The sequence below is a fragment of the Callionymus lyra genome, chromosome 9 (genome assembly GCF_982586985.1).
Source record: "Callionymus lyra chromosome 9, fCalLyr1.hap1.1, whole genome shotgun sequence".
NCBI classification, from domain to species: Eukaryota; Metazoa; Chordata; class Actinopteri; order Syngnathiformes; family Callionymidae; genus Callionymus; species Callionymus lyra.
In genome coordinates, this window is record NC_141826.1 from 10,131,149 (window position 1) to 10,415,865 (window position 284,717).

Here is a 284,717-nt window from a genome sequence, read left to right on the forward strand (position 1 = left end):
GATGGAAGACCAGAGAGATCCCCTTGAGGGGAACTTCTTCATCTAAATTGTGCCATTTGAGGATCGAAAATGATATTTCTGGGGAAGCAGAGCTGCTCAAAAGTTACACCAAAACACAGATTCAGTGTCACATTACATTTCCTATCAAACCCATAACTGAGATCATAGAAGACAAATTGCCAAGTCTTCAAAGGTTCTTTTGGAGAAAAAAAAACAAACATTTGTTTTATGATAAGAAGCCACATTTTTGTAAAAAAAGGGAGATTTGGGTTTGTTGTTTCTGTAGCTACGGTCGTCCCACAAACACTCCGGAATTCTCCTCCACTCACCAGGACTGCCGGTGCCCTCTAAAGCCCGGCGCTCTGTCCCATTTCTCCCATTGCCTCGGGTTCTCTCTGACACCGCTGGCATGTTAATGGGCCAATCAGAGACGCCGTCCTTGAGAGTCTCACTTTGGGCTCATTTTCATACTCCCCCCTTTTTTACACTCAGATTTATAACCTCCACTGCTTACAGCTCCAGATGTTTTGTTCTGCTTTTTACTCTCTGTAATTGCTAATTCAATCTGGTAGTTAAAGGAGCAGATGCTCGCCAGGACTTACCTGTGCGGCGGATGTCTTCTACGAGGCGTGACGATTTACTGTAACACCCCCTACTCATAAAAATAAGCCTCCACAATTACACCGGGCTCATTTTCCTCATGTAGGGAAATGAGACAACAGCAGTTTTTTACTTGAGAATTGCACACAGGCATCACCTTTCATTATACCCGGAATTACTGTCGGCTCTAAATCACCGCTGCTGAGGTTGGCTGCTTTACTTGTAGTGACAGTTGGCTTTTGGTGGGATTACCCGTGATGGGAGTCTCTTTTTTTTTAGGCTCCCTTGCACTTTTTTTTTTTTTTATCATCTTTTTTTTTTCACGAGGGAAAGTGGCAACCCACTGTCCAGTTTAGAGAAAATAAACAGCCTGGTTATCCACAGGAATGTGAATGCTACTTTGTTCCCATTAGGAACATCTGCGTGTGTGGTTTTTCGAGATCTCAGCGGGTTGTGTGTGTGTGTGTCTTTGAAGATGTCACAAGTGGACTCTTTGTTTTCAAGCTTATTCGATTCAGACACACTGTGGCAGATAGTCTTTGTGCAGTATCGGGTACACACTTATTTACCACACATTTACATGAAAGCACATTTTCACACACACACACACACACACGAGAGGGACCTGCCATGTGTCATGGAGACAGGGGTCAGATACCGTGCGATGTGTGTGAGGGGTGTATCGCTTGGGAAAAAGGGACGAAAGATCTCACCGGGTCTGCGCCAGGGCCAACAATAACAAGACCGAAGCGCTGGAAGAGCGCTCAGCCAAAGCCAGTGACTCCACGGATCTTGTGTCGACTCGAGGACGGTCGGGTTCGTTAAACAATGGCTAATGTGCAAAACAAAGAACATTGTTCTCTAATGACATTGTGAGTCTCGGAGGAGAGAAAAAAGGCGCAGGGGTTCAAAAGATTGAAAGCACATGTTTCGCAGGGGAAAGAATAGCTGATTTGAAGACGTGGTGTCTGTTTTGGCAATATGTCGTTGGAGTTGGAGTGAGGGTTTGACCAAACTTGTCATGGGAACATGGACCGTGTAAACACACAGCTTTGACCTCACTCCAGCACTCACACTAAACACACTCCTGCGTTTGGCACATCAGAGAGAGGTGCGGCTGCCCCCTAGCGGTGGCTAAGATTAATTAAACTCACTTTGACGTGCTTTACCTTTCTCATGAATAATAAAAGCAGACATTCATTCTACAAATAGACTGTTTCTCAAAATATTTTCTTATTTTGTATTTATAAAACGTACACATTGTGTATCTTTACTCAATTATATATTTGTTATCAACTTATATTCCTTTAACTAGATTTTTTATTTGCTCTTGAGGCAAAATTGCAACACATTTTGCATTTATTTTATACAAATGTAGCGAAATTAGTTACCCACGCAACATAAATGGCTTTTTGTTTAAAACTTTTATTTTCCCCTAAGTGTTCTAAAAATCTAAACAACAATGAATAATGCTCTGTTCTTGTGTATTTATGTATTACATGGATACATGAAATGTATCACCCATAAATAAAAGTAACATTTTAATTACGTGCTCAGCATAAGAATTGTTACGTAAATTACAAAGAACTTTTCTTTTCTTTAATCATTTTAGAAAATGTATTCAATCAAATTTTGTTATGGATCCCGTGAAATAAAGGACATTTTCATTTAGTCAAAATATCCTGATTATTTAAATTACTTATTGGTTCTTCATTGCTACCTAACAACTGGTAAATGTCTTGAGGTTTTTTCAAACCCCTTGTTAAAAAAATGACATCATTATAACCTCAATGGTTGACATTCCTCATCCAACGCAGTCCCTAAATGAACTTGTAAACAGATGTCATAAGTCATTAGGAGGTTTAAATAAATAAATAATCCAACTTCTGCTGATTAAACACGGTACAATTTCACCTCAAAATAAATTCAAGTAAATAAATGATCCAAGCCAAACTGAGAAAGATTTGTTGGAACTGGATGAGCCAGCTGTTAGTCTAGTGCAAGAATCAGCTCATCCATCAAACTCCTGACGTCAGCAGATAATCACACTCTTTTCCAATATATTTCGGGTTTCAGTTGCCTCACCGACGAATGAAAGTTTAGGTAATTATTCTCAGGATTGTTTGGAATTGGCATTGGATTGATTTAAACCCACAGGATGTGGAATCGGAATTACGGGAAGTGGAAAATCAGTCGCATCTCTTTCTCACATGTAACTGAAAGTTTTGGCTTCAGCATAAAAAAATTCAGATGCCCTTCGGGAGTGATTTTTTTATATTTCATGTGGCTGCTTTTATAAAAGTTGGCCCTTTTTCCCGAAAAATAGTTAAAGGAGGCTTTCAAACTAATGGTCTGTAATTGCAACCATTTAGAATACTTAAATAAATCAATAATTTCACCACCATTTTGAATCATTTAAATATTCAAACATTGAATTAAATTCAGTTTATATTAATAAAAAATGTTTTTATTATTCTCAATTATCGGCTGTAATTTAGTTTAAGATCCCCATAGTTATCTCGTTTGTAAAGCATGTGAGGAATAAGTAAGGAAGTAAGTAATTTTTATTTATATAGCGCTTTTCCAGACCAGGGTCACAAAGCGCTTAAACAATCAAAACAATACTCAATAAAGTATATACTTTAAAGGTCAAGATAAAACTGATTACACAACAGGAGTTCCAGAAAATCAAGGAAAAGCCTGAACAAATGTACTGTAAAGTAAAACTTTCACACTAAGGGGGCAAAATATTTTAGCAATCAAGACAGCGATCCCAACAAAATGTGTATTTACTAAACAGAAAGTATGTAATACTGTCTTTTTATTTTAGATGCTTGATCTATCTCAATTATTGCTGTGTTTTTTTCTTTTTTTACCATCCATCTCCATCATATTCATTTTCTTCTAATCTTGACTCTTATTGGAAGTCTCTGTATAATTTGTACATAGATTAATTTATCTTATCGTAAACGCTGATTTCCTTATAGGTCACCATATCAATGTAAATATTCATCAATGTGGATTTTCAGCCAACCATGGTGGGCCACTTAGGGGGACTTGGGTTGCCAGATTTGGCCCCCTGGGCCTAAAGTTTAAAATGGGTAAAGTAACTCATAATTTTGGAATATAAAATTAATCAATACTTTTCAAATTTGATTCATCCATAAATGTGATTTCCACTTCCAAGGTCAATTAAAATAGATGAAAGTTGAGTTAAATTGGTTGATATTTTCAATCAAATTCAAAGTGTTTACATGTCAAAGCAGCAGGTGGTTCGAACCTCTATGATCCTGCAGTGTGAATGTTTTGAAAACAAGAAGAGAAACTATGATGAAATGAGAGCGATGGTTTCAGGTTCCAATGATCAAAACTCTCGACCAAAAACCCGGATAAAGAAAAAGTAGCTGGAGAAGTTAGAGATTCCACAAATCTTTTTCTCCCCTGAACTTCTCTGGAAGTAGGTTCATTGTTCGTCTGATAAACACACAAACGTCATAAAAAAAAAAGACGAAAACGTGTACATCATCGTTGAGAATTCTGATCTTTCCGGACACGGAGGCTCTTCAATCAAATCTTTGATTGAATACTTTGCTACCCTCAGCACTCACACACTCTGCAAACACACACACACATTGTTGACAGAGAGTGTCTCTCGCAACATCATTTACCACTTAGGCCCCTCCCCGAGGACCCCGCCATTCTTAATGCGTGGCAGATAAGGCTGATCGCTCCGGCTCCTGTCGAGAAGTGCATGTCAATCAACAGCTGGCGTCAACGTCACGGAGGCAAAGTGTTTGTGAAGGATCTTTTTACTGAGTGCCTTTTCTGCCTCGTCCTCGGCCAACTCACACAAGCGCCGGCCGCACACTCGCACATGCACACACACACACACGGGCCATTTCCATCTCACCGATCACTTCTCCTAGAGTTCTCCTCCTCGGACGTGTAACAGTAATTGAGGTTCCTCCCTTGGGTGCAGTGCATTCTGGGCCGTTAAGTGCTGTTTCTTGTTGTTTTTTTCTCAAATGGCTTGTATTTTGGCTATTGTGTTGTTTCCCCCCCCCCACACCCACGCTGCTCTCCAGCAGGAGTGTAAGCCATGGGCCATTTTACACCTATCGTAAGAGAATAGAGGTTGTGTGGGATGTAGGTCGTCCGCGGGCCTCTCTCTCTCCGGCCCCATCACAATAACAATCAATACAACAAAGAGTCTTCATACTTTCCCCCGGTCACATGAGACTCCACCAGCAACCATTTGATTCCTCAGAAATCAAGGGAGCCGCCGATGAGAAGTCGAGTCAGTCAAGGGTGTTCACTTGGCGGCAACTGACCTCCCCTCCCTCGCTCGCTCGTCCACATCAGGCCCTGGCTCCGAGTACACGGCGTGACCTTTTCTCCACGCGGATGACGCTGTCCGTCCAGAAGAGGGAGTGATTGATCTGGATTGACACAAACAGCCAGTGCCCTGGCTGGCCTGTCACACAGCATCACTGGGTCGTTGTAGCATGCCTGAATGCCAGATGAGGAAGGAACCAGGAAAACACTGGGGTTGGCGACCTGCTCGCTGAGATGTAGGTCCCAGGCAGGCAAAAGATATATAGTTTGGGATGTCAACATATAAAAAACAAGCGGAAGAAAACCCACAGATAAGACAAAAAAAAATCCCTTTGCAAACACACACTTGAGGCTATTGAAAAACACGATTTGTCCCATTGGCCTGAATTCAGGTATAAAACTGCTGCAGGCAGTTTGATACACAGTAATAATCCTCCAGAGCCTCTCAGGACAATTCCCTTCTAAAATAATCATTTACATTTTGTTTAATCCGGTCTAATCCCAAGGGTGCTTGATGGGATTCTGGAAAAAAAAAAACATCTTAATACCACCACTGATGTTACTCATTTCCTATGGATTTTAAGTCAGAAGTTTGCAACAGATTTTTCTATTTAGTGTTTTGAAAGATAACTTCTGTAAGTACAGTATATTAAAGCCCAAAATAATGTTTTTTTTCTTTCAATACACATGACCTGCAACAGAAGGTCTTTATTCATTCATATTTACCACCCTGTGAGAGAAAAGATCTACTTTTTTAAAAGTGAAGGACACATTTAAATAAACATGAATTTTTTTTATGACATAAAAATGCCATTAATATTAGTAATCACAGGTTTGGTATTTAAATGGAAACCAAAGATTTAGATTTGAATCTTAAACATATATATTTATATATATATATATATGATAAAAATAAACAGTGTTACAAGGTATTGAAAACGACTACAGCTACATATAATGGTGTGTGTGTATATATATATATATATATATATAATATATATATATATATAGGTTCTACCGATGGGTGCAGTGCATTCTGGGCCATTATGTGCTGATGCTTTTTTTTCTCAAATGGCTTGTAGTTTGGCTATATTTATATATATATAATTTATAGATGGAATATAAAGGTATTATATTGATATTGTAGTTACAACACATATTTTTATTTCTTTATTATTATTATTTCTTTAATTAATTAATAAAGGTATTCTCTTGATTATTGTGGTTATATTTTCAAATGATCTGGTTTCTACATAATTCCTAGACATGAAAAATACTCCATGTTTTTTGTAAAACATACTCAAAAGTGAAACATATTGAAACATATATTGGGAAAATTATATACTCTCCAGTTGATTAAATTAACAAGAGTTTTTTTTTTACTCTTTTTACATTTTTGTTTCACAGAATGACCCAGATATGTAAAATAATTACAAGTTATTGTTGGGTTGGAAACTTTCTGTGGAGAATATCACGTCAACGATGATTCTCCAAACCGGTGACCACAGATACTTTCTCGGACCACTGAAGGTTCACACTGTTCTCCTTTTCTAACCCAACATGCAACTGAAGCAGTGAGTATTTAGGCTGCAGCTGTTTTGTGGGAAGCTGAGTAAACCAATCATGTCACAACAATGAGTCGGACCATGTCACAGAGCTTCAATCATTGCGGTGAAAATATAGTTCACTTTTCCACTTCAAATTATTGCCACTACGGAGCTAGTAACACAAATCATAGGTTTATCTCAATTTGATGAACATTTGTGCTTGTAACTGAGTGTGAAGCGCTGTGGGTGCTGAAAAGCATAGGAAATGCTATATACGTAAGAGCCATTTAGAATTTAATTTAAAGAGAATATTGTAATACCTGAAACATAATAGAATAAGGCCAGCTTAAATTGGTATTCAAATACACTATTAGCTGAAATATCGGATGTAATTTTCGTACCTGTTGGAAAACCACACAATTACAGACAATTTAAATAAATAAAAAAATGTGTTTGAGGCATCCCTTGTGTTGTCTCTGGGTCAAAGTGAATGACCTCCACCACTGCCCTGATTGCTCCTGATGGCAGATTCGGCGCATGTGTGCAGCCTACTCCCATCAGTATGTGTGAATGGCTGTCAAAGCGCTTTGTGACCCTGGTCTAGAAAGGCGCTATATAAATAGAGATTATTATTATTATTATTATATGTCTTTCTGGAAGCCAGGGAGGTCGTTCCCCCTGACCCAGAGACAACACAAAGGATACCACAAACACATTTGTGTAAAAAAAAGGTTTTCTTAAAATCAACACATTTTTGTTACACACAGTTTGATAATATTTTAATATTCCAAAAAGTACTCCTTTAAATTCAATATTTTATAGCATTTTAAATTCAATATAAAATGTTGGCACTATCATACCAACATTTTGAAAAATCTAAAATAGTTCAAAAAGATATTCACCTTGCAAATATAGAATTATTAAACTTAATTATTCTATATACATTTTATGCATTATTCAATAAATCAATTAAATACTTTGATCATTTTGTTATCTCTGGGTAGAAGCAATACATTTATTGAAACTGTTTTTTCTACTCTTTTTTTTTTTATTTCAATGTTTTCGTTTCAGCCAATATTTTCCTATTTCAATTCAATTGAATGATTGATAAATGTATTCCCGATTTAAGCAGACACTTTTCTTTTAAGTTTAAGTTGAGATCTTTGGACACTTTCTTTAAATCTGTTTGCTCTAGGATTCAAGCACAAATAGCGTAAATAGTAAGTAAGTAAGTAAGTAATATTTATTTATATAGCGCTTTTCGAGACCAGGGTCACAAAGCGCTTAAACAATCAAAACAATACTCAAAAAAGTACATACTTTAAAGATAAAGATAATACTGAGAACAACACAGGAGTTCGAGAGATTCAAGGAAAAGCCTGAACAAATAGAAATAGAAATACGTCTTATATTCTACTTTATTTTACATTCAATCAGGGTTTTCTCAGACTATATACAAATTTATATAAATTAAACATTTTTTGACTTCTTGATATATTTTCAAAATTGATGTCTGAGACGAAATTAGACTCAATGAGTAAAAATGATTAAAGGAAATAACTTTCTATTTTACTGTCACAGGTGATCATTGACTTTTATCTTATACTTTCTTGTGTTTGCTGAGGGTATGTTCTTATTGACTCAGTGTTGTGTCAGAGCCGATGACGCCGCAAAGAAATTTCCGCAAAGTTTTTATATACGCGAGTGCGTGTGTTTGGTGTGTGTTTGCGTGTGTGTTTGCGTGTGTCTGGTGCGTGTGCGCCTCCTGTCTTTGAAACAGAGGTGAGCAACGCTTGACTCTGCGGCGTCGGTTCCAGGTTGGGTTTCGACTGAACTAAAAAAGCCTTCCACCGAAGCAGAAAAGCTTCCCCTCACATCGCTAAGATGCTGAACATGTGGAAGGTTAGGGAGCTCGTTGACAAAGCGTAAGTGTGTGTTTTTTAAACGTCTTTATCCTTCGTCTGTGTTGCCATTTGTCTGTGAAGTTGTACCTGTTTTGAGAGAGGGACACGTATCAAAAAACTTTGACGTCACTCTTACAAGTTAGCTAGCCTGTATGCTAACAGCTGTCGTTTCAAGTTGAGTCTTGTTAGAAAACGATGTATTTGAACTAAAAACCTGTATCTGGTGCTTTCGTCGTGTGTTCGATTGTGTTATAGAACCAAACGGTGTAAATATAGCCGTTTTGTTAGTTCCTTTTTCGCCGACAACGCAAGCTAACACTTAGCTAATAAGCTAATTACCCTAGCCTGTGGCTAACTGACAAGGCTAGCCAGCTAGGCTAGTTTGACAGCTCTAGGCTATCGCTGTTGAGTATCTGAAGTTTTAAACACGGCTAGTGTTTGTCTGACGTGTTACTTTTAAGCATTATTGAGATTATTTCGACGTCGGTACCTTTCTACTTCCTATGTGTACTATATGTGAGTCGTTAAACTTCATAAACGCATTGATACAGTGTGTATTTGTTTGTTTTGACCTTTGCTTTTACGTTTGACTGGTTTGTCAACGTTATTATTGATCTACACTTGTATAATGATACATTTAAATTCATTACCCCAAAGCAAAATGAAACGTGTACTCGATGGAGGGCGGTAGAGGATGTGCTTTGAGGAAACAAACCATCTTAAAATAAACATTTCATTTTAAAGAGGGAGTGTAATAAATTAAAAGTTCTTCCCACAAGCGTTTTTCAGTTGAATTTCGTTTTTTTTTTGTTGTGAGAACTCCTTCTCTGAATGACCAAATCAGTTGAAACTTTTCCAAGTTTCATTTCAACTTTAACTAACATTAACATGATATCCAGCTGTCCTTGTACTTTATTTGTTTTCAAGAGGTAACCTTCACATTGAAAACAAAACCCTCAATGAATCATTGTCGTTGTTAATCGGCCGTGTCAACATGCGTGTAATAGAAATGAAGCGTTGCTCAATTTCTTTTCTCTGTAAAACCTGTGTCCACTTACCCAGCTGTCTCAGACAATAAACATGTTCTCAGGTCTGTCCAGGAATGCAATCGTCTCCTTGGAGTGTGACCCCCTGAAAAAAAAGGGTGTATTTTAATTAAGGAGTGACAAAAATGAAAGAAAGCATTGAAGTTGTTGAGTTCAGGAATATTGACAACCTTAACCACATCTAAATTTAGTTAAAATGTTTTTTATTTGGCATCTGTTTCCAAGTGTTAATAGAAATAAACATATACTTACAGAACTATAGAAACTGTTTTTATCAACCAGAAACGGAACAGAATTACTCATCGTCTTACATTTTGCCAATGTTTCTTAACCGTTTTTAACGTTCAGTAATCTACAATGTACACATTAATACACCATTTTATCATTATATTTTAGAATTCATTATTAAAAACAATTTTATTAAATTGGTTATATGATAGGATATGCATAAATTACATTACTATTGAACAAAGTATTAACAGGCCAATCTGTGATGTACATCCATATCTTTTCTTCAGAGTTGTTGGAAGTTTTCTGTAAAAATGGGAAACTATATTTGACACAAATTAAAATGTCAAAAAGAAAAATCTGCTTGCAACAAGCAACTTAGTTGTAACATTTCACATTGCCCTAGTTCCAAATAGTACATTTGGTTTGTGGCCAACTTTGAAAATGATTATTCAGTAAGAACTGAAAATGAAAAGACATTAAAAAGCACAAAACTTAATTAAGGTTATAGGTAGCTATGTGTTCTCTTTTCAGTGCATATCATGGCTTTAGGAAGTTTGTGATATTTTTTACACTGAGAGAACACCACAACTTCTGTTATTTGAGCTGACTCTGCATCAGCAGTTGATGAGATACTGTCTTTCGTCATCATTTTATTCCTCATCAGTTTCCCGTGCATGCTGTGAAAATAAAAAGTAGTATTTACACAAGATAATTATCCTGTCTTGGCTTTGTTGCTGTCAGGTAAATTAGTAAATAATTCAAACATTTAGTCTTTTGTTTTAAATCTACTGTTTTGATAATTTGTACAAATTAAAAAATGTATATCTTTGGATCCTTTTGAATAGACATTAAGTTACTGATTGAAGTTTTTTAATCCATCATAAAATATCCCTATATGATTTGTGATATTTATTGTTACAAAGTTGACTATTGAAAACAAATATATTTTTTTTAAAGTTCTGATTTTGGTCAAAAGAACTTTCAACTTTCTTCTGTTACTATTAGCTGCCGTGACCACTCACTAACAAAATAAACAATCATTATTAAATGATAAAAATCCCACCTAAATATCCAAAGAACAAATCCTGTTAGGTCCTTTTTAATTTTTCATTAAATACAAACATGTCTAATACAGGAGTCTTACAAGTAATCTATTAAACTGAACTTTGATCACATGAATTCATTTATCAATAGCTACTTAACCCCGCAGGATAAAACACTGAAGCTCAAGCAGAGAATCTTAAAAGACAACACAGGAATTGAGGCGTGACTAGAACTGACGCTGAGAGGCGGGACTATACTGTAAGCCTTAATAAGTCCCACTTACCACCCATATTTGTGTTGACTCATAGTACTTTACCACTTTTAAATTATACATATTATTTTATGTTCAAGTGTTACATGCAGAATTCTCTTTATAGTCAGTACTTAAAGACAAAGTTGATTTTCAGCAGGAGTTTTGTTTCACAGTTGGAGCAGGACACAACTGACAATAATCTGTACCACGTGTGTACTTTGTTTATGGGTTTTTTCGTTTGCAGTGATAAAACACAGACTGCCTCTTTAAAAAGCACACAACAGGCAAGAGCAGCAGAACCACAGATGGGTGGATCTGTTAGACAACCATCTAGTCAATGCAGTTCTTTGAGGCTCTGAGCTTTTAAGTGCTGATGTGGCAATACGGGCTGCAGTTTTCAGACATTATCCCTCTCAATATTTTAACTGTAGCAGCGCTTTAATGTAATCGAATCATGGCCACTCTCATGCTTTACTATAGTATTTTTCCAGTCTTATAAAACTGTAAAATTAGATTAATTAAACACAAAAAGTCCAATACCACCAAAGTGGCTTTGTGTAATGCCACATCGAGTTTGGACAAAGGAAGTCAGAAATTAGCTCGAAAACTAATTTATCCATTCATTACTGGATAGTCATTCAATAACTCATAAATGTATTCCATGCCTTCTTAATCTGGATTATTCTAAATCTCCTCAAAGACTTTCTCATTGAGCCGCATGAAGAATTATGCTTTATTTTGCATAAGTCATTTTTGTTTCCTGGATTTCGTAACAAGTATTCTAGTCAAAGATGAATGTTGGATTGTGAAATATTAACTGATGTATGTTTTTTTAATCTTGATTTTCAAAATGATGGTCTGTGAACAGAAATTATTAAATTTGATAGATCTCTGTACACAGCTTTTAAAATGACTCGTTTAACAGGTTGTGATTATGCTTTGTGGAAAATCTTCATCATCTGACCAATACAATTTGTTTCTATTTAAGTCATAATAATGCTTCATGTTGTCAGTCACTATACTCAGACCAGCATCCACTATTGTCCGTAATCGACGACCAAAGTGTGTGGGTGTGTCTGTAATATGATTCCAGACATCTCTGGTTCAACATGACCTGATAATAGAATGTAGCTTTTAAAATGGAAACCACTATAAACACCTGATTTGTGTGTTTGTTTTCTGTCTTTTTACAGAACCAATGTGGTGATGAACTACACAGAGGTTGAGTCAAAAGTCAGAGAAGCAACAAACGATGACCCCTGGGGACCCTCTGGACAGCAGATGGCGGACATCTCAAGGTAAAATTGAAGAGATGCACACTTGATTCAACAATATAATTGGTTCTGCTGAACACAAGGCGAGTTATAGACGCATACAGGATACAAATGACTAAATAAGTGGTGGATTGTAATAGTAATTTTTGAAGAAAAAAATTCTAATTTCCTACTTTGCATCATTTGAAAAAAATGTAATTGGGAATAGGTACCAATGCAATTTGAATATTAAAAAAACTCAAATGATCCATGTACATATTAATGTTTTTCTCGGAAAAAATGAAATCGATATCCATTTAAATGTTTCAGTCATTTGTGAGGTTTAGATCAATTCACTTATATTATCTTTTCTATTGCAGCTTTCTGATTGCTGCTTTTATCACATTTCTGAAATAGTTTCATGAAACAATGCAGATTATTATAGTCGTACATGGTAGAAAAGATGGAAAATATTACCATGAGTTAATTTGTTCAGCATTTCCAAAACTAAAGTGCACTGGACTAGCCTTGGGAATCGTTCAAATTGTTACCACAATCTTTTAAATGAAACTGCTTTGTATAGCACATGAAAGGTTTTCTCCAAACAATGGCATGTTAAAAAATTAGTTAATTTTAAAATATAATGCTAAAAGTTATATAAAATAAAGTCACTTGTATACATGTACTTTTAGAAAATTATATTCCAAGTCGATTCAAACTAAGCCTTCAGGTGAGGTTTTAAGTTGGGTACATCTGAGGTCTGTGTTTAGTAGTGAACTCTTATTTGTTTTTGCAAATAAACTCAACTGCTGTAGTTTATTACTTGTACTGTTGCTTTTAATGTTTTTCAAGCAAACTGTAACTCAAAACTTCCTCTCTTCCCCACATGAACATTCCTGCACGCAGATCTACATTTATGTACGAACAGTTCCCAGAGGTGATGAATATGCTGTGGGCAAGGATGCTCAGGGACAACAAGAAAAACTGGAGAAGAGTTTACAAGGTCTGACGGCTCCCTTCACACACATGTGCAAAATTAAATGTAAATGGCTAATAAATTATGCAGTAGCTTTGATAAGAGCTCTCGATATATAAAACATTGAATGGTGTTAAATATGTTGCTCTAGCACTCTTATTTCAATAATTTATTTAAAAATATTGATAGTATTTTATTAATAATACACAAAACGTTTCACCTTTTATGAAGCTAGATTGGTTTGAACTTTTTCTATACTCTGTTGGAACTGATGAATTGGAAGCAATTCCTAGTTCATGTGAGTTAATCGCTTATTTACCTGAGAAAATCTGATGTTTTTAAACTAAGACTTGTTTATCTGTTCTGAAAGACACAGAGGATTGAATGCATTAGAGGCTTGTCACTTATTGGCTAACTTGTGTTCCACTAAACAAACTCAAACTTTAGCAAGCACAGCACCGGTGTTAAAGGTTTGATTGAATGTGACCAAAGTAAATAGTCAACTATTAGGTAGCACTTTCACACTAATGGCTGTCTCTCTCCTGTGTGCAGTCGCTGCTTCTGCTCGCTCATCTAATCAGGAACGGATCAGAGAGGGTGGTCACCAGTGCCAGAGAACATCTGTATGATCTGAGATCTTTAGAGAGCTACCACTTTGTAGGTAAGGTTCCCAACCCGGCCTTCTCTATTGACTTTCTACGCTTTTTTTTCCCTCCAAGTTCGCAACAGAAGCACAGACATGAAGAATCTCGCCATCTCTTTGATTTTTAAGTTATGCCTTGATTAGACGATGGTCTCTCTTGGCAGAATGTTAATTAACTGGCTTCTGTGTGAGCTCTAATGAAAGGATGAAGGCCCCGAGCACTGCTTAGTTCACAAATCCTTCAAATGCAAACACGCACACTAACTCCCTATCTAACAAACAGACACACACACACACACACACTCCCCCCAAAGCTGCCTTCTTTATTTTCCACACTGCAGAGCTCCTGCTCTAACAACTGGATTGTTGTTTAAAGATATTATTATTTTATTTTCATTCGCAGATGAAAATGGGAAGGACCAAGGGGTGAATGTCCGTCAGAAGGTGAAGGAGATGGTGGTTTTGGTCCAGGATGATGAGAGACTGAGGGAAGAAAGGAAAAAGGCAAAGAAAAACAAAGACAAATATGTCGGAGTTTCATCCGACGGTATGGGACACAGAGGTTATTGTAAGTTGGTCACTTATCAAACAACAAGATAGACTGTTATTGTTTCGAAACCAATCTAAAACTTTCGCCTCTTGCTTTGATTCCATCCTCTTTAGCCGGGGAAAGGTACGACTCCAGTGAGGGTCGAGGGAAGTGGGACGACGACTGGGAGAGGAATAAAGGCCAGTTTCCCTTCAGCGAAAAGTTGGGAGAAATCAGCGGCAAGATCGGCAGCACCATCGAAGACACCATCGGAAGATTCAGGAAAAACGAGAGAGATGATTCTCCAGACCGTTTTAGGTATGCCTCTTTCTGATATGTGAAAATGTAGGAGACATTTGTTTACTATTTAATCATTATTGTAGTGTACAAGTCATAGTTATACCTGTAATTGAAGTTCCTTTTGCAGGTCTACCTTCCAGTTTCCCACCAGTACACTACAATTGAAACCTAATTCTCTCTAAATCTAAAAAGAAATAGAAGAAATCTGTCATTGTGTACGTTTTGGACCTTAATATCATTTTAACATGCAGATTTATAAAACGAGTAGCAGTGAAACTTTAAAACACTAAGAGTTTTGATCCAACTATCGAAAGAAAAGTGACTCAACCAACTGGACCTTGAATACAGAAACTTGACCTTTAACACCCCATAAAACATGCAGGCTTCTCAGCCTCGTGCCAAAGTTTGTAAACCTTAATTACTGCTGCTTATTTCACGTGACCCGTGTCATGTGATGTGTGCTGAGCATTAACAGGGGATACCGGTTTCAGATATTCATTGACATGTTTGACGAAATGATTGTTCATAACAAATATTTGGTTTGCCATCTGACATTTCGGCATAGAGTAATCCTGAAGTCACATGATGAATGCACATATTCAGCAGGAGCAGCTTACTTAAGTTCAAAGTTCCTCGTCATATCATTGTACACCTTCTGTTGACTTCCTGTTTTGTTCTTTGTTTATTTCAGTCAGTAACGGCAAAGTTCCTTGTCATTGTACACCCTGTTACAAACAGGTTAAACAACGGCAACTCAACCACATAACTCATTGTTTTTTTAACTATGGTGCTAAAAAAACTGAACTCCCATGATGCATTCCTACACACTGCTATAATGATTGAAGGCTGATACTGCAATATGAATTTAAATTGATTGGTTGGCTGGGCAGAAGTTCAAATAAATGATGTTAAAAAAAAAAAAAATGATTTGAACAAGAGAAAAATGTAATGTTTGTTACTCTGCGGATTTCATTTGATGCAACCCCTGTATTTAGTTTATTACCTTGAGCTGGTAGTGTTGTTGTAATTATAAATAAAATATCCTTTAAAATTGACTTTTATTCTGCAGTGATAACGAGGAGGAACGAGGTCGCTCGTCACACAACGGAAAACAAGGTAAAGAGTTTAAAGACGACGAAGAAACTGTGACCACCAAGAGTGTTCAAATCGTGCAAGCGACCGAAACTACCGCAACACGGAAGAGGGGAGGCGCCCCATCCAAAAAGGTGGACTTGGGGGCAGCAGCCCAGTACACGGGAGGAGGAGACAAGAGTCCAACTCCCGCCAGTTCTTCTCAGGTAAAAGTGAATTTAAAAAACAAATCTTTGAAAAGTTGGCGGATTTTTAGCTTTTGCCTTTGTACTTCAGCCTCAGCCAGCCGCCAAGACACCTGCCAGTGCTGGACTGGTAGACCTAATGATGGCTGACATCACTTCGAGCCAGCCCGCTTCCACAGGTAAAGTGAGCTTTACTTCAAAAAACTTCTTTGTCTTGCCAGGTGTTTGCTGGGATGATTAATATCTCGGGGGGTCTCAGTGGAGAGTTCCTTCCAAAAAGTGCCTCTGCTTAAAAAGCTGTTAGAAATGGCTTCAAAGACAAATGAAAAATGTTTTTTCCTTATATTTGAGGAATTTGCCCACCAAGCATTTAGTTCTCTCTGTACTGTTGAGTTGCCCACAGCAGCACAACAATGAAACTTGGATAAGACTTTGTTTCGGAGTGGCAGTGCCCAGCTGCTGGTGCTGGCTTCACGATTTCCAGGACAGCTGGGAGAAGAAGTTGATGTATAGTAACTAAGTGCGCGCCAGATGTTTTGGGAGTAGTCCCCTGTGAGTGAGGAGGGCGGGAGGACAGAACAGATGTTTGCTCTGCGTTACCTATCTGCTCCCAACCCCCCCCCCCCCCCCCCCTCCCCCCTTCCCTGTCCCAGAAGAACCCTGACACTGAAGGAATGCTAACTAGTGCAGGATGACACCTGGAACTTATGAAGTCCATCTCTCATTGCAGATTTGATCAGTGGATTCGCTGACTTCTCCTCGCCAGCTGCGTCCGCCAGCCTCGCCTCTGGATCTGGTGGGTTTCAAGATATTTCTGTTGGCGTGTGCTGTTGTAGGCATACTGTTAGAATATTCAGAGGGATGCTGGGAGGGAGCCCTGGCCATATGGAGCCTGCTACCTGCTCTGCATAACAAGAACAGACACACATCAAGTCCTGTTATGGATGACAAGGAGACAGGGACAGAGGGAGAAGTTAGAGGGAGGTGGAGCAAGCTGAAGATTGAGGGAAAGAGACAACAAGCGATGTCGTCTCGATGAAAATTTTAAAGCGTGACTCCGGTGGTCACTGGTAATATTTCACATTTCAGAAAATCTGGCCTTTTAAAGGTCTCAGCTGCTTATTGTTGGCGACGTTGAATGCATCAAATATGTATGCGTATCTTTGTTTGAAGGCTGGAAGCCCTTAATTAGTCTTTCCCCTTGTCTTAGTAGCACCAGCCCCCAACAGCAACGGGGACTTTGGAGACTGGAACGCTTTCCCGGGAGGCCAGATGCCGACGTCTGCTCAGCCTGCAGACACCAGCGCAAGTGACCTCTTTGGGGGCATGACAGCAGGTCCTGTCGCTGCACCTGCTCCTGCCCCTGCCCCGGCGCCCGGACCTTCCTCGGCAGACCTGTTTGACTTGATGGGACCGACTCAGTCCTTCACTTCTTCCCAGAGCCTCAACTTTAGCATGAACAGCATGCAGAGCATGAGCGGCACGATGATGCCACAGTCCTTTTCACAGGTACACACACACACATTGAAATGTGGCCTGAGGCCAAAATGTTTATTTACCAACAGGAAGTGTGAGTCTGATTGTGATATTTTATTTTTATTCTTGAGAACTCAATGTATCCTTCTTTACATTGTTGGATGGGAGATAAATGATAAAGATAAATCTCTAGAACCTTTCCTCTATAGACGTGTGAGTCATGAATGATGGAAACTTTGATAGAATGCACTCGTTCAAGTTTTGACCAAGGATATGAGATGACAAAACCTTAGACGACAATTGTAAATTCAGCAGCTGCTGCCACACATTACAACGCAGGTTTCAGTACCTGTCAGTAATTGACTTCTGACCCTGCCTCTTAACTGATAAAATGTGAGGAGGGCCCGAAAACTTGCCGGGGGAAGGCTGACGTTTCTGCGAGTGAATTCTACTGATGCCACAGGAAATTGGCCCATTTTATGCAAACAATTTCACAGACTTTATGGTTGCAAGCACAAATGCTACAGACATCCTTCATTTATTCATGTGATGATGACCTTTATTTCTTTATCAATATTTTATAATATATTTAATTGTCAGTGACAGTGTTTTTTGTTCTCTTAAAATTGCAACACTTTTAGATTTATTTAATTTTAGAATTTGAAGATTAAAAAAGATAAATGAGTGTTATGTGCCTTATTGGAATTGGACGATTTATAATCAGGCTTTTAACTAAAATATTTTATCATAAATGTTAAAATACCCTGTATATTGATTCTGGATATGTAATCCAGCAACATTGAAATGCATGCTGTAAAGCTTTAGATAGGAATATTTCGTGAGTCAAAGTAAAATGTTTTTTACATTTTAACATTTAAGAAGCATTAGTTTAACTCGTTGGCACGAGAGAAGAAGTTCTTTGTTTTGTTTGTTAATGGGTTTTCCGTCTTTAAACGCATGACTAAATAAAGTATGAGCAATGAACACAAGATGATTATAAAAACAAGGTCAAAGAACAAGAAAATTGATTTCCTACATCGTCTGTATACGTGGGTGCGTGTGTGCTCCAGACTAGAATGGAAGGAACAGCTAGCTACAACTGTGTGAGAATCCACACGGGTGAGCGAGCGCCTCCGTGACGGCGAGCGCGCACCTAAAGCACAAGCCGTGTTGCTGCCCCAAAATAGGTATTGATTGACCCGTTACTGCTGACATAGCAAAGAGAAGAAGAAAAATCACAAGTGCTTATAAAAGTTGTTTCTGCCAGCGATTGGGGAGCTGGGAATTGCACGCTCGAGTAGCTTGACAATGTTTTTTAGGGCTACATGTTATAGTTTTTCCAGGTGGACTGGTCTCTGAGTGAAGGGGGGGGGGGGTTTGGGGTGGTTGTGAGTTTCTGCCTTTTAATGATTAATGTTTTGTATTCTGAAATCAATAAGCTCACGTCTCTAAGCTTTGACAGATAAATGACATCAGGAAACATGTGGCTCAAAAGGCCGCCATGTTGTCTTTTTCATTAGTTGCATTAGTTATTCCGGTGATGGTTTTTGTAGTCGTTTGGAGCTGCTTCTCACTCACATGTGTTCGGAGCAGATCATTTAACTTGTCTGTGTGATGAAGTCATAATTCATTTGATTGAAACCTGGACAACAAGCCATACGGTAGATTGTTAACCTGCAGCCTCAGCAGATGCTCGCACCCCCCCAGAGACCGCCCACTAACCACCCACTCCTCCTGTTGATGACACACAGACTTTAAATAATCCGGTTTGATGAAGAAAATCTATTTAAAACCCACAACAAACACCTGCATGTGCTGTAAATGACGATTTTGAGATGTTACTTCTCATCTTGTTTACTTCATTCTCCGTCTCGGTCGGTCTGGTTTAAAAACCCTCTCATGTGGACTTGTTTTTAACATTCTGGTTGCTCTCTCCAGCCCATCCAGAACATCGGGGGTCCACTTCAACCAATGCCATCTCAGCCCCCCCAGATGGCTCAGCAGGGTCTGGCAGCCAAATCCTCTCTTCCTTCGACCTGGTCAGACCCCTCGGTCAACATCAGTCTGGACTTCCTGGGCCCGGGGATGCATGCTCCCAAGACCAGCCAGCCCAGTCTAAATACCCTCCAGCAAGGTCAGAGAAAAAAAAACTACTTTTTTTTTTTCTAGGCCTGTAGTTTTATATTAAAATTCTACACTCTTACACTTTTTTTAGCCCAGGATTTGTGAGCTTCTCCAAGTTGTATGCTTTACTTTTGATACTTTATTATTTATTCTTGGGAATTGCGTTACATTTAAAAGGGTGTCAAATTAAAATGTATTTGAATTAATATTACACTATTGTCAGTTATTATTAAGTTAACTTATTAAGTTATTATTTGTGGGATTCATTTTGGATATAAAATGTTTTATTCTACAAATGCTGAGATCAGAAAAAATATTCTGAAAATTATAATAATTAGTTAATACAAACTAAGTAAGCAAATTTATATTACTGGTGAGGACATGATAACATTTTTAGAACTGGCCTCTGAACTACTCAGATTGTCCCTGAAACTGAAAATTAGAAATAAAGAAGAAAAATAAAACATAGGTTAACATTTGATGTGCTATGCTTGGGTGTTGTTGCTGTGAGTTGAGACGGAGCTAAGTAACTCAAGCAAAAAAAATTTGATTATGAGAAAAAATGTTTTAAATTAGACATGACTTAAGTAATCACTTGTGGGGGGTGAACAAGAATCAATACCAATATGCCAATACAATACGTATCATGATACCGGGGCAACATTGGGCTTTATTGATATATAAAGCGATACTGTAGATGTCACGATATCACCTTTCGTGATCTTACAGGATTTCCTTGTTCCTCTAGCTGCGTAATAACTCCGGCCATCTAGCAGTTGCAGATACCACTTTAGTTGCAACACAACTATGAAGAAACTCTGTTTGCATTCACACTGATGTAAAAACCATAGAGTAACTATTAAAAAAATTAAATGTATCTTATGATTTGAAAAACAAATATGTGTATATATATATCTTTAATTATTATCATTTAATGTTGAGTATTGATAGGGTATTGTAGAAAAAAGATACTGCGATATTTAATGTATCAAATTCATATATATTTTTTTCTTCCCTCAAACACTTACTATAAATATTATACATTTCTGTCTCAAATAATCAGAAACTTCTCAATAGCAACCTTTTTTTTTTTTAGCATATTTGGCTCTGAGTCTGTTTCTTTAATATGTCTACGTGATACTACTTTCTTCATCAAAGTACTGTACTGCTTTGGTTCAGCTGTGTACATTTTCTCTGCACTGTAACAGGTCTACTTTAGAACTTGTTGTAAATGAATGGTGCGTCTCTTCCAGGTCACATGACGTCTCCCACCATGCTGTCTCCCGGAATCGCCGGTATGAATCTGGGACCAGCCCCTGTCAGACCACCCGTCAGTCCCATGATGCACCCTGGTGCTGGAATGGGAATGGGTATGATGGGAATGGTTCCCAACCAGGCGATGATGGGCATGAGCATGAACATGGGGATGCCACAAGGCGGTATGTCCATGGGCATGCCCACCACTATGGGAATGGGGATGGCGATGAACCCTGGCATGGGCCAACAACCCAAAAACGACGCCTTTGCTGACTTTGCCAACTTCGGGAAGTGATGGACCCGCCGGCCTCGGATCTTTTGGAGCCTCTTTCTTTGTCCGCTGGTGAAGGATTGTAATGAGCTGCAAACAAAGAGTACTTGAATAATGTCAACTATCATAATAATACAGACGCCCTGCAATCTCCTCTTGCGACAGTGGTCTGCTGGAGAGGAGGGGTCACTCAGTTGCCTTGATGTCGGGGTGTTCCTTTTTATAACCTCAATCAACGATCGAAATATAGAATATCTAAATATCAGTAGCTGCATTCTTTTTATCGTATGTCTTCTTCGATAACCACGTTTTTGTAGCACAGAGGCCATTTTTAACACGTCCAGATTCTCATACCTGTTCCTCTCTCTGCCCATCCTTTGACTTTCCAATGAAGTACCTGCTGGTGAGTTCACGATTAAAGACCCGGAGCACAGAGGTCTGCACACTCCTGTAGAAAGAGGTGACTGAAATTATAAAAGATGACGAGTCTTCCTGCAATAGGCCATCAGAAGGTTGTTGTTGTATAAATATTTCTATTTTACAAAAAGAGTATAATCAGATGACATGATAATCAATAGGGCGAGTTGCTTTGAAAATGGTTGCGGGTTGTTTTTTCGTCTGTGTGTGTGTGCCTGGAAAACCTTTAACCTCCCAAGTTTAATCTCAGTGTTGAAGTTTCCATGTACAAATGCCTAAGCCAAGTGAAGCGTGTACAGAAGATTATTTAATATAAAGCGTTTTATTATCCTGGACCTCAGTTCAGCACCACAACAGACTGTCCTGGTTAATACTGCCTTCTCGTCAGTTTGACACAAGATCCGTTTCCTCCCTGAAAAAAAGGAGTTTCTCCACTTGGTTCTGTTTTGTAGGAAAAACCTCTTCCCTCATTTGTGCCTTCTAATCTCACGGATGTTTAAGATCCTCCATGGTTTAAGTGCCTGCTCACAGTCGCCTCCTGAACTTTATAATGAATGATATTCTTGCCTGCTTGACATTTTCAGGATGTCAACTGCGAGATAAATAATTCACTGACCAGAGAAGGCCGCGGAGCCTTCAGCCCCGGGAGACACTCACAGTAGCCTTGAATCGAAGCCTGGAGCATCATAATGACCAAAATCTGTCGCTTTCTTTTGTTTTCTATGACATACCAGTAGAGTTTTAAGCATTTTTTTTTTTCCGTTTTTTATTTTTTTCCAATGATTATTGATATCTTCAAGTTGGGGTTGTTACTGAGACACTAGTTTATGCAAATGTTAAAAAATATTTTTGAGAAAATTCTGTTGATTTCCAGAGATTCTTGATCTACAACATTAAAACTGTTGATTGGACTTTGGTAATGGTGTGTGTTATTTGCTATGTTGGTCTCATTCGTCACGTTGAAGCTTCAAGTTGCAAATGTTTTGGTTCATGTCAAAAGGTTTATTGTATAAACGGATATTTGTTCAATCACAGACACCGAAACTCTTGTTCGTGATAGTTGTAACATGTTCCTCCATCTCAAAATGGAAAAAAAAAACTGTTATCAACCCAACAGATCACCTTCCAACCTCAACTCTCAATGCAGAGAAGTGGCAAGACGAATATCTCTAGTTTATAGCGGTAAAATAATCATCCTAGATTCAGATTATAAAATTATAACCGATGTTGTGTTGTCCAATAACTATTATGTTTTTTAATAGTAATCTGAATAATCTGAAACATTTTATTTATTTAGTCATTGATTAAGTAGTAAGACTTTTTTTAACATGTTGTTTGTTAGCTCGTCTGCTAATTTTTTTTTTAAATATTTTTTGTAATCAATTCTATGACTGCAAAAATAATACACATATATTAATCAACTTATATTTTCTGTCTTTTATCAGAATTTTCTATTTGATAATATTCTGATTCACTTCTAAGTCGTTTTACTTTCCAATCGTCCGTAAATGCACCATCGAGAAGCAACCATTTGATAGATGCTAGCTAGCTAACAGCAGCTAGCTAGCTACATAGTTGCGATAATGAAAGCAAAACGTTAATTATTTCGTTGGCTGAAAACACTTATATCTTAATAATGGATGACTTTGTTCTAATTCAAGGGCAGATACACTGGGCTAAATTCCAGCTAAATATTCGCGAAAAAAAGAAGTCGAAAGTGTTCGGAACAGGCAACGTTGTGACGTCATCATTCAGGTAAGCTGCTCAGACACCTGCTTTTACACACGTGTAGATTTAACACATTTAAACATGGACTTCATGAAAGTGTGGCCATAGGGGAAAAAAAGTGAATTGTAATAAAGACTGAACGCTTCGCAATATTTTGATAAGCTAATGCTAAAAAAAATTATTAAAGTTGAATAAATACTATTTAATTCTTGAATATATTGTCATCGTGTTGTGGCGGGAGCGGTTCTGCTTCTGTTGCGTTCAATTACCCGCGTAAAGGCTAATTGTTCGGGCTGAGATCTATTTAAAAAGCTGACATTTCAGGAGTAAAAAAAATTGTTGAAGTCAAACAGTCGCTGGGGAAATTTGCTGCGGGCAGAAAATTGTTATAAATGTCAACAACTTCTATGTACAATCCCGACTATAAGCATGGATGCTATAAACAGCCCGTGGGGTAGAACATATAATTAGTTTTGACATCGTGTTTCCTTCGGCCACAGTGTGTACGTGAACGCATCACGACTCTGATGGCGTTGTGATGATAATAAACAATTAAAATGTCTCATTAAACAATTAACCCATTTCCAGGGTCTCTGGAGACCAAGACAAGTGGGCTAAACATAATAGTCTTTTAAGAAAATATATAGTTTGCTGCTGTTGATTGGGGTTGTTCTATTTATGACTAAAAATGGGGTCAATTAAACTTCTGGAAGAAGAAGAAAAAAAAAAAGTTTGGAATATTCTTCTGCTCTTCATCCAAAAGTAATCCCCGCCGTTTGAAAAACAAAAAAACGACATCTTTACAACTTCCATGAGATGCAGTAAACTGCGCTTTTATGGTTAATGTGCCCATTAAAGAGTAAAAACGCAATCCGGGACGTCAAGACAAATGACAGCTTTTGAGTGCCATCTGCAATCTGGAGCTTCACCGACTCAATTATTCATCGTGCATTTATGAAGCCCGCAGAGACGCCGCTGTCAGACCCGCTCACCGCAGCCGCACGACAGACGCGAGGGGACAGACAGGCTGGGCCCGGACAGTGGCGCTGAACCCGCGTCCGTTGCTGCTACCTGCTGGACTGGGACCAGAACAGCATCACAGAGTGATCTCTGGACACGCGAAGTCGGTTTCTACTTTTGTTCGATCTTTTCTAAGTCAGTGCTCTGGTGGGACAAACGTTTCATTTTTAATTCAGTATTTGACCAAGTAAGCACAATAATAGAATACAGTGAACCACTATACCTGTATGACACATGTACGGGAACTGTAGAAACTTCTTGGATGGGAGGTGAAAGTTCTGAATATATATATATATATATATACAGTATATATATATTTAATTGAACTATGAGTATCCTTATTTTATACTCAAATTGAATTAGTATACTTCAAGTTTACTTTTGAAATACTACACTACATAGTAGAACACTGATGTATACTTAACTATACTTTATGAAATGTGCTGCAAAGACAGTATAATAGATGTTTTGTTTTTTTGGCAACTGTATTATTTAGACTTTTGGTGTTATTGTTAGAAACACAAATTGTTTCGTGTTGTGAAGCAATGGACAGGCGACTGAATCAGAGATGGAAATCGGCACAATACTTTGAGTGAACTTAAACTACAAAGTTAACTATAGACTTGGAGTATATACCTATTGTAGTACAGAGAGTAGAGAAAATGTCCCAATGTAAGGTAAGGTAAGGTAAAACTTTATTGATCCCTCAGGTGTAGTCCAAAGACTTATTACATTTCGATACTATTTGTAGGATATAAGTACAAATGACTTTGTTGAATTAAAAATGACATTAACTTCAATTATATTAGATTTTTTTTTGCTAAGGCTTGACAATCCAACATGGATTTTTAGTAAGATTTTTAAGTAAAAATGTAACTTGTTACATGTGATATCATCTTCACGGCAAGGGACTGAGGTTGCCAAAGCAAAAACTAGGGCCATAAAGGATATTTGTTGTTCTTGTCATTAGGCCGTTGACTGTTGCAGTGCAGCATGGGACTTGTAGTACAAGTGGCAGAAGCACCAATTAATACAGGTTTTATGAACTTATTGTGGACCTTTATTATGTCATTATGGCCTTGTTTGTCCTGCAGGACGAGGGTTGGACATGCCTTCCATAGAAGACGTCATGTGTTTCTGCCGAGGGTTTAAAACGATGGTCAAATCGAAAGACTTAGGGATTAACAGTATTCTTATTTTTTTTAAGTTAAAGCTTTTCATAGGAATATAATAGATGTGGTGTCACTTCTGTTGGTTCCATCTTGTTTTTTTTTACGTGACATCTTAAACAGACGACTAACCTTCTAGGTGCTTCATTTAAGAAACTTGTAAGAAACTTTTCATCCCAACTACTGCCAACTCAATGTTCAGATATTAACTTGGAGCCACGTGTGTCCAAAGATGTTGAATTTTAAACAGATTTTTTTTTTTCCGTCAACCCAACCAGGGTCGGTCTCCAGAGGGCGCTGTCGAGTCTTCTGTATGCAGTATCCGTAAGAATACAAATAATTCATTTACATCCCAGATCCCTGCCATGTTTCATGACTTATTCAGAATCGTAAGTCCCTCAAACAGTCGACATGCATTAATAAATAAATAAACATCCAGTGGACTGCTAATAACTGCATTAGTGCTGATCCGTTACACTGATGGTAAAAAACAACAACTCTGTTTTTTTGACAACATTTATTCCTTGATATCAAGGCAAACATCTAGAGTTCAGTATCAATATGATATAAACTTGAATCTGAGGCTCGGATGAGCTAGAGTGGCTGAGGGTTGACCAGGATGACGTTCTCGCCACGGATGAAAATCTGGTTAATGTGCCGAGTGTGCACTTTTCCGTAGACCTTAGGAGGTTTTCTCTGACTCTTTTGAGAAGCTTCTTCTCTCTCCTCTTTCCCTTTTTGGCTTTTCTTTGCCACTTTTTTACCGTCTTCCTTGTGCGTGGAGGTTTGATCCGCAGCTGCGGAGCTTTCCTGCAGCTTCAGCTTTTCAAACAGCTGCACGGAAAATAAAAGACATATAAATAAAGGAAAAAATAAAAATCAGGGAATATTTAAAATAGAATTACTCGTGTAATCGTCAGTTCCTTCTCATGGTACAAAGCTTCTCCAAAAAGAGGCTCTCTGTACGTCTCATCCACGTCCACCATGGCCTGAAAGTCCCAAATGAGTCATTCTAGAAGTATTCGACCGTCCTCTTAAAACTACTGTGTGAAGGTACAAAGCTTACCAGGTTCCAGTATCGATCAAAGGCCACGACAAAACCAGAGCACACACCCCGCAGTCCCTTAAAGGTACGGATGTGTACTTTGACACGGATTTTCTCCTCCACACATCGATACAGCTCACCCAGAGGACTGCCTTTGCAAACTGCAGACACAACATGCGTTAGTGAACAAGAAAGTATTAAGTGGAAAGACAAACAGACTCCGGAGCAAACCGGGGCCAAGTGCAGCCCGAGGGCCACGTCGGCCCTTTGACTGTATTTATGTGGCCCTCAAAGATCATGTAAAAACCAACAATTGTGTTTTGTATTTATTTCTATTAGTCATTACTATCCCTAAAATCCTACTCTAGGGTTTTTGTTTTAGGACTTGGGTGTCATTTAATGACCCTCTAAAATATTGCAGTGAATATAAAAAAAAATACTTTGAAAAGGGGATTTTATATCAGATAAAAGTTATATTGCACACCACTACTGTAGAGGGTCGCAACAATCTTAAGATGAATTTAAAATATTACATCTTGTTTTTATTTTATTAGAAAAAATCTGACATGAGAAAAATGTGGCTTTTTAAAAAAAATCTTCTTTTCCACTTCCACCTTTGTAATCGGTTGGTTAGTAAACAGCTTAGGTATTAACTAGTTTCATATGGATTTAGGATAGTTTTTAACGTTTCATTTATCATATTTGTGACAGTCATTGTCATGTTTTTTCCCATGAGACAAAACACTTCTTGAATTATGATATGTTTTTTGTTTTTTTTCATTTAATTGTATGTAGTGTTATTTCAAGGGTGGGTAGATTTCTTTTCCCCTTATTTTTTGTCTCGAGAGTCTAAAGACTTTCTTATTCGTGCAAGCTTTTCCCTGATTTTCTTGGACTCGTGTGTTTTTGTCGGTGTAATCTTGATCTTTTTAGTACATCTTTTTTTTTTTATTGTTTAAGAAAGGCGCTCTACAAATATAAATTACTTACTTACTTAAATATAAAATGCCGATATTCCTTTACTCTTTATTGTGGTGATTATTTTCTGTATAATACTGTATATGTTGTAGCTCTGAGTGAGTCTTAAGATGTCATTGGGAATTAATGAAGTATATATTATTCTGCTCTGACCCCGGGTCTAATGCAAGTATACTGTAACCATCCATTAATATTACTCAATACTAGGCGATGACATGGCTCTTGGACAATTAAAAAATGGTTTAAAGACATTACCAGTCTCTTAAAAAGTCATGTAAAAACGGGGCCCTTGGCAGAGATGTGTACTCTGTGCCTTTTTTATCTTATGGTGAGTGATGTTGTAATGTATTATGGATCGGGTGACAACATCAGATGTGTATTACGGTACAAGTACATAGATTGATGAACACTTCCACAAGTGAGTGGAACCTACGCGGCATCCTGGTCAGGACGTTCTTCTGGGGCTTCTGCGGTCTCCGGGATCTCGGTACTGTGCCGCGGCTGCTCTCCCCCTTTTCCTCCCCCTCCACGTGCACCATCAGCTCCTTCAGCCGCTCGATCCGCCCCGTGTCCACGACTCCTTTCATCGCCTTCTGCCGCTTCTTCTCCACGTTCTCCGGCTTGGCTCGGCCTCGTCCTCCCCGCAGGAAGCCCTCGTACTCGGCCACGTTGTTGAAGCACTTGATGTCGGGGAAGGGGAGCGGGACGGCCGGGGCGTAGAGCGCCACCAGCGGGTCGAAGTTCTCCGAGCACACATCGATCTTGGCGGACTCGTCATCCGAGTCTTTGCTGGAAGTTGGCGCTGAAAGTGTTTCTTCGGCAAAGGTGTTGTTGTCATCGACTCTTTCACTTTCCTCCATGTTTGAATCAGCCGCAAAGGAGGGACGCAACTTAAAACGGAGTGATCTCTCGGATTATTTTTAAATGTCTAAACTACAAAACGACGACAAAATCATGGAAATATTAAAGGAAAAACATCAATACATTTTACAAACATTTTCATCACGTTACATATTTGAATTGGCTTATATTTGAAACGAAAGGACACTATAATTCTATAGTCAATCTGAAGCAGAGTGTGTCACTTGTATGTATACACGATCTTGGACTTTTGTTTCTCCCCAATTTCCACACGGTGGCGCCAACAAATCACACATGACCGCGAATAGTTCCGCTTTGACACAGTAACAACTTGTATTTATTTTAGAACTTAAAATGTATATAAAATATTTAAAATAATTACCAAAGGAAATGCTTTTTTGTTTATTGGTATATACTATATTTGGAATATCTTTAATCTTTATTTTAATGGCGGAACTTTGTTTATAATGGATGTTGCTGGTACGACAGAATTGTGTGACGGACTATATACAACTCATCGTGTGTATGATGACACTTGAATTCTAGAATAATGTCTGTTGTAACTTTGCAATTTTGATCTACAACGTTGATAATTTCCGTGTCTGTGGTTTACAAACCTTATGTTCACAAGTATACATTTTGCTCATCATCATTCATCCGATCTATGAATTAAAGTGTAAGTGAAATAATTTCTATTCTCTCTAATGAACGAGGAAAACTGTTATGCTTAATTTAAAAATGTTTCTTTTTATGAATAACGTATTGTCCAATCGGTTTTTAATTGGCTGAAAGAGTGTAGTACTAATGTATATTATTTCTGAGCAATAACGTTGTTGTTTTTCTCCACAGAAGGATCCTCATGTTGATAGCACATGTTTGCAGATTGTGTCAAATCAACAGACCTCGTCTTGTCAAACCCTTGGCTCGGTTTTTCTCTTGCTCCAAAAACATGGCCAAAAGCAAGTTTGAGTACGTAAGAAACTTTGAAACTGACGATTCTTGTTTAAAGAACTGCTACATCGTTGTCCGACTGGATGGCCGCAACTTCCACAAGTGAGTCTCTGGACTGTATTTCAGCGGTTCATGTTATGATCCACACTTTTGTTCTGTCATGTTGCAGATTTTCAGAGCAACACAAATTTGCCAAACCCAACGATGACCGGGCTTTGGGTTTAATGACTCGAAGCGCGAGGTCGGTCATGGATGATCTTGAAGATATCATCATAGCGTACGGTCAAAGTGACGAGTTTAGTTTCGTGTTCAAAAGGAGCACTACTTTGTTTAAGAGGCGAGCAAGGTAAGGACGTGTTTGCGCTTCCAACCTATGACATGTTGACGTTTGTTTCCTCTCATCCCTTGGCAGTAAATTGATGACCCATGTGGCCTCGCAGTTCTCCTCCTCATATGTGTTTTACTGGAAGGAGTATTTTGGAGATCAGCCTCTTTTGTACCCGCCTGGCTTTGATGGGCGGGTAGTGTTGTATCCTAGCAACCGTAACATTAAGGATTACCTGAGCTGGAGGCAGGCAGACTGTAAGAATAATGAATTAATGTCATGTCTTGTCAAATATATTGTATGTTTTATTAATATATATAACACTTTATCATTTTCTTAGGTCATATTAACAATCTATATAACACTTCATTTTGGACTTTGGTTCAAAAAGGAGGCTTGACGACAATACAGGCAGAAGATCGTTTAAAGGTAAGTACTAATACTACTAATACTAACTACATGTACAAATAACAATGTGGCCCACGAATGTATATACACAACATATAATTGTTTATCTCAAATATATTCTTCTTGTTTTATTATGGGGTTCTTTTGACAATATTCACAATTTTTAAATAAAAAAAAGGTTTGGTAAGTATTTGTTATTCCCATTTCATTTTTAATATGATATACTTTTGAATTTATTAATGTTTACGTTATGATCATTTATATTTTAATCAGTGAAAATATTGTCAATGGCGCCAATTAATGTATCTTTTTTTCCTATTCATATTTATCATTTTCTAATTTTATCAAATAATTGTAAACAAAAAACAACTTTAATTAACTAGAGAAATAATAATTGTATTTATTTACAGCCTCTTACCAGGAATAAATGGCTGCCAAACCTAGTTTTGAAATATTAAACAGTGGCAGTAACCGTAAAGTAATGATTTTTACACAGTGATTTTTTTGTAGTTTAGAGATCTGGGTGTGGTTTCCTGGCTAACAAAATGCTGATATACACACAGTCTTATTGAATTTAAGCGGCTCCATATCTGGCGGTATCTTGCTTGGACGACGCGAGTTGATGATGAGTCAAAATCGGATCCGATATTGCACTTTTAAAAATGTGCCCACTGACACAAGCTGAACCTACAACCGCCTGAATTACAGTTCTGACTCACTTCCAGGGAACGTTGGCGGCCGACAAAAACGAGATCTTGTTCTCGGAGTTTGACATTAACTACAACAACGAGCCTGCGGTCCACAAAAAGGGAACCACACTCATCTGGGAAAAGGTGAATCTTACAAACTTCAAGTCTGTTCCTTTCTCCCAAATGATATGACACAAATGATTTCCACGACAGCACGAGGAAACCGTAAAGAAACTGACAAAACTGCCGGGTGAAAGTGAGAAGGAAGTGGTTGTGACTCGCTGCAGGAGGAGAGTGCAGCCGCATCACTGTGACATCATCGGAGAGCAGTTTTGGGAGAAATATCCAAACATTCTGGAGAAGGACGACTGCTGACACCATTTGAATATGGAACTGTAGTAATCACGCTTTTTCTTTCCCTGTTCAGCAGTCTTGTCAATGAATATTCAATCCTTTTTATTAATGATTCAAGTAAAAGGTTTGAACATCCTTTCAGTGCTATGTCTGCAGATTTCTTTATGTGTATATATACTGTGTTTATGTGTGTATATGTATATAATGGCAACAAGCAAGTGATTGAACGTTGACTTCTGCCTATTGAGTTGTTACAGGTAAAATGTGTATATGATATTTCACATTCGATCAATTGGTATCGGCTCCAGTAGCTCAGGTATGTGGTCTCATCGCACGGTTTCCATAAACAACAAAGGTATGTTTATATACAAAAAAACAACAGGACAGTCACGAGGTCTCTTTTATTTGCTATATTTAACAAGGTTGTTGTTAATGTATCAGGACGGTAGGTACCTTAACACTTTGGCAAGCCTTTTATCCATCAACTATAAATATAATATATCAAAATAATATATATCAGTGTATATACGTGTATATATATATATATATACACACACAAAGTACAGCAATTTAAAACCAAAATGAAACACAAATGAAAACTTTATATTATAAAATGATACACACTACATACAATAAACCCATGAAAAACTGCATTTATAAACATTTGATTATCTATTTTAAATGCGTCTTACACATGACAAACTACAACAATGAACCAGCTATAGAGCACTTGACCTACACTAAAAATGATATTGTTCCACAAGGCTTTAAAAGGCCATAATATAGAGAGCATTTTACCTGATCTATTTGTACTACAAATAGAACCAAATCATACTTTTTTATCTGTATTAACTTTGATACACTGGTATATAGATGTTAGTTATTAATATTAAATGTATTCGAGGGCCAGAAATGGCCTCAAGGACATACTTTGGACATGCTCGCCCTGATAGAAACTTTTATATTGGCTGCAGTCCTTGTAGTAAACAGGCTTCTAGACAGTAAAGACAGTGGTGGTGTTGGTTCCTGTGGTCAAGATGGCATGCTGAGATGTGAATGGACTCCACGTCCAGCACTGTCATCGATGCTAAGAATACCTCTCACACCCACGCCCACTCTATCCCTGCGACATGTGCTCGGAAGCAAATTTATCATCACGCTTATAAATGACCAGCTCAGTATGAATGGCTGCCGGAGCCAACTGTATTCCATTACTGTAGTAGCTCCGGTTACGACGGCTCTGTATTTTTGGTTTGGTGACCTGGTTAAGCATGCAGCTACTATCTTTCCACTCGGCACTGTACTTATTCACAGAGAGAGAGATTTGAAACCCTCAACCAGTGTGTTCACGTTCAATTGAGTCACACTAGAGTTTGTATTGTTTTCAAATGCTCCGGAGCAGCTGTTCAGAACAATCCCCTCTGGGTCACAACCGAACTCAACACCGTCTCTGACCCGAGACACGGCAGGTTTTTAGAAAGCACAACATGTGGAGGCAAGTGATTTATTTACAGAGTGCGTGTTTACATTCAGGCCTCCTGTTCGAAACTTGTCAGAAATATCCTCGACTCGCTCGCAGTTTCCAGTTGATCCCCCTCTCAAGGATTGTTTTTGTGCCACGACGACGAAAATAACTTGTGATTAAAGGCTGCAAACTAATCAACAGCGGAGGTTCAGATTAACTCGGCGTGAGATGAAGCTGTGTATCCGCAGGAAGCGGAAAGGTGTCGAGGAACTGATTCTTAACTAAACATTTGAATATCAGTAAGATCAGTATTTCCAACAACTGCAACTGGAAATATATTTAATGGAGATTTGGAATTTGTATTCAAATTAATGTAAGTATTATTGGTGCTTATTAAATCCAACAATATTTTAGTTACATTCCATTTCAAGGCAAAATAACCTGTGTATGAGTAATTTTTGTGTCTCTTCAGTTTATGTCAGGGATTTTCTCCCGGACAATTGGAATGAGAACAGAGACAAGTGTTAGAATAACAAACAGAGTCAGAATCCAGATTTTACCACCAGCAAGGAGTGGAGGCGCTTCTCACGGCTCGTCCCAAACCACTGATGTTCCTCTGTCCTTGCTGGCTGTTTATTCAATAGCTCAGAGGATGACACACTTGAATACAAACAGTTTGTTCATTTGTTGCTGGACGTGGCCCGCAAAGACCGGTTTTCTGTATGAGTCAGTGAGCGCGGCATAACAACCTGCACGGTCAGACCAACTCGCTTATCTTGGTGAGGTCACTGTATCTTAATGCACAAACTGTCATTTCTCCAGAAACAAAACTCTAACTGGGCACATTCCTTCCAGCTAATTTGAGCCGCAGCAAACATGACTACATGTTTATTGTGATAAGACTATAAAAGCAAAATCAATTATTTTTTACAGTTTTCCCAAATAAAAAAACAAACTTGCCGAAGTTATTCTTCATCTTCTACTTAATGCATTTCTAAATGTTAGAAATAAATCATTTTCTTTCACTGTTTCTGTTTACATTTTCACCTCCATCGTATGTTAAATCCCTATGTCATCAGCAAACATCATTGTCCGCTGACACTTATTACTCATTATAACTGACAAAAGTTGTGTGGATATTTGTGCTAGATTTCAAGGGGAAAAATATTCTACATAAAACCGCACTACAGGAAGAAGAGACTTCACAGCTCCTTCCTTTACAATGCTGTCAGGTTATTTAACTTCCTTTTTAATTTCCTTTCCATTTTATGTGTCGCTTTTACTACTGTTTATTGTCATGGTTATATTGATTATTATTGTTTTTTATTAATTCAATTCAATTCAATTTCAACTTTGATTTTCAATTTTATTTAAAGTGTCTTATCATAACAAAGTTATCTCAAGACACTTTACAGTTGAAGTAAGACTATAGTTGATTAAGGAAAAACAGATCCCAGCAAATTTAACAAAGTTTAATCGTGTATAAGTACTAATGTGGTGATTAAATACTGAATCTTTCTGCAGGGACAACTCAAATTTATCCACTGTGGGAAAAATAATAGAATATCTTATCTCTTGTTCATTTGTGTTGCATTTGTCAGTAAATTAGTAAGTAAGTAATATTTGTAGATTTCATATTTTTCAATCATATACATATATATAAGTCTTCAAAATATCTATGTTTAGAATGAAGTAAAAGTAAGATGTTTGAACGCTTCATTACTGTGCGAGGTCTTGTCTGCGCATGCGCCTCGGGTGATGGAGGGGAGGGAGGGGGGAGGACAGAGCGATGGACGCTCTCCCTCAGCAGCGGCTGCTTATCGCGATGTCACAGCGGTTCTGTTCCCACCGAGTCTAAAGGTTGGACATGTCGGCGCTGCGAGTCCTGCTGGAGCGTCCTGACGTTAGGATGCGTCCCGGGGCGCGACAGGGAGCGACAGCCGCGTCTCTGGGTCTCCTGGTCCTGCTGCACTGTGTTGCTGCTCACGATGGTGAGTCACTTTTTAATGCTATTAACATGGAATTAAACATGGATCATCTTCACCTGTCATACTTAATACTGTCCACTTCAATGAAACAAAACAATAATTTACCAATTAATTAAATTATAAATAGTATGTTTTGTGCTGCTGGACTGTCGACCTTTCCTGGATGTCCCCTGTCTCTCTCCCTAACCAGCTGGGATAGACTTCAGCTCTAACTTAGTCAACACGTGTTCTCGTCTTTAAGAATTCAATTATATACTTTTTTTGTGCTAAAGAAAGTATTGATAATTACCTCTGCCAAGGAGGTTATGTTATAGACTGCATTGTCTCTGTTGGCGGAGTAGCTTAACACTGGCTGGACTGTTTTCGATGAATTGTTGAGGGAATGTTGAAAACAAGATAATAAAAATAGATGATTACGTTTGTCGAGGTGATCTGAATTAACGCCTGAATTCGGGAATCATTTCATCCTTTTCCAAAGTGATGGCGGTGGCTTTGTGTAGAACTTAATGATTGTGGTATGAAATTTAAATTTGCAAACTTGTGTCATGATGGTGCATAAATCAAAAGTTTCAAAGCCCATCAGACACTGGGGCAAAAATCCATTGTAAATTGGGGACTGAAACTAAAAGTTATTAACCTGATAGGTATTTCGATATTGCCTTTTTAAGGCTCAATTTACCTTAATAATCCCTTTACCAACACTCCTTTAAAACTAAAAACTTCAACATCTTGTAATCATTTTGGAAGTCTGTGTATGGTAATTGACATCCATTATTAACATGAACATTAATCTAATTTCACATTAATCCAACCATCCAACGGGCCACACAAAATAAGTTGAAATACTTGGTGTGAAAATGTACTTATTGTCCTACTAAGGATTCCATCCTGCTCTGATATCTTCAGATGTCAAGGATTTCCACTTGATGCATCAGAATTAAGGTGAATGACACTCAAATCAAACAGTGATTTCTTTTATCACATTTAAATGGGTTCAAACTCTTGAAAATCAGCCAAAATGATTATGGATGTAAGAAAATATAGATGCGCTTCAATATTGCGCTTTTGTTTCCATGATACTGTATAGATAACTAACTACTGTATTTTTTTCACTATATTTTTTCATTTAGGTTGTTTATATTTCAATAAATGTGTATGAAATAAAACAACAACAATACAATCCCAGCGATGACTGAGGATGAGAGGATACTCCAGCAGCTTTTAGAGCTGATTTTTGGACAAGTTTTAGTTTCAAAACAACAAAAAACAGACTTTGTCCAGAGTCATGTAAATTAAAGTGCTCGGACAATACTACCAATACAAACTTTTTCCTACAGTATCACAATATATCGTGTCATTGCCCCCAGTATCATGATGCGTATCGCCAGATTCTGGTCAATACTCACCCCTATACATGATATTTAATTTAATCATTTTTAGTTGTCTTGTGGTGTTGTGGCTCCTTGTTGATGAAACATGTGGTGTACCAGGAGGAGACTCTCAGAGGAGCGTCCTCAAGGATGTCCAGAGTTATGAAGTCACCTATCCTGTATGGCTGCATCCTCACAGACTCACCAGGTCTGCCAGCCGAGAGGTGAGTTTCTGACCCAAATAATGTATACGTCGAGTGGCGCTCTATGCTTATCCTGCCTTATTTTTTTTAACTTTAAATCTCCAGCACCCTGCAGAGACCCAGGTCCTCATCTCCGTGGAGGGTCAGGAGCTGAAGCTGCTGCTGGAGAGAAACGAGTGAGTAGATAAGAACCACGTTGATAAGAGTCGTAGCTAAAGGTGGAACAATAGGAACACGAGGCTCCCGTGTTAGCATGAGCAGATGTGAGGTGTGAACAGGCGCGTGGATGATTTCGGGGTGATGGTTTTCTTTGGTTGACACCCGATCTCTTGTGTCCCGAGCTGACAGGAAGCCCGTCTGCTCCGATGTGATTCAGCAGACACAATAGAACGCTGATGGACGAGGGAGGTGGGTTCAGTGGTGGGTGATGATAGCTGCAGGGTCTTCCTCTTCTGATGGGTTCAGATCACACCTGGATTCCACATTAGATATTAGCTCGACTGACTCTGTGCATCCATTCCTAAACACACACACACACACTCACACACACACACGTCTCCAGAGCGTCTGAATAACCGTCCCCTGAGGGATTTCCCCCCCTAAACCCCTCTCACCCTGCCCAGCAGGTGGTCCCTTCTCCTAAATTTACTCCAGATTTTTCATTAATTCAACATTTTTTCTCAACAGAGGAAGTCGAGAAGAGAACATTTTGTAAGTAGATTTGGTCATTTATAAAGCCATGTAATATCCTGGAACCACAAGGGTGTGAACCAACTGTTCAAGTGGAGAGTTGGGTAACTTGTAGACAAAACAAGTAGGTTAACATAACATTTAGTTAAGCATAATGTTTGACATTTTCACCAGACAACAAAATACAGAATTTGTTTTTAATGCATAACATTTGCAAATCAACAACTTCATGTTTCACTTAAGCTTACTGTAGTTCACAAGACACTTGTTTCACTTTATTTAATTCATCTCATTTTATCGGATTTAATTTAATTTAATTTTCAATGATAAATATTGTCAAATGAGCATCTTCCCTTTTTACTTAAGCTTACTCATCGTGTCATTTTATTGTATTAAATATCATTAATTTAGCTTCATATTGTATTTCTACAACAACACAAAAATCATGTTTGTCTTTACTGGCAATAAGTGTTTTCTGATTGTGAAAAATGAAGCCTGACCTGACTTTTTAAGAGACTTTGTTGATCCAGACATTCTTAACAGATGCATTTTTCATCGCGGCGCCTCTCGCTCAAGAGAAGATGGTTTCAATAACAATGTAAAAGTCTTCTTTGTGAGTTCTAATGATAAATTATTACAGGCGTACATGCGTTGCATCTTTGTTTACATGCTAATATGTGTAAATCAAATGCATGTATTTGTTAGTTTGATGGATTGTATTTGAGAGTCATATAAAAATGATGGTGACAGAAGCTGTAAATATAGTCAGACATGCCATTTTAAAGCAGTTAATGACATCTATTGTGTAAAAAAGGAGAAAACTAGTGTTACTTAGTTCTGTTTATGGATGGTTTTGGGATAAAACGGATGAAAAAAAAAGAAGTTAATCTGAAACGATCATGCGTTTAATTATCTTAACACCAATATAAATGTCTTTTTATTGGATAAAAAATGTGTTCAACAGGAAAATATTCTCCTCTAATTTGAAACTAGCTGCAGCGTCATGTGATGATGACGACATTTCAAAACAGTTACTTCTTCACAGAAATATCATTTAGTTTCAATTATATGGTTTAATCTAATTTGTGCACTTTTTAGCCTCTAAAATATTTTCTGTTGGTCCTTTATAAGGCATTATTGGACCATGAACCAACTGTTAAAAGTTAGCGTAGTATTCTAGTTTTTCAGTTATTGTAACAACTTACTTTATTCAATGCATGGTCAATGCAAGGCCTTAATGGCATTGAAATGCTTAAATCAAAGTTTAAATCTTGGACCTCTATTGTACTCACCAATATGTGTCTGCTTGCACAAAACTCTCTTCATTTTAAGCCCCGCCCACTGAAAATGCTTGTTTTTTCTGAAGATGAAATCTTGTTTACCTTAACCACACCCACTCTGCTGTGATTGGACAAGCATCTAGGTTTGTCACTGCGCGTCATTATTCCCAGAAGTAGTGAAGCCATTATTACGTCATAATGAACTTCGCTCTTGTAACTTCTCGTTCGCCGAGATTTCAGACGTGGGGGGGGAACTTTATAAAGTAATAAGTTCAAAACATGGTCATGATGAGGGACTTACTGCATCTTGGAGAGTAAGACTTCAACATTTGAAACATGTGAGTGAGTCAGGAAAGTTGTTAGTTGCACTACACAGTTCAAGTGATATTTTAAGTTTTTTTAAAATTTTAAATGATTTTATAACATGTATTTATTTAGTTAAAACAATCGTCCCGCAATCTCAGCAACTACTTTAAGGGCCGTACAAAATGAACTTAAACTAAACAACAATGTAGGGTTCATGTAGCGACTTAAAAAAGAGATATTTAGTTTGTGCAACATTGGAAATGTTCATCTATTGAGAATTGGCTGTCCAACCAACATTTTTCTTCATGGCTAATGTGGTACCAGGCAACATGTACGAGTCATGGTGTACTGAGTGCAGGACATTTTTACAAAAAAGTCGATTGCCGAATTAGTCTTAAATTTTATTCGAATCCCCCAGCGACAGCTGAGGACGAGAGGATACAGTCAATTTTTTTTTTATTAAGTGTTGAATTTAAATTGCCTTAAGCTGTTGGAACTTTAAAATAACTTTATTTTTAAAATATATTAACAGAGAGCAAATTCCAAACTGTGGTTGCTGAGCCGTCAATCTTTGACTCTTAGACTGGAGACCGAGTCGGACCAGAGAGAAGTTCTACTAAATCAGGATCAATGTCAGGTTATAGAAAGAGAAGTTTGTTAAAGTGCTGCCCACATTCCTGCTGGCACGACTCCCAGGTGTCCTCAGTGGCCGCTGCAGACAGTCTCTCTGACATTCATCAGATCCAAACAAGTGTAGAATAAAAACCACATTTTCATTTCACACACTTCTCCCCCACATATTCTCAAACTTTATTTTAACTTGTCAATTATCCCCAACTGAGCTGTAAAACGTCTGAGGGGGGTGGGGGGGGGGGAATCACTCTTGAAATGGCTCCGGTCCAAATACAATCCATTTATGTCCTCCCTGCTTATCAATGAGTGTGTGCTGCCATCTTTTTCTTTTTTTTCCTTCTGGTCAGTGTTTACCTCTGTGTGCCCGAGCTTTTATCTTAATGAAAGGCTGCGGTGCGTTCAAGGAGTTTTAAATCTGGTTACGAGCCAGGCTGGGAATGGACCTGCTGACTCAGAGAGCAGGGAAAAAGGGATGTAAACGTCAGACGGAAGGAAATGATGCGCGAAAGTGAACGATGGATCTGCGGGGTTGAGGTGAAAGAAGTCGTCGGGGAAAAAAGGGAGGGAAAGAAAAACGGTGTGAAGTTGTGTTTGATCGATTCACAAATGAGTCTGTTTCCTCTCATGTGTCGCTTTCCTATGTTTAAAGTCCATCCCGTCGGTCTCTCCCACCTCTTTTTTCTTTCCCGTCTCTTCTCCTCTGAAGCACAAATATACATCTCCCGGGGGTTGCCGCTCATCAAGGTGGCCACACACAGACTCACAACACACACACACACACACAAACACACCCAGAAAAAACACAAACAAGAAGGACGATAGACCTGATGGATCATGAAGGAGTTGAACGTTGTCCTTGTTTTCCCTTTTGTCTGTGTTTAGTCTCACAGTGGCAGCAGCCTGTCTTAATCTATCTAAGAAATACACACACACACACACACAGACACACACCCACGGATACACACAGCAGAGCGACGACCTCCCTGAGCAATAAAAGCCTCTTCATCATCCTCTCCTGAGTGTTCCTCTGACTTTGAGTCTCTCCTGTCTTACGATATGTGCGGTGATGTCATCCGATACCATGAGAGAATGCACCCCGCTGACCCTAATGTGGTTCCCCACATCCCTCCGCCTCCCCCACCCTTTCGTTATCTCCCACTTACATTAGCATCACACTTTTTTTTTCTTTGCCTGAACCACGTCTTTGTCTCGGCGGAGCTGCCGGGCAGAGCCTGATTCAGCCTCGACTCCTCAATCACAGCATCTGTCTAGAATCTGGATCAAATCCAAACTATCCTCAGGCCATCACTCATGGGTTTTTTTTGTTCAGATTCTTAATGAGTTTAGTGATGTTCGAGATGATGTGGAAAAAAAGGCGTTAGTGAATTTTTTAAGCTCATTTCACAAAGCGGAACGTTTGGTCATCTTGTGTTGAAACGCAGAATTTGTTTTACGCAATAATAGTTGTGACATGTTTCGTGTCTTTGACATAATTTAGTTCCGGTCTAGTCCGGTGTTGCTATTATAGTTTACGGTTAAATCGATAGATGGAAATATACCACCTGCGGTTAGTATACCAGCTGCTGAGGCAGATTTATTTATACAGCATATCTGTCACACTCAGCTTGGGGGCCATTTTTTTTTCCGCTCAAACTACTTCCAATGAACGTGAGTTAAGAAAACTACAAAAAATGAAATCGGCAAAGAACCTTTTTCTTAGTTGACAACTAAAAGAATAAAGGGTAATGTGTAATTAATTCATATAATTATTAAGATTTTGATTGTATTTCCTTTATTAGTCCCACAAGTGCATATTTTAGTTTACAGCAGCGTCATGGGGAAAAATATATACAATAAGCAAGAATTCACACACAAAAAAAGAAATAAAAAACTTAAAAAGGAAACAACACAAGACTTGTTAATTCACAAGTATACAGTATTTGCAAAAAAAAGGGTTATTTTCTGATGTTATTTTAACTCTTAACAATATTTTTGCTAAATAAGTTTGATGACTTCACTTCAATTGCAAATGCTGAAAACATTACTTTTATACTCCTACTGCCACCAAAACACCGCAACATTTCTGGCATTACGAATTCAGCCTCTTAACAATCATAATCTTTGAGTCCTGCAATGCATGCTGGGATTCTCATTTAGTTTTAGAATGAGGTGCAGTGTTGTAGCAAAAAAATATATAAATCTTTTTGCAAATAAAAATGCTTAACCAAACCAATTAATACAAGTTGAAACGATATATTCTTTTCAGTTCAGGCAGGTCAGGAGAAATACAATGATGTCAGTAGTGATATATTTTCACACCTAAGTGCTTTATACCAGAGGTCACCAACCGTTTTTGCACCGCTGACCGATTTAATGTCAGCATTATATTCACGGACCGGCTGATAAGTAACAGTAAACGTAAAATATCATGACCAGCAAAGAAACAAAGGTTAAGTGCATGAAGTATACATGTCACCATAGCTGAATCGGCAAAAGCTCAAAAAACAGCCTTGAGGTTTTGCTGATTCCACATTCACAAGATATTGTTGCGTCTATTCTTTCAGAATAAAACACCTTTAGTCAGTAATAATCAATAGAACAGAAAATTATATTAAATATTCCTTTCTTTCCGGGCGGTCTGGTAACAAATGCCTCTTAGACAGGTACTGGTCCCCACACCGGGGGTTGGGTACCCCTGCTACATACTACAATTATTAATTCAAATTTGTATCATAAACAAGTTTCACTCTTCAGTTAAATGAGTGCAATTATGCTTTATATTATTCAACAAATATACATTTTATTTGTCCTCTGGCTTGAACTGTGTCCATTGCTTTACTCCATTTTATAATTAACAAAGATATTATCAGGGTAACTTTATTATTATTATTTTAAACTTAATTTAAACCTCTTGAAAACATCAGTCTTAAAATAAGGCCATAAATCTCCTGTAAAGATGCACTTAATCAGCATATATTCATATTTTTGCTCGAGTTCTGGACAAAACTTTATGGGTTTTTTTTTTCGCTTAAATAAGTGTGTCAAGTCTTAATGATTGTGGCTCATCTTAAATAACAGATGAAGATATTTCTCATTCATCTTTCCTTTAGGGAGACTCCATAGAAGATCTAGATGGGAATCTTGAAAAGCAGAGGAAGGATCTTTTAAATGAGGTCAGGAGGTCGAACCACTAGACGGAGAGTGATACATTAGCCAGAGTGACATCAGCTGCATTCATTAGCACAGAGTGATCATTTTATGTCCTCTGCTCATGTGTATGTGTTGTTACTATCTCCCCCCTCAACACACCCAGATGTGTAATCTGTTAAAAGATGAAGAGACGTTGGAGCTTCGTTGGCGATTCCATCAACAGGCTGCCATTGTTTCAAGTGGCTCGTCTCCTCGAGGGCATCAGGGGGAGGAAGAGGGAAAAATCCCCGTCTTGCCTTCATTCGTCTTCATTGTTCCTGTAATGAAGAGCGTGTCATCTCCGGGTGCGTTTGCTAGCAAGAAGGAGAATCGATTTCTGCTGCAGAAAAAAGCTGAAGTGTAGCCGCCGGCTTCACCTTAAACGCTGTTGCCATGTGGATCCTCTGAGGTCGTCGTAGTCGGCAGGAAGCGTGACGTCATATTCTTGTCTGGAGGGTTTGACTTTTCATGTGAGGAGACGTTTTATCGGAAAATTGGTGTGTTTGCGTGTGTTTCATGGAGGTCACTGTTGCAAATTGTGGCCGACTTTATCTTTAAAACAATGACAAAATCATTTTGTTGTTATATCTATGACGTTTTCCAGTTTTTTTCTTTCCTGTTTAATTACGGAGCCCCGGACATGACGTTATTAATTTAAATCTTTTGGCTGCACTAGACTTTTTACATGATTGTTATTGTGATGTAGAGAATTAAATATTTAGGTCGTAGTCCCAATAAGATACATTGTTTTGAGGAATAACTAAACATTGAAGAACACACTAACTCTCTATTTATATTATATTGGTTGTGGTTTCCAGTGACGGTGCGCTCCGTTTGTTGAATTTTTTTTACCATGTCATGTTAAAATAAACATTGCATACATTTTATAAAAAGTATCTTTAACTTATATTTTCATTCAGTTTATTTATATTTACATCAAGGGTCACAAACATAGGGCCCCAAGTTGGACCATGAAAGTTGCTCACAGGCTTTTTCCATTTATACATTGTTTCGAATAAACCTGATTTTATTGTGTGATTTGATTTCATGATTCCTGTCTGATGGAATGTTATCTAATTAATGATTTAAAATAACCAATTAACATATTATGTTCAGCATTAGTAAAACACAAAAAGCAACCTTTGTTACTTTCCAAAAGGAATCAGGAAAATGGTGTCATTACACGATCTGGAGCTTATAATCGATGTGTTCATGTCTTCTCGTTTAGACTATTGTAACAATTTATTTTGGTTTCTAAACAAGAAGGATCTGTCTCGCCTGCAGTTAATACAAAACTCTGAAGCAAGAATTCTGACCTGCTCTAGTAGAAGAACTCACATTTCCCCGATCCTTTAAACTCTTCATTGGCTTCCAGTTTCTTTCAGGATCAATTTAAAAATTCTGGTTCTAACTTTCAGATCTATTCATGGTCAGGCTCCTCCTTACATTAGTGATCTGATCCAGCCTTACACCCCAGCTCGGGCTCTGAGATCCTTTCAAGGCTTTTTCTCCTAAGCTTTGGAACGATCTTCCTCTCCCTCCGCATTTGATTGACTCTACTGACTCCATCAAGAAACTTCTTAAGACCTTTTTTTGCAGGCTTTTTCTTAATTTTCTTGGGGTTGTTATGTTTGTCTCTATTTGGTCTTGGCCTTTTTAAAGTTTTTAAATGTGTATTCATTTTTAACCGTGTATTGTTTTGTTATAACCGTGACCACGGTCTGCGAAAAGCACTTTACAAATATCAATAACTTACTTACTTACAAGTATCCCTTTGGATTACTCAGTGCCCTTATTGGAGCTTACAATCGGGGACCCCAGACTTGCATTGCATTATTATCAATTTGTAATGCAAATCTAATGATGAAAGACTTTTAGATCTTCTCTTTAATAACAAGACAAAAGTCCTGCTATTTCATGTGTGTTTTTTTGGTGAATATCTATGGTTTTGAAAAAGTTGAGGTGTTTATTTAGCAATTTTCTTTTTAGATGTTTCATCTCAAAAGGCAAAATCAAGAAGGATCTTTTCTCAGGCTACTTAGAACCTAACCTTGCTTGCTACTAACTAAATTATTTAACTTTTACTTGCTTGTACTGGCATTCTGTAAAAAAAAAATACATGAACATTTTGAGATGCAAAAATCCTCAATAAGGGAAGAAGTCGTAAATCTTGTTGTAACAAAACATTTTTGCGAGGCTCATTAAAACGATCTACTTGTGAGAAACTATTCAAACTTCTGTTTTTTTGTCACGTAAAAATGTTGAAAGATGAAGCTGTTCTGTCTCGCATTTGCTCTCATTAATCAACATCTGTTTACATATGCAGATGTGTTTTACGGTTTTGGATTCCGACCCATTTTCGGGAGATTGTTGGAGCAGAAATGATAGAGTTGTTTGGACCAAGAAGCAGCTGTGAGCTGTGGAGAAGATTCATGAATACAATTTTCAAGACTGGGATGAAAACGACAAATTGGAAACAATGCATTAGCGAGACATGTAAATATTTAACATGAGTTAAACAAACTTGATCGATGCTTTTAAGTCGTCCGAGCAGATGCCAGCACACAATCAGTTATGAAGTCTCTTCATAGCAAAATGGTTCATTTGGAAAACATTCTCTACATTCTGAGAGGTATTTCCTTTGAATCCCTGTAGCAGCCAGAATTTCACTAAGAATGTGACACTTTTAGGAAGCATCTACCTCATTTATCGCTCAATTTTTTTGAAACAAAGACAAAATGTGTCCCGGGAGACTATAAAACCAATCAATTTGAACACATTTTCTTCTTCTCATTTTTATTGTTCATAACGAGTTACATTTTTAAACATAACCATAAATAAGGAGAAAAAAATGCCTACAAATGCATTTTTTTTCTCCTTATTTTTGTCCTTTTTATTTGAAGTCCCATAAACTAAATCTGAATACAATTTAAAGTACTTTTATTTAATATTTCAAATATGTTTTGATTTATGTCATAATAAAATGTTGACAAAATGTAATTACATACAGCAACATATTTCATAATAAAATAGAATATTTTCACGTGTAATGACCTTACTTACAGTTGATCTTTCATCTAAAGGTTTTTTTTCGTCTTTGTCCATCCTTCTCATGACATGACGCCCCCCTCGTATAACTCTTTGGAAATGTAATTGCTTATTCCTGGTTGAGGTCTTGCTTTGACCTTAAGTTCTCATTACTCAGGCAACTGTTAGCCCCCGGATATCAGGAAATATGGTACACCCCAGATGGAAGAAGGAAGTCTAGCTCTCCTCTTGATAAGGTGAGTTTTGCATGTTGTCATGAAGTCGACCGTTTATTTTTTAAATCATGGAGGTTTGTCGTGTGAAAATGAGATGAACATCTTGTCCTTTGGATCTTCTAGGGACACTGTCTCTACCATGGGAAGGTTCAGGGAGTGGACAATTCCTCTGTTGCTGTCAGCACATGTGAAGGACTCAGGTAAGTCTTTTACACTTTTACATCAGAAGAATTTTGTGACTTTATTACTCTTCTAATAATATCAATGGAAATTATTTTCCAAACCAGAACAGACATGCTTGAATAAGTCTCTTTTTTATCCGGCTTTCCTCTATAAAAAATAGAGGATAAATATCAAGAAAAATAAACTTCTGTACATCTTTTTTTGAAGTTATTGTACAGAATGTCTAAAACTTGTTTATTATACCATATTACTTTCAATGTCTGTTAGCAGTAAATAAATATTTTTTTCCACATTTTTACATTTAACTTGATTAAAAGTGATTTTCTTTTCTTTTTTTTTACCAATTTTTGTTCTCATGTTTGTTCTGCGATCAGTGCATTGGAAAATAAAAACGAAGCAGTCAGTTTTTCTGCACAGTATGTGTACAATAAAGGACGTATGGACTTAACAGCATGAAGATGATATAACCGTCTTCATGAAATATCTCTCAAATAACAATAACATCTGCCAGCTGTTGTTCGCTGTGACGGATCATATATAAAAATAACTGTTCTGCAGCTCTTTGATTTGGTTTTATTGGGGGTCTAAGTAGATGCTGGGGCACATGTTTTAAAAGCACCATGTTTTAAACATTGTAAATGTTTATGAGAGGTTATATGAAGGTCTGGGAGAAGGGGCGAGGTCACGCTGCAGGGTAATCAACAGATGACTTCATGGAAGTAATAGTGGAAATGATTCACAACAATTCTCAGATGGTAAAGTGGTTGGCGTGTGGCCCAAAAAGGTTCCATTCAAGCCTGGATAAGATGGTGGAGTTGTGTCCCAGAGACACTTAACCCTGATTGCTCCTGATGGTGAGCTGCTGCCTTGCGTTGCAGCCTACTCCCATCGTTGTTTGTGAATGTGGAAAAAAATGTCTTTGTATTAAAGCATCTATTAAATGCATAAATGTTACATAAATTTGATTTAACTTGGTAAAAAAAACTAATGGTTAAGACTTTTGGAAAAGGTCTGGTTTGGCAGAAAAGAGGAGTTCCACTTATTTAAGCAACAGCAAAACCAACAACAAAACCACTCCACTACCTCAGGAGTATTACTCTGCGAGGCTCCTTAGTGTTACTCTGGGAGTCTCCATAGTTGGTCTCCTCTAGGGTCCGTGGTACTACTCTGCAGGTCTCCATAGTATTACTTCACAAGACTCTGTAGTATTACTCCAGGATTATCCATAGTATTACTTCACAAGGCTCCATATTATTACTCCAAGAGGCTCCATGGTATTACTCTGTGAGGCTCTATAGTAATACTTTTGCAGGCTCCATAGTTTATCTCCACTAGCTCTGTAGTATTACTCCGCAATTCTCCATAGTAATACTCTGCGGGGCTAGTTTTCAGGGTAGCAATCAACCACACGCCAACCACTTTACTATGCAACTGAGCTTCAACATAATCTTATGACGTGTCTATAAGATGCCAAAATGGAAATCTATGAACCAAATTAAACCCTAAGGCTATCAGTCACACAGTAGGAGACATAATATGCAGTATAATTCCAAAAATAGTAATGAAAGGTATTTAATAAGCTAACACGTCAGAGCCTTTTTTATTACAAGTTAAATTAGCACCGGACACAGAAAAACCTCTGGACATTGACTTGATCAGTGTCAGGAAGCAGCTGCGTGTCGTGCAGTAGTTTTTGTAGGTCACTGTCTCTGGTGCTGGTTCATCGGGTCCAGCCCAGTGTGTGTTTTCTCCCGACGCAGAGCCAGTGCAGCTAACACTTCCTGCTGAACTCTAAGAGGAAACGCAGGCGTCCGCGGAGGAGCAGGCACTGACAGAAATCGGAGCCAGATTGTGTGTTGTTCCTGGCTCCGTCGCACAACATATGGAGACGTAAATGAATAAATCTCCGTTTAATTCGGCTCCTCTGGAGGGATGTGATACTGGGCATGTGGGTGTCAGGCATCTCCAGATGTTTTCTGCAGCTGCTTGACCTGCCGGCGAAGACATACTTTTCGACGTAAACACTCACAAGGGCTCCCGGCGTCATTATAAACACCAGTAAATTAACTTGTAAAGCATCAAACTCGTCCGTCTGCTCCTCCCGTCTGTTCGAGCTCCGCACTGCAACAGATGAATCTTTTACACGTCGAGGAACCAAGACTTCATTGATTATCTCCTGCTGTGACCAAACGGAACCATCAAGAGTGTCTTGTTTCCTCAGGGGACTCGTTTCTGTGAACACAAGCGTGAGCTACCTGATCCAGCCTGTTCCTGTTTCCACGGATGCGGAGCGGCATGTTGTGTTCAGGGCCGACAGCCTCCGTCTGCCCAGGGGTCAGTGTCTGCATCACCATGGCAACGCGGAGCAGGAGGGAGGACTTGGCAACTTCATCCAGGGGATGACATCATCTCACAGGGTAGGGCGTCTTTGAACCAGGATGGATGTGAACGTAGATGGAAAATAGTGGCCAAAACTTTACAAAGATTCATGAACAGTAGTTTTCCCTCAGAGTAAATGTGGAAAGATACGTCAAGTTTTCTCACTGAATAAAATCAAATTTTAATTATTTGAGTTGTAAATAGACAATAGTCTGCCGAAGCGCACAGCTTTACTTTGAGTCCCAAATGTAAAGTGTGTAAATTGTTTTGGCTACTTGAATTTAAAACTTTAACTTAAAGTATAGATGTTAAAGGGCACCTAAATGTGAAAACTCTCCTGACTTATTCACATGTTGTAAATGTTGAAATCGTCCTCTTCAAAATGCAGTAGTTCATTCATCATGACGTTGCTCCGTTTTGAAGTTATTACTTAATAAAGTTCCCTCCCGTCTGAAATCTTGGCAAACGAGATTACAGTTTAAATTATACATTCTGACATCACTCTGGTGGAGGTGTCCTCCCCTAGAAGCCCTAAATCAGTTTAGTACCTAAATGTGAATCGTGAAACAAAATAAATATGTATGCAAACATGGTGAGAGTTACTTCTGCCTTTAGGTGTTTTCATAATGTGTACATTAAGTAGCAAACCTTATTTTTATTATTCGTTTTTAATGTAATTATTTTCCTAATACTCGATTGTTAACGTGAGTGGAGTGATTCAAATAGAGGGCTTTGAATTCTAACTTGGATATTTAGATATATTTATATTTATGTCAAGTCATCAGATCACAAGAAAACACTCTTAGAGGTGAGAGTTCACCTCCTCGAATTCAATCAAAGCAAAAAAGGTTCAATAAGGTTGAGTCGTACAGTTCAGGAGCTCGAAATAAATAATCAATAATCGGAAGGCAGCTAATTATATCATGATATCGACAAGAAAATGTGATTCAAAGACCATTGAAAGAAAAAAATTCTGCTGAAGGAATTAACTTTACACACATACTAGGCTAGTTTTAATAACAAATTCAAATGTAAGATCTATGTTTTAGAGGTCTTGAGTTTTATCTTTTGTCATTGTCAATTATGTTCACATGTTTGTTTGTTTTTTAAATGTTTTATTATTATATATTTTTTGTAAGACTTGGTCATGTTATTTGCCCTGTGTAATATATTGTTTACTTTCATCTCTTGTGTTGTTTACTATATTGTTTACTTTACACATAGTAGCTTTTATGTACAAACTTGATTTATTGTTGTCAAATATTTGTAGAGATATGATTGTTTTTTTATTCAGCTGTGGGGGCGCTTTTACAATAAGTACATTTTTGGTGGAATGTCTTCTCCTATTAGATTTAAAAAATACATCTTTAGTCAGAAAAGAAATACACTTAAAATTATTTTCTAAGGATTTATTTAAATAAAAAATTGTAATCAGTGTCTGCTCAACTATATTCAAAAATTGCAATTGCATGTTTTAGTCTTTCTTTCAATGACTTAGCATAAGCTTTTCAGTCATGTCGCCAAATATCCTTGTTTCCTAAATCAAAGACTGGAGTCTTAAACGTTTTCAGTTTTCCACGAACAATGACACTCGTGATGCTGGTTGGCTATTAGCCGTGCTGGCTAAATAGCCTTCTGTTTGAGGGGAGAGAGGGGGACAAGAGATGGAGAAGGAAAACAAGGGCCGGCAAAAATCTGCCGTACAAACCAGACAACTTTATCACTTGCAAAATATTTTCACAAAATCGAGAATATTTTTAATTCCAAAACTTTGAGCCTCTACTTGAATGACATCAGAAAAAGATTAAAAGGTTGAATTTCCTACAGTGTTCTCATGGCAATCAAATGTAATTCTCTTCTGTTGTGTTTGAAGGAACGAAGGGATGTGAGTCAGAATATGAAGTACGTGGAGCTGCTGCTGGTGGCAGACAAGGCCGAGGTAAGACGAAAAGACAAAAGAATTCATCGACTCCTTTGAAGCTCACAGACGTTATTTTGGAGCGGGTCGATGTTTCATGTGGTGTTTTAAACTTGCTCCAGTGCAGTTGTTGTGGTTACTCTTTGCCATTCATAGTACCAGGGTGTGTCGCTTTTTAACAATTCGGTTTCTGTGGTTTCCAGTTTGTAAAACATGGGAGTAGTCTCGAGAGGACCAAACTGAAGTTGCTGGAAGCAGCGAATTTGGTCGACAAGGTGAATTGATGACTCAATATGAGAGTCTTTTACGACTTCCTCTTACTCAACAATTGTGTTTTTTTCTCCTACCATGCACAGTACTACAAGGCTTTGAACATCCGGGTCGCTTTAATTGGACTGGAGGTTTGGACCGAGCATGACTTGATCAACGTCTCCAACAATCCTCACAGCACGTTGGCAGCTTTTCTCTCGTGGAGGCGCAAGCAGCTCCGCTTGCTGCCCAACGACAACGCTCAGCTCATCACGTCAGTATCTGCGCACGTCGCCTCCATCGTCACAACAGTCTCTTATTGATCTTGTCCTCGTCGGCCATCAGGCCACCGTCCAGTTGTTAGAACTAATCTAGTGTGCTGGTCTCCAGGGGCGTGTCCTTTCAGGGCACCACCATCGGCCTGGCCCCTCTCAGAGCCATGTGCTCCGACTACCAGTCTGGCGGTGTGAACACGGTGAGAAACACACTTTGTGAACGTTGGTACGACAAATAAGATCAGAATATCTTATCAAAATGATGAATAATTTAACTTCAACATCCCAATTAAACATATTTGGTGTCTATTAAACAAACAAATATAACAAATATAGAAAAATGTCCCTTTGCTTAAATTGAAAAAATACAATTTTACTTTGGATGGAGGTGGGCGGAGCATATGTCAATTAAGAGATAAAATATAATGCTTTATGGCGTTAAACCATAAAAAAAGAGCACCTGGGGTATGGCGCTGGGAATATTATACATTGCCACCTGTCGAAAATAAAGTGAACTGCATGACTGACCAAATCATTTGAAATCATACATTTATCATGAATATAATAAATTAAAAATCTACTTACTTTTCCGAGGCTTTATTGTAAGACATGAAATAAAAGTGTTGTCATCCATATAAGTAGATAGTGTATTACTACAAAAATATAAGATCAATTCATCTTAAATTATTAAATTGTTTCTTCATATGTTTTTTACCAGAATATACAATGAAAATATTCGTCATCTGTGCTTCGACTCACTTCCTCTGTCAGCCATTTTGCTTCTGACTTTGTATTTTGTTGTTCTATGTTCGTATTGAATGACACATTAGACTGTGCATGAAAGGGTTAAATAAAAAATGTGCATTTGACCTAAAATGTATCTAAATTTATTAATTATCCGTGTCATAAAAAAACTGCAAACTATGATTAAATGTAAGAATTAAAAATGTAGCTTTCTTCCTCTACATGTGCGCTGTGAAATATTAATGAGACCTTATTGTTGACGTTGAACTCAGGACCACTCGGAGGTCGCGGTCGGTGTCGCCGCCACCATGGCGCACGAGATGGGACACAACTTCGGCATGAGTCACGACAGCGCCGGCTGCTGCCCCGCCGACACCGACGAGGGCGGCTGCATCATGGCCGCCGCTACCGGGTACAACGATTCCACCTCCTATCTTTATGCGAGGAGATTAAATTCAACTTTACCCGTTTTCCTCAGGCACCCGTTCCCACGCGTGTTCAACGCCTGCAACCAGAAGGAGTTGAAGAGCTACCTGAACTCCGGAGGCGGGAAGTGTCTGTTCAATCTCCCCAACACTCGCACGCTGTACGGAGGTCAGCGCTGCGGCAACGGCTACCTGGAGGAGGGCGAGGAGTGCGACTGTGGGGAGGAAGAGGTCAGTGTCAGCTTTTTTTTTTTAATGCACCCATAACCAGTTTTTATAACTTGATTGTATTCGAAGGAGTGCACCAGTCCGTGCTGCAACGCCAACAACTGCACTTTAAAAGCCGGAGCCGAGTGTGCGCACGGTGTCTGCTGTCAGAACTGCAAGGTAAGTTTCTCGACTTAGCAACATCTGCGTCACTGTTTTAAAAGAGAAATGATCTCTTCATGTTTTAATTAAAGGGGCGTATTGGGTCAACATATTGCGCTACTGTAGGTACAACAATATATTTGTAGTATTTTCTTGAGTACTTGACTGTGGTGTTGCAGGATTAATGGACCACATGACTCTTGACAAAGTCATAACTGCTTTCATTTGCTGCAGTCGACTGTATCCTCTCGTCCTCATTCATTTCCAAGAGCTCCCAGGATTTCATTTTCTTTCTTTTGCAGCGGAGGATGTAATGGCCACTGCCATCTAGCGGCCAGAATTGTAATGGCAACTCAGATGTTGCATGTTACTGTTAATAAAAATGTAATTCTTTTATTTTACGTATATTTAAATACAAACCAAAGGGAGAATATATTAAATATATAAAAATAAATATATATATTTAATGAATAAAAAAAATACAAAAATATATAAAATCGATTCAATGCAGTTCAATATCATTAAAGTATCACGATATTCAAGTGTTTTGATGTTCTCACACCCCTAACGGGCTCTGAGGTCTGTGGATCAGAATCTACTTATGCTTCCACTCACACGGTTCTGGACCAGAGGAGAGAAATCCTTCCAGGCTGTTGCTCCTAAGCTTTGGAACGATCTTACTCTCCCTCTGTGTTTGATGGATCTACTGACTCCTTCAAGAAACATCTTAAGACATTTTTATTTTTTCAGGCTTTTCCTTGATTTTCTGGAACTCCTGTGTTGTTCTCAGTTGTATCTTGATCTTTAAAGTATATACTTTATTGAATATTGTTTTGATTGTTTAAGCGCTTTGTGACCCTGGTCTAGAAAAGCGCTATACAAATAGAAATGACTTACTGACTTACTTACAATCTAACATTATTCTCTCTCAGCTCAAGAGTCCAGGGGTGTTGTGTCGGGCCCCTACGGGGTCCTGCGACCTCGCCGAGTACTGCAACGGCAAGGAGGAGACGTGCCCGGCGAACTACTATCTGGTGGACGGTTCCCCGTGTGCGGGCGGACACGCTTACTGCTACACCGGCATGTGTCTCACTCTGCAGCAACAGTGTCGCTCCATCTGGGGTCAAGGTGGGTCACTATGTGATATTTTGACATTTCCTGTCACGGTTAGTTTAATTTTCATGAAACAAAAGTTTTGGAAGTCATTTTTTGGCAAGGATTCCCTTTTTACGTTGAAGCCAAAGCGCTTCAGTTTAGATAACACAACATGACCTCTCGTAAAGTTAGGACGGAAACAAAAGACTTAACAAGTAGACAGACATGTTTTTCTAGACTAGCCCTTCCTTAGACTTTATCTATGGCGCCCTCTTGAGGTCAGACTAAAAGTATTTGCCTGTAGAAATGTTGGTCAGAGACGGTGATTACATTAATTTACGTTTAATTTAATTAATGCTTCCAGAAAGGGAAATCCACCCCAAAAACCTTTTCTTTTTTTTTTAACAAATGTACATGGCAGCTTTTAGTTATTGCACTTGCACTTTTCCAACAGTGGGGGGAGCCGGAAACAAATATGTTCAATCACCCCTGCTTATGTTGCATGATTGATTTTTTTTTTTCTTTAATACCTTTCAACTGCATTTCTATTTTGGTATAAACCTGTTATGCAACAGAAATGTACTGCATACTGCAGCTGACAATTTTGTCGAGAGATTTTAAGTTCCTCTCATGAGGGTTGTTGCATCATAGTGCTCTTCATTTGTGGAGTGAACAGTGTTCGCTTCTGCAAAAACATGATTCCCCAACAGTCGACTGTCAGGAGTCATAGCTGCATTGTCGTTCATTTCAGATGATTGAAGCTCCACAAAAGCTTGTGTAGTAAAATATGTGGCTCTGTGTTGAGCTAAAGATGCGTCCTCAGTGGGAGGATTACAGACTCTCTCCATATGCACACAGCGAGAGGCGCCATCTGCTGATCCTCAGGTGGTCACATTTCATACGGCGCTCGGTCCCTTATGTGCGTATGATCTTTTGTGTGCCCAGACGGCCGAGCTGCACCGGATCTGTGTTTCCAAATGGTGAATGCAGCCGGCGACATGTACGGGAACTGCGGCAAGGATCTCTTCGGAAAATACAGGAAATGTAAAGAGAGGTGAGGATCAGTTTTATGACTGTAGGCGAGTCACCCAGGTGTATTTATGATTTCATGGCTGTGGAATTGTGATTTAGTTTTTTTGTCACTTTGTCCGATGCACACATTTATCATCCATGGATTTTTTGACTGTGTAATAGGATTTCTAAATGAAAAAACAACAAGAAAACACTATATAACATGAAATGAAACAATTAATTAAAGTGAAGTAATGAATTTCAATTTTGAGACCAGCTAAATGTCCCTGGTGTGGTACGACTTAAACAGAAGAATTAAATGAAACTAATATTGTTTCACCGACATTGAGTCAAAATGTATATTTTGGATATCCTTCTAACTAAAATAAAATCACTTCCTGCCTCAATAAACACTACAGATGTTACAAAAATATGTTCTTCCAAAACTGTTCTATCTTTGTCTCACTCCCTCCCAGTGAACACATTAATATAACTTTAGTTAAGTAGAAAGAGTTCCGGTCCACTGCCCTGGCATGGAGAATTCTCTTAAGAAACTAAACTCTGTTTTTTGGAGCCAAAATTATTTAATTTTTTTCCGTTTTTTATCTGTGTGCAGAAAACCACTTGTCAATAAAGGGTTAATGAATGTTGATATCTTGTTTTTTTCTAAAATATATTTTTATGTGAACTTACAGTTTACTTCTGCAATTTGACTTTTATCTAAGAATATTTTTTAGCTTTTTAAGTTACCATTGATTAGTTAAAAAAAACTCAATGGATGATGATGTTTGTTGATGATATGGTGATTCGAAGTAAGCATAAAAAAGAGGTAGATGAAACTAAGAGGTGAAAGAGGGGGCAAGAACAAAACAATCTGGCTCAATAATTCTGAGAAATAATTCAATATTGTGATTCCTTCAGAGACGCCATGTGTGGGAAGATCCAGTGTGTAACATCTTCTTCCAAACCCATCGAGACAAATGCTGTTCCCATAGAAACCACAATCACGATGGGCAGCAGGAAGGTCTTCTGTAAGGGGACACATGTGTACAAGCACGGAATGGTGGAGGAAGATGTCCAAGGAGACACTCTGGACCCCGGACTTGTCATGACAGGCACCAAGTGTGGCCCTGATTCGGTGAGATCTTTCATTTTAATCGTGGTAAAGAGTTGTATTAACGTGAGGTTGAACTGTTCTTTCGCTAGATCTGCTTTAATGGAGAGTGTCGCAATGCATCTTTCCTTCAAGCTGACGAGTGCAACACAAAGTGCCACGGACACGGGGTGAGTTCCTCAGGATGGATGTGATGGAAAGATGCAGACTTGGCTTCCGATCAGAATAATAACATTAACTCAAATCCTCAGTATAATATTGTCGCACGGCGCTAAAGATTTCTGCGATCGCAAACTGTCATAAATTATTTTCTTAATCTCGTTTACTCCGCCTCTCTCTTAAGTCAGAGATGATGGTGCAAAGTCACTTCCATTATTACAAAGACAGGAGATCAATCTTCAACACAATTAGAAAATCACTTTCTCTGTAACTCAGAGTGTGTTACCTTACTTTCTCCACCTGGTGGCGACATTGTTAAAATTACAAAAAACTTTAACTACGTTTACCTCTTGTACAAGTACCTAGATGATGAAAGCGATCATAGTTACGACAGTTTTTAGAGCAAGCTTCTGAAACTTGCAGACGACGGGACAGTAAAATGATGGGTTTTTTTCTCGGTGCATTATGAGAGAGGGACACCGTTTTTGTTCAAAATCAGATGTTTAAGTAATAAATAAATATCATCTCATCAGTTGTTATCATTTAAATAGCTTTGATTGTATAGAAAAATTAAGCTTCAATTCAAAGTGCAACCACACAAACATCCTAAAAAAAATAAAACAACAACATGTAAATCAAATCTTTGTCACCATCTAGTGGTCCAAGATTGAAACTGATTTGATTTATGAGGGCAAATGGCTACGATTAAACAAATGAAAATGTCGGTAATTTGCAGAGTTTAGTTTAAGACTAAGATTATTGGATTTACAATCATAGAACGTTCACTTTCTGTTTGTATTTCAAATGTCTATATACAACTGGCTAGAAAATGTGATGAATAGTATTATGAACTTGTAACATAAATAAATCCATCATTGATTTATATGTAATCATTAAAACATAAAGTATTTATCTTTAGAAAAAGAAGCATGATCATTGACTTATTTGAATGAAATCAAACTAAATAAATGCATTTACAGTGATAACTCCTCTAATCGTTGCCCATCATAAAGTGTCTCTTTCTAATCCAGCTGTGCAACAACAACCACAACTGCCACTGCGACGCCGGCTGGTCGCCTCCTTTCTGTGACAAGGCCGGTTCTGGGGGGAGTGTGGACAGTGGACCCATCATCGGCCACAGTGAGCAACACTTTCACTGTCACACTTTTAGATGAAACCTATCGTTCTTTCAACTCTTGTTTCCTCCCATAGGTCATCTTCTTCCAGTGCTGGTCGTTCTGCCTCTGGTTCTCTTCGTGGTCTTGGCTGCGCTTGGACTCTGGTGCTGCTGCAAACACAAGCTCCGACCACTGAAGTCAGCAGCTCCTGCTACAGTGCCGAGGTACTCACACACACACACACACACACACACACACACAGGTTTACTGATATTACAGACCTATTGTCAACGATCCATGTAAATATTAACGCTGTAGGAAAATATTGATAAACTTAAATATCGCAATCATAAAAAAAAGAGAAAAATTTTGCTTCTAATCATTTTATTTTTTAAATTGTTCATGCTTTTTTATAAAATAAAATAAATAATAAAATATATTTTATTTTAAACTGGCTTATTCACTGTAACTCAAGTTTCCATGTTTTGTATTTCCCTTCAAAAACTTTTAAAACTTTTATATGTTATCTTTTTCACTGCTTTTTTTTTTATCTGTCTCTTCGGTCTCCTTGCTCCTCATGAATTATTATTTACTAATAATTTATGCATCATGCAGATATTTCAGAATCAGAACACTCTTTTGCCAGTGTCTTATACACAACACAGGAATTTGTTGTGGCGGCATTACAGAATATAATAATTTAATAATATTAATGAGATAAAAGGGGATTAATAAAATAAAATACAATGTTTTTGCTAGTTTCTGTGTTGCAATTAAACCTCCAGCCACTAGTCGTTACAACCTCCGCTGCTAAAGAAACTATTGAATCCTGTGAGATCCGGCAATGGCTGAGGGCGAGAGGATACAGTCGACTCCAGCAGCTCTAGAGTTTATGTTTGGACATATTCTGGTTTCAAAACAAATTAAACTAGTTACAAAAGTGTCACACAATTTTTCATACAGTATCGCAGTATATCGTGTAGTTGTCCCTGTATCGTGATCCTGGTTCATGTTGTCCTCAGCTGCTCTATCCCCGTGGAAGCCAAACCGCTGCAGGCTGACGGTCTCGTGAACGGTCACGCCAACCCGACCTTCCTGCTCAAGAAGCAGGACTCTGTGAATCTGGTACAGAACTGACTAAAACACCCAACATGATAATAAACCATAACAAATTGATTGACACGTGCTGTTCCTCAGGGGAAGTCCTCGCCACGTCTCAGGCAAACCCTCGTGCGGCCGACAGTGAAACCTCCTCCAGTACCTGGACCGGCGACAGCCCAAATGCCACTTGATTCCAGAAGACAGTCGCCACCTCTGAGGAGAAATCCACCGACTGCACCGCCGACCGCACCCAAACCACGACCTGACCCCCCAAACAGACCTCCTCCTCCCTGTCCTGTCAGCAAAACACCAGGGGTGAGTTCCATTCATTATACAAGGAAACCCTTTTTGCTAACAGAAACCTCAAAATGCTGTAAAAAAGTGATCAAAAAACAGGTCAAACGTTCTCATCTCATCCCCCCAAGCAATGGCGTTGGCGCCATCTGCTGGAAAACTTTGCTTCCTTTGTCTTTAGAAATCTTATTTCTATGTATTACTCTTCAATTTCATGTATTTTTTGTTTTCATTTGATCATATACTGTCTATTGATTTAATAATACTCGAGTTGTTATTTTGATGCAGGAACAAGACAAACGTCAGCCAATCAGCGTCAGTCCCTCCGCAACATCAGCTCTGGCGCCATCTGCTGGAAAGAAACATCCAAACCGGTACTTGTTTATGACTAAGTTTGTTCTCTGATGACAGTTTTTTTGTGCGTTTATAAGTTGTTACGATAACATACCAGACTGTGTTTCACATTCTCATGTAAACGCATTTGCTCAATCTTAGTTTATATAATAGTTTAATGTTCAAAATCATCATCTATTTTTTTAATTAAGGCATGTTATTTACAAACTAACTTAAACAATTTTTTAGCAACTGAAATAAATTCTAACTAAAAAATAAAAGCACCTTACTTTAAGCTATTTAATTGCATCAAAATAAATAATCTTAATAAACGGTAATTTTAGCAGGAAAGGTCATTATAGACATAAAAAATGCTTAATTTATTAGGCAACAAAGGTTCTAGAGGTAAAGGATTATAATAATTATTCTCTTCTAAATATTCTATTTCTTTGGTCCCAGGCTGGATTAATTTCACTGTCGTCTCTCCTAGATCTTGATCCAGGATCTCAGGGACACGCTGGAGACAACAAGAGTTAAACTGCCTGAACACTCTACAGCCATCTTCACCGGCCACCAGGATGTACGGAGAAAGTTAGTGGAATATAATGCAATAAGTTTCTCTCAGTTCTAAAGTGAAATGTGAATGTCGTGCTGGTAACGCTGCAGGATTTGTAACACGAATGTTTACAGTGAAGTCGTTCACTCATCCAGGTGCCGCTCGCTGAGCATCAGCTGCAGAGAATATCTTATATTAAGAAAAATCATGACGAGGGACTTCAACTGGATCAGCGGGACCAGTCAGAACCCAAAGTGCATGCTGGGAGAAAATATGTATGTCTTAAATGTAGCAGCTGTTTTTTTTTTTTAATAATTTTGAATTTTGCACTTTTCAATATGGGGATTTTTTTTTACTATTGTGTTTGACCACATGTTATTGATACTCAACATCATGAAAACACCTCAGTTCAACAAACTATACACATAAAAGACGTACGTAAAGTGAGACACAAGATGAATGAATAATCATCGGTACTGTTGTGTGACTTTGTTTACCTGCCTGATCTCCGTCTGGAGAAAAATGAATCACTGCTGCCATTTTTGTTGTCGTCTAGTGACACCTATGCAAACTCAGGCCACTTCTACTGGAATTATAATAAAATATGATGTTGTACAGTCAAACTTGTCATGTTTTTTTTATATCGACAGAATATTTCATTGCAAGTTATCCCTTGAATTCGTTGTTGTTGTTGTTTTGTTTCTTGTTTTATCAGTTATAAATTGCATACATTTCATTCTTTTTATTTCCTATTCAAAATAAAGAAATGATCATATTTTCTTTAAACAATTATATTTGGTTTTTTACTTCTTTATTTTAATTCTGTAACTTTACTTTTTTTGTTGTTTTTTAACAACTTTTAATTAGAAATTTTACCGAGTTCCATATTCTTTGTAGAATTTAGTAAAATATAGTTTAAACTTTTCTGTTTTATTGATTACATTTTATAATTTAATTAGATTATTTCATAATTTAAATTAATTTGCTATTCTAGGCACATGCTGTTTGTCAGGTTGTAATGATTTATGGCACAATTTAATATAAAGAATTAAGTCTTATTGTTGTAGCAAAAATAAATTACGTTTTTTTTTATATAAAGAACTGTATTAACACATAATTTAACACTACTGATAAACAATAATTATATTAATATTAATCGTTTTTCTCTTGTTTAATAACCAATATTGTAATGTTTTAATGAGGTATTAGGTCATTTGACATTTGAGTGTAATTTAGGCTTTTTCTTTTTAAAATTATTTATTTGTTCTATTCAAACATAGATGCTTTTTTTCAGGTCTTCAAAATAATTAATTTATTAAATCTCTTTGTTTATTTTCTTTACATTATATATGTCAAATTTCTGACAAAAAATAACATTACTTTGTTTATAATGTATAAACATCGATAAGCAGACATAAATTCATCCAAATCCAATCCAAAATAATTAAATGTTTTGTTTTTTTGAGTGAAAAGCATATTCTTTGTAGATCTTTTAGGTTTAAAAAAAAAGAGAGAGCTCTCTCTAGAGAACCTGAAGGAATCTAAAATAAAATATCAGGGAGAAAAATCCAAGTTTTATGTTCAAAACCGAACTTTCTCTGTGATTGACAGCTCCGTCTCAACAAAGGTAAAGTATCTGCCCTTTTCCTCCTGCACCGAGATAAAAGCCTGTCAGTAACTCGCAGGGTTTAAGCTGTGACCTGACATTCGCCCACACAAAACATCCGTATTTAAACTAGCTGACATTGCTGGGCGGGCACGAGTTATTCGGTGCCGCCTGTTGATACAATTAGCCTCGTTAGCATGACTTCCTGCGGAGGTTCATCCATTAGACATGATGATTAGCTGAGCTGCTAACAGCTGTTACCTCACAGTATCATGGCGACACCAGTTCTCTCCCAATGTTCTTTTGTTTGAAACAACCCTGAGACTGTAGACGACAAAGTTAATATTAGTTGAAGAAGCACGAATAGGTTTGTACAAATGCTAAGCTAGCTATAGTTCATTTGCTAGCGTTAGCTGCCAAAGTGTCACATATTAGCAACATCTGTTGCTAACGTTGGTAACTGACGATGCTAACATAACAAGTTAATTTGATTTATATTAATTCAATTTTATTTAAAGTGTCTTATCATAACAAAGTCATCTCAAGACACTTTACAGTTGAAGTAAGACTATAGTGGAGAAAGGAAAAACATATATCCCCGCAATTCAATTTAGAATTATAGATTTTTTTTTATAAATGTTAATCTAGTTTGTAAACTCTGATTTGAACCGTGTTAAAGGTAATATATACATCTCACTATATTTTCTATATAAAAATAAATAAAACCTTTTTTTTTTACATTTTAATTATATTTGAAGTTAGTAAGAAAGTACAAAATGGTTATAGGTGTAGGGTTCCCCTGGTAGTAAACGAGAATAAATAAAACTAAATAATTGTTTGCCATTTTCCTTCATGGCTGAAAGTTTTACCATGTATTAGAGAAATGTGTTCGATGTACTTTGTGCTAAAGGTTTTTAAAAATAGTACGATGGAAGTCGGGGAAAGTCTTTTTCGTGGAATAAAAAAAAAAAGATTATCAAGCTAAATTTTACCCAAACCTATAATATTCATGTGTTGTTTTTCAAATGTGTTTGATTGTCAAGATGATCTCATCTTATATGATTTTTAAATGTTATTCAAAATCCTTAAAGTCTTACTAAAACATTACACAGTAAAATGATAGAAAAGTAAAGTACAAAAGAAACATTTTGTACTACCTAAAGTTCCTCCTCTTGCACACTTACTTTGTCTATTAAAATGCTTAAGCATTAACTCAAACTGACCTTATGAATTGCCGCTGGTCAATGTGCTTCTTGCTTCTTACCTGCAGGGCACAGAGAGGTTTGAATCTGACACCTGCACGAGTTGAGTCTCATTACCTCGGTCAGCAACACCAGGAGCCCACGGCCATGTGGACGACCGCAGCCTCGGAATCCTAATTCTAAAAAAGAAATGGTGAGTCATTGCATTTTAAATGTGTTATTTGTCTTTTTTCCCCGGGTCAATCGGGTCCGTCAAATTGCCATTGTTGGGTGAATAACAGCGTTGGGCCGGGTCAGTACCCTGGAGACAGAGGCGGGACTTCACTTAGTTAGGAGTTTGCTCTGATTGCGGTTCTGCCTCTGGCAATAGAAGGTCAGCCTCAATGATTAATGAGAGTGAAATGTCAGGAGGAGGACAGGGAGCAGAGGAATTCTGCTTCAATGTGAATATAGTTAGTGTTAACACTATACACACAAATATTTGATACTGTCTGATGGTGACTGGAAAAAAAGTATTTAATAGCTGGGGAATTAAATATGGCAGTGAAGGATAGATAACACGATTAATGGACAGAAATGACCCTGGTCAGTCATTTAGATCTTTTATAAAGAAGTTTAGACACCTTATAATTTACCTTGCTTCCTCTCTGTTGCTCCCTTATTTAATCCAGACTATTATGCAGTGTCCAAAAAAACGTGACAACCTTTAACCCCCTAATAATCGTTTATATTTTGTTTACAGCATTTGATAAGGACAATGCATATTGATTGATGAACATAATAAACTATTGAGGATGTAAATATACCAGATTATTTATATATATTTATATATAAAATAATGCTGATTGATGTCTGTAGTCTCTAGGTAGGTGACAAAACATAAACAAAAACAACACTGTGGACAATCTACTGATGGAAACGGGTTCGGTTTTCCTTCATAAACTTTTTCAAATGGAATTTAAAGGAGGAATTTGATAGTGAGTGCCTTATATTGAGCAGTAAATCATTCCAATATTTGGTTAACGACTGAAAATGTAGATCGTCCAATTTTTTTAGTTTGTTGTTTTTTTTTAATTGAATGTGCAGCGGAAATGTATTAGAGCATCACATTCCATTTTCCATCTGAAATCTGTAGAATTATATTTTAAATAAAACCGAAAAAACTTTAACTATCTTGACCATATATCCACTGTGATATGAACCCAAAGTATGTTTTTGGGACACTCTGTATTGAAAGCACATTTTAAGTACTTTGATACTTTATAAACAAACTGCAAAGTGTAACTAAAAATCTCACTTGTTTTTGATGATTGTTTGTCTAAAGTTGTGATCCAAGAAAAGTAGCTTTTGCTGTGAGTTTGTCTTCATTGTCTAAATGTTGCCACAGGGTAAAACATAATAAATGCTATAATACGTTTAATGTGACTATGAAATCAATTTGTTTATGTATGTTAGTGTTGAGTTGTGACATCAAATGCATGGCATAATTAGGTCATGAGTTCAAATGATATTCTATCCTGCAGTGGTGAGGGTCTCATGACTAGATCCCAGTTCAGAGGGAGGCCCCCTTGCTCTAATTAGAACCCCTCGACAGCGCTAATGGATGCCCTTATGAAAATATATTTAATGACCTGATGGCAGCTGGAGATCGTCCGGGGACGTCTGATCCATCTCATTAAGTCTGTCACTCTCGTGTTCATGTGAGCTCCCTCGTGTGCTTCTCACAGACGCGACTTGTCCACGAGGCATATTTGATGTCTTTATTGTTCACGTTAACACAACATCTAATTAAAACTTCACAGACAAATTTGTGATCACACATGTTGTATGTTCATGGGTCTTACAAATATCAACAGTTTCATTGGCTCTGTAGACTTGCAGAGGCTTAAGGTCAATCCACGACTTTGAACAAGAGCTACGATGCACAACAATATTCATAATAATACACATTTAGCTTAACAGCCTTTGAGCCACAGACATCAGGATGAGTAACAAGTTTATACACCTCATAACTCGAGTGTCCCTCTCTTTAAAAATGAGAGCAAACGTCCGGTTTTGATTTTAGTTTTTCTCTCCTTTGCCCTGATGCTCCCACGGAACCGGATCGTTCTCGTCGGCGTTCACTCCGGTCTCCCTCTCGTGCCAGAACTGCTCCACATCAGGCAACACAATCCCGTCTGCTTCTCTCAGCTGCTCCGGATTCGGCGGAGATTTTCCGGCGCCGTAAGTCCCGCTCTCTCCGAACAGCTGGCCCGAGGTCTCTGGTCTGGGGCACGGAGACTTAAGACTTGTGGGGTTGTGAGGTCCGGAGCTGAGCTTGGACGGTGGCTGCTTGCGGAGGGTCAGTCGTCTCCACAGCCCTCGGTAGCCCTCTCTGAACTCCTCGGAGAGGGAGAGCACGATGAGAGGGTTGACCATGGACAGGGAGAACGTGAGCAGCTGGGCGGCGAGGGTGAAGAGGAGCGGCGGAGGCGAGAGAAGGGGCTGAACTCCTTCCATCTCCTTCTCCACGAGATGTCGCTCCCAGACCCAAACCACCCACTGTGGAAGCCAGAGCAGAGCCATGGCCACGGTGAGGCTGAAGAGCATCAGGGTGAGCTTCCTGGAGCGGATCTGTGTGCGTAGATTCTGCGTTTTGCTGGAGCGGCGCTGACACTGGCCGTACGCCTTCCAGAAGTACATGAGAGCGCAGCTGAGCGGGGCGCAGTAGACCCCCAGGGGGTACGCTTTGACGTACACAAACATGAAATCCTGAGCTTCGGGAGGCACGGCCAGCACGCACAACACACCCCGGACGTCCTTCCTCAGCGTGGCAAACAACCACTGAGGGATGGTCGCGGAGCAAGCGGACAACCAGATGAAGAGCAGGATCACCAGGATGGAGCCCAGGTGGATGCTCACCTGTTTGGTCGGGTTGGACACGTAGCGATAGCACGCTTTGGCCAAAATCGCAACGGTAAAGCTTTTGGCTGCCATGCAGGACTGGAGAAACCATTCGCCCGTCTTGCACACCACCCAGCCCAGGGTCCAGCAGGACTTGGAGTAGGCGGCGGCACGGAAGGGGACCGAGAAGAGCAGCACCAGCCCGTCGGCGAACATCAGGTTGAAGATGAGGGAGTTGATGAGAGACAGTTTGCCTTTGTGAGCGTTGGAGAAGACGATGGCCATGGCCGTGAGGTTACAGGCCACACCCAGGACGCAGATGACGGCGAGGACGGCCGGAACCAGCTGTCTCAGCTCGCCCGGGTCCAGATGTTGATGAGAGCCACGATCGGCGAAAGACCATTTCTGCAGAGAGTCGTTGGTCAACACTGTGTTGTTTCCACCGAGTCTTTCCATTCTTGCTAAAAACTCAAAAGAGCTTGACACAAAAACCAAGACGGATGAAAAAAAAGTTTCCCTAAAAACCTCCAGAAGAGCTGGTTCTAATTCAGACCCACTAGAGTAATCTCATCAGAGGTGCTATCGATCAGAAGTCGATGATCACAGCAGAGTTCCTGTCTGTCTCCGGATTTATCCTGAGACGGTACGATGCAGCCCCTGCAGCCGGTTATAAAGGTGTTGTTTGATTGACAGCCGGGGTCCCCGGCTGACGATGTGTGCGTAGACTTCAGCCTCCGGGGACCAATTAGATTACGTCTGCATAATGTAACACAACCACTCTGGTTTCTCAGGCTGCGTTGATATTTAATCAGGCTTCTGATGATTAGAACATTACAGTCACTCAGGGGCAGCCACGATGAAAGGATTTAAACAAAAAATACATTTTTAACCGTGTTTAGAAGACATTAACAGTTGACTAACTGCATCTGTCACTTGTTTTTTTGATGAGCATATTCCTCAAGTAGTAAGATATTATTTGAGTACTTAAATGATTTGAGTAAGAGATCAGACATGGGAAGACAGGTTAGTTGGACTAAGAAAAGAGAAATAAAATCAATCCGGTTCATGGATGTCTTAGGGAGGACATTAATTTGATGGGTGTGACTAAAAAGGATTATCATGATAAATTGAGGCTGACCTGCTGTGAAAACCCATGATGGGATTGCGGGGAAGGCGAATATTCTTCGTCATCCTGACATTCGCTAGCACGCCACTAGATGGCGACAGTTTTGCTCAGTTTCTCGTTCAACTGTACTCCAGACCTTTGACCTCAAGTGACATGGTTGCAGGTATCGAACCATCCGTTCGGTAAAAGAAAAGATGAAAAACGCAACAAAAAAAGGATCAGAATTAAAAATTATTATTTTTCATTCTCCCCGTTTTTGGTGTTTTATAAATATTGTTGCACATTAAAAGACAATATGAACTCCATGAGCCTCTTTACTCTCCACTCTCACTTTATCCTCTTTTCTCCCTCCCTCTCTCTTCCTCCCAGCCAATCACAGCAGGAGGTCGTCAACACAGAATCTTGTTCTGCTCATGGTTTCTGCCTTCTTAAATTAAGTTTTTATCACCACTGTCACACTGTGATTCACTCATTGTTGATTCCTCTGTAGATCCCTTTTTCTTTTTCTCCCATATAGTCCTATTTAAACTGTAAAGTGTCCTAATAAACTTTGTAAGGATTTGACAAACCTAAAGTTGCCTCTTGCCGGAATCAAACCTGCGACCTTTTTTGCCGTGAGGCTGTAGCACTGACAACTTTATAACCGTGTAGCCAAATTAACAACTGAAAACGTCCGTAGGTATGAGAGCGTGCGTGAATGGTTGTCTGTCTTTGTGTGCGCTGCGACAGACTGGCTCCCTGTCCAGGGTGTCCCCTGCCTCTCGCCCTATGATACTGGGATAGGCTCCAGTCTCCCCGCGACCCCGACATAAAGCAGTAGACAATGAATGAATGAATGAATGAATGTATGAATGCCTTCTTGGATTGTTGAAACTGAACCGCAGTTCTTGAATTCTTCCACACGGGGGCGCCCACCTACCACAACACAAACCAGAAGCTGCCGTACACCAAACTAATTTATTTTTCTAACACTTTGGTTACACAAGATTAAAGTCTATCCCAGGTGCTTGGAGTGAGAGACAGGGGAAACTCTGGAGAGGTAACTATCTTATCACAGCTCTGAGGTCTGTGGATCAGAATCTACTGATGGTTCCACTCAAACGGCTCAGGACCAGAGGAGAGAAATCTTTTAAGGCTGTTGCTCCTAAGCTTTGGAACAATCGTCCTCTCTCTTTGCGCTTGATGGATCTACTGATTCCTTTAAGTAACATCTTAAGACGTATCTATTTGTTCAGGCTTTTCCTTGATTTTCTGGAACTCCTGTGTTGTTCTCAATATTATCTTGATCTTTAAAGTATATACTTTTTTGAGTATTGTTTTGATTGTTTAAGCAATTTGTGACCCTGGTCTGGAAAAGTGCTATATAAATAAAAATTACTTACTATGTACACACTCACACCTGCTGACAATTTGTAGTTCTCAATCAACCACTGTTTCTGCAGTAAAACCCACATAAACATGAGGAGAACATACATGTAGAAACAACATGGTTGAATATACAATCATTTTGCTATGAAGCGGTAGTGCTAAACACTACTCCACCAACATCTCGATTAAACACAGTAGACCAGGCAGGATTTAAACTTGCACATTTTTATTGTTTTTTTTTTCTGTTTGTTTTCTTAAAGAAAGTCTAGTGAGCATCAAGACTGCATGTAATTTCATCGCGGTACATTCCGAGCTATAAAAGTATCTTTGATTCAGTTGTCACAAAGAATGTTGTTTAGAAGACATTACAGTTTAAATCAACCACGAGTATTTAATTCCCTGAATTCACAGAGCTCATTTCACACCTTGTACTGCTTTACCTTCGACACAATCAGGCTCAACACAAATATTGAGACGAGGGACAATCAAATAAATATTACCATCTTCAGATTTTTAGACCGTAGATCATGGTTCAATAACAGAATATCATTCATTTATTACAATTCAAAGACGGCCAATTAGCATCTCTATTTTACTCATTATTGTGGAATAATGTGGCATGAGAGGACACCCGAAAAGTGTTAAAAAATGTTGCGTGTCATCAAAACGATTGGCTTTACTTTATTTCTGTCAATAGAACAAAAATCTAAGTTAACATGTTTTAAACATTCACACTCCCGCGTCCTTCAGTCGTCGTCACATTCCCACTACAATGAACCCCACTTACCAAAAAAGAAGGCACCACAGCTTCTAAACAGACTCATTGATGGAGAAAAGACGGCGTAAAATAAAGCATGGCCTGTCAGGGCGTCATTCACATCACAGACTACAGCCATCTCACCACGGAGACAAAAACTGGTACTAGAAAGACTGACCACATGTCACAGGCAGAGAAATTCTGATCTCTGAGGGGGGGGTCAAAGGTTAAGTTTCCTCTTGCAGCACGTTGTCCGGAGTCGGAACAGCAGGGATTGGTGGAGTGGATTGTAAGACAGGGGGCGCTGTTGCTACATGCCAATGAGCCACCATGTGTGCTCAGATTTGTGTTCATTTGTGCCAAAATCCAGCTTTTCCAGTCCAGAGTGCTGCTGCGTCTCCACTGTAGTGCAGAGATCCTCGTGTTGCATAAACGCACAGGCATCGCATCCGCATCTGTCCGTGTGCATCAGTTATATGATCCACCCGAAGGAGTCCGGATTTGAAAAATTGATTCATGGCTCCGCACTCGAGCACGTCCTCGGAGGAGAAGAAGAAAAGAAGAGGGATGACAGATCCATCACTCTCTTCTGAGCCTCCGCTCCCTCAAGAGGCGACAGTTAGTTGACTTTGTCCTGGAAGATGTAGAGGTTGTTGGTGGCTGCTACAGCGATGATGTTCTCATGTGGATGCCACGTGGTGTGAAGGATCTTCTTGCTGAAGTCTAAGCTGTCCACACTGATCTCATCCTTGCGGCGCTTTCCACCCACACACACCTGGAACACAACAAGAGTGAATCTCATGTTGGCTGCATGTTACTTTAGGGTCATTGTTGGAAAACGTTTGAGTCTGGTCTATAAATTGTGCTCTTGAAAACGTAACCCTGTGAAATAAAAGGTGTTGTGTATCATATGAAGCATCTTTTTAATGTTATTTTAAATATAAATAAACACTTTTAGTCTTTCTTTCTTTCATGGTAAGGCTATTTCAAAAACACTGCTTATTTAAGTACCCTTACTTGAGAAAATTACTTAAACTCTTGCAGGAGTCAAGGTCCCAAGCAGATTTAATATATACTGTACCGGTATATATTTCTAGGGGATTAGATGGGGTCTGTTAAGTGTCAATTTAAATTAATAATTTTATTTATTTATTTATTATTTTATATTTAAGTTATTTCCAGTAACGCATAATGGATCGAGAAGCTGTTAGTAATATACTTGCTAGCTTAGCTAGTTGTTAGCAGTGATGGCTTTCATTTTGATGAGGTTACAGAGAAAAATGATTATAAATATTAAAAAGGGTTTACGGTTGAGGAGGGAAAACATGATTTTAACGTCATGTGGAAACGGCAGTAGAACTGATCCTTTAACATCTAGAACTTCCTGTCATGGACTCTCACCTTTACTACAGATTCTGTTTATTTACCCGAAAGAAAGAAAGAAAAAGAACGAATTTCATGTTGCCTCAAGCAACAAAGAAACTGGTGACCTTCTCAACGTGAGAAAGCATGATTCATGTTTGTTTCCACCTTCAAACCCAACTCTGACGAACAAGTAAATTCCAAATCCAAAGTGCAGAAATGATCTTTAAACAAGAATTAATCTTAACTTCTCACCTAGTCTTATCAGAGAAGCAGTACCCACACCTTTTCCACTAGTCTGTCAGTAGTCCATAATAAATGGTGTCATACCTTGCGAGGCTTGAGAATTGCTCTCGGCTTGCTGTTTTCCCTCGACGCCTCCAAAGTCACGTCCCGTTTGGTGTTCCGGTCAAACATCCGGAAGAAGTTGTTGTAAGAGCCCGTCATGATGACGCTGACCAGAGGCAGGAGAAGGAAGTGTTATCCACATGTTTGGACTGAGGCTCTTCACGGGTGACTGCGGTCTCACCTGTCTGATCCGTTCCAGACGCACTCGAACTTGTCAAAGATGCAGTCGTTCTCGTACAGCGAGCAGAGTTTGCCTCGTAGGTAGTCGTGCACCTAAAACAAATCAAACTCATCAGCTAAAGGAAGAACAAATCAAAGTTCACACACATCACCAATAAGCCCCCCGACCATCTGCTATCCTATTGGTAATCCCCCGCAGACCTGCTGACCTCCTCTAAGATGAGGGGAAACAGGTTGGTCGGAAGGGAATCCCTTGAGCCCAACTGGTCTTATCAATCAGGACCTGTGCTAAGATGGCTTCCCTTGAACTGTCTGTGTGTGTGTGACCTCGGTGACCACACTGTGGGAGGTTTTACCCTTCAGGGGGCATCTGCACCATCACTATCCATCGTCTTACTGTTCAATAAGCCTTCTGGGTAATTGCTGAGAGTGACAGTTTGACTTTAAGAGGGGTGCGAGAGGAACAGGATTATATCGAGTGATCAGTCGAAGATCAATGACTTTTGATTGGATCAGGGTCTGACCGTTATTTACAAGACAGGAAGGACTGATGGTAGATGAGGAACATGTGTGATTATAGGGAAGCCACTGCCCTGGAAGAGGTTCTTTCAAAAGTGTAACTATGAGGGGCTTCAGTTCTCAGTGACCAAAAATCTTCTTTTCGAAAGCTATCATCCCATTTTTGGTATATTGTTAATGTTGAATTTGCCTTTCAGGTTACAAATTAGATACATTTAAATAATATTTACAAAATGTTTATTTTATTTGATTAGTTAAACCATAATCAAACATTATAAGCCATTATGTAATAGTTTATTATTATTTCTATATTTGTTTTTCTGTTTGATTTTTACACGTGAACCTTATATTTAATCCTTTTTCTATTTCTGTTTCTACTGTTAACCTGTTGCTATAAAAACTAAAATGTCCCCACTATGGGATGAATAAAGGAATATCTTATCTTCTTATTAAACTTAAAAAAAACTTTAAAAAAAAGTCATGATTTAAGACCATCTGGAAATTTTACACAACAACCTTTAGGGCTTTTATTTTTTACATCATCACTCAATCCCTTTGCGGGAGCCAAGGGGTCATATATTTATTTTTTTTTAATGTGAAAGTTTGAATGGTTTTCAAAAAATTGGGTGTGAGAAAAAAAAAATTGCATGTCAAATGTGGCCTATATCGTGTATGTGTATTTTCTTTACAAAATTGATGCCATTTTCAATTTGCAGAGTATTCCTTCTCTCCAAGTATTTCGATTACACATGGTTGTCAGCTTTAGTCAGATCCCATGACCATTGTTAGCGCTAGCATTGAGCTTTTATTGGTTTAAGGGGTTATGCGTGTCTTGGTTGTCTCTTCAATAAACTATCCTCAATGGATTAAGGTAATGTCCTCTGAATGAACAGGCACACTTTTGTGAGTCCAACGCATCTCGACACTAGACCTGATGATGAGAACTAACCTGGTACGTCTCAATTGGTTTGTTCTCCATCTGAAGGTCCCACACTTTGACAGTGAGGTAGTCCCGGGTCATCAAGTAGCGACCGTTGTGGCTGAACTTGACGTCTGAGATGGACGAGATGATTTCCGAGAAAAAGGAGCGGGTGGACGGATCTTCTGGCTCTTCAAAGTCTAGGAAACAAAAAACACCCGAGTCAAAACAAGCGCCGTCGGGGTTTGTCTCTCACAGGAGGAACTGTTGTCTTCCTCTGTGGTTTGGTTGTGAGCAACAGTGCTTGGATCTGACGATTGTTTGAGGCAGCTGCGTCTTTTCACTGGGTATTCTCTGTTTGCTCAAGGGAAACAGACATAGGTCAGTGTGCGGGGTAAATATTGGTTATGATTTATATTGATTTTGGCAGCTGCTGATCTGTGCCGAGGCCATCACGGCGAGGATAACAACCCGTCATTCCATCGTTGGCTTTCGAGATATTGCTGCTCTCTGCTCCAACCCCCCCACTCCTGTCCCCCCACTCCTGTCTATCTAAAATAGAAGCCCCCCCCTACCATCCCATCCTCGTCCCCGGCTGAAGAGAATAACTCTGTGATGTGTCAATGGGGAGTCTAACAAGGGATGCGGTGGGAAGATGAAAAAATGAGGGAGGGGAAAAGGGAGAAGAAAAACAAATCAATGTCAAAGTGCTAGCGCCATTCCAGCCCCACTGGATTTGTGTGTGCCTGTGAATGAGTATTTTCGGGTGTCTGCGATTGTATATATGCATAGATGTGTCTCCCTGCTCCTGAATCCCTCCCCCGGGGGGGTTTAATAGGGTCTCCTGAGAGTTGTGGAGGGATTTTTGGTGTATTCTGTCCTGAGGCTTAGAAGCTTTAAAATTCAGCCAGCCAAGAGAACATCCGTCTCTAACTTTAGCTCCTTTGGGGTCGCAGTCCAAACGAAATCACGTCTTTTGTGCAACTCAAATTAAATATCTTTGTCTCGGAAATACATCTCAACAGGAGGCGCACGCTCGCCTGAACACATCAATACGTCGCAGGAAATGACTGACATTATTGAACAACAAGGTGTGTCCATGAAGAACTAATGTGATTGCGCTCGACTCATTGATTTTTTTGCTGCTAAAATGCCAAACTATTCATTATTCATTCAGCCAAAGTGAGCGCATGTCAGCTTCAGAGAGGGGCTGTCTTTTGTTCAGGGTATCCCCCACAACAGACCTGGATTTAGAAAAGGTTATCTGTCGTCACAGGCACACAAAGGTGGAGGCGAGGTTGTCGACTTCTTGTAGATCAAACGCCGGTAACAATAATTTTGAATTAACTTAACTGTCAACCATTTTTTTAACGCCTCAAATATTCATATAATGGTAATGAATCCAGCATTTGGTCTGAAAGGACAGATTTTGGTTTTATGAAAAGAAACTTGTCCATAGTCGCATCAATAACTCTAGCACAGGCATCATTAAAATTAAACTAAAACAGATTCTTACACAAATATATTATAAATTAGTGTAAACCTAAACATTATCATGACAACAAAGTCTTAACCTTATGCTGTGAGAACAAACGACAAAATGTATGGACTATAACTCTATATTATAAACTTGTTTTATTACAAGTTACTATTTCTCAAAAAAAGAACGAAAGTAAGACGGGAACATGTGGAAACTGTAACAAAGGCAAGTCTCACGAGGAACATTTTTAGAATGTACTGCAGGTATTGAAGTATCTTAGCTCTTGTGCATGATTGAGGAGAGTGGTATCTGTGCAGGGGGGTGAATATTTTTTTTTACTGCATTAAGGAAAGAGATAAAGCGAAAGGTAGAGCCCTTGATTTATGAGTCACTTGCAGTCATGACTAAAAGAAATGAATCCAATTTACATCATATGCATTTGCATTGTGTGTGTTGCGAATGCTAGGATTCTTTTGTCTCCTTTTTTCATAAACAATGTTCTTATGATTATAGCAAGATAAGGGTTCAATACAAAAGTCTAGCTACCATTTACACCTATAGTCATAAATGGAGATGCTGTTTAAATGTTTGGCTCGAACTATATAAGTGAACAACAATGGTATCAAAATGGAGGAGGCAAATTTCCTCTGGCAAGTAGAACCGTCTATACTTAGTAAGTCTACTGGACTCCCTAGTGTGGTGTGCTAGACATGTCCAGATGATGACCTAGGAAGAACGGGGACACTTTGAAGAGTCTATCAGGTGAGCTGGGTTTGCTTAATTTTTCCCCTCTAATGGCGGCATGAAGTCTCTGATAAAATAAGGTCAGTTTACGAAATGGATAAATATATATTTTTAATGGAAAGATGCAGAGAAAGAAGATGCCCATGTTTTCATTAGCTTAAGAATGTTGGTTTGGTAAAAGTACTTAAAATGGGTATCAAAGCGATCTCTTCTAGTACTCATTGGTAATGTGAGTTAGCACTTACACTTGCTGTGCTTGTCACAAAGCGCCGCTTGCCTCATATCACACAGTCGTATCGACCCCTTGCTGCTGCTGTAGGCAAACGTGTGACAATGCTGCGGGTGGAACTCGGCCGAGGTGATGACCTCGGTCAGCTCCTCCATGTTGGCGGGTTTGATGTCCACAATGTCTGAGGCGCTAATTAAGGAAACGTGTCAACATTTCAACAGATGGCGAAAGCAGCTGATGTACTGTATTTGAACAGGCCACCGGATGTTAAGAGGATACTGAAGCTGCGGTCGGTGATCTCCAGATTCCACAAGTTCACCCGGAGGTCATCTGTGGAGATGTAGGTCTGGAGGTCGGAGTTCACGGAGATGGAGTTAATGTGGTAAGTGTGCGCGTTGCTGAACACCCGCCGGGCCGTCGCTTCCACCATTAAGTCCATGGGCTGCAGGACCGGTACCTGAAGAGAAACGTGGTTAGAGTTGCCGTCTGTTGATCAACTTTCATTCATCTGCTTTTCACTGCTGGCTCAGATGTTTAACAAGCTTAAACTAGTGGCAGCTCCACTGACAAAACATCTCATTGTTACAGTCAGGAGCGAGTCTTTAAATGTTTTTTTGTACCATTGATTTAGAGCAGCTACCTTGACTATTATTGAGGGGAACACATGAGTTTCTAACCCAGATACTTGGCCACCCACAAATACCAAATGAGATAAAGCCTTCTGTTGGGTTCTCTATTCCTCAAGGCTATAACAAATATTTTGGTACTTCAACCACAATAGAAATGAATGCAAACTGCACCTTGGACCAACTTCGATGAGGCAGTCTGGTGGCTATATGGTTAGCTTTAACTAAGGAAAGTTGCATTGTGAAGAACATCGCCTAAATAACAGCTATTTCTACTGCGGGGACAGAAAACTATGAAAGAAAATGTCATAATGTTGAGGTTTGCTGCTTCAACATATCGAAGTCCAGTGAAATATTTGTAACGATAGGAAAAGTTGTTCCACTTTCGGCACAAAGATACATTTCAAACATCTTTTTTAAAAGTGCTTGAAATTCAGAAACATTAATGTTCAGTAAAAAAATATACCGTGAAGCATGAAATGTGCCTGTAAATTGAATCTTGAAGGCTGTGTTCTATTTTTATATGCAGTTTCTTCACGATGTTGGGATTAGTATGTGAGCATGTGTGTTGACATTTACAGCTTGGTTTAATGTGAAAACAGCGGTAGAGAAGCTCCTGGTATGCTCGAGGATCCGCCCTGATCAGGCTGAATATCGCGGTGCATCGCTGAGTCTGTGTGTGTGTGTGTGTGTGTGTGTGTTTATCAAGTCTTTGTGCCAGTGAGAGTTGAGCTAAAGAAGCGGGGGAAGGCAGCCCCTCGAGCATCACCAGACCCTGCTGTGGAATGATAGCAGAATTAAGGAGAGCCTTCTCTCTCTTATACATGCACAGACGAACCACCCAGTTGCATAGTGTGATTCTGGCTTCAAAGAGATCCCGCACCCGTCTTCATGCCCGCCCCCCCGTTGGCCAGATAAAACCCAGACAAAGAGGGAGGGGAGAGGAGGGAGCGGGGCGAACAAATCGACTGCTTCTTCTGCTTTTGCTTGGGTGTGTTGCTGGCACCGGCAGAGAGACATGGCAGCTCAGCAGGCCGCTGTATCTCCACGGGTGTCACTTCATTTCCATGTCTTTCACCCGCTGTCCAGAGAGACTCCCAACGATCCAATATGGGAACCTCTGCACTTTCCCTCAATTGTTCAAGTTAAGAAAACGTGAGTTACATCATGTGTTCCTCTCATTTCACGGCTCCTTAACAGGATTTCCACAGTCCTGGGTCGCTGTGATCCCCGGCGCGTTCAGACAAAGAAGGGCAGACGCGCCCAACACCTCTCTAATCTGGGCCGACACTGTGCTCGCTGTGTGATAAGACAGAGAGAGGCGATCCGTTCACGGCCGTCACATCCGAGAACAAGTCGATAAATCACTTCCCTCAGAACTTTGAGATTGTCCGCAGCATCAATCATCCGCGTTCAAATCAAGTTTATATTTGATACAGACGTCGGGGGGGGGGGGGGGGGGAAGAAAGCCAAAGGGGCACATACAGTCCTCTGGCGGACTTCTTACTCGTAGCGTTGTGATGGTGGACGGGTCTCGGATGCGCCCGTCTTCATCCTTTAGGTTGTAGCCCTCTGGACGCTTGTCCCTCTCGCTGATCTTCCACAGCTTCACCGTCTTGTCTGATGCATCAGAGAAAGAGAAGGAACAGAAGGACATGTTGAGTTCACTGGAGACACACGATGGATGGTGTGCGTGTCTGTAAGCAGCCAGGAAAGATTAGGAATTGTACGTAAATTGAGATGTCCTTCACCCATCTACAAGTGGACTTCACTAGATTTTTTTTATTTAGTAGCTTCATCTTAGGTAGTGGATTTTTCTGATTAAATTTCAGACATCAGTGAGAGCAAACGGCCAGAGGACCCTCCACCATCTGCTCCAGATACCACCAACTCCTCAGCAGCAGCCGAGCATGACGGCCACAATCTGTAAGACGTCGCTCCACTGAGTGTGTGTGTGTGTGTGTGTGTGTGTGTGTGTGTGTGTGTGTGTGTGTGTGTGTGTGTGTGTGTGTGTGTGTGTGTGTGTGTGTGTGTGTGTGTGTGTGTGTGTGTGTGTGTGTGTGTGTGTGTGTGTGTGTGTGTGTGTGTGTGTGTGTGTGTGTGTGGATATAAAGTCACCAAAGCTTTGATGTGAGTGTGCGTTTGGCCAGCCATGCATGAACTCCTCAATTTACAGTCCTTCTGCTGGTGGCTGCTGCTCAGCCAAGTGAAACACACACACATCAGTGGACTCATTCACACACACACACACACACATCATCCCATGTAACATTGACTTTCACATTTAGATTACTCTGGTGTGATGTATTTCTAATGTCATTTTGACTGACCGTTGGTGGACAGCAGGAAGTATGCGGCGTTCTGCTGAGGCAGCCATTTGATCTTGTTGATCTTCTCCTCGATCTCTAAACTCTTCAGGTAGTCAAACTCCAGCTCATGGCTCTGGAATGTGCTGTAGACGTTGTACTCCCCTCGACGCTGGGGTTGACTCTTACTCTGCAAGACAAACAAAACAGTCATGCGAGTCGATACACTCCGTTCCAGGCCTGCAGACATTGTGTTTTTTATATAGTTGAACGATGTTGTTACGGGACATTTTATAGGAGATATTTAACATGCACTGGCACATTCATGTTGGATTTTGATTTAACTATATGCATGTAAAACTAATATAAAAAAACATCAAACTCACTCGGACATACATTTTTTAGGCTTAAAGGGGTTTTACTTTGGGCACTCTAGTTTCCTCCAACATTTCAAAACGGTACTATTCACATACAACTTATATTGGCGTCTATAGGTGTTTATTTTCCCCATTATTTATTTTTTTGTCTCTCTGTTAGCGGAAGTGTTTAGAAAGGTTCAAACATTTTTCTACTCCCATGATGATGGTAATAGTTTTGACAACCGGCTCCATTGCTATTTGGACCATTGCTGGTTCAAATTCCTGTCAAGAAACTACAACTCGCCATCTTTTCCCAGACTTTTCACATATTTTTTATGTTTTTAGTTCAGACTCACCATTGTTGATAATTTAAAAAAAGCCGATTTTAAGATATTAAATAAAACACATTTATTTTCAACTAATTTGGATTTCTTACAGGGAGGCGGAATATTCTCTGTCATTTCTTACCTCCTGTTCCCTCTGGAAGACCACCACTCTTCCTCCTTTATCCCCAGTGGCCAGTAGTTCCCCCGTCGAGTTGAACTCCACCGTTGAGATAATGTCAGCTGCAACACAGTAAGCGGGGAAAAGCGGGAAATCAGTATGGCTGTGCACCCAAGCTGGCGGACAGAAAAAGTAGGATATTTCTGGAAAATGCATGCTTGAAACCCCACAGAGATGGCACTGATTCACGCAATTTGCAGGAATATGGGTTAGCACATGAGCACAGAACGAGTCACTGCTGGATATCAGCTACGACAAGTCCCCAATCTGCTTGGAATAGCCAATCTGGGTCATTCAGTTGTACCCCTTTTTTTCACAGCTCCTATTCATCCTCCCCCACCTGAGCACCACACTGACTCTCCACCGCTTCGTCTCATCTGTTGCAATCAGTTCACTGCCATTATTTTCTTTTACAATCAGAGCAGCCTCTTAAAGGCACAGTACAATAGCATTTTTTCACTTTAGTAGAATCTGGCTTCTCTATAGCAACTGACTTCAATGAATCTCTTCTGTGCTTCCCTCAGGTGTTGCCATGTGGCACCCTCCTCCATTTTAACCTATCTCGCTCATCCTTCATTGTCAAAGCTTTCCTCTTTCTGTCCTCGTCTCATCTTTTTAACTCATCTTTTCACTTCTGCCTGTTCTATACCATCAAGAACGTATCACCACTGTTGTTTAAAGCTTCCAATCCACTCTAGTCGTCTCATTCCATCCTTCCTCCATTTAATTCTTCACCTCCCTTCATCTGTGTCCTTACTCTAAATCATTCCCAACCTTTTATGTAATGCAAGTTTAATTTCAGCATTATATTCTTGGACCGATCTAAAATAAATAAATATAACGAATAAATCATTACATCATTTCACTAGTTGACTTATTTATTTTTTCACTGACCGGAACAAGCATTTTGACAAGTCAAGAGTTGAACAATTCACCGAAAATAGTCTTTTTTATCACACAATAATTAATCAATAGAACGTTTTTATAATTATTTTTCTCCCTGTGCAGCCTGGTAATAAATAAGACTTTTATCCAGCACAAATTATGCTTAAACCTGAAGAATTTGTCCAAAAGTCTTTAACAATCAACAAAAAAAATATGTGGAAAGTCTGGTAATCCAAATTTAAGGGTGATGTTTATTTATGTGGACACATTATGGCTGAGACAGAAATACTGGTCTTATCTTAAACACTGGCGTCTTTATCGTTCAACCACATAAACATGTAGTTTAATTTCGAGCCAACCGTTTGACCGGCCACACGGTAATTATTACAAATTGTAATGATGCCTAAATTGCTTCTCTAAATATAAATATTTTTAGTAAATTATTTAAATAAAAAACATTTTGTAAAAAAAAAATTAAAAGGGAAATGTCATAAAACTAACTCTTGTGGTCTCTTTCTCGTCATACTCTTGTAGTCTGTCTTCTATTGACTTTAATTCTTCTTCTCTTCACCTCTCAAACACTGACTCCTAATATGTGAAGAGAAAAGGTGACATCAGAGTCTCGTTTGACCCTTCATCGTGGTTGATTGACAGGCGACGGACGACACATAGCAGCCTAATTGCTTTTCCTCAGAGGCGAGCTTCTCTGTGACTCTTCACACTGACCCCAAAAGTAAATAAGAGACACCCACCCTAAAGCTTCCACCACCCCTCCTCACAGACTCGCATCCGCCCGGATTCAGGGAGATGGTGGCTGCAATTATTCCACAGCCTCAGGGTTACAAAGGTAGAGCAGCACAATATGTGTCGCACACCCCAGCAGCACACACAGACAACAATTTTCCACATCTAGTGTCGACCTGAGCGAGCATGTTGTTCGGTATCCCCCCCCGCTCCCCCACCATCCACGCCCTCTGTGGATCTGCTGCTGGCTGAGCTGGAATGTTGCTATGGAGACTGTTTCCATCTCGGGGCTCGTCGACTTAGTTGCTGATGCCTGCTGTAATTCAGCACAAAGAGCGAGCGTAGCGATGGAGTGAAAAAACGGAATCCGTGGGAGTGAGCGGTACACAACTTCAGACAATAGAGTCCCAGCAGAACGGATCATCGCCGCACATAAAGAGTGATAGAGCAGAGGCCGAGGGATGTTTCCTGTCGGTGCGGAGAAGACCTGAGGGAGGTGATAATGACATGAGGCAGGGGGTCGGCCTTAATCATATTTCAATCTAGAAACTAATAACATTTGCCAGACAAGACCCACTGAGATAATCACATCTTGAGAGCACTGACTCACAGACGTGTCTCTGCTCACTCTCACATCACTCCGGTTTCTGACCCAAAGATCATGAACTCAGGTGACCAAGATGGCTTTTGACAGGACAGTGTTCCGTAGACTTCCGTCATCCACTAATGACAAATGGGGTCAAACTGCGATAGACGGGAACCTTGTCCTTCTTCAGGATTTATTAAGAGAATCGGCTGATGATGAATGACTGAATATTTGATCAAACCGGATGGAGAGAGAAAATATTTATGATCTGGCTATCTGTTAGCTTAAGTCAAAGTTGATTAATGGTCATGGTGATATCATGAACTATAGATGCCAGTTTGTAAGATAATATAAGGCTCATTAAAGTCAACAATCATCTAGAGACGTCCTTTATAAGAAAAACTGACATTGAAGGAAAGAAACGCAAAGATAATTATTGACTATTCACTTCCTTTGGTAAATATACACATTTTTCCTCTCATGGCTCAAACTGCTAAAAATATTTTTTGCCTGTTATATGATTAAGTGCGATACCCTGGTCTATAATAATCATTTATTATTAATTAATTGAAACATAATCATAATATAAAACATGTAAATGTGTTGTGGTTGCCAAAGAAACATGAACTAAAGTATGGTTAATTTTTTAGAGCAATAACGTGATTTGTATGTAAGAATATAAGAATTAAATTAAAATTCAACTTTGTAAAATCATGACTCAGTCAAGTATAACTCTGTAGCTTGTGTTGTAACAATGTACTGAGAAGATGCCAAAAATCGAGTAGAAAAAAGGCTAAAAAATAAAGTTGAAAGAAAATGATTGGATCGGAATATTTGGTATATAGAAAAAAAAGAGTAAAAACATGTAAGTAAGTAATTTATATTTGTAGAGCGCTTTTCCAGACCAGGGTCACAAAGCGCCTAAACAATCAAAACGATACCCAATAAAATATATACTACAAAGGTCAAGACAACACTGAGAAAAACAGTCTCAGAGAATCAACATGGAGATAATTGAGCGAGCTTCCAAAATGAAGACAATATCACATGAGATTTATACTTTATTTTCATTAAATTCACATTTCATCCAGGTACCTGCGACCTTTACTCCAAATAAAAACTTTTAACTTTACTACTTTCTAACCATCTTGTTTATGTGCACCTGGATTTTTTTTGCTGCCAAATAACTTCCACAGTCGTTTTCTTGTTTTCTCTTCACTCTTCCCTCATTATCAACGCATTAAGTCAGCGAGGGAAGCGGTAATTGATGGATGCAGTTTAACGAGTTTGCACATGAGCACGTCTCTCAATCACTTACGAACCAGGAGAAGCGCTGGAGCCGAAACTCTGATGGAGCGCCGCTCTAAATGACTTTTTCTTCATGCAAATGTATTTAAGCGAGACAAGGAAATTCATTTTCTCTCTCTGATGGAATTTTTGCCTGATTGGAAAAATTGAAAAAAATAAAATAAATTGGGTGTAGGCAGAGCCGTGGGTTTATCTGTCAACGTCTCGACACCCGTGGCTTCTTCTTCTTATCAGCAGATTCAGTGTGGATTGAAATTGGTTTACACACATGGACGTGGCTTCGGCGGCGGACCGTGACCCGATGAAGCCCATAAATCGGGTGTCCAGCCAGGTCTGACACACACAGGTCAGCGCTCCTGGACGCATCTGAGGGATTCTGGAGATAACACACATCCATCACAAGTAATAATGCAGACGAATCAGTAGCTGTGACGGGTGTGTCTGTGCAGCCTGGCTTTAGACCACTCTGTGTGACAAATGGTGTCAGAAGTGGGGTGATACTGGCAAGTCATCGGAATTGTAATGCTTGGCCCACAGAAGTGTGTTCCAGTGTGAGGGATGGTAAATGTGTGAAGCGCAGCTGGTGTGCGAAACATGATGGATTACCAAGGTTACGTTTCCAAGAGTGCTAAATAAATGAGTGTGTACTGACTGCCACGTCAACAAGTCTGGTTGTGTGTAGGAATTCCCATCAAAAGCAGGGTCTTGAGCTCAGGTAGGAACTGGAATTGTCTTTTATCTTTAGTGTGGCTCTACAAATGACAGCAAAATGTTATGTTTGTTTGATGGAATACTTCAAAGGAGTGAAGAAATATGGAAAAAAAAAACATCACAAAGTTGTTGTCACTGATTGGACATTGAGGTCAGTTTACAGAACCAAACTATGAAGGTATCAATGAAAGTTTCTATTACAGGAACCTTTTAGAGCACTAGTGTCAACCTCAAAGCCCAGAGGCCAAACACAGCCTGCCAATTCATTTTATGTGGCCCACGAAATTGCTTGAAATTAGCTGTTTTCTGATACGAGTCCTGATGTAGTTAAGGGGTACTTAGTAGTAGGACGATGTATTTGACACTAATCATAGACCCTTTACTCTAAAATAATGTTCCGAATATTGAAATTGATATTGCAGATATTTTCCTGTAGACTTTTATTTTCGATTTTGAAATACTAGTTATAGACTATATAAGTGGGTCAAATGTATTTATTAATAATTAAACATAAACAAGTCTTTTAAGAACTTGTGATCCACTGGCTTTTTTTTTAAGTGAGTTTACTAGGGGTGTTATCGATACACTTAACTATTGCGATATATTTTTTCACAACACCATATTAATATTCAGCAGGCAGACACGCCACAGTAAGTATAATGAAATCCTGCGAGATCCTGGTGATGACTGAGGATGAGAGGATACAGTCAACTCCAGCTTTTGAAACGGATGTTTGGACATATTTGGGTTTCAAGACAAATTAAAGCAGTTCTGACTTTGCCAAGAGTCATGTAGTCTGACAATCGTGCAACACCAGAGTCAAATTGGCAAAACTACAAATAAATTGCTTTTCCTACAGTATTGAATTCATCTCAACATATCGTTTTTGTTGGCCCTGTATCATGATGCGTATCCCATCACCAGATTCTTGCCAGTACACTCCATTAGAGTTTACATTACAAGACATGACGACATGATGATTACTAAAGTTAACAGTAGCTGCAGGGACCTTTAAAGACTTCAGCATCATATGTAGAGCCGTGATGTTGATCAGCTTATGGCTGGTTGTCACCAGATTCCAAATGCTGAAACTCGAACAAACCAGAAATGACAAAGCCGTTATCCGACTCCCAGTACAGGCCTCGGCATGTAATAAACAATGGATTCAGCCATCCATCAGATTAGATGGAAACACAGATACACATTGATTCTGGAACAATATCCCAGCATGAGAGTGGGGAAGCGCAGCCAGGATATTGAATGTATTAATAGACAGCAGAGAGGACGCTACGCTAGCAGAACGGTTGCGAGTGTCTGGTGTGGGTGAAGCTTCATCAATAAAAGATGCGAGACCGAAATAGCAGCACCTTGGCTAACCTGGAGGAAACATGTAATCCGATCAGGATGGCAAAAGTGAAACACCCTGGCACAGGGGCAGTTGTGTAAGATACACTCATGCTAAAAGTAGTGACAGCATGGAAACATGGTTGCGTAAGTGAGTGCGACTCCAGTGAGAGGGAGGGCGGCGATCTACAAGTGCTTCGTAAAACCAGATTCAGCTCCTACGTCAAAGGATTACAGATAAATCAGGCTCCATCAACAGCCTGTAACTGTTGTCGGCATTTTGTAACAGTAGGTCTGAAATATTCAAGCGTATGAAACATGTTAAACTGAGACCCGGGGTCTGAATCTGGACTGCCAAGTCATTTTATATGGCCTTAGAGCTACAGACATCTGTTTTATAACACTTTTAACTTTAGCGTAAACTAGATCACCTACAATAGGTGTTTTTATTATGACCTGTTATAACAGTCATTAGAGAAAACTGATTTAAAAACGTGTGTTATTCTGGAATAGTAAAATTTTTGTTATTTCCTAGTTTTTTATTTATTTAATTGATGCAAGCATTCTAAGAGTGATAGCTATTAATTGACATAATAAGAACACATCCATGTAAATCAAAAGTAATATATGAAACATTTGTATGACTAAATTTAGTTATTTTGTAGTTTTTATTATTGTTATTATTAGTACTCAGACTTTGATTCGCTCTAACTAAATTACATTTGAGGAAATGTATTTATAATACAATAATACATTTAAATAGTACATATGTGTTTTTAAATAAGCTTGAAAAGATATATTTAAGAGTTAGACATGCAGATTCAGCTAATAATGATTCTACCAAATATAAATAAGAAGTAAATGGCAAACACAAACTGCCTCAGTTACTTGAGTTGGTAAGAAATAAAGATGGAAGTAACAAATGATTTTTGGAGCCACAACTAAAAAAAAAAAAAACATTCTACATCATTAAATCGTGAGTGTAATAACTTTTTAACATATCGAGTGGAAAAAGTCTCATTAAATCTAGCTAAAATGAGAGCGGTTTGATAAGTCAGAAGTCGTAAGATTTTTATTACACATTAAACAGAAATATCTGATCTTTCGGCTAATTGGCTGGCAAGACGATACTTCTGACTGCTGAGTGTGTCGCTGATAATGGCTTCATTTCGGTCCAACGACAATGGAGATCAATCAGAGTGTTGAAGAAAGGCAGCTACCTACTGTTCTGGTAGCCGGCCATATGATTAAGGCTTTATTAAGCTTTATTAGCTGCGCACAAAGCAGCCGAGCACAATGCAGCTCTTTTCATCCTCGGAGCTCGACTCAGTGTAAGATTGGTGCTGAACAAGCTAATTAACCTGGTTTCGACTGGATGAGCCCCTTGAGATCACCCCGGAGTGTGCACCATTTTGTCTGTGCACACTTTTCGGAATCGCCCCCCCGCTTAAAGAGTGGAGCATGAAATGGGTGTTACGACTTCACCCCTCACACTTCATTAACAAGTTCCTGCAGCAGTCCGGACGAGAAGACGTGGAATAGATTTGAGAATAACAACGATTTAAGAAACAAGGGGGGAAGGGATCGTATGATGCATAATCCAGCATCAAAACAACAAAAAAAAAACTGTCTGCAGAGAAATCCCTTTCATCCACGCTGAAGTGAATAAAAGATGAGATGTCTGAGCAGACGGGGCTCCTTGTTTCTGCTCCGACCCTCATCACGGAACATCTCCGCCGAATATAACAATCAGAAACCTACAAATGCTTCACATGGCTAAGTTCAGAGAGGCCATTCCGTGCCCTGCCTTCAGGATGACGTCGAAAAAAACCGAGTCCGGGACATTCTGCCGTCCCTCGACAGCAGTATTCTTTAATAAATTCTCATTAAATTTTCATGCAGCTTGAGACTTAATAAGAAGCTAATCAAGGGATGAAGGCAGCTGCTGAATAAGGAGGGCGACTTGCCCCGACTTCACAGCTTGCCATTAAGCACTAGCCATCCCCCCATAACCGTATTATCTTCCTGGTGTTTGGAGCGTCTTCTGGTGAATAATGGATGGGACCTGAGGGGTATGGTGGGCTAAGTCTTTTCATGCCGGGGTCCTAAAGTGTTGCCCCGGGCCGTTTGCCTTGGCAAAGCAACTCCCCGCTTCTTTCGCTAGCAGCAGGTCGGGGCAGTGAACCCTCTAGACCGGCGGAGCATCAGCATGCAGCGAAACAAGAGGGGTCACACGAGCACACATCAGACGCACACACAAGGAAAAAGAGAGGAAGAGAGGAAGGGGATTACATGTCCTCCCAATAGATCTGTAGGTCATTGTTCCATAGCCAAATTGTAGCCGACTATAAATCAATACCCAACCGGACCAGAGGTCAGGTCCTGCCTCGCAGCAAGGAAGCTATTTGCATTGTTACACCTGAGAGTTGAGCTATTTGGGGGATTCAGTCATTAGAGCGAAGACGAAGATTTATGGTTCAATAACACGAGGAAAACGTAAGCTCTCGTCGGGGTCTAATGAGTAGCAAATAAAGTCAAATATGTACAAGGAACGGGTGCAGGGGGGACCATTAAATTTGCTGTGGGGGGTCACTGTGGTGATTAGCTGTGAAATAATTAGAAATGGTTGTCTTTTTCAATTTATTGTATATATTATTAAAATAATAGATTAATTAAAAAATATTAGTAATGAAAGTAATACATTGACTTATTTTAATTATTGTCCATATTATTGTATTTCATATATAGTAGTCGGATTGTCTTGTAAATTATTAAATGAATAATAAGACGTTTAAAAATGTTGTAAACACATTTTAAAAAGGCACGATACAAAAGGTCTATGGAGTCAATTAAAAGAAAAGATGGAAACAATTACAGGGAATGGATCTCAATATAAATTGCTTTAAATTATTTTTGAACTGTGAACAATTGCATGGAAATTATTTTTGAATTAATAAAATGGCATTGTTTTATATTTAAAATATCAGAAACATATTCTTCTTATTTTTAAATTCAAATAAAGGAAAATAACTTAATTTCCTGGGGGCCTAAACTAGCCCGCCAACTCATTTTATGTGGCCCGTTAGATTGTTTTCTCAAAATCAAAGTAGTTTAATGTTCATGTTGATAGTGTGACCTATAAAGTTGCCCATGTTTAATATCAGATAATGAACAGAAATTAAGCATGTCAACAACTATACAGAGACTTGAAATACTAGTAAAACTGAGGTGAATCATATATAATCAATAAAATTTGTTCACCTCATACCAAGAGTGTTACAGATTTTTGGCCCCTTGTGACATTGAGTTTGAGACCTGGTCTAGATGCAAAACCATCCTTAGAAAAACAAGGATTGTATAACATAATAGTGGGACCACAACAGGTAAGCTTCATTTCCCGTCTGATATCACTCAAGATGATAAAGTAACATCGGTTGGAATTGAATGTTTTTGACTCACGGACTCAAGACTGCAGCCCAACATAAATCACACACTTCAAACGCAATATCCTTGATTATTACCCAGGTTGCAGAATGTAGCTGTCAATCATCTTAGCTTCTCATCCAAACTCCTTGTGATGTTCTGAGGGCGAAATACTTGATGGATCCAGGCAGCAAGTCGTTGACGGGGAATGTTTTTGATTACCTCGGCTAGTGGGGTCAGTTAAGGTCACACTGGAGTGGCGTTTCCTTTTTTTTTGGACGAGATGAGGTTATTGGACTGGATGGCAGCTAGTCAAGTGTTTCGATCATCGTACCTCATCATGGGGTCGTTGTCTGGGATTTATTTGGTGGACCGAGCTGAACAGCGTTCAACCTCTATCTGTAAATGTGTATTTCACGGCTACAAAAAAAGGAATGAAGCCAGTTTGCTACTCGAAGATGTGATTAAGGATTTTTCTTGCGACGTGTAGCTCGTTTGTCTTTCTTCATTTATGCTAGCAATTAAAAAAGCAAACGCACGCTTGGTCGCACACTAATGCTAACATGCTAATTTCATTGGAGCCTGTATATTTCTGATTAATTAAAGCAAGATAGTGTTCTTATCTTAATGGACATTCTAAGCTAAATGCTCAAAATATTACCAGACAAATTGCTAAGCTAATTACAAAGCTCTTTAAAAAAAGATGAATGTGTTGCTAATTGCTAAGCTACTGGGAAATGATTTGTTTTACTTTCTTTGTGTTTTAAGGGCAACAACTAAAAGTGTGTCTCTATAAAAGCTAAGCTTAACAACTAATGTAATTGATTTCCCAAGTAATTCTCGTGACTTTATCTTTAAAGTAGATTATTGTCCTTCAAGTGGATTCAAGTGGAGTGTTAACTTTGTGTGAGAACTTTACGGGCAAAGTGACGACCTCAAACCGAGACGACACTTGATTGTCATATTATAGATTCTTAACTACAACACAAACCATTTTTTTTCTCAACGGCCCCCGAAGAACATGACAATTGCCGATGAGCCGTGGGATGGGTGCGCGGCAAAGGTCGGCACCGCCGACATCATTAAAATGCGACATCGATACAGCTTCCTGCTGCTGTGGGCGAGCTGGACCTGAGGGAATCCCGGGGCCGGCCCTGCTCCACCGGTGCGCCCCGGTCATGTGTGTGTGTGTGAGTGTGTGTGGTCTGAGTGGACTGATGGAGCATGTGCACCATGGTGAATTCATGAGCATGAGAAATAGACACTCTGGTGCAGACTGGGCCACTTAAAGAGAGAGAGAGAGTGAAAGGAGGCACCGACTCATTCAGTCATGGCAGATTTTTGGGTGTGATCCCCCATAAATTACGTCAATAAAATATCACAAAAGTATTTTGGAAAGGCGCAGATGGGCCACAGACGAGACAGCGGTTTTGCTTTAAAGACGAAGATTTTTTACAACCTTGCTCAGAGAAGTGAGACGGTGACAGAAAGAGACGCTGGCGAGAGACTGTGTTTTTTCATCTTCAAACAAAGATATCTATCACTCCCACCCCCACTTCCACCGCTCCCAAACCAGCCACTGTGTGTTTAGCACTGACAGCAGATCATCTGTAAGTGCCGCGGCAGGGAAAAATGATGATGCTCGTCCACAATTTACATAAAAATGTTCTTAAAAAATGGGGGGAAGAATCTCTGCCGTTATGACTCTGCCTCTCCTCCTGCAGTACCAGTAACCTGAGACGGGGGGGGGTAATGGGAAAAACCACAGTGGGCTGTGACCCACCCTGAAGCTACACTTCCACTGCAACAACACCGTTATTGCACCCTTGCATCGATCCAGGATGAAGAATGGACTGATTTCAAACTGCTAGTCAGTGAAATTGCCCTCGAGTGGAAGCGCACTGACAAACACCACTGAGCGTTAACTCTGAAAATGATATGTGGTATAAATCGCAGCAGGCGTGTCTACTCTATAGGCCCGTGGGCCACTTTAGTGACATTGTTTTAGTATGTTCAACAGTAACAGACGTTTCAACAATCATACGGTTCCCACAATGCTTTAGTGGAAGGTCTTTTTTACATCTAGACAAAGGTTAACCTTTTCATTACTGAAACTGAAACTAGTTAAACTTGCATCCTGTTTTACTTGATGTTACTTTTTTCATGTATTATTTAATCAGGATAGTATTTTATCTGCCAGAATATTACAGGGGTCACTTTCAACCCTCTTAGTATTGGTGAGCTGAACAGACCCTATCATGCTTTGCCGCCCAGTCAACCAATCACAGCTGTCGAATATTTTTTTGACATAGTAATATGGACATTTAATTACAGTATTGTAGCGACCAAACAGCCACCACTAAGCAGAGCAGTGCGTAGAAAGGCATCATGGGAGTTCCCCATTTTGTTGGCACCATACGTGAGGGGTGCAGTAATTAGTGTCTCCAAGTAGTTCTATGGTTGTGTTTAGGTTTTACTGCTTCCAATAAATCACCTGTGTGTAACAGTATAAAAAAGAGAAGGATCTTCGCAGTTCCTGGGAGTAGCTAGTACATATAAATACATATATATTTAACATGCAGTGCTTTGTGCATAAAGGTAATGGTGAATGGCAATGGACCAATGTCGACTATTTCTGACGTGGTCGAAAAACTGCTTGGTCTGCCTATATGGATGGTCTTTTTTTTTTTTATTTGACAAAAGCTTCTTCAAAATTGACGCTCTATCATGTCAGCAGTTTCTCTAATTCATTTTCAAAAAATGCAAACGACTCACTCTTGTTCTCAAAGTGTCCTGCGACGTGGGTCCTAATGTGTGTGTGCAGTTTATCTAATGACATCCAGTCTCGGGCTCGTCGGGTTAATCACAGGTAATGGCAGAACAAGTGGCTTTATCTTTAAACCCATCTATGTTAGTCTATTTGGTCGGCATGGTAACTGGCTCTCTCGCGATGGCTTTTTCAGACTCTGAGTGCCCTCTTTCTTCGTTCCACCGACTTAATAAAGCACAATTACTTAATAAAACAGCAGTTGAGGTTTTCCTCCATTTGCTGGGATCACGGTCATGGCACGTTAGGGAAATGACTCCCATTAAAAGCCTAAATGATTTTTATTACCTTGCAAGATATCAGCCGGGTGGTCAATGTCCTGTACAGCCAATCTACATAATCGCTTGGAGATAATGAGATAAATGATCGCTTTTACCTGTAAATCAATGTTTCTACGTTCATCACAAGTCAGAGGTGGACAGACTGAGCCGGTCCATGACTATTACCATCTAACAGTCCAGTGATCATGAGGAGCATCTTTTGTTCACTGATATTATTTATAGTTACAAATGGATTTAAGTGTTTAGAGTTTGAGGATTTTAATCTGTTGCTGCTCTCTGGGGATTAGAAACCCTTGATTCTGCTTGGTCAGGTTCATCTTCCCACCCTCCCAAAAAAAAAAAAAAAAGATTCTCTCCTCATCTTTTGACGTCAATCGTCGTCAGGAGGACTTTAAGGTTAAGGCTTGGATCTCTGCTGTGACACTTAAAAAAAATGTTGGGTCGTAAATACCTTCGGTGGCATAGTTGTGGTCGCGCAGGAAGCTGTTGTTGATTTTCCGCGTGTCACTCTCCTCCTCCATTGAGAAATCGTCTGGTTCGGGTTCCTGTAAGCGGCAGACCTGACTCCCATCCTGCCCGGTACCGTCAGCAGGTGGTGGGCTTCGGGACCCGCGGGGTGCCTGTCATGGCTCCACACCTTTTTTTCCAAGACGATCAATCGAAAGGGGGGATGGGGGGGGTCTGATGATTTTATATAGGTGCTCCGGTCCAGAACCCGAATCGAAACCTGCGATCCAAATCTCGAAAACAGTTCGGTACTGAATGAAACGCAGAACTCCTCGGTGGATTACTGGACTCCCAAAGCCGCAGGGTTGGGCGGGATTATGCGTCAACAGTTTTCCCCTCGATCACTCCTTGGGTGTCCAAAATCCTCACTCGCATCCACCGTCCGCGCGTGTGTCCGTGGGCTCTGCAGGTCTCTCTCCTCCGCCCAGCTGACTCAGTGCGCAGGGGCGTAGTGAGGCTCCGCTGCTGCTGCTGCTCTCAGAGGGGACGAGGGGCCCCTCCCTCCCATCCACCGGCGCCGTGACGCTCCCTGGCAGTTTGAAAGCTGTTCACTCACAGCCCGGTGCACACGGAGCAGGTTGCTGCGTGGAAAAGTGACAGCTGCCAGAGCAGGTTGACCCTTTTTAATGCCGCTAGATCCTCCAGCAACATCTGACGGAACCACTCTTCTGACACATCCTGGCACCACCTGCTATTCTAGCAATTCATATATGTAGTTATACTTTTGGAAAAAGATACATTTGTCAACACAAATTTGTTATTTCTGTTCTTTTCTCTTTGAAATCATCTTAAATAATATCATTTGATCATTAATTTACTGGCTTTGCACTGTCTGGTGTTAGATTATTTTCATTAACAACTTCCTTTTTAGCAGCTTTCACTGGTGCCATCACTTCATTGATCAACTTTATCATTTATTACCATTTTTTTTTGCAATTCATCAGACAGTTGTGCATAAAGATTAAAAGGATTTTTTGTTGTTCAGTTGTGGATTTACATTTTGGTTTCCACCTTCTAGGTAAGATGGTGGTGAATCTGTTTTTTCAGTTTTTGTTTTTTCTAACAAAGCCAGTCTGTATTTTTCACTAAACACTGGTCATAAAAAAAAACACAAGAGGATCTTGGATCACATGCTTGCTTGAGGTTTCATCATCTTCACAGATACCCACAAAATATATACTATCCTGTAGGCCTTTTTAAATTAATTTAGCAACTGTAGAACATCTAAGAAAGACACGATGTCCAATTATTTAGTTGTTTTTTTTTTCAATATCTTTCCTCCAACATGAATTGAAGCCATGTCAGCATTATCTTGCTACATACTTGTGTTTTCCAATTCCTCGTTGCACATAAGTGATTTAATCTGAATTCAGAGGGTGGTGGTTTTAAATAGCCATTAATCAGATTAACGTGCGCTTCTCTTCTGAAGCTGATGTCACGATCGTCTCATCACGACCTGCTGATCAAGTACTCCTCTGTAGATTAATGCAGACCACCTGAAGTAGATGAAGGTTGCACCATGTTAATTCCCAAATCAGGAGACTAGTCAAGGTTACAGAGGGATGATGTCAGCAGCTCGTAGAAGATCTAGTGGGAAATGACTGGAGCTAGCGTCGGAACATCCATCTTGTTCTGGTGGTTTGTGTTTGTCATGTTCTTTGATTACGCTCAAACTTCTTAAATTTCCTAATTGTTCTTTACTTTGCACAATATCTCATGGTAAAGTATCATCTCACTCGATAACCTTCAAATAAACCCCATAAAATCTCCATTATATTATCGCAAATTTTGCAACATGAGTATCAGCTGGACTAGAGATATTGGGGAGGAGCTACTCTAGAATGAGATAACCTTGACATATAATTGGCTGACGTCGATCAGGGGTCTCAAATTGCAGCTTGTCGGCCATTAGTGGCACGTGATCTGATATTCTGTGGCCCTTATTGTCTGAAGTTTTCAGGAGTGCAGGCGGAGCCAGGGGCAATTTTGTTCAACAGATGGTTTAGGAATAAATATCTCCATAAATGATTACATCAAATGTTATTGTTCATAAAGCTTCGATCATATAGTTAAGATGGAATACATGTTTATGATAAAATGACACAATTATACAAAACGAATCAAATTCAAAGTAAAAACACAAATATCATTTCTTTCTTAGCTGTTCATAAAAAAACTGCTTTCCCTCAGCCTGCAGTACAGTCTCCACAAGAATTGATCTGTGGTGGCCCCGTGGCTAGTGTCGTTTAAGACCCCTGCTAAAGGGATGGATTTCCTTTAGAGGTTTTTAAGTAGCTATGGACAAGACCAGCAAATTGCAGTTGGTTTCGATTTAGATTGTCAGCCAGGAAAACCCATATTTGTTTGTTGCTGCGCCATTTATTGGTTTAAATTGACGTCCACAACCACAATAATAAAAACAAATGTGAGGCAACAACACAGATGTTCAAGAAGAGAAGTGCACGTTGTACTATTTGTGTGTGATCCACATGCCGTGTCATCTTATAATTTACGTTGTAGATGAAAGGAGTGACGGTCATGGTAGAAAAAGGAAAGATGGAGCGAGAGGAGTGGAAGTTGAAAGAAAAAAAAAATCCAGACACTGATTAATTAGATTAGCTCGGCCGCCGTCTGCACCTCTTTCTGGGAAGATCTCATTTTCTTTCTGGGTCTAATAACATGACACGACTCGCCTTCTTCTGGTCGACCCCTAATCCTTGAAGTGTGTGTACTGTCACTGAATGTGTGTGTGTGTGCTGGCTCTGTATCCACATCCTTATCTACTCACTTTAACCTAAATCTCTGTGATTCCACAAAGGGACAGGGTATCACTCGCCCGCGATTCCCGACGCACAGCAGCCCCAGCAATAATAAGATTGTGGAGCCCCCGCTCCTAAATGCATTAGCACGTTAATCCACGGCGCCATTTGTGCATCCAATCCTCTGCTCCTCTGCTAATGGGGATCTAGCTGTGAGGAGCAGCAACCTGCTCAAAGCTAAAAAAAAAAGAGAAAAAATAGCTTGGGCCTTGGTACACATGCCATTTTACACCCCATCAGCCTCCAGCTTGTGGCGGAATACATTAGGGGGACATTATCCATGCACATGGATAATGAAAGCTGGAGGAGAATCATCGGGGTCTCTGCGCTCGCATGCTTTTATATTTACACTTCTTAATGAAATCAACGGTAAAACGCTGCCATCCTTGACCTCTAGGATCTGACTGAGTGGTCGGCGCAGCTTCCTGCCTCTATCAATATTTAAAGAAGCGGAACAAAGGAATATGTTTTATCTGAGACGGAGAATTGGGCTAAGTTACAGTTGAGCAGAGGAACTGAATGGAATGCAAACAAGTGAAACAAAGGCTTTAGTTGAGGTTTACCATGCACAGTTTTTTTGATACCTCTGAGGAAGTCAAGCAGATATGTCTGGATTTGAATCTGCTCTGGAGCTGAATTGAAGGAAAGTAAAGGTCCTAAACTTGCTAAGCCTGGTAGGCAAATTCAACTAAAATAGGATAGTATTATATTCTGTTTTCATTGGGTCTGTTGCAAAGACAAATCTGGTATCATGTGTTTCTAAAAATCTAGTTATAATGCATGATGCCTATTGCAAGGATGTTCTCTTTGGAATATGCATCAATAACCAATGAAGACTGTTAACTTGGTTCAGCTAATGAGCTGCGTCGCAGCCTACATCAGTGTTTGATAGTGTGTGAATGTGGAAACATGTTTGTTAGTCCCTTTTCTGGAATAGTGTCTGCTTAATGCATCAGTGTATTATAAATGTACATCACAATATAATGCCAGTGAGAGGCTCAACGTCATTTTATCATGAGCATACTGCTCACATGATCACCAAAGACACTAGACTCGTTTTCTTTTTTTTTGCAAAACCTATAAATCTTGTCGCATAATCCATCTTCTGAGGACAAGAAATCTAAAACTGGTTGATACCAAGTTGGTTTGAGTTCAAAAATATACTGTACAGCACGACCAAAACCTTGACAAAGTCTCAAGGATCAAAGCGGCATCTATTAATGTATATCGATGTTTCTTATTTTTTAAGGGCTTCTCCCTTCAGGGGTTTCCACAGCGAATCAACCGCCTCCATCTATCCCTGTTCTCTCCATCCCCCTCTCTCACACCAACCAAGTTCATTTCCTCTTTCACTACATCCATAGACCTTCTAATCTACCAATATACTCACTATCCCTCCTCTGTACATGACCAAAGCATCTCATTCTCTCTGACCTCATCTCCAAAACATCTAACATGTTCCTCTGATTGTCTCATTGCTGATCCTAAGCTTTTCTATTTTCTATTCTATTCTATCCCTCTTCGTCACTCCCAAAGAGAACCTCAACATCTTCATCTCTGCTACCTCCAGCTCTGCTTCCTTACTTTTCCTCAGTGCCACTGTCTCTGGACCATACATCAACGCTGCTCTCCCCACTGTCTTGTGTATCTTGCCTTTCATTCTGGCTGATACTCTTTTCTCCACCCATTCCACCCAGCTTGAACATGTTGTTCGCCTTTTTTCCACAATCTCCACTGCTCTGGACTGTTGACCCTAAATTAAAATCTTCCACCTTCCTTATCTCCACTCCCTGTAGCCTCATGGTTCCACTTGGGTTCCTCTCATCCACACACAAATACTCTGTCTTGCTGCAACTAACATTAATTCCTCTCCTTTCTAGAGCATATCTCAACCTCTCAAATCAAAACTATACATCTGTGATGTTTATTGTTCTATATTATATATAAATGAATCTCTTCAATTTAATAAAAAAATATTTTTATTTGATTTTGACTTTTCGTTTTCTGTCATTGAGAAACAAAAACACTTGGAAAGTGACCATCAACGTTGTTTTCTTCCACTTAATCTGGGTCGGGTAACAAGGACAACAGCTCCAACAGGGAAACACAGACTTTCCTCTCCTCAGCTACGTCATTCGGCTGTTCCCGAAGGACCCCAAGGTGTTTCCCAGCCAGCTGAGGGACATAGTTTCTCCAGCGTGTTCTGAGTCTCCCCCATTGTGTCTCTACCGGTAGGACAAGTCTAATTAGATGCCAAAGCCACCTCAACTGTATCTTAATGTGGAGGATCAACTCACGAATGACTGTGCTTCCTACCCTATCTCTAAGGGAGAGCCCAGCCAGTCTTTCGGTCACTACCCGCTGTTCATGGTATAAGGGTCAGGACGTAGACAAACCAGTATACAGACAGCTTTGCCTTTTGGCTCTACTTTTATGGTTGGTGCAGTGTCAAAATAATTTATACTTGAGATCATCCAATTTGGACAGGGTTACCTGCAAAGTGTGCATTTGTTGTCAATGATGTACTGTGGACTAGAAATGTGGTAACCACTGACCTTTTCAACTATCTGTTCCAATCTAGTTCAATTAGATTAGATAAGATAGACTTTATTTAAACCCCAGCATACAATAGATTCATAAAAACAATAACAAAGTGCAAATGAAGTTCTATAGATGACAAAGTGCACATATAAAGAACAGCCCCCAAATTCAGAATTATAAAGTCTATTAGCACGAGGAACGAATGAGTCCTTGAGTCTACTAGTGTTGCATATGGGGAGGAGCATTCGTGCACTCCATCTGCTTCTCTGCTCACTGATGACAGTGTTCAGAGGATGACTGTCATCATCCATCATGGACTGTAGTTTGTCTGTCACCAGGGAGTACAGCTTCATGCCAACCACAGATCTCAATTTCAGTCCAAGAGGACTAGCTTGCTAGCTTTCTCTACCATAGCTGCCTTATAAATGTGTCTTTATCGACATTTCAGACTGCTAGATGCCATCCTTAGCAATTAGTGAAGGCATGATTTTTAATCGTACAACTGGCACATCCATAATGAAACATTGAAAAATGCAACTTCTTTCCGCTGAGCAAGTGTGCAGCCAGATGTCCTCGTACATCACCACTCTGCTGCTGGTCCAGGTGAAAGTCGATTCTTGCCACTTAAAAAATCTCCTAGACGATCTTGGCTCAATATACGCACTCACTCGTAGGACCTCGATGAGTTTCTGCACCCCTTGCCTCATTGCTCCGCTGTTCCCCTCGTCACGCTCACCTCCACCGCCTCCCTTCACTCTCATTACCACCACAGTACCAGTCCGCTGGGTAAAGACCGGTGACAGGACGTCTACTAACCAGCTGATGTGCTCTAGACGTGCAGCAAATGCTCAAGGGGGGGGGCCTCTAAAATTGGAGAGCATGTCCTCAATTCTCCTCCATCCTGTGGACCAAATGAGGTAAATTAGGTTGGAGCAGACCAAACATGGAAGACATCACGCGTCCATGATATTTTAGTCATGCCCAATTGCTTTCCTTGATGGCTGGTAATTGCCTGACCTGGGGAAGCACGCGTGGGGCTACCGGCTGCAACACGCCGACTGAATACTAACACGACGCACATGTAGAGCACATGTAGTCAAGACTCCAGCCGACTGCCGGAATGAAGTCGTTATTTGGACGGAACAGATGTGGAGAGGCTATTGATTGTTTTCAACCGGTAAATCCAGCAAATATGACATTATTGGAAATCGATTTTGCAGCTATTACGGAACCTCATTAGAGATGTTTATTCGTACGGCATCGACTTCATGTAGTGACCACTGCTGTGCCCTAATGGTGAGTTGGTTCTGTAGGCGTTGTCGATACATTTGTTTTGTTTGAGATTCACTGCCTTGCATTATAAGCTATGAAGAACCTATAGCAGAGGGCAGGGCTGTCAAAGTCAATCACACAAGTGGCCAAAAAATGTTAGCTGTCCCAGTAAACAATATGAATATCAACCTAACTGTGTTCTTAAACTAACACTTTCATTAAATTCCTTTCCTTCTACGTCGGTTTTACTCATTGGAAGTCTCTGTATGATCGTTAAAATTCATAATATCTGTTCCTCATCTTATTTCAAACACTTTCATATTTGTAGGTATTCATATTAACATGAACATATTCCACTCGATTGTGAGACTCAAATGAAATATAAAATGAAATGGCTGGCCTTGAGAACAAGCTGCTTTGCTGTTTTTAATAACGACAAGAAAGAAAAAAGTTTGTTTTTCAGTTTGTAAAAAAAAGCACCTGCTCAAATTTCTCAAATCTAACTTCCTGACTCATCATCATACTTCTCTTTTTTTCCAAGTGCCCCGAAAACCAATGAAAGAACTTCAACATAAGACATAAGACATAAGATGAGATACAGCAGACTATGTCAGCTCAGCTTTAGATTCACCGTATTTCTAATATTCTCTGGCTGCTCACCGGATTAAAACCTTGCATGTTATCAAACAAACCGTAACATTAATGAGTCCGAACATGGGATTCTACCACTCCACCGCCCCAGCTATGGATCCCACCCTAGCTTTAAGAGCAGCTCAACACAAGGGGGGTAATAGGATTCGTTGTGCACTCCATCTGTCAGGGGACAACAAACCCATGGGACCCAGCACCCTGCCCAGAACACACCTCCGATGTTTACTCGGCACTAAAATGCGTCTTTGTTCATGCATTTTATTCAAATGTGGCGTAGAACTCTTCTTTATGAGCTGCAATATCATAAAAAATGACGACTGCCTCGCTAATAGCGCACAGATGGAGATGCATGGCAGTCGCTGGTGAATGGATGTTCTGCCAGAGCTGTTGGGGGAGGACGACGACCGGGGAGGAACGGAAAGATAAAAAGATGGATGAAGAGTTTGCATAGAGGACATTAAATCAAACGTAGACGGTCGTCGCTAAATCAAGAGGCTTTACTCGGTGTGTATTTCCACCAGGTTGAGACCCACGATCGTGGGGGGGGGGACTCTCCCGTACCCCTCCCCCAACCTCCTCCCTCCTCCTCTCCGCCCCGTCGCTCCCCTGATAATAAATTAATTGAAAAGAAAGCATGTACAATGATTAGCTCGGGACAGGACACATTGAAGCAAAATTAATCAAATGAAACGATTTTTGTTTGTCTTACAGACTCGAACACACTTCCAGGTAAACAATTGTCACATGGGCGTGTGAATAATCAGCCGGGGAAAAAAATGCTAGCTAGCTTATCAGCAATGTCTCCACCTCGTGACCTATATAAGGAGACGTGGACCCGTAATCCAGGTTTAGGACGGTCTCGACCCGAGGGGTGGCGATGGCTGCTCCTAACAGAACATCATTGTACCTCGGTGGTTGCTAGGAAACAAGCAATTGAACACAGAAATTACTATGCAGCATAACAGCTGTCTCCATAATTGTGCAATTAAGATCTTAAAATGTCGTTATTTTCCCTCATATTCATCACCATAAAGGTTCAAGCACGTCCCAACATGTTCGCAACCAGTTGGGTTAATGGACCTAACATGAGGCGCTAGAATCTCATCTGATTAAGAGAATGATGGCGTTTATGGCTCAGACAATAAGGCAGTTTATGTAGGAGTCGAAACCTTTGTGTTGTCGTTGAGGAGGCTATATTTATCGCACTTTCCTCGCAGTGGATGGATGAAGGAGCGCTGGAGTAGAAAGTAGGTTAAGCAGGTTACACCAGAGCCACTTCCTCTCACATGATCCGCAGTGTTCAGCACCAGGGACAGCTCTACGGAGGAACGAGACACCAAACCAAGCGTTTATTTAGTATTTCACCCATTTAACAGACAAAAGAAACTGCAGAGTTAGCAAAATATGAATTGAGGTCAGACTCTTAATATTCACATCTATTACAAATTTAATCTCTGTTAATTAAAAGAAATGATGAGTTTGTCGGCTATGGATTAGCGAAAGGACCTTAAATAGGAAATAATTGTAAAAATTAGTTGTTCAAATATATTAATATACATGTGAAGCAAAAATGTGTATTATTTTTTACAGAAAGGGATAACTTTGAAAATATGTGTGTGTGTTGGAGGCGGTGGGTTGGCCAAAAAACATAAATAATAAAGTCGTTTTGAAAGTATTTCATTAAAACACATGATGATACAACAAAAATATATCTAGAAATAGCTAAATGAACGGACGTTAGTACAATGGACCATATTGACAGTACAAGCAGTCAAGAACACTTAAGTTCCTTCAATTAATGAATTATTTTTGAACAGCAGATGAACTTCAACATGACCACACCCGCGTTACTTGGTGCCAACAAAACAGTGAACTAATTGATCAACAGCTGTAATTGGTTGGCTGTCTGCAAAGGATTCTGGGAGCTGTACAGGTTACTGTAACTGATGGGGTTGTTGAGACGGGTGGCACCTCATACGCAATATGGATTTTGCAAGTTGTTCGTTTAAACAAGTGAAAATATAAAACGTTATAAATGAGGGACCACTGTATATAACTAGATCAATAATATAAAATAATAAAAAGGGCAGACGTGCATTAAGTATACATAAGAAAACAAGGAAAGGCATGAAGTGTTTTTGTGTAAAATCTAACTGTAAAGAAGATGAAGCGTTCCCTCCACTGCCATTTCAAGGAGTTGCCAAGGTTGCAGAAGTAGCCGGTCCATCTGGTCCTGGGTTTTCTCCAGCTACCCACACCAGATAGAACCAACCTCTTCCCGCCAGTCATGGAAGAAGTCAAGGTCAGACATTTGAAGACTAAACTGCGTTGTGATTTAATAGTACAACTGGCATGTCTTAGTAAGTTTATCTTACAATATTTGTTGACGCTCCTGAACACGTCCATCATGTGACAGCTGAAGATTTAGTTTGTGCTTCAGGTTAAACGTTCTTGTCTTTTCATGCCACGTGGATTATTGGATCTATTGAGAGCCTCGACAACACCTCGGAACGCGACCCCCCTCCCCTCTCCTACCGACGCCTGCCAGAGAGTCGCCCCGGCAGCCCCTCGCTCATGTTCCAATGAGCCCCATGTGACAGCCGAACATGCTCTCCCCGCACCCCAGCTCAAGACCTCCGCACAGACACTTAAACACACAAAAGAAGCCCACAGCTTCACGACAATAGTGCGCACACACGCACTCGGTCAACAACAAAGACAAACACCAGCGAGCGTGTCGCACTTAGAGGCTGTAATCTCCAGGAAAATCCCATTTGGCAGAGCAGCTGCCAACGTGGATCACGGATAGATGGTGGCGGTGGTGCCCACAGGGTGGCAAGCTGTCCGTCCACACTGCTGTCGGAGACGCATTGGGAGCCGGGCTTAAAGGTGGGATCAGCCCCAGACACTGTGGGCCACTTGTTTGTAATAGAAAAACATGTCGGGAGGATCAACCGGTCTGGTTTGAAGAGAGCTCAATATTTATCGCTCGACGTATTGATCTTGGGAAAAAAAAGGATCTGGTTCCGAAAGTAGCCGCAGGGCTGACCACTTAAAGGAGAGCAGACAGCGAGGAGCCGTTTTGGAGAAACCTTCACCCATCTGTCCATTTGCCCCATTTTGTGCTGATACACTAGAACTGATTTAATGTTTTAAAAGCTACTTTTCACAAGAGTTTCACCTCCATGTTGTGCTTATCTTCAGTTGAACTACAATGTTTTTTTTATTTTAAAGAGTGAGCAAACAAGATGTCATCAAAAACTGTTGTTATTATCTGTAGATTAGCTGAACGAAAAATGAAGAGGGGCAATGAAAAGTTGACATACAGCGACGCCCAATGGCGAACCAACGTCATTACACTTTCTGTAACGGAACTCGTTGAAGTTTATTTACGTTGTTTTTCTTGTTCTCTAGATCAGACCTGGATACTTGGCGCATTGAAAGTATATGTGTGGCCCTTATATTGTCAGAACAAAATTTATTTGAATTTATTTTATTATTTAAGTCCAGGTTAACAATTATAACGTATCATAAAATAAATAACCTTGACTGAATTTGAAACAACAAAGATAAGATAATCTGAGAAAAAAAAATGTCTTTAAATCGTATCTAAATTTAAAAAAAATAAAATGATCAATCAATTTTTAATGCTCCTTTTGAGGAGGTTTATTTCCCATACAGAATCTAGAGTATGGGAAATAATATCTAGATAGTTTTTATAGTAAGTATTTATAGTAAGTATAATAGTAAATACTATCTAGAGTCTTGAAAGCATCGAAATACCAATAAGTAAGTAAGTAATTTGTAAGCATAAACACACTATTTGTAGTACTATATTTATTTATAATTTATTTTTCAAATAGTTAGTATGATATGTGTTGTTTGATTTTGTGCATTTGTTTTGCACTTCCTAGCCATGATACTACTGCAACTGGCAACATTTTTTGTTACTTTTCTCACAACATCATATGTCTGCGTGGGGGTAAAAAAAAAACGTTTTAAACTCGAGGCCTGGAAGTAAAATCTGTCCCGGCAATTAAGATGAAGTAGCCCATTGGATAACTAGCTTAAGATCAAAGTAGATTGATGTTCATTTTGATTTTTATGACCTATAGGGGAATATTTAAGGATTCAAGAGATAATTAAAATTGATCTAAAATCCAAATACAACATAACCATGACTCATTCTTCCTCTTATGTTTTGTTTGGCTCGTGGTCTTCACTGCTAAAATATGTTGCCCTCTTGACACTCCTGCTCGACAAGCATCAACATAAGATCCATATTAATTGACCTCCTGACCCTGCAGTAGTTGAACTGAAAATGTGTTTGTAACAGCTTTACATGAACAAAATCACAGTGACATGGGGTGTTCTCAGCCCCCTCCTCGGATGATCGAAGCAGTGAAGCAGCACCAGGAATGAGAAGTTCTTCTCCCCAGGCATGCTTCAGCAGTTAGTGTGCAGACATTTCCAGCAGCCTCTCTGTGGTACGAGTCCATCTGCTGGATGCTGCCGGGAGAGCTTTTCATCATAAACTCTTCCTTCTTAGACGTGTGGTCTGAATGCAACGATCAGAAGATCCAGATATCGGCGCCACACATGGACTCTCACGCCCGCTTAAGTTGGTTGATAAACAGCCGCCGTGCCAGGACGGCCTGGCCCGGCAGCACACTCTCAATACTAATGACATCAGGAGACAAAGTGTCACTATGGAAACCTGGAGGCCCACCACCCCTTCCAACCAGCATTGCTACAACCGGAAGGCTGAAGAAAAGGCCCGTCAGCGCAGGAACACAGGATCCAGGAGGACAGGAAAAAGGGGTGAGAAGGGAGTCGGCGAAGATGTAGACGGGGAGAGGGAGACGGGGGAGCCAAAAGAAAGAAAAAGAAGAGAATGAGTGAGTCGGTGGGTTCAGAGGGGAGCGGTGAGCCGCAGCCAAGAGCCTGCTATGAAAACAGCCAGAGCAGTGTGATGCAGCCAAGCCCAAGATTTCGACCCGGCACCGCTTCCTCTCGCTCTCAAATCTGCAATCTCATCTTCTCCCTTCCCCCAACATCCATCACCCATCTTGTTTTAGACTCAGCAGCACTTTCACGTCGGTCCAATGGGCTGTGTGAAATACACCCCTCAGTCCTGCAGACATCCGACTCACTAATGCTACTGTTCCCGTTCTGCTGTTGACAAGAGCCCCGTGTACCCAGGATTCAATAGATCCAGTTTTCCCTTCAAATGTTGCATCATGTTGACGGGAAAGTTATTTTGTTGTGCGACTCTTGAGTAACTTCTTCCTCATTTTAAAGATGACCTTCACCATAGAACCTTTTGTGGTTGACCCCTGTCGTCGTGGTATAGGAGGTTCCATCACATTGCACTAGGGGGAGCCAGGAACAACCTGTTGATTTTTACGTACTGCTGCCTAAACTCTTTCTCGACTTAGTTGAGAGGATGAAATTCAGCATTTTTTTTTATTTACAGTAACAAACAAATGTTTTTCGATCACTGTATCAAGTGCAGTAAGGGGGCCACATGCGGCCCTTTGGCTGTATCTTATCTGACACTGCACATTTAATTGTTATAAGTAAGTAAGTAAGTAATTTTTATTTGTATAGCGCTTTTCCAGACCAGGGTCACAAAGCACTTAAACAATCAAAACAATATTCAATAAAGTATATACTTTAAAGGTCAAGATAAAACTGATAACACAACAGGAGTTCCAGAAAATCAAGGAAAAGCCTATTTAGACTCTCAAACAAACAAGAAAACAAAGTAACACTTTGAAAAAGGGCTGGGTGGTATTACAACATTTTTTTGACATTTTGGTTTGGGGGTTTTTCTAAACATTTGCTCTGATAAAAATGACTGCAGTTGATCATCTTTAAATAGCACATAACTTTCATGTTTTTCCACATGGCGGCGGTAGATAACTAAGAATTTGATTATTATTATAATGACCAGTCATTTTTTTTAATTGAACATATTCATCACTTTAAAAGTAATTTAGCTTGAACAAAACAAATCTCAAAAATGGAACAACCAGGTACATTAAATTGAAAACGTATTCAATCATGTGCAACTTGAATTATTCTCACTACTGAATAACTATGTCAACATTGTGGTAACAGTAGTGATTATAACTTCCATGTATACGTAGTACCTGAAAAGACGTCTGACTGCTCATTGTGTATGTAGTTGTTGATGTGTTGGGTATAAGTTTCATACATTCCTCATTCTCGCAACTGGGTTTTTTGGCTCAAATTTCTTGGTCACAAAAAAAAAGTTTGGTTCACCTCTGAACGTTTAAGCCAAAAAAACAGCTGTAGATTTCACCGGTATAACACTACATGAAAGATTCACATCATAATGAAAATTAATACTGGCTTTCGGTATAAACCAATACACCACATAGGCATATTTTAAATACACAAAATCGTATAGCTCGTCAAATCAGGACGCCGTGTTAAAGGTTTGGAAGGACTGTCTGAACTTGATCAATCGAAGCTTACAAAACATTATAGAAATGTCAAGGCCAGCATATATTTAACAGCATTCTCGATTCGATTGTTCTGGAACAAAAGATGACTCAACAATAGTATTTAAAATGTTGCATGTAAATCTAAACTTCCCTCGTCTCCTTCTCTTCTGGCGCTCGTTAAAATCGTGGCCCTAAAAAGAACTCGCCGTGAGTCATCGCTCATGTAAAAACGCCGACTTGTGAGAAATTCAATTACCTTCTCACACTCAAGGACGCCGAACACGTTTCTTCAGAAGACATTTGTGGAGATAAATGTGAGCCAATCAGCGACGGTCTTTATCATGGAGATACTGATGGAGGCGGAATGAAGGGAATAAAAGAGCAGACGATGAATGTTGAGGTGACGCGACAGTAACTCAGGTGACTTCTTAAAACACATCTTATTGTCTTGTCAGGTTACCACGGGAACCACCTGTCGTCCTCCAGCTCATTCTCTCACGCCTGCTCGTGAATATGTTGAGCTCGTGAGATGACAAGATCTGATCCTCCACGGACTTGTTCTGTCATGTCTGCAAAATCCCACTGAATGACCTCTAGAGGTAAATCATCAGGGTGTGGGATTATGAAACATAAGATCAAGTGAGACGAAGATACGCAGTCACAATTGAATTAAAGTAATTTTTCACTCTTCAGCTATTATTTATATTTTTATAGATCTACGTATATGTTTTTTTTGTTCTGCGTTTACCTGTGTATTTTGAATTATAATTTATAAATAGTTTATATCAGCAGTTCAATTATTTATTTATATTTTATTAAAACAAAAACAAAACACAATATTGAAGAGAAAAGAAATACTGACATTGTTAAAATTTTTATTAAGCTAAAATATAATGCAGGTCTGTTTAAATATTCAACAAACAATGATGGGAAACGTTTTTTCTCTACTAATAATTAAGATAAATTCTAAAAAATAAATCAAAAAATCAAACAAAATCTTATTTCATTTAAATGTTATCGGAACTAACTGTACTCATAAACAATCAACTACAAGATATGGGTCTTATTTGTCCACAGATTAATTTTCCATCAAGTGGTTTTCTAAATGTATAAAGCTTTGTAAATTTCTTCAGGTGTCTGGTGTAGTTTTTAGCTGAATACTATTAAAGTCTATCAGTACCATCAGAATATTTAATCGTTAAATTTAACATTTTAAATATTTAATTTTTTATATTAATAATTCAATGATGTCTTTATGTAAATGTAGACTATGTACTGTGACTATGTTTATTGAATAATTCTATTCCAGTATTTGTATTTTGAAAGGTCAAATTTTCATTTTTATAACTGATTTAAACAGTTATTTAAAACAGAATTTCTAATCTCAATTATTCAAAAATAAGTTCCTACATTGAATCTGTTAAATTGTACCTTTTTCAATATTACAATGGCTCTTATATACTTTCATAAAATACTACATTCTTGCTTCAATCAATACTTCAACTCTATGAAAACACATTTACTATTCCTGCTACTACAACTGCAACCATTAATACTACTAATGATGCTAGTACTTCTGTTTCTTCCACAGATATTACCAGGACTGCTGTTTGACTACCACATCAACAACTTCTAAGAGGTTTGTTTGGTCTCTTTGTTTGTTTTGAACTGATCAACTCAGCGACTACATATGATGCATAGCAACACGTTACCATGGCGATGATGCAGCTGCGTGACCCCGGGGTCAGACGCTCCTCTGACCCGTCCTGCTCGACGATGAAGCGGCTCTTCATGTAGTTGTCGGTGGAGTGGAAGCGTCAACAAGAGTGTGAGCGGCGTTGCAGGATGTAATTAGGTGTGTGATTATTAAACACACTGAAGCACGAGTGAAGTGATCCGCTCACCCATGACTCATCATGTGACGACAAGTGTGTGTGTTGGTGTGTGTGTGAGGAAAGACTGCAGCCTGCTGTACCAAGACCCGTAATTCACCCTGTCTGGTGTGGAAAGTCGCTGGAGCAGAACACTGGATGCCTTCACTACATGGTCACATTAGAGGTGATGTAATAACCCCCTTATCAGACACACACACACACACACCGTGCTGACACACTGGCCAGGGCACAGCTTTGTCTCCATCTATAGTATTTCCTCCCTCAGACTGTGTTTTGGTGCTGATCCGGGCCCCGTATCGACCCGGTTGTTCTACACAAACACTGTTGTGATGACGAGGCAACAATGCAAGGTTATTTTCGGCCTGATATCGGAGGAAAAAAACTCTGCTGGGAAAACTATAAAAGCCCAACCTTTAGATGGAGTTGGATCAGGGCCAGTCCTCCCAAGGTGTCCGGCTTTCTGGGCGTCTTTTGGGATTAAAATAAAAACCAACATCAGAGTCTCGGGAAGCTCTCAAAGAGTCTTCAAACCCAAGAGCTGGTAGAAGAGAACGTATCACTGCAAGAATATGTAGTTTACTGTTGGTGTGTAACTATTTATCAGTGAAATACTGTTTCTGGGGTGATTTGCCTTTTTTTTAACCCTTGTGTTCATTAACAAATGTGTTTGTGGTATCCCTTCTGCTATCTCAGGGTCAAGGTGACCCAGAAGCTCGAAAACAAATGTGTTTGTGATATCCCCCACTGCATGTGTACTGTATTTCTGGAAGCCATTTATCCTGAGATAACACAAGGGTTGAATATGTATTTATTCATTTTCATTTTCATTGATTTCCTTATCTTTCTGTCACGTGTATAAAGTCTTTACTTTTTTACCCCACTATTTTATTGATTCTTTAGTTTGTTTTTGATTTGATTTTATATTCTTAAAGAAATGTTTATCATTTGCGTTTCGTTATTTTATTATTAATAAAAAATATTATTAATTTAAATAATGTATAACTTTACAAATGTTATTATTAATATACTATTTGATATGACAGTTGTTATTTGACATCAACACAACAACAACAACACACACACGTCGTTGAATGAGGAAACAGGAAGCACATCCTGGTCCTATATGTACATTCGTCAGTATCCTAATATTTTTGAAGCCGGGGCTCAGCAGGGGAGGCTCTGTTATGATACACATGAAGTCGTGGGAACTCGGGGGTCACCCACAGGTCAGTCCAGAGGTGGAACAACAACCACTCGCTGTACATGTTAAGCAGCGGAACTGAAAGAAGAGTCTGAGCAGTGCGTCAGAGCTGCAACTACTTCCTGCGTGGCAGCAGATACGGTTCCCTGTTTTCACGCAGGATCACCGCGGCGACCTAGCAGGCAGTGTTTGTAGTAAGGTGAGCTGGACATGAGTGCTGTGTGAGAACGAGACGCTTCAGAACAAATGCCAAACATTCATTGTTACACGGTTCAGAAAACATGTTTGATCAATATGTAGACAATTCATGAGAAGGTTTCTGTCAGACGACGTAGCTAGGTTATTATCTGGACTTGTTACATATTTTTCCATACACTTTGATTAACAACCCGCTGCTGTTTGTCTACAATATTTTTTTCCCCTTCATTTTCCCAGGGTGTCCTCTGCCTTTCACCCTACTTGGCTGGGATAAGCTTCATCTTCATGCAACAAGCAGAACAATCTATCCATCAATCGTCAACTCAACTTGTTTCCAGCTCTACTTTGAGCCTCTTTTGGATCAGGTAAGGTAGAACTTTATGGATGACCAACCTCAAAGCTGAGTCCAGAATCGATATATTGCAATACTGTAGGAACAAGGATATATGTTTTTATATTGGCGGAGTGTTGCAGAATTTACAGACCACATGACTCTTGACAAAGCCTTAACTACTTTCATTTGTTTTTAAACCCAAAATATGCCCAAACACCAGCTTCAAAACCTGCTGAAGTTGACTGTATCCTCTCGTTCTCAGTCGGTATCTCTTGGGATTTTATAGATCTTTTAGCCACGGAGCAGGTAATGACTGCTGCCGTCTAGTGGCCAAGTTTAATTGCAACACATAAAGAATGAACAAATGCTGTAAATATTTGCATGTTAATTGAAAAAAAAAATCGAATTATTTTGTTTCCTGTTCACATTACAGAAAAATAAACCGTAAAATAACTATGATAAGAATATAATATTATTTGAAAGCCAAAAGAGTCAAATATTGCTGTTAAATTTGGATACAGTTTGGTAAAAAATATATATTGCGATAAACTGTTATATTTTCTTACAACCCTACTTTCGAACCACCTGAACCACAACCTACTAATAGAGCACCATGGTCCCTGACTAACAGGTGCATAGTTATTTAGGCCTTGGATTTTCTCCATTTGGTTTTGTTTTCTCCCATATTCCTAAAACATACACAGAGGTGAGATAAAGACTCAGAATTGCCTAGTAGTTTGTTTTGTGATTTTTCCAGTGGCCTTTCCAGGGTGTCCAGTGACACAGACGTTCATCTTTTTCAACTCCTGCCGGTGAAACTTTCAGTGATAATTCTTTTATATTGAGTCGTACGTTTATTGTCTTATCATCTCTGAGGTGCGTCTCCACAGGTACCTCTGAGGTGCTAAACTTTAACAGTCCCACTAATCGAGTCAAGACGGCGGGAATCGTTTCCACTGCAAAATGAGTTCATGTGGAAACGTCAAATAATAAATAGACGATCTGTCACGCTGACTCCACAAATAGACTCTTGACAGAGCAGCAGATGGCGGCTTACTAATTAATAGCAAATATTTCTGCTGCATAGATTACTGACTGATGCTCTGCTCCTCTCGAGACGATTCAAAACTGAACTCAACTTTGTAAACGTCATTTTTTTTACCTCCTCAGCTTTCTTGGCAATGAAGAGCTGAGCAGAGCAAAAACCGAGAGGTCACGTGTTCAAGGTCGAGGCTCTGTGTGTGTGTTTTAGATGTTTGACGAGCCGTCGCAAGGAAGGTGTTATATAGATATTAAAGTGCGTCTCAAGCTGAACCCGATCATGGTTTGTCACCGTTTCTACCTTTAATTGAACACGAGCGTGATGGAACTGGAGCAGCAGGAGAGCTTATCGTGGTCGTTGTTTAAAGACATTCTCGCCGAGACTGATGAGTTAATGTCGTACGATCATTAACTTTATTAACTCATCATTAAAGCCTCCATGTTGGAAAGGGACTAGAGCAGTTTGAGCCTCAAACAGGAGAAAAAAATCATTGATATAATTTATTTTCTCTTGAATATTACTGTCTGAAGTGTGTTTCATTTTGAAAAAGATAGTATTTCTTCTGAGAAACATTAGCCTGTGACTTAATAGTCATGTTAATACATGTCAAGACACTCGTTTTAGTCCAATTTATAAAAAGAAAAAGAAACTTGTAGCATGAGTGACACAAAAACTGATTTGTCCGGTAATATAATGCTGACATTAAACTGAAAGCCAAAAGATGAAAGTCATGCGAGCAGAACACCTTCACCTCGAGCCCAGAGCTGCCTCGAGCTCCACCGCTGACCTTCTTGCTGCGAGGTTACACTGCCTCGCTTTCATGGGTCAAATCACAGAAAAGTAATTAGTGAAGACCCTTGGGCAAGGCAACTTAATGAGTCTACGACTGTTCCATTCATATCGCGAGTTTCCATTCAATGCCTTTTTTTGAGTATGTACTCTAAAAGGCCAAGACAACATAATACAAACACAGGAGTCCCAGAAGATCAGGGAAAAGCCTGCACAAATAAAAACGTCTTAAGATGTTTCTTAAAGGAGTCAGTAGATCCATTAAACACAGAGAGAGAGGAAGATCGTTCCAAAGCTTAGGAGCAACAGCCTAGAAGGATTTCTCTCCTCTGGTCCTGAACCGTGTTCAGGAACCATCAGTAGATTCTGATCCACAGACCTCAGAGCCCGAGCTGGGGTGTAAGGCTGGATCAGATCAGTGGTGTAAGGAGGAGTCTGACCATGAATAGATCTGGAAGTAAGAACCAGAATTTTAACCCCGAAAGAAACTGGCAGCAATTGCAGAATTTTAGGATCGAGAAATGTGAGTTCTCCTACGAGAGCCGGTCAGAATTCTTGCTGCAGAGTTTTATATTAACTGCAGGAAAGACAGCTCCTTCTTGTTTAGACATGAAAATAAACTATTAGAATAGTCCAAACGAGAAGACTAATTAATATAATAAAGAAGAGAATATAATTTTTTTTGCAGGATACTGGTCTAAAGCAGTTAAAAAAAATCATATAGAGTTTGTATTTACTCATTTTCAATAGTTTACAGCGTAAACTTGACATGTAAAATGTCACAGGCTAATGTTACTCCCGAGAAAAGATGATATTTTTTCAAAACAAAGCACATTTCAGACATTAATAATCAATAGAACAGACATTTTATAAAAATATATATATATATTTCTGTGCAGCCCTGCAAAACCTGCCTCACATTTGTCAAATCATTTTTCACCAAGTCCTTTTAAAGGTAGAAAAATGTTCATGTTGACATATAGAGTCGAAGAGATTCGAAGGGAAACCAATTCTTTTTGTGATTCTTAAGTCAATCTATATGTGAAATACTTCCATCATGATTGACTAAAACTTGGATGAAGTAGTTTTGTAATATTTTGGTGTTGTCTGATGTATATATGTCCATATGTTGTAAAGTAGGTCAGCACTACTTTTTAATGACATTTTTCCCTGTTATTTTGGAAACATCATCATCAACAACACTGACATTACCGTGACTTTACGTCTCACACTTCCGTGTTGTCACTCGATAATCGGGTCAAGAGATTGACGTGTGATCAGCTGTCACTGATCATCACAAACCTCAGGACAGACATCATCAATCGCTCCAGATCACATCTTCAATCCCTCATAACTCCTTCTCTCTGTCAGACAGGGCGACATGTTTACGTGCAGACACACAAGTGTGGAGGTGGCGGCGAGGACAAGAGGAGGCAGGACAACCACTGATGGATGGCGGCGAGAGATGTGTCGATGTGTCAGCCAAGGATGCACATTTATTTTTCCCTGACTCAAACACAAAAAAAAAACAACTTCCGAGGCCGTCACAGCGCGGCTGGAAGGCTGATGTGAGCAGCGGAAGTTTAAATCCCCGGAAAAAAAATGCTGAAGTGACACTGCCGACCACAAACGAGAGCCAAAATGTTGTGGTCCAGTTCCGGGGTTATATAATGTATTTTCCGCTAAAGTGGAACCGCACACTCATCTTCCTCAGGGGTGATGCGAGCAGAGGAGTCATCCTGCTTCCTCAGGAGGTCAGATACGATAACAAGGTTGTGCATGAAAGGTCAGCGAACGTTGCATGTACACACACACACACCGATAGATTCTCTCCAGAACAAGGAAGTTGACATTTTTGTGCACATCTCCAAGGTTATCAGATGATCCGTCGCTCTGGCCTGCAGCTCGTCTCTTACTCACGTTCTCTGAATGCCTGTTTCAGATTTCTGCTCGCAGCGAGCGCCGAGGTCCGTGGATCATGTTACTGAGGCAGCTCCGTGTTTACTGATCTCTCACTTCCTCTATCATCTCCTCTTATCTCCTCGAGAACATATTTACAACCCCAGATTCTTCCGGCACTCCGATGTGCGAAATGAAATAAATTTTGACGATTATATCTTCTTTTGAAGTATCCAGGAAACAGATATAACGGTTTAGATATGCCAACCAGAAGTTTATTATCACTATCATTTTAATGAAATATGGCACACACAGAATCCAAGGCCCTTTAAAAATACTTATTTAAACTTAAATATAGTTGAAGAATGCTTTGATGAAAGATTGGAAATTAATGTGGGCAAAAAATTAAAATGTAATAGTTAAACTATTGAAATAAATGTTAGATTAAAGTTATTTAACTGTCAATTTTAATTTCATGGGTGTTGAGCTAAAATAAAAACAAAAATATTTTAAGCAATTTCAAATGTGTATATACTGTATATTTCAGGACAAATATTAAGTAACTAAAGCATATTAGGTATATATTTAAGAATAAGAATACTATTCACTAATTCTCTAATTCTCATTCTTTGTACATTCATTTGTTGTAATGATTTTGAATCATGTTTTTGTTCATTTATTTATGGGGTTTGGAATGGTTTTTAAAATTGAACAGTAAATAACCCTTTGTATTTAATAATGATGAAACCTTATGTTTTAAAAACATTACTTTTAGACAATATATTTCAAGTTGTTCAACACATGATGTTAAGTGTAATACGTCCATTGCAGACTTAGGATAAATTCAAATAATCCGCTGATTTTCTTGAGTTTTATTTTTTTCTTTGTTGCACTGTCCTGGTAACTTATCGATCTGAAATAATCTTCATTTAAGCAAAACAATTACAAAATTCGGTTCTAAATGTGTAAATCCTCATGAAAATGTAGCTTGAGCCACTGGTGTTAGCCAAAGAGCTAACATTAGCTTCAGTGCTACTTCAGCACAAATAAAGACAATTAATAAATTATGAACTTTAAATTGTGTTCTTTATCCTCCATCGTTTATTAATCTTTTCTAAAATATCCTATTGTTTATTTATAGATACAGGGATGTATTATTAATTCATATAGTTTCAAGTAAACTTGTTGCATGTTCATCCTTTTCACATGCTAGCGTTATCGAAAAGTGTTACACAAATATAATTAAACATATATAATGATATAATGATTCTGCGAGTCCCTTCATCTGGTAAACCGTTGGAGCAATAATGTGTACGTGCACTCACAGCCGTGCACTATCATGACCTCAGTATTGCATCACTGTTTTCATGGGTCATGATGTCTTATTGGCTTCAGTGGGCTGCAGGCGCTCACGGATCAATTAGAATCATTTATTGATCCATGTGGGAATATCGGCAAGAAAACAAAGAAATGTCCGTCACTATTTTTGCCATGTTGTGATTGACTTGTTTTAACTTTGAGACAAAATGTTTGAGAAACATGGAGCTAATGCCTACATAAAGTTGAGGGGGCCAGAACTCGGTCCTTGTAGGATGAAGTGGTGCTGAGATGAATGAGTCAAGAGTATATATGGGTCAGTCACACACAGGCGTCGCTCACTGTAGCACCAACTCTTGTCTCCTGAGCCAGAGGGCAGAGGACGGAGGGAGAGGGCCATTGATGGAGGCTGAATAATGCAGCGGGCCTCAGTCTTCACATTATGACCTAGTAAATGTCTGCTTAGAAGAACTCTCGGGGCTTCCCAGGCCCGGCGACAGAAGCAAGAGTCGCTTTTGTCCATTGAGGTCGACTTAAGAAACTCTTAATAGTATATCAGGGCCGTCAGAATATTTTATGGTTGGATTCAACATCTCAAATGTTGACTTTTTATTGAAAAAATTGTTTTTCCTTTCAATAATTTACCATATTAAAAGGTTGATATTGTTGTCATTAAATAAAAAAAGGATGTTTAAAAAAACTAATTAAAAACAATTTATATATGTATATATATATATATATATATATATATACAGTATATGTGTATATATATACAGTATATAAAAAAAATAATGTGACTCGATTTATTTAATAACAATTATTTACTTTTGAAGTTTGGAATAAATCAACCTTTCAAATTGTTGAATTAAATCATCCAATAAAAACACATTCAACCTTTGAATATATAAAAAAGTATTGAAGTAAATTATTCAAAGCCCTAAAAAAGTTGTCAACATCTGAAATGTTAAATTCAACCATTAAAACGATAATATTCTGATGGCACTGGTGTACTCACAGACATTGAAGTGTGAAAGTCAATGTAGCGCTCACTGATGTGCGAGCTAGCTCGGTACTTAAGATGCTATCTCCATGAAATTCCTCTGGCACTTATCACTCGCTGTTTGAAACCATGTTTGACCTATTTATGAGTCCATTTTTTCAGAAAACACCAGGGCAGTGATGGAGAGATCGTAGGGGACGAATCAGACTCTTGTCACGGTCCTGACCGTAGCATCCACGTCGAGTCATGTCTTAGCTTTAGCTTCTGATATGTGCGATTGGTCAACCTTGAGTCGTCACACTCGCGTCCACTCAAGAATATGCTGCAACGTATTGAGACCAAACATGATGTCCTTGGACTTCACTGAAGAGCATGTTGCTTGTTATGATAGTATTATAGTGACCTTCTATTAATACATGCTTATAATAGTCAAACTTAATGTATGAATGAGTAAATATCTCAATTATATGTATCAGTTTGAGGTCATTTTCACATAGCATTCTTTTTCAAATCATCAGTAAATGTAGTAAAAACATTTGGCTCTGATTCTTGTTCATTTACATTATATTTAATTGTAACCTGTTATTTTCCATATACAAATTTTTTCCTTTACCAACCCATAGTTCAGTGTGGCCCCGGGTTACATGTGGCCCTTTCACTATATTTAAGTGGCCCTCATGAGGTCAAAGATCGTGTAGAAACTAACCTTTTTGTTTCGTATGTATTTCTATTATTCATTACCAGTCTCTAAATATGACTCAAGCATTTTTTTTCTCATTTTTGTAAGTGTGTATTGCCCGTCAAATAGATAAAAGGAATACTAAAGAATATTTTTGGGGAAAAAAGGGGGTTTTATGTGAGGTGAAAATTGTAAAACGCTATGTAAGATATAATACAATAATAATCTTTATCATATTTGCCTTGATTTTTATACTTTTCTCTCCTTTATTTTTGCTAAATGGTCCTCACAACTGTAGAAAATGTGGTTGTGTAGAAATTGAATGGTCCACTACTGTGACAGTGGACCAGATACACTTAATTTAAAACAACATCCATACATTTATATCAAAACAGTCAGTGTTTCTCTTTCATAAATGGTTCCTTATTTTGACATGAGTGACTGCAACTAGAACTGTTGTTGACTTTAGCTAAGATAGCAAGAATTTAGTTCAGCTGACAGTAACTCTTGCTCTGCTGTATGCAATGTCAGTTAAAGAAACAGTGTCTTTGCAATGGCCATCTATAAGGGGCTGGTATTTCAAACTGCAGTTAATATAATTAACATAACATAAACAATAATTATATGGTAAATCATACTTTTTCTAAAGTGACAATGATATACTTATGATCATATTTTATATTATTCAGGAGGATGTGGTTTTAAATAGGTTTAATATTAATAAAGTTTATCTATTTTAAGTTATCTTATCCTAGGTTATCAAAGTTTATAATGTGTGTCCAGAGGGACTAATAAAGTACTATTTGTCGATCCATCTTAACTGAATAAAATGCTGCATTAAAACATCTATGTCATTCACAATGCTTCAGTTTATGGTAAAAAAAAAAAGCAGTAGATGTACTCGGAGATACTGTAAGTAAAATAAAGTCGGTTTCAATTGTCCATGATTGACAGGTAGTTTCACACGGCCACTGAATATAAGACAAACTAACTAACACCAGCTTATAGGGTTCAGTTTGGTGGGTTCGGGGGACGGCAAGGGACCCCCTTCCAAAGTCCAAACCCTCAACTTTAAAGCATTTAAACACAGCATGATTCAGAGAGAAAAATTCAACATGTCATGGACAAACAAACCCATGAGTACTGGAGCTGAAGGCAGTTAAATCAAGGAGGTCAGATCTAAAGATAGCTCGTGTAAATACAAGATAAAGCAGGTGCACAGAACACAAGCAAAAACCAGGGGACAATTTCCTGTGGAAATAAACTAACATATCTGACAACATCAACTTCATGCACCAGATCTGGAACTTGCTGCAGACAATCCGTGACACTAGTGAACAACTCCCCACCCTTACCTTCGGTGTGGCATGTGGAGGAGAGGATGGTGCTGGGAGGGCGGAAGAGGTACGGCAGATAGCGGGAAAAACATTTCATCTTCTCCGGTGCTTGCCGACGGCTGAAGAGCGCTCGTCTGCGGGCTCCACATCCGCACTGCCTCCACGACAGCCTGACACCCGAGAGAGAGAGAGAGTGAGGGTCTGAGGAGACGGTGGTCCTCTCCGCAGGGGGGCTATGACAGCATCGGTCCTCACTGGCGAGACGGTGGAGGGGCAGGGAGGCTCCACACACACACTGTCCGGGGAGCGAACTGCGCACCTCCGTGTGTGTGAGAGAGTGTGTGTGTGTGTGTGTCTCCTCTCTCTCTCCGCTCACATGACAGGTCAATGCAAGTGTCTTTCCCAGCTGTGGGCTCTACAACACACACACACACACACACACATGGAGTGGACAATCTAATAATAGTCTTTTGTGCCAAACGATTTTCTTTAGAAGCCAACGTTTATTTTATTACGCAGTGCATCGATTTTTTTTTTTAGAATTCAATTTTTTTGCACTTAAATGTTTAAAAAAAATCAAATTTAAAACTTGATTAATTACGCAACTTCAGAGTGATTTATAGTAAAATTGCGTTCAGCGTCATCTTGTGGCGATGTGGCATCATGACAACAATATGAAAATAAAAAAGATGACTCGTGAGTTTCCTCTACGTAACTTTACGGTTTTTAAGAATACATTCCTTTAACATCAAATTAAATGATGTGAACGCTTTTTTGTCAATATGTGAATTAAAAAAGATTACCAGGAAAATCTACAAACGTTTACCCCGGAACGAATATCTGTAATTGCAATGACGTAATGTTTTAAAATCGATTATTAAATATTTGTAATTTTGTTTAAAAATATATATATATATATATATCATGAATATATTTACTCCTGTTGTGTTCTCAGTTTTATCTTGCCCTTTAAAGTATATACTTTATTGAATATTGTTTTGATTGTTTAAGCGCTTTGTGACCCTGGTCTGGAAAAGCGCTATACAAATAAAAATTACGAACTTACTTACTAGTTTATTTACGTTTTGTTTTCATCTTAAGTCCTTTACTTAACCTAAGTTATTGTCCGTCATGTTTAAAACCCCATCATAAAACACCTAAACGTGTTATTTTGTAGAATAATAATGAGTAATATTTAATAGATAAACAGTCGCAAACATGATCTTTAAATGCAGTTTTTCGTCTGAATCAAACGCATTTCATAAAACCTACATGTCTCCATGAATGTAAGTTTGATTTTCACAATTTCTCCCAGTTCCCGCGGAGTCTCGCGATATTTGAAGGTGAACTAAGGCCAGCGGAAGTACTACAGAAGTCTCTTTTCCGCCGGCCATAGAGGAGCAGACGGCAGGGTAAGACTTCAGCGAGAGATTTTTATAAACGATCGTCATCCATCCACTGTTTAATGTCACGATGCACTTCTCTAAAGCGCTAAGCACAAACCTAACATTATAAGCTTCATTATGGCGGCGATATTACACGGATAAACATGACCGATGACTAAATAAAACCATCATGTCTCCCGTCCGGTGTCGAGTCTGTCATTGGGCGCATGTTTGCCTCGCTTCCGAAGTCGAACGGCGTAGAGTGGCTGAATAATAACGTGGAATTATCGTGTCTGATTTGTGTGCCTGTCAATCTTATTTTCTAACTTGGTTTAGAATCGGTAACTAGTCGTAAGGGTTGCCCGCTCTTCTACGGTGTATTATGCTAACTTGTTAGCATTAGCATAGCTTTAGACTTTGCTAGGTAGATGCTAGTAGCTTTCAGCTCAAAGAGTATTTTAAGTGATATCTACATTTTACTCTATTGTTAATACGTTCCCAAAGTGAAGCTACGGTTGAGTGTTCGATGTCTCGGAAGTGACTTGGGAGACTGCTTCATTCATGGCTCATGTGTTCTTTTCGCAGCACCATGAAGTTGAATCCATTTGTAACCTCCTCCCGGCGTAAGAACCGCAAGAGGCACTTCAATGCTCCCTCACACATCAGGAGGAAGATCATGTCCTCACCTCTGTCAAAGGAGCTCAGACAGAAGTACAACGTGAGGTCAATGCCCATCCGCAAGGATGACGAAGTCCAGGTATGTTAGTTTAACATTCATTTCATCTGTGGGGGTCTACACGTCTGAACTTGTCACCTCTTCGTGGCAGGTGGTCCGCGGACACTACAAAGGCCAGCAGATTGGCAAAGTAGTCCAGGTCTACAGGAAGAAGTACGTCATCTACATCGAGCGCGTGCAGCGAGAGAAGGCCAACGGAACCACAGTCCATGTTGGTATTCACCCCAGCAAGGTGAGAATTAGACCTAAATGTTAAAACGTGCATTATTATTATTACTTTAATCTACATGTGCAGCCTTTATAGTTTAGAGCCTAAAGGTGTGGCTTAATGGCTTCTGGTTGGTCTCTACTGAAGTTACAGATCGCAATGAAATTCCCAAACGCCTTCATTTACTACTAACCTTTGTTTTGTCTAAATGTCGACCAAGTTGTGGCCAAAAAAATGCAAGTCCATTCATGCAGTCCCCATCTTCGTCCTAAAAGACGCACATTAAAAATCATCCTAATATCTCCACGGTGCTCGTCTATTAAGGCCAAAAAACTTGAGTCTATATTTCAAGTTGTTTATTAGCGCAAGTTATCATTCTCTCAGCTACAACTTTATCCCTAAAGTGTCAGTGCCTATGTACAAGATTTATGCTAATGGTCCAATGGCTTTGGGTAAAAACAAGCTTAAAATATACTTGTTTCATTTTTTATGGAAAAATTGCTCATCACAGATGGATGGTTAGGACGAGCGCCTTTTGAATAAGTTTTGGATTTCATTTTTGACGAAGCTGAAAACAAATGAGCGCTGGTCACTACATTGAAAAGGACTTACATTTTTGCATATAACTCTAGGATTGGTATTATTGTCAGTTATCTGTTCCTTTATAGTTTTAACATGAAGGTGAGTAAATGAGCGAAATCTGAATTAAGTAATTTTGTAACCAGGGTCACAAAGCGCTTAAACAATCAAAAAATACCCTATAAAATAAAAGGTCAAGATAACATCGAGACAAACACAAGAGTCTCAGAAAAACAAGGAAAAGCCTGATCAAGTAAAAGTTTCTTGAAGGAGTCAGACTCCAATCATCACTTATCAATCAAGGTATACCTGGAAGAAGGAAGTGGCTCAGATGTACATTGGTATTTCAAAACGGGGAAGTCTACGGCGTGATGGGCTTATACGAAAAAAAAAAAAAATGTGGTCTCTGTATAGCTTTTATGCTCATATACTTGGTCAGTGGCTGTATCACTGGATTACCTTATGATTTTTTTTTTTTTAAGTGTTCACCTAAAATTCAAATTTTACTAATTTTCTTCTCGCCCACATGTTGACTAAGGGTTTTTAAGACTTCTGGACGAATATATATCTATTAACGAAGCAACTGAGCGCCCAGGGATGAAATTCCTCCTAAAATACTTATTTCATGCTCAGTTGTATCAGGCATTGGAAGATTTTCAGTGCTATAAACCAGAAGTACTCTGAAAGTACTCCGGGTAAATATCACGCACACTGTCTACTGTCTAAATTGGATGTGCTCACGAGTACTTCTGGTTTATACAGCGTGCTGCTGTTTAAGTCTGCCACAAAAGATCATAAAAATATAGACTTGTTTAATTTATTTCTCCTAGTCAAGGATTCAATACAAGATGGACATTACTGACGAGAGCAGTATGGAAGTATTGGGCTGTTGTCAAGTCTTTAAGAAGGAATTTTGTCCGTGGGCACTCCGTCACTGCATTAACATAAACGTACATTTTTGCCTATAATTCTAAATATTACTCTGAAAGTAACCCCAACCCTGAGTGGACATGGGTGAGTAGGAAATTATTCAAATTTGAATTCTGGCTGTTAAAGTGAGTTGCGGTGAAGCACATAAATATTAGTCGTCCCTACAGTGAGGCTTGGTATGTTTTGTGTCTTAATATACGGCAGATTTATTTACAGACTTGAACGTTTTATGTACGTCTCTTTAACATGAATGTCACAGCCGAACAGGCAGCACGTTGCATCCGGCAAAATAAAGGCATAATAAAATTAAATAAAGTTGTATTCAAACCAACAGTTTGACATCAATCCTTTTGCTTTATTTAGATTATTTTTGCTTTTCATGTATTCTATTCAAAGTTGGTAACTTCTGGTCCAAATGATATTCTAAATCTTAAACTACTTTATCCTCAACATAATTGTGTAGATGTGTTTTACACCCGAGGGCCAAGGAATAACTATTGACAAGGCCGGTCAAGTTTGTTTGTTCTTTGGGCAAGATTAGCATGATGCGTCTTGGCAACGGTCACCCATCGTCTTCGGTCATTTCTGCTCGTTGACGACTGTTCCCATTCCATTGTTCGTAACCGTTCATTTTATCTGTACTTTCTTTCTCGTTGTTTTGTCAGTGATTTAAGTTGATGAGCAAACATCCAAATGCTCCGGGCATTTATCCTTTAACAATGAAGGACTTCAGCTTTAAGCATTACTTTTGTGTTTTCATAGTGGTTTAGGCTTTTTAACTTAAGTGACAGGCAATGCAGTGGTGAAGTAGTTTGTGACAATGGTTCCTTCTGTCAGGAGTTTGATCTCCCCTGTTTTTATTGGTTTCCTTCTACAGTTTAATAACATGTATACTGTGATCATGCGTAGTAAATGTGTTTTGATAAAATGTTTTGTGTACCCTGTAACATGACAACCTGTTCAGGCTCAAGTTCCCCCATTTGGCAATAAGTGATGAATGAACACGTATTTCTTCAAACAGTTTCATCTCACCTAAAGTATCATTCAGAATTGACATTTTGTAATAGAACTTTCATTATTGGGTGTAAACGACAATCGTGTTTGTTTATGAGATGGTGTTCCAGTGTCAGTAATGCATGTGTTGACTGAGTGTCTTGTTCCCATGTTGACATACTCTCTCCCCTGGATCACTCTAGGTGGTCATCACCAGGCTAAAGCTGGACAAGGACCGCAAGAAGATCCTGGAGCGCAAGGCCAAGTCTCGCGCCGATGGAAAGGAGAAGGGCAAATACAAGGAGGAGACCATTGAGAAGATGCAGGAGTGAAAAAAACAACCTTTTGCTATCAATAAACTGTGTAAATGGACTCCAGACTTCTGTCATGTTTCTCTTATTAAAATGTTTTCTTGACAACTGGCCGTGGAAGATATTCATACCTGTTATACACGACTAACACCAGAGATTATGGAATATTAATGTTGCACGTTAATGGTTCTTTAGGACCCAACGTCAAAACACTAGTTGAAGGAATTCAACCGAAAATGGTCTTTGCTATTAAACTAAAGACTGAATTAATGTTAACATGTTGCTAATTTCTTTTCTAAGTCCATTAAGATGTGAATCATGTCAAGAGTATGAGTGATTAGAATTAAATGGTTATCAAACTAACTATAGATGTAAATCCGAAGACTACGTTTTTAAAAAACAAACATTACAGGCCAAGTTTGGATGCACCTAAAGTTTTAGTTTTTTCAATTTTACCGTCTGGTTTAAGTAATGATCACTGGTTTCTCTTAATTCAGCTGATCGTTTCATTTTATGCGATGAATTCTAACAGTCATTAAGATGTTGACAGTTTCAACCTGGATTCAACACAACTTATGGCCCAAACTATTAAAGTCCTCAAAGTAACCCAGACACAACTGTGAAGTGAGAATCATGTCCGGTGACTTCATGAATTCAGAGAAAAATACACGTCATCAACGCTACTTTGAAGAAACTCGACTATAAGACATGTCAGTTCTCTCAAATGTTTTAAGTACATAAATCCACATGTATTAATTCATAGTTTTGATGCCTTCAGTGATAATATACAATCTTAATACTCAAGCAAATAAAGAAAACACAGGGTTTGTCTAAACTTTTGTCCTGTTCTGTAAATCATTTTTACGCGTTTACTTATGATTCAGTGTTCAATATTAAATGTTCAACGATATGTATTTTTATAGTTAACCAAAATGAACATCAAGTGTCACGTGTCAATCTGTGGCTCCACCCACCTCTCCAGGCCACGCCCCTCCGACTGCTGTTGGTCATGTGATGTGTTTCCTTCTCGTCGCATGACCAACTGTACGAACCAGAAGTTGACTTATAAAGTTTACTTTTCCTCCGCGAACTCGAGGCTAAAAAAGTTGTCATGGCGGCCCTCAGCTTCGTCATATCCATCTCCGTGATGACTCTGTTCTGGGGGTTCGTCGGAGGAGTCGTTCCCTGGTTCATCCCCAAAGGACCGAACCGAGGGTGAGTGTTAGCTTCTCTAGCCGTTAGCTCCACACAAAGTGTCACCGCTGAACTTTTTAACTTTAACTTTAGCATATTTATACACTTCTAATGTATGTGTTCGTTTAAGTATGTACTTTTAAAAACACGATCTAGCGATTAAAACCCATTTAAACGTTGTAGCTTAGAGACTGGTTCAGGCACTATTTGTTGACACTTCAGATCAAAAAATTTGACGCTTGTTTCTTCATTCAAACACTAACCTGACCCTTGAATATATAACTTCCTTTGTCCTGCTGTTACACACTTAAAATACTTTTACATCTGGAACAAGTGATCGCAACAACTTCTCCTTTTAGCTCCTGAGTTTATGTGTCACTTCTGGAAAATGGCCCTTTTTTCCGTCATACACACTACAGTTAAACTCTTAATCCCGTGTCGTGCACGTGTAAATATTAGTTATTTATTTAAATTATATATCGATTTTTTATTTATATAATTATTAATCCATCCCCCTAAAAAAACGCAATGTTTTGACTGAGACTTTCACTTAAAAATAAAAAAAAGCTTGTATTTCTCTCTATAAAATCCTTCTTTAAAATGTTTAAATGTTCCTTTAATCCCACAGAGTGATCGTGACCATGCTGGTGTTGACCTCTGTCTGCTGCTATCTCTTGTAAGTATTCACTTGAAAGTGTATTTTTCTCTCTTTCACCCTCACCTAAGATCATTGACGTAGATTTACTGAATAATGCATGTGGAGCTCCTGTTACATGTAATATGATCAGCAGGGGGCAGCACCTGCGAGGCTTAAAACAAAGTTGGATTTAAAAATAAATAAATAACAAGACTTACAATGACTTTAACTTGATTCGTGGTTTTGAGCAGCTGGCTGATCGCTATCCTGGCACAACTCAACCCTCTCTTCGGACCCGCTCTGTCGACCGACATCATCTGGTACCTGAACTACCACTGGTCTTAGAGGTTTCCTTCGCAGGTGAGCCTTTTACACCTTCACTTGAATGTTGATTTTCTGGAACTCCTGTTGTGTTATCAGTTATATCTTGCCCTTTAAAGTATATACTTTATTGAATATTGTTTTGATTGTTTGAGCGCTTTGTGACCCTGGTCTGGAAAAGCGCTATATAAATAAAAATTAATTACTTACTTACTTGTCATGTGTCTTTCTCAGCAGAGCCTCGGATCTTCTCCACGTCCCTTCAGAGCGATGACATCACTGGTGCCTTGTACAATATTGATTACCCCCAAAAAACTCTTTTTGATAGCAAATGTTGCTGAATATGCTTAACTTTAATTTAAGACGACTTTGTGTGTGTTTGTTACTGTCTGAATATAAAAAAAACTGTTGCCTTACAACTGTTTGCGTTTTCTTTTTTTCTTGCCGGTAAGACTTGGTCTTTTTTTTATTTTTTATAAACTATACTTTGAAGTGTGTTCCGGGAACACCTTTTAAGTTGGTCATGTGATCACCTCAGAAGGCTTTCCTTTACACTAGCGGGGTTAAATATTTTAGCAGTCTAGATAAAAGACCAAATTAATATTTACCAAACTGTCTTTACCAGAAAGTATGAATTCATTAATAATTGGAGGCTCGATGTATCTGAATATTCTCTGAAATGTCTTTCCTTTAATACCAGTTTTTGACATCAATAATTATTGTTTCTTAGACTAAACAACCTTATAGGTCAAAATATTAATATTTATTTATTACATTTTGAGTCAAGTAAAAGTAATGCCACCAGATATCTATTTTCCCCTCACCTGTAAACAAAACCCTAAGATGCTTCCACTCTTCCGAAATGTTCTTTTCTTTTGCCTTTTATGTATTTAAAAAAAATCTCCTTATTTTAAACATGTTTACTGAAAGGACTTGATGTGTTAATAAATATAAAATGCAAATCTTTAGCTTACTCAAATTTTACTTTATCATTTGTTTATGTTTTGTAGTTACACAGCTGTTTTATTTGCTCCTCAGAAACGAATATTAATTTCTAAGTAAATGAAATAAGTATATTGTAAATCCTCCAATATTTGTTCAATTCACACGAAAGGCGAACAAGCAGCGACAGGTCCTTCCTGCTTCCCGTACTTGCAGTCGGCGGCTACGTATGCAAGATGGCGACCCCAGAAGTCCACGTACGAATATGCGAGCAAGAAATACTGAAACATGACTTGGAAATTAAAGCTCTCGTCCAGGTGCGACTGTTTTATTTCTGTTAATATTTCTGGTTGTTACAGTGCTTAACGAGTCACTGTTATTTTAACGTTAACGATATTATTTAACCGGACCGGTGCAGTGTTTTTATGATGACGTCAGAATGCAGCATATTTTGTTTAAAGTTAATGATTTTTTTTCCACCAAAAAAATGATGTGTGCATTTTCTCTTAATGTACTTAACCTGTAACAAATAGCAGCGTTCAAAATTTTGATAAAACTAAATCAGAAATTACTCGTTATTTAATATTTTTTTAATTTTCGTCCTCAACATGGAACTTACAACATGAAGTGTGTCCAAAATATACTGTGGATGTTCATGTTTAGTAGAATTTTAAAAAATAAATGAAAATACAATAACGTTTTTAACTCATTCAATACGAAAGTAGCATTTGGGGTGAATATGGGGACATCTAGTGGTGATTATGATTATTACAACCACAGCAACTGATTATACTGACGTTTGAAACCAGAAACCGTTAACTTTATAGCTAAACTATAAGCTTGATGGAAACAATAAAAGTATGATGAAATGCATTGAGATTTGTAATGTTTTATCTTCATTGTTCATTTATTTCTTTATTATTTTTTTGGTAGGGAAATATTTATTAAACCTCATTAAACCTCAACATAATTAAGTCAGTCAATTATATTTATATAGCGCTTTTCCAGAACAGGGTCACAAAACACCTAAACAATCAAAACAAAACTCAATAAAAGATATACTTAAAAGATCAAGATAATACAGAGAACAATACAGCAGTCTCAGAAAATCAATGAAAAGCCTTCACGAATAAAAATGTCGTAACTGAAGTTGTTTTTCCTGAAGCTTTGTTGCATTAAACATGTGTTTTTTGTTCCAGGACATTCACCAGTGCAGCGGTCCGGAGAGCAAACTGACGGCTCTGAACGGGGACGTGAAAAAGAGTTTGCACAATCTCAGAATGCGTATTCAGGTAAAAGTGTGATAATAAAAAATAAAAGTCGGAGCGGAATAAAAGAATCTTCTTTTATATAATTACACAGGATTTGGAGCAGATGGCGATGGAACAAGATAAAGAGTCGGACAAGCAAGAATTGATGGGACTCACGGAGAGACACAGGAAACAGATGATGAGGTAAAGTTCTTATTCACGTTTCTCGCTTTCAAAATGACTTTTTCCTCTCAGTAACCAGACGGCGTGGAGGAAAGCGAACCTGGCCTGTAAACTCTCCATCGACAACATGGAGAAGCAGGAGCTCCTCAGCGGGGAGGAGAGCGACGTGAGGCAGAGGTGGGAGGAGGAGCCACAGCATTAAAATAAAAACTGAATGTATTTTCAAGATTTACTGATGAATCTCACTTTGAAGGAAGAAGACCAAAGAAGGTTTGGCTCAGACCTCCAGCGACATCACAGAGAACCTGATGAGCATCAGCAGGATGATGGCGCAGCAGGTCCAGCAGAGCGAGGAGAGCATGACGACGCTAGGTCAGTGGAAGGGCTGATGATTCTGCACCTTAGAGGTCATTTACAGACACAAACTTCACTTTATTAGAAGGATACAGAGTATAAATCCGATAGAAGTATGTAAGAAATTCAAATAAATCATTTTTAGATATATTTAAAATCTGCACACGAGAGAACTAGATATTAAAAAATATCTCTCTGCCTTTTCGAAGCCACCTCGTCCAGGACCGTCCAAGAGACCAATGACGAGTTTAAGAACATGACTGGCACCATCCAGCTCGGGAGGAAACTCATTACCAAGTACAACCGGCGAGAGCTGACCGATAAACTGCTCATCTTCCTGGCGCTGGCCCTCTTCCTCGCCACGGTTCTTTACATTCTCAAGAAGAGACTGTTTCCTTTCCTGTGACCCTCGCTCGCCACTCGCTCGGCTTTAGAGACGAGCGGGACTGTTGCTCCGTCACTGGGCTCGCTCTGGAATGTTCACTAGTCTCACGAGTAATCCTGTCGTCTGTGTAATGTTTTTTATTTATCAGGCAGATTGAGCCTTAGCTGATTCATTCATCAAGACCACTTCGTTAATAAGATTCAAGTGGACTTGTTCTTTAGAGTGAAATCACTTTTATTTAATTTGTCAGCAAGAACGATAAGAAAACTTGATTCAACGTCTTCTCTAAGTTTATTCGGTTCATTTGGTTCCAATTCGATTAATTTCGATACAGAATCTGCTCCTGAATACACTGTATTACAATGTCATTTTTTTCTCCTCCTTATCCTAAACAACAGTTCTACTTCATGTGTCCTCTGCCCTCTACAGGCTGTTGCTATGGGTTACCTCTCGAGGAAGTCCATGTCAAATAATCAACCTCATGTTCTTGTAATCAATATTGTAAAATGTTATTAGCATTGATTTATAAAACGATTCACCCTGCACATGTGTAATAGATATAAACTGATTTTAAGTGACAAGTTTCCCAATAATGTTGTTTCTGTTTTACAAAAACTGTATTTTACAGCAAGATTCCTTTTTTTTCCCCTCAAATGCACGCCTGGATTAATTGAACGGCGAGGCCAGAATCGGTTTTTATGTTCTCCTTAATAGTTTAGAGTAAAATAAACTGAAACAGTCTTTTATCTTTTACCATTTAAATCCTACTTAAAAACCTTAACATTCTCTTTTCCCGTTGTTTCCTTCTACTGTCATGGGGGTTTTAAAATGTTTAACAAATTTTTATATAATTTAATTGATGAAATTATATAAACATTTTGTTAAACATTTTAATATATATATGACAGTAAGTTATCCTGGGAATTCTTCTGTTCTTCCCAAGAAGAGCTGTAGAAGGTTTCTGTAAAGAGGGAAGTCCTGGTCACAGGCCGGAGTAAATAGATTCCAACCCTTTTAAACTTCTTACGAACCAAAATCTATTTATTAATTAATTACCAACTGAATGACCTGCTTGTTGCCCTGGTATTGAAAATAAATCTAAAAGTCGAATAACCCCCCAAGAAAGTGGAGGATTGAAGAGAGTTAGTTCAGATGGATTGTATAGATTAGATGAAATACTTTCATTTAAATTCATTGGAATTTGACACATTCTTTTAAAAAAATCTTGGAGTTCCTTTAACCTCAAGCTTTTAGTGACAGATCAGTAGTGATCTTTATATATATATGATGTTAGGATATTGTTTTTGTTTTTTAAAGATTTCTCTGTTGAATGGAGAAAAGGCTGCTGGGTAATTGAAACTCTGTGCGTGTGTGTAGACAGCAGCAGAAAAGCAGCAGCAGAGATAGACCAGCATGCATCCCTGTCTTTCTTCAGATAAGACCCGGAAAAGCACATTATGCCGCCAGTTTTCCCTTCTCCCTTTTCCAGCGTAGGTGGAGGGTGAGGGGGGGTTATATTTAGGTTTGTGCGGATTTCTTATCTGACGTCTGCCTTTCAACACCTAGCAGGAGAGGGTGAGCAGAGGGGGGCGGCGTGACCTTGCCCCCCCCCCACCCCTCAGGTGGAACATTCGAGTTGAGAATATTTGGCCGCCAGAGTCATCAGGCCGTGACACAAATGCATGTTTCTGTTGTGTCGCTGTGAAAGCGAGACAAAGTGCGTGGAGGCACTGGAGAGACGTCTAAGCATCTCTTACTCGTGTGAAGTGGTTCCAGTCGATCACCGCGCTCTGGTCTCATAACTGGACACTTCAGCTCGACTTCTGCTCCTCTGTCCAGCAGATTCTTCAATTTAGCGCCGCGATAGTGTCGAGTACGATTCCCCAAGATAGCGGGAATTTAGGACTCAAAACATTGCTTCACTTTTCTTTGTAACTTTAAGTTGTATATCATTGTTTCTGTATTGTTTTTGTAATGGTTGTTGGGTGTTGGGATTAACTGACCTCATTTAATGTCCAAATAGAGCAAATTATTAATATCACCTTTTCTCGGAACCTGCCTGTTTAAGAGCTTGGCTCCTGCATGGGTTTTGAATTCTCTGCTGTCTTTATTTTCACTTAAAGAAACCGTTTGTAATGGTCCGATTGTGTTTCAGGGTGATATGTGATTTGTGACAAAAATAAAATCAAGCATTGAGTATAAGTTTAGAAAATGCATTAAAATATAGTTTTAATTGAACTTTTTACCCTAAAATAACTGAATAATATTATATGGGAAAAGTTTTCTTATTAAATTCAATTGTATTTTTTTTTGCAGTGAGAAAATAAGATTTTTTTTTAAGAGTATCAATTAGCAAATATATATATATAATATCAAAGAATTAACTCGGATATGTTATGGTAAAACTTGTTTATAAATTTAACAATTTTGTAATCCATGTGTTAAATTTTTTAAAGATAAAACACTTAAGGAAGGAATCGGTTTAAAGAAGTTTGCCTACTTAATATAAACATGACGGCTTATTTTTGTATGTGGGTACATTTACTAGTATACACTGAATACATGTTAAATTATGGGAGTTTTTTCACACACAGATTAGATGAACTATTATATTAAATGTGTCTATTTAATTTATTTTATTTAAAAGCTCTAAAAGTGAACGTGAGAAGAACAAATGAGTGCTGGTGGACAAAATGAAACTAGTTTCAACACAGTCTTCTAAAAGCAACAGTCGGACGCTCAGAACGGCAGCGTTTACACACACACCAGTTGAGTGATCGTGCGTCTGACAGCCGGTTGTAAGACGTGTAAACTGACAAAAACCTTTGACCTCGCTGAAGCACGCTGGAGGAAGCTGTGCGATGACCACTTGAACATTTTAACCAGCGTTTCTCACTTTGGCATGTGGATGGATCATTAAACTCTTTAGACCAGTGGAAAAATAATTGATCTGATATCTGTCCTGTCGATTATTAATGTCTGAAACATGTTTTGTTTTGAAAAACAATAGTATTTTTCTCTCAATTAACATTTGCCTGTGACTCCTCACAAGATGCTTATAAATAAAATTTAATTATTCAAAAAATAAACCTGTAAACGAGTAGAAATATTTGAAGCACAAACTCTATATGATTTATTTTTACTATTTTATCCAAAAAAAGTCAGTAAATATAATTGAAAGCACAATTAAAATGGAATGAATCTGATTCAAGATTTTTTTTAAAGATTTCTATTTATTTATTATTATTTATTTATTTTAGGACTAGGGATTATAAACCACTCCAGCAGCTTTTAAAGCAAATATTTGGGCATATTTTGTTTAAAAAAAATAAAAATAAAAGCAGTTACAATATTGTCAAGAGCCATGTTGTTGTTAATTATTAAATGCCAGAGTCAAGTATTAGGCGAATCGGGTGAGTATTCGGCAATAATACAAATATATATCATGGTTCCTTCAGTATCGTAATATATGGCAATATATTGTATTGTAATATCGTATCGCCTGATCCTTATATATATATATAATACTTGAAATAAAAAAGCAAATGTGGATTATTCTAGAGCACATATAGGAAATATAATCTCTTGTCTTTAAATATGATTTTATTGTTAAATTAAAAACTCTCATATAGTGCTTATAATGATATTAAATGAAAGTCTCACACACGCATGCATTAGTACCGAAGGGTTCTACCAAGTCCTGATGCCATGTAAAGAGGCCACGCCGCCGCCGGACGAGAAAGAGTTCTGGACCTCCCCAAAGTTCACGTACGTTCCTCCGCCAGACTGCAGGTTCTGCACGGAGGCCGCCGGGTAGTTGCACGGGTAGTTCGAGGTGCAGGCGGCGCTGGGGTAGTTGCTGAAGGACGGGTAGTTGTTGTAGCTGAAGTGGTTGAGGTACGGCGGGTTGTAGCCGCTCGAGTCCCCGGAGAGACACGGCTTCCCGTCCCGGACCAGGACCGGCACAGAGACCCTCCTGGGCGGAGGCAGCGACACCAGCTCCAGACTCTGGTCCTGCCGCTGCCGCTTGCACTTGTACCTGCGGTTCTGGAACCAGATCTTGACCTGGGTGGGGGTCAGTTTGAGGACCCCTGCCAGGTGGTCTCTCTCCGGGGCGGACAGGTAGCGCTGCTGCTTGAAGCGTCGCTCGAGCTCGTACACCTGCGCCTGCGAGAAGAGCACGCGCGGCTTGCGTCTCCTGCGGGCCTTCGCGCGCTCCGGCTCCTCCTTGGTCTCCTCCGGGAGCTCCACCGGCGAGAGGTGCTCCTCTGGGACACACGTTGAAAATAACAATTCGAATTTTAAAAAGATAAAATATTTTAAATGTTTTTACAGTGATGGCATCAAAGCAAAATGTACATTTTATTTAAATATCTTGATATATTAAGAGTGTTTTAATTACTTATATAGATGAATATAAATGATATATATGTGATTTACGAAGTTAAGTTTAATTTCAGAATCAGACAATTTTATTGCAAGTATTGTAAACACAAAAAAGATTATTTGTGGTTTCCATATATAGGTTAGGTTAGGTAAACTTTATTGTTTTTTTCCAAATTATCCACAGAAAATACAGCAATTTTTCATAAAAAAAATAATAAATAAATAAAAATATTTTTTAAATATATATCTGAATATAAATCATTAAATATCTTTTTATTAGTTAGTTTCTCCGACTCACCTTTCCCGAGCTTCTCCTCGAACACGTCCCGCTGCTTCCCGAACTTGACCAGATCCATATCCACAAGCGGTTTCCCATAGAAACTCCCAGGGAAGTTAAAAGTGGCCCCTCTGCCGGGGGGTCTGTGGGGGTCCGAGGGGTCTTCTCCAAACAGCGAGGCGATCGTCGACATGTCCCGCAGGGGCTCCTGCTTGAGGCGGGCCAGCATGCAGGAGGAGGAGGAGGAGGCCGGGACTCTGGAGGTCAGGTCCAGATGTGACAGCACCAGGTCCTGACCCTGCTCCAGGTTTAAGATGTCTTTGACGGAGAAGGGGGTGGTCGTGCTGGGGCTCGGAAACATATCCAACTATTAAATTGTCATGAGGGAGAAACAAGTCAGTATCGTGACAAGTCCAAGTGCCTCTCGTCCTCCTCGGCGAGATGGACCGAACTCAAGTGTCGGTTCGGTCCGGACTGGTCAGGAGAGAAGTTTGAAGTTGTCAACTGTTTCTGTCTCGGACTATCTGTGTGACGAGGGGAGGAGGTGGGAGGAGGGGGGGCAGTGGACCCTCCGTGGGGCCAACATATACTCTCTGTCATGTCGGATGTAAATAACAAATCTATACGAACACATGTTGGTAACGAAACACAGCAGCGAAAAAGTACCTTTTTTTAAATTGAATTTAAAAACAATTAATTATATATATATATATATATATATATATATATATATATATATATATATATATACATATATATATATATGTGTATATATATTTATTATATTACTATATATTTAAACAGGAGTCTACTGAAGAAACATCTTAAGACGTTTTTATTTGTTCAGGCTTTTCCTTGATTTTCTGGAACTCCTGTTGTGTTATGAGTTTTATCTTGATCTTTAAAGTATATACTTTATTGAATATTGTTTTGATTGTTTAAGCGCTTTGTGACCCTGGTCTGGAAAAGCGCTATACAAATAAAAATTACTTCATATTTGTCTTTAAATATTAAATTTATTATTTATTTGGTGATTACATTGTACACTTCTTTGTGATTATATTCTTGATACTGAATTAGACATTAAGTCATCTCGCAGTTTTAAGAACTTTTACTTTCGAATATTTATATTTTTGTTATGTTATTTATTTTTTATCCTTATGTGTTGCTAAATATAAACCTCTCTTCCATTCTCCATTTTCCAGTTTTGTCTTTTTTTTATTGTTTATATATTTAAATATACAATTTATATATTTTTTTGTATATACTTATGTTCTTATATTTATGGAATCAATCAAAACCTTTTTTTTGCTCTAATTTTTTAATTCACCATTGATTTTCATTTTTTAATAAATATCTATTTATTTTATATCGTGTCTCTTGAAACTGTTTTTTACTCATTTTGAATAGTTTTTAACGTAATGTTCTTTTTTGTTTTTGTTTACATTTTTTGTATTCCTGAATATTCATTATCTCTTACTACTTCTCTTTTAGATTGTTATACTGTATTTTGAAAGGTAAGTGCTTTTTTTTGTTGTTGAGTAAATTAAGGTCGATCCATGTTTGGCAGTGGCGTCTAATGGTGCGTTCAAGAAAGTTGGGAAAAACTCCGGCAATCCCTAATTAGGAGCTACTGACCCAATGAACATTTGAGTTCGACATCCATCTAAAATCGCGTGCGTGTGTCGTCTCTTCCTTCACCAGGAGGGGAAGGAAACACAGCAGACAACCGGTCACGAAATCACGCGCAGACACAAAAGGTTTGACTCCCTTGAACAGGGGAACCTGAAACCAGAACCGACGCACTCTGAGGGCTCCTGGAGACACAAACCACCTTATCTGGAGGTGATAACAGATGACAAACCTACACACACACACACACACACACACACACACACACACACACACACACACACACACACACACACACACACACACACACACACACACACACACACACACACACACACACACACACACACTCCCACCCACGCTTTGGTCCACGTTATCCATGTCAGTCGTGACACTTGAAAAAAGTTTAAATTAATTCTAGATAAGTTGGATTTTTTCTTTATTTTCAAACCTGAAACAGTCCAATAAAAACCCGTCAATTAAGTCTCATCATTGGTTTACACAGGAACCATAACGAAGCACAAATCAAGTGAATGGACGGCAGTAAAAGTGGAGCCGGCCCGTGCGTCATGACGCGCGCTCCTCCGTGCGCGTCTGGCACTAAAAAGCGCAGTTAATGCCCGCGGAGACGCTCGCGGGAGACAGACAGCATTATCGTTTGTTTTATCTTCAGCCTTTCTCTCTGCAAATGGCTCCTCCGACGAGATGGTGTTTATAGTTTCGAGAGACTATTTGTGCGCCTCGAGCTGATGAATGTTCCGAGGAGAGAGAGCGTGCACGGGAGGCGTGCGCGTGTGTTTTTTAGTCTTTTATAATGACAAAAATAAAGAATATGACAGGCCTGGCATGTGTTCCATCCCTAATGCTCTGACCTGTCTCCCCGCACACATCTCGGATAAAGCTGCAGATAAGACGCTTAAAAACTTCCGCTTGCTCCGATGTGTGGATATGTTCAGGGCCTGCATGTGCGTGTGCGCGTGTCTGTGGGAAGATGGAAAAAAAAACAGTTTTACCTGAAAGTTCCACTGGTGTGTCCTGGAGGCGTCTGGTGATTTAGAGCCTTTAACTGTTTGATATGTTCAACTAATCACGACTTAATACTTAATCCCTTCAAATTAAACACAATTTGTTTTACAAGCAATTAAAACATTTATTTTGTTTACACCATAAATTGGAAATTACATTATTTAAGGAACCACATTATAACCTGAAACACTTAAATGTATCATTATTGACAACATATGATTTTTTCTTCTGTTTCCCCCATAGCTTTTTTTTTCTATACTTAAAGTGATAGTTCACCCAAAATTTAAATTTCACTCATTTTCTACTCACCCTAATACCAACTAAGGTCTGATATTATTTTCTTTAGAGTAATCCTTTCTTTAGAGTTATAGTATGTATGTACATTTTGATGTAGCGACCAGAGCTCAGTTGTCTTCGTCTTCATTTTCACAAAAAAGACACTTAAAAACATCCAAATAGTCGCCATGATTGTGAGTAGAAAATGAGTCAAGTTTGAATTTCGGCGGAACTATCTGTTTAAGGAAGGAAAAGAGGAGAAAATCAAAGGAAAAAAAAGATAAAACTGAAACATATGTTGTCAATGACTTTACATAAGTTATGTTATTAAAGTATTACTTAACATGTAAATATGATGTAAATAAGTGTGAGTTTCTTTGTATTTTGAGGGATATACTCACAAAATGTCGTAACAGAAAACAAACCCAGAACAACAACACAAATCTAGTCATGTTCAGGGTTGAACAAGTAATAAATAACATAAAAGTAACAAAAATGTTATTTTGCTACAAGATCAGTCTAATCTGGTTTACACAGTAAATTATTTCCCCCCCCACTTTCCTTTACTGTGTATTTGTCTTTTTGTGCGTGTTTTCTTCATATTCGTAGATGCCAAAACTAACTCAACCGTCTTCCATCATATTTTAAAGTAGTGTCTCTACTCTGTCTACTCGATGACGGAGGTTACCATGCTATCAAGGAAGCCTATAGATGTGTCAGTGATGTGAAATAAAGTAGACAGAAGGTACAGAAGCTATTTTATTACTTTTTAAACTGCTTCACTTGAAAGAAAGTGATTGTTGAGATTGAAAAGTTTTAAACTCCCACTGAGGTCAATGTTTCATCTCTTGGAAGAAAGAAAACAACGTCTTTTTCAGACCATAGTTATAAGAACAAATGTTATTTAAAAATAATTTAACATTTCCAGGTAGAAGTAAAAGTCGAGATACTTCCTACTGCGAACCAAGAGTGGGATCCACGTCAGAGCATCTGTGGACTCACCACCTGTTCCATCATCTGTCTTCTCAAGTGGACTTTATTTCAGACTCCTCCTGAGCGACGCTTGATGCTGTCACATGTCCTCGGTGGAAGGTCGGAGCTGGACAACTGCAATGACATGATGGACGATCATATCGTACTGTTAGGCACGCAACGAATGAAATTCAGTGTGGTGACTATTAGAACTAAAGCGCTGGGTGGTCTTAATAAAAAAAAAGTCTTGAAAAAAACAGAATTAATGTGAATTTCCGCTGTGATTATTCTAATTTATCGTGTCAATTTTCAAATAGATAATGACCTTTATCCTGACTAAATGATATCTATTTTTTAATTTAACCATATTCTATTACAATTTTTTATATCCAGATTTCCTTTTTAATGATGTAAAACTACTGATGGAGTCTACTGACTCCTTTAAGAAACATCTTAAGACGTTTTTATTTGTTCAGGCTTTTCCTTGATTTTTTAGAACTCCTGTTGTGTTATCAGTTTTATCTTAATCTTTAAAGTATATACTTTATTGAGTATTGTTTTGATTGTTTAAGTGCTTTGTGACCCTGGTCTGGAAAAGCGCTATACAAATAGAAATTACTTACTTACTTTTTCTTAAGGTATTCACTCCACAAAATACTGACCCTTTCTATAATATAAAAACTTGATCACACCCAGTTCACTATAAAATTGAATAAAATGTTATTAAACGTTACACTTTGCCAAAGACTTTATATCGAGGTATAATGATTATTATAAATCTATTCTCATTGTTCTGTTAAAAGCTTTTTTAACTGCAACTGCAACAGCGACATCCAGCGGTCGTATTAGGAACTTCAAACGTTCTGCGCTGAATACTATCAGTGTCGTGACAGATGTTGTCTTGACTGGGGCTCAGATCTACCCCCGACTCGACCACCAGCCCTCAGTTGTTCGTCTGAGCTCAAAGGCTCGGTAAGAAGAAACTATCTGGCAGTGAAGTCAAGGGTCGTCTGTCCGCGCGTCGTTTGTCAGCGACTGAACCTTCAGCCTCCTCCTCAACAGACCCCTGCTCAGATTCTGTCTCTTGGCTCAGCTTCACAGTCTTGCCCCGAGTTCAAGGTCATGTTTTTGTGTCTCTGAGACACAACATTAGGACCAGTGGCTGCTGTGGTTTAGTCTACGTCCCTCTGCAGCTGATGTGTGGGGTCACTGTGAGGTCACGAACTGGAAGGTCACTTTTAAAAATCAGGGGCAATAAAAGGTAAAAACTTGATAAATGAAATACACGGAAAAAATAAACACTTCTACAGTTCAGATGGAATTTTATTAAAGTAGTAACTTTTGCACTTGTTTTCTATTTTCACCTTTGTCACTGAAAGTACATCTTTTTTGCTATGCTAATCTCTAATCCTTCATCATGCCATTTTTAATTCATAAAAGTTGTCCTATTGCTTGTTAGATAACAAACATATAAGAATAAAATAAGTATAAATCATAAAGTGATAAAAATAATATAATCCATTTGAACTGACGCTGTGTCTTAGTACAATGAAAAGTAATATTAAGTTGAAAAAGGTCTTTCACATGGCCACAAAAAAAAGGAACACAATTAATAATCTTTAATTATTTGCAGAAAAAACCCCTGTAATAAATGATGTATTTCAAATTATCATCAGAAGCTCAGAAGTAACAAACGAAAATGGTAAATATAAATTAAATACATTTAAATCATGCCTAAAAAAAGACAAAAGGATGATATTTAATATTCATTTGAGATTTGAGGAGATTATTACATGTTTCTGAAGTCTGGAGTTTATATGATATAATTCTGTCAGTTGAGTCATATGTTTTCATAAACTTCCTGTCAATCATCACACCTGCTGACGCTCCTAAGCGGCCATTTTGAAAAGCATCAGTGAACTAAGCTGTTGAGTATGTTCTTCTTAAATCTCAATTAACTCATCTTTGTTAGAGTTTTCTTGTAGTTTCAGTTGTGCTATACATGTGTTAGATATTTAACAAAGTCCCTCGACGCCGCTTCATCTTGCAGGTAAGGCTTTTTATTTATAATCCATGGTAAACACAGTTAGCATGTTGCTAATGTTGCATTCTCAACTCGGCCACTCGGGAGCAGCATTTGACTCCAGTACTGTCAACAGAAGCCTTGTTGTCAAAGTTCACCACACGATTTATCTTAAGCATTAATATGTTCTGACGTTTTATAGAAAATGTTTACTTGGATATAATGGAGAAAATGTATCTTTGAAAAAAGTACTTTGGTGTTTTCACTTAAGAGGCCTCCTTATTTGTTTTGCCTGTGAGAAGGGTTTAATATGACTTAAAAAATATATTTTGCAACTCCACAATTTAGATAAAAACATAAAGGCAAATGCATCAGTAGGAATGACTTTGTTGTGAAAAATGTATACAAATATTGAGATTGTTTTTATCTGTCTCATGCTGTCCTTTACATCAGATTCAGCAAATCTGTACGTTTTATATAATCATACACTTGGAGAAAAAGTCTGTTTCGTATACATCGTACATTTAAAAACGTATACTCTTCAGATACGAACAACTCTTTCACCTTCAGGAACATTTTCAACAATTGTACTGTTGTTACTTGTTCTACTTGTTACTTCTAATTGCTCTTAGAATCTTTATTTATTATCTTTATTTATTTTTCATTATTCATCAGACCCTACTATCCTAAACATCTCAGTTTCAATCAAACATTTTCAGATCTAATAAACCAAAATCTTTAACTGAAATCAAACAGTATTCTTTTTTTGGTGTTAAGCTTGGGAATGTTTGTGGATGTACTTGAGTCCTCATTTCACTCTGAGAAAATTGCAAAAGCCTTGAAGATGAATAGGAACATTAGCAGTTTATGTCAATATCTGAACTTGTAATGAAGAGTATAAAGAAAGTACAACATACAATTGTCAGCTTTTGTCACTGTTAAAGTAATGAGAAGTTATTTTTAGTACATGAATTAGTCGAATGATCAAGTTTGTGTGCTTTCCAAAAGTCTTTTCTCTCTTTGGCTTCAATAGACGACTCGGGTTTACTGGTTTACATTGTGTTCTGTCAGTCTCGGTTACTGTCTGGCCCCAAAATCCACCACCTGAACCCATTGAACATGCTGACTGCTCAGTTTTCCATGCAACTGGAGTTGACTGAGCGGTGAGGTAACGGCATTGCTAACAGGCTAAAGACCAACTTTGTTACCAGGAGCTTTGATAATTCATGTGGACTCGTCTGTCTCCCGGCTCTCGATCCGGCCCCGCAATGTGCTCGCTTTTCTTTCTGGGGTTTTGACGGTGTTGATGGTTGACATGGGACACGGGAAGATGGCATCTCCCTACTGTCTCACCCTCCGATGGGAACAGTGTGAGACGAGAGCCTGGGCTCCGTCTGGACCTTTCTAATTGCCCGAGCCGCGGTAGCCGGAGACAGCGACACACTGTGTTCCCAACAGGTCAGCCGTGTGTGCACGTCCGTGAGTGTGTGGGCAGACAGAATCATCACTCAGGTGGTGCTCTTTTGGCTCCACCACACACTTTCAGGCCACACATAGAGACGACTATTCATTCCAAGTATCAGACCAGCCAGGGCTGTGCTGGAGTGGTGGGAGGAAACATGAGGAGACCAGCACGTCAATGAGCTGATGACGAAGGATGGATTGCACTCCGTGTCGTAACTCATTCTCTGGAGCTTCTCTTCATGCTGTTTTATTTAAGATTTAAGACTCTGTGGACTTGCGAAGTGCATTGGCAACTATCTGGCATTGCGATACGTTTCACGATACAGATGCAACCATACAATATATTCCGATATATTGTGATACTGTAGGAACATGCACAATACACATTTGTAGTATTGCAGTGACTCTGGCGATGCAGAATAAACAGACAGCATTGCTTTTGACAAAGTCATATTTGCTTTCATTGTTTGTTTGTCTTTTACCAAAATATGTCCATACCTCAGCTTTCAAAGCTCCTGCAATCGACTGCATCCTCTTGCCCTCAGTAACCGCCAGGATCTCGGTGGTTTTAATTTTTCCTTTACCGGCGAAGGACTTGATGACTGCTGCCATCTAGCGGCTTGAGGATTTATCGCATTAGATAAAAAAGAACATAAGGCTGTGAATATTTGAAGGTTAACCGTAAACTTTTGATAATTGGATTATTTTAATAAACTCACACTTTATTGAGATGTAAAACATTAATAATTAATGATAAATAAATGATGAAAATAAAATGTGATTTGAAAGCAAAAAAAGTGCTGTAAATATTAATACAGTCCTGTGAAAAAAAAAAAAATATAGATATTTTCTTAAACCCGTACTATTTTGGCTATTTATTCTTTGGTCTGCAACCCAGAACTCATACAAAAAAGTTAACGTCACACAATTTAAGGTAATATTGAAAATCGAATTTAGAAGGTCATCATATTATATGGTAGCACAACCTTTTTTGTGCATTTAATAGCGACTTTTGACACAAAAAAAACACAGAAAATATCTGTAGCTGTTGAGCTCTGGACACCGATCAAGATGTTACATCATCCGCACGTCTGAGAGATATTAAATCAACCACTTATCCATCAACCACTTAAATAGACCGTCCGACAAAACATATCTTCAGTCGCCACCAGAGGATACTGTATATGCGATGCGTTGTTCAGTTTGGATCGTCTTTACGATGTAACTATTACATCCAAGTAAACACTAACTAAATATAAATATGTCACAGCTGTATCACGCTCTTCCTCGTCGTCTCTCCCCGAGTCCTTGTTTGACTATCGGGCCAGGTTACGAGGTCCACGAGGGACCTGGTTACAGAATCCTCTCTGTGGTATCTGCCAGTGAAGGCAGCTCCATGTTGACAGATGGGCACAGCATTCCTGAGCCCATGAGCCAAGCCAGCGTGCTGCCAGGAGTCGGACTTAAGGTGCTGCGGAGAGGCTGAAGGCATTTCTTTGCACTTGCGTGTTTAATTTCTTCAGCAGCCTCGAGGCTCGTTCGACACGACTGGCATTCCCTAAATGCTGTTCATTCAAAGTGACACATCAGATGGTGATGGGTGTTGCTGTGAACCAGCTATGAGAGGCATGTGTTTCATTAATATAAATTCCTTGATGCTGTAAATTTGCCCTGAGAGTCATGTCAGGATAAGAGCCACGTTTTTGTCACGGCTAATTTAGACAGCAAGTCTCGAACACAAGGCCCAAGTCTGCCCTGACACATGATTTTATGTGGCCTGCGGATTTAAATATGTATAGATGACCCATGATTTAAAAATATCTGTAAATTGTTAAAGGCTGAATTTGAATAATATGATTTTTTAATAAAGCGGATGGATGTATATGAAAAAAATAAATCTCTTGAGGTGGAGTTGACGGTGAGAAACTATTGTTTTTGTGTTTGAAAACCAAGCAAAGAAAGTATAAATCAACCTTTAGGTGGAATTGAAGATCCTCAAAGCATTGTGAGAATTCATTTTAAATTCAAAAAACCAACCCCATCCACAAGTCTAATGCCACAGTCCACCCCGAGTCTACCTTTTAATCCTAAAACATGAATGAATAAAAAAAAAAACATTGTCTTTCCATGCTTCTTCGATCCATGCCACACTTGCCAAACACAAGGCCCCGTAGGCCAAATCCAGTTTGGTTATTTGTGGCCCGTCGGGGTGGTTGGCTCAAAGTACACGAATGTTCATGTTGATATGATAAATCATATCAAAGATGATGAAAGATTTTTTATGTCAATTATTATACTGGTTGGGCTTTCAACAAAAATTAAACTGATGTTAAATAGTTAAGACAGATTAAGCCTGCAAGAATGAAAAGGAGAATATCACAATTTAAATAACATTTCCTGTTTCAGTCATTTTGGTAAATATACATTTTGTTTTGCCCGTAAGCTCGACTGATAAACGATTTTGACATCCCTGATCTATGCCACCACACATGCAGACACAACTACTGTTTTTGTTACAATCTGTAAAACAAAAGAAACCAGCTCGGTCCTTGCAAATCAAAATGGCTGACTTGGTGCTTGGTTCTGTTTTTCTACTGCTTATTTTGTGTGTCATCATACTTCATTCTTTTATTCTGTACTGACGCCACAAGACATTCCTATGTTGTGTTTACAACACTGGCAATAAAAGTTTCTGATTTTGAAACGCAGATGTAGTTTTGTATGTTTCAAATGATTGGATCCGCATCCTGAGAAGACTCCAGTCACGTTCAGCACTTTCTGTTGACATGATGTCCCGCTCAGCAAACCAACCATGACCAGTACCGATTACCCCTGTTGTGAACCTATTAACGCTTCCTGTACGTGTGCGGGTCAACACCAAAACGGGAACATTGGCAAAACGTGAGCGAGCTGTTGACCTCAAACACGGTGTCCCCGTTTGGTAATTATCCTCTTCTAGCGAAGAGGTCATGCTGAAAATCTGATGGACTCAAAGTAGGAGGATGATGATGCCAGGAGTGAGGATGATGAAAAAGGGGAGCGAAGACTGACGGGAACATAATGGGGAGAGTTTGAAACTGGTGTAGGGGAGCATGGGAAATGCGTGGGACTTGGCGAGATCCTCAGTGACTGAAAGTAGATCTGTGGTTTGATGCTTACAGTAGCAATAAGAGATATAATGATTTTCTTAACGTGTATTAGAAGCTAAAGGAGCTAATGAATGTTTGTATTACATGATTAAGGGTTTACAATTTCTTTACAATCCAGAAACGGAACTTAAATAAAATATGTGATGCACCTGCATTACTTGTTTATATTTTTCCTTTTTGAATATGAGTTCAATGTGCACAAAAGCTCCCCTAGAAATGAAAAATCAGTGCTGCCTAAATTTACCAGCAGAGGGCAAAATCTGGTCAGAAACTATACAGTTGTCCTACAAACCCTCATTATTTCAGACTTGCGAAACCTTCATCCATCCCTGGTACCACACTGGTCCATATAAATGTTGCAGACTTCCCTCCACATACATCGTCGAGAGTCTTTGCTGACCACAAATGTAGCAATTAACCTTTAGTCTGGTGGGTGTTTAATATAAGAGCAAGCCTTTTGCAAAGTAGCCGTCTTCCCTGAATTGTGTGGTTTCCAGCCTGACTCCCCACTGAGCTCGGTAGAGGTGGGATCATGAGTACAATCCAGGGCTGTTAATATGCTTCGCTGGCTAATGATGGATCTGGAAAGTATCTGCGATAGCAACCTTTAATGGTCTTGAATTTAGATTGAGTGTAGCGCGGTCTGCATTGTAACTGTACCCCAGATGGTGCGTACAAGGAATGTAGGGAAAGTCTTAAAGCAGTGGTCCCCAACCACTGGTCCGGGGACTGGTACCGGTCTCCGTGAGACATTTGTGATCGGGCCGCAAAGACAGAACGTAACATAATCCGTTCTATTGATTATGACTGCCTGAAAGACCCCTGTCTTAAAGGACAATTAGTTGAGATCAAAGATGGCATCCTACACATCTTGTGTCAACATTTTATCATGTAGGTTTTTCCCTCAATGTCAAAGGAAGGCAATCTTATTGTCTTTATGTTTCTAGGGTTGTAACTGAAAATGGCTAATAGAGAAAGTTGACAATTATCATTGGTGTTGATGGTTAAGATTGACTAATTGGTTAAGTACTTTTGTGTTGGTTATAACTGGCTGAAGGTATGCCAGCAAGTCGGCTGGACTGGATTGGTTTAACAAATCCTTACAAGACATTTAAAGACTTAAAGTACTTTTATAGTCCTGGTAAAATTGTATATCATCACCTCAACTATTATCATGACATGATTGGATACGGTGAAATGGAAAAAAGCTAAAAAAGTTAGCTTTCCAAGTGATTTACGTATCTTAAATGGAACCATAAATTAACTTGGAGTCAAAATGGATGATCAGCTACTCTAATTTATATTCTATTGCATCGCCTGTCGGCACAATGTTGTGCTATTCTTAAAAATTCAGTACTCTGTCTAGATTGTGTGTCGGGGGCTAAATATAGTTGCTTTGTTACCCCAAGAGCTCAACATTTCTAAAAATGCATTTTTAACAATATTTATAATGCCTTAAGAATCCACATGACCATCAAAAAATTCATGACCCATGAAGGTTGCAATTTGTTTGTAGTAAATGAGATGTGAAAAGTTATTTAGGAAACTTCCAAAAAGTTAATTATTGATGTAGATGACAATTTGGAAGCGATGAACATGAATTTTAGTCAGCATGTAACTTGGAATGTATTTAGCCTTTTGTATCCTTGGTCATGATCATTAGCACATCCTTGGATACTGTCACACTGATTTTCGGAATATGTTCTCCTGGCTTGGTCTATGTTTGATCCACTTATATTTGTTTTTTTTGGCTCATTTGGCGAAGAAGCATCCAAATATATGTTTAATAGCTTGATACCTGGAAAAACTCTGACTCCTGTAAGCCTGTGAAAATGCTGATTGTGAAGAGCCGTCATTCCTTCCTAAAAAAAACACTTTTAACAGCTACTAGTTCATTCAAAGACTGAATTAAAACATGATATGCCTGTGATTGTCATATTTTTATCTGCGTCATCAATGTCGGTATAAAAATTCTTTTAAAATCATGTTTTTTGCCTGAATGACCAAACTTGACTCATGTCCAATTACTGGATTGTTGATTATCTAAACAGACAAAAAAAAAAAACATATATGGGTCAATGAATATTCAACTTAATAATTTTGCTCGGAGCGCAAAGATTTAAGTAGAAGGCAGTGACCACAACCACATGAGAATGTTGTTGCTGTGGGCGGCAGCGTGTTATTACACAGCATCCACGCTGCACATTTAAATCAGAGAGAGGCGAGCGAGCCTACTGCTCACCCCCCCCCCACCCTCCGGAAAACATTCTTATGTTTCATATATGTCTTTGTGGGTTTGGGTCAGCTGTTGTAAGGCCACTGCTGAGGGAGACAAGACCTGCTAAGAAGCCATGACGTGTGCTGTTCCTGCATGCATGTGCACTTTTATACAGCTTTAATTACAGACTGTGAACACAGACAGACTTGTTTATGCTGCTACGTAGTATACACTTAGGCCTGGTGGGCACCACAAACACACGTGGCACACACACACACACACATAGTCGTGGAGCAGGTTTCATCTCCTTGATTAACTTGTGCTGTTGGGACATCTGTGAAAAATCATGGTTATCTAGGTAACTTTGGGTCATTATTCGGTCAGTGATGGTGTAAAGAATTAATAAGTTTGAGTCACCCGACCGTACCATTCTAATTCAGGCATCATAAACAAACAGGCTATTTAAAGGGCATCGGGCTAACATAGGCTGCTTTATTTTAAGCCGATGAAAAAGGTATAAATAGCCCGTGAGGAGTGCAACAAGCGAATGCTTCATGTGAAATGGCTGGCGTTACATCATCGCCTGTGAGAGTGAAGTTCTGGAGAGCGGCTGGGCTCACTGGGCCAGCCATTATGGTTTGTACTAATGTTCTGGTTTCACAATCCAAACATTCTAAGAGCTGTTATTTGCGCTCTTTTTCCATTTCACTCAGTAATTCTGCTTCTTTTTTTTCGGGGCTGAGCGAAGCTGTCAACAGCGCGGTGGGATAGCTTAATGTGGGGAAGATCTGAAATGAAAAAACTCTTCTATCGAGATGTATTGTCCATGTGTTTGGACCACGCAGCATCTCCTGCTGCCACACACTCGCTCTAATGAACCACTCAAACACAGAGCTTGATGTCTGACATCTGGAGGCCACGAGCAAGGCAGCGCTCACCGTATCATCATCATACCATAACTCATCATTACTCCTGGCTGCAGCTGCCGCTTTCCAAATCACAGAACTAACCGACGTCCACCACAGTGCAACCTTCCTGCATTTATCCCCGTCAGGAGTCGAGCCTGTTCATTTTCAAACACAATGTCATTTCGCTAAATCAGCATATTCTAACAAACCTTACAACAAACAAACAATGGTTTGATTTGGCGCCCGATTCCACTTTACTTTAGACCAGATGGATTCCTCGAGCACTTCCGTGGATTTAAGAGTGTTAAAAGAGGCTCAAATCAATATTTAGATCTAGATATCTGATGCAAGAAAAATGGTAAATGTTCGTCAGCGATGTGATTCTTGCTGTGGCTGTAAAAGGTCTTTGAATCTTTTGGGAAGTAAGTTGGTGATGTAGAGAATGTGCTTACAAGGAAAACCAGTTACTATTATTATCTGCAGTTTTTATTTTCTTTGAGGTTTTCCTGGGTTACTCTAGTTACTTGCCACAGTCCAAGAAAGTAGAGTTAGTTGGTGAACGTAGATTATTTTTTGTCAGTTTGTCTCAACAAGCGGTTGTTTATCTATGCTGTACCCTGTGACTGATGGGCTGGCCAGGATTTCCCCACCTTTTCCCCAAAAGTATTTGGGATGGGCTCTAGGCAAGGCTTTTCCAATGACTAAAAATGAACAATCTTATGAAAATGATGATTAAATCGGATGAATTGATGCTATATATTTGAAGAAATCAAAGTTTCTTGAGCACTGCAAGAATAACAGATATATGCTCCCAAGAAGACACATGTGCTGTGATTGTATTCAGAGAGAACAGTCCAACAAGACTAACCAAGTGTGACGTGTCAAATGTAAGACTCAAAATCTGGCCCACCAATTTTATTTTCTCCTGCAACTGATTTGAATACAAATAGTTTTCTTTCCAGGATTTAAGTCATGGCTATTTAAACTTCACAGAAAACTAGATTGTTATGCCATTCAGTGTTCAGACCTTCCTTCAGATTTGTAACTGCATAAAAACTGTTTTTTTTATAAGGTCAAGAGTTAAATGTATAAATGTTAATCTGGAAACTTCCAACCAAAAAATTCTCACCGAATTATAAATATTCAACCATTTCTGGCTTATACTAAAAAAAAAAAGAAGTCTCTGGTTAATTGAAAATGAACCAATTTAAACATAACTTAAAATGCATATATATACTGTAAATAGATTTGTTTTCATTGATCTTTGTTTACCAAGAGTTAATAAACCTGCTTTGGTGAGCTTCTCTTCGGTTGATTCTAGTTAGTTCAAAGAGTTTATTACAAAACAAACAAATTGTACTTGTCGTCATTAACATGACAAGTGCAGTTTCATCATTCTGTTTGGCCAAGTTCCTGCTTGTACAAGAGTTGCACATATTTCCGGCTGTGTTTGGGAATATTTTGTACCAGTGTAGAACGTGATTAGGGGGAGAGGGGGGAAAAAAAGCAGCTAATGAATAGAACCCATCATCGATCAAGTCAATGACTCGGCTGGAACTACGATCATTGCACATGCTGTTCTTGCTAAGCAAACAGAAACGTGATATTTTGAGTAATGGTCTGCCAGTTGATGGCCATTCAAATCACCTTTGGGTCAGAGCAAAAGTTACTGAAGCACCATTTGTTTAATGTGGTGGCAGGCCTCATTATGGGGGAGAAAATTTGTTTAATTATATGTAAAGACAAATGTTGGAAAAATGAACAGAGTGTACCTGATATGTTCCTGAAATTGTCGTTATTTCAGGCGAACGATTGCTCATTCAGCAGGTGCTGGCCTCTTGGTAACCATTAGTCAATGAGGCGCTCTCCCAGTGATACCACTTCTGTTTATCTTCAATTACTCTGCAATTTCACATCCGCAGCTGAGTCAGCGGTTTGTGGTTATTATGGTTTAATGATGATTCTTTTGGTCACTCAGGATAGTTGCAGCACAAATGTCAGCTGAAGTATTAGCAGCAACGCCGCTTTCATGTGACCTAGCATCATATAGCTCTTGAAGTAAGGTCGTATTTCCTAAAATCTTTACCATCCAGACATCGATAATAAACATTCGAAAATCCTAAAAATTGATTTAAATTTTCTTATCAATAATAAATGATAACAATACTTGACCCTCCCAAATGAAATGAATGATTACAGGATTTTTCTCTACTATATTTAATTTTCTTCCCATGCAATGTCCTTATTTAACTGAATTTTAAATATATATATATATATATATATATTTTTTTTTATTATTATTTTATTTATTTATACAAAGCAAATATCTTTGACACTTACAATACCTCAAATGACCTCACAATAAATATTGTGTCATAGGCTTCAATGAATTCTATGTGCTTATTACTTTAAACACAAATTCAATAAGCGTGACGTTCAACATGGAGTTCCTCAGGGATCAATAACAGGTCCTGTTGCAATGAAATGGTAATATTTCCAATACAGTGAAATATGCTATAAAATTGGTATTTGGCTTTGTCATTGATGGACACAAATTGAATATGACTATTTCATATCCCACCCTAAAAATGAATGTTATGTGGCTCAGAAAAGGTCCCTGTGGTCCCTCAAAAATGAATTCAATATTTATTTAAAGCACACTCAGAAGAGATTCTGACAGTAAAGGGACTCTCAAATATGAGCAAAAAGATAAGGTGCAGTCTTTAGATCCAGCAGAACCTTTTATTTTTTCATATCAATTAATTTCCCCTATTTGTACATCGATGTAAGTCTATATTTTGAAACAGTTGTAGTAGAAGCTTCAGGTCAAGTGTGTCCTATTTAAAACAAATTGCCAGTGATTTACACCAATGGCCTAGTAGCTTCTGCTAAAAACAAACTTAAAATCCAGACTTCAACGAGGGACATTACAGATGAGCAGTTTTGAGGTATTTGCATGTTTTCAAGTTTGTCTTTTTGGATTAGGATTGGTTGCCACATTAAAATAGACATACAAAACCTAATTTCTCTGAAAATAATCGCAACCTTTACTCGACATTAGGGTGAGTAGAAAATGAGTCCAATTTTACATATAATTATGGTTGAACTATTCAAGCTGTACCTTTTGAGCATGTTTCAGCCACTCACATCTTTTAAGTAGAATATACTAAATTAACTTGTTATTTGTATTAGATACGTCGATAAATATCCAATTCAAAAACAAGCTTTTTGGGTATGAATGAAGTGATGAGACAAAAAATATTCTTAAATGTATTTATTTGTTATTTCTTTGACCAGCAAAAATTATGGTCTGCTGAAGAATTTAAATGGGAAGAAACAGAAAACTGAAGAGGTTTGTTTGACTTTTTTTTCACATGGTGAAAGTGAGCGGTGCTGAGGGAGTGCCTGGCATGGTTGGCATGCTGCTGTGGCCAGCGCTCCATTGTGCATGCCACTCATTTCTCAGTCAAACTGAAGCTGTTTCCACTTGGACAGCTGGTTCTGAGCTGTAAAAAAGAACAAAACTTCCCTGTGGGACATCAATGAGTTGCCGAGTAACACTCAAAAAGATGTGCTCTAGTTTTTCCCTCCGTAAATTAGCACCAAAGAAATAGTTTCATGGAGACCATCAAACTGACCTTAGATGGGTGCTTCGGAAACAAAACGACGGCCTCCGGCGCCTCACAGCAGTGCAGCAGGACTCTGTTCCGAGTTAGCGGAGCCTGCTTTCAATCAGCTCACATCAGACTGCATATCACATCTAATTAGTGAATGAGGGCCTGTAGTGCAGACCTCGCAGTCATACGTTAGCCTTCCGTGCGCGACCAGCTTGGCCCTGCACGGCACCGCCAGGCCATCGTGCCTATACGGGGCTGCTCGCGTGGGACGTAGCTCCCAACTTTTATGGACTTGCTTTTTTCCCCTCATCTTAACAGCACATGTGTCACAGTCGGAATTGGATTCCACAACAACTGGATCAAAAACACAAACACCATTACCCACGGCGCCCCTCACACACAAACACGTCAAGTTTTTGCTCATCAGGACCAAATGTCTCACAGGAGGATTGCATCTTTTAGAAAAAGTGTGTTTTTGTGACGGTCACACTACATGGTGCTACTTTAACTGGAAAAGGGAGTTTGAATTATTCAAATGTTATGACCAATTATAGTGCTGAGTCTTTTTATTCGAGGGATTCTTGGGATGAAGGTAAAGTTTGGGGTAAGTTGAGTTGATGTTAAGTTGTAACTTTGTGTCTAAATATTGCATACTAGTGATGGGGTCACTGAAACTACTGAAATACACTACTCAATCTCAAAGATAGTAGTGGTAGTAGTGCGTATTGGCATACATTTGGCGACATGATATGAATCACGATACAGGGGCAACGAGACAATATATATTACGATACGTGCTTTCATAAAGTTTGAAACCAAAATATGTCTAAACATCAGCTTCAAAGGCAGCTAGAGTCGACTGTATCCTCTCGTTCTCAGTCATTGCCGGGATCTTGCATGATTTCATTGTTCTTATAGCTGAGGAGGACGTAATGACTGCTTACACATACAAGTAACAAAGTGACACATAAAATATATTTTGCAAGCCAAAAATAAACAAAAAGTTTCTTTCTGTTTTTTCATAAATACAATGCAGTAGCGTGGAAAATATAGCAATATAGTGCTACATAGATATTTTCTGACAGCCCTATTAGATAGATAGTTTAAACTTTATTGATCCATTTGGAAAATTCCATAGGGATATTTGTATATTTTTTAATCTACGTATCCATATATTGCATTCACTTTCCAGTTGTAAAATTAAATTCATATTATGTGCTTCATGAAGTAATACAAATATTTGTTTAAATATATAGACACCTTGTATGTATGTATGTATGTATGTATGTATGTATATATTTATTTTATTTTTAAACTAAACATCTGCAATCTGTAATAAAACTACATGATCTAAAAACTATAAATTTGCCTTTTTTTGTCATAATAACTGTCTCAATGCTCAATATGATGACAGCTCATGAAATATTTACCTCAAATCACATAGTTTACAAAGTTTCCAATACTCAGTCCTTAGGAGACTCGAGCTACAGCTAGTTCAAATTAATATACCAAGTGAAGTTTTACTATAACATTTTCTTGTACCGGTAAAACTACTTTAATATTGCTGAAATTTGAACAGTTTTGGGTTGCTTTGGAGTTAACTGTTTAACTGTTTTTAGTTAAATATGCAATTTGAGACTTTAGTTGAACTTTAGTTCAACTATGCTAAGAACAATCCAAACCTTCACACCTAAGCTAAAGTAATGGGGTTTTTTTTGAGGGGGGGGGACAAGCGTGATGATTAATTTACATTTTTATTTTTGACTCTTCTGAATGTCCTAGACAAAATATATTTTGTGTCCCAAAGACATTGTGAGCCATGCTCATTATCATATCAGTTTTAATTGTCAATTTCTTCACATGTACAAGACATTAAAAGGATAAGTTCAATATTAAATCTGAACATTTGAACTAAAGTTAAGTTCACAGACACAACAATTTTTCAATACAAATTAAAATAAAGCAACAATAATACATATAAAATCTCTCTATAATATGTCATTTTTGTTAAGCATTGTGTTATCTCAGGATCAAGGTAGGCTTGAAAACAAATGTGTTTCAGGTATCCCTTGTGTTGCGTCTGACCTCCCTGGCTTCCAGAAATACATATGCAGTGACGGAGGTTATTCACCTTGACCCAGAGACAACACAAGGGATACCACAAACACATTTGTTTTCGGGCTTCCTTGAGGATTAAACCTACTAGACAAGCCTCTGATGGTCTGACATAGACCTCTAACTTTTAACGCTTCTATCATTCACCTGTTCAAAAATGTCGGCAAACATCAAGAGCTTTCATTTTATTACAAACAAGATTGCTGAGTAGCTACACGATAAACTCCATCAAGCAATCGCTTGTCAAACGGCTCATTTCTTTTTGCTTGGTTCAGCACATCCACTACATGGACATATCAGGAAGTAAGACTCATTCTTTCTTTCAAAGTCAAGTTATGAACTTCCAATGGCCTGTTTCAGGGCTTTGTCACAGAAGGAAGTCTTTCTGTGGTCGAGCCCACCCAGAATGAAAGCATTAGGGTGGGTTAATGTGCAGAGACGAACATCAATAGATTCTTCATTTTTTTCACTAAGGGAGTGGCACAACTTTTTGTCTGTGCTTTTGTTCCTCGACATGTAGAACAGGTGTGTGGAAAACCAATTAAAAAAAAAAAGTTTGTGATATATTATAACATTTTAACATTATAACCTTTTTTAAAGATATTGTATACATTTTAATTCATATCATATTTTATTTTTGTGCTTTTGGGTTTCATTTTATGTTCAAAACATTTTTTTTATTTAAAGTTTACATGCAAGAATTCAGAGCTTTTCATTTTTGCAAATAAAATGATGGCTTTCTGCATCGGTCGTTGCGTGGTCTGCAGCTAAAGGAACTTAAATTAAATCCTTCGAGAGCCTGATGAGTACGAGAGGATACAGTTGACTCCTGCAGCTTTTAAATCTGTGGGGTCTGTAAATTATGCATCGCCAGTCTCAAGTACTCTGGTAATACAATATATTTTATCATTGCCCCTGTATCGTGATGGGTATTGTGTTGTCAGATTCTTGCCAATACCCACCTCTGATGTACAGTAGACTGATGCATCTCATTCCATACTTTTGTCTAATCTTTAGAAACTCACATGGTCTAGTTCTGGTACCTGTCTACAAAACGATTCGACCCAGCCAACATTGGATTTTTACTGTACAAATTTGCCCAATCATTTGGCTTCAAGACCAAGAAAGACCTTACACAACGATTTAAACTGCATTTTTTTTTTTTTAAATAAACCTGTGCCTCACAAGACAGTCAATGGTTATAATATGGTTATATATAATCGGTTATAAAAAGATTAAAATGTAATTGTTGTGAATGCGACATTGAATTATCTAATGTCACATTTTCTCTCCCTTGGCGCAGAATCTAAACATGCAGGACAAAGATAAAATTGAACCGACAACTGCTTAGAATATGGTTTGTGTTGTAGATTTACAGAATCTGGCGCGCTGCTGTCTGTGGTGTTACAGCCAATGTGGCAGCTCTATTTACTACTTTACACTGAGAGAATTTTGTGCCCCGGAAATCCCCATACCACCCAAAGAAAACGTTGCATTTCCCTGATCGTAAAAGTTTGCCAAAGGGGTATTTAAGAAAACGTGCAGAAACCTTTACTGTTGACGACTAATGATGTTCCCTTTTATTGACTGACTTTTATTGCATATTTCTGCCACCATTATTGCTGTGCGTAATTGACACAAAACCAAAAAAGAAATCTCTTGACTCCTTTGATTTGTTTTACAGTCGGCGGCTCGTTTACCAGCACAGAACTGTGACATGCACGATTGGCCTCGGGCAGATGGGAAGTTTCCAGGAAGACAACGTAAAAAGACGCTGACTTATCTGAGAAAAATGTCTTTGAATACTTTCAAAGCGAGAAGTAATTCAAAGATCTTTGCTTCCAGTAGCTGATGTCTCACCACATCATAGTGAGCGAATTTCAAAGCAGTTTTATTTATTTCCATGACCAAGCCCAGATTAGACAGAGCCATTTTTTAAATCTCACTCATAGGATTTTTCTTGTTGAAAGAAACTTCCCACACCTTTTAAGGGCAGACAGTTACAGGCTTATTTATATGGTAGGTGACGACGTATGTGAGTCTGCACTGTTATATCGGAAGTTGGAAAGAGAACTTTGGTCAGTGGCTGGAAAATATACGGCCATGTTGTGATATTATCGACTGAGGTATATTGCAAATACTGACCAATTTTACGCATGATGGAAGAATTGAAAACATTAATTATAAAAAAAAATGGAAATATTTACTCGATACTGTCACGCTCATGAGAAACCTCTCTGATAAAAACTTAAATATGATTTGTAAGCACAATAAAAAAAACATATGCAAAACGAAATCAATAACAGTACTTTATTAAGTTTTCTCCCAGAGTTTAACATTACCCTAGACCAGGGGTGTCAAACTCGCAAAGGGCTAAATATTTTAGCAATCTTAGTATGAGTTTGAGTCTGATTGCAATATTGGGTTTTATTTTTGGAGGTTCAAGCATCATATTTTTTAGTCCAACAAAAAAAAAGACATTCTTTAACATCAGTTTTTCTGTTATCGAAATTCACTGTATTATTGTTGGTATGGATAATCTGTTTCTTATCTTGGACACAAGCATCTTTATAGGTTAAGCACATGAACTTTAAATTTACTTTGAGCCAATCAGCAGGCAGGCCTGCATAAAATGATAGATTTGGCCCCTAGCCTTGAGTCTGACAAGTTCAACTACTTTGAACATGCTCAGCTTCATTTCAGGTCGATTTTAAACAAAAGTGATGTAGCTTGCTCAAGCAGTTTTTTCTTTTAGGTTTGCAGTAGATTTCCAAAGAAACGCAGATTTTAAACACAAGGGTGATAAAGCTGGGCCTAAATCTGCTACTAGATGTTAGAAGCAGTTATTGGTAACGAAAAAACATTTTAATCATCACTGCCGTTGCTGGTGGTTATGCACAACATAATGTCCATTTTATATTTAAATATTTCGGTGAGTACTGTGGTAGGGAAGCACGTGAGTGTAGGGCTGAGGGGTCAGGGATTTTCTACTGATTGGGTTTATTTCCGTGGCCATCAAGAGACATTCTTCTGTCATGTTGTGGCAGCTGAAGAACTAATTGTTTGACTAAATCATGACGTACATCCACAGAGCTCAAAATGATCGTACAAAGTTCAGGTTGAAAATTCCCTGAAGGTTTTGTCTACTGTTGAAAAAATTCTTCCTTAAATTCATACAGTTGTATCACTCTGGCAGCCTTGAAGTTCGCTCGGTCCAACACGATGCAATTTCAATTTGCACGCCCTGAATCATTACACAAAATAGAGGTATTTTAGGTAGGCCCAAATTGTTTTATTATTTTTAACACAGTAATTGCAAGGCAAATGGTCTTAATTGTAACCCCAGACTCTATAATAAACAAGGCAGAAAAAATGAAGGTGGTGATTATGGTTTCTCCGAGCCTGATGTGGGATATGTGAAGCTGCTGCCAACTACATTTTCATGTCACTGTTTCTGCCAGAGTCCAATACAGACACACTGAATCACCCATCAGAACAACTGCTTTAATGGAGGAGAGTTCGATGTCAGGAGGCAGGAAAGTACTGACAAAGAATAAACACTTGTATCCTTCCCTAGACACATCTGTCCTCTTAATACCCTCCTTCAACCATGAACCTTGTTGGTCAGCCATCTTTTTAAACAATCTCCTGAACTTTGTCTACAAATCAGTCAACATGGGCTCTCTTTTTATATATGAGTGTAAAACCTGTGCATTTCCAACTCTTTTAACTGTCTCCACTCCTGTTTGAAAACCACAATCTTTAAATGTTTAAATGACTTATGGATATATCTTTATTTGGATTTCAAATATGTTTTCCAAGCATCTTCATTTATGCTGCCTTTTTTTTTTTTTTTCTAAACAAATCTATTGTTAAGTTATTGTTAATAAACAAGATAAGGTTCTAACCTTATCTTGTTTATTGGATAATGAAAGAGGATAATGTACACCCGTTTGATCTTATGTACTAAACTGTATATCTTACTGATGAGAACAATGATGTGATGCGCTATAGGAGAGATTCAGGTTGGATTTAGTGCCACAGGATGCATGTTGAATTGTTTAAATGAATGTGTTCAAGCTGTGTTGACTGCAACCACTGAGATCTTACTGAATGTTTGTTGGATTATTCTCGAGTACAACTGCATCTAATTTAAAAAATATGTGACCAAGTGAAGATCCCACAGAGAAGGATGCTGTTTTTGGCAGGTACACAGTATTACTTTTTATTTTGAGGTTGACACTCTTTCTATACAGTCTAAATACTATTGGCCTTGACTGTATTGTTGATCACCCACATTTCCTCTGTGAGGAAATCATTGTCAGTTCTTAGAATCAAAGCAATATAAGTCACAATATGATGAGAATAAATGGAGAAATTCAGCAAGTAAGAGAACAATGCTTTGTTTGATTGTAGCTTTTTGAGGTTTTACAAGCGCTGTTGCTATTCATGTCCCATTGTGGGTCAGTCAGGCCTGAACAGTTTCATTTAAGTAACTGAAATAGTAACCCTTGACACACTTCTTTTTTTCCACTGTCTTCTTAGCCAAAGCTTTAAAACTCTCTGTGTTGAGGATTGAGGAAAAAAAGCAAAACATTTTTTACATACATATATATATATATATATATATATATACTGTATATATAAGGCATTTTTATTTGTCTTAAATCGGCTGTATGACTTGTATCTGGTACGCCTTACGTATTAATTCTGGTTTTACTTACTGACCTTGAACTGATTTTATGTGGTACTTAGTGCTCAAAAATAATTCAAAGTGTTTTAGTATTACTTTGGTATACTATGTAGCCATTAAGTGAGGCTCCATAGTATTAGTCAGTGAGGCTTTGTTTCTTTATGTCTGAAAATAGACTGGTTTATTGATGGCACATCCTATAATATACACGCCTTATATATGCACTTTATGGTCCGAAAAAATCTGGTACATCCAAGAGGTGTTTGATAATCTTTAAGCAATCAAGTCTTAAAATGTCAAATCAGTCCCCATAACTGCTTGACCCTACACTAAACTATTTAAACACAGTATTAACTCGCCAGCTTGACCTTAAATTTCTTTAGTTTGCCTGCGTCTCACAACGATGATGTTAGCGAAGCGCTCCATGCGATCGCCTCATCCTCTCTTGAACTTAAAGACTCACAGTTTAGATTTCAGTTTCGGTTGAAATCGGATCAGCGGCTCAGCAAGAGCACGGCCGTGGCGCTGAAGTGTGGCCATAAATATTATGATGATCTTTTAATACATCACATAGGAATGTATCACACAGAGAGAATGGCCACACTTGGCACATCCTTATTTAAACAAACATGTTTTAACAGCCAACATAAAGACTGAACGTCTAGCGCTAAGGAGGATGTGTATGTACGCGGTCAAACAATTTAATAGATTAAAGATCTGTTTCTGACATAACGGTTCATTTCAGGCAATGTTCATGCTTTGACCCGATGTTGATTACAGAAGAGGATCTTCACTCTTTATGACTTGTCACAAAGGTGAATGATGCTTTTCGTGCTGCTATTTCCCAAGCTTAAGTTTTTCCTGATAGTTCAGTGAAGGACATATACCTGCTAGTGTTTCATCAGCTTTCATATTAAAGTGGCTTTGAGTGATACAATTCTGAAAACAGAGCATCTATGCAGGACCTGTCAACTTACAAACCCACATAGCTTTCCCCCAACAATATCTTCTGTATTGCTTCTATAACCCATTTATGCAAAAGTATGTTGCATGATAACAAAAAAGGATCTGTCTGTCCCAGAAGGGTGAATAAATCTCTTCAACTCCTGACTGAAACCCACCGCTCCCTTGAAAGTGCCTTCAGTGGCTGTGTGAATGCTAGGCTCTTGTCTGTAGCAATATATTGTTCTTCTGCCTTAAACTCTGATCAGCATTAACCAATTCGATTTTTAAATGGTGGAGTGAGGTCTCTGTATTTATCCGGTTATTAGAAGTACGTAAGTAAGTAAGTAATGGTTATTTGTAAAGCGCCTTTCTAGACCAGGGTCACAAAGCGCTGTAACAATCAAAAACAATACACAGTTAAAATATATACTTTAAAAGGTCAAGACACATAAGACAAACACAGGCGTCCTTAAGAAAAAAAGAAGAAGAAAGTCCTTGGGCAATATTCTTGTCGCATTACATGACTTAGCTAGTCATGTGAACATGTCCACAGAAAAATGCGACAAAACCACAAATTTATATTTCACTCATTTACAACTCGCCCTCTTGTCTACGGGGTTTGGATAACAATCCATGTGTTTTTGGAGTTGTAGGCAAAACTCCATGTCTGTGTAATGATTGTGAACAGTGCCAACATAAAATTAAATTCAATACAATTTCTCATGTGAAGGCGAAGTTACAGATGAGCAGTATGGAGGTATTTGGATGTTTTTAAATGTGTTTTTTCAGACAAAGGAATTGAGCTCTTTTCGCAAAGTTCAAACGTTATGCCTATTACTCAAAGGGTTGCTCTGAAAATATTTCCAACCCCTAGTGAAATTAGAATTTTGGTTTATATTACATATACTATTGGTTTAACGTATAACAAGTCTTGTGGTTTAAGAAGCCAGGAGAGTCGGTGAGGCTTTACTGGACACAAATTAAAATCACATTTGTATTTATTAAAAATATGGAAACCCAGCTTGTGTCTCAGTAAACGACTTGTTCACATATTTCATATTAGGAAGGACCGATTTCGAGACATTTAATCCGTAACAAGAGCAGTATGACTCTTAATTGACTTATAGCCAATGCTGAAGAGTCACTGTGGCACTAATCGATACATCATCAGTCTGTTCTGTTTTTTAAGAACTGTTCCTAAAGTATATACGCAGATATAACTGCCAGATACAAGCATCTCTGTCTCTCCTCGCAATTTTACAGTAACTCATCACTTGATGTTTCCTAGTCTTTCCGTCTCGTTCCGAGTCACACGTCGGTCGATAATTCCTCCGGCTCATTCATGTTTTCAAGTAATGTGTTCATTGTCATCTCTTACGATCTGCTTCGTCTTCTGCTCTTCTGGGGACACGTTCTAATGGTGACCTGGACTCAATGAACTAGGTACTCTCTCATCCAAGCAGTGGCAGTCCATCACCCTCACTCCCTTTTTTAGTCTAAAGACAGTATTTTTTAAAAGGAAATATTCTGTTTTTCTTTATTTGTATCCCTAGTCCCAGTTTTGGACTGCTCAGAATAACTGTAGACATACTGTAAATGATCCTGTGGGTGGATTTGCAAGTCCAGCTGAACATTGTTGCCCGAGCTATTCTTGGAATGTGTTCCGTTTGCATGACCAGTCCACTTGGATCCAGATGTGCTCATCAAAGTATCCAAGCAACACTTTTATTGTTTTTGGTCCGTTCACATTCTGTTTGGCTTGTTTGAATTTGCATCTCCAAATGCCATACATGTGTCGCTAAGCCGATGTTTTAGGAAATCTTTTGCATCATCCCTTTGCATGCACTTCCTGAGGTTGCAAAGTTCTCAGGCTCCCTGTAGTGGCAGCAGCGGAACAGAACCAGAGGATGTGAGAACAAGTCAGTGTCGGAGGAACACAAAAAAAAACTTTCAGTGTGTGATGTGACCTGAGAGCCCAGTCTCAGGTAGGAGGCCCTGAATGGAGTGAGGTAATCTTGGACAGAAAACGATGGGTGCATTTTAGGACTGTCCCCTTAACGAACTTTAGTTGATCAATTAACTCCATTATGTTAATCTGGGATGCGCTCCATGTTCCCTGTGGCTCCCAATTCACCCAAAACCCAGGGATGAGCCAACACACGCGGGACGGAGAGTCGAGTTCATATCCCACCGAATGGTGAACGAGGTCATCCAATACAGAGGAGCCTGTAGCCATCCGTTTCCTAGTGAGGTCACCTTAAGTTCCGCACAGCATGAATACAACACATGTCGAAACCAGATCCGCGCCACTCTTAAGAAAACAAGCCTGAATGAAGATTTATCAGCGAGTGTTGTTTAATTTGCCAAAGCGCTAACGGAGCCCAGACATCAAACATTCTACGTGCACAGTCACAGCCACCAGAGAGAGGCGAGTGGTAACATCTGATCATTTAAAGAAAGATAAAGAGCTTCCCAGCACTTGGCATCATCGAGTCCAACAGTCCCACCTTTACTGTAAATCAGAATGTCATGTTCATAGCTTTGAGCTGGCAGTCTACATCGCCACCACTTCAGTGACCCAAAGAGCCAGCTGGGATTAAAAATAACGAAGCAGAAAGGCCAAGAATAGCCCGAGCATCAGAGGAAGGAGTGCATTACTGCTGTGATAAGCTCTGATTTCTACACATCCATTTGGATCCCGATACAGCGCGGGCATGCAAAGTGGTACCAGCTGCGTGGCCCTGAAGTATTCAAGCTAGAGTCCAGCTATGGAGGATTAATCATTTTTCTCGTGGTCACTTGAAAAAAAACAAAAAACTTTTATTAGTATGAATTGGAGTTGGTGCTTCTGTGTCTGGTGGACTTGCCGCTGACTAGGATCACACTCTCAGGCTCCCTGAAGTCACAGAGGATATCTCTCTGGATCACACTCGAGATCACCAGCAACATGATCGCTGTAAAACACACCTCTTGTCACAGCTCCCGAAGCAATCACTTGCCATAATGCACTTTGCCCCTGTTACTGGCATCCATTTCTTAATTCCATAGGACTCATTTGGCACACATCTCTGGCCCTGTTGCATTCCAGAGATTTAGCACCGGGTTTTCTAGGAACCCATTTTTCTGGAAACAATCTACTTCGCAGGATTTCAGAGAACCATGTTTAACTGGAATTTTCAATTGGAGTCAAGTGAAATTAAATTCAGGCAGGTGACAGCCAGAAAATGGAGTTTATTACCATATGCGATGCCAGCAAGTCAGTTAACCTATCGCTGACACAGCAAATGGAGTTCTCTGAATTATGTTACTGTTTCATTATGCAGCAGAAAAAATATGACTCGCACCAAGAACTGGTAACTGTCTTCCACACATGTTAAAATTATCTGTTAGTTTTTTGGTTTAAGGCCCAGACCCCCATGTGTGCTGCTTTTACAGGTCTTTAAAATATAAGTATGAAGCACTCTACTCTTGTGTTTGTGGAAAAGCCACATGTGAAGCCTGCTGGTTTGTCATGAGTGGCTGTGGGGAATAAGAGCTGATGCAGTGGCTTGGGACTCTTCCTGTAACAACATCGACTCCTTCAAGGGTCCCGCCAAGACTACTGCTCAGGCCTTTGCCTTCTATATACTTCAAACGTCAAACATGCCTCCTGAGACCACTGCTGTGTTTACTGACCAACCTGGCCTGCAGCCAAGCATAGCTTTCAGACGTTTGTTTTTCCCCTGACATCATTTCACGTTTCTGCTCGCAAAAGACGACGGACAACCCAAAGCGAATCGACATGTGTTTAAATAGCAGGCATTTTTAAATATCACCTTGAGATAAATGTAACAAAGGTGGTGCCATTTAGTGTCAAGTGTGTCTTTTAGTAACTAGCTGAAATATTGCTGTTGCCCAGAGTAGAGAAGAAAGTAAATCAGGTTGATTATGGGCTTAGAAATGCTGAAAGGAGCTGAAATAATGGCAATACTCTTTTTAATTTAAATATGATATGAATTCCATTTTATATTGTATGTTTTATACATTTTTATTTAATGGAAGTCTTCTGCCCCCTTTTCCTTAACTTGATCGAGTTACAAAAAATAGAGTTAAAATCTTCATTGAGAAGTACTGTAGCAAACAAAGGCATATGCCCATTTGCAACTCAACAACAGTCGATAAAAAAATACGTATTTGGAGAAATTGTCTTGATGTTTTTAATTGTCTATATTATCGTAAACATATATTTAGATAGATTTCAATTGGAAGAGATACAAACTCTCCTCTGACCCAAAGAAAACCTGAATGTACTCAAAGATTTGTTGATCATTAGCGGAATATGTATAACCAAACAGTCGTACAAAACATAAACAGTCTGAGATTAATATTTGTTTGTTTCAAGTATATATCGGTGTCTTAGAAAAATGTAAACAATGAAAAAGGACCTTGGATAGGGACATTTGAGGGGGTGTAAGGTAAAAACTACTGGCTGATGTTGAGACAGAAAACTGGACCCAGAATGAAACTGTACACAATAACTTTTTGTACTGTGCTTTAATTATGTTCATTTCAAAATACTTTTTAAAATACTTTATAAGCAAATGTTTCAGTTAACTTACTGAAGCCCAGTGGAAAAAAAGGTTGTTTTTTTATCACTTTTAATGGGTCTGGTTGAGTAGAACTGCTGCCAGATGAGGTGTTTCAAGCATCTTGTTAAGTGTATGACCAAGGACATGTTGGTAGTCTAATTTGACCACATGGTAATGCTTTGATAGTGAAGGTAGGGAGACTGGTGCAGCTCCTGGGGCATGGAATCAACTGATAAGATGGATGCACTAGTTAAAAGAAAATTATTTCCTATTCTCAAACTCTGTTTTAACTACACTACCTCGCCTCATACCAGGACATTTTGTGTTTGCCTTTCAGCTTCATTATGTTTTTTGTAGATCCAAGGCAACTCAGGTGCTTCACATGGATCGTCTAATCGTTGCCGTATGGAGGATTCGTAGCCAGAGTCGGACATATTAATTAAAACACAAACATAATTAATTTTACTTTACAGACATTTGAACTTCTCTGGTCAGGATCTGTCGGTAGCGTTCTGAAGAACAATATCTTGTTTACAAGTGGGTGGAATAAGTGTTCTCTCCATGGTGAGAGGAATCGGATGAGGTCGGCTTGGGAATCTGATCAGGATGCCTTCTGGTGGTGGTGTTGAGGGCATGTCCCATTAGCACAAGACCACAGGAACTATTCAAAACATGTTCGATGGACAGTCTTTCAGTTGGCCTCAGATTGCATAGGGGCTCCCGAGGAAGAGCTGGACCAAGTAGCTAAGGAGAGGGAAGTCAGGGCTTCCTTGATTTAATGTGGATAACGCATGGATGGACATTTGAACATAGGCAAATCCGTTCCTACACCAACACTAGGGATGTATAACATTTGAGTTTTATCCATTATGGATGGCAAGTTTTTTTTTGTTCTTACATTAGGTCCTTCTTGATGATTTAGGTGATGAGACCTTAATGCATAGAAGCTGAATACTTTGAATGACAAATTGTGCCTGCAAAACCTAATAACTTTGTAACTGCTATTTTTATATTTTGAATATCCCCATGATGGTGCATATTATTAAGTTTTTGCTTTATTTGTACGTGATGTATTATGTAAACTGTCTGCATCTTTGTTGAGGACTACAGATGGAAAGTAGCATTGTGCTAAATCTGGTGCAGCCATCTTTTTAATGTAACTGCACATCTTCCTTTTAAAATAAACTGAACTGAACTGAACTGAACCTTCAACAGTTGAAGCTATGAAGTTTCTCCGGAAAGACAACATACATCTATGCAAAATGTAAATTCACCACATCCACAAATCCGCAAGGGAAAAAAAAAGGCAAAATAGTAAGTATCTTACAGGCGGCACTCCAGATCACAATAATTACCACATACTTCCCACCACTGCATGTCTGGTACATCCTCAGCTCTGCCGGCCAACTCCCTGCTACACAAAACCCACAATACACATTCAACCAATGAAGCCCCCTCAGCAACTTCATCCTTCACCGAGCTCATAAAAACCCTTGGTTTTATTTCAAGGGGAATCAAAGCCACACTTGTATAAAATGATCAACTGATAACATGGAACCTTAGATGACGTTGGCCTATATGCTAAGAAAAGCTTGATTATGTGATACCGCAGACTAGATCAGGTCCAACCACAGAGACAGTAGATGAGACATTTTCTGCCTCTTTTAGCAAACAAACCATGACAGGCTCCACTGAGACCACGATTAGCACAAGACTGCTACTTACACCATAAACGCTCAGCTTTACTTCACTAACTGTCTGCAGCGACTGTCCAACCCACAGGTATGTATGCGCATGCTGGAATGGTCAAGACAGGCTAATGATCAACTTGAGGATTTTGAGTCTGAAACCATGAAGAAGAGTGGTGCCCACCAAGGCAATGTCTTGAAAACAGAGCTGCATTTTACTGCACTGAGGTTCTCCGGGCCTGAAAATTGCTTCGCTCAGCCATGTGGTCTCACTTGATCGCAAGTTTAGAACCAAACAAGAGGTTTGCTTAAGAGAAAGTATACATTGCGATAGGCAGTTATACAAGCTCAGTTAATTTTATCCAGAGCAGCTCAGACTCAAATGTTTACGCTAGAGTCCTAAACCATGGGTCAAGATGCCACGTGGCTGCCAGGATTTATTCCTGCTTCACATACTCTGAATAAAAAAAAAAACTGTCTTAATGGCAGCAAGCAAACTCTAGGATTGTAGCCCAGATAAGCCCCGGTCATAAACAAATTGACTCGGCCTGGTCTGTGTAATCTTTCAGCTCAATGTCATGATGAAGACTCTCCAGGGTTCACCGAGTTGCTCCACAAGCTCTCGGCTGACCCCCCTCTGCGCACTGCGCTCTTATGCTTGGCCATGCAAGGAATGTTCACACATACAAACACAAACACTCGGGCTTGGCCTGAAAAGTGGTAGCAGGTTATCTAACATTCCTGACCTGGAAGACATCGGCTAAAAGTGGAGTCTGATCCCTGCCCCAAAAACGGCAACACTGCTTGTTTGTTCGGATGCTGAAGATGGTCTATGTTTATGATTTCCAGATAAGGACCTGGTGGGGACTTGTGAATTATGACTGTTGATTGCTACAAGTATAGGAGGAAGCAGAGCTCATGCTACACAACAACTCTTTAGGAAAGATGCTCGACATGTTTGGCACACCACAGACCAAATTATTATTTTGTATTTCATACATAGACCCATGCGAGGGCAGAAAAGTACTACAAACAAGATTATACTCAAATCTGAATGACTCAGCATAGTATAACTGGTTGGTAATTAAATCATAAACGTGGTGAATTATAAACCAAAATGAAAATACCGTCTGAGAAAACAAACATCCGTGCAAAATGTAAATTCATATCATCAACAAATACACAGATGAAAAGGTGAATATTACACATGCTTGATGCCGTCTAGTTTGTCACTGGTTTGCGATGGTCATAGTTGTACTTTCTCAGTAAGGTTGACGATGTCAATGGATGTTAAGACACATGAATTAACAAGGTTGAAGGTTTGCAAGCAGGCTTCTAAGTTAATTAATTTCAATGTTATTCTTGAAAAAGAGTAACTTTTTCAGCTGACACCACCAACAACTAACTAATCTGTTTTGTCACTGAAATTCTCAACCATTATGACGGGTTTAAATTCATAATGATCTAGTAAAATTAAAAAACAAAAAATCTTCTCTGAAGGTTGTCTGGACTGATTTGGTAGGGTCTCAAGGTAGAACTGCTTCTACTCCGGATTAAGAGAAGACGGTGAAGGTTCTGTAGGAAACTACTGGGTATGTTTACCAGACACCTTCCTAGAGACATGTTCGTGGTATGTCAACTAGTTTAGAAAAAAAAAAAGGATTGGAGGATTTTTCTTCCAAAAAATATTGATAAGAAAACTGCTTATATAAGTATAATTTGCCTAAAAAGAGGATCGACATCTGTTTATATTGAATTCCTGCATATTGCTTGCCTACTGTTTAGATGAAGGCTTCACAAAAACGTCCTAATGGTCAAAAGATTGCTCATTCAAAAAAAAGTCTTTAGAATCCTATCTAAAGTAAGGCAGATTTCTAAAATATGTATTATTTGTCCACATTGGAGAATAATCGCTTTGTATAGTCGAGACACCTCAGTATTCCACTTCCTGCGCCTCTTTACTTTGACTGTGTCGTCTGCAAACTCCTAAGAGGTGGAAAATAATAGATGGATAAAGATGATCTGTTAATATATTTATATCCAGATTCAAAGATGGATAGATTTGACATCTACTAGTCACTACGGATCACATCGACATCCATCTCCAGATTTCTCTTTTTTCAAAATCCTTCCTGTAGGAAGGTTAGTCCGGGGGAACAAACAGTCGGAGAGCTTTCCAACAATTTGAAACCACAAGCATGGTAACCACACTCCCAAATGAGTATGTCAGATGGTTTTAATGTGATCATGCGGACCCCTGTATGTCATCCTTGATAGGGGACTCTGTAATTCCCTAGAATACTTACAGTGCGGTCTGGCTAAGAACCCCGATTGAAAAAATAAATAAATAAAAAACTCTTCCATTTGAGCAGTGAAGTGACAGGAAAAGGTCTGGTTTCTTTAAATATCCTGTTATTAAAGAGCCTGAAAGTTGGTCGGACAGTTGAAAAATGTCTTTGGTAGAAGTGGATAATTGTCATAGTTGTTATTATTGTTGTATATGTTATGACAGACATCCAGATTAATCGATCAGCTATCAGAAGCACATACGTCGCACATTATCTTGGGGCTGCTATGTTAGTCCCTGTTGTTGTCTTGGCCTTTTAAAGTTTTTGAATTTTGGGTTTATTTGTTGTTTAATAGCTTTGTGACCCTGGTCTGCAAAAGGCACTTTACAAAAAAAAAAATACTTACTCACTTACTTACAGTACATTGTATCTCAGTCCAGATAATTTATTGTGTGTCATGCCGATGCGTTGTAATGTAATAATTAAATACTCGGGCCAGAATCAAATTATTTTCTTTATTTTTAAAGCTGTTTAGCAATTTTTAATTCAGACTGATGGTCAGTTTCAATCCAGGAGTGGTGCAATTATACTGAGGTTTCCAGATATTTGTCATAGAAATAATCTAAAATCATGGAAGTTCCTTGAAGGATTAAAATGAACGCAGTTGAATTAAAAGTTAAAAGACGACTTCACATAAAAGTCTGTAAAAGTGAAATTAAAAAGAAGTCACAGCCTCAACCAGTTTCCTTGGTTAGTATGTTACAAACTTGAGTCAACATGGATGTAGAGTGCTTGGTCACTCTTTTTTAATTTTGTTTCATCCTCATCTTTGGAACAGCTTTAGGATCTAAAGCATGGTGATGATTTAAAAATAATAAAGTAAAACTTTTAAATTAATTCTAAAAAAAACACAGGAAGCCAGTGCAATAAGGCTAGTCTCAGTAGGCAAATAATGAAAAATGATTGCCCATAGCAAAAATGTCAAGTTCTATTAGCAATAAAGTTTGTTCTTTTTCCAGAACAAGCGTCAAACAAGCCAACTTAAGTAATAAAAGGATTGCTTTCTTAGAGAAGCACAGCAGTACAATATTACTCTGTCCTCAGCTTTTTCTGAAACATTTATATTCTCAAGTAAAAATCTAAAAACATTCCAGATTTTTTTTTATAATGTGAGTATACATACTTCTAACCAAATCATAAATAATGTTGATTCACTAGACATGTTGTGGTTATGGTCGTTAAATATATTTTTGAGTTCACTTCAACTGTCCTCAAACGAGGTAAACATGGGTTAAATTCAAGTTTTTCTACTTCTTAGTTTCTCTCACTTCAGCTCACACTACTCCCTCTATTTATCAAGCTGAGAGCTCAGAGTCCCGCGAGGCTCTTTACGGAATAGCTCTGCACATTTACTCGTCTTCTGACTGTTGGAATGGAACTTGGTCAGCAAGATTTCCCCAAAGAACAAAATGTACAGAGCAAACACAGACACCCACAAGCGTGTAAAACCTCCAACAGGGAATTCAAGTTTGAATTCTGTTTACACATTTGGCATCACACAGTAAGCACAATGCCAGAGTTGTGATGTCTGCTTCTCTAAAATATTTATTTAAGAAAGCTGTCTCTCTAGGGTCACACGTTGGGCTTGGCCTCTGAGATCACAGATAAGATTTATAAAGCTCTTAACAGATTGAATTTTAAATATCTTTGCGGATTTCAATAGTTCAAATGGTCCAACAAGTGATGCAAGAGACATTCAATCGATCTACTGCACATCTGCGACAAGATTTCAGTCATTAATATTTTTACCTTGTCAACAGTTAATTGCTAGTCCAACAAAAAAAAAAAAAAAGGGTTCAAACTTGGATAGTGATTGTCAACTAGAAAAGCTAGCATGAACCTGTGCTAATATTTTTAAATGATCAAGTGAAAATAATCTACCTAAAACTAAAATGTATGTTGATGTACTTTGCATAACCACATTAGCCCATACAACCCAAACACACTGAATGAAATCATTTGAGTCAATGCAATTAGAACTTTCTGTTAGATAAAATCTGCAATCTGTTAATCTTTAAATTACAACTGGCCGATCCAATGGGTGGACATTACGTAAAAGAAAGTTGTCCATCGGTTCATTTTCTAACTAGTGGGGGGATGTTCCAATTTGCTGGACCTTCACAAAAATAGTTTTCTGGGTTTACATAGTTTTTAATAGTTGTTAATGAAACTATGTTGACAGAGTTAAAAACCAATATCAAAGGTAACGGAACAAGAAATGCTAGATTTTAATATGAATAATGTAAGTGAATGAATTGATGATGTGTGAAACCTCAACACTTTCTGAGTCAAAAAGCGCTTTTGGTGTAAGTCTTTACTGCTACAAAACGTGATTGCTTATCGTCTTTATCTGGGGTTAGTGTCAGAAAAAGTCAGACATCATCTCTCTCGCTGTCTTGTATATAAAAAACATGAAGCAATCATAATTTTGTCATGAGATCTACTTACAAAACATCTGCGATCGACTGTTAAAGGTATGCAGCTAAAACTCAAATGCCACATTGATTCTGGAATCTTGATTAAAACAGTCCAGTGGATGTTGTAGTCACTGTTTATCAACAATGTCTTCAACAATTGTTTGTATCGTGAGAGAATTCCATCTCCGTCTCACCTCCTTGAACTGAATTCCATCCATAAACAAGAGCCTGTTTTTAGCATCTTCATAAACTGTTTCCTCACATATTTGGACTATGTCAAGTACTTGACTAAAGCTGCATTTCGCCTAATATTATCTTTTTATCTTTGGACATAGTTATTTTAAAGAGGAACAGGGGGATGTTATCAAACATATTAGCTTAAGATTGTGAAGTATTATTTGTGTTAAGTGTTATTATGATTAGCATCAAGAAAAAAGTACTACATTATTTTATTGACCATAATATTTTAGGTATTTAGACCTGATTTTACTTGGTATCGTATTAATACCATAATTTGTGTCGGGTCTAGTTGGACCCCTGAGCTACTTCCTAATGAATGACATCAAGATTTGCTCAAGGTAGTGTGGGGATGCTACCCCGTGATCTTGTTTTGGGTATTTCTTGTGGTCACCCTGTCCTACCTCAGGATCACCCTTGACAACTGTGTGTTCGCCCGTACCCGGACTGCCAAGGAACTGGGTGTGATACTTGGCTAGCAACGACTCCTGACTGCCAACATTTCTGCAGCTACTTGATTTGGCAGGTTTATGCTAGATACATCCTCTTCTAGCTGAGGAGCGGCACCGGTCCTAGTCCAGGATCTTGTCATGTCACGTCCAGACTACTGCAACTCCCTCTGGTTTGCCTGCTAGTGCCACTAGAACTCTGTGGTGCTCCAGAATGCAGCCGCTCCACCAATGTCCAACACACCCAAATTATCTCATACAACACTGACTCTCTACTTCCTGCACCGACTACTGGTAGCTGTTTGCATCCGTCGAAAGACAGGTACGGTCTGACCTATTTGGCTCTAATGTTCCTACTGCAAATCTATGATTAAATAATGTGTGTAAAGTATATTGTGAGTCGTTATTATTAACTTGACTTGTACGAGTTTTATCTGCTCCTGTTCATGCAGCCAATTCTGTTCAGAACTATCAAAAAAGAAAAACTGTTAAACCTGAATTTGGATAACACAACATACAATTGGAGCACTAAAATGAATGTGTTGTATTTACGATGCTCATTCATTATCATAGTGACAGTTGTGTACCTTAGGATGATACTGACTTAATGATTCTGAAGTGGCACACATTTGAAAACTGGCAGGAAACATGGACTATTTTTAATTTATCACTTTTTTTTATCATTGTAAAATTGGCTCCTTACAGAGGTATGCACTGGTTTTAGTTAAGCTATTTACTTTGCTAGCTCACTTCTAGCTCACTTCTGCTATCCATTTGATGATTTCTACAGTGAAGGATACAACAATGTATTTTGTACTTCTTTCTCTAGGCTATAGTAAGTCAAGAGGGTGCCCGGGGGCCAGCTAAGTTATTTTGTGTATTCTGTGAGAGATTTTAACAGCTATCACCTACTAGGCATTTTAATGTGTTTTTTGTTTAGGATAAGGAAAAAAAATAAATAATTTTTGTATCTCATTTTTTTGTTTTAAGAATCAGCGGTGTAACATTCTCTTATTCAATCTTGAGCTTTTTTGTTGTTGTTCTGTTTGTTTTTCATTATGTTACTTTAACAATTCAGCCCCTTACTTGATGGAGTTTGCCACCCTTGATGTAGAGAAGTCAAAATCATGTTAGTAAATTGAAATTGTTTCTAAGGCAGACTGAGTCAATCACTATTGGGCCAAAAACAACATTTTGAAAACCTGAGTGACGTGTTAACAATATTTGCATTGATAGACTTTCAGCTACTCAGCATGTTTACTCTGTCGTGGATCTTAAATTATCTTTCACTTATTTATTTATAGAAGCATCTGGATTGTTGGCTCAATTTACCTTTTTAAGACAGAATGACCAAAAATCCATGCTGTTTTTTTTTGTTTTTTTTAGCCAATTGTACAAGTTTCATCTGCCATTTCCCTCTGTGTGTGTGTGTCTTAACATATCTGGTATAGACTAGCTGTTGGCAAACAAGTGCTATGTTGTACATGCATGTGTTTGTAATATGTTCAGTGGTTGCAGTGATCCTCTGAGGCTTTTCATCTGCAGCCCTTACAGGGAAAAAAAAAAAAAAATTCTGCTTTCCAAGTCTCATCATCGCAGCAATCAATTACCTCTGTACTGTAGAACAACACATTGTAAACAACAAATATCCCATTACTTCCAAGAATTGTAACCTCATGGCTGCGAGGTTCTCAAGAGTCCGTGACACGCCAGTTTGATCAAGACCTGACCACGAAACGCGTGAGCCGGCTAATTTACACCAACCATTCTTAATAAATCACGCACTATTTTGACAGGGACTTGAATTCAGAAAGAACACCCGGGACAGAACTCTCACTGTGTTCATGCGATCAGAGAGAAGCTCTGTGGTTTCTCTCTGATCGCAGGTGCCAGTGTATTACAATGCTGTTCCATCAAGGCATGTCAAACAACACGTTTCTAATGAGCTGCATATAACGGGCTTATTGCTCCACTGCTTTTAGCCCTTAAACTGCTCTAATAACACTTATATTCGTCTAATTGCCGTCTTACAAAATGCATTGCATTGAATCCTGAGGTTTTGGCGCTAAAACTTTTCTCTTTTTTTTTTTTTTACTTCAGCTGGTTCAATTTTGATGGTGTTAAAAGGATAAAATTAGGTGGGTGCTCACCAGAATTGAACCCAAGTGCCTCAAATTAGGTTTTCGGTTGAAATAAAAACAGGGAGGAATGTTCTGATCTCGCTTAAGTCGAAGAGTTCATGAATTTATATCTTGTTCACGTGAGGGAAGAATGGAGGGTAAAAGCAGCCGATGGATGACTGTGGCATCTTCAACATTTTCTACATCTTTTAACTGTACTTTTCTTTACTTATTTAACTTTTATTCTCCTCCATATTCTCCTCCACAGATTCCTTCATTTAAGTTAATTCAACTTGTATATTTGTAAGCTTTACTAGCTGAAAAACACTGTTTTGCTCAGGTACAAAAAATAAACATGAAAACAAATCACCCAAAAAAGGGAAGGAAGAGGAGAGAAGAGTTTATATTTCAGTGTATAATGTAAGTAAGTACTGTAGGTCTTAGAATTGATGAAATTAGATATATTGTCCATCTTGGAGGCTTCAATCAACTGTGTGTTCCTTTCCTTCAGTTTTGCGTTTATTGGAAGCCTGTATGTTATTGTTGACATCAATAACTCCTGTTCTTCAATATCCTAAAACTGAATATCTTTACAATTAACAGTATGAACATGAACATTATTCTATTTTAACTGAGCTGACCATCTGGCGGGCCTCATAAAATGTCTTGGAGGGTCAGATCTGGAGTTTAGTGGTTTGTGGCATTAAGAGCAGGTGGACAAACTCACAGTCACCCACACCTACTAATTTATGTTTATAGATTTCTCTATGTACTAATAAGAAAACAAACATTTGTCAAGTCATGTGAAACATATTGCTCTTGGAATCATTAAGTATGAATATTAAATTTATTTGCGGTCGTAGAGTTCACATCATGAGTTATGTGTCCGTGCTACTGTTGAGAGGGCTCTTTTCAAATCATTAATTTATGTCTCTGAGATTACATTTTGGCAAAAGCACATTTTAACTCGGAACACAGTGTCCTGTTGAGATTAAATAGTATTTGAGCTGAATTTATTCCTCTTTATCCTTTTGCCAACAGCAAACAGTTAGTTGAGGACAAACTCTGGCCGACCTACAGCCAAGCTCAGCCCCCAAGTCATCTTCCTTTGGGAACTTTTCTATCATGTGCGTGCGTTACTTTTGGCCCGTAAAAAGAATTTCGAGTGAAATGGAACGCAGTTATGTGGTCTTCCTCTTTGTGTGAACCCTTTAATCTAAAATGTCTGGATTCACAGCGATGTTGCTTAACCTCGCACTGCTGTGTGTGACGGAAATTTACGAATACTGCCAAAATCAAATGAGTTTGCATGCTTTCAGGACGGTGGAGGAATGTAAACTATTATGGCTTTTCACAGGTAGGTTTATAGGCTGCGTTTAGGCCAGCGTTGCTTTGTGAAGGCATCGCTTCAATAAACAGGTTTATGAACGTAAAACAATTTTCATAAAATGTGGGAGCTGCTCTCGTAAAACTGCGGGTGTGCAGACGTGAAGTAGATTTTCACTAGTTCCACGTACGATGTTGAGATCAGATGGAGGACTCACTCATAAGTAAACTCACTATATTTTTGACATGTTTGATTTTGTTTGCGTCTTTTATTCAGATACATTTTTTGAATGAAACATTTCATCATTTAACTTTCATGGATGTTTCAAGCCTCACGTGTGAAGTTTGATCCTGAATTGTGAAGGTAAAAACAGTTTTGATTGTTGGCTTTAGATTTTGAGCCAAAATTTACTTTGTCTTCTGCTGAGTTTTTAATCACCTTAAAATCAGTTTTTAATCTAAATCATGTTTTAATTCCCATTTTAATTTGAGAAACAGTTCTATGTCTTTATTTATTATAGGTAATAGAAACCAGGTACACAGAAATTGTGAATGAAACTTTAACTGAGCGAATAAGGGAAACTTTATACCACAAATATAACATTTATATTTTTTAAAAGAGGACTTTTTTCTCTTTGGAATGTATCCGGGCTACATGTAAGGACGCTGCTGTTTGGCTGCACCGTGTTCCATTAACGTCTTTTAAACTTACAAGTAGTCAATACATTTTATGTAAATTCAGCTAATTATTTGTTGGTTGGTATTGATTCCTAAAACCCACATGTTTATTGAGCCATTATTTGATATATATCTAGGGCTGGATATCCATCGAAAGGTTTCGATATCAGCACCGATATCTTCACCTTGATCCCGGTTTCTGAACAATCCTTTTTTCAATACCAACATCATAAGATAAATTCTAAAAAAATACATTTATATATGACACATATTATTTAATCCTTATTTGTTCAGTTTTGGTAAATTTCCACTTAAAGCTATTTCTTATCGAAGAAAAATATATTTCCAGTACAAACAAATAATTTCTAACAAGTGAACAATAATTCTAATGATCTGCTTATGTCATCTATCAGTTTTCCTTTAAAATCTACACATGAGGAAGTTTTGATGATGCGTGGGTACCGAAACTTGCTACGAAAGATGACTGTACTACCGAAGCATTTTGGTTGGTTCTACAAAAGACGAGTTTTACACCCCACCCTATATACATCAGCATCTTTTATTTGTTTAACTGATAAACCGTCTCTCCAACATAAATGTTTTTTAGATGCGGCTGATAATGGTTGATCAATATGATCAGTTTAGTGTGTGAATTACGATATGACAACCGAGTGGCTAAACCTAAACAAATCAATGAGCCACTATGTTCCTCCCCATCAACACGTCACATCACCAGAGCCCACATTTTGTGGCCATTGTTCCCCGAGCAAGAATATTGTGAGCCGGCTTGTCTTTTTAACACAGTCTAATGATACAAGGACAAATTACTATCAACTCTAACACTCTTTCATTACTTGCACTTCCCTGAATATTGTCAATTATCCGTGGCCTGACTCTGAATGTAGGTCACAGGCTAAACAATCACCTGGTAATTGCCAGAGAGTAAACAAGCCAGTGGAGAAGTTTTAATGATTGTCAGGCTGCCACAAAGGACCCTTCATCTTTAATGAGGGGTAAGTGTGTCATATTAAGTTGCACAATTATTGCATCTGATAAATATAGCATCCCTGTATATATGATGTTAAGGGCTGAGGAAAACTTCATTCATGGTCAAGCAGAAGTGTCACCCAGTGATACTCACAATAGTGTCTGAAACCACCTTACGTAATGAGCTCTGGCCAATTCTAGATTTGTGATGATTAATTGCTCACCCGTCTATGACACTATGTGCCACCCACGTCGTAGTACACTCTGGCCTCATGTCTCACACTCATTAAATGGTGCCTTTGTTTGCCAGCTGCTTTCCTTTGTCCCAACATGCCCACCTATCAGAAGGGGTTGAGCCCTGAGTCTCCAGCCACGATGACATCACCTCTGTCCTCATCCTGGATGGAGCGGCCAAGGTGTGGGCCCTCATGGGCGGCTATCTCTTTCCTCTTATCGCTCAATCACCCTATTGTGCGGGCGAGGGCGCATATGGACAATAATGAGACGGAGCACTTTGTGATTTGCCAGCATTATAACCCATACAGAGCAAAACTGTATAATAGCACATTGTTTGAGACGAGCTAAGCGAGGGTCCGAGATGTGGCGCTTCCATATCGCCCCGGAATCACAGCCTAGAGCATGGCGTGTTGCGCGGGGGCTAGTAAAATCTCTCTTTTCACGAGTCAGGTACATTTAGATGCATGTCCAGGATTTGGACAACAATTTTGTAGCTTCACATTGACAATTATTTTATTTTTTTCATATTTAAAAAAGAAAAGTACAATTAAAAGATAGAAATACCAACTGTGGTGATAGTTAACGTCAGTCCATATCCTTGGTATTCCCGCAGAGTTATGTTGATGCCTGCTTGGCTGAGGTTCAGATCATAAATTACCAACAATCTTCCAGCCTGTCAGTATCACTAAGTGGTAAATCAGTAGTATTCTGTTTTGGATCAAGTCGTGGGAGAGTTTAGCGCATTTTTTTGTGAATGCATGTTTTTCAAAAGGCAAATGGTTCTCACCCAAAGCCTCATCCATTCACACGCACAATCACACTCTGATGGGAGTAGGCCGTGACGCAGCTCGCTAGCTAGACCGTCAGGAGCAATCAAGTGTCTTGCTTAGGGATACAACGCTACAATCTCATCTGGAGCTGGGATTGAACCTGCAACTTCTCAGGCCACAAGCCAACAACTCCACCATCTGAGCCCAAAACAATTAGCTAATCTATCGTAGCCTTGTTTACTTTGCATCACCTTGTTATCGCCCTGAACATAATCTTGCTCAACCAGGCTTTGTTTTGTACATTTTACTCTTAAACAAGTCACCTCCTTTTAGGAAGGATAGGCTAAGTGTCATAATAATATATTGGGTTCTTGTTTTTGAGTGATTGGAAGATAATATTTTATGAATCTATTATCTATTGAGTAGCTTCACTGAAAAACATAATTGAAACCTTTTCATATTTATGAAGTTATATTTATAATTAAGTTTATAATTGTGGCCACAATGCTGAATAAATCGGATAAAATTGAGCCTCAAGAACCAAAAAATGGCTGAAGTCACTGTTTTATGTTACACTCCTACAAATACATTCTTTGTCAAATCATTTTGATAAGGTTTTTTTCTTTTGATAAACTGTTTCTTAGCCACATGCTAAAGACAGTTGCCAGTGTAGCATAATTGTTGTTTTATTTGATAAATGTAATATATGTACTGTAAATATAAAAGGAGTGTAAACATGCAAACAAGTTTGTAATGTATCAATGTTGTTAACGAACATTTGGTTTGTAGAATGAGGTTTAAACTTTGAACTTTGACTATACTTTTTTTCCACAAGTGCGAATGATTGTCAGAATTAGAAGAAGATTATATATTTTAGCTTTAATAGCAGAAACTGAGAGGCACGTAGAGGCCCTGGAGCAGAGGAGTATGCTGATTAAAAGATATAAACTTTTTTTTTACACACCTTTACAAATCTGGGTGTGTCCACGTAACTGTGCAGTGAAATGCATTGAAACAGTTCAGTAAAACTTGACTTATGCTGCCTGTCTTGTAAAACAAACTTAATCCACTGAGGCTTCATTGTAGGCTATTTAGGGAAGACAAAAAATGTGGCCCTTTTCCTAGAGAACCAGAATCACACATGTACTTTATTTATCACATGTGTAAAGGCTGGTACTTCATCCATCCCACAATCCTTTTTGTGAGCTACATGAACAAGCTTGGTACTAGTGATGTCATCAGGACTCTAGTCCAGATGTTGACCAGCTATGGGAAACACATTTTTAGTCATATTGTTAAAACCAAATGCACTGACTTTGTCCTTTTATTTTCCAATGCACTATGAAGTGGTGTTTCCTCCAAGTAATACTGTAGATAACAAGAACTGAACAGTAATGAATTTGCTACTGACATTTATTTGAAGACATGTTCGGTGCACGAGTTGGTTTAATTGGTTAGTGTATAGAGATGGTCTAGGGTGGATTGGACCGACAGAAACAAAGAACAAACATCACTTAACTTTGCAACATTAACTAGTTGCTGACTCATCGTTATTTTTTGTTGTATCTTAACAATATTTGGGGATAACACAGTGAATTGTGGCCTGTAGGTAAATCTTGTCTTCTCCTTTTTTCATGATAATAATTTGGATTTGGAAAAATTCAAAACAGATATATGGATATGGCTACTAAGAGCAATTTGTCGCATTAAGAGAGTTGGATATCCCCTTTCATTTCCTTGAACCCTGTGCTATGAGATATTTTACGACTTCTTTGCACAGACGCTTGGCAGCTTCAACCGCTCGCTCTTTCTCCGAAGAAGGGATTTATAAGTTAACACCTTGAACCTAAAATCCTTTCCATTTCTTGGTTTCTTGATGCTCCACTTGTTATTTCAGACCTATAGTTGAGACTATACTCCTGAACTTAGCTGGCTGAAATTAATGAAATATCACATTTTTTAAAAGCACCTGGAGAAGGCATACATCTGCCAAGCAGCTGCTTTCGAACCCATTTTGTAATTCACTCATAATCGTTAAGCATTTATAAAAGCAGACAGGACAAAAACAACCTCTTTTGGCAGGGGGTTCAAACTCAATGACACAAGGGGCCGAAATAGTTAAGCAGATAACATGGGACATACAAAAGTCTCATTGCGTTATTGTCTTTTCATCTTTGATCCTTTTCATCTATCATGCTTTTCCCTGCGTTTGTCTTCAATCCACACATCATCAACACACTTTTCCATCAATATTCTCTTTACTCTTATTGTTGACATCCATCTCAATCTCTGTACCTTATCTTATGTTTTAAAAAAAAAGGCATCTTTATAGGTCAACCACCCGAACAATAATCTACTTTTAGAGACAACCTTCTGGCGGTCTCTGAATGAGTCAAGGCTGTTTGGGGTTTTTTGATTAAATGCTTCAAAAGAAGGATGAATCAATAAATTCTTTGGAAACTTGCAACTGGTTGCCAAATATGAGAAGCATTTACCATGTTAAGAACCTGCAGTGTTAAAAAGTATTATTTTCCGGGTAGGGTTCGGAAATTATTTCAAACACCTATCATATATAAATCTAAAGGCTGTGATCCAATCTAACAATCGGGACATTACAAGTGTTGAGTAACTTCATCCCCTATGGCGATGAGATCTCCATAACCATTTGGCTTCGCTTACTTTGTCTCCAGACTTCCACACATGAGTGGATTCTGATAAAATCTTTAGACGGTTATCTTTGTCTGACTCCTTGACTGACTATGCTGTTCAAAAGAGAGATGTGTTGTAAACAATAAAGATACTGTCAAAGAACTTATCATATAAATCAGGTGTGTCATGCCAACACAATGGACCCAAATCAGTAAGTACCAAAGATTGTGGGCCAGACAAAATATATATTTATTAAACTGGAACTATGAGTCTGACTATTGTCTTATTATTCTCTGAAGTTTTATCCGATTTAATTATTTCCATTTTTTTTTTCTCTTTTAACACTAGCAGTCTCCTTATCAATACACCCTTAATCTCAGTGGTATCCTCATAGGTCATAGTATGTAACAAAAAGCACTCTATAAATATAAATTACTTACTTACATATACTTTCATTTTGACAACTGACCACGTAGGTGGGGCAGATTAGGCCCTTAGCCCCTGAGTTTGGCAAATGTGATGAAAACCAATGTAGCAACATTTAATGTATTTGTTGCTTGGCTCTGTTTGTCTAATGCTGATGCTGCGTGTTATTTTATTAGATTATTTTATTCTGTACTGACACCATAAAAATCCCCATGTTTTCTGATTCTCATCAAAGCAGATGATGCTGAGCTGAAGTAATGAACGAATGCAATAAAGCAGGTGTTTAATATTTACAGCTGTGCAAAGAACCAGGTCAACTCACTTCTCATTTGTTTATCCTTCTTCTCGCAGTGTGTCTAGACCTTAAATTGTCGACATCGAATAGTTATTGAGTCATTTGTCTCTCCCTGAATGTTGGAATTGTTTGAAAAGCCTCTGGCATTTTTTCCATATGTTGTGAATACAGCATCAGTCAGAGGTGACTCTTGTTATTAGTAGCCTGCGGTGCGCTGCAGAGCCCTGATTGGACCAGATCGAGGGTGTGCTCACAGCGAGGGCAGCTTTTAACAGACATGAATTGAGCCGGAGATTCCAGTTTGTGGTGAAAGCTCGAGTGGAAACACAGGGGATCGTGCCATAAATTAAAAAAAAAAAAAAAAAAAAAAACCTCCAGCATCCAGATATCGCATCAAAACTTAATTTTAAAAACTGCGTGGAAAAGATAATATAAATGCATAACAAAATGAGTCTACCACATTGACCCAAAAAAAACCATAATGAGAATATGGAAATGTTGAGGTACGCGAGCTCGGCCAACATACCTCCCATTTTTCTACGCTGCGGTTAGGCTTGCATAAACTGAAAGCTCAATTAAAACTATGGCGGCTGCAGGATAAGAATAATAATTTTCATCTCCTAAATTTAGAGCTCTTGGTGATTAAATGTCATTTTGGGTCGTTTTGGAGTTCACTGCTGAGATTTGATTTCATTCATGGTCTATATTTAGCAGCGTTTTTTTCCCCCCCAGGAAAGCGAGCCAGAAAACCCAATGAAAAGGCTCAATTTTGTGAAGATTAATTAAATGTTTTGATAAACTGATTTTCAAGGAACCACATTCAGCTGTGTGTGTTCACCCACATCATTGGCAGGCAGATCTCCACGGGGGTATATTTGTCTAAGTCTGCGGTTTGTCACATCTCAACGCCTCTTTTTTTAGCCGGCCATATCCATATCCAACAGTTTTTCTAAACGACCACGACTGCATGAACTGAATCCACGAAAACGAGTCTAAAAGAAAGAATAGATTCATCAAAAAGAATGAATGATTCTTGTTCAACTTGACTATATATATGTTTTCTGTTTCAAAACACAACCTAAGATAAATAAACACTTTAGGATTGTTTTTTTTAAACTATACCTTTTCTTACATGTTTTAACTAATCACATTTTTTTAACTAGTTCTGTTCTTTTTTTTTTTTTGCTCATATAATTCACTGTATTACCTTTTCAGAAATGTCCTGATCTAAAAAGACTCATAAAATGTGGTTTAAATACACTTTATATTACCCTCTGCAGCCACTAAATAATTTTAATATGAATTTCTCAAATTTCTGGCCATTTTTTATGCCTTTTACTAACCCTTTAACTCAAAACCACAAAAGCTTCTACAAATATGTCAACATTAATAAACAAGTGGTTTTAAATGCTGTCAAATATATAACATTGCCCTCTTTATCTTGTAAGAAGGCTGGTAAATAACCCATATTCTTCTTATTATTATTATTATTATTATTACTAACATAAATATGTTTTTATATTGTGTCTTCCTTCATCCTGTTAACTACAGCAACTCTTAAATATTGTAAAACTATTACGACATCTGACACCAAAAAAGACCTGTAAGCCAGTTCTCACGGCTGAAACATTTTGGCTACTTTGTTTGTGTATTTCTGTTACCATGTTCTCCTCTGTTTTGACTTGTTTGTCACGTTCTCCGAATGTTATGATCTCTTTTCCAGGTCTTGATATTTGGCAGCTTCTACTTACTTCTACTCTAGATACAACATGTAACATTTATTTATTTTGATCATTGAGTTCTTAAACATGTTGGAATCAAACACTCAGTTCAGGTCTTTTCTTCTTGCTTATATAAGTCACTGTATTCACCATTTTACAAGTGTCATGATCTAAAAATAATCTAAAACTCATGACATTAGACATTTAAACTGGCACAGAAATTGCAAAACTAATCTTCAGGTTGTAAATGGAAAAATGCTTATGCATTATATTAACTTTAAATTGAGGTTGTTTGCTGCTTAAGGTTACAGTAGTAGTTGTGAAGAGCAATGTGTGATACACAAGATTTGGTCTTGCTAAAACGGAAACAAAACTTACATTTTATCTTAACATTTATCAGCATTTATTGTTTGTCTGTAACATAATCAGCCAGGTTGCAGTACATTATAATATTCATCATACTGACCTCCCTTTAAATCTAAATTCAACTACAATTCGCTCCAATAGTTCACTTTAGGGGTGTGTATTGGCAAGAATCTTGCGGTGCGATACAAAGACACAATATATTACAATACTGTCGGTGTGGTATTTTCTGAGAACTTTACTCTGGCTTAGCAGGATTTACAGGCCGTCGTAAGAAATTCGTAAATGCCTTTATTTGTTTTGAAACTGCTGGAGTTGGCGGTATCCTCTTGTCCTCAGTCACTGCTGCGTTGCTCTCCCGGGATTTCATTCTTCCTTCAGCTGCGGAGGATGTAATGACTGCTACATCTGCTGCTCCATCTAGTGGCTGTAGGTTTAATTGCAACAAAAAATTAATAAACCCTGTCAATATTTGCATGTTAATTGTAAATAAAAAAGTGATTGTTCTATTTTATAAGGGTTTGTTGAAATGTAAACTATTAAAGTAAGTAAGTAAATAAGTAATTTTTATTTATATTGCGCTTTTCCAGACCAGGGTCACAAAGCGCTTAAACAATCAAAACAATATTCAATAAAGTATATACTTTTAAGGGCAAGATAAAACTGAACCATTAGAAAATTAGAAAATGACTTTAAATGAAAGCCAATAAATAAATGGCTTAATAGATGAATAAAAAAATAGGTTTTATTACTGTGTAATATTGTGAAACGATGACAAAATTACCATTTTAATGTTTTCTGTTGAAATGTTTCCTTGAGTCAAAGTTGTGATCTGTTTTGTGTTCCTCGTTAATAAAATTGGATCTCAACAAAAAAGTTAAGGGTGACTGTCTCATGTGTTTTGAAGAAGAGAGAGCTGTTCTAAAGACTACACAATAGTGTCAGTGGGCCCCCTACAGGTGGGAGGCTTTAGTGCAGTCCCTCGATAGCAACTGGATACAGCTTTTGTAATTTTATTGGTGAGTTGTCATAGTCAGTGTTTATGTGCTCAAATGTTATTTATGATGTTGTTCCCAATTTAATTGTAGAAACGTAGTGTTCCAACCACAAAGTGCTCGTGTCATCATGTGCTTCTAATATTTTTGCTGGCATGTGTCTGATGAAAAAAATGATGCAAAAACTTACGATGTGTTTTATGATAATGTGATTGTGGATTTTTCGTGTTGGATCAACAGCTTCAGTGAAATTGTCAACAAAAAAAAACTTCGGGTGGCCACGCCCCCTTTTTAGACCAAAGTGGATGTCCGCGCCTCTGATTGGCTGCGCGGCTCCAACTGGCAACACCTGCTTAACTCCTTCATCCAAATTGACACCCGGGACTCTGGGAAATATAGGCAGCATCCCTCCCTTTGCTCGTGCATTCAGTCACGCTGCTGCTGGCCCTGCTGAAGACACTGAACCTCTCACCTCACACGCACGCTCTTTGGAGGATCCTGTGCCCGGGGGGGGAAAAAGAAAAGCAAAAGGCGCGCACCGTCGGAGACGCGATGTGGGCTAAAGTGGCCGTGGCGCTGCTGGTCTTGTCGGTTCTGGAGCAAGCGGTGTGTTCGGATACTGTGGACAACATCCACGACACCCCGCCGGAGAAACCCGCGAGCCAGAAGGGTCGCCTGTCCCTGCAGAACACAGGTAAGAACCACGTGTTTTCCTGTGGCTGCAGATAACATTGAAACCGATGTGATGTTTTCAACTTCAAATCCGGGCTTGTGTGAGAAGAAGAGGTTCGGTTACCGAGGAAGGCGATCTCTTGTAAATACTCTCCGACGGAAATCCAATATGTTAGTAAACTATTAATAGAACCGCACAAGGTAGTGTGTCATGAATCCCAACCGTTTATCTCGGATCAACTGTCCAAATGTACATTTATTCCCCTCCGCGCGCGCGCACACACACACACACACACCGTGTAGTGTGTGGGGTTGACTTTCCCAGCATGTGAATGTGTGTCACAACTTTCGCTGAAAATGAACACCCACTCGAGTCCCAGTGGCAGAGACCCCACTAACACCACTGTGTAATTCAATGCACGCTGTGGGCAAAAGCTCGTATGATCCAAGCACATTCCCGCGATGCCACCGCTGACAGCGTCTCAATTTTCCTGCGCACTTCACTTCAACTTAGTGCCTACACAAACCCCCCCCCCCTTTCCACCAGACTTTTACTACTAACCCCCCCCCCCCCAGCCAACAGTGGCTCTTTGTTGACCACATTGATCTCAATAAATCACATTTTTTATTTGCTCAAGACTTACTTGTGACTGGGAGCAAATATTCTCACGCCTATCATCTATCACTGCCAAGACAAATCACAGGAATGATTATATTTAACTTGGATCCCTGGCTAGAATGCCTCTTAAACATATTTACAGATATTTCCGTATATTTGTCCTATCTTGTGCCTGGATTCGAAAGAGTCACGAAAACAGATTTTTTTTTTAAAGAGGCAAGAGTTTAAAGTGGCGACGTTGCTCTTGAGCAATACTCTTGACCCTTATCTACAGCGCTAACTCCCAAACACCCACACTTGATAACACCTCTTCTGTGATTAAAAAAAAAGCAGTGTATTCTTATTAGTGTGGCGTGTAACAAGTGTGTACATGTTTGGTAAGTCTGTTGGAGATCATTAAAGTATTGGAAAGTTTGTTAAGATGCACAGAAATCCCCTTATGATGTGAAAACTGTATACTTGGCCTCTTTTTTTATGTTCTATGTACTGTTTTGAAGCCTGACTCTTAAGATAAAAACAATAAAGACTTTTTAATCTTAAATAAAAGAGCCATATTTGATCCCTCAACATGCCCTGGACAAAGCCATGCTTCATTGCATTATCAATCTGAGTTTGTGCCACAAGATATAAATATTCCAATAAAAGAATCGGGCAGTGAGAAACTAGCACAACAGATGATTTTTCTTCAGTCCATCAAAACCACCAAATGCTGACAATTTCTTAAGAACTATCAACAAAGTGTCCATGGTCAAATTCTCACCTTAAAAAACATTAATTCAAACTATCCTAAACAATCATCTGTACAACTGCAACACACCCTCTGTTTTTGTCAATCTACTACAAAATATTTGAGGCCTCTGCAGTATATCTGAGGTTGAGACTAGTAAATGTCAAAAATAAAGATAATAAAAGAGACTCTGAGAAGCGATGTCCTCCCAGATAACGGAGTGAACCGTCGTCTGCAATACTCCCCTTTCATTGCACCTTAATACAAGACAGACTTTTTTTGGGACTAAAAGGAAATTGCTGCATTTCCTCACCAAGAAGTATCTGCAATGCACCATCCCTTCTCAAGGCCAGGCTGTGCAGATGGTTTGTGGCGCAGAATGACACAGTAATATCTCTGTCACCAAGTGTTCCTCTGCAGGAAACCCTCAGCCTGGGATAAGACCCCCCCCCCCAACCCACCACCACCTCCTCCCACTCCCCCACTATGCATCCCTGTGTCGCTGAATTGAAGCCAAAATGGCCTCTTGGGCATAAACACGCTTCTGTTTAACTGGCACATCAGCTCTCAGGAATAAATGTTGAGTTTTTCACGCCTGTATCAATGTCCTGTCTCTGCTGAGAACAGATGATCGCCCCCCAACACCCCCCTCACCCTCTCTCTCCTCCTTTCCTGACCTGCTCTTTCTTTCCAGCTGAGATTCAGCACTGCCTAGTGACTGCAGGGGATGTCGGCTGTGGCGTGTTTGAGTGCTTTGAGAATAACTCCTGCGAGATTCGAGGGCTGCAGGAAATCTGCATGACTTTCCTGCACAACGCTGGGAAATTTGACTCTCAGGTACTCCCACCTTTTTCTAATAGAGAACCCTTTTTTAATCACGTGACAAAGTAGTCATTTATTATCTCTTGACACTGCTAATCCCTCCCTGTGGATCCATCCTGAGCCAGCTGGAACAAGAACGTCCAAACTCTTAAGGCGCTTCTGAAGTTTATGGTCCTTTAGTTGTCCTGACTTGACTTCCTTAGACCAGACTTGCATCATCATCCCTGTGTAACCAACCTCGTCTCGACTCACTAAAAAGTCTGTGTGTTTTCCGTAGGGGAAGTCCTTCATCAAAGACGCCCTTAAGTGTATGGCTCATGGGCTACGGCACAAATTCAGCTGCATCAGCAGGAAGTGCGTTTCCATCAAGGAGATGGTGTTCCAGCTCCAGAGGGAGTGCTACATGAGGCATAACCTGTGTTCTGCCGCGAAGGAGAATGTCGCTGTGATGGTGGACATGATCCATTTCCAAAATCTCTTCCCTAAAGGGTGAGTTGGTTACACTTCATTTTTTGAACGTTTTTTTTCTCGTCGATAAAGGATTTTCTAAACCCAGAGTGGGCAAATTTCTATCTGTTTTTAAGTCGCTATTTCTTTTAGCTCTTCCCCAGCGACAAGTAACTGTCTAGTACTGTTACAAACTTGAGGCATGGGGTCAAAATTCGGGCCATTCAAGTCATAATTGGGGCCTATCAAAGGGAAGGATAAGATGGGGAAGAAGAGATTATTGAAGGCGGCATCTAAAGAAACCTCCTATTACACATAAATTATAGTGGGTAGAACGGTATTTAATAGAATTAGGTTGCTGTTTGTATTTCTAGTTATTGGGTGGTAAACATAAAATTTAACATATCTTGCTTGAGTCATACCTTCTCTTCTACTTTTTATCCGGTACTTCCATTTCTATCTTCAAAATCAGTTGAAAAACTTCAGCTAGTGATTGCAGGGATCTAATAATAGTCATTGGGAATAGTTATATTGAATGAATATCTTATAAAGAATAGTTTTTTTTACACAATGTCTAAGCGCTCTAACTGTTTCTAGCGCTCATCCCTCTTTTCAGCGGCGGTGGTTCTGTCTGCCTTTTTTTGGAATTATACAAGAATAATTTCGTGGCCAACATGTAGGTTGGCAACTATGACAGGGACTTTCCCGGGATCTTTTAAAAGGGAGTTCAGAATACCTCACGATACCTCAAGGCTTAGATGATATGATAACAAATTTATCAGAGGTTGGATCTTCATCCACGAGCAGACGGTAACAAAATATGTTTGTGGCCGATCCTGACAAGTTTATGATTATTCGAAGACTTTAAATACAAAATTAAGGTCAGCCGAATTGAACTCCAGTTCGACGTTAGCATTTGCAAGTCGCCTAGCATGAAAAGCTAGTTTTGGCTTATCTGGTAAACTTGCTCAAGTTCCTGTCTTGCCTTTTTTAATTACTCATAATATCAGTGTTGGACTGATGTACACACAGTAAATTAATAAAACTGCAGCTTTTTTACAGCAGAATATTCATACTTTGCTTAAAATTAGCATGCTAGTGTTAGCTTGCTAATAATAGAGTACACAAAGCTGGAAAGACCGCTCAAGATAAAATTGATTAATAATAATCTTAGATTGTATTTGTATTCTAAATGAATAATTATGCTATTAAGCTTCAACAAAGGCCATCTTCGTGAAGCTAGCTTGGCTACAAAGTCTGACGGGAAAAACCTTGATATGGGTTCTGGTCTACTGTTGTTCTAACTGTGATGGAGATGATGTATTGTTTGGTAACGGCTTGCGTTCTTCCAGACCGTACGTCGAGCTGGTCAACATCCTGCTGAGCTGCGGCGAGGAAGTGAAGGAAGCGTTGACGCGAAGTGTCCGACTACAGTGCGAGCAGAATTGGGGAGCTCTGTGCGACAGCTTGAGCCTCTGCTCCTCCATGACGCCGTCGCTATCCGGCACGGTGCCGGAACATCGCCACCGTCCGGTGTCCCCCAACCCCAACCCCAACCCCAACCCGGAGCCGGAGCAACCACGACCTCCGCGGCACGGCGACAAAGAAAAACACGGAAAGACGGGCTTCAACTCTCACCCACGCAATCGCAATCAGGGTCTTCGTCGCCAGGTCCCGGAGGCCGGAGTCGTCGCCGAGCAGGAAAATGCAGAGACCACCGACATCCGGAGGTGAAAAAAAAAAAAAAATTCAGGCCGTCGCGACACTCAAGCCGTACGTCATTTTAAACCACACTCGCTGATTTATTCACACAGACAAAAACTCGGATAGACTGAGCAGAACAGAAGCCCTGAAGCTTTCCTGTCCTTTTTCGCCCTCTCCAGTCATTCCAGTAATCCCACATGGTAAACTTGCAGGGTAATTGTGGTGTAGCTGATACTGTAGGCCACAATTTTGTTTTATTTTCTTTGAAAAGTGATTGTTATAACCATGATTATTTCAAATGTTAGGACTGTTTCGGCTCTAATATAGCGTCTCTCAAATCATACTGTAAGATCTGATTTATATTTGTATTATTTATTCTTATTCTGTATGCAGTGTCTAAATATCAAATTGTACATAGAAAACATACTTGTCTATATTTATATAAACATGTATAAGTATAGTTAATTTACAATACTGTTATCTGTTCTGTCGGCTGTGTTGCCCCAATCACACGATAGTCTGTAGATATGTAAAAACATGGTTTGTCGTTCATTGCAGGAATGTGTATTTTAATTCTAGATACTTGATGGTTTGAACACAAATTGTACAGGTTTCAAGTCCACTTCTGGCACATATAAATTCAAGTGCATAAAGGCCTTGATGCCGACAATTTTGTGCATTCTTAATATGAAAGTCCACTTTTTCAGAGGACGGTGACACAATACTATGAAGATGGACGGCGGTTTAAGATCATCATGAGCCTCACTAAGCTAGAAATTTAGAGGCTAACCTGGTCTCATCCAGCACTGTTGTCACGTGATCAATGGCGGACCGAGTTCTGGTTTATCTGTTACTATGAAAACGTGTTCGCGGGAAGGGATGTGTGTATTATGTATAGCTACAAACATCACGGTGCCTAAACCCCCCCAACGTCCCCAGCGAGCGACTCTCTGGGCTTTCAGTGAATGGATGAGTTCGAGATTTTTAAAGCTATTTTACCACGTTGAGCCACAGAAGTCTTAGCCATTGCACTTTGTATGATTGTCGAACCTTCATGATGCTGACCAGATGTAAAGCACAATCATCTTTGAAATGCATCTCAGCAGTCTTCATTTTAGTCTGGCCCTTTCTATCCTAGCCAACAACACAGCACCACTCGCTCCCTTGGACCAGATTTCATTTTTTTTTTTTCCTTTTAAGAGTGGTCATGCTGTATCTCAGAATTCTATTTGCCCCTCTAGTCTACCTACTAAACCCCCTAAGAGCCACAAAAAAATGCAGCAGGGGCCCATATATTAGTCCTCGGGCATGGGCTCTCGTGATGTTATTTTAAATGTTCTATTTACTGATGCTACCGGAGAATTCCTCTGGGCTGCAGCCAAGGTCCGACCCGACAGCAGGAGCAGGACAGAGATAGGCAGATTGGACTTTTGTTTAATTGTATTTTTCTCCTCCTTAAGGGCACAGGCTTTTGAGCATTTCAGGCCAGTCACTTGCTTTTGTTGTCAAGGTTTGTTAGCACCACAGGCTCTTAATGGAAAAGACTAATTTTGTGGCCTCTTTTTTTCGTAATTATAATCCCAGACTGGTCTTTTTTTTTTTCCTTTTTTTTTTAACGTGTGTATGTGTGTGAAGGCCGGGAATCTTTTCCCAGCACAAGATATAAGCTAATCCAGTAAAGAATGTACTGTACATGTGTAAAGTGACAATCTGTTTAGCTCTCTTGACATGTTTGATATGGCTCTTTTTTTTGTGATGCTGTAGAAGCTTGAATGGCTTTTTTTTTTCTTGTGAAGATGAGGAGAATAAACTAACCACACTTCCTGCATCGTCAGTGTTCCATCAAAACGAGACATATTTTCTCCAGGGGATTTTTTTTTTTTTTCTTTTGCTTTATTCAGAATGTTTTAACTCACTTGTAAGCTATTTTTGCAAATGATCCTATGAATATCTCTGGACTCATGAAGTCAGATGTATCTTGTAATCATTAAAGTATTTTGTCTGTATTTTCACATTCTGTGTCTGTTATTTTGCTCAAGAGAAATGGAAGCAAAGGTTGATGAACACGCTTCTCGGGCGATGCTCCGCTCATTTGAATGCCTGCATTCGTATTTGACTGTGAAATGGTGTCAGGACCTGTAAATTTGCTCAGAGACGCGCAATCCATTCACCTTCGAGAGAGACCCGGGTGACGTCTTTCACTAGCTCCTGCTAAGCCGTAAGTCTTAAAGTTGTTTATGGCGAGAAATGACAACTCGTTTAAATGTAGCTATAATAAGTAGCCACTGGGTGGTGCTGTTTCTCTACACTTGTAATTTACGTTGGCTTGAAACATCTCGTCACATATTTTTTTCTTTTTACCTGCTTGTTGAAAAACACCAATGTTGTTGTTGTGTTTAATATAAATAAAATAAGAACGAATATAAATATATAGTACAAAGCTATATCAAGGGGCAACATAATTCTTGTTCAAAAAAACAAACCCTTCACCTACAGAGGGATCAATAACGTTTTTTTTTTATCTATCTATTGTATTGTGTAAATGTTCTGTTATTTAGGATTGCAAAAAGATTTGCAAGAGGTGTGGAGAGTCAATTTGACAGAGGTTGGTTGTTTAGATTGAGTGTGTGTGTGTGTGTGTGGGGTCGGTCACAAGACAAAAGACTTTGGAGCTCGACCTGAATCATGCTTGTTGGGGAAACGGACATTTCATCTTGTTAATGGAAAAGCCTGTAAGTGGATTTGTTTCTCCAAAAGGAGAAATTTGAGTTGCAGTTTCAGGTGCTTTCTAATCAGCTTCCTGTGTGACCTACTGAATAGACAACTCTTTCCACAGATTAAACATTTAAGAACAGACCTGAGGATTCTGAGGTTGAATCAATATTGATGCTTTTAACAGATGCTGGTGGCAGTTACCTGCTTTCAAACAGAGCTTTACAGATACGGTGGGGATCATGCTTATCATATACACAGCCGCCACAGAATGGCCGCCTTGGTTATGTTTTTCTATTGTTTATTTTGCTTTTTATTTTATTTCATTCTCTTATTCTGTACTGACACCACAACAAATGTATATGTTGTGTATTCAGCAGTGGCAATAATAGTTTCTGATTCTAACTCTGTTCCAATTCCGCTTATACACTGATATATGGAGACATTTGTGTGACTTCTTGATAGATAAATTGAAACAAAGACCTGTTTGTAAATTGGAAACACAAAAGTTGACCACAGAACTATACTCTGACATTCCTGCGACATGTGGGAGGAGGTTGTGGTAACAAATCTTACATGGGCTACATAAATTATGTTTGATAAAGATTACTTTTACAACTAGCAATAGCAGTTAAAGTGATACTACATAGATGGATTTTGACACACAATTTGGAAGTATTTGTTTGCGTTATACTAACTTCTTTAGGCTTGCTTCTCTCTCGTGCTGTAAGCTCATGTAAAACAGGTCGATGCTGTCAGGTAAATGAACAGCAAATGTTGACAAATAATGTTGATAAGGTCGTGACACGGTTGTCATGTTAGTATTGTCTGTACTGAAGGTTAGGTGTGTGCAAGCATTTAGAGAATCCATGTTGAATATACTTCACCAAACCTATGTTGAGCCTCTTTAATCGTTGCATTGTTAGAAACAATTATTTGTTTCACAAGTAGATAAATACAAAGGTTTGAAACTCATCACATAACCAGACCTTCTTCATATTTAAAAGATAATACTATCACAAATGTAATTATTAACCGTATAAGTAAGTAAGAAAGTAATTAGTATTTATATAGCGCTTTTCCAGACCAGGGTCACAAAGCGCTTAAACAATCAAAACAATATTCAATAAAGTATATACTTTAAAGGTCAAGATAACACTGAGAACAACACAGGAATTCCAGAAAATCAAAGAAAAGCCTGCACAAATAAAAACGTCTTACAAGTACAAAATGTGGATTTATTTTCAACGCATGTGAAGTATCTTACTTGAAATAATAGTAATGTTAATATCTGGTCTCGTGACGCAGTAACACGTCATCATGTACGTCTCCATTCACTGACGTGGAGGATAATATTTGTTTAGTCAAATCGACTGTGTGCAAATATTTACCCCCCACGTTTCTGTGGATCATCCATACTGCTGGTGCTATTCACTAACGATAAGTCAATATGAAACATTTTAAATATTTCCGAAGCTATATACATCTTTTCCGAGCGGCTCAGAAGCGCATGTGCCATTCATTGAAAAAGGAGCGCAGGGGCGTGTTTTAAATACGACCAGCCAATCAGCGGCCGGCTCTCATGACTCACGAGTCGGGCATTAGCGGGTAATCCTGACGCCCATTGGCTGCGCGCTGACACTAGAGGAGGGGCTTGTAGACGGAAGTGTCTCCCGACTGGCCCAGCTGTCAGTGAGATTAGAGAAGAGACCATTTACACCGGCTGACTGGGAAATGCAGAAAAAGGAAAAACGCTAAAAAATATGGCAACATGAGAACGAAAAGGTCATGACGGCGAACTGAAGGTAGTTGAACGACAGCGTATTAACGAAGGGCTTGGCGTCTGGTTAGAAGCGGTTGAATCTCGTTTTTAGGTGGAAAGATGTCGGTGTGACATTGAACGTTAGACGGGGTCGTTTTTCTTTTTTCTTTTTTTTTTAAAGACTCTCGGGTCTGAAGTTTCCCCTCCTTTAGTCGTCGTCGTTTCTCTTCCTCCTCGTCGTCGTTTTTATCGAGTTTCCCGGGCGGTGTTTTATTTTTATTTTGTTGCAAATATGCAGTAAAGCTACAGCAGCTCTGAAGGGAACTACCCTCAGTCAAGACAGGAGACGTCGTCAACATTTCCCTGTAAATGGTTTGTGAATGGCGAGGTCATTTGCTGGAATAAATAAAAAACAAAACTAAAAGGTTTTTCCACGCTAAACGTGGACACATAAGGCGTACTTTAAAGATGTCTGCGGGGATTCGTAGGACACATGGAAAGGTGGCGGAGCAGCAGCTGTTAGCTTCGCTGCTAGCTTGCGTGACGACCTTTGAGGGGATGTCAGCTTCTGTTCCGCTGCCACATAGAAACGAGTGTTTTTTTTCCCGTGTTTAGTGCTCGATGTCAGGCAGAAACCTCCCGAAAGCTTCGATTCGATTGCATCACAGTTTGGACCCCGGCGGGGGCGCAACGCCTATATACATTCACTGCGTTTTGTCGGGGCTTGTTTTTCCTACACAGGCCTGACCAACTTGAGGTGTAACAGCTCTGTATTTCCCTCCCTCTCTTCCCTTCCTTTCTTATTTTTTAGAACCTGAACAACTTTGAAGAGTCAAAACGTCAAAGCGAAGATTCAAACCGGCTGTCCTAAATGGGGGACTACGGGTTTGGAGTTCTGGTGAAGAACAGCAGCGGTAACAAGTCTGCTTTCCCAGTGAGGATCCCGCCTCACCTTCAACCCCAGCACCCTCATAATAATAACCCCTCCGACCCGCCCAGCCCGCCTTCCTTCGTGAACAACACCTGCTCCACCAATGGAGGCAGTGCGTGGCTGTTCCCCGCGGTAGCCCAACACGGTAACATGCAAGATGAGATTCTGGAGCAAGACAAGTCCAAAGGGTTGGACGTCCAAGACATGCAGGAGAATACTCAGGTCCAGACCCAACCTCAGGCCCTCTCTCCTTGTCAGTCGGAGGCCAACACGACCCTCGGGGACCTGGAAGGCGGCCTCTCCGATGACAGTTTAATTGAAAAATCTTCCTTGGACAGTAGTGGTGGGAAGGAGAAGCTTGGGATGGATTCCCCAGTCCTAGGTGGTTTTGACTACCAGGACAGCTTGGGAATGGGTACGACTGGTGCACAATCCACCTCCACGTCATCGACGCTGACGAGCTTCAACAACTGGTCTCCTGCTGTTCCCTCAACCCAGTCTCCAGTCATTGGGGATGAGGTCGGCGGATTCTTTGGCCCCGCTGGCTCCAACGGCAACGGACCCCCGTTGCTGTTCCAGAACTTCTCCCATCATGCCGGACCCGGATTTGGAGGTGGCGGCAATTTCTCCCCTCAGATAGGGCCACTCTCGCAGCATCACCCCCCCACACCTCACCCCCAGCACTACCACCCACACGGTCAGGGGGTCCCACAACAGCACCGGCGCTCTCCCGCAAGCCCTCATCCCTCTCAGCCCACCTTCCCCCCACACGGTCACCGCACAGGAGCCTTCCCACAAATGTCCCACCTTGCTGCTGCTCAGAGCAAACCTCCTTCTCCTTGGGGGAGTTACCAGAGTCCCTCAACACCCACGTCCACCTCCTGGAGCCCAGGAGGTTATGGTAGCTGGGGTGGCTCACATGGTGTCAGGAGGGGGGTCGGCGGAGGAATGACTGGCCTGAACTCAATCTCCCCTTTGAAGAAATCTTTCTCCAATAACCAGGTAAGATGGATAGATAAACTTTATTGATCCCACTGGAAAATCTCATTCGGGAAATTGTTTTCCAGCACATGATGTTCATTTTTTTTTTTTTTAAATAGTATCGCATACTTAAAAATATATTTCCTTTCATAGGTACCCTCCCAGAAATTTCCCAGAAATGGTTCCGGATTTAATCACAAGGGCTGGATAGAGGACAGTGTGAGTCGCAATGATAGCATCTACCAATTCCAGGTGACTGCTTTACACTTGCTCAAGGCACTGATACATGCATGATCTGAAGCCTGATGTGGTGGCTGTTGGTAAATGAATTAACTGTATCAAGTGTTACAAAGAAACTATTGAGAGCTAAGCATAGTACGTGGACATCCAGCCACCCAAAATGGATGAATCAAAAGTTGTTTTGGTTTCGGCTCTCGCCTTTGGTGAGGGGGGGGGATGAGTGTCATCTGGTTTGATCACAGGGCTCTCTCGCCCTGGTTTCAGGAAGTCTTTGTTTTAAAAGCGCACACTTCCTGATATCTTAATATATGAAAGGCTTTATGACCTAATATTACTTTTGCTCAAAAATGATCACAGGCAGTTTATGGTTTACTTGACGAAAACAAGTTCACACTGAGGCGTGACTGTCGTCTGCAATATTTAGGTCTGTAGTGGCCAATATTATCGGACTCTGATGGGGAACTAGATGTGAAATGACAATTAGATATTAACTGTTTTGTAGTGCTACGATGGAAATTCATTTTTAATGTGTTACCATCTTTGGTTCTATACTCGACAAAGACATTTATATTATTATTTATAAGACTTTGTTTCCTGTAAATTAATCTGATTCTTTAATAGTGACGCCACAACAAACCGTCAGGTGCTGCCGCAGGAGGATGTGAGGCAGCGACGAGGCTAATCGTTGTCTCTTTCTCTTTCAGCAGGAGAGAACACGTTCCTTTGATGGTTTCAGTATGCACTCTCTGGAGAACTCCCTGATTGACATTATGAGAGCCGAGCAGGATTCTTTAAAAGGTTGGTTCCCACACGCAGACACCGCGAGGAGATACTCCCACGCACATTGTTGTACAGTACAGCCTATTTTGAATAGCAACCACAACAAATGCACTCATGCGCTGTAATGTGACCATTTTTAAAAAATGATTTCATTGTTACCTTTGGCTTTCAAATAAGCTGACAGTAATTGGTCTGATACATATTATTTCAGTGACGCACAATTCAAAATCTTCTATAGTAAATAAGTGACATTTAGAAATGGGAAGCGGTACAAATGGCGGCTTTTTGATCAAGAAATCCTGGTGAAGTAGTGGTAAGGTATGTAGTCTCACTGAAAAAGGGTGGCCGGTTTGAATCCAGTTTAAGTATGTAGAGTTAAAAAAACAAAACAGGGCACACAGGTTTTAACATTTGTGTGATGGACGGGCGATATGTCCTGTTCGCCTCTAGCACCAAGTATGCAGGATAGAATTGACTATTAAAATGTCAAGTTTGTTTATATGACCTGCAGCTCTGAACCAAGTATTCATTGGTTTGCATTAGAAGGCGTTTCTGGTCGGCTTCTTAACACAAAGGTGATGATATTACCATATTCTGCAGCTAGTGTTGCTGGCAGCTGGTTTTTTTACAGATATGATTCTGTTTTGCTTCCACTAACAACATCTTTATCAAATCAACGTTTGCTGGAAAAGTGCTTCACGTTAGTCTGAGGCCTGGCTTGTTTTTTGTGTGTCATGCAGGACGCTACAACTTCCCTCACCAGGGTGGAGATGGGCCTATGAATGGTATGTAGAGCATGCACTCTCAAAATATGTAGTTTTGTAACACTGGTCAATGCTTGAATGAAAATGGGTGAAGGTAAAAGCAAACCTATCCCATAATTTATTCCTGATCAAACTTGAACAAAAACCCCAAAAGATATTAATTATAATCGTCCAGAACGTGGTTATGTTGTATTAGTCAGCGGCAGAACAAAAAAATAATAGGATCCGACAACAAAGATGGATAATAATTAAGTTATTGTAATTACTTTCTCCCCCTTAGTTAATATTTATATAGGAAAACCTGAACAATGATCACTTGACCATGTCTCGGCAAAGATGAGATAAATTCAATTTATTTTCTACATATTTTTAAATGAAATAGTGGTTTATTTCACCTTCTGTATTTGGCAGCCATTTTGTGTAAATGTCAAGCCTTGGCCTGTGTGTAAGTTTATAAGTAATGTTTAACTGCTGTAAAAGCCTCTTAAAGATGATGTGTTGTTTTACATGCAGCAAGAAGTTATGGCAGAAGACGAGGTAAAGCCTGTAAAGTTTGTTTTTCCAGGGTGTGTTTATCTGCACTGTTTATTTTTCCTTTGGTGTTTGTCTTTTTTTAAATTCTTCCTCACACTTTCACGTGGGAAAATTACATGGGATTTGAGTGTCACAACAATGAATTCACTGTGTACAATTGAAACGGTTCTTTCTCTCAGGTCATTCCTCTCTGTTCCCCATGGAGGATGAGCGCTCTTTCTGTGACGATGAGTCAGGTGACCAGGGGCTCGGTGGACTTGGATCGGCACACTGTTTCCCCCACCTCAACGGTGAGCGCGTGGAGCGCTATTCACGCAAAGTGTTTGTCGGAGGATTGCCTCCAGACATCGATGAAGGTTAGCAACTTTTAAATTGACTACAGAATGTCTTTCTCATCAATTTGGGAATCATTTTTATTGACTTGCGTGAGTGTAAATGGCTTTTGAAAATTAACAATACTTTTGATGTTTATAAGGAAGTTAAATATTCATTTTATTGAAAGTGGTCTTTATATTCTTGTTTGCAGCAATTTCGTTATTTGTTCTTTTCCTTTTACCCTTTATCTCCAACCACTTTTCTTCAGTCTACTAGTCCTCACACAGTCATTTCTGATCTTGTACTTTCTAATCTCAACCAAACACAATGTTGGTATCGTCACTTTTAGCTTTGAAGTACAAAATTAAACGTTACAGTATGGTATAAGTAGATGAATAATTAATCTCACCATAATTCTGAATCAGCATGGGGTCTGGATTTTCTTTTTTTGCAAAAAAATGGCAACTAAGCTTTGGAACAATCTTCCTCTCTCTCTGCGCTTGATGGATCTACTGACTCCTTCAAGAAACATCTCAAGACACTTTTATTCATGGAGGCTTTTCCTTGATTCCCTGAGAGTATTGTCTCGGAGTTGTCTTGACCTCTTAAAACAATACCCAATAAAATATATGCTTGATTGTTTGAGCGCTTTGTGACCCTGTTCTGGAAAAGCACTCTACAAATATAAGTTACTTACTTACTTATAGAGTTTGTTTTGTGCTATTGCCATATTGTTGTGAATAAACTTGACAGAAGGTGCATCTTGATGTCTGAAGTCTGCTCTCGTTTTAAAGGACAATAATATTCAGACGGAATAATGAACATTAATAAATTATTATTTTCATTATATGTGGACCCAGTGACATTCGTCACCTCCAACAATCTCTGGATTGCAGTTTGGGACCATTGATTTATGCGCCTGTTCCACACTGCCTGCACTCTCCTCTTCACATCCATTAATCTCAATCTGTTACTGAAGATGATGGGAAGAATAATGAATATATTTCTTTCTGATTGTTCATGTTATCGCGTCGGCTCCTAAATTGCAATAGGCTGAATGGTTTCAGTAAACCGAAACGCAATAACATTGTTTTCCAAATTCCCTCATTCAGATGAGATCACTGCCAGCTTCCGACGTTTTGGTCACCTGTTTGTCGACTGGCCCCACAAGGCTGAGAGCAAGTCCTACTTCCCCCCCAAAGGTCAGTTGAGTCAGTCAATGCCTGTTTTACTCATCAGAGAAGATGGACGATTGTTTATTGTTCCATTTTTGTCCAGGTTATGCATTCCTGTTGTTTCAAGATGAGAGCTCTGTCCAGGCCCTGATCGATGCCTGCATTCAAGAAGACGGCAAACTCTATCTGTGCGTCTCCAGCCCCACCATTAAAGACAAACCGGTTGGTTGGATTTTTCTACTTTTTACAGATTTATTTTTCAGTCACATGACCACATATTGCTGAATTCCCAGTTAAAAAAATGTTGCATTTGAATTTTTAAAGGTATATTATTTGGTCTGATGGAAAAGTTGTTGTCGTTATGTGTGAGGTCAATGGGTGAAGTTGCCAGTGCCATCTTGACTTCCCCAGTGAAAGTACAGCGAGATAAGTGTTAATCTGAGTGATTTTTCATTGTGTACGAGTTGAGGATGATGAAACGTAAGTGATGAGGATTCGGAGAGATTGGCAGCTGAACTGAAATCAACCCTAAATAGAAGAGATTCTTGATTTAAAAACCGACTCTGGAGCATAAACGTACGACTACATCTTCAAAATTGGTTTTTGAATCGTCATAAATCATTATAATGTAATACTGGACTCGCACTCGGATGGTGGCGACTCGTTTAGATCTGTTTTCATACAACCGTGTGAAGTTTAGTGTAGTTGGTGCTGCACACAATCATTTTTATTTGCTCTGGCTCACATTATTTCCATATGACATTGATATGATTTACATGTAGAGGGTTATTATACAAACACACAAAACATATCTAAATAACTCCGAGTCTATTTGTCTCCATGTTTATTAGCATTTATCTGTCGCAAGTACAACATTTAAAAGCAAATAGACTAAATGAATCTCAACCAAAATTACCACCAAACGGGCTTAAAGATTTATAAAAGCTTAACCAACACTTGATGCAGTGAATAGAGAAGGTTTCAATGAAGACATTATTGATGAGATGTGAACATATTATATAGATTAAACACTGTTGGACTTGAATCCTCTCAGACTTCTCATATCATGTCAGTTATGCAGTAAAGTTCATGTCAATCGGTGCCTCCCTCAAGCAAGAGTGCTATGTAGTGAAAGAATGAATAACAAGCTTCTGTTTCTCCTGGAGGTTGAAGCCGTCGACAGTCCTTGACTGATCTTCAACTTCGCTATACAGTCTCTTCACTTGCTATCGCTTCCTCTTAAGGGTTTAAATGAGCTTTATTAGTAGATTACACATTCTTTTGACTTCATTTGTAAGGGAATATTTAATAAATGTGAATGTCACAGGAGTCAGCTGAAAAGCTAAAAATATTTCTGGTCTGTTCATGTTGTAAAGGTCCACGGCCGCACACCTATAAGGTATTTTGTGGAAGACCTGTGGTGTTTGAGCAGTGTATAATCCAGAGTGCTTGAAAATGAGTGCAGACCAGCTGTGCTTGGAGAATGTCTTCACACGTAACTTTCGCTGGGAGTCCAGATCGATCTAAAGTCTGAGAGGCAGGGATTATTACAACAAGCTGGGCTTGAAATCAGCGTTTTACAAATTATTACTAGTGATTTAGGATGATTACAAATAAAAGAAATTCTGTTGTGAAACTATTTCATAGAATAAAGGTATTAACCACTTCACCTGCACTTTATGCAGCAATAAGCGAGATTGAAAACTTATTTTCCTGGCTCTCTCTCTCTGTCATGGAACCAACACAGCATTTTGGTTCCAAAACAGGAGAAAGGCTCTTCCTTGAAAGTAAATTCCTCTCCTTTTATTTCCTAAGTTTGGATTAAACACATCTTGAAAGATAACGATATCTTCAGGAACATTAGGCGTAACATGACTTTGGAGGCCTGACTTGGCTCCGGGCCATGACTTTTAAGTTGTATTTAGATAATGGCTATAGTTCTGCTGAGTCATGACTGCGTAAACTAACCATAACAGAAATATTTTAAAAGATGTATACGTGCCAAAATGTTACTTAGTGCTACTTTAAAATGCATAGCTCCAGACAGAAAGTAAACTTTGGACGAGAACAGATAAATATGAGAACATAAACGGCTGAATCCTACTGTTCAGCCAAACGACTAAAAATTCTCGATCTTTTAAATCCAATCGCAGGTTCAAATCCGGCCTTGGAACCTAAACGACAGCGACTTCGTAATGGACGGTTCTCAGCCTCTCGATCCGAGAAAGACTATCTTCGTTGGAGGAGTCCCTCGTCCCCTTCGTGCAGGTACCAGCTGCGATTCCTTCGGTTCGAATGTCAGGAAAACCATCTTGACACTATTTGTAATTCCAGTGGAGCTGGCCATGATCATGGACCGCCTGTACGGGGGAGTGTGCTACGCTGGCATCGACACCGACCCTGAACTCAAGTATCCAAAAGGAGCGGGGCGAGTGGCCTTTTCCAATCAGCAGAGCTACATTGCAGCCATCAGTGCCAGATTTGTTCAACTGCAGCACGGCGAGATTGATAAACGGGTGAGTCACTCTGACACGAGCGAACCTCTTCCTCTGCTGCTGGCCTTTTTAAACCAGTCCTGAAATATTAATCCGCACCATCAAGGTGCCGTTAAGATTCCTGCCGGTCCTCCATTTTGACCCACATACTGAGAACGTTTCCGTTCCCCCTCAGGTGGAAGTGAAGCCATATGTTCTGGATGACCAGCTGTGCGATGAGTGCCAGGGCACTCGTTGCGGGGAGAAGTTTGCTCCTTTCTTCTGCGCCAACGTGACTTGTCTGCAGTACTACTGCGAGTACTGCTGGGCGGCCATCCACTCCCGCGCCGGCCGTGAGTTCCACAAGCCCCTGGTGAAGGAGGGCGGAGACCGGCCAAGGCACATCTCCTTCCGCTGGAACTGAGGCGAAGACGTAAGGGAGGGCAGGATCCGGGAGGAAATATTAAAAAGAGGTTTAGTCAGGAAATGGGTATGGGCTATGAAATAGAAAAAAAAAATGCACTTTTAAGTTAAAAAAATATATATATTTATTTTTAATCAGGCCCTTAAAAGGACGCATATGTTATGAGATCCGTTTTGTTTTGACTTTGTGTGCATGAGTATATGAATGCATTAGATTTAGTTTCCAGACTAGATGTTTGGTGTTGGCTAACAAAGCTGCTTACATAAGTTGTGAAGAATAACCTGCAGTTTAATTGAGATTCATGGAACCCAAATCGGTCGACTTAACATAACGCATTTTTAAGAAAGGTGCATTGAATTTAAGTTTATTCACTCGCAGGAACAGAGAACAACTGTACCATTTACCAAAGGCTACGTGCAAACGGTGAATCCACGATGAAGCAAACGTGTTTTATAGTTTGATTTCTTTGTTATATAGTGTTTCAAAACTGCCCTCGTCATAAAAATACCCCTCGCCTCCCTTCCGCGTGGCGCCTGTCTAGATTGTGGAAATCTTCGACTTGACTTTCCAGATCTTGGTTTAGAGTTGACACTTTTGAAAACGGAAATGGCAAAACCAAAGATTGGCCTAAAAAAAACAAAAAAAACAACGCAGTTCAACAAACGCAGATGTCAAAACGGCGGTTGTCATGGCAACACTCTGTATTGTCCGAAAAAAAGGCTAAGAGAAGATGGAGGAGCTTCAGTTCTTTGCGGGTCTCGGGCGAGTGGAAGTGCAGGCCGTGGGGGCTCGGGGATTGACAGTAGTATTTGCTCACTTTATATATTGTCAGGGATATTAGCACTGGAGGCTAACATGCTAATGTAGTAAAAACCATTGGGAACGTGCAGTCCAGGCGCCCTGAGCTGCCGTTGTGGTGACCACTGCACGCTCTACCGTGATTGGAGTTTCTATCACAAGTGTTGTTGGATTTGGTAGTAGCTAGAATTTTCTGTCACAGAGATAAAGATATTATTTTATACATGGCCTGCTGATTTTTGTACAGTGTTTTATAGCTGATTATTTTGTCATGAACATATATACATTTATTATGCACTACTTTTCTAAATATTTTTTTCAATAGTCATTTTAGGCACATTTTTCACAGATGGGAGAACTCCTTTTGCAATACCTCATTTTTTTTCACTTGGTGAAAAATAATTTTGTACCTTTGTTACTAAGAGATCTGCATTTATGGTAAACTTAATTTAAAAGAAAAAAAAAGAAAATGGATGATAATATAATTTTCAATTAGCTTTTATATATTTAATTGCTGGCAAATCTGACAATTGTCTGGTGCATCGGTGTGATTCTGTAGATAAAGAAACAAGGCTATCGTTAGCCGCTCATATCTGGATCTCCTCTATCCTAACAAACGTTATCACGGGATACGAAGGCATGACGAGACCTTTATAAACAGATTTTGATAGTCTTTAAACTATATTCTGATATATTGCTCCTCGGTGTGATCTTGATGATTATCAGTACGGTAAATGTTTTGGCTTTGGTCAATGTGTGAAATCTACCACTGGAGTGGATGTCAGCTGTATGAATATTAGATCCTCTGTCTATGGACGGCCTGTAAGAAGTTCTACCTGTTCTTGGCATGCGTAATGTAACACAGAAAAAAAACAAAAAAGAAGAAAAACCACGACTAGAGTTAATGCAGGACCTAATGTGATGCACTTGATCTCCCTTCTTCCTTGGACTCTTACTTTAGATCTTTGACATCACATCTCTTGTAGCCTCTCTTGACACAATAGAGTCTGCCTTCCTCACACAGACGTGATGTTTATGCAATCTACACAGTGACGACACTTTCTTTTTTTTGGTGCGTTTTGTAATTTAGAGGACACATAGTAGGATGTAGGTGAGGAGACTTAATCACTTGACCCCCCCGCCCCCCTGAATCCCTCTCTCTTTGTGATGTGGCATGCTTTGGGACATAACCTGAATGTGATTTAATGTTGCAAGTTAACTTTTGAGCCATTATGTGCAATACTTCTTCTTTTCAGAGACAAGTCGGTGTGTGAGTCAGTTCAGTCATAATAACCATGCAGTCATTTACACAGTTTGTTTCCTATTGTCCATGCTAATGCAAGAAAATAACTAATTTATAACTGAATTTATTTTTTAACATTAGTTTTGTGCTTATTACTTATTTTGCTACTACCATGCTACTGTGATTAAGAACGTTGTACATACTAGGTCTATAATGTATTTAGCATTGGCTCTATTTTGAAATGTAAAACTATCATTTGATCAGATTTGTTCTATTTTTTTGGGGTTGATCCGTTATTGACGTGTCTAGTTTTTTCTAAATGCTGTATTGTGATTCACATTTTTCAGATGAAAAGAATATTGATTATGTATCTTAGTATTACTTGATTAAGAAATTTCAATAGTTTTTAATTGTATGCTGGGAAGGTTTTATTTATTAACTTTTTTTACCTGATATCATTTGGAATTTTTATTAAGTCATTTATTTCACATTTATACATGAGTTCTAATTTTTATATTTTCCTCCTAATTAAGTTGCATTACAGACTTCAGTTTTTATAGCTGGTTGGTTTGTATTGAAGTAAAAAAAAAAAAGAGAAAAAAAGAAAACGGATATGTCATAATTATTTGCTGCCAACTATTTGTAATTGTACGCATACATTTGAAGTATTTGTAACGTGAGATGTTGAACGAATAAAACAGCTGTGAGGAAGAGTCTGCTGTCTAATGATTGAAAACACAAACCATAAAGTGCAAGTGCGTGACACTACATTTTTTGGCACATCTGGTGCATTTAAGCTAAATTGGGTCAGAGGTATTTATAGGCCGAGGTTTATTTCAGGCCTTACTGGGAATTATCTGGCTCGTGTAAACTCCGAAAGGTTCCGTTTCACTCGTAAAGTACATGAATGAAACCAGAACAGAACATTTTTCTGGGCAATATCCTTTAACCATTCTGCAACTCTGACCACTTTTCTAGTAAAAAGTACATACATTTTCGGTCTTGATGCCTGTAAACAACACCTATGTTTGGTGTTGGTAACACCACTTTGTCGACCCAAAATAAAGTTTTAATACCGTAACACACAAATATTGATTTCTTTCATTAGACTCGTATAGCCACATTAAATAAACATTTAAAATGTGCCACCAATATTTGTTCAGGCTTTTCCTTGATTTTTCTGGAACTCCTGTTGTGTTATCAGTTTTATCTTGCCCTTTAAAATATATACTTTATTGAGTATTGTTTTGATTGTTTAAGCGCTTTGTGACCCTGGTCTGGAAAAGCGCTATACAAATAAAAAATATTTCTTACAATATGTTAACTTTCATTATGGAGTCACCATCTTCTGTCTAGCTAGCTCTGCCCCATGTTTCCTTTTAAGGAAACGTTTTAAAGCTTTGATGTTTATGGCTTTATTAAGTTTACTTGAAAGGTACTGAGGGCCACACAAACAACTTGACAGAACATCAGAATAGACGGCCATTAAGGAAGCCAACATATTTATAACAGAAAAACTTATTTGACAGCAGATTTTCAATCTGTTTATTGTCGCTCCCTGCTGGTCAATTGCGGTACAGCAAATTGAATAGACGCACCTCATCTAGTTTTAATATTTTATCTAAAGGATCGACTGTCATCATGTCTGTTTTTGAGGGCGAGTTGGATTTACAAACGTGCTCCAGCCCAGAACCAGAATCCTCCGAACCCTGTGCGGCAGAACCGGATGTTCATCCTTTGAAGAGACGTGCGAAGCGACGGGAGAAGAGACGCCCTCTGCTGATCGTCAAGTTCGATTTTAAACGCAAAACGGACAGTAAAATGGCCGAAGAGGCAAAGAAAAAGAACGTGAAGTCAACGTCACTTCCGTGTGTGAAGGGAAACGCATTTAAAGTGAAACCTTCAGTTGCCAGAAAGTTGGCAGGTGCTGGTAAGTTTAGCTTCTGTTAGCTAGCATGACTTAGCTTCATCATGAATCATTAAACTGGTAAATATCTTAAATTATTTCAGAAAAAAAAACATTTATGTTGTATCTAAGAATCCATGAATTCAAGTCAGCGGAAAGTTTTGTTTACAAAAACAATCAGTATCTTTTTTAAATGATTATTTTTTTGTTTTCATCAGGTGTTTGTTCACCTGCACCCCATCGTGACATTTTCACCTTCACAGAAAAACCACAAAAGAAATCGAAGGACGAAAAGGAAAAGGTATGTTGAGTAAAAATAAATGTCTACATTAATCCAACATTTTGCTACTGTCCACTTAAAGCATTTTTTTTAAAGGGAAACTAATGTGTTGATTTAAGTGTGTCTTAAATAGACGTTGGACCTATATTGTACAAAACTATTAATTTTAATATTTACATTAGAAATTGTGCCATTAGCCCCGCCCACTGAAAACACTGTTTTTATGGAGATTAAATCTTGTTTACCATAACACCCACTCTGCTGTGATTGTTCAAGCATCAAGGTTTGTCCCGCATATCGTGAATCCTTGAAGTCTCCACCTCCAAGGGACTCGTTGTATTAACAAAGCATGGCGGGATTACAGCTGGCTAGAGAAGTGAACCATTATTGCGTAATAATGGGATTTGCTCCCTTAACCTCTCGTTCGCTGAGATTTTAGACGAGTGAAAACATCAAAAAGTAATAACTTCAAAACATGGTCATGATGAAAAACTTACTGCATCTTGGAGAGGAAGACTTCATCATTTGAAACGGGTCAGGAGAGTTGGGTTTTCACATTAGTTGCTCTTTAACATTAAATGGGTCAATATAATGCAAGTATCAATCAGAATTATACATTAATTTCCCATGACAAACAAAACAAAGATTTTTTTGATGGTGTAGAGTTGTCAATTCACAGGTTAAATTCATTATTTTTCCTCTAAGATCGAAGTTGTCAGTTGTCATTTTCTCCTGGAAAATCGGGATGAGAACAGAAACGAGTGTTAGAATAACAACAGAGTCAGAATCCAGATTTACCACCAGCAAGGAATGGAGGCGCTTCTTACGGCTCGTCCCAAACCGCTGATGTTCTCCGTTCCTCTATGCCTTTTTATTCCATAGCTCAGATCATGACACACTTGAATACAAAACAGTTTGTTCTTTTTGTTGCTCGATGCAGCCAGCTAGAAACGGTTTTCTGTATCAGTCAGTGAACAGCCTGAATGGGAGATAAGCTTTTTGTGAGCTGCAGTCGTCATGTTTATATGTTTATTGTGAAAAGACTATAAAAGCAACATAAATTCTTTAACAGAAGTGTTTTGTGAACTGGCACAGTTTTCAGAGTGCATAAAACAAGAGTATTATTTTGCTTGAGCATCAGTCGCCTCGCATCATCGTCATTGATACACCCACTGCCTCCCTGTAACGTCACACAGAACAAACTGCTGACTTCACCTCTTTCTTGCTCTGTATGAGATTGTTCTCAGGACTGACCTGCATCTAGATATCCTGTTTTATTAAATCAGATGTCGTAACGTCCGTTACAGCACCGCAGTCTCATTCACAATTTGTCTACTGTGCAGGTCAAAGCTGCTGTTCTTAGGACCATCTCCGAAATGCTAGAGGGAAACCAGGTCATCAGGCAGAGGTTGATCTCCCTCAGCCAATCCAGACGAGGGTGAGGAGAGTTTAAGAGGGACCCACCGTTGGAGAGACAGGTTTTCATGTTCAAACCTGGTCGTCTGCCATGTTCCTACGAGAGTAGTGTTGATCATATGTTGTTAATCTTGAGATTATTTATATGTTGACTGCAGCATCAACAGCTGACATTGTAGGGTTCTTTAAATGTTCTAATAAAACCTACTAAATTATAAATTATTTCTCTATACTGCAACGTCTACACAATATCTGAAGGTCACTCTATCTTCCACTAGAGGCCGCCATTGACCAATACTTGCTCCTCAATTTTCTTCATCAACGCTATTTTATTTACCTTCCACTCAGACGCGCGTTCATATAGACTAGAGGCTCCAAACTAATAAAACTTTTAAAGATTGTATTGGTTAGTTATACAGAATTAATAACAAGAAAATCTTGACATTCTTAGACAATTTGTATTTAATATAACAATCATTGTGGACGCTTTAAGCTCTCCAAACTTCAATAGCCATTTTCATTTTATTTATATTAATTTCTTTATATTCAAGGCTTGAAAATGTTTATTCTGAAGCCACTGAAAGTTCCTTTAATCTATACAACAGATACAAAAATCTTCCAACAAATACTTGTTTGAGTGTTCAAGATGCTTTTACATTTATGGGATGAGTTTTTCAAAACAAGATTGCAGCTTAAGTTGCTGACTGTAAACTAATCTCTTCACATTTGCACATAAATTGGCCCAATTATATTATTATTACGCTTTCTGGAAGAGGAATTTTAAATGGCTGTGAAATTGTAATTGCTTGATGGACAAAACAAATGAAATGGAAATATAAATCTTGGCCAAGACATGGAGCAGCTTCTCTAATATTGACAGTCAAAAGTAGCCACTGAGGCTAGAGCCATTGTCACAGTTTCTCATTTTCACTGTGACTTCTGAACAAGCTTCTACTGTTGTCCTGCATCACTTCCTTTTCAAGCTACATTTTGGGAATTTATCCTTGACAAGACTGATGTAAAAACAGCTCTCAGGATGAACTCTTAAGTGGACTTTGGAGACTAAAGTGTGATTAATGTGATTTGGGACCCAGTGGTTGGGAACTGGCACCCCATGTCCAGCTGAGAGGAGGCATGTTGCCATTATTTCTCTGGTTGACCTCGGCCTCTATGCCCTATGCTGTCCATGTGAGACAACCTTGGCTCTTATTCTCTAATTTAATGTTTAAGTTAAGATGTAAAACGAACTACTTCACAAAACGCCCCCTGTGTACAGTCAATGTCATAGGTGGCATTTTTTACATTGTTATCAACGGAGCAGTATTTCAAGACCACCAAGCAATAAAGTTACTGGACTGATGAAGCTGATAAGACCACGGCGGCAGGAAAAAATTGGACCTGTCAAACGATATCTCTGAATTATGTTTGCGTGCCATACGTTGCCCCTGATCCACCCTTCACACTTTAGAGCCACTTGATCTGAGCTCATCATATCTCTGTTAGAACATGGTCGTCAATGGAGATCGCTGGAGAAGCGACAAAACATCGCCATAAAAGGTTTCTATTTTTGACTCCAGCGAACAATACTCCAAATATTTAGTTGCAAAATAGCATCAGTTTCAGTGTCGCGCAGAGTTCAGCGGGATGAATGTTCAGGAACAATGAAGAGTAAAAGGAGTGTTTAAGTGCAAATGAGGAGTTTCTGTAAATTTTTTCCTTAAGCACAAGAGGTTCATAAACTGGATGATAAACTGTTGTTTGTTTTTACCATGTGAGCTGTTCCAGGCATGCTCGTGCTTCTCATAATGGAACTGGTGCGTTGACATTATGGCTGAACGCTAAAGATAGGAGTATAAAATATTGATGAATTGTCAACAAAAGTAAGATCCAATGTTGAAAGTCTTAATCCAAAAAAGTTAGATGAGAATTGAAAACTTTTTTTTTTTTAATGAAGCTTTTATTTCTTCTTTTACATAAGATGTGGTTGTTTTAATTTAATAATCAGTGTGCAACATTGCAGAAAGTCAAAAATTTAATTTTGAAATGACTCCTGCAAATACATAAAACTCCATACTACAAGCTTTTTAACCTAATTTATTGGGTATTTTTTGATTGTTTAAGTGCTTTGTGACCCTGGTCTAGAAAAGCGCTATATAAATACGATTTTCTTACTTACCTACTTACTTAATTACATCATGTATAGCTTTGTAACTCCTAACATTACTGTACTCTTCATTCTCTCACTCCACTTTTCATTTCAGCGTTCACAGATCCTCCTTTACAGGTTATCTTTCCCTGATACCTCCACTGGTCTTTCATCTCTAGTGTTACTACAACTAGAAGTATATCAATCAATTTATAAATGTTCTAGTCATCACTGTCACACATCATCCTTTCACACAACATACTTCTAAAGGTATCACCACAATAAAAAAACATACAACTACCTTATCCTTCAAGAAACCAAACATGTATTTTTATGGTACAGCTTGAACAAAAATGAAAACAATTTAAACAATCATACATATAAAATTAAAGTACTAGAACCAATGAGAAACAATAAATCTCGAGCCTGCTTTTTTTTTCATTCTGCAAAGTTTCAGATTGTTTCATTTTTCTTCTGCATTCTTGAAAATCAAATGGAGAATTGCAGATAATCAGTCCTGACCTCTAGCATTGGTTGGTTATCACACCCACTGTATCGTCCACAGTTACAACCGTAACCAACGAGGCATAAGAACACTAACACTTCGCATTTTGGAACAGCGCCACCTTCAAGTAGAACTGTACCCGTTTATTGTTCTCCAAATGCGAGATGATCAATCCGGTAGTTGGAGGATTCATCAACTTGGAAATAATGAGAACCACTTGACCACCTGAAGCCTCTCTGTCGATAATTACCCTTTCAGATGAAAATGTTCTCGTCTCTGTTCTCGCGCATTGCATTAATTTCACGCAGCATCATGAAGGATTGATTATCATTTCCTCTGACAGCTGCTTAACAATGAGTGCCTGGAATCACAACCTGTTTAACACCAAGTGGGAGAAAGTGTACGGAAGGTAAATGAATATACAATCGATCAGGAGAAGCGTGAAGCACAGACAGTGTTTACTGTATGGAGTGTTTTGATGGTAAAATGAAATGCTAAAGGTCAACTTTCCATTATAATTGTGATTCAGTGTGAATAATCTTAATCTATAGATGAAGCTGTTTTTGTCCAAGAATTCGTCTGACTCCATTGGTCAAGCAGTCGTATCGTATTTGTCAAGCAGAACTTTGCAATGACCGGTTACTGGCTCTAGTGGAGCAAATTTAGAAGACGTTCTTGGATTGTTTTGAGTTAGAATTTGGTCTTTTCTCCAACACGTCATCTAAATTTGTTTGAAATATTAATCTGTGTTACCAGTGAACTAGTTGTTGATCATGATATCCTTATGAATGTGACACAGAGCATAGGCGTCACACTTCGGCCCGCTAAGTCATTTTATGATTTTATAACAACTACTGAATTCTAGTTTTACTCTTTACTAGAAACTAGACCCCCTACAATGAATGTCAATAATAGGAGCAGGAACTTTCAAGTTGTTTGTGTCTTGAGTCACTGGCAAAACTTGATTCTTTCCAAAAACTTTCTTGGTTTTTAAGCCTTGGACAATATTGTTGATGGTTTTATAACCTGTATGCTTCGGATTCAGTTAAAGTTAGAAAGCGGGTTACTTTCAGATTCCTTACTAAGTCGTACAAATACATATCATTTAGAAGCCCTTTAATGGACTTTGGATCTGGAGCTATGCTATGGGTTGTGAGTCGGGATTAGCATGACCGCCTCACAGCTATAGGAGGTTGTGGTTTGATTCCAGCTTGATGCAACCTGAGTCCTTTAGGTTTGGACTTTGTATGGTCTCAATGTTTGCGTGGCTTTTTTCTCATTTCCTTCTACAGTTAAAAAATACACAGAGGTTGATAAAGAACTCTATATGGTCGGTAGGTGTGTGTGTATGAATGGTTGTGTGTCTCTGTGTGCCCTGTGACACACTGGCTTCCTGTAAAAGTTGTTTTACAATTAAGATGAATCTTTATGATTCAGTGATGGAACAAAATAAGACTCTGACTTGAGATCTGAACCTCAGTTGATGTGGACTCGTCATTCCACTACATCAAGCCAAGTCCGTTGCGATGGTATCTACTTTGCCTTCTGGGTCACTCCTGCGCGTGAGGTGTTCTGGCCTCGGGGCTTGACCATCTCTGGTGTTTGTCTTTCTGTGATCCGCCAAAGGAGGTCTCTGGTAAGAGGGAAGTTTGGACCTTGTTACCTCATCTGCTCCCTGGGGCTGGGGATCAAAGATTTCCCTTCGACTCTGATACCAGTTCCTGAAAAATGATCATGTCTGCTTCTTCAGGGCACCGGCAAGCTTGCTCGAGGCTGATTGGTTGTGGCCCCCCCACTGTGAAAAAAGTAGCTATGAAGTGTGGATCATGTTTGATGGCTTCACACTGGCTGGCAGAAGATCAACACAACAGTAAACATTAATAGAAAAAACTAGCCAACGAAATAAAACCTTAAAACAAAGCTACACAGTTATAGTTGCATTGATCTTTGTTAAACTCACCACTTGATGCAAGTATTAAGTTACATTATCATTAACTTATACATTTAGTTGTTGATGTCTCAGATATACAACTGTAGTTGGTACTTTCAGACAAAGGGGAGTCCAGTGGTTTGAGGCTGTAAATAAGGCTGCTCTGTAAACATTACAGCCAATCTTTGGCAACACCATCAAGTCCTGATGATTAATCTCTAGGTACTGAAATTTGGCACCAAAAGATGGAGTCCATTAATACTGTCTTCTCCTCATGTATGTGAAGTACTGCTTCAATAGTCCTTTTACAGAAAATCGGACAGAGGATACTTAAGAAGCTGAAACAAAGCCAAAACTGGGTTTACACTTGAAATAATCTTGAGTTTGATGCTACAAAGGCGCCACAGAATGGCTGCCTTGGTGCTTGGTTCTGTTTTTTATTATTACTTATTTTCTGTATTGTCTTATTTCATTCTTTTATTCAGTACTGACAACACAACAAATCCTAATTTTTCTGGCTATGTTCACTGGCAATACAAGTTTCTGGTTCTGATACTCTGAACTACCTAAGTGTTTTGGTCGGTGCCTCCAAAGAACCAAAGTTCAGTGCGAAACCCTACTGCTCCGACACGAATAAGAAGATTGGATGGATCAATGGAACCAAAAATATTTATTGAGAAATTCTTATTCATGTTCATTCACCAATGACAATATTAAGGTTGTTAGATTTCCCGGAATATTGTCCGCATACACGTTTACTGTTCTCAGAAATAGAAGATTGATCTGATCCGGACGTCATAGAAGGCGACAACTGCCTTCAACGGCGTGTTTCTTCGCCCTCATCACGTCACTCTTTGTCTTTCACCTGAACAGTCTCTGTGTTGTTGTGCTGTGCTTGAGGAGGTGGTTTACAATAATTAATCATCCTAAACCTCCTGGAACTTGCGTGTCCGCTCATGAATCCACAGAATTAATCAGTTGGAAGCTCGTGGAACAGACGGATGCAGCATAATTGATGCGTCTTTGTGTTGTTGACGCCGCAGTTGAAGACATGAAATCATATCTGAGAGAGACTGACAGATGTCGGCAGAGCTTCCTGTAGCCACTTGGCCGTCTAAAATCCAGACATCTGTGAAGAACGGTCAAGGAGAGGGCAATTTATCGATTCATTTAGCATAGAGATCGTTTTCCAGACCAAGGCCAGTGTTTGTCAACTCAAGTTTGAACAAGAACGTTGACCCCCGTCTCTCGGGCCATTTCCAGAGCCGACACAGGACGTATTAATCCCATCGAAACAGGAGGGAGTAATCACAGCGGACACCGCACGGCTCAGGAAGCCATTAACTTTGTCAAAGAAATGGGACTTCACCTAATTACAGCTGGTTAAAAATAACGACAGTCATTTTCAAGCCTCCCACGAAACCAAAATCTATCTCCCATGAGTCCACTGGGGACGGTTGAACTTAATAAGCATAGTTATCGATCAACAGGGCCGTCAACTTCACAATAGTTCTGCCAGCCTCTGCATATTTGGGTCTGGATCGACTGCCATCTTTTGTTCTGTTGAATTACTCCTCTTTAGACGTCACATTGCGCTTTTAATAAGAGCCATCTTTTCAACATAAGTGGACGTTATCGATGGCCTCGCGAGTCTTTGAGGTCTGAAGTTTTGACTTCCATTGTCTTCTTAATTTCTTACAAGGATAATGCGTTTTTAGGAAAGACATTGATTGAAGCCCAGAAAGAGCATAGGAGGAAGTGTGGCGGCCTTTGGCTCAGGTGTCTAGTTTGTCCTTCCTGAGTTGGCCTAAGACATTAGGAATTTGATTGATTCAATGACTGACCTGGCGAGCTTACTCTGCAATAATGTAACAACCATTAGAGCCGAGACGACTGTCTCGGATGTCACTTCAGCTCCGAGATACTCGGATGTTGTATTTATTTCATATTTGCTAAAAAAAAAAAAGTAACTTAATTCTTAATGAAATGGAAAGAGTTCACAAAAGGCACCCGTTTTTTCCAGTTTCCTCATAAGAAAACGGTTAATTTACACAAACTTTTAAATCCTCATTTTATCCTTCTTTATCCGTCCTTTTTCTCCTACTTAATAACGGATATGGCTATAAAGCAACAGTTCAAATATCATATATTTTTCTAACTTCAACACCATCACAAAGCTATGTGACTCAAAAGGTGTTTGGACTTAAGTTTTAAATCTATAAACTTTCAAAAAGCTACAGTTATTAGAAATGTGAGTATAAAATGTTGTCTTTAGCAACAGTAAAGGGTAAATTGTGAAACTTGTACCAAGTGTATTTTTTATACTTGCATGTGATTTCAATTTGAACTAATTGTGGAGAAAGTGTTATCGCAAAGATAGTCTTGAAGAACATTTCAACAAGCAAACTGTTTCATCGCTGTCTGGTTGACCTTGTAATCTGTCTACATACCAGATACTAATCGTGCGAGACATCTCGGCGGCTCGGGGAATGTATAGTGTGTGTTTAGAAAACATAAGACATAATTATTGAATCACTGGAATCACATGATCATATTCTCTTCGACCATGTGGAGCCCAGGATGTACAAAGTTCCTCATTAAAGCGACAGCTAGAACATAAGCATAAACCACCAGACTGTTCCTACCGTAGTTGTGCACGTACTTACTCAGAATCGGATCCAGAACTTTCCCTGGAAAAGGGTTTAGTTGCACTGTATTCAGCCTCCAAAAATAAGGGATAACAAAACACACTGAATTTATCACCAATGCTGCAGTCCTGGGGTCTCGTTTTGTCCCATTAAAGCTCGAGATTCAACTACTGAACTGAACCAACCAGAATTTGTCAGTTTGTGTCTGCTCAGTGAGCCTGAGGCTATGAGGACAGATGGGAAGTTTGACTGTGCCAACACACAGGGACAAGTCACATCCTGATTCAAAGACGGAGACCCATATATATTTGGATATACTACATTTTAAATGTTTTTTTAAGTGTACGATTCTCTTTATAAGTTGCTGGTTTCGATTGAAGCTTGATGTAGTTTCGAACTGGGTGAACTTTGTATGTTCTGTGCTTACTTGGGTATCATCTCTGCCCGTCAGTTATCGCCCACAATCCAAAAACCAACAGAGGCTGATTGATAAAAGAATTGGAAAGTATTAATATTTGTTTTTGACTCCTGCACTGTCATGAAAAATAGAACTTTGTGGAAACGGTAGTCCTTCTCTGATGGCACATGAGGGAAAATGACATTTTCAAGGTAAAGACAGTAAGACAGGAATATCCTGCGTTACCCGGTATAAAAAAAAAATCTAAACATTAAAATAAAATATCTTGTATATCAGCAGTTATAGGCGGTTTGTTGAGGGATTACTGTATATCACATTTACATGAAAACCAGGGATATGAGACTCAATCACAAAAGGTGATAAAACCTTATCTTAAGGTTCTTGTCATCAAAGTTACTGTTATTGTTGACATTCATAATCGCTGCCCCTTATCTTATCTTATCTTAAACACTGGCAACTTAAACCAACCAATACGGCAGGCCACGTAATATAACTTGGGTGGCCGGATTTGGCCCCCTTGACATGTTGTACCTACATATAAGTTTGTTACTCTCTTTGTAACGGAGTAATGTTTTAGTAATCAAACCTCCTCACAACTTCATAAGTTTGAAGCGACAATAGAAATATTGTGATACTTCACTGTACTTTAGGAAATCGGAACAAGCCTGTTATGTGGCGATAACAGCTCATGCTTGTGCTTTTGTAAACTTTAAGGCACTTGTAACTAGCTCACGTCCACGCTCCATTAGCTTCCCCCCTTTTTGGAAATGAAAGCTGGCATTAAGCTGATAGGAAGGTCTTTAATGGATTTGATTGCTCAATAACAGCCTCCAGTTTCAGATGTTCAGTGGCGCGGTGAATGATCCCAACACAGAAAGCAAATTACCTCTGATGAAGAAAGATGTTTCCCCTTAAAGTGCTTGAACAACCTCCGAGACGGGGTTACTTAAACCGAGAGCAAGTCTATTCATGTCGGCTTAATCAACCAGTTACCGTCTACAAATGGGCTCCGGTGAACTCACCTGTCGTGCGTCTTTGAATTGAGGGACGGTGCTAGCATGTCGGGGTCTTTAATGAATCTTCCCCGATTGCACTCGCATGTTATCCCTCTACTCTCATATTTATTGACCTATTCCTGGCGTTCACAATACCCTCCAGACCTCTTAGAGCCTTAGCTAGAGGTTTACATTATTCAATGTACTTAGACACAGTTTGTTAAATTCCTCATGAGTGATTAAAAAATAAGGAGGTTCATTGTGTCAACTCAACATTGGTACTCTCGCATTTTCTTCTATTTTTAGAAACATTTATTTTCAGACATTTTTTTCAACTCTTGAAAATGAAAAAAAAAAGTTTTTTGAGACTTCTGAAAAACAGATTTTTAAAACTTTTATTTGTGTTCACATGGCTTTGTGTGCATTTTTATTCAACTACTTGTAATTAAAAAATGGTGATATTTTTTTTTTTTTTTTTTAAGTCTTTAGAAGTACACATTTGGGCAACATTTATTTGCGTTCACATGGTCCGCCAGATATTAAAAGGCAACTATTGTGAAAACCCAACTCCCCCGACCTACTCGCATGTTGTTTCTCTCCTCTGGTCCAGAAGCTTGTTCAGGAACCATCAGTAGATTCTGATCCACAAACCTAAGAATAAGAATAAGTCAGCAACGGCTTTTGTTTACAAGATTTACCTTGAGGACTCCTGTTTTACCAACAAGTCTGAGCTCGACGCTGGATTCACCGAACGACTGCATGTTAAACGACTGCTTGTCCGACTCTACATGGAGCCACTGAGGAAACATTACACGCAGTAAGTCTAACACAGTGTAGTAATGTCGGCAACGTTTGGCGTAGCTTTAAAATTATACAATATTTTCTATTGTTGTATAAATATACAACAATAGACTACAAAAATATTTAAACACAAAACCTACATGTTCACTATGACACACAATCCTCTTTATTTAAACATGATGAGAGATCCTTCTGCTCTTCGTTGTTGTTGTAACGTGTACATTAGGCAGCAAACATTTTTAGAATTTTTTTTTTTATATGCCAACATGGTACTAAATTAAGTTTCACGGCTGAGTTAGAAATTTCCTATATTTTGTTGGCATCTGAACCCCCCTCGAGTCTGTCTGGGAGTTCATTTTGTTGTTGAGATTAATAACTGAAAGTTGTCTTCTGGTTATTTCAAGAGCTCAAGTTCCGACAGTTTTACTTGTTTATTTTATTTCATTTTATTTACTGTACAGCCTATTAGAAAGTCATATTTCTTTCTCAAATAGAAACATCGCAACCTGGTGATGGGCTATGCGACGAAATCTCTGTGTCAGTGTCAGTGTTCGAGGTTGACAAGTCGACTTTTATGTAAACGGCAGCGACACAGAAGTCCTACAGAACCCAACAGGCCCACAAGAGAAGCACAGGTCTGCATTTCTGTTGTTACTTTTGTTTTAATGAACCATATTGCTCCTGATATTGTGCTGCTGTTAGCGAATCATTAGCACAGACATGTGCTGGTTATCTCTGCCACATCCATATCAATAAAGTCATCTGAGTTGCAGGTCATAGAAGAAAAACGATATATCTGTTAAATAGATTCTTTATTCATCTCACGGATACAATTTTTACAAGAGATGCTGCTGGTAATGTGAGTGACATGTTAAGGAAAAAAAAATGTGAAAAGTACACTGTAGAATTAAAATAAAAAGGAACGGCAAGCATAAATCTTACACAAATCTAAGAAACAAATTAAGTGTAAAACTATGTTTAAACCAGGTGTATTGGTATTAATGGACATTTTTGTTTTTCCACGATTCAGATCGTAAATGGCAACATAGGCTTCAGTTAAGTGTTGGTAGAGACAGCGAGCTGGACACAGAGCTTTTGTTCCACACAAATGAGTGGCAATTTGGACCGACCGGATGATGATGATGATGATGAAGAAAATCAAGGACTCCATCTCTTTCTCTGTGCAACAGGTAGGTCGAAGAGGAGCCTGTTGCCAGACATGTGTCCTGGTTTGGAGGAGGAACAGACCCTAAATATGTTATACTTTTTTTTTACTGTGTAAGGATTCAGACAGTTTGGTTCAAATCCCAGGTCTTCTGTGATACACTTTGGTGGGTCTGGAACCTGACGACTGCACCTCGGGGCTTAGAATGAAAAAGAAAGGGCATGTTACACAGATTTTATCCTGCAATAGCAGTAGATTACCTTGGTTGATAAATGACATTGACATTGACATTTCTCTGCAGCAGACTTACTGGGTGTTTATTGCCATCATGATGCAATTCCCACGCAAGCACCTCATAAAACACTGTAAACAGGTTGATGCAAATCTTATGACAGTATTTGACATACTGACGTCAGGTCCTATGGTAGAATGTGCCATGTTTGAGCTACCGTTTTTTTGGAGGCGTCCCTGTAGGCAGCAATCAAAGCAGAGTGGTCGCGGTTGCTTGGATGAGACTTCAGCTGAGACTTTCAGTGTCTGGAGCTTAAACACATTTTATAATGTAATGTTTATCTTTATTGAAATAGTTTTGTGCATGAAAGACACACAATGGTGAGTATAATGGTCCAATATCAATTTTAGAGACACCTTTTAAACTCTTTTTAAAACATTTTTTTTACATTATTTCTCATTTTCAGAGACGTTGTTTTTCGACCATTATTTTCACTTTTCATTGTGAAATTATGTTGAATATTCCATTTTTTTGAGACTTCAGAAAATGACATGTTGAACATGTGGATTACATTTATTTGTGATCACTTGGTTCACCAGATACCTTTCTTTAGATAGACATTGATTCTCATTTTCAGATATGTGGATTTTTGGCCAATTTTTTCATAGTAAAAATAGGTTGTATTTTTCCCTTTTTTTAAGACTTCAGAAAACAACATTCTACACATTAAGGCAACTTTTATTTGTGTTCACATGGTCCGCCAGATATCATACTTTGGTTTTCCGGTATGATTTCCCATTTTCAGAAATCTTTGGCGGTTTTTTCACCTTTTTGAAAAAAAAAGTCAATTTTACTGTTTGTTTTTTTTTGAGACTACCGAAAATATTTGCAAATTTTATTCATGTTCATGTGATTTTCCTGATATTTACCTTTCTTTTTGCAACATTGTTTTCCGGCAATTAAAAAAAAATGTCAAGAAAAAAGGTACATTTTGACTAGAAAATCACATTTTCAACATTCGTGCAACTTTTACTTTCTTATATGGTCCACCAGTTGCTCTTTTGCATTTTCCTCCCTGATGTTTCTTTCCATTGAAATATCAACATTGGCAAACACTCGAAGCCCTGTCTACTGAACTCTCACCCCAACAACACCCGCTCTACTGTGATTGGTCAAGCATTGAGGTTTGTCACACCGCTTCATCAATCGTGGAAGTCTCCACCTCCAAGTGACTCGTTGTATAAACAAAGAGGGGGGCGTGATAACAACTGGCTGCAGGAGTAGTGAAGCCATTATTACGTCCTAATGGACTCTGCTCTTGTAACCTCTCGTTCGCCAAGAAAACTTTCATCCAAGTTAGGTCAGGCACTTTAATTTGAGTGCGCTCTTGCAAGTTAGACACGCATTTTTTGACACACAAATAGTCACTGTGTTTTTTTCCTTTTCATAATATTTGTTCCCTACATTTCTTTGTTTGATACACTTTGATATCTTTGAGCGCATTTTCAGTCCATTGAGTTCAAATTAGTTTTCAAAGAGACTGGATCAAAGACGGACAGAAAAAAGAAGACAATACCGAAACCTCTGTGGATCTAATTACATCTGAGTTGTCACAGTGGAAGAGATAGTTACAGTTATTACTTTTTCTTCTTCCCATATCACATGATGCGGCAAACATTTCCAGAAAACATGATCATGTTTAGCATGACATACAGTTTAAATCTTCTAGTTTCTACTTTTGAACGATAATGTGTGTCTAAATCCATAAATGCGGAACATAGTTTAACATGCAGACTTTTTTTCTTTTTTTTAAAGATTAAAATCCAATATATTTATATTTGCTAAGGACATTAAATCATTATCTTGTGTTCTGTTTCTGTTTTTAGACTTTTAACAAGTTAATGAGAGATGTTCTAATCGTTAACTTCCCTTTATTTCAGCTGTTATTGAATTTGTGTAAGAAAATAAGAACATTATTTCTGAGCGGGAAGATTTTTCCCACGGGTGAACTGGATCCTCCTGGAACATGTGTCAGGGTTCCCTCTGTGTAATCCCTCCTGCAGCAGTTTCTGTCTTTTGTTCTGTTCTTTAAAGCCATGTTTCCATATCCAGGTCTGCCTCACGACATGACCTAAATTCCCGATAATGACACACCTAAAAAGCTTCGGCTAGAAGAACTTTGAAAAGAGTCATCACTCCGGGATATATACGGTTCATGTGTGAAAATGCATTTTCTTTTCCTCAGCCCTCTCCGACATAAGATTTCCACCAGTGTTGTTCGGAAATGAACCTTCACTCCTTTTGTCCAAGTGTTCAGCGTTGAGACCAGAGATAAATACTTGCGTTAAAGTGCTGCAGCTCACATCCAGCTCTCGTCTTGGACCGACAAGATGTCTTCGCGAGCCTCGAAGTGATTCTTCCGGCTCTGACGATTCAACGTTAGCCAGAATTAGCGTCTCGCTGTGACTTACATGCTTCGACCCCGTGGGAGGTTTGTACTTCGGCGCATTCAGAGCGGCGCCATCTGTAGCCGCCAACATTGTCTTCTGTACGCACGCAGGCCACTTTGTCTCCTGAGAGCCCATGAGTCATCAATCTTTCCCATGGCCTCTATTGAGACGGAGTCCTCCAACACTCTTGTAACGTAATAACTCTCTTTCTGACACAATATGAAGACGCACAAAAGACTCGTCTCATGCTGACATTCAACAAAGCTCGGATTCCATAATTGTTTTTGTCAGTTAAATGAATCCTGGCAACTTTCATTGAAGTAAAAAATGATAATGATAATGGAGATTTAATCACATTAAGAACGTGTGCGGAATTTTGAGTCGAGTTGTATTTTTGAGGATTTGTTTTTTTATTAAACAACTACATTTCTCTTGGTCAATCCAAAATATTACTAAACTCTCAAAGATTAAAGATAGTACAAGAAAAATTTTGGAGAATGTCACATTTTATTTTCGTGTCTAAACAAGAAGGAGCTGTCTCGCTTGAAGTTAATGCAAAACTCTGCAGCGAGAATTCTGACCCGCTCTAGTAGAAGAACTCGCATTTCTCCGATCCTTAAAAATCTACACTGGCTGCCGGTTTCTTTCAGGATTAATTTTAAAATTCTGGTTCTTACTTCCAGATCTATTCATGGTCAGGCTCCTCCTTACATCAGTGATCTGATCCAGCCTTACATCCCAGCTCGGGCTCTTAGGTCTGTGGATGAGAATCTGCTGATGGTTCCTGAACACGCTTCCGGACCAGAGGAGAGAAATCCTTCCAGACTGTTGCTCCTAAGCTTAGGAACGATCTTCCTCTCCCTCTGTGTTTGATGGATCTTCTGAGTCCTTCAAGAAACATCTTAAGACATTCGTATTTGTTCAGGCTTTTCCTAATTTTCTGGAACTCCTGTGTTTGTCTGATGTGTCTTGACTTTTTAGATATAAAAATTATAAATTATATATTTGAACTGTGTGTTGATTGTGATTGTTAAAGCGTGTGACCGCTTGTGTTTACTTACTTACTCACTATAGTTGTAAGATAGTTCAGCTAATCCATATCCAAACCTGTTAATAAAAGGTCAATATACTTATCTAAATGTGTTACTAACTAGTTTTACAAAAGAAGATCCCATGCTTGTGAGATAAACTGCTTTTCTGTTTTCTAATTTGATGAAAATATAAGTCTATAAATATTGATCCATAGTTTCAGTTTTTTGCCGGTGAGATTTCAACACTAGTTCTGTGTGTGACCTTCTCCATGTCTGGATTCTAAGGCTATAATCCTCACACATTGATATTCCACCACAAGAAGAAAGAAGTCCTGCGGCGTATTGATGAACAGAAGAAGGGCCGAGCAGGGGAGCGGACCTCCAGATGGGACAATTAAAAAAAACAAACATCCAAGCCCACTTCCTCTCGTAGTCCTGCCCTCTTTAAACCCGATTTTATGAAAAAAAAATGCTGTAAATGATGAGAATAACATGGAGCAAAAATGATTAATGTATTGTTTTGATGTTTGTATTAAATATCGTGTCCACTCATCTGCAATCTATTTGGGTTTTTTTTTAACTCAAATTCCAGTTGTCAAAAACACGATTTAGCTTAAAATTCTAGTGCCTTCAACACTATCCAGCCCACTCTGCTGCAGGACAAACTGACACAGATGCATGTGGACCCTGGTCTGGTCTCCTGGATTACGGATTATTTTACTGATCGAACACAGTATGTCAGGCTGAAGGACATCACGTCTGACACTGTGGTGTGCAGTACAGGAGCACCTCAGGGGACAGTACTGGCCCCTCTCCTCTTCACCATCTATACTTCAGACTTCTGCTACAACTCAGAGTGGAGTCTCGTCCAGAAGTATGCTGACGACACTGCCATTGTTGGATGCATCAGGGACAACAGCGAAGACGAGTACAGGAGTCTGATACGTGACTTTGTGGACTGGAGTGAGAGGAACCACTTGCAGCTGAACACCTCAAAGACCAAGGAGCTGGTCTTTGACTTCGGGAGGTCCAGGACAAAGCCACGTCCAGTGCCCATCAGAGGCGACGAGGTGGAGATAGTTGACAACTATAAGTACCTCGGCGTGTGGCTGGACAGTAAACTGGACTGGTCCTGCAACACAGACCATGTATATAAGAAAGTTCAGAGTAGACTGTACTTTCTGAGGAGGCTTCGATCATTTAATATCTACAAGAAGCTCCTCTGCATATTCTACCAGTCTGTAGTGGCCAGTGTTCTATGCTGTGGTGTGTTGGGGTGGGAATGTGTCCAAGAGGAGTGTCAACAGGTTGGACAGGTTGATCAGAAAGGCTGCTCTGTGGTTGAAGCTGGACTCACTGGTGACAGTTGCTGAGAGGAGATCACTGAACAAACTACTGTCCATCATGGATGGTGACAGTCATCCTCTCAGCACTGTCATCAGTGAGCAGAGAAGCAGAATGAGTGCAAGAATGCTCCTACCCAGGTGCAAAACAAATAGACTTAGAACTCATTCATTCCTCGGGCTATTAAATTGTACAATTCTGAGTTCGGGGGCAGGAGTGGAGTGAAAGTATCATGATGTTCTGTTCTATGTTAGTCTTTGTATCCTTTGTCTTTGTTATTTTTCTTTTTTCTTTATCTTTATCTTTAGACTTAGATTGTATCATCTTATCTTTATTTCTCTTTGTTGTATTGTATTGTAATTGCTGTATTTTCTGTGGCTATTGGGAAAAAAAACTAAAAGAGTGAGGAGTCAAGGAGGGTAAAACTGACACAAGCAGTTGACGGATCCAGATCTGGGATACAAGCAGCTGGATGGAGTTTTTCTCCACATGTCGTCTTGACTTCTAAGATCCGCCGCACAGGCCGTCCACGTAGAAACGGAGGCGGCAAGGTCGTCCTTCCATCTTACTGATGCTGCCTCTTTGAGGTGTCACCTCCTGGGAAGAGAACTTGACATTGAATGAAGTTCTTTCCTATGTTTCTCTATTTCCTTCCTGCTATTGTGCTGTATCAATGCATATTGAGCGAGGGTGTTCTCTTGACCGTATATAGGCAGCATGTGGCCTGACCAAGTAAAGCATTTTCCATTGTTTCACACTTTCATAAACATCTGACAATGTTCGTGAATGTTTTTCCGTTTCAAACTACACACTACACACAGTTCACACAAGGTGTCCACCAGTGGCCGCTGCTGGTCTTCAAGGAGAGAAAGCAAATGTTTACACTACATCAAAAAATGCATCTGTTTATTTAGAAATCAATTCTACCCATATTTCCTTTTTGAGAAAGTGATCACTGATAGATAACCCTCTTGTTATCTCAGGGTCAATGTGACCCGAGGCAACACAATGACCTCCCTAGCTTCCAGAAATATGCATGCAGTGGTTGAGGTCGTTCATCTTGAACCAAAAGTAACACAAGAGCTAAAACGATTACATTTGTTTTGTCGGGCCTTTGGGTCACCTTGACCCTGAGATGACGAGGGTTAAACTGGGATGTTTGTAGGACCGTTAGGTTCAGACACCAGCAGCTACAGTCTCTGAAATCAATTCTAAATTTGTCATTTGTCAACTTGTACTTCAAGATTGCAGATTGTATAATTTGTCTGTCAATCAAAAATGGATTTCGGCCTCAGACCGATCTCATCAGGTTATGCTGAGGCTCACCTGTAAAAAGTATGTTACCTGAGGTAACGTAAGGAGTAAACAGTTTCTTTTTTGGTCTTAAAATGTTATACATTTGACTTGTTGAATCGTCTTTGGTAAATAATTAATGTTTTATGATTAAAAAATATATATACAAGTCACCTACACATATCTGAGACTGTCTTGGGTCCTACAGTGACTTGTGCCGATGCAAATCACTTCATCTAATCCACCCATTGGTCGCCATGTTTCGCGGAGACATATGTTCTCTGAGTGAGCGAGGCCGATGCCTGCTGTTCACTCCGGCTTTTGATTGCTGAAGATCAGGGTGGAATGAGGCCGCAATATAAGTTGAAGCGTCATAAGAGGATTACTGACTCGGATCTATAAATCACATCTTCAGTTCCATTGACTTCTTTAAACGACAGCTTTAAACAGTACATGTTACATTCCGTGTATAGATCTCATACGGTCTCTGGCTTCTACTGATTTCTCTTGAGAAAATGAAGAGTCACTGATTTATACTTTTATAGAAATCTATCACCTGATCCCTCTGCTTCACCAAAGGAAACATATTTTCTGTTCTTCTAATGTAATTTTATTCTTCTGATTCTGAAAGGGGGGTTTGATTGAAAGCCTGTTGTTCAGGCGAGCATTTCAAAGAGGGTTGTCTTCAGAGACCTGAACAGGCTTAACCTGAATGTACCATCACACGCATAGGACTAATGAGCATCGACCAGTATGATGACCGCGATGCATGCGCACGCCTGTCTTGTTTGGCCATGTTCTCATGCACCATTGGCATTCACATGACGACTTCAGAGCGCTTACTCTACAGAGTATGCAAAAACATGTGCGATGGAAAAATAATTACGTCAGTCCGGCGATATCTGGAGGATGCGAAAATGGCAAAAGACTCCAAGTTTGTCCAATGGTCTTGCTACCATTGTTACCATTTTTTATGCATCATTATCTAACTTCTAAATGTAATGGTTTATTGTGAATTATATAATTGTGTCATTTTTTTCAACGTATTGTAAATAGTACAAGAGTAAGTAAGTAAGTAAGTAAGTAATATTTATTTATATAGCGCTTTTCGAGACCAGGGTCACAAAGCGCTTAAACAATCAAAACAATACTCAAAAAAGTACATACTTTAAAGATCAAGATAATACTGAGAACACAACAGGAGTTCGAGAAATTCAAGGAAAAGCCTGAACAAATAGAAACGTCTTAAGATGTTTCTTAAAGGAGTCAGTCAAGCGCAAAGAGAGAGGAAGATCGTTCCAAAGCAACAGCCTGAAAAGATTTCTCGGTCCTGAGCCGTGTGCATGGAACCATTAGTAGATTTTGATCCACAGACCTCAGAGCCCGAGCTGGGGTGTAAGGCTGGATCAGATCAGTGATGTAAGGAGGAGCCTGACCATGAATAGATCTGAAAGTAAGAACCAGAATTTTAAAGTTGATCCTGAAAGAAACTGGAAGCCAGTGAAGAGTTTTAAGGACCGGAGAGATGTGAGTTCTTCTACTAGAGGGGGGCAGGATTCTCGCTGCAGAGTTCTGAATCAACTGCAGACGAGACAACTCCTTCTTGTTAAGACATGAAAACAAACTGTTACAATAGTCCAGACGAGAAGAAACAAACGCATGGATTACAAGCTCCAGATCATGTTCCGACAACATTTTCCTAAATTTAGAGATTTTTCTCAGTTGAAGGAAACAGTTTCTGGTCAGTTTTCTGCAGTGTTGAACAAGAGACATGTCTTTATCAAATACAACACCCAGGTTTCTCAGGCTCAGTTTGACAGACTGACCTAAGTCACCCAAGTACTGACTCAACCCTGGAATCTTATCATCAGGAGCAATCAGAAGACAAAGCCTTCTTAGGTTTAGAGTAAACATACACAAAGACTATGATTGGTTTTCTTCTTCACATGCACAGATGGATTGCTGGTTTCCCAGATCATGAACTGACGTTAGAAATATGCTTTTTTTCTTTGCCCTAAAAACATGCCCAATCGAGACAATTGCTTCTAAGGTAAGGTAAGGTAGAACTTTATTGATCCCTCAGGAGGTCTCCTTCGCGAAATTGTTTTTTTTCCAATAGCCACAGCAAATACAGCAATTTTTCATAAAAAAGAAATCAAAATAAAATAAGAACAAGAACAAAGAGAAATAAAGAGAAAGAACAAGATGATACAATCTAAGTCTAAAGATAAAGAACATAGATCAAAGAAAAACAACAAAGACAAAGGATACAAAGATTAACATAGAACAGAACATCATGATACTTTCACTCCACTCCTGCCCCCGAACTCAGAATTGTACAATTTAATAGCCCGAGGAATAAATGAGTCCTTGAGTCTATTAGTGTTGCATCATGGGAGGAGCATTCGTGCGCTCAATCTGCTTCTCTGCTCACTGATGACAGTGTTGAGAGGATGACTGTCATCATCAATGATGGACAGTAGTTTGTTCAGTGATCTCCTCTCAGCAACTGTCACCAGTGAGTCCAGCTTCATGCCAACCACAGAGCCAGCCTTTCTGATCAATCTGTCCAACCTGTTCACGCTTCTGCATGCACCCAGAGATTTTCCCGATCATGTATCAATAGACTGTAAGAAAACCTACACTATATAAAATCCTCCCCATGCTTGTTTTAATCCCTCAAGAACAACACCTACAGACACCCCCACTTAATGGATACAACATGTTAGAACTATGTTTTTTAACTTTTTTTTCACATTGATTTTGATTTTAAAAATGACTGTAAACTTTAATACTTCAGTTTTGTGGTTTAAAAAGTTCAGTAAACAAAGGGCACAGTAGCTGTGAGAGCACACAGTGGTTCAACTGTGTAATCCGGGATCGTGTTTCCACCATCCTGGTGTCCTTGTCGTGGCTCTCTCTCAGCTCCAGGGCTGCTGCTGCTCTGTTGCCAACCTACACCTCCGACCTCTTGCGAGGACAGTCAAGCAAGGAGCATAGATGTTTCCTCTGGGAGTAATTTTTTGCGTTGTTAGATGCACAGTAAAGCCCTGAAGGGACTCGCGGCAGACTCCACGGGTTTCATTCCTCGCCCCTGTTTCCTGTCCTGTGGACGAGCAGAGGACAGATGGCTGCTAACTTTGAACAACTTTCCCGCAAATAAAACTGGCGTCCTCTGCTCTGCATGTCAGACAAGGTGAAAGAAAAATTCATACCAAAGCCGCTAAAGGAAACACAAAAAAAAAAAAGCCCGGAGTCTCCCAGCTGTGTCTGCGCATGCATCTGTTCGTTCGGTCCCGACTGAACTTTCCAGAGGGTTAAAGAAGCTCCTGCTGTGCTTTTGTTGGACAAGCATCTCTCGAAAATAGACCCAGATCCAGTGTTCCGTCTGGTTTCCTCACACAGACCTGACAAGGCAGCTTTATCAGCACAGTCATGGTTTTTATCCTGACAAAAAATAATTGTTTCTCCCGACAACACAAATAACTCGGGAGACAAATTTGTAAACACAGCCCTATATTGAATTCCTGCAACTGCACTTCCGATGAGAAGTCATGCAGAAAAGCCCTCATGGGACCAACTCACAGACAACAACAGCAAAGTAGAGATTAGCAAAATGACTTTAACTGTCTTCAAAAAAAGAAAGGTTAGGAAGTATTCGTCTAAGACTCAAATAGAGGAGCCGTGGTTCGACTACATTAAGAGAAGTGGCCCAAGCATCTTGGTACGATGTCTTCTAGACAAGAACCAAAAAGGTCTACATCGATCCTCCTTTACTTCTTTATGGTCACCTTTTATGCTGCACTTTTAATCCAGACGACAGACAGGATTAACCAACCATTTCGTAGAATTCATGTGGAAAATGATAGATAGATGATTCCCCCCTGCTGACAACAGCGACCACCACAACAATCCGAGGTAGGATTTGAAATAGATTATAAACGAATGACAGATGAAATTGGATTACCTCAATGACAAACGAAACCGAGTTAAAAAATGAAGTCAAATAATAAAAGATCCAGATTTAATGTTTAATTTTTGTCCTGTTTTCAGGCTGAGCCATGCTGTCCTCAAGAGAAATCACTTTGGAAAATGAATAATTAAACGTATATGATGAATTAGATGTTCGTCGAACTCGTCTTCTTCAAGTTTCCGTGGCATGTCAACACTGGTGTCTTCACATTTGTGCCTGTCATCTGCTCATCTGTCATAAAGCCTTTTAAAAACGAGCTGCAGACGCTCGGGTTTCATTTCCGATCGATTCCTCGCGAAACACTCAAGAGTTTTCCATGACCTCTGTTGACCTTCTCTTCCGATGGCGATGATGGTCAACCAGATACTTTATCCTTGCATAGACAGCCTTCCTCTTTACATTTGTGAAGTCCAAAATTGTTTGCCAGTTAGCTAGGTTCTTCAGAATTTTGCATTTGCACTGAAGGAACGTTGCAAACTGTCTTGACTGAACAACTTTAAATATAAAATACTGATCTTTATTGATACATTCTGTGCAAATTTGAGGTTATTTCAAAGAGAATTGCCAAAGTTATTGGCCTCTGAAATAAAGTCCAATTTTTTCAATGTATGTAAATATATGTACAGGGTGTCCCCGCAAAAAGAGGATAAGAAGAGAGGGATAGTGTCTGCAATAGAATGAATGTGACTGAAGACAGTTTGTTTTCACTTGAAAGAGAAAGGCAGATTTTAAGGAATACAGAGCATCACGTAGCATCAATAGTCTAGTCAAACAGTGTCAGACTGAGGAGCTGGATAAACAGAAGGATCAAGGGGGGCAGACGGGGGAGGTGCAGTCTGAGGTCAATGGGGAGGGATGAGGGGTTTTTTTTGGGAGGAAAATACACTGACGTTGCATAAGGATTATTCTTAGAGTGACATAACTGTTATCATGAAAACACATACTGTATATTCTGATAATATTTTAAGTAAAGGAATAGTTTAAAACATTTTTTTTACTTTTTAAAGGAATAATGAGGAAGATTATTGAACCACCTGATGGTTCTAAACGTCAACAAACACAGCATGTTATTCTTTTTCTATTCGGGTTCTGGTGAATGCCCCACCAGCGCTGGTTAGCATTAGCATCATCGCATTTCACCCCGGAGGCCTCCCACGAGCGCGAGCGTCAACATCGTTAACACGATGTCCAGTCAGGGCCGTCGCTGCCGACCAGCCGCTCACCTCCAGCTCCTCTCGCAGTGGACAGCACCGCCGCGCTGCTACAAAAACAGGTTTTCGTCGTTTTGGATCGAGCTTATTATTCATCGTCTAATTTGATGTGCTTTCGCTGACTTGGCTCACTTCTTGTTTTACACGCCTCAGTGGCGTTTACCGCTCTGCCTCAGTGGCACTGTGACGGGCCACAGATGAGGACGAGTCGTGGGCCTGATGCATCGGATCAGTCTGCGTTTTCTCTGGTTGGATTTGTGCTGAATTTAGCCGGCGTCAACTCATCTCTATTTTCGGCAGGCGTCCAGCAGAGGTCAGTCCATGACATGGCGCGGCCCTGCTTCCAATTCAGAGCGGATTTTGGTACCTAATGTTTATTTTTAGCAAAGCTTATGGCCGAAATACTGCAAAAAAAACAAATGACCTAATATCACCAGCTGCCAAACAGACGTGGAAGAGACAACAAGAGCTTAAACCTCCGACATAAACCAACTTAGAAAGTCTCAATAATGGCAGAATCATGAGCCAGATTCTGTTTATTTCTATCATGTCCCTTAAAAAGAAGGTTTTATTTTTAATACTTTACATTATGTATGTATGCTATATTGCTTGTATTTGCATCAATCAATTAATGATTCAACCATCCATCCAACCATTATTTAAACATTATTCAACCATCCGTCCGTCCATTTTTCAGGACTAAATCTGGATGGTATCTTTTCCATCGTATTTAAGAAACTTAATCAAGTTTTGCAGAAGAAGAAATAAAAATAAATAAAATGACACAAATTGTGTAGGTAGGTCACTAGAAAAAGAATGAATCCTTTTATTTAAGTACTTTATCTTCTAATTTATTTTATTGATGTCTAATTTATACTCTTATGAATATGTTTGCATCTTTTTTTTATTTGCACTTACTTTGCAGCCATCCATCCATCCATCCATCCATCCATCCATCCATCCAACCATCTATCCATCCTTCTATCCATCTATTATCCATCCATCCATTATTCAACTATTCATCCATCCATCTATCATCCATCCATTATTCAACAATTAATCCATCCATCTATCATCCATCCATTATTCAACCATCCATCCATCCATCCATCCATCCATCCATCCATCCATCCATCCATCCATCCATCCATCCATCCATCCATCCATCCATCCATCCATCCATCCATCCATCCATTATTCAACCAACCATCCATCCATCCATCCATCCATCCATCCATCCATCCATCCATCCATCCATCCATCCATCCATCCATCCATCCATCCATCCATCCATCCATCCATCCATCCATCCATCCATCCATCCATTATTCAACCAACCATCTATCCATCCTTCTATCCATCTATCCATCCTTCTATCCATCTATCATCCATCCATCCATTATTCAACTATTCATCCATCCATCCAGATATTCATCCATCCATTATTCAACAATTAATCCATCCATCTATCCATCCATCCATTATTCATCCATCCATCCATCCATCCATCCATCCATCCATCCATCCATCCATCCATCCATCCATCCATCCATCCATCCATCCATCCATCCATCCATCCATCCATCCATCCATCCATCCATCCATCCATCCATCCATCCATCCATCCATCCGTCGTCCAACTCAGGATATCTAATTCCAGCGTGTATCTATTTCGTCAAGTTGTAGGAAACTGAATCATTGTCATCAAAGTTTTTCAGAGGAAGAAAATGAACAGACAAGTAAAGTAACACAGCTAATGTGGATGACTTGAAGTATATGATTGTATGATTGTCTTGTTTTACGTGCAAGTGAAGTGTCATGAGTGTCATGAGCGTTTCCAATTTTCCTTGAACATTCCTTTTACTCAGGAAGCAATTTCTCACAGTAGGAAACAAGTGACTCTGGGTCAGTCGTTGAAAACAAACATGTTTATTTTGTCTCCTATATTAATCTCCGGATTATAATCTGTCTTTATCCTCGTGATAAACAAATAGATTCTCTGAGGAACTCAAATCTTTTCAAAAAGTGTTTTTCTCGTACGTCACGGGTTTCCTCTCTTTTTTTTTTCCCGGCGTCATCTACTCGAGAGCTTCTGGGACCGTCCCTGTCTTTCCGATGCCGACATCCCCTCGCTGCGTTCCCAGTGGTGGGGTCACGGGGTCTGTCCTCTCCACTGGAGCCAGAGTGACGAACGGCGAACGCGGCACTGCCAGCGGCCTGCAGCACAAACAGTAAACAGACTGCGGGTGGAGGGCGGAGAGAGAGGGGTCGCCTGGATGAGGCTGAGGAATTTCTTAATATATAACTTGTGTGAACGTTGATGTAGTTCATACAGAAGCTAATCTGATTCCCACTGCAGCATGTGATGATCAATATTTGAATTGATTAATAGCATGTGGTGATGTTGTCGTGCACATTTTACTGTAATTATCATCGCCTGTTTATGCCACAGCTGACTCTCCGCGCAAGGAACGATGCTGACTTCCTGCATGACTTACATTATCTTGTTTTTATGTGTGCGACTTAACGCACGTAGGTGGAGGAAGCAGTCTGATATAAAAGTTAGAGGCGAGGAACACCTTGAACAGGTTGTCGGTCTGATCACATATAGGTGAAAACCACTCACACACACACGGTTTAACGTGTAGAACACAGGTCTCCACTGGGCCAGCAGAGGTCAATTCTTATGGAGAACGGACCGCATTATATGATGTTTTATGGATTTATGTGTGTTTCTACTGTGAATTTGTCTCATGTATGTGTATTTAAAAAAAAAAAAAAATAGTTCCATCTTGACCACATTCTATAATATAGCTATATAAACGATTAGGTTTTGTATTATACTCTTTATTCCTTAACCATCTGACGTTAAACAAAAATAACGTCCCTGTATAAAAACTTACAATAATGGCCCACATGTTTGAGACCTCTAGACTGTTAGAGGAACTGAAGAACTGGACCTCTCTGACTTACCTCAGCCTGGTTTAGAACCAGGACCTTTTTGAGGTGAAGCACTAACCCCTGAAGACCATTTTTTTGCGTGATACAATAAAATATTGATTGGAGTAAATAATGAGAATAATCACTTTTGAGAAAGTGTTACAAGAATAATTTATAATGGCTATTAAAGCAAACACCAGAAAGAAGTTTTGAACCAATAACATATGTTTTTAGCAGGATTAAAAGTTGAATTTGTTGATTTTATTCCATTTGAGACAAGAACTACATTATAAATGCGATGTGACAAAATGTGAAAAGTTATGTTAAGAAGAATATGAATTATTTAATGACAAAAATAGTCCTTAAATAGTGAACATTAATATTAGAACTTGAAAATCAAAGACTTATAAATCAAACTAAATATTTTTATGATGATGATAATGGGTTTGACCTGGACCAGCTGAATCTCTTTTTCAAGAGAGAATGGATTTTTCGCTGTAATCCATGCAGAAGTCTTTGACTGTCACATAACTCCTCACGAGTCTGTTTTTTTCTCCCCGTCACGGTGCCAAAGTTCCTCCGGAGTGCCGGGCCTCAAAAACTGAGTTTCCTAAATGAACCCGGGCCCGGTTGCCCCGCCGCTCGCATGTCTCACGGATGTCCCACTCCATTAGTCAGACGCGGCCGGAGAGCAACAGTTCACCTCAGCAAGGACACCAGACTGAATCAGACGTGGCAGAATATTTCAACATGCAAAGTGCATTCGTGTCTGTCAGCTCAAATCTCTGCTGGCGCACTTCGGTCCGAGTCACCCACACACACTCGCTCTGAATAATGCCTCTTGCGCTGTTGTGTGAATAACATTATGCACAAATATGACATCACTGGTGAATAAACCATGTTTTATCCAAAGTGATATTGCAAACAGGTTAATTGCGTTTGATATTCCCATGTCGGAAGAGCATCGGCTACACGTCAAAGTTAGCGTTTCTCTCCCTGATGCTGTTTTACACCGAGAACGGGATCCTTTTAGGTTGAGAGATATTCTCGGGGCATCCTTTGAGTCGCTCTTCATACTTACATAAGACTCTTGTTCCTTTGTCTGCTTTTCCTCTCCTTCTCTCTCTCTCTCTCTCTCTCTCTCTCTCTCTCTCTCTTCCTGTCTCAGTAAATCATTTCCTCAAGGCCAGTCATTAGCATCAAGTGAAGTTGCTACGTCGGACATCACTTGGCCAACGTGCCGATCCGAGAAGACAGTACAGAGCTCTGAAAACAAAAAAAAAGGGTGGATCGCTGAAACGAGTCCTGCTCCTCGCCAGTCTGGAGGTGTGCGAGGGGGTGGGGGACTCCGGAGCAGGTGATATCGACCATGGGAATACGTACACATGAACACACTTCCTGTCTCGTCTGCACCTCAGCCATCACTCTGAATGATGTCAGTTAGAATAATTGCTGTTCGCTCACCACGGAAACGCTGGAGGAGGTTTCACAGGGGCAAGGGCAGTCCGGGCCCAGAGAGAACCGGCTTTAAAGGACAACTGTGTGTGTGTGTGTTTATGTGTGTGTGTGTGTGTGTGCGTCAGAGACGGTTTCTTTAACAGTGCCCTCCAAGTCAAACTATCTAACAGTGTCCAACTGAGGAAGGTTCTGGTGAAATATCTTTATGATGATGTGTTAGTATTTCAGCGTTAACATTTCAAAGGTCTAAAGGTCAGAATTCTCAAGGGGTTTTTCTTTAATTATGAGTGTCATGATTCTCATTTTAATCATTTTCACAAACATTTTATGGAAACTAATTAGAGATCAGAGATCTTGTTCCTAAAGGTACTACCTGAAGCTAACGCTCGTCATAACAGGCAAGAGAAGGAAGGAATGTTTTTTTTTAGCTCAGCTCTTTTTCTAACCATGATACAACTATTCCAGAGACTTTTTCACGCAGACAGTGCTCTTAATCTGTTAAACTGATTTATATGTTTGTATCATCACTACTTAGGATGCAAGCCACCTTGTTCTTGTGATAAAACTCTTTCTCTTCTTTAAATTCACAACAGAAGTAACATAATTATCCAGTTAAAAAATGAGGATAATGTTTTTTGTTCCCTCGGAGGTTTTGCTCACCAAACAAAACTATTTTAAAATCATTAGATCACAATAACATTCAAGTATAATTTAACAGAATAGGACAGATTTTACTACTTCATATTCATGTAAATACATTTTTTTTAATCAAATCAATTATTTCTGTTATGTCCATCAAACATATTTTTCAAGAATACTACAACTAGTTGAGTGAGATATAAACAATATATTCATTTATGCAGTAACTGAATGAAGAGGATATTCTCTGGTTCTGTTCTGTGAAGCTAAATTCAAACTCATTTAATTTAAGAACTCAATTAAACATTTCTAATTAATGCAATTGTTTGGTAAACTACTTAATGTACTACATTTTTATTTGTATAGCGCTTTTCCAGACCAGGGTCACAAAGCGCTTAAACAATCAAAACAATACTCAATAAAGTATATACTTTAAAGATCAAGATAAAACTGAGAACACAACAGGAATTCCAGAAAATCAAGGAAAAGCCTGAACAAATAAAAACGTCTTAAGATGTTTCTTAAGAACCAATTGGAGTTAAAAAAAAAAAAACCAACATATTTTAAGGTTCTGTTCACAGAGAAGCTACTAATGCTACCATTTTTAGCTTTGTTATGCTAGCCATACAGATTTTTGATTACAACGCTACCAAATGTGAAGCTATTCTTAAATCCACTAAATTTAATTTAAGAATCAAAATATTATTGTCAAAATAGTTTTTTAATAATACAAACGAGTTATTTTGTGCTGAACTACTGCATGTAATGGCTTAGCATGTGCTAAGTGGGAAGCTACCTAGCTTAACATTCTTGAGCAAACCCATCTAAACACACCTTTATCAAACGTAATGTTTGCTAACATCATCTCACAACTTCAATCAAGTACTAACCAGTTAGCATAAAAACAGTTAAATATTTATAATACCAGCATTTGTGGAGTTTAAGACCAGTAAGCATGTTGTCAGCTAACTACTGTACGCTACATTCTCCTTACTGTAAATGGAATCTTATGTTCCTACTCAACACTGTGTTGCTGTGATCTGATCAAATTCATTACAAAATATCATTCTCTTTTAATGTCTTTGAATTCTTCTTTGCACGTGCGTCCGTGACCTGAAATGTGAGGTGTGCTCAGGTTGATTTGAAGTGGTGTTGACTGGTCGGCTGTTGGTTTATTAACAACATTCGCTCGTGTTTCTAGCTTTATGCGACTCCATTTCAGTGATGTCAGGCGTGTTATAGGATCTCCGTAATTACCTTGATGAACAAAAACATACGTCTCCGTTTCCTCCCGATAATGCTCAATACCGTGACAATAACCACAAACCTGGCGTTAACAAGAGGTCTTTCTTTAATCATCAGCAGAGTGAAATCCTTCATCATCTCAAGACTCCAGGACACGTCCAAAAGACTGTCTTTCACACAAAATAAAATAAGGTCCTATACGCTGCTGCTCGGAAAAAAAAAGAAAAGAAAACAGGACACTCACAGTAAAACGAGACACTCCTCCATAAAAAATCCACTCCAAGCAGTGCAGCAGAAATAATTCATGAGACGCCCTGTCGAGTGAATTTTGGTCAAAGTTGCATTGTTTTGACATTTAGGGGCGAGATTTGAGGAATACTTTTCTGGCCCGTGTCATCAAAAAAAAAAGGAGACGACCTGCTGTTTTTTTTTTTTTTAACATAAAGCTTATGTCTCCTGGACTGGAGTTTGGGGCCGTGAAGATTTAAAAATGGCGTGACACCTGACGACACATGTCGTGCTGCAGGGAATGTCGTCCGAGTCTTTAATCTCAAAAATTCCTCTCGATCTCGCAGCCGTCAGTTGCAAAAGACCGTTGCTTCCGCTCGGTCCTGACAAGCTGCCCCGCGACCACGGGTCCATGTAGGGTCACCCTTCATCCCTCAGTTACGTGGCGAGCGTGGCGTCCGCGTTAGAACACTCCGACTCTTAACATTAAGGGTGAGTCAGTACTTCCGAGAGTCATGAGTCATTTTTTATTTAGACTGACTGTCTCTATGTTGTGGCCTCCTGGATACAGTTTGTGGCAGCCCAGCAGGATGGAAAAGGCTTTGCGGAAATCGGCGTTGAAGGCGTAGATGATGGGGTTGAGCGAGGAATTGGCCCAGCCGAACCACACGAACACGTCGAAGGTGGTCGGGCTGATGCAGGGGAACGCCTGGTCGCCGCCGGTCGTCTGCTCGCAGAACGGGACCATGCAGTTGAGGATGAAGAAGGGGAGCCAGCAGCAGACGAACACCCCCATGATCATGGACAGGGTCTTGAGGACTTTGGTCTCCCGCTTGAACGTCACTTTAAAAGAGCTCTCCGACTCGGAGATGCTGGAGGAGACTCCCCCCATGCTGTCGTGCCGGTTCTTGGCGTTCTCGGCCGCCCGCTCCAGCGCCGAGATCCGGCGGATCTGCCGGTGGGCGATGCGGTATATCTGGGTGTAGGTGGCCAGCATGATGGCCACGGGGATGTAGAAGCTGATGAGCGAGGTAGAGATGGCGTAGGTCCGGTTGAGGCTGGAGTCGCAGTTCTCCCGGCCCGCCTGGGTCCCCGTTGCGTTGGAGGACGGGGTCTGGGCCTTGTGCCAGTTGAGTTGCACGGGGATGAAGGAGATGAGGACGGACAGGGTCCAGGCCACGCCGATCATCACATAGGCCACTCTAGGTGTCATCTTCCTCTCGTAGCGGAACGGGCTGGAGATGGCCCAGTACCGGTCCAGGCTGATCACGCACAGGTTCAAGATGGAGGCGGTGGAACACATGATGTCGAAGGCCACCCAGGTGTCGCAGAAGGATCCGAAAGGCCAGAACCCGACGATCTCCGTCACCGCCTTCCACGGCATGACGAGGACGGCGACCAGGAGGTCGGACACGGCGAGCGAGATGACGAAGAAGTTGGTGACCTTGGTGCGCAGGTGTCGGAACTTGATGACGGCGGCGCAGACCAGCGTGTTCCCCAGCAGGGTGGTCAGGATGAGCAGGGAGAGGAAGCATCCGGTCAGGATGCGGCTGGACGAAGCCTCTTCCTCCAAGAACCCGCTGTCGTCGTCGGCGGCGACGGCGGTGAGGTTCACGGGATCCATGCCGGGGCGCTGCTGACTCTACACCATGACAGCCCGAACATCATACGCCCCGACGGAAGGTGTGTTCGCTCCAGCCGTCGGTCACGGTCTGAAGGGAAGAACCGGCCAGCCTGGGCTTTTCACCGCATCGGCACATCAATCCCATGACTGTGGAAATTAGATTGGACATGGTTTGAGCAGAAGTGCATGTAATTGAATTCCAACGGAGCAATAATGAGGTCTCTTTAGTGTCAACGATCCACGTTTGTCTTTCGTGGAGCCATCAGCAGTCCTGGAAAGTGAGAATATAAATTAAAAAACTCACTTAAATTCAACAAAAACACATTTTTTTTGGTTTCTTTTGGTCATTACCTAAAATCTATATATATATTTATATATTTTTAAAGCTACACAATATCTCCTCAGTACTTACTTCACACCTGTATGTGTTTTTTAGATGTTTTCTTCCAGCTTCAAAAACTCCTCCATGCATGTCATATTCCAGGGGGGTCGGAAAAAAAAAAGAAAAAAAAAGGGGTGAAACTAAACGTCCAAGTCCAACGTCCACGCTCGCTGCTGAACCTCCGCGCGTCTCCTTCGGTGACTTGTGACTTGGGTTTCTCTGCGCGTCCTCCTGCTGCGTCAGTGCGCGTCTGCGGAGGTCGGAGCGCACAGGCGGCTCGGTGCGCCAGCGGCGCTCTGACGTGAAGCCATTCAGCGGCGAAAGTGAAGTAGGAATGATGGAGACCACGTGACCGCGGCTTTTTTGCTTACAGGAGTCATGGTGCGTTCAGCGAGCGTTACGCACAGATTAGACATGGAAATATGTAATTATTATTTATTTTTTCATTTGACTTTTTCATGAACCCCTTCTCGGTATTTTAAGATGTTTTTATATCCCTTGTTTATTTACATTTTGTAAATCAGGTTATTTCATTTTAGAAAAAAATCGCGGTTCACTGGGCCATCTTGTGGTCGGGTTGTAGAGCTGCACCCAGGGTTTTTCTCAAACATTTGACACCATCTTCATTTCTGACTCATGTGTCCTGACAAGAATGTGGAATTCTGTGGCTCGTCGTCATCGGACCTCACGGATGAAGCTGGGGTCTGACTCTCGCTGAGCATCATGGGATTCGCATGTCAGCTGTCACCTCGCAGTGATCTGAGTCTTTCTGACAGGAAGGAAGCGACAGCCTTTAACCTTTTTTTTCCCTTCACAAACATGCACGTTGAACATAGTTTAGTCGCCGGACATCATCCGGGACACTTGATTGGCAGTTTCAAACCAGAGATGCTTTTTTTTTTAAACATTTTATTTTTTCTAAATGAGATATTTATACATTATTACATCAAAGTACTTCAACACTCGAGAACAATCTGACATCAACGGATCTTTTTTAGCAAATGTGTAAATGTTATATTTCACTTTACCAATCATTTGTGTTTATTAAACAATAAATACTATTATTTTCTCTAGCAGATTATTTAAATAAATTAAATACAAAATAAATATATAAAATAAATATCACTAACTACAATTTAATATATTTTGTTTCGACAATGGGTTTAAAGGTCATATCATGTATAGTTTATAATTCATCATGAAAAGTTTAAGGTATTACTTTTTGTCTTAATATTTCGTCCTAATTTCATTTTTCAAATTTTCCTTATATCCTTGTAATGTTTTAGTTTTTTTTTTATTATTTCATTGATTAAATCTAAATAGTAATAATATTAACTCGTTCAATTATCAGCCTTGTTTGCATTTTTACATCATAAATTGACAAGACTTTAAGTTTGAACTTGTTTTTTAGGTTCAAAGCTTCATTAAATTAAACTCTTTCTACCCACATGCTGTCCGGATCATGAATATTGTTTAATTAAATTGAATGTTGAATGTATTCTGTTGTATTTTCTTTTTATTCATCATTTTTTCATTATTTATATGCAATTTTATGTTGCCACCACAACAATTCCCAGGGTTCATGGTGACAGACAGCAACTTAAACACGCACTCACACCTTAAGAGTCATCAATGAACCTCTGTTTGAACAAAACCACATTCTTCAAAAAAAATGTAAATGGCCAATAATTGAGCAAAACACAACCAGACACAAACACTGACACACACACTCAGATGAAGATGAACAAATCGCGTGAACCCGCTTTATTAGTGTCGAAGAATGTGATGACTTGTACAAACATCATATTTGTGTTAAACAAATGTAGTTCTCGAAGGACACAGTAAAACATTTGTGCGCAGTATATGAAGCGTGTGTAGGTCAGGGAGGAAACTTCGGTCTCAGTTTTCAGTTGCAAAAGTGGTTCACCTTTCACAGGGGGGTATTGCCATGGCAACCATGTTGTTGACCAAACCCACTTGTGTATTTACAAGTTTAGATCAATAAGATAACAAAATATCTTGTTTCATTATTTTATTCTGTAATGACACCACAAAAAAAATCTATGTTTGGCAATAAAATATTCTGATTCTAATGATTGTCTAAGATTTAGGTCAATTGAAGAGTTCACACCAGGGACCCTGAAATCAATTGCTTTTAATTAACTGAATGTTATTCCAGAATGAAGGAATATTAGATTCTAAACGAATCACGAAACACAATAAACATATGATATTCATAATCGGACAGGTAGGATGATTTAAGTGAATGTAACCACTGACCCAGACAAAGGGTTTCATGATGTGCTGCAACGATCGACTATAAAAAGCCTCAGATTTTGCTGATTTAAACTCCAAGATGCTGTATTTCCTGGATATACTGTTTCTCCATAAATTGCAGCTGTAGCGATATTAGATATTTTACAGTTAATCTCTTCTTCTCATTCATTTTCACATCTTCATTATTTAATGCAGACTCAAAATCCATTTTTTATTTTCAACAATTTGTTTCAATCCTAAATCTAAAATATTAAAAAATGACTTCTCCTAAGAAATATATTGTCGTTTTTCATACTTGTACTCACACAAATGTTTTCTAATAAAGTCCCTTTGTGTTGTATTTTCATGTTTTATGATCATGCACACATGTTTACTATTACAATATAAATCTAGTTTTTAAATGGATTTATGTCGAGAATCTTTAAATAAATAGTTTATAAAGTCAAAGTAGCTATAGTTTTTATTTCCTAGAGTATTGCTGCAGTAAAAGCACTTGCATCAGATTGAAAGGAACAAACAAACTCGCCTCACATGGCGCCTCTTGTTGCTCGTATTACATCTCGGTCTGTGCTCTGGTTACGCTTCGTCTTTTCTCTAAAAAATAAATGCACAAGTCCTCAAACAACCCCCACCCCAATACAAACAGTCTTGTTGAGTTTAAATGAGAGTAAGAAAGGGGGATGAAGGTCAGTTTCCAGGCTCACCTCTGTGCTCTCTACTGCCCCCTCTGACACTTTTATATAATTGATTGTACTAAGCCCTAATATATAAATGAATATAAATATAAAAATATACTGTATTAACTTTAATAATTAGAATTTGTGTCTTTTATTTTTAGTTATTTTAATCTACATTAGATCATTTGTTACTCCTGATGTAAGGCTTTGTGGCATACATTTACATTTTCAAGAATATAATTCCCCTCTTTCTTACGGTACTTTAAAAGCACCCAAAATAAAACATCCTCTTTTTTAATCTTTGCACAATCATTCCACGTCAAATCGTTAATTCATTACATCTTCAAACCGAATTAAACTTTTTTTTTTTGTGGCGTGATCTCATGGCTAATTCTGAACACGTACCACAAGTCTACAACAACTATACAAGATTTCCCAATCGTAATTTCACACGGGCGTGTAGCGAAACTCCTCTCTTGCTGACGCGTAGAGACCTCACGTCAAAAGGGGAAGTATTTAGGTGTTAAAACTAGACATGTAAATGACTTAACGTAACCCAGTGGGCGGCATAAGTGTCCCGCTTTTTCCCTTCATCAATAAATGACTCTGTGATGACTCAGGTTAAATTAAACGTTTGTGGTGATAGTCCGGAGCTTTTATATTTTTGATTTAGTCAAATAGCAGTTTTGTCGAATCCTCTCGTCTTTCCTTTCTCATTTCCGGTGACGATTTTTTTTTATAGGACACAGAATCTAGAACAGGGGTGGGCAATTAAAATTCTTCAAGGGCCACATTAAATTCTGTGAATGTTGTTAGGGGCCGTCAAGCAAAAAGAAAGAAGAATAAATCCTTAAAAAAAAAGGACATTTGTCATTAGGTCGTGACATTTATTAAGCTAAATAAGCTGCAATTTTATTCTTATATGTATTTTGAGTTGTTTTTTTTAAACATTTCTTCATTGAACTTAAAACAAAGGTTTTGAGGGATGAATATATACACAAAAAACACACACAAAAAGGAGGGGCGTGTTATGTGAAAATGTAAATGAATAATAAATACAAAATACATTTGTTAATGCATTAGAACCATTTATAGATGATCATACTTTGACATTACAAGGGCCGCATTAATACAGTCAAAGGGACACATGTGGCCCCCGGGCCGCACTTTGCCCAGGTCTGATCTAGAACTTCAAAGCAGGAACAGCAGTGTCACAAGTTAGAAGGTCATATTCATTCTCGGGGGGCAGTCGGGCTTAAGTGGACCAGAACTTCAGAGCGCCTTCCCCCACCTGAGCTGAGCAGAGCAGCTGGTGAATATTTCACTTCAAACACTCAGAGCCAACTCAATTGTTGGATATTTAGGCCACAGAAATGAAAAAAGAAATAGAACGATTGCAACTTTTAACCCGAAAAGATTCCGATAAATGTTTTTTCTCTCGTTGTATTTATTATTATTATATTTGATTTTCACACATGCTGTTGTGCTTCAAAGGAAACTACCTTAATGACATCACTGGCTTCCTTCCTTTTTCCTCACACCATCGTTGAATGTTTTTTTTGTTGCCTGTGAAAACTTACAAATAATTAAAATAAAAATCTGAAATAATTTTTTTGTATTTTATTATTTTGTATATAGTGTACATGTATATTTTATTATTATTTATCTTTATGTTTTTTTTCACCAAACATTGACATAAGAAACTTTTAAAGGCAGAAAAAACAAAAGTCAAATAAAAAAGACTTTGCAAATAAATAGAAAATATAAAAAATTCGACATTAGGATCAATTTAAGGCAGGTAATAGTGCACCCCGTCTTTCTACGAAATGTAAAAAGGTTTCCACTTTTCTTTAAACTCCTCTTTCCTCCACTTAATAACATAGTTTTTTTCAGTGCAACACAACATGCCATTTCTTTTATCCATAGATTTATTGAAGATAAACTTCAAGAATAGGGCTTATCATCCTCAGTCAAACTTGAATAGATAGTTAGTGCATTGTGAGCTATATTTATCCAATCACGCTTCTCTCCAGTACTATTTCATATTGTATGTTTATTGATCATTATCGTTACGTGTCAAAAGTCTTTCCCATGATGTGTCGGCTTGTTGCTTGTATGTTATATTCATTCTCATATTTGGTGTCTTATCTTGTGAGTAAATCACATGGTAATATTTATCTGGAAAATTATTTTGAAGTATAGTTTTAGTGAAGTGGAAGTAAACAACGTGGTTAACGATGACAACCGTGATGAGTCAAGGTTACTTAGTTAGCGCGGAGTCTGGCCGCAATTTACCACTTAAAGTGATGATTCATTTTAAAGGCAGTTAACGTAGTCACTGCAAGTCGATCAAAGTTCATTCATACCGAACTTAACATGAATTTCAATTGTATTGAGTTTTTGTCAAACAGATTTCCCACATTATTTGTTCATTAATTAAATCAGCCTTTAAACAACAGCACATTTTTATAATCTTGTATATTTTTACTTTCAGACTTTGTAAATAAATTGCATCTTTTTTAGTAAAAATAAATGGATTCTTTTATTTGCAAATATTATAGCAAATACAATTTATATACATTTTCATCCGTCTGATGTTTTTCCCCTAGAAACTCAGATTTCCAACATATATTTGCTTGTTATTGACTCAAAGTAGTCAATGTGTGTGTATTGTGTTCAATACTGCCAACATAAATAGATTTATTTTGCACACCTACAGTTATGTAGTCTAACAGCAATACTTACACAACTTACTACAAAATTAAATTTTCTAAATTCAATATATTTTAATTGGGAGCCTTTTAAATTCAATATAAAACGTGGCTATAAAAGTGCCAAGATTTCTATATAAAATTGAATGGCCAATAATTATAGATATTACATTTAGAATTTTTTTTTTTTATAATTATTAGAATTTAAATATTAATCAATATCTGTTAAATGTATCCATTTTGAAGATATTCCATTTTTTAAATTCTCTTGTTCAAAATAATGCAACCTTTCAATATAGACAATATTGAATTAAAACATTTAAAACAATTTAAATCTTTGAAAAGAAAATTAAATAAAAAAATGTAAAGTGTCAACTTTTGATCAGTTGAATTTGACCGGTAAATATTCTGACGTCACTGATATTATTTCATAGACTTGACCCACATCTCACAGTAGCTGTGAACATTAGAACAAAATAACTCAAACGAAACCATTGATTGTTAAAAAATAGATTTCTTTTTTTGCAAGTGTTGCAGCACAGACGACAAATATTTGTTGAAATAAATACAAATAACTTAAAAATAAATATTAAAAAAATAATTAGAGACATAAAATTTTAAAAGACAATTCAGGCTTTAACATTCATTTGCCATTTCTTGGTGCTGGTGTCTCATTCAGAGACTTCAGAAAGTTGATGTAGGGCTTGAACGGAATCCCTCTGTACTGATTTTCAGTTGAGTCACACTTGCCCTGAGAGAGTAAAAAAAAGAGGTGTCAGGTCTGAGATCACTGGAGGTGCAACTGGACAGGTGTGGATAGCTGACCTGTGTGTGTCGTGACAGCAGCTGGTCCAGGTTACCCTGCAGTTCTTCCAGGAGCTGATTCTCTGTTAGCAGCGTCACGTTGGTGAGGGCGCGCTTCAGCAAATTGACCACGTGGTTCACACAGAAAAACTGAAGTGACACCAATTTATCAGAAACCACTTGGTTAAATAAAGACTTTTTATAACTTACCACATTTTTCCGTATGTACCTCGTGTTTGGTGTCTGTAGGGTCTGGTAAAAAAAAAAGAAAAAAAGAAATAATGTCCATCTAAGTTTAGCCCAATTCCTATCTACTTTTTGTATCTGTATTTTACTGCTAAAGTTTCTTTAAAGTACTTACAGATGTCAGAGTGAGGTTCTTCTGTATGTAGAGTTCATTCAGTCTTTGCAGACGGCTAATAATCTCGTTGGTTAGGTTCTGGTCTTGAGCGTTGCCAGCGTTGGCACCGAGATGCAACAGCAGCAGGAGGACAAAATGACACTTCATCTTTCTGGCAGTCACTTTCTTTATCTCCGTTTCTCTCTCTCTCTCAAGTATGAGATGTTGTATTTTTATACTGTGTGACACCTATCTTTAGGGTCATTTCCTGTTAGACAAAGCTGGATTTTTTAGTTTCGTTCTGCTTTAAATAACTCAATATTAAATTTAATTTTAGTAGATACAAAAAGTGTAATTTTAGCATATCTAATATCCAATTAATATTCTAATATTACCACATAATAAAATATACAACAATATCTTTATTTATATTTCCGATGACTCACAAATTCTCATAAATCACAATTGTTTTTTAAAATGTATCCACTAGATAATATTATATATACTTACATTTGTATTCATGGTTTTGTCAGATATTAATGTACTTTCTACCAAAAATAACATTTTCAGTGAATTTGACAAACAACAGTTAATAAAGATTTTATGGCGATCCATTCTTGACATTCAAACAGTCAAACAGTTGTATTGCCGCTACATTAGGCTCTGAACACATATTAAGGCAACTGAAGGAAGACATTTAAATCACCATCATCAGGAGTTTCCTGGTTTACTTATTTACTTTTGTGTTTTTCATGCAATATGAAGTCTGTAATGGTAACATTTTGACGACTTTTTTGTTCATATTTTCCTGTGAAGAGGGTTTTATTTTTAACGGTCCATGACTCAATATCTCAATATTATTTTAAAGGATGTTCTTCACTACGTAACTTTATGTCCGCCACCCGCCCAGAGTACTAAGAGAATTTTTACCACAAATATAAAACCAGAAACTTACACAACAAGAGCCTTTCTCTTGTTTTGTAAACAACTGAATGTGCCGTGTGTCCGAGGAGGTTCCGCAACATTGTAATTACACATTTATGACACATAGATGAAAAACACCTTTTCTCCAGTTATTCTAAAAGTAGTGACAGAATCATTTACACTCGTCCAATTGTTTTATAGCATCCGTTCCCTTCTATTTACTCCCTCCTGAAAAGAAAAATTTATATTAAATCAAATTGCAACAATTTATATTGAATAATATCTTGAAACATCAAACATTTCTCTATGAACCCTTATATTTTTCCCACTAAAAACTTCCCTTCAGTCAACATGTGCAGTGTTTTTACTTGTTAGCAGCTGTTGAATATAAAAATACTTTAAAAAGAGCTTTTGTTTCAGTAGCGTGAATCAGATTAATTGAAACTATTATAATATAATAATCGGTCCTGGATAATGGTTCCGTCAAGTAAATATTACATTTTAAGTAGAATTACTCTTTCCTATTATTACTCTTTTCTATTTCTGACTATTTTTATCAAAGTGAACATTTAGCTTAGAGTACTACTAAAATACTTTATAAAGTTAAATTTAAAGTTAAATCTCATCGTATGAGAGGTTACGAGAGTGTCCATTATGACATAATAATGGCTTCACTCCTCCTCCAGCCCGCTTTGTTTATACAACGAGTCACTTCTCATCTCGGGGAAAAAGAAGTGTTTTCAGTGGGCTGGGCTTAAGGGCATTTTCTAATGTAAGAATTTTAATTAAAAGAGTTTCATTATCCATGTACACCCGGTTTCTTTGGGACCATGCAGAGTACAGGAGCACCTGCCACTCCATATGTATTTCTGTAAGACAGGGACGTCGTTCACATTGACCCAGAGGCAACTCAGAGGTTAAGAACGATCGTATCAGAGAAACCTGGCCAATAATAGTCTTTGAACGGAAGTCACCCAAGAGAAGTAGATGGCTAGAAACCTAATGCACTTCCTCATTGAGGGAAGAATCACACGTCCCAGTACGCAATTACATCACTGCGCACTGGGGATTTCCTTTATGTTAAAAGGATGCACAAATTATTGTAAAGTCAAATTGTTTTATTAATACTTATGTTTCTGTTTCTGTCACTGCTGACCTACTGATGTTTTTTTGTGACCCTAAAATGCTACTCTTCACCTGTATCAATTTGGTAACAACAAAACTGGACTAAAATGTTTCCTGGTTGACTACTTTTCGGAAATGACTCATTTGTGGGTGCGATGTGGGTGTTTAGGAGCATTTCATCATTCGCTGTCATCACAGAGGGTTTGATGGTTATCAACAAGTTGCTATGGTTGGATATGTTATGATAAATACAGCTCTCTCATTGATCAGGTGAAGTTCCATGATGGGACGTTGAGATGACTTACCTGGAACGACGAGATTATACCCACACTTGTAGTTTCGTTCCACCTTTTTTTTTGCACATGTCATCACCACTTTAGAGGAAGACAGTTTCCCAATTGAGGTATTTTTTTAATCACATATAGATGGTGCATGATAAAACATAGCATGATCCACTTGTGTCAGTCAAGTGTTACCATTCATGTTCAAACGAAGGCAGCAGCAGATATTCAAGACTTCCTTCTTAAATCTCATTCCATTGACGGCAACATTTTATGAGCTTTTTTTTAAAAGCTGGCTTTATATGACAAATTGATTAAGATCTTAAAAAAGTCTTCTCTGGGGGAAAATATACTTTATTCCGTGTCTTTATTATGCACTTTAATGGCAATATAAATCAATAAATATGTGTTAAATTAACTTAACAAACATCTTCCAAAAATAAGAACTGCAAAATCGTTAGAATCTTTTTCTACTTCATAACATCTTTGTGTTAAATGTTTCCCTACACATGGGGTCAGAAGTGGGATTTTCAGGTGATCCAAAGTGTACAAGAAGCATGTTGGTGATCTATTGACGGTGTAAAATAAAGGGCCGAGTGTCTCCACTGGGATGTGGATTAGTCCTCGTCATTCAAAGGGGCTCTCCACCTTCACAGACTTAATCTGAAAGTAAACCATGGGAATATTCCAACATATGTCCCGGCATTATGATTCACCCCTTTTCTTTAAAGGCCTTCAGCGTGACGGTCAGTCCTCCTTCATCACACACTTGAAACTCCTCCAACGAGTCGTCGGGAGGCGACTCAAGACACGAGGCTTCTTCTTCGTCTTCCTCGAAGTCATCCGGATACTCTGCATGTTGTGAAACCTCCGAGGATTCTGAGGAAGAAAGTGGTTGGAAAAGTGCTTACAGGTGGTTTTGAATATGGTTTGGAGATTGCGTGCGTACAGCTATCACGCGGGTATTCAAATATAGTAGAGGTGTCACAAGAAAAGAGTGTCTTTGAGGAACTTCAGAATGTCAGCTTTGGGCTGAAGTCATTTCAGGTCAAAATTTTCATGGTCCGTCATGTTGGCATTTGCAGGGGGAAATTTTTGTTCTACTGGTGATATTATTTTTATACAGGTGTTTAACAGTATTTAAATGACGGAAGAGTGAAGGATTTCAAGTGTGGGGGCCACAGCTCTACTTCATAAACCATCCAAATGAACCTCACCTTCTTCTCGAAACTTGTTTAAAAGTTATCATATTGTTGAACAGCTCAAATATATATATATAATCGCGGGGGCAGAAAGTGTAGAAACACATGCCAGACATAGGCAAAGTGTGTCCTAGGGGCCATATGAGGCCCTACTTTGGCCCAATTATCAAAAAAGAAAATTTCCTGACAGTTAAGTTTATTTTTGTATTGTATTAACTCTAAATACAACTTTCTTAATCCTTTGTTTCCAACTTTATTTTCTTTATCTCTGTTTCTTTTGTGAATACTTATTGAGCCTTAAAGTAATTTGAGTCAATATTTAGATCATATTTAGAAAATAAATATTTTATATAACTTTTTTTCTTTAGGAGAGGTTTCTACATATTTATTGGCGTAATTGTTAATTTTTTTCTAATCTTTTCTTACTTGCGTTTTTGGGCTCTTTACTTCGCCCCTCACAACAGTCACAGTACATTATGTAGCATTTGAGAAAGTTTAATTGCGCGCCACTGTCCTAAGCAATACAAGTGTTACTTTGCCTCTTAAAATAGTAACATTTTACAAATGTAACCGTTATGAATTGAGTTGCTGTTTAACTGTTACGTCGCCAAGTGTAGCCAGAAATAATATGTTCAATCTAACATAGAAATGGCTTCAGTAAGTTGACATTACCGTGACAGTCGCTCATCACAGGGGACATCTGTCGCTCATGAAATCCAGAGCTCCCTTCTTCATCAAAGTCCTCCGGATAAAGAGACTCAATGTGGGCGTCTTCCTCGATGCTCCTGGAGTCCTCTTCTGTTTCACTGCACAAGCTTTCTTCCATGATATGCTCATCTTTCACACAATTGACAGACTCCAGGTGTTCTTGGACACAAGGGGAGCTGACAATACTGGCAGCACTGGGTCTCTGTGCCGGGTTGAGGTGAAGCATCCTCTGGATCAAAAAGGCGACATGGTGGGAGTAATATCCACTGACAGGGTCGTACTCTCCTCTGGTGATCTTGCGGAAGAGACTGAGGAGGTTGTTGGCAGCAAAGGGAGGTCTGAGAGTGCAAAGCTCGTACAGCAGACACCCAAGAGCCCAGATATCAGACTTGGAGCTGTACGGGATGTCCTGACAAAGCTCTGGGCTGAGATAGTTGGGCGTTCCAACGCAGGTGGAGGCCATGTCCATCGTGCCGCTCATCACTCGAGAGATGCCAAAGTCTCCTAACTTTACAACTCCTGGTTTGGTGATCAGAACATTTGAGGTCTTGATGTCCCTGTGCAGTATCTTAAGAGCGTGGATGTGATCAAGAGCGAGGGCCACCTGCACAAACCAGCCCATGACGGTGCTCTCCAGGAAGAAGTTGTCCGGCCTCCTCTCTTTCACTTTGTCGTCCAGGGACCCGCCGTCGCAGTAGTCCATGACGATGTAAACAAATCCGTCGCCATGGTCAACGATGGCGTCGCTGCACTCCACGACGTGCGGGTGTTTCAGCCTCCGGATGATTTCTGCCTCCTGCAGAACGGCCGTCAGTTTCCTCGCTGCCGCCCCAGGAGAGAATTTGATCCTTTTCACAGCGTGAAGGCTCTCCAGCTCAGTGTGTCTCATCAGAAACACGTCGGCCGAAGACCCCCTTCCCAAGCACAATATCCTGTCATACTTCTCCATCGACTCTCACAGACAACGCAGTAAAGCAAAATTGCTAATCTGGTTGTTTGTACTCCAGTCCTGTTGCTATGGTAACCTATTGTTTGGACTGAAATCCGAGAAGGGTATGGTACTATTTCTTAACCGTTTGTGAGGTAGATTTGTTTCAGTTGTCTTTAGGCTGTAGTATGTACATTATCACTTTTCCTAAATCAAATTTATATATTTTTTATTAACATATTCTGTATCTGGAGCTTCTATTTGTGTTAGACCAACCATTTGCCAACACTTTTAATGCGTGGCTTGTGAAACTATTTCACAGATCATTGCAGGACTACAAATAATTAACATCTACTCTTGCTCACACACCAATACATGTGTTCAGGTGTGTGGTTTAGCACCTCAAATTAAGAAAATACATTTTAAACGTTCAAACTAAGATATTACTAATAGAGTATTATATGAAAAAAAGATTTACATCTCTTCCCTTGGTCTAGATAGGCGCTAGAAATAACCATTACTTACTTACTTACTTACTTGTTAATAAAAACAATAATGATGTCATGATGTAATTTGAAAACCATGCACTTACATTCACACTAAGCATTTTTCCAATTATTTCGACTGAAATTTGTTTTCGCATTATATATTTATCTCTCTAGTGATTTGAGAATTTTCCTTTTTTAATTAAATCATATCCACGGTTAAACGCTTTAAAAGTGTTTGTTATTATTTTAAGCATTTATTTATGTTATGTTTCTTAAAGATTGAAACATGATACACATGGATAATTATCATAATACATACTACACTTGATATTATAAATAGGTTTCTGGCCGTTAGACTGTGACGTATGTTCAACACGTGATAGTGTTGTGTTCGTTTGGTCGCAAACATCGCGAGAGTTGAAGTTGCGCGCAACCCTTCTGCGCAGCTATCACAACACATCCGCATGCTCATGAAACACTTTCAAAATCGAATATTTTCTTAAATATAATTCTTTATTCATCCCAGCAATGCCTCCGAAGAATAAAGGTGGTAAAGGTGCGAAAGGTAAATCGTGTTTTATTCTTCTTCGAACGTGCCATGTAAAGAAGCTAACACGTTTATGAAGTTAGCATTTTTGTTGTTTATTTGTCTACATATTGTTGTTGTTGTTGTTTGTGTTCCAGGAGGAGCTTCCGGGGGCGCAGAGGCTGATAAAAAAGACAAAACACCAAAAGGGGGAACGTCAGTGAAGGTATAGTATATATAGGTGTTCCAGGACTTGATAGTACAAAGTGCATTTATCAGATCATTGGACTGTGTCATTGTAAATCATTCATTTATTCTGTTTATAATCGAAACACACAGAAACCCGAGTCAACGTTTCAACAAAGTGTTTTTTTTACTCTGACTGGTTCCAGGACAACTCATCGGTCTGTCTGAAGATTATGCATGAATGATTCAGAAATTGTGTTTATAAAGTGAAAATGATCAACAGCTTAATATATTAATGATAATGAATTTAAAGTAATATAATAAAAAACTGTTATCACTACTTTCTGTTCCATCCATGGATAAAATGTATAACTATCAGATAAACTCTTGATTTTTTGGGAATTATCATTTTAAATCAACACCAACTCAAGGCAATTCAGACATTTTTACCAAAATAGTACTTGAAAATATTTACAAGCATATTTATTTTCTATCTCAGTAGAATTTTTTTTTTTAATGTATTTTGGAGAAATGTTATTATCTAGAATAAAATTGTATTAGTCTTAAGAAATATGATAACAGAAACATGATATAAATAATAGCCTTGTTTAGAATAATAAGTTACATTATTATCTAGTTTCTCCACCCAATTTTGTAGCCTTGATTCTCAATTTTCCCATGTTTGCATTTAAAAAGCCCTATTTTCACAATATATCAATATATCAATCACAATATCTTTGTTGTTTTTCTTTGATCTATGTTCTTTGTCTTTATCTTTAGACTTCGATTGTGTAATTGTGTTCTTTCTCTTTATTTCTCTTGTTCTTATTTTATTTTGATTTTTTTTTAAATTTATTTATAAAAAATTGCTGTATGTAAAAATAACAATTTCAATATAAAGATCAATAAAGTTTTACCTTACCTTACTTTACCTATATATAATAATAATAATAAAATAATGGCTGAAGATAATAATTAAAGCAAATGGAATTCATCTATGTGTATTTAATTTTCTAAGGTGCGGCACATCCTCTGTGAGAAACATGGAAAGTGCATGGAGGCTATGGAGAAGTTGAAGGCTGGAGTTCGATTCAGTGAAGTCGCCACACAATACAGTGAAGACAAAGCAAGACAAGGGGTGAGTTATGTAGATACTAGAAAGCAGACAAAAATATGGTAAGTAAGTGTCGACATGACACAAGGCAGAGTAAATACACAAGCTGCATTTTTATTCGATTTGCTGATTGAAACAGTGTCTTACATCTTTAAGTGCTTATACTCAAAATTTATGAAATCGTTTTTGTTACATAATTAATTTACACCTAGAAAGACTGTAATTTATGTGTTTCATTTCGTTAATTTAACTCTTAACTTAACTCTTTTTAAGGTGTTGAACTTGTGGTCAAAGATCAATCATATTTTATTCTTTTATTTTCACCGTAATGGGTTTTGAAAATAAAATATCAAAAGTCTCATGATAAATTAAACTGAACCATTGGAATTTGTATTTCATAAATATTCCTGTTAAAGATTAGTAGTTGAAGATTTGTTTTATCTTCTGTTACTCATAAACATGTATGACTTGCTGACATGTTGCTCGTACTACTGATCATTTCATATCAGTTGTAGGTAATGACACTTCCTACATTAGGTGTGAAAATGAGTTTCCATTTTGCTCATGGGTTTCCTGATGAATGTGGTGTGTTTGCTGACAGGGTGACCTTGGCTGGATGACACGAGGCTCAATGGTTGGGCCTTTCCAGGATGCTGCGTTTGCGCTATCTATCAGTTCCATGGACAAACCGGTTTATACAGACCCACCTGTGAAGACCAAATTCGGGTATCACATCATAATGGTAGAGGGGAAAAAGTGACCGGTGCAGAAATATATTCTTCAATCATGTCTCATTCTGTTGAAGACAAATGGAAAACTCTACCTGTGGACTGACCAGCATTGTTTGCTTTCTAAAATAAATGATCTCAATTCACTGCTAAATACTTTTGTTTTCATGAAATAAAATCTTCTTTTGGCCTCTGTTTGCATATTTGAAATACTCAGATTGTTGTGTTAGTTTAAGAAATCACTCTGTGGCAAATTTCAGTTCATTTTACTTGTACTCACTCCTAACGTACGCCACACAAAGAAGCAGCGTGATTAAGAAGTGTTGTATTTTATGATTTTTATATATAGTTATACACTTTGACAACTATCATATAAAATTACCATTTTATCATCTTATTGTGTAATTATTTTTATATATATTAAGTAACATGATGAATTACTTAAAATAATCTATAATGTGTTTAGTTTCTTTGATGAATGTCACTCACAATAATATACTATCAAAGGACCATTGTGCAACTTTTAAACCGATTGAAATAACTGAATAAATGAGGTTGATTTTGTTAATAGAGTAGTTTCTTTTTATTAATATAAGTATGCATGTTTCCGATCACAGTGAAAATTAAAATTATTGAAGATCAGTGAGCAGAGAAGCAGAATGAGTGCATGAATGCTCCTGCCCAGGTGCAAAACAAATAGACTCAAGGACTCATTCATTCTTCGGGCTATTAAATTGTACAATTCTGAGTTCGGGGGCAGGAGTGGAGTGAAAGTATCTGGATGTTCTATTCTATGTTAGTCTTTGTGTCCTTTGTCTTTGTTGTTTTTCTTTGATCTATGTTCTTTGTCTTTATCTTTAGACTTAGATTGTGTCATCTTGTTCTTTCTCTTTATGTTCTTGTTCTTATTTTATTTTGATTTATTTTTTATTTTTCATGACAAATTGCTGTATTTTCTGTGGCTATTGGAAAAAAACAATTTACCTTACTTTATATTATCTATATAATTTTATTTGAAATTCAAGTGGAATGGCTCTGGGAAGGTGAATAAACAGAGATACATCCTTTTTAATGCAACACTCATTTCAATTTAATACAATTTTCCATGTCAGGTTAAAGATTCTAAATCAAAATAAAAGAGGAACAAGTCCCTTCCCTGCCGCCAGGTGGCAGTAGTCCTCCGAGCCCTTGACAGCGGTTATCAGGAAAAGACGCTCGCTGATTCACTGGCGAGTTAAGATGGCGGCGCCAGAGGAGCCAGAATTATCTCAAGCGCAGACGGAAAAACTCCTCCAGTTTCAGGTATACCACCCCAATTCAACACCCTTTCCCACATCTTCTTAATTTGACAGGTCATTGGTCTATTGTTGATCGTAGAACCGTGTTGGCAGATGACAAAAGCCAGTTTCAAAGGCTTTTCGCTCAGTCAACTTCGATGTGGCCAACTTGAGCTAGCAGGGAAAGCTAACGTTGCTCAGCTAAATTAGCTAACTTCCAGAAACAACGGGCGGATTCGGAATTATTAGTCACCAATTTTCCCTTTTCCCATCGAGACAGGTCCCCGTTGAATAAGTCATTTGTCAAAAATAAAGTTTGAAACACTCGTAATTTTGTAATTTGCCAGCTCATCTAACCCGGTTTCCCCTTAGCTGTGTAACTAGCGTTAGCAGTTTAGATGAGGCTGTCACAAGTTTATGATTGACATGTCTACGTGACCGTAACACCATTGAAACGTAAATAATCAAAACAATTGTGTCTTTTTTCAAGTGTACATTACTAATGATACTAATGATGCTATATTATAGATAGCATCACGCCATCATCGGACAGTTTTTTTTCTTTATGGTTTGAAAGATGGGTGTTGTTGTTTACTTCGTTTCCTTTAGTTCAACAACACTAACAAACATTTATGATACGTCTTTAAAACTCAGAAGATAATCCTACCTGTGTGCATCTTTTATAGGATTACTATGTGGTTTCAGTTTCATAATTATCCACACAATGACGTAGACCGACATACAGACAGATGCATTGTTTTTTCCAGCTCACAGCAACACAGGCGATGGATTCATAAGAACAAGAACGAAGCGCAATTAAAAATAATGAAATGAAAAAATCGAAGTAAAAAGAACATTTAACTGAAATTACTTGCGGTCTTTTGGAATGCAATTAATACTTAAAATGCTTTCTATGAGCTTACACTGAAGTTGTACAAATAATGGGGCATGGCAGCCATCATTAATTTACGTTGGTGTTCTGGAGTCAGTATCAGAAACTTGTGTTGACGGTGTTCTAAACAAAACAGGATGTTTTTTTGTGTGAGTAATAATGGGCTTTGTTCATACAACAAGTTCCTTAAAGTTAGAGACTTCTGGGATTGATAAACCTAGATGCTAGACCAATCACAGCATATCAAGATTTAATCTCCATAAAAATGGAGTGTTTTTCAGTGGGTGGGGCTTAGGCACATTTTCTAATATCATAAGTATAAACAGACACATACTGATGAGTACAATCGAGATCCAAGATCAATGTAGGAGACCTAAAAGACTCCTAGCGTGGAGGTGTTCTGCTCTAGATTCTCCCTTTAGCAGTTTGGTTAAATTAAGTTTTATTTATCTGCAAAAATGAGTTAAAAGGATGAGCTGAAACTCAATGAAGCAAATGAACAAATGATTGTCTTATTTTGCAGGACCTCACTGGTTTGGAATCGATGGACCAATGTCGTCGTACTTTAGAGCAACATAATTGGAACATAGAGGTATATTTTTAATTCATACAATTATTAAATATTGTGTTCTTTTTGCCTGATGAATTAATATTTTGCCCTTCGCTCTGGCTTCAGTCTGCAGTACAAGACAGACTGAATGAGCAGGAAGGCGTTCCCAGTGTGTTCAACCCTCCACCACCAAGACCACTACAGGTCAACACAGCTGACCACAGAGTATATAGTTACATTGTCTCAAGGCCTCAACCGAGGGTGAGTTTGATTTATAATTCATATAAAGTGCCAACTAGGCCCTAAAATGTTCCCCATTTAATTGACATTTTTCCTTCTGTCATTAGGGTTTACTAGGATGGAGTTACTACTTGATAATGCTACCGTTCAGATTTACGTATTATACCATTCTGGATATATTCAGGTATTCAAGAGTCTAAATGTATTTATTTGAAGCCCCATTGCTTTACTTAATTATTTATTTTGTTGAAGGTTTGCACTGCGATTCATCAGGACAGATCCTCGAGGCCGTGTCACAGACCCAGTGGGTGATGTTGTGTCTTTTATTCATAATTTTGAGGAGCAGTACGGTCGGGCACACCCAGTGTTTTACCAGGGGACATACAGCCAGGTTAGTAAGAAGATCTGGAAAAAAACTATATATATATATATATATATATATATATATATATATTTAAACTAGTTATCCATGGACAGATATTTGGTTGTTTTGTTTTTATCCTAAATGAGATGCCTCTCTCTCTCTCTCTCCTTTTTGGCCCTGATGTATATAGGCGCTGAATGATGCCAAACGAGAACTCCGCTTCCTGTTAGTGTACCTTCATGGAGACGATCATCAAGACACGGATGAATTCTGCCGGTAATTTACCTGTGTAGCTCTGAGCGTGTTGTGGGTCCTCGTGCTAATGCTTAGATGGTAGATGTTAAATTTTGTTCTGGTGATTTGCTTATTTTTTTTGCTTCTCTGCAGATCCACGTTATGCACAGAAGAAGTCATAACTTTCCTCAACACACGGACTCTCTTCTGGGCATGTTCCACCAGCAGACCAGAAGGCTACAGAGGTGTGATCATTTATACTTTCGGTTTTACTCAAACCTGATTTTTTTTTTTTCTTGTGAGGTTCATTGTCTAAAATAGTTTGACTACGATTTGTTCAAGTGTCACAAGCGCTGAGGGAAAACACCTACCCATTCCTGGCCATGATCATGCTGAAGGATCGCAAGATGACTGTGGTGGGTCGACTGGAGGGTCTCATTCTGCCGGAGGACTTCATAAATCAACTCATCTTCATCATGGACGCCAATCAACCATATCTGATGTCGGAACGACTTGAACGGTACAGACTTGAGCTTATGTTCATCTTGATGACTGTCTTTCATGTTGAAATGGTTAACAATTGGCAGCAAATGTTTTTAAAAGAGTTGAACAAACTCGACTGATTTGACAGCAGATGTGAGAGATCTGATAAACACTTGATTGTACCCAGAAGAAACATTGAGTCATTTTTTCATCTGTTGTTTCTATGGTCACCTCTCAGGGAGGAGCGGAGTCAGACGCAGGTGCTGAGGCAGCAGCAGGACGAGGCGTATCTGGCGTCTCTGCTGGCCGACCAGGAGAAAGACCGAAAGAAGCGTGAGGAAGAGGAGCAGAAGAGGATGGAGGAGGAGAAGGTCCGACAGGGTGTCCTCGCGGAGGAGAGGAGGCGACGAGTGAGTCACCATGTTTAGCATAAAGCTAGCAGACGTCACTAGTTTCCTGTGAATTTCTCTCTTCCTTTTTTCAGTCGACAAAAATGTATTTATTGTGCTCATCCGGTTATTCATCTATTAACAAGTTGTCGTTTGCATTTTTTCACTTCACTTTCACTTTCCCAGAGAAAACTCATTCCCTGTTTATGTTAACAATATTGTTATACAGTGTTTTTTTATTTTATTTTCTTCGACATGTGTGCACCGACTTATACTCTCATTATTTTACATTTCAGTCCTTTTTGTACATCAATATTTTCACTCCGATGTATGAAAATATAGTACTTTTGAATAAAAACGCAACCCCTTTTGTATCGTAGTATTAGGCGATTGTAGGCGAAAGAATTTTTACATACTTTATTACATTTGTATTGGAGTACTACTTGTACTGGAGACCACTAAAGCACTTTTAATGGATTACTATTGTGTAATAATGTAATGTTTTTTCATTATTTATCTTGTACATTCTCTCTAAATTGTCTTCCCCTTCTCTTTTCACCTGGTATCACTCGTCTATTTTTCCTATGGAAAACCTCAATGGCGTGCGTTTATTAAGCATGTTGCTCATATTAACAGGAATTAAATGTTTTTTCTTTCAATGTCTTTCTTCTGGATGCTAGACGCTAGAAGAAGAGAAGGAGCGCAAGTCTGAATGTCTACCGCCGGAACCTCCTGCAGACGACCCAGACAGCGTCAAAATAGTGTTCAAGCTGCCCAACGACACGCGGGTAGAGAGACGTTTCCTCTTCGGCCAGTCTCTCACAGTGAGTACCAGGGTCCGACGTGACGTGGATCTGTCGGCCTGACCGCCCCTTCTTCCTCCTCACAGGTTATATACGACTTCCTGTTCTCGTTGAAAGAAAGCCCTGAGAAGTTCCAGATCATTACAAACTTTCCTCGCCGAGTGCTGCCCTGCCTCCCCACCGAAGAGCAGCCCAACCCTCCCACGCTAAAGGAGGCGGGACTCAGTCGCACCGAGGTCCTTTTTGTTCAGGACCTTACGGACGATTAAACGCAGAGACTCCTCTTCCTCTCATTCTCACCCACGCCGTTCTCGTCAAGAAGGCCACGTCACGCACACGGTTGTTGAGATCCAAGTCCTAACCTGGAAGATGATAATCCACCCTAACAACCTCTCAATGTTTCAGTTACAGGGTTCCCAATAGCCTGAAAGTCTGACGATTAAACATGTTTCTTTAAGTCCTTCTTTAACTTATCAGTGAACTGGCCACAAGGTGGCGGCGCAGCTGTTCTTTCTAAACTCGGTCCAGTTTATTTATTAGCACCTGCTGCTGCAGAGTGTCTTTTACTCCAAGACTGTTGGGCTGTTCCTGCCTTAAGTTGATCTTCTCTTCCACAACCTGCTTCACTGATGTTCTGACCAGAAGGGAACTATGGGAACCCTGTTTTTATTGAGCCATGGTGTGTACGTACATTAGATATTTAAAAAAACCTGAAACTTATCCTTTATATTTTAACGAGAAAAAATGTTCAAGCACAGGTCCACGATGTTCTTTGAGGTCTGAGAGGCCAAAGCTGTTCCATGTGGCTCCATCTAGAGGTCTCCGTGCGCCTGTGCATTGATGCCATTTTTGCCTGTAACATCTCGATGGGCTATTGTAAAGATGTAATTTCTCAATTATAAATTAAAAGAATGTTTTAAAAACAAGAATTCACATATTTTGACACAGAACACTTACTTCTGATGCTGCCTGTTTTAAATGTTGTATTACACTGCAAGTACAAGTTTTATACAAAGGTAATCAAGTAAATTGATTACAAACATCCTTTGATCCAACAGTTATCAAGTACAAAAAGTAACCATGTACAAAAGTTAGAGTAAAAATACTGTACTACAAAAGTAAATTGGGATTTAAGTAAATATTCAAGTACAAAAAAGTATTTAATACAACAGTAGAATTACTCAAGTATTAGGATACAAAAGTAATCAAGTATAAATGGAGAACAAGTAGTTGATACTAAATTATTTGAGTACAAATAATACCGCTACAAAAAATGGATGAAAATAGTACAAAAAAATATTGTAAAATAGTGATATCGTATTATTATATTATCTATTATTATATAAATATTGTAAAATATAACTATCGAAAGACTCATTTAAGTAATTTATTTTATTAGTATGCATTTGAAAATATAGAATTTAAGTTAAAAAAAAAAAGGAATCAAGAGGAAATACCATAATAAAAAATGACTCGGATACAAAAGTAATTTTTCGGGGTTCAGAAAAGAAGTAAACCAGACAAGAGCAAGTCGTATACATCATACATTTATTAGTGAACAACCCTCTCCAATCAGCCACAATAAAATAAAAATATGATTGCACTACCTGGTTGAAGCATGACTAGCAAGTTTTAATTTAAAAAAAGTACAAATTTTAAAAACTTTAAATGGTATACAGACGAGTGTGTATATCTTACAATAACTAGTTATGTTAAAATGCTACAAACGATACGATTCCAACGGAATGAGAAACAAAAAGACCTATATGTCATATATTAGTAGTTCTCACCTCCATCCTCCAATACAAACATGGAAAACAATGAGGTAACTGTAAATGTGCAAGTACCAAAGCAAAGTATATCTGTCCTACACACGCCACGCCGGCTCCGCGGGGGGCCGGCCAAGGGGAGGTCCGGACGATAAACCCCACCACAGCAAAAATGAACACACCAAACAAAAGAAAGAAAAAAATCATTGGTAAACAACACATGGCATCTATGCAGCAATAATCACAATCCTAAATTATTCGAGCCGCTTTTCAGGAGCACTTTTTTTTCCTTTTTTTTTTTTGCACCACACAAGCCGTGAGATTATTCGGTAACTCTTAACGGAAGGACTACAAGAGCGGTCTCTCGGGCGCCTCTGTCTGAACAGGAGGGTCTGACTGTCAAACATCTACTGGGAAACTGAACAGTGCTTATATCAACATGAATGTGAACGATACATTTTTTTTTCTTAAAGATATTGATACACTGAGAGCAAAAATCCCGAAACGACACTGAAATTAGTATGACAACACTTTTTTTTTTCTTCTCCTTTTTAAAATTCCGTGAAACTATATTGACGTCCACTGACATTGTTTTTCGGGGTATAACATGCTGTTAAGAATACATGACCAGCTATTGCATTCACGCGAGTGAGTTCCTCATACCTAAAAGCAGAACATCTAGCACCTTGTCACTATGGCTTTTGATCAACTACAGTAGTTTCAGAGCATCTTCAGTCATTAGGGCGGTAACAGTAACACAACGTATGTAAGAATTCCTAGACTCATATATATGTATATTTATGTTATAAAACCAAGTAAGCGCAATAAAATCTTGTAGTCATTCAGTTCTATTACAAATATGTGCAGTACAGTGCATGGCAGTTATCAGCTGAGCGTAGAGATCCAAACCCTCTCAGAACCCGACTGAAAATCTTTTGGGATCTGGACGACGAGCATGCATATTGTGCACCGTTTTACGTGGATCCCCAGCGGATTTTAAGATACCTTTCCACTAACACACTTCTTATAATTCATGCAAAACACCTTAAAAGTCGTGGGGCGAGATGGTGGAGAGGAGTGCGCTGCCGGGCACATTTTCTGGTGGGATCATCTGAATATACAGTCGAGTACAGGAACAGAAGTAGGCTTGAATAATACTTTAGTACATAACCTTTTTAAGTGAGTAACATACAGTATTTACTGGCTTTTTTTTTCTTGCATGCCTGTCTAAAAAGGTGAAATATGGTCAACTTAGAGAAGCTTCCATGGCGTCCTTTCCATTTGGCTGTTCCAAATGATTTCCTTTTTTTTTTTTTTAATTCTGAGAGGCCCTGAGTGTTTTTTTTACTTACAATATATGCCAGCAAATAGATATGTACACATATGTTTATTCTCAAAGCTGTGGGTTTAACTCATAAATGGCTTCTTTTTTTTCTTCTCTCTCTCTCGAAGGTGGCACACACGTCACAATTAAGACATCAAAGAAAAAAAGGCAAGATCTCTTCACACCCGAAAGGTCGGCAACTGCCTTGTTAGTGCTCGATGGGGCAGTCGGAGACAAAATTGGTCTTTTTTTCTTTCCTCCCCACACAGTTTTTTTTTTCAATTTTCATTTTCAACACAAGTGTGGAGTGCCCAAGAGTGTCCTTTGAACCCCGACCCTCTGAGAAGGTCCAGTCACCAGTGACGTCTACGAGGGTTTTTTACAACATTCTTCGGTCTTCAGTTTAACTAAAAGCATTCATACTGAACCTGTACATCCTTTTTTTTTTCTTTAAACGCCGCCTGTCCTTTACCCTGTCCTGTGACCAAGTTACAAGAACGTAACACATACCAAAACAGCGTTTCCTTTGATGCATTCCTACAGAAACGGATAAATAAAGCATTCAGAATGGATGAGCGTTTGAAATCAAGAGTTTTAGTAACAGGTTTGTGCTTGTCACAGTCATAAGAAGGCAGATCTTGAACAGGAGGCTATCGTCGGGATATTGGATTTGGCTCACGAACGAAGAAATAAAAAGCAGTCTTCCTAAAAGAGGAAAATGTTCGTCGGGAAAAAAAAGAAAGAAAACAACTTGCCACATTCTGCACATATTGCTCTCCGCACAGGCCTTGGGAGCCCGATGACATCAACGCGGCGCCGGAGGTGGAACCAGGCGCTCGTCTTTCGCTCACCCGCGCTTCTTTTTTTTCCTTTTCAACTATAGTATATTCTGGTGGCAATGATTGATTAAAATATTGCTAGTCTGAATCAACAGTTCATGCAAAACCCTATCATGCTGCCCTGTATCCAGTGGTTACACAATGCATTGGCTCTGTGATCAGGATGGCGATTAACACACACTCACACACACACACTTGCCAGAGAAAGGGGGTGCGGGGGGTAGGGGGGGCGATGTAGCACTTTGCTTTGCAGTTTTGTCGGGACAAACTGCTGAACAGATCTGCGGTCCAGAGAGGATTGGGTGGCGACACAAACCTCAAAGAAAGCCTCAGTAACTTCACCCTCCGGAACCAACGCAAGGTTTGAAACGACGAGAATATTATTGCAACGTATTATGAACAAGTCTGCTCGGCCTACACAAACATGCACCTATGATGCTCCCCGTTAAAACGCCTCCTGCTGGACACCAAATCAAAAGGAGAAACCCTGTAAACAAAGCAGCGGGGGTGGGGGGGAAATAAGCATCTCCGGAGGTGGGTGGGTGGGGGGGGGATCTTTGGAATCTGCATCGAGGGGGCAGACGAGAGCGGGGCGGTCGCTCCCTGCACTCTATCAGCTGCAGTAGGCAGTGGCTTCCATGAGACATGGACCAAAATGAAGCACAGTAGAGGTACGACAGCCCCCCAGAAACAATCCTGGATTGCTCGTCACGTAGGAAGTGGGGAGTAGAAGAGGGGGGATGGGGGGGGTGTAGGTGGGTTGGTTAAGCCGTGTTTACTGGAGGATGCAGAGATCAGGTGGCTTCCACGGCTCCTGGGACGAACTCTAGTGTGTGCAGCTTTGTAGTGTCGGCGCTCCAGCAGGTCTCACTCCGCCTCCCGGTGAACGTCCGACGCGTCGGCGCGGCAGATCGGACAAGTGCGATTCGTCTGTGGGAGAAAAACACGCAAGAAGGCAGATCTTGAACTTCAGGCGCTCTGTGGAGACGCAGCCAGAGTTAGCAGGAAAAATGTTGTACTTTTTGAACATCAAATTACCGTACTTTCCGCACTATTAGGCGCACCGGATCATAAAGGCGCATCTTCAAAAAATGGCCCATTTTAGAACCGTTTTCATAAATGGGGCGCACCGGATTATAAGGCGCATAGAATAAAGGATACAAAAGGTGTTATGCATCCACTAGATAAATCTGTGCTAAAGGGAATGTCAACAAAACAGCTGCGTTCACTCCCATGGTAACAATGTTCAAATTATGTTTAAAAGGCTTCAGTGAGACTGGTGTGGTGAGCAGACAAATGTTGAGTGCAGTCGTGAAGTTGAGCGTGTGTATGACAGATAGAGTGCACGTGTATGACATGTTGAGCGCACGTGTATGACAGCTAGAGTGCACGTGTATGACATGTTGAACGCACGTGTATGACTGGTTGAACGCGCAGCAGAGTGATTTTGCGCAAAAAAAAATGTTTTGAGTGTACTACAACCAAGACAAACTCGCTAAAAAACGGTGGCAGTAATCTTACTCCATAGACGTCCGCCATGATGTCACGTGCGTCGTTACTCCCACCCCGTGATGACGCAATCCCGCCCACGGCGTGTAGGCTCAGTCAGTGCAGAGTCATGAAAGTGTTTGTAAACAACTCATCCACGAGGTAATGTTCATATATAAGGCGCTCCAGATTATAAGGCACACTATTGTTTTTTGAGAAATTTTAAGTGCGCCTTATAGTGCGGAAAATACTGTAATGTTAAATATCATGTTTGTAAAATGTACGTTAGCAAATGTAGATTCACCAAACTGTAAGAGTGAGTACGAGTCTGATTGTGTTTTATTCTTAAAGGCTCAATCTATCTTAATTGTAACTGTGTTTTTCGTCCCTCACCATACACGCAACATTTTTACTGTCATTTGAAGTGGCTGTATAGGATAAGTGTCGAGTGCACTCGCCATTGTGTTAATATTTACTTCCGCCGTTTTATTTTGAAGGTGTTGAAAGGGAAGTTGATCGAGTTTGTTGTTGTAAGGGGTGTGTTCCACATGACGAAAGTAAAGAAGACGTGCGCGCTGCACAGATACAAACTAAGTTCCAGCCTCGTCGTTTCCCACACGAATACACTTGGTTACACTATTGTAACAGACTGTGTCTCTTCTGTAAGAATAATGTTGGGGCAAATTAATGTGCAGGGAGGCGGCTCTCTCTGTTGAGAAAGTTGAGAAAAGAAAGAAAATAAACGGTTGTCCACTTTATCTTCTCTAAACGAAGAACGCTTGGTTACACAGACTTTCTCTTTCAGTAATTGTGCTCCTTTTTAGATCTGTATCTCTAGGTAATGTCAATAAAAAATATTATTTTACAGACATCGCTTATCCCGTGTTAATGCACTTAAAATAACACAGAGAAGGGGGGTCATTTACAAAACAACGAGGGCCCCAGGTAATACTTATCCCGTGCGAATAGTGTTTAATGATTTGAAACAATAAATAAAGCTGAATGATTCGTATTGAGACTTTAAACTTTCAGTTGGTCAGGGGAACTAACCTTTAGCCACTTGTCCACACACTTGGCGTGGAATTCGTGATTACAGGGTAAAACTCGTAGTAGCTGCCGACACTCAAAGTCACTGAAGCACACAACGCACCTGAGAAAGAAAAGGTTTGTTAGGATCAGCGGGAACATCAGGACGAGACAGAAGTGCCCGCGAGCTCTTACAGCGTCTGTTCAGAAAGATGATTCTCCGAGTTGAACCTGTAGGACGGAAGTTGCTCGATGTCGGCTTTAGTGAGTCCACGTGGTTTCGCTTCACCCAACCTCTCCGCCAGGTTCAATAACGCCTGCAGGGGAAAACGTTTTTTTTTGTTTAGACGTTTACAGCGAACAGAATGCATGAATTAATCTGGATTTCAGTTTTGAGAACAACCTCGTAGTTCTCCATCTCCACGTCGTCCACATCCAGGTCCAGGCTGATGGCGGGGCCGACAGCCGTGGGAGGCACAGGAAGCATCGAACTGAACGGGAGAGATGGCGAAAGCCGTCAATAAACAGCGGCGACTCCATCGGTAGACGCACACGTGAACTCACAGGAAGTAAGGGAGGAAGCCAGGATAGTAGGCCGGTGGAGGTGGAGGAGGAGGGAGAGGCTGCTGGAGGCGGTATCTGTGGCCGCTCACTCGACGTGGCAGAATGTGGGGGTATGGCTGGAAACAGGCCAAAAATATTAGTGGAATTAAAAATGCATTTTTTGAACACACACGGATGTGACTCACTAGGATTCAAACCGATGGCCACAGGGACAAAATTTGGCCCAAAATATCATTTTATGTGGCCCACTGGCTCGAAAACCACAAAAGAATAACTTGGCCAGTCTGATTTGGCCCCTAGGACATGCGTTTTTACACATTTGGTGTACATTTTGGGTCAAGCTCTGTATTAAAATGCACTAAACATTTGCCCAGAACATGTTAACGCAACTGTAAATACAGATCTATACCTTTACGTAATTCTTAACTAGGGTTTGTGTATCGGAAAGAAGCTGGCGAAAAGATATAACAATACATTTGTAGTGTTGTCCGAGTACTTTCCTCTGGTGTTACAGAATATACAGACCACACGATTATTGACAAAAGTCATAACTGCTTTCGTATTCTTTGTAACCTAAATATGTCCAATCATCAGAATTAAAAGCTGCTGTATCCTCTCGTTCTCGGTCGTCACCAAGATCTTGTTCGACTATGTTGTTCCTTTAGACGGAGAGGACATAAAGCTTCTGCCATCTAATGGCCGAAAGTTGAATTGCAGCACAATATTTGTAATTGAAAATAATAAAAATGTAGTTTATTTTATACACCCATTACAGAAATATAGGTCATTAAAGATAAAAGATGAAAATGTAATTAAAAATAAATACAGTACTTTAAAAAAAAAAAATTCTTACGACACTATTTTTAACAAGGATATTGAATCATTTCTTTCACACTCACCACTCCAAAGGGAAGCTCCTGATGTAGCGGCTCTTGAGGAAGATACTGCAGGGGCAGAGAAGCAGGCAGCGCTGGTGGGTGATGAGAGGGAGGGTAGGCGAAGGTCCCTAACGGGTGCTGGTCCCCTCTTAAGTCAACTTCATTGTCTACCCTCTGTAGAGGCTGACACAAGGATGCGGTTAGTATCTCACCAGGGACCTTCAGCGTGGACTCTCCTCACCATGCGTGGGTGCTGAGGCTGTAAAGGGACGAACTGGCTCAGAGGTGTAAGGTGCGGCGGCTGGTGGGGGGGCGCAGATGGTGCCGGGTGCAATACAAAATGTTCGCTGGAGATCAGCGGCGGAAAGGCTTGATAGGACACCGGCATGTGCTGCATGGCACACGCCTGTATGAGCTGAAGAGAGACGGGAAGAGAAAACGAAGATCAGGCCCAGAGACTTCACTTGAGTGCTGACACCGCCATCATTGTTTTTACGATAAAGCAAATGGTGAAGGTTTATGACAGCACGACAATGACACGGTGAACCCTGAGTGTTCTTATGAGTGAGTTGAGATTGAAAAAGGCTACGTTAAGAATCCTTGAGGTGGAATCTTTGACTCTGTATGGTTAAAATTTTGACATTCAGTTTCATTTTTTGCATTATTGTAAAAACCACAAGTATTATCTGGTTCGTTCTTTTGATTTTTCTTTCACATGCTATTTGGGGCAAAAAGGACAGAATAAATACCAAAACTAAACGTTGTATTTGAAGAGCAGATGTAAAAAAAGAAAAATTAAACTTCACTTCAGTAATGCATCATTACTGTTAAAATTTGAAATCTTATTTTTAACCTTGTTTTATTTTATCTTTGCCATTTTTTTTTTAATTTGCACAAGATTGTATTTTGATATGTCTTTGCTATGCATGGATGCTGTTATAAATGAACATTTATCTCAGTGAGAATAATAAAATATATATCCATCTATCTATGGAATAAAATAATCCAAGTTTGTCAAAATTTGCTATTATTTATTTAGTTATTGTATACACAGGTTTCTTTCTGAACATTTGAAAAGAAGAAGCCGCTGTAGAACTCTTTTGCTGCCATTCCTGCCATTGTGTTTTCACCAAAAAATAAAACAAATAATAATTCGGTGTAATATTTGGATATCACCACAAGATGGGGTAAGTAGTGTCGCTAGAAGTGGTCAACGACCATGGGGCAGAAATGTTCAAATGAATGAATGAAGATTCACAAGAGGTTAATAATTAACCCAAGAATTAAGGTAAACTAACAATGCTATTGCTATTTTGATTATCTAAATCACAAATATTGTTTTTTAAATAACCATAACAGTTTAAAATATGTTTTAGTTTAATAACATGGATCATATTCAAAATAGATAATCTGTATATTCTCGTTATTAGCAATGCCAATGTCGCAATCAGCTATAAAAATAATTTCTTCAGGCAAATACTGTGTAGATGAGAAGCAGCAAAACTATCATCGTGTCATGCACAGGGACAGATTGCATGGTTGGTATGGTGCTACATGGTTGCCACTGACAACATTTGGGCTCTTCCTTTGCAAACTCACAGGAGGAGGAAGGCAGCAGAGCAGAGAGAGCTGTCCGCTGAACATTACCGAGCATGTTGGGAGCTGCTGCGTGTTGCACCCTGGCAGGGGCTGCCCGGTGTGGATGGGAAAGCCGTGGGTCGTCACCGTCGTAACGGTGTACGATATGGGTACCGATCCCTGGTGCATCTTCACAAACACAGAGACCCTTCCGTGAGAACACTGTGGTGGTGCTGGTGTGAGTCCGAGGGGCTCCCTTACCTGGTCGTGCAGATCCACCATGATGGGGCTCTGCTGGGGCAGGTGGGCGGTGGGGTGAAGCATGCGTGGGGCCGTGCTGGTGTGGCTGTACTGTCGGGACTCATCTAAAGGGACCTGTGGGTGATGTTGGGAGAAAAGCAGGTGGTGGAAATTCTCATCCTGGATCAGGGAAGTGTGCAGTACAGGTCTGTCTTGTCTTGCCCACTGATGTCTGACGGGTGGGCTGGAATGACAAAGAACAACACTTGACAGGTCAATTTAAAAAACATATTTAACTGTGTAAGTTATATAAAACGATGTACGCTTTCAGACAGAACAAACTTGTTTTTTGGCCAATATCAGAATCATAATCATAAAATTTAATGATTTACTGCCATTCCTGTAAACACAACATTTTATGACGCCTCACAAAAAAGTCTTTATTTCTTGCAGTAAAAATCTCTGGAATAAATAGTTTGTTAAAATGTGCAAAAGTGGTTCACAGACATTTAGTTTAAGAATCTTTTGAAATATAATTTACATTTGGATAAACAATAAACTAGTTTGGGTGTATTGACAAAAAATGTGGATATAACATCGTAAGCAAGATTTATTTGGATACTGTCAGAACAAGGATTTTATTTTTGTAGTATTGTCCGAGTACTTGACTCTGACGCCGTTACAGAATTTACAGAGCACGTGACTATTGACAAAATCGTAACTTTAATTTGTTTTGAAAACAAATTGTGTCCAAACATCAGCTTTAAAAGCTGCTGGAGCCGACTGTATCCTCTTGTTCTTAGTCATCGTCCGGATCTCCCAGGATTTCATTGTTAAACTTAATCATTATGAATTATTTTATACACACTTTTGAAATTTTGAAATACAAGCATTAGAGGAACCATGGCAAAATATTTTTAATCAATACAATGGTTAAAAATCGATGCAGTATTGTGAATGAAAAATCACAACATATCGGTGTATTGATTAACTAGTAAGGTTTTAAGAAAGAAAAATGGTCAAATAGTCAAACAAAGTAAATTTAAAACCAAGTGTTTGCGATATCATCAACTCAATGTGTTAAAATACCATCACACATATTCCATTTCTTACCTTCTCCTGAGATGCACTGGGGCGCTGCAGGGCTCTCCGAGAAACCTCCTGGAGTTAAGGGGGGCTGTTGGTGGCAGCCTAGTTACTGCTATTTCCCATGGTCGCATTGGTGACGTCGTGCAGACGAGTCACAGACGGGGGAAGGAAACGGCTCAGTGGAGGCGCTGGTATGGCCTCGGATTGTCTTGACCCTGCAGGAAAATGACACGGTTGAGAATACGAATATAAATAAAAGTTTATGCGTTTTACATTTTATCTTTCCAACATTTCCAGGTGTCTCTTCTTCTTAGTCTGTCGTGATTTCCCCATCTGTGGTTGCCACACAATTCAGCCTCCTCCTTCATAACCCATTTTGATCATCCTCCCTTGTCACACCCATCATGTCCTACTTCACAATTGACCCCATGCATTTTTTTTCTTATTTTGCCCAGTATCTTCAACAACCTGCTTTTATTTTTTTTTACACAGCACTCGATTCATATTTTATCAGCTAAATATATCTATATAAAACATGTCTATATTCCGTTTATTTTTTTAAACCAAGCAACCAAATGTAATAATAAAATAATATAGAAAAATAAATAAATATTGTTCAATGAAAGATTAAAGCTTTTAATTACAAAATTACTACTATTACAAAAGATTAAGATTCGCATTTAATGTTCAGTATTTCTAGATTCTGAGCAAATATTTCATGAATTGAATCAAAAAGTGATCATGTTAACACCTAAATTGACAATAAACTTGTCGGTATTTTTTCGTTGTTGTAAAAAGCATGGCATCCAATCAATAAATATTCACTCATTCCATTAAAAATGTACATAAAAAAAATACCACTGTTATTTGACATGTTAGTACATTAATGTGTATTTACATTTTAACATTAATTTATAATGCGTTTTCCTATTCCTATTCTATTTTAGGTTAGGTAGAACTTTATTGTTTCTTTTTTCCAAATTATCCACAGCAAATACAGCAACTTTTCATAAAAAATAATCAAAATAAAATAAGAACAAAGAGAGATAAAGAGAAAGAACAAGTCTAAAGATAAAGAACATAGATCAAAGAAAAATAACAAAGACAAAGGATACAAAGATTAACATAGAACAGAAGATCATGATACTTTTTAATTTTAATTTAAGTATTCTAAATTCATCTTGTTAAACATTTCTACACATTTTAAGTTACTTAACTCAATATTTGTATTCTTTGATGAGCTCCATTTTCATTTGTTCCTACAATTTACTTAATATTGTCAAAGGTGAAGATTAATATTTATATGTATTCATCTTTCTTGCTGCAAGCTCAACAGATGATGCGTTATTATAACTAAAATATACTTTTATCTTGTATCGTACATGGAAAATTTAATTTGCAAAACCCTTATTAAAATGAATTAATGCATGCTTATTTCTGAGTTCGGGGGCAGGAGTGGAGTAAAAGTATCATGATGTTCTGTTCTATGTTAATCTTTGTATCCTTTGTCTTTGTTGTTTTTCTTTGATCCATGTTCTTAATCTTTATACTTAAGATTGTATCACATTGTTCTTTCCCTTTATGTCTCTTTGTTCTTGTTCTTGTTTAGTTTTGATTTATTTTTTTTATGAAAAATTGCTGTATTTGCTGTGGATAATTTGGAAAAAAAACAATTTCAATAATGATCTACCTACCTACCTAATTATACTCTTCTGCTTTTGTTTGCATGTCAGAAAAATAAATAACGGATTATAAAATCAAAAGAAAGCCGTGAGGGTCAGCAAAACAGTCACAATTTGGTTAAAAATATACAAGATTAGTCAAAAACGATCAGCAAAAAACGATGACAGATCAGAAACGATGTTATTGTGTATCTCGATCAGGAGTTAAATTGGATAAAAAACAATTTTAAGTCTATGAATACGTGTTTTAATTATTAGCAAATATGTACGAAGTAGTATTTCTCGAGGTGTTATGATCGCAGGGAGCGTCATATCCAGGGGTCGCTGCAGCTCGCCTGGACAAAAACATGGAAAGCCATGTGCTCCAAAGACAAAGCAACAACAAAAGATGCACCAGACAAGTGAGACTTCTCGCTTCCGCACAACTCAAAACCACATTTCACTCCCTCCACCGGTACCTTGGAAGTTTTTAAAACAAGACAATAAAGTCAAACGCGGATGGAAGCGGCACACATGGACTCACTATATCCCGAGTGTCACACCGATGCTTGGGACTACATGACGCTTACTTTCTGCGGGGCTCGCGGAGAGACGGCAGGTGTTGGAGCTCCGTGAACGTCCAGTCCCATTAAAAAAAAGATCGGCCCCTGAGATGGACGTAGACGGCGGTGAAAAGGACGTGGATCGGTGCCGGTTTTCCTCCCAGACTTCCTACAAAAAAAAAAGTCCCCGAGCGTGAGGTTGCTAGCGTGCTAAAGCTAGCTTGCTAACACAAACACACACGCCTTCAACTTCCGCGCGCCGTTGTTTCCGTTTAGAGCCCTTTTTTACCCGGGTGAATGGAATACGAAGCTCGATGATAGATTCCCGTGAAAAAGAAGGAGAAAAACAGCAAGAGATGCTAAAAGACAGCTTGGCGGTTGTATGTCCCTTGAAATGTATTGTTAGGAGGAAAGCCCCGCCCCCGCTGTCAGCGCAGCCAATCAGAGCGCAGCAAAGGCAGACATCCAGACAGAGATGAATCAAAGCGAAAAAAGCTGCTTCTTTAGTTCGCAAAGTATCGATCCATGAAAGAAATAGTGGGTCGATCAGAAAAATTAAAAGCTTATCCCGAGTACAACACATACATCTCTCACTTCTATTATTATAAATAAATGTGGGTAAACCATTACGATTATGATTTTTAAATTAAAAAAACAAAACAGAGTTGAGTCAGAATATATTGAATATTATGTGTGTGCAGCAGAATTCATTTTTTATAACGTTGCACATGATTTATTACAATACAATTATAAAGGCAACATATTCATATTCAAACTACCTTTTGAATAAAACAAACATGCATGCTTTGGCCTACATGTGGGTTGTTGCTCAGTTACACCCTAAAGCGGATGTTGATTGGCCTTGTGAATTAAATACTTATTTTATTTTACTTTCAGACGGAAGAAAAAATTGACATCACAGAGTACAATGGAGTATTTACTAACAACAGCCTCTAACTGTTTGTGATTGCCAAAAGAAACCGCACTGAGACTAGCTCCACAAAGTTTCCCAAAATAGACTTGAACCCACAATAAATAATAAATAAAACAGAAATATATGATTAGTCTAAACTGAAGATCAAATACATTGTTCCCTGCACTAAAAATAGTGGAATACACTTAAACTAGAGTTAAAATTGTGACTTTTAAGCATCACTTTTTTTTAATGCACAGCTAATTCAAAGCTGTTATTTCCCTATATATTTAAGTCAAAATGCAAAAAAAAGGAAAAGTCAAATGCACGGTAGCCCAGGGTTGAGATGATGTGCAGCGCAAAGGCGTCATTTTCTTTGTTTCCTTCTATTCAGGGTGATTCCAGGCAGTAAGAATACAGGGACATACAGCAACAAGTAGGGACGAACAAGTTGGAACGTCTGTATTTTTTCAGGCCAGTTGTTATAACACTTGCGTTGAAATGAATGAAGGGTTAAAACTGTCCTCCACACATTTTCATCAAATCTGATCCTGAAACTAGAAGAAGTCACTTGGCAACAGAACCGAAGTCCATCACTCCTCTTCCAAGTTGGGGATTTCCGAAACCAAGCTGGACCAGATTGGCCCTCATTGTCAGTGTGTAAGACAAATCCTGCAACTCCACCGTGGACGATGGCGTCCATTCAAGATGTCAAACCAGCTGTGGAGCCGCGGCGGCCGAACACAAACTCTCCCAGTCGTGATGTAACGTCCACACATCACCCCCCCCCCCCGAATGAAACGGTGACCCCTTGCCAGGTCCATTTGTTGCACACTTCCTGCCGCTAAAAGGTGCGACGTCAGGTCGCCGAAGTATAGTCACTAATAAAAATTACTTACTTACTTACTAAGGGAAATTAGAACTTTATTTATCCCTCAGGAGGTCTCCTTCGGGAAATAGTTTTTTTTCAATAGCCACAGCAAATACAACTATTTTTCATCCAAAATAAATTAAGAACAAGAAAAAAGAGAAATAGATCAAAGAAAAATAACAAAGACAAAGGATACAAAGACTAACATAGAACAGAACATCATGATACTTTTACTCCACTCCTGCCCCCAAACTCAGAATTGTACAATTTAATAGCCCGAGGAATGAATGAGTCCTTGAGTCTATTTGTTTTGCACCTGCACTCATTCTTGCTATTACTAGCACTATCACTAGCACGCTCACAAAGAAGCACGTCAATCCAAAATAATCTGATTCAATGACCTGTCAAGGACAGTTGCAAAGATAAACAGATGAATATTACTTATTATTATTATATTATATTCCTTTGATCTAAAGGATATGGATCCTCTCTAACTCCATGCTGGTAACATTTACCAGTTCATGAGGGGGGGGAAAAACCCAACTGTAATGTGAGGGTTGTATCACAGAAGCTGCTGGTAATGGATGATACCTGGGGTGTAAGTGCTGCCTGTCTGTGTGACTCTCAGTAGAGGCCACAGTGTCCTACTGTAGTCAACCCTCTTATGTAATCTCGCTCTCCCCTCCATCAGCTGTGGCCACAGCTTTCGACTTTCATTATACACACCGTTTCATTTTAAAGTCAATCGATTTAAAAAAAAAAAAAAAAAAAAATCGACATCCTAGCTCGATGTAAATAATAATATTATGATGTAATGCGCGCGCCTGCTTCGACCCTCCGTGACGACTCTCCACACAGTAATGGAGACACCAGGAGTGCATCTTAAGGTGAAAAAGAAAACGTGATCCAGGGACAAGGCATCGGATGTAAACATTACAACATCGGCAGCAGGAAAACAAGGAGGGGCTGAAAAAGGTTGACAACCACAACAAACCACCGAGCTAAAGGAAAGCGAGTGGCGACCAAAAAAAACAAACAGCAGCAGTTACCTGGCTGTTAGTGAGCAAACATCAGATCCCTGTCCTCGTCCCCACGTTCCAGAAGCATCCTGTGACCAGTCGTGGAGCAATCCGTGGATTTCACCACCGATTTGGAGGAGAAAAAAGCAGCTGCACATCAGACCGTCATGTTATCGGTGCATTCTTTTCGCAGCGCGTGTTTATGACGTCATGGAGTTTGAGAGAGGAACTTCTGGTCGAGTCTGTTTTTTTTGTTTGTTTATAATTTGGCGTATGATGAGCAAAGAACCCAATTTCTGGTTCAGATTTTTACAAGTTCCACCCCCGTGTCTGCGTTTCCACGACAGAGATCACACTTGTATGCAGCCATTTTTACCGTAGTACACGGAAACAACGCGCCGCCACACATAATGTTTAGAAATTTTGTAAATCAATTTATTTTCATTTTGAAAATGATATTGTCAAACATGTATTTAGATTTATGATACTTCATTTGTTATATCAAATAAAAATAAAAAGCATCAGTTCTACCTAAATGGTTGTAAGCACCTTAGAATAAATTATTATGTGCACTTTAATTTAATTTAAGGACAACTACAGGTAGTTAAAGCTCTCACAGACCACAAAAAATGGCAGTGGACTGACATTGGTCCCTAACCCGTGAGTTTGACATGGACAATACACTTTTTTTTTGGTTGAGAGTGTCATATTTCTCACAGTGCATATACAATACATATGCTCTGTGATGGACAGCAGAATCATCAAAGTAGTCTCCTGATTCTTGCCCCAAGCAGTGGTGGCGCCCGCTATGAAAGCCAAGCACCCCCAAGAAACGTCTGTGTATTTCTTTATATATATGCGACCCTCCCCAATGAAACTGCCCAGAATTCAAAGCACCTCCTCTTAAGTGCATAGCACAGTAAGAACAATGAAAAACAGGAAGCAACATGCAAAGATAGAACCAACATGTTATCATCCATCATAGGTCACATGATCTTGATTTTCTAAAAATCTAGTTAAATTAAGTTCTTAAATCAATGTTCATTCCTTTTTTTGATTACACAGAGACATGTCAGTGTAGACGGTCACAAAACAGACTTAGTGGAGGTAATATTAACGTTTCTTTCTTGGCTGACGTCGGTTTCTATTTTCAGGAACTGTTTTCTACCTCACCAACTTTTATCAGTAATGGCTGTGATTGCCCTTGGAAGTCATAAAGCAAAGTCAAATTGAACCTGTGACTGATATAAATCTGGAAGGTTGGCATTATTGCATTCCATAAAAGAAACTTGACCTCAGTTTTTTTTCTATTAAATGAATTTGATTAGCCCAATAAACACGTTTTTAAAGCCCAACTTTTCATTTAAAATAGAGAGAAATACATTTTAAGATATAAGAACAGGTTCTTAAACAAAGTAAGTTCACAAATACACAAAGAAACAAATTAAAACTATATTTAGATTCAATGAAACTTGGTAGAATCTATATATTCAATATTGAAATACAATAACTCTTAAGAAAAGGTGTTAACCAGGAATCTACTCTTTGGGAACTATTATCAGCTTCTAATGGATTTTAATTAAACTTAAAAGCTTCTGAGTGAACACATTGTGTACACTGGGATGACAACATTTTGTCATCAGTTTATAAGTCGAATAGAACACAACCTTGTTGTTCATTTGAGAAGGCCATTTAATTGGTGCACTCAGATCAGTATTGTTCCCTCAGACAGTAAACATGGGCGATATGGAGACAAGCGTGATGGAAACTATTTGCTCTAAAAATCTTTATATGTAAATAAAAGGCTTCCATGTTGAGTTTTTGTTTGCAGGATGAACTTTTCGACGAGGAATAGAGCTTGTCTTTGTGTCAAGCGCTTTAATTAGAAGAGGAAGGAGGGCTTTCACAAGAAGAGCTCATTAGAGAGGTGCACTGATGTAACACACGTTTGAATGGAATCTGATAATTTTCAAAATGTTATTTCCATAGCAACACAAACATCCATCCAAACAATAGAGCAATTCAGACACTGTGAGAATTCTGACATGGACATCAGTGAGCCAACATGGCACGGAGCCACTTAGTCCGGTCAGCCAATGATGGACTTGGCTACGTGGACTCGTCTCCCACCGCCTCACAACTCACTCGCAGTCGTGAGTAAGAAAATATGTCTTCTGTCCCCTCTGATAAATGGTTTTATCCCGAGAGAGAGAGAGACGTGTTGTTGTCTGGGCGTCACTTGCGTTTGTTAATCATTCATATTTACTGCCGCTTCTCGATAGTCACCAGGAAGGACACCAGTCAAAGGTCTCAGCCAGACATCTTCAGCAGAGAAGCGCCTGTGATTTTCACAAGGTGAGTCGGATTATTTTCTTCTTATTTTGTTACAAAAAACTAAAAGTGATTGACAGCGTTGAGTTAATGAGGAACTAATGGCTTCTTTTAGTAAGTTATCCTATATGTTTTCTGATTGAAATGTTTGGTAAAAACTCAATTGTAGGATTTTCCCTTTATAAATGTTAGGTTATTTACTCAAGCACACTTGTGTGAGGTTCTTTGCTATGTGTATGTACTATTATAAAAGTTCTAAATTGAAACACTGACATTGGTTTAATTGGGTGTTTGAAAATTGTGATGATGTCATGGAAATAGGCGTTGACTGTATCGATAGACTGTTTTGAAATCAACACACCTTTACAATGTATCATTCTGACGTTATGATAAGAAACATTTTATTGGTAGTCTTTGATGTATTTATAGTAAGTGGAAATCTAGATTTCATTAGTTGTTTATACATAAGTAAGTAAGTAAGTAATTTCCAATTTTAAAGTGCCTTATATACAGTAAAACATTTCAACACAACAATGAAAATTCAGAATCTCTAAAGAAATGGTTACAACATTCCGTCAGCCGTTTGCAGTATTGTTGAGATTCTGTTAGATTTAATTCAGATTCTAACCATTTTTTCAAAAAATGTCATTGTTATTGTTAAAACACTTTGGGGTAAATCCCATGCTTGTTACATAAAAGTATTTGCTGAGTAACCATTTGATTTACTGACTTTATGACCATAAAACTATCTTTTATTGTACAACCACTTCCTTTACCATGGCTGGTTTCATCCCCAGTATTATTGCAATTCATTTCCCCACTTTTGTTATTTAAACTATTATGAACGACACCAGTAACATGATGATGAAGGTTCAGAAAATTGTATTCATATTATTTTATGAAAAGATTATATGGAAAAAAGAAGGTATATTTGAGGGCAGAAACAGAAAAGTATTAATCTGGCTCTACTTTGGATTATGACATAATCATACCGCCAAGCACAGCTTAACTCAAACCAGTAGAAGATCAAAAATGATTTATAAATAACTTGGTTATAATAGTAGCAAAGAATAATATATAACTATCTGCATATATATCTGGGTGAAGTCAGTGTTCAGTAGTGAAGATAATCAATTTATACTACAGATGAGATTCATGAACTAAACCAGGAAACATCAGGATGTGCTCGCAAATATCTAAACTTTCTATGACTTTAAAAATTCACAATGACCTCAATTGACTTTCCTATGCAGACATGGAGCGAATCATAGGATATCTCATCCTTCTGGGCTTTATAAGCATGAGTGATTCAGGTGGGTACAATCCATCTTTTTAACTTTAAAAACTTCAACTGACTTGTGTGTCTTTTTCAGTAAATACAGACCCGACTATCCAGGAATTCACTGAAACTGTGTGTGAAGACACCCCTGTTGGTGTGTATGAGGACAATGTGATAATCCCTGCTATGATACAAAAACGTCAGTGTGTATTCTTTCTTCAAACAGGAACATACGTGTTTACGATCAATGCAACGGACCCAGATGATGACCCACTGACGTTTTCGATCAGCGGCACCAGCGACTTCTCAGTGGAGAGCAACACTGGAAGAGTCTCTGTGGCAAAACGGTTGGATAGAGAGGTAAGTTGACCAAAGAGCATTTTTGCATTTTCCTGTCACAAGCTAACATGCAATCTCTCTCCCAGATCAATGACTTCATACAGATCCAGGTGATGGTTAGTGATGGGGTTTCAAGTGAACCAGTAAGTGACTTTGAATATATCATCCACCGTTCTCTTATGTTTATTCCTGATTTTCCTATTCCCAACTTTTAGCCGGAGATAACAGGCATTGTCATATTAGGCGACGCAAACGACAACCGGCCAATATTTTTGGATCCTTCCTATGATTTCACCTTCTCTGAAGTAAGTGTGTAATAACACCTGAATATTCCAATAATAACAAGGAATTTTGCCTCAGACAGTTCAGGTACAATTATTAGTTAATGAAAAGATTATATGGACTGATCTGTTCTTCTTCTTCTTTTCCTTTCGGCTGCTCCCTTTAGGGGTTGCCAGGGCGAATCAACCTCCTCCATCCAACCCTGTTCTCTGTATCCCTCTCTCTCACACTAACCAACTTGATGTCCTCTTTCACTACATACATAAACCTTCTCTTTGGTCTTCCTCTAGACCTCTTGCCTGGTAGTTCCAACCCCAGCATCCTTCTACCAATATACTCACTATCCGTCCTCTGTACATGACCAACGCATCTCATTCTCTCTGATCTTATCTCCAAAACATCTAATATGTTCCTCTGATTGTCTCATTCCTGATCCTATCCCTCTCCGTCACTCCCAAAGAGAACTTCAACATCTTCATCTCTGCTACCTCCAGCTCTGCTTCCTGCCTTTTCCTCAGTGCCACTATCTCTGGACCATACAGCTGGTCTCCCAACTGTCTTGTGTATCTTTCCTTTCATTCTGGCTGATACTCTTTTATCACATATTACCCCTGAGATAAAGTCAGTTAGCTGCTTTTGGTGAGAAGCTTGGCTAACTGACAGGAGTTACATCCCTTGGTTAGAATTCCTCTAAAAGAGAAAAAACAGAAGAAGTTTCTCAGATGGGGAAAGTCCAGGTCTCTACTGCTTCTGCTGGACCGCTTGAACAGTAGACAAATGCTTAAATATTCCTTCTTAACAATCACACTAACAACGTCACATTTTCAGAAAACACCCATAGGCACATCCTTGTTCAGAGTGCGGGCCACTGATGATGATACCTCGGTCGCCGGTGTGGTGAAATACAGCATTGAGGAGGTGAGTCAACCATTTTTCCCTCATTATAACTTCTATAAAGAAATGCTTTAGAGAACATGTGGACTGAATTGTTGCAGGTGACTCCGAGTCATGGATCTTCTCTCTTCAGTATCGTACCCACAACTGGAGAAGTCAAATTAATAGAAGCGTTAAATTACAACGGACTCAGCACTTTCTATCGTCTGCAGATCAGAGCAACTGTAAGTATTGTGTATTCTGTTCTAAGAATGTTTATAAACTGCTGTTAATGTGGTTCTCATCTTCACCAGGACGGTGGAGGGAAATGTGCTTCCGACGTCCCAGTCGTGCTCTTCAGTGACGTGTATTCTTTCATAACCGTTCAGGACGTGCCTGATCTTGACCCGCAATTTTTCGGCCTTCCGTATATAGCGAGAGTTAACGAGAACTCTCCAGTGGTGAGAAAAGAAGATTGGAGGCGTCATGATCATGTGAAGTAACATTTCAACTTTCACTTTAAGGGCCTCTCTGTGTTACAAGTGACCGCCATAGACAGAGACACTGGAATCAACGATGACATCTTTTACTCGATTGAAAGTGAGTTTTTAAAACGTTAGAGCAGCGAGCCTTTATCTTAACCTTTGTCTTTTACAACAGGTCCTGGTGGACTGTTTTCGATTTCAAGAGAAGAAGGGAAAATAACTGTCGCATCAGCAATCGACAGAGAAACTGTTGGTTCCTCAGTAACCCTGACGATAAAGGTGTGTTTGCCAGGAATGTGATATATTCCAGGGAAGTATGAATCAAACCCTTTAATAACTTTTATGAATCCTTCTAAACTCAAGGCTACAGAGTCTCAACCGAATATCAACGGACAGCCCGCAACTGCCACAGCCACCGTAAGGATCGATATCAACGACGTCAACGACAACGAGCCAGAGTTCTACCACTGCATAAGTGAAACCAGCTGTGTCCAACAAAACACATTTTCAGCGGATATCTTGGAGCAGTCACTCGGCTCTGTTCCTCTAAACATGAAGGTCAAAGATCTGGACGAGGTATTTACAAAAAGAAGACTGAATAATTGAAAGTGACACTTTCAAGAACACTTTTTATTTTAAAGGTGAAAATAATCCAACTGACACTGGAGGGAGATAACAAGAATTTCTTCTCCGTGGAGCCACAGTTGACCACAGCAGACTCTGTCGTCCAACTTCTGATAAAGCAGCCGGTGGATTATGAGCAGATGCAACAAATTGTATTGCAGGTAAGATATATTTGAAAGTAGTAATGATGATCGGTCAGGTCTGACATTCAACAGGCAACTACACTGTTTATTCTATTTAAAACTCTTAATAATAATTTTACCCATTTACGTTTATCCCAGCTCAAAACTATTTATTTTAGTCATTAGAATGACTTTTTTTAAATATTTTTCTCCATTTCTCCAATTCAATTCAAGTCTTTAGTCTCAAGTATTTAAAGTGTCATATTATAACACAGTTATTTCAAGATACCTTTAGGTAAGACTATATTGGAGAAAAGAAAAACGCATCCAGCAGCTCAACAGCTACTTCTTTAGTTTTAGTCAGAACTTAGTTATTAACAGCCTTTTCGTGTACAGTGGTGTATAAACTAAAAAACTCTCGGACAACCCACATCTCTGCCAAGGAGTTAAACTCACTTGACTTTAGAAAAACAAATAAAATAGCTCCCATGACTGTAGAATTGCATTGGCAAAAACAAAGATTTAAGCTGAGCGTTGTTCCAGGGTCCTTATATCTCTACTTCTGATCATAGACCATTTGGTCACCACAGACACAGGCCAGTTCATTTATTTTACGCATTGCTTGTATGCTGTGTTGATAAAGTCAAGTTTTCAAACTGGAGTAGCAAAGCTTAGAAGCCCTACAGATGGATGAGAAAAACTTTTAGATTTAAATTAAACTATAAATCGTCATGTCAAGATCAAATCACTTCCAAGTTATCCCATTTCTGACACATCCTAATAACTTTCATTGAACATGCCTGTTCAAAACAACATCACCAATGACAAAACATCTGCCACTCCTTGGCAGAGGTAATGAAGATGGTCAAGTATGAATAAATTAATGCAGGGGTATTTATTTTAGAATCTGGGAGGAGGAGATTTCTTATTTCTCCTTGCTTTTCAGGGATAATAACTAAAACATATTTTCTTTGTTTTCTTTTCAATATTGGTTAATTGTGTCAAATTTTAATTGTAGAAGGATGCAAATTAAGAGTGTTTATATGTAGTGCATGTACAGTATATCGATATTAATTGATGGGGACAGACTTTAAAGTATTTTGGATAGGAAATGTTGACCTAAAACACTGAGATATTCTGTTTAATCAGGTAATAGCCAAAGATCCAGATAAGCTCAGCTTCCAATCCACTGCGACAGTTACGATCAAAATCATCGACATCAACGACAACAGCCCAAAGTTCTCAAAGGACACCTACAGCCTGAGCGTGAATGAGCACGAATTAACGGGGTTCACAATAGACGTCATCAATGTAAGTACTAATTTGAAATGAGACAACTAGATGGGTGTAAAATATCAAATATTTAAATGTTCCCAAGGCTGCGGATCCGGACACTATGGACCGAGGCAAGCTGGTTTACTCCCTCCTTCCAGAGAGCATGTAAGTATTCATCAACTCCCTGTGATTTCCAATGGGACACTTGTGGCTGACAAGTTTTGGTCTTCCAGACTCCCATATTTCGACGTCAAGTCAGACGAAGGGGCAATTTATGTGAAAAACCAAGCTCTGCTGGATCGGGAGGTTCGGTCGTTGTACTCTGCAACATTACAAGCCAGAGACACCGCCAATAACGTCGGCACCACGACTCTGGAGATTGTTCTGAGAGACATCAACGACCAGACCCCCGCCTTTAACAGAGAATCCTACCTAGTCTTTGTTAAAGAGGGTGAACCGATTGAGCTGAAGATAGAGGTGAGATATATTCAACAGTTGTTTCTTCCCTTTAGGCAGAGAAGAGGATGCTACTGTTACACTTTCGTTCTTACCTAGCAACATAAGGAGGATTTCGCATTAACGAAAAACACACATTTTGTCGCCAGTCTAGCTCTAAACAGTCCGTATAAGCAGAAGCCGTTAGTAGGGGAACTTCTGGTTTCTAGTCAAATATTTTAGTTTCCTGAGAAATAATACATTCAGAACTTTCACTTAATTTGCAAACAGAAAAAAAAACAAAACCTAACTGGTGAAGGTTAACCATCTCTTCTTGGTATAAATTCAATTTACAACGACTATTCAACAGAAAAGTCTCACAGTTATCCTTGCGTTGTCTCTGGGTCAAGGTGAACGATGTACAGTGGTGGAGGTCGTTCAACAAGTGTTGAGATATTTGTCAGTTTCACAGATTCTGTGACTATCTAAAATGATGCACTACAGTATATCTATGTTCAGACTTCTAACTGTTTTTTTAAACAGGCAACAGATGCAGATGAAGCGGGGTCTCCAAACGCATTAATTGCCTACGCAATAGTGCCGAGCGAGTACAGTTCTAACTTCACAATCGACCAGGACACTGGTGTCCTGCGGAACAGCGCCGTGCTCGATCTGGAAGCCCTGAACTCTGACCTGAATGGAGAAATACAGCTGGAAGTCAGTGCCACAGACCAGGGAACTCCGTCAAAGAGTCAAAAAGTGTCAGTCACCATCAACGTGCAGGTTTGTGCGTGACTAGTTTTGTATGGAGTTGTTAGTCAATGCATCTAACGGGCCGCTCCTTCACTACAGGATGTGAACGACAATTCACCCAAATTTGGAAAGCCTGTATATCAGTTCTCAGTCAAAGAAAGTGAAAAAGGTGAGCGTGTTTTCCTTTACAAAGTGGAATATCGTGCTGTCAAATGATTTTCTTTTTCTTCAAGTATACGTCTACCTCTCCGATCAGTTGTCACTGAAAGTTGACGTTGAAATCGGTAGCATCTCCTACTTTGCATTTCAATATACAATTATTTTCTTTCAGGAGCATTTGTGGGTTCAGTCTATGCTGAAGATTTTGACCAAACTTCAGACTTCAACCGGATCTCCTTCAGTATAACCGACGGAAGTTTTGGCAATTTCATCATACGTACCTCACCAGAAGGCCGAGGCTACAGCGGAAACATTCAGATTGATCCGGACGTGGAGCTGGATTATGAAAGCGATCGGAAAACCTTCACCCTGAAAGTGGAGGCCACAGATCTCGGGCTGAAAACTGCCGTGGTGGTGGTGGAAGTGCAGGTGCTGGACGTGAACGACGAAAGGCCAGTGTTCTTGCCGGCCGACGCTCTGATGGTGAAGGAGAACACCACCATCAGCGGGGCAGTCGGGAGATTCACGGCTCAGGATCAGGACGGAAACAGCTCTTTGATCTACCAGCTCACATCCATCCGCTGCAGATGCGATGACGTCCTGTCGGATTGTGACTGGTTTGTGTTGGAAACGTCGGGTGAGGTGAAAGTCAACCCAGAAGAAACGCTGGACTATGAGCAGTGTGATCAAGTGCTGATGGAGGCTCAGGTGGTGGACGTCAACACCGAAAAGGGGGCGAATAACAGCGTGAAACCAGGTTATTATGAGAAACACAATAACACATGTGTCACACATCCATCGATACTTAACATCATTTGGTATTGTTGCAGGAAACATTGTTATAAACATCCAAGATATCAACGATAATATTCCTGAATTCCTCAACTCAGAAACTGTTTCTGGTGAGTTCCATGCAGCCGTCTTAGTATTAAGAAAATTTTAATCACAATTTTTCTTTTTTTTTTTGCAGTTGTGGTGTCAGAAATGGCCAGCAAAGGCATGTCAGTCGCCGGAGTCACTGTGAGTGTAAACCCGAACCCTTTTATTGTCCAACTTTAAAATCCCGATGTATTTCTTGTACTTATTTTCAGGCTGTCGATCGTGACTCTGGAGTTAACAAGGAAATTGTGTTTGATGTAGCAAAAGTTGAGTTTCAGGACTCAAACAACGTCATCCAAGGCATGCCTATGCTGTTTGAGGCGGTCACCACGCAGCAGATGGGCAACTACATCGGCATTATTCAGTAAGTCGTTCTTCAAAGCCAAATGCTTCTTTTTTTATTTCTCCAGAATTATTGTATTTTTCCCTGCTAACAGAACCAAAGAGGCTCTTGACACAACATCGGAAGGAAAGTATTTGCTCACAATCACAGCCACTGACACTGGAGGACTTTTTAACAGCACCGTTCTGCAGGTGGGCTCAAAGGATCATGATTGTGAAATTGATCAGCGTGAGCCTGAAAATACTCATTGCTCTCTATTGTTACAGTTATATACCATTGATAAGACCTTCCGCACCGGGCTTCATTTCGGGCCTACAAAGGAGGCAGTACAAGCCAACCTTGACAACATAATCAGGTACATTTGACTCCAGAAAAAAATGCAGAAAAAAATGTCAAGAAAAAAAACAACAGTTTTTTTTAAATGCATCAACCGTGGAATTGCTATTATATTTACAGAATTCCATAACAAAACATTGTTTTGTTTCTGCCCTAACATTGCTACTAAAATATAAACAATTAAATTAGGTATTAATTAAATACATATGTCAAAACAATAATGAGATTATATGATTCCATGGAAACAATCGACAAATAATATAAAATATGTTTGGTCTTCTTTGCGTTTCAAAACATTTTAAGAGTCAGATTCGGTGCTGGGTTTGTTGGAGTGCCTTTATGGGCCCTGATAGAGGGAAATGAATGAGCCCACACATATTTTAATAAAAAAAATATTCGTTTATTATATACTTTATGACAAAATGGTGCAGACATTTAAACATCTATTCTAGAAACTGAATCGTTTTAGAAACAGTACAAAATGCACATTGATTCACAAATTAATAGATGTTTGTATTTTTTTCCCCCAGAGCTTTAACTGCTGCCACCAGGGCTTCGGTGGAGGTTGTATCCATCCAAGATCCAGCAGTTGAAACAAGGTATTTTAGATCAGGTTATTTCGGGCTTTTGCCGCAGGGTGGCGCAGTCCCGCTTCTAATGTTTACACCACTGAAGTCATACAACCTATTTAAAAACTTCCATTCATTAAACCAGCCCAGTATTTGAGTGTTTGATTTATTTTATTCTAAGGGCCACCGTGGGCTCCGTCATGGTGGCGTACTTCGTCTATTCTAACGGGACAGCTCTCACTGAGGACCAGGTGAAATCGATGGTGGAACATCAAGATTTTCTCCCCGTCATCAGCCAGTTGGGACTGTTGTATGTCGTGAGTGAAAAGATTTTTTGGACCATTTAAAAAAAAAAAACATGTTAAGTTTGTATTTAATATTCAGGAGCGGCCATGACCTGCTGCTTGAATAGAACGACCACTTATGGTTCAAATCTATACATAAGCTTTTGTAACAGTGCATTATGGGACTTGTATGAAGCGTTCGTTTTTTTTATCTTGAATTGAAAATATTTATGAAAATTAAAAAAACGATTTCCTTAATTCCACTGTTTGAATAGAACGAGCACTTTATGGTTAAAAATAAATTTAAATTTAAATAAAAATTTCATTGTGACTTTGAATTTATTTATTTGAGTTATAAAGATTATTTATTGCTTGATAACAAGATAGCAATGGGGCCTCACAAAGGGGCCACCACGAACACATACTCTAATACGATTGGGCATACACGCTTTTGCAGCAGTGCATTGTGGGGCTTCAGTTTCTTATCTTGCATTTTAAATAATGAAAAGAATTCAACAAACAATAGCTTTTGTTTGAGATTTATGAGTCAGTTGACACCTCTCAATGTCAAGTATCAACATTATTAATAATTATTTATAAAGTGTCATCAGTTAGTTTAAGACACATCATTATAGTACATGTCGGTACAACATTCATACATGTCTTGAACTCAATATAGTTAGAATCTATCTAAAATGTCCATGGAGAAAGTATAGAGAATATATTTGCAATGTTTCAGGGCAACCCTTCATTGACCCCCCCACCAGCAAAGACATTGGAGTTCGTCCTGCTGGGAGCCGTGGGCGGCCTCGTCATTGTGTTGGTCGTCCTCATCACTTCACTCCTGTGCACACGCAGAAAGTAAGTGGGCCGTTTGTCTTCGTCTAGAGTTGTAGTCACATGCATGCCTCTGTCACGGACTGCTGATGGTTCTTTAAGCGACAGGACCCCGCTAACCTGATGTGACAATACAGTTATAGGAGGAAACTAAAGGCTGCCAATGCTATGAAATCCGCATCAATGGTTGCTAATGGCAACCAGAAAGGCGGAGCTTTGGTGCCCGGAACCAACAAGTACACCAAGGAAGGGTGAGCATAGAATTGTAAAAGAAACTACGGAGGTGTTTATAAACAGGGGCGCAAATACAATTTTTCTCTTGGCCCCATCATATAGTTCAAGTTTCCAAATATATCTTAGGTGAAAATAACAAATGTGAAGAAAATGTAATCCCTATAGTCAAATTTAGAGTCCAGCACTGAACCCAAGAAATGAATGCAAAATAAAAGCTATGTTCTGAACTTCCTTGTTCCTACAGCGCAAACCCTGTTCTCAATCTCAATATCGACACAACGTTGGTGTTGGGAATCGACGAGGAGAGCTCAGATGTCGACAAAGTCAGGTAAAGAATGATCTCACCTCTCATTATGGTATGCATTTTGTATTTTTGTTCAAATATTTTCTCTTACAGACTGAATAATACTGTTAAAGTTATCATTCCTTCTTATTTTGTCTTTCTCTTAATAGAGTATTGCAGTGGTCTACTTATAAAAAACATTCTACTGTAGAGAATGGGCAGCACTGCATTTAGAAAAAATACATTAAAGTACATTTTTTATTGTGACAAAGCATTGATTTAAAATTGCATTTTACCATTTTAAAATGCATTTATTTTCTTTTAAACATTAGCCTGGACTCCTTCGACTTGAACTACGACATGAACATGCAGGAAAAAAACACCAAACCTAAGGTAAATGATAGCACTGTCCTCATTCCAAAGTCTAACATGAGCTGAATTTCAACCTCTGCCTCATAAGAAGATGCTACAGGACGACGACATGGAGCCACCAGGGTACATCGAGCCTCTGAGTGCGGCGCTGGCTGAGCGCGGGGAGAAGAAGAATGCCAGAAACTTGACCTTCGACAACCCGACGTTCAGCACGACCGACCTGTGAGCGTGCGGGTCTCAGAGACATTGAACTCACATGAGGACTGAACAAAGAATGCAATGTTATATTTAAATTGTTTAGTGCGAAACATGATGAACTCAACAGATTTATATTCTTCAAACAACATTAAATAACTTCAATAAAAGATTTTTATATCACTTTTAATGCTTCAGTGGAACTGAAAAGTCTTGAGGTGTCTTTACTTAACAGTTAAAAGCTTATTATATTGGATTAACTGTTTCTTTCTTCCCTTTTAATCATCATTAAAAGCTTTATAACTAATAAACCTGTAAACTGAGTCACTAAAAGTGTATTCACATCCATATTACACAATAATCACTATAATTCTGACTAAACAACACATTAAAACCATACACTTTTTATGAAGCCATAAACAGGTTTAATTCATGTGAAGCGATATTTAAACAATGAGAAAGTTTGAATTGAAGATTCCTGCTCTCACAAACATGCACATTGTGAGCAAATACAAACCAAAGCGCAGCAGTTATACAGTCACGTCGTCAAAATTGTGTCACGAAAAGCTCACAATTCAAAACTTGAATGAAGAAAGAAGAAGCCGTGATAACATTGAATAAAGCACATATTATCATTGTGCTTTTTAGTTTTCATTAGAGCAGTAAAATGAAGGAATAATGGGGATGATATTTTACTGAACCTGTATGATTCCCTAAAATGTCTGATCCACTTAGAAATATACTGATCTAATTTACTCAAATTAATGTTTCTTCTTACAGATCATATATATGTACAGTAAATGAAGTGAAGTGAAGTTTAGCAAAAGATTTCACTCACGAATGAAACAGCAGGGGGCGCTGTAGTTATCATATTAAATAGTGGATTTGACTTTGGAAATAGACAATACATACATTATAAAATAATATAACTCATATATTGTCAACTCTATAATCAAACTTCAATATATCTTTTGGACGGTTTTGCAGTTATTTTGCTAACATTATAATGACATAAATCCAAACGATCTGGTGCTGATTATCGTGTCAATCATGACTAATCGTCATTTCAGGAACACCACAAAGGTGACTCTACTTTAAATTATCAGCATGGATTATACAATTTTATATTTAAAAAGTGCGAGACAATTGTAGCACATTTTGGTGTATTAATTCATTCGGATCTCCCTCTGGTGGAATGAAGCCTTTTCCAGCTCTTTGGGTGAGATGCAGCGGACACCCTGGACAGCCGTGGACCGAAGTCCATCAGTACATATTGAAAGACAACT

General features: G+C 39.0%; 20 protein-coding genes and 1 long non-coding RNA gene across 31 annotated transcripts; 13 read left to right on the top strand and 8 right to left on the bottom strand.

Moving 5' to 3' along the window:
* Window positions 1-8,249: 8,249 nt before the first annotated feature.
* Window positions 8,250-22,403, top strand: clint1a (clathrin interactor 1a). 2 transcript variants are annotated; one of them, XM_087799089.1, is made up of 12 exons: window positions 8,250-8,407; window positions 12,154-12,258; window positions 13,120-13,216; window positions 13,742-13,850; window positions 14,236-14,400; window positions 14,496-14,679; window positions 15,731-15,959; window positions 16,030-16,117; window positions 16,669-16,734; window positions 17,149-17,447; window positions 19,353-19,548; window positions 20,792-22,403. In XM_087799089.1, the coding sequence occupies exons 1-12, from the start codon at window positions 8,367-8,369 to the stop codon at window positions 21,088-21,090; spliced, it is 1,878 nt and encodes a 625-aa protein (XP_087655215.1). In that variant the 5' UTR covers window positions 8,250-8,366; the 3' UTR covers window positions 21,091-22,403. The 2 variants fall into 2 exon arrangements, with proteins under 2 accessions (XP_087655215.1, XP_087655216.1); XM_087799090.1 differs by having other exon boundaries at window positions 17,152-17,447.
* A 3,538-nt stretch (window positions 22,404-25,941) lies between these two features.
* Window positions 25,942-28,285, bottom strand: lsm11 (LSM11, U7 small nuclear RNA associated). The gene is made up of 4 exons (XM_087798755.1): window positions 27,857-28,285; window positions 26,467-26,606; window positions 26,306-26,389; window positions 25,942-26,234 (listed from the first exon to the last, which is right to left on the bottom strand). The coding sequence occupies exons 1-4, from the start codon at window positions 28,281-28,283 to the stop codon at window positions 25,995-25,997; spliced, it is 891 nt and encodes a 296-aa protein (XP_087654881.1). The 5' UTR covers window positions 28,284-28,285; the 3' UTR covers window positions 25,942-25,994.
* thg1l (tRNA-histidine guanylyltransferase 1-like) lies at window positions 28,238-31,100 on the top strand. Of its 3 annotated transcripts, none has more exons than XM_087798754.1 (7): window positions 28,238-28,248; window positions 29,134-29,337; window positions 29,405-29,581; window positions 29,648-29,817; window positions 29,901-29,989; window positions 30,694-30,801; window positions 30,871-31,100. In XM_087798754.1, exons 2-7 carry the CDS (start codon window positions 29,144-29,146, stop codon window positions 31,030-31,032), a joined length of 900 nt encoding a protein of 299 aa, XP_087654880.1. In that variant the 5' UTR covers window positions 28,238-28,248; window positions 29,134-29,143; the 3' UTR covers window positions 31,033-31,100. The 3 variants fall into 3 exon arrangements, with proteins under 3 accessions (XP_087654880.1, XP_087654878.1, XP_087654879.1); XM_087798752.1 differs by lacking the exon at window positions 28,238-28,248 and adding an exon at window positions 28,807-28,960; XM_087798753.1 differs by lacking the exon at window positions 28,238-28,248 and adding an exon at window positions 28,807-28,960 and having other exon boundaries at window positions 29,137-29,337.
* Window positions 31,101-34,294: 3,194 nt separating this feature from the next.
* On the top strand, window positions 34,295-59,346 carry adam19b (ADAM metallopeptidase domain 19b). The gene is made up of 23 exons (XM_087799233.1): window positions 34,295-34,467; window positions 35,955-36,058; window positions 36,143-36,213; window positions 45,341-45,419; window positions 45,522-45,598; window positions 47,803-47,998; window positions 49,834-49,899; window positions 50,082-50,153; window positions 50,235-50,401; window positions 50,518-50,602; window positions 51,419-51,558; window positions 51,625-51,802; window positions 51,869-51,958; window positions 52,873-53,068; window positions 53,981-54,089; window positions 54,968-55,184; window positions 55,253-55,330; window positions 56,351-56,459; window positions 56,532-56,661; window positions 57,460-57,562; window positions 57,635-57,853; window positions 58,121-58,206; window positions 58,656-59,346. The coding sequence occupies exons 1-23, from the start codon at window positions 34,344-34,346 to the stop codon at window positions 58,660-58,662; spliced, it is 2,703 nt and encodes a 900-aa protein (XP_087655359.1). The 5' UTR covers window positions 34,295-34,343; the 3' UTR covers window positions 58,663-59,346.
* A 4,160-nt stretch (window positions 59,347-63,506) lies between these two features.
* On the bottom strand, window positions 63,507-65,001 carry gpr151 (G protein-coupled receptor 151). The gene has a single exon (XM_087799203.1). The coding sequence runs from the start codon at window positions 64,866-64,868 to the stop codon at window positions 63,591-63,593; it is 1,278 nt and encodes a 425-aa protein (XP_087655329.1). The 5' UTR covers window positions 64,869-65,001; the 3' UTR covers window positions 63,507-63,590.
* Window positions 65,002-67,110: 2,109 nt separating this feature from the next.
* ppp2r2ba (protein phosphatase 2, regulatory subunit B, beta a) lies at window positions 67,111-115,484 on the bottom strand. 2 transcript variants are annotated; one of them, XM_087799634.1, is made up of 10 exons: window positions 115,321-115,484; window positions 77,204-77,301; window positions 76,401-76,566; window positions 75,578-75,690; window positions 73,724-73,901; window positions 73,461-73,625; window positions 71,022-71,191; window positions 69,555-69,646; window positions 69,356-69,479; window positions 67,111-68,438 (listed from the first exon to the last, which is right to left on the bottom strand). In XM_087799634.1, exons 1-10 carry the CDS (start codon window positions 115,397-115,399, stop codon window positions 68,283-68,285), a joined length of 1,341 nt encoding a protein of 446 aa, XP_087655760.1. In that variant the 5' UTR covers window positions 115,400-115,484; the 3' UTR covers window positions 67,111-68,282. The 2 variants fall into 2 exon arrangements, with proteins under 2 accessions (XP_087655760.1, XP_087655761.1); XM_087799635.1 differs by lacking the exon at window positions 115,321-115,484 and adding an exon at window positions 89,800-90,224.
* On the top strand, window positions 104,078-105,397 carry LOC148071784 (uncharacterized). Its single transcript, XR_015712871.1, has 3 exons — window positions 104,078-104,210; window positions 105,203-105,250; window positions 105,313-105,397. It is a non-coding gene; the product is annotated as an uncharacterized LOC148071784 (long non-coding RNA).
* Window positions 115,485-116,653: 1,169 nt separating the features above from the next.
* On the top strand, window positions 116,654-120,505 carry rpl26 (ribosomal protein L26). The gene is made up of 4 exons (XM_087799642.1): window positions 116,654-116,714; window positions 117,273-117,444; window positions 117,515-117,655; window positions 120,337-120,505. Exons 2-4 carry the CDS (start codon window positions 117,277-117,279, stop codon window positions 120,463-120,465), a joined length of 438 nt encoding a protein of 145 aa, XP_087655768.1. The 5' UTR covers window positions 116,654-116,714; window positions 117,273-117,276; the 3' UTR covers window positions 120,466-120,505.
* A 945-nt stretch (window positions 120,506-121,450) lies between these two features.
* On the top strand, window positions 121,451-123,015 carry atp6v0e1 (ATPase H+ transporting V0 subunit e1). 2 transcript variants are annotated; one of them, XM_087798918.1, is made up of 4 exons: window positions 121,451-121,659; window positions 122,267-122,314; window positions 122,527-122,635; window positions 122,834-123,015. In XM_087798918.1, the coding sequence occupies exons 1-3, from the start codon at window positions 121,556-121,558 to the stop codon at window positions 122,618-122,620; spliced, it is 246 nt and encodes an 81-aa protein (XP_087655044.1). In that variant the 5' UTR covers window positions 121,451-121,555; the 3' UTR covers window positions 122,621-122,635; window positions 122,834-123,015. The 2 variants fall into 2 exon arrangements, with proteins under 2 accessions (XP_087655044.1, XP_087655043.1); XM_087798917.1 differs by having other exon boundaries at window positions 121,452-121,659; window positions 122,831-123,015.
* Window positions 123,016-123,759: 744 nt separating this feature from the next.
* Window positions 123,760-126,291, top strand: LOC148071787 (vesicle transport protein SEC20-like). Its single transcript, XM_087798837.1, has 6 exons — window positions 123,760-123,855; window positions 124,738-124,830; window positions 124,901-124,992; window positions 125,044-125,148; window positions 125,225-125,343; window positions 125,535-126,291. The coding sequence occupies exons 1-6, from the start codon at window positions 123,775-123,777 to the stop codon at window positions 125,729-125,731; spliced, it is 687 nt and encodes a 228-aa protein (XP_087654963.1). The 5' UTR covers window positions 123,760-123,774; the 3' UTR covers window positions 125,732-126,291.
* Window positions 126,292-129,400: 3,109 nt separating this feature from the next.
* On the bottom strand, window positions 129,401-130,738 carry nkx2-5 (NK2 homeobox 5). The gene is made up of 2 exons (XM_087799143.1): window positions 130,395-130,738; window positions 129,401-129,978 (listed from the first exon to the last, which is right to left on the bottom strand). Exons 1-2 carry the CDS (start codon window positions 130,732-130,734, stop codon window positions 129,401-129,403), a joined length of 918 nt encoding a protein of 305 aa, XP_087655269.1. The 5' UTR covers window positions 130,735-130,738.
* Window positions 130,739-180,099: 49,361 nt separating this feature from the next.
* Window positions 180,100-185,916, top strand: stc2a (stanniocalcin 2a). The gene is made up of 4 exons (XM_087799428.1): window positions 180,100-180,379; window positions 182,398-182,540; window positions 182,803-183,014; window positions 184,325-185,916. The coding sequence occupies exons 1-4, from the start codon at window positions 180,238-180,240 to the stop codon at window positions 184,704-184,706; spliced, it is 879 nt and encodes a 292-aa protein (XP_087655554.1). The 5' UTR covers window positions 180,100-180,237; the 3' UTR covers window positions 184,707-185,916.
* Window positions 185,917-189,055: 3,139 nt separating this feature from the next.
* LOC148071790 (cytoplasmic polyadenylation element-binding protein 4-like) lies at window positions 189,056-200,522 on the top strand. Of its 3 annotated transcripts, none has more exons than XM_087798451.1 (12): window positions 189,056-189,193; window positions 189,962-191,083; window positions 191,216-191,314; window positions 192,007-192,100; window positions 192,823-192,867; window positions 193,360-193,383; window positions 193,560-193,736; window positions 194,808-194,897; window positions 194,974-195,092; window positions 197,024-197,138; window positions 197,205-197,386; window positions 197,541-200,522. In XM_087798451.1, exons 2-12 carry the CDS (start codon window positions 190,022-190,024, stop codon window positions 197,766-197,768), a joined length of 2,235 nt encoding a protein of 744 aa, XP_087654577.1. In that variant the 5' UTR covers window positions 189,056-189,193; window positions 189,962-190,021; the 3' UTR covers window positions 197,769-200,522. The 3 variants fall into 3 exon arrangements, with proteins under 3 accessions (XP_087654577.1, XP_087654578.1, XP_087654579.1); XM_087798452.1 differs by having other exon boundaries at window positions 192,010-192,100; XM_087798453.1 differs by lacking the exon at window positions 193,360-193,383.
* A 773-nt stretch (window positions 200,523-201,295) lies between these two features.
* On the top strand, window positions 201,296-218,231 carry LOC148071791 (uncharacterized). Of its 2 annotated transcripts, XM_087799524.1 has the most exons (4): window positions 201,296-201,739; window positions 201,934-202,016; window positions 203,339-203,433; window positions 218,018-218,231. In XM_087799524.1, the coding sequence occupies exons 1-4, from the start codon at window positions 201,451-201,453 to the stop codon at window positions 218,022-218,024; spliced, it is 474 nt and encodes a 157-aa protein (XP_087655650.1). In that variant the 5' UTR covers window positions 201,296-201,450; the 3' UTR covers window positions 218,025-218,231. The 2 variants fall into 2 exon arrangements, with proteins under 2 accessions (XP_087655650.1, XP_087655651.1); XM_087799525.1 differs by lacking the exon at window positions 218,018-218,231 and having other exon boundaries at window positions 203,339-203,630.
* Window positions 218,232-232,576: 14,345 nt separating this feature from the next.
* Window positions 232,577-233,748, bottom strand: LOC148071792 (D(1) dopamine receptor-like). Its single transcript, XM_087799378.1, has one exon. The coding sequence runs from the start codon at window positions 233,685-233,687 to the stop codon at window positions 232,584-232,586; it is 1,104 nt and encodes a 367-aa protein (XP_087655504.1). The 5' UTR covers window positions 233,688-233,748; the 3' UTR covers window positions 232,577-232,583.
* A 6,629-nt stretch (window positions 233,749-240,377) lies between these two features.
* LOC148071793 (uncharacterized) lies at window positions 240,378-241,046 on the bottom strand. The gene is made up of 4 exons (XM_087799748.1): window positions 240,900-241,046; window positions 240,749-240,790; window positions 240,560-240,688; window positions 240,378-240,485 (listed from the first exon to the last, which is right to left on the bottom strand). The coding sequence occupies exons 1-4, from the start codon at window positions 241,044-241,046 to the stop codon at window positions 240,378-240,380; spliced, it is 426 nt and encodes a 141-aa protein (XP_087655874.1).
* A 2,279-nt stretch (window positions 241,047-243,325) lies between these two features.
* On the bottom strand, window positions 243,326-246,067 carry nek12 (NIMA-related kinase 12). Its single transcript, XM_087798877.1, has 2 exons — window positions 245,083-246,067; window positions 243,326-244,087 (listed from the first exon to the last, which is right to left on the bottom strand). The coding sequence occupies exons 1-2, from the start codon at window positions 246,065-246,067 to the stop codon at window positions 243,921-243,923; spliced, it is 1,152 nt and encodes a 383-aa protein (XP_087655003.1). The 3' UTR covers window positions 243,326-243,920.
* Window positions 246,068-246,962: 895 nt separating this feature from the next.
* On the top strand, window positions 246,963-249,278 carry pin4 (protein (peptidylprolyl cis/trans isomerase) NIMA-interacting, 4 (parvulin)). Its single transcript, XM_087798878.1, has 4 exons — window positions 246,963-247,099; window positions 247,219-247,286; window positions 248,265-248,384; window positions 248,962-249,278. Exons 1-4 carry the CDS (start codon window positions 247,063-247,065, stop codon window positions 249,118-249,120), a joined length of 384 nt encoding a protein of 127 aa, XP_087655004.1. The 5' UTR covers window positions 246,963-247,062; the 3' UTR covers window positions 249,121-249,278.
* A 970-nt stretch (window positions 249,279-250,248) lies between these two features.
* On the top strand, window positions 250,249-255,249 carry faf2 (Fas associated factor family member 2). The gene is made up of 11 exons (XM_087799402.1): window positions 250,249-250,390; window positions 251,781-251,849; window positions 251,934-252,068; window positions 252,155-252,231; window positions 252,300-252,438; window positions 252,602-252,687; window positions 252,799-252,890; window positions 252,988-253,165; window positions 253,367-253,538; window positions 254,198-254,341; window positions 254,407-255,249. The coding sequence occupies exons 1-11, from the start codon at window positions 250,328-250,330 to the stop codon at window positions 254,587-254,589; spliced, it is 1,338 nt and encodes a 445-aa protein (XP_087655528.1). The 5' UTR covers window positions 250,249-250,327; the 3' UTR covers window positions 254,590-255,249.
* Window positions 255,250-255,847: 598 nt separating this feature from the next.
* Window positions 255,848-270,461, bottom strand: rnf44 (ring finger protein 44). Of its 3 annotated transcripts, XM_087799637.1 has the most exons (12): window positions 270,173-270,461; window positions 267,367-267,508; window positions 265,140-265,330; window positions 264,048-264,270; window positions 263,808-263,975; window positions 262,450-262,623; window positions 262,230-262,391; window positions 261,331-261,446; window positions 261,170-261,257; window positions 260,962-261,083; window positions 260,791-260,890; window positions 255,848-259,182 (listed from the first exon to the last, which is right to left on the bottom strand). In XM_087799637.1, the coding sequence occupies exons 3-12, from the start codon at window positions 265,244-265,246 to the stop codon at window positions 259,120-259,122; spliced, it is 1,323 nt and encodes a 440-aa protein (XP_087655763.1). In that variant the 5' UTR covers window positions 265,247-265,330; window positions 267,367-267,508; window positions 270,173-270,461; the 3' UTR covers window positions 255,848-259,119. The 3 variants fall into 3 exon arrangements, with proteins under 3 accessions (XP_087655763.1, XP_087655762.1, XP_087655764.1); XM_087799636.1 differs by lacking the exon at window positions 267,367-267,508; XM_087799638.1 differs by lacking the exon at window positions 270,173-270,461 and having other exon boundaries at window positions 263,856-263,975; window positions 267,367-267,725.
* On the top strand, window positions 269,583-283,482 carry cdhr2 (cadherin related family member 2). The gene is made up of 32 exons (XM_087799623.1): window positions 269,583-269,627; window positions 272,425-272,497; window positions 273,727-273,786; window positions 273,847-273,906; window positions 273,979-274,112; window positions 274,178-274,234; window positions 274,307-274,396; window positions 275,202-275,291; window positions 275,369-275,491; window positions 275,561-275,707; window positions 275,771-275,846; window positions 275,907-276,010; window positions 276,095-276,307; window positions 276,373-276,516; window positions 277,627-277,788; window positions 277,856-277,917; window positions 277,986-278,229; window positions 278,731-278,970; window positions 279,040-279,109; window positions 279,272-279,856; window positions 279,930-280,001; window positions 280,070-280,119; window positions 280,191-280,342; window positions 280,416-280,512; window positions 280,588-280,676; window positions 281,188-281,256; window positions 281,408-281,543; window positions 282,250-282,371; window positions 282,485-282,598; window positions 282,826-282,909; window positions 283,197-283,257; window positions 283,328-283,482. The coding sequence occupies exons 3-32, from the start codon at window positions 273,729-273,731 to the stop codon at window positions 283,460-283,462; spliced, it is 3,840 nt and encodes a 1,279-aa protein (XP_087655749.1). The 5' UTR covers window positions 269,583-269,627; window positions 272,425-272,497; window positions 273,727-273,728; the 3' UTR covers window positions 283,463-283,482.
* Window positions 283,483-284,717: the final 1,235 nt, after the last annotated feature.

What these genes read in the sequence shown, in the direction of transcription:
- LOC148071793 (XM_087799748.1), bottom strand. Translation starts at nt 241,046, where the DNA reads ATGAAGTGTCATTTTGTCCTCCTGCTGCTGTTGCATCTCGGTGCCAAC. An exon ending in AGAACCTCACTCTGACATCT is followed by an intron (nt 240,791 to 240,899) that starts GTAAGTACTTTA and finishes TTTTTTTACCAG; the next exon opens with ACCCTACAGACACCAAACAC. An exon ending in TGCTGTCACGACACACACAG is followed by an intron (nt 240,486 to 240,559) that starts GTCAGCTATCCA and finishes TTACTCTCTCAG; the next exon opens with GGCAAGTGTGACTCAACTGA.
- stc2a (XM_087799428.1), top strand. Translation starts at nt 180,238, where the DNA reads ATGTGGGCTAAAGTGGCCGTGGCGCTGCTGGTCTTGTCGGTTCTGGAG. An exon ending in CCTGTCCCTGCAGAACACAG is followed by an intron (nt 180,380 to 182,397) that starts GTAAGAACCACG and finishes CTTTCTTTCCAG; the next exon opens with CTGAGATTCAGCACTGCCTA. An exon ending in CTGGGAAATTTGACTCTCAG is followed by an intron (nt 182,541 to 182,802) that starts GTACTCCCACCT and finishes TGTTTTCCGTAG; the next exon opens with GGGAAGTCCTTCATCAAAGA.
- faf2 (XM_087799402.1), top strand. Translation starts at nt 250,328, where the DNA reads ATGGCGGCGCCAGAGGAGCCAGAATTATCTCAAGCGCAGACGGAAAAA. An exon ending in ACCAGGGGACATACAGCCAG is followed by an intron (nt 252,439 to 252,601) that starts GTTAGTAAGAAG and finishes TGATGTATATAG; the next exon opens with GCGCTGAATGATGCCAAACG. An exon ending in CGGAGGAGAGGAGGCGACGA is followed by an intron (nt 253,539 to 254,197) that starts GTGAGTCACCAT and finishes TCTGGATGCTAG; the next exon opens with ACGCTAGAAGAAGAGAAGGA.
- thg1l (XM_087798754.1), top strand. Translation starts at nt 29,144, where the DNA reads ATGTTGATAGCACATGTTTGCAGATTGTGTCAAATCAACAGACCTCGT. An exon ending in TTGTTTAAGAGGCGAGCAAG is followed by an intron (nt 29,582 to 29,647) that starts GTAAGGACGTGT and finishes ATCCCTTGGCAG; the next exon opens with TAAATTGATGACCCATGTGG. An exon ending in GAGCTGGAGGCAGGCAGACT is followed by an intron (nt 29,818 to 29,900) that starts GTAAGAATAATG and finishes TCATTTTCTTAG; the next exon opens with GTCATATTAACAATCTATAT.
- LOC148071791 (XM_087799524.1), top strand. Translation starts at nt 201,451, where the DNA reads ATGTCTGTTTTTGAGGGCGAGTTGGATTTACAAACGTGCTCCAGCCCA. An exon ending in CAGAAAGTTGGCAGGTGCTG is followed by an intron (nt 201,740 to 201,933) that starts GTAAGTTTAGCT and finishes TGTTTTCATCAG; the next exon opens with GTGTTTGTTCACCTGCACCC. An exon ending in CGAAGGACGAAAAGGAAAAG is followed by an intron (nt 202,017 to 203,338) that starts GTATGTTGAGTA and finishes TCTACTGTGCAG; the next exon opens with GTCAAAGCTGCTGTTCTTAG.
- lsm11 (XM_087798755.1), bottom strand. Translation starts at nt 28,283, where the DNA reads ATGGAGGAAAGTGAAAGAGTCGATGACAACAACACCTTTGCCGAAGAA. An exon ending in CGTCCTGACCAGGATGCCGC is followed by an intron (nt 26,607 to 27,856) that starts GTAGGTTCCACT and finishes TTGTGTCTGCAG; the next exon opens with TTTGCAAAGGCAGTCCTCTG. An exon ending in TTGATCGATACTGGAACCTG is followed by an intron (nt 26,390 to 26,466) that starts GTAAGCTTTGTA and finishes TGGGACTTTCAG; the next exon opens with GCCATGGTGGACGTGGATGA.
- LOC148071787 (XM_087798837.1), top strand. Translation starts at nt 123,775, where the DNA reads ATGGCGACCCCAGAAGTCCACGTACGAATATGCGAGCAAGAAATACTG. An exon ending in CACAGGAAACAGATGATGAG is followed by an intron (nt 124,993 to 125,043) that starts GTAAAGTTCTTA and finishes TTTTCCTCTCAG; the next exon opens with TAACCAGACGGCGTGGAGGA. An exon ending in GAGAGCGACGTGAGGCAGAG is followed by an intron (nt 125,149 to 125,224) that starts GTGGGAGGAGGA and finishes CTCACTTTGAAG; the next exon opens with GAAGAAGACCAAAGAAGGTT.
- nek12 (XM_087798877.1), bottom strand. Translation starts at nt 246,067, where the DNA reads ATGGAGAAGTATGACAGGATATTGTGCTTGGGAAGGGGGTCTTCGGCC. An exon ending in TGTGATGAGCGACTGTCACG is followed by an intron (nt 244,088 to 245,082) that starts GTAATGTCAACT and finishes TTTCTTCCTCAG; the next exon opens with AATCCTCGGAGGTTTCACAA.
- LOC148071792 (XM_087799378.1), bottom strand. Translation starts at nt 233,687, where the DNA reads ATGGATCCCGTGAACCTCACCGCCGTCGCCGCCGACGACGACAGCGGG.
- ppp2r2ba (XM_087799634.1), bottom strand. Translation starts at nt 115,399, where the DNA reads ATGAAATGTTTTTCCCGCTATCTGCCGTACCTCTTCCGCCCTCCCAGC. An exon ending in CTCCACATGCCACACCGAAG is followed by an intron (nt 77,302 to 115,320) that starts GTAAGGGTGGGG and finishes ACTGTGTTGCAG; the next exon opens with CTGACATTATCTCAACGGTG. An exon ending in CAATTCTCAAGCCTCGCAAG is followed by an intron (nt 68,439 to 69,355) that starts GTATGACACCAT and finishes GTTGTGTTCCAG; the next exon opens with GTGTGTGTGGGTGGAAAGCG.
- clint1a (XM_087799089.1), top strand. Translation starts at nt 8,367, where the DNA reads ATGCTGAACATGTGGAAGGTTAGGGAGCTCGTTGACAAAGC. An exon ending in AGGGAGCTCGTTGACAAAGC is followed by an intron (nt 8,408 to 12,153) that starts GTAAGTGTGTGT and finishes GTCTTTTTACAG; the next exon opens with AACCAATGTGGTGATGAACT. An exon ending in CAGCCTCGCCTCTGGATCTG is followed by an intron (nt 16,735 to 17,148) that starts GTGGGTTTCAAG and finishes CCCTTGTCTTAG; the next exon opens with TAGCACCAGCCCCCAACAGC.
- gpr151 (XM_087799203.1), bottom strand. Translation starts at nt 64,868, where the DNA reads ATGGAAAGACTCGGTGGAAACAACACAGTGTTGACCAACGACTCTCTG.
- nkx2-5 (XM_087799143.1), bottom strand. Translation starts at nt 130,734, where the DNA reads ATGTTTCCGAGCCCCAGCACGACCACCCCCTTCTCCGTCAAAGACATC. An exon ending in CGAGGAGAAGCTCGGGAAAG is followed by an intron (nt 129,979 to 130,394) that starts GTGAGTCGGAGA and finishes CGTGTGTCCCAG; the next exon opens with AGGAGCACCTCTCGCCGGTG.
- atp6v0e1 (XM_087798918.1), top strand. Translation starts at nt 121,556, where the DNA reads ATGGCGGCCCTCAGCTTCGTCATATCCATCTCCGTGATGACTCTGTTC. An exon ending in CCCAAAGGACCGAACCGAGG is followed by an intron (nt 121,660 to 122,266) that starts GTGAGTGTTAGC and finishes TTAATCCCACAG; the next exon opens with AGTGATCGTGACCATGCTGG. An exon ending in TCTGTCTGCTGCTATCTCTT is followed by an intron (nt 122,315 to 122,526) that starts GTAAGTATTCAC and finishes GGTTTTGAGCAG; the next exon opens with CTGGCTGATCGCTATCCTGG.
- LOC148071790 (XM_087798451.1), top strand. Translation starts at nt 190,022, where the DNA reads ATGGGGGACTACGGGTTTGGAGTTCTGGTGAAGAACAGCAGCGGTAAC. An exon ending in GTCCTACTTCCCCCCCAAAG is followed by an intron (nt 194,898 to 194,973) that starts GTCAGTTGAGTC and finishes ATTTTTGTCCAG; the next exon opens with GTTATGCATTCCTGTTGTTT. An exon ending in CCCTCGTCCCCTTCGTGCAG is followed by an intron (nt 197,139 to 197,204) that starts GTACCAGCTGCG and finishes TTGTAATTCCAG; the next exon opens with TGGAGCTGGCCATGATCATG.
- pin4 (XM_087798878.1), top strand. Translation starts at nt 247,063, where the DNA reads ATGCCTCCGAAGAATAAAGGTGGTAAAGGTGCGAAAG. An exon ending in AGGTGGTAAAGGTGCGAAAG is followed by an intron (nt 247,100 to 247,218) that starts GTAAATCGTGTT and finishes TTTGTGTTCCAG; the next exon opens with GAGGAGCTTCCGGGGGCGCA. An exon ending in AAGACAAAGCAAGACAAGGG is followed by an intron (nt 248,385 to 248,961) that starts GTGAGTTATGTA and finishes GTTTGCTGACAG; the next exon opens with GGTGACCTTGGCTGGATGAC.
- adam19b (XM_087799233.1), top strand. Translation starts at nt 34,344, where the DNA reads ATGTCGGCGCTGCGAGTCCTGCTGGAGCGTCCTGACGTTAGGATGCGT. An exon ending in CCAGGTCTGCCAGCCGAGAG is followed by an intron (nt 36,059 to 36,142) that starts GTGAGTTTCTGA and finishes TTAAATCTCCAG; the next exon opens with CACCCTGCAGAGACCCAGGT. An exon ending in TCGCTCCATCTGGGGTCAAG is followed by an intron (nt 53,069 to 53,980) that starts GTGGGTCACTAT and finishes TTGTGTGCCCAG; the next exon opens with ACGGCCGAGCTGCACCGGAT.
- cdhr2 (XM_087799623.1), top strand. Translation starts at nt 273,729, where the DNA reads ATGGAGCGAATCATAGGATATCTCATCCTTCTGGGCTTTATAAGCATG. An exon ending in CATCTTTTACTCGATTGAAA is followed by an intron (nt 275,847 to 275,906) that starts GTGAGTTTTTAA and finishes CTTTTACAACAG; the next exon opens with GTCCTGGTGGACTGTTTTCG. An exon ending in AGTTGGGACTGTTGTATGTC is followed by an intron (nt 281,544 to 282,249) that starts GTGAGTGAAAAG and finishes GCAATGTTTCAG; the next exon opens with GGCAACCCTTCATTGACCCC.
- rpl26 (XM_087799642.1), top strand. Translation starts at nt 117,277, where the DNA reads ATGAAGTTGAATCCATTTGTAACCTCCTCCCGGCGTAAGAACCGCAAG. An exon ending in GCAAGGATGACGAAGTCCAG is followed by an intron (nt 117,445 to 117,514) that starts GTATGTTAGTTT and finishes TCTTCGTGGCAG; the next exon opens with GTGGTCCGCGGACACTACAA. An exon ending in TTGGTATTCACCCCAGCAAG is followed by an intron (nt 117,656 to 120,336) that starts GTGAGAATTAGA and finishes GGATCACTCTAG; the next exon opens with GTGGTCATCACCAGGCTAAA.
- rnf44 (XM_087799636.1), bottom strand. Translation starts at nt 265,246, where the DNA reads ATGCGACCATGGGAAATAGCAGTAACTAGGCTGCCACCAACAGCCCCC. An exon ending in TGGTGGATCTGCACGACCAG is followed by an intron (nt 263,976 to 264,047) that starts GTAAGGGAGCCC and finishes GTGTTTGTGAAG; the next exon opens with ATGCACCAGGGATCGGTACC. An exon ending in AGGAGCTTCCCTTTGGAGTG is followed by an intron (nt 261,447 to 262,229) that starts GTGAGTGTGAAA and finishes GCCTGTTTCCAG; the next exon opens with CCATACCCCCACATTCTGCC.